Source organism: Leptidea sinapis, chromosome 15, assembly GCF_905404315.1.
Source record: "Leptidea sinapis chromosome 15, ilLepSina1.1, whole genome shotgun sequence".
NCBI lineage: Eukaryota > Metazoa > Arthropoda > Insecta > Lepidoptera > Pieridae > Leptidea > Leptidea sinapis.
The window spans coordinates 5,007,384-5,235,300 of NC_066279.1; the positions used below are offsets into that span (position 1 = coordinate 5,007,384).

The 227,917-nt window shown below is 34.7% G+C and overlaps 3 protein-coding genes and 1 non-coding gene across 8 annotated transcripts; 2 read left to right on the forward strand and 2 right to left on the reverse strand.

The window, feature by feature from the left end:
* Positions 1-15,489: 15,489 nt before the first annotated feature.
* On the reverse strand, positions 15,490-210,977 carry LOC126968267 (bifunctional heparan sulfate N-deacetylase/N-sulfotransferase). 2 transcript variants are annotated; one of them, XM_050813155.1, is made up of 15 exons: positions 210,760-210,977; positions 90,634-91,207; positions 82,652-82,843; positions 67,022-67,274; positions 66,272-66,434; positions 62,371-62,577; positions 56,726-56,903; positions 53,638-53,883; positions 47,995-48,157; positions 37,956-38,138; positions 35,016-35,236; positions 30,991-31,146; positions 26,424-26,540; positions 20,707-20,886; positions 15,490-16,272 (listed from the first exon to the last, which is right to left on the reverse strand). In XM_050813155.1, the coding sequence occupies exons 2-15, from the start codon at positions 90,828-90,830 to the stop codon at positions 16,053-16,055; spliced, it is 2,676 nt and encodes an 891-aa protein (XP_050669112.1). In that variant the 5' UTR covers positions 90,831-91,207; positions 210,760-210,977; the 3' UTR covers positions 15,490-16,052. The 2 variants fall into 2 exon arrangements, with proteins under 2 accessions (XP_050669112.1, XP_050669113.1); XM_050813156.1 differs by lacking the exon at positions 210,760-210,977 and adding an exon at positions 113,555-113,753.
* Positions 39,520-39,593, forward strand: Trnaf-gaa (transfer RNA phenylalanine (anticodon GAA)). Its single transcript has one exon. It is a non-coding gene; the product is annotated as a tRNA-Phe (tRNA).
* A 5,190-nt stretch (positions 210,978-216,167) lies between the features above and the next one.
* LOC126968272 (39S ribosomal protein L47, mitochondrial) lies at positions 216,168-217,164 on the forward strand. Its single transcript, XM_050813168.1, has one exon. The coding sequence runs from the start codon at positions 216,336-216,338 to the stop codon at positions 217,110-217,112; it is 777 nt and encodes a 258-aa protein (XP_050669125.1). The 5' UTR covers positions 216,168-216,335; the 3' UTR covers positions 217,113-217,164.
* On the reverse strand, positions 217,156-221,884 carry LOC126968268 (uncharacterized). Of its 4 annotated transcripts, none has more exons than XM_050813159.1 (7): positions 221,806-221,884; positions 220,965-221,410; positions 220,729-220,887; positions 219,914-220,365; positions 218,697-218,877; positions 218,464-218,584; positions 217,156-217,952 (listed from the first exon to the last, which is right to left on the reverse strand). In XM_050813159.1, exons 2-7 carry the CDS (start codon positions 221,226-221,228, stop codon positions 217,303-217,305), a joined length of 1,827 nt encoding a protein of 608 aa, XP_050669116.1. In that variant the 5' UTR covers positions 221,229-221,410; positions 221,806-221,884; the 3' UTR covers positions 217,156-217,302. The 4 variants fall into 4 exon arrangements, with proteins under 4 accessions (XP_050669116.1, XP_050669115.1, XP_050669114.1 ...); XM_050813158.1 differs by having other exon boundaries at positions 221,672-221,874; XM_050813157.1 differs by having other exon boundaries at positions 221,515-221,874.
* Positions 221,885-227,917: the final 6,033 nt, after the last annotated feature.

Sequence of the window (227,917 nt, forward strand, 5' to 3'; positions counted from 1 at the left end):
GATATGTGATCCCAGTGTCTTTCTTATTTCTAGAAGTATTATTATTAAAAAGTATTACTACGCGACCCGGCATTTTAGTTTTTTAAATTATTATTAGTAAAGTTGAAAAGAATATGTGGCACGTCAATGTCACACTTTGTTCGAGACTGGCTCGAGTATGCCCACTTGGGCGTAGCACATATTAGTTGCCGCACTTTGCGACTACGCTTGTGGTATTTAGTTGAAGCGCAGCGGAGACCAATGCTAAATCTAAGTGTGTAACGCTATATAATGCTGGTTTGTAACTTTTACGCAAAAATCAAATGTAAAAACAGTTACAATTACACGCGTTTTAAACTTTTAAAAGTGTTTTATTTAAATATGAATGTCTTTTTATAACATGAGTTTAAATACTTAAAATGTAAATAAAACCCTGAAATTCCGCCGTACTCTTAACTTAATGTACTTCTTTAAGATACTTATTTAAACATATAGACATGTAATGTAAGAAAGCGACGCAGTATCACCAATGATCCTAATATTATCTCTCAGAGACACAAATTGGGACATTCCGCCCCTTGAGTTGCTCAGAACGAGCTCCGTTATCACAAACAAGCTCTCGAAACATCTGATTCACGCTAAAATTGGACTATTTGAGTACTTTAATTGAAACGTGGCATTTTCTTGTGTCTGTCTATGCCATAACTTAGCTACATTTTGAGATTATTACTGTTATATTATTTTGATTAGACATGGCTAAGGCTATCCTTTTGGGTAATTAAATATAACTAGATAAATAATGTTGGTGTAATGTCAAAAAAATATAAATATAAGGTTTTGTTGCTTGACATTTAAGATTCAATTGGTTTGTTTTATGACAGGACTTTCAGCTGATGGTAATTGATACGCCCTGCCCATTACAATGCAGTACCGCTCAGGATTAATGAAAATCCAAAAATTCTGAGCGGCACTGCAATTGCGCTCGTCACCTTGAGACATAAGATGTTAAGTCTCATTTGCCCAGTACTTTCACTAGCTACGGTGCTCTTCAGACCGAAACACAGTAATGCTTACATTACTGCCGCACGGCAGAAAAAGGTGCCGTTGTGTTACCCATAATCTAGTCGGAATCCTGTGCAAAGAAGCCTCCCACAGCTTATTGACTTTTTATTATTATAATGTGCTGTTAAATTTACTTGACTCCAGCCGACTGTACCCGAACTTGCGTTAGGTACATAGTTAAGCGTGAAAATATTTTAAATTTTGTGTACTCAAAAAATACACAAGCGATTCATTAATTCTTATATGTATGAAAACCTACAATTTCAGGTAAATTAGAGAAAATGTAATGATATGGGTGGCCATATAATATATATAGCTTATATATTCCCTTATCCACCTCAAAAATAGTAGGGTACATATATAATTGAAATTATATCAGATACATAGTAAGAGATCCCCATTATAAATAATATTATCAAATATCAATATAGTATTTAATAACAATTTTATTGGTTGAAATTATTACGGAAATGAAATCGCAGACGGTATTAATTTTCTTTTCCCTATCTCAAGCGATGGGTGAAACACGGCTAATTTACTAACTTTAATTAAAGCATTTTCTCAGCTCAGGAAATCTCAAAACGTTGAAGTATATTGGAACTGGGAAGCTAAATTATATACTTTAAGTACCTAAGTTGGAAAAAGAGACAGACACATAAATTAATAAGATTCCTTGAGAGAAAATGAGATAGGAAGCATTATACAGTGTTTTAGTACCAGGCGATCATAAGAGCGCGTTTAGTAAGATCGTATTCGAGATCGGAGAGGTGTGAATTTATTTCTTTTATTTATTTAGTTTCACCAGTGGTAATTACAATAATACATTTATAATTATTATGCTAATTTACAAGAGTCTTATTACTAAATGCATTACCTTTTAAGGTGAATACCGCATGCTAAATTGTGTGAAATAGTTATATAAAATAAGTATAAGTTATAAAACAACCATTCTATGATGTAATGAAATTAACAAAATCTACTAAACAAGTTAAGATAAACTTATTAAACAAATCAAGAATACTTATTAATTATTTATTTACAATACAATTTTTTACACTTTTGCGAAACCTTGGCAACGAATCACTGAATGGGTCTAAGCATTTATAATCGTTTATAATTTTGCTTAATCGCGACACAGGTGAATTGATCCACAAAATAGTTCTGCGAGAAGGTTTTTCAAATAAGTTCACAGGTTTACGTAGACATCTAGGCACTCTAAAATTAAACATAGACACAAGAAAGGAGTTGTCATAAATGTTGTTAATACTTTTGTATAAGAAAAGTAAATCCAATATGTCCCTGCGTTGTTTCAGAGTTCAAGTAAGTCAGTACTTTAAAGGTGTTTCAGGTTCGACAAGGTAGCTTCCGTATCGTGGTGGTTTTATTATTAATATTATTAACCCACAGAAAACTCTTGGTCGCTCAGCGGGCAATAAGAGGGCTATGCTCGGAGTTTCCTTGCGAGATCGAGTCAGAAATGAGGATATCCGTAGGAGAACCAAAAATACCGACATAGCCCGAATGATTGCGAAACTGAATTGGCAGTGGGCAGGGCACATAGTTCGACGGACAGATGGCCGTTGGGGCAGTAAAGTCTTTGAATGGCGACCACGTACCGGAAGGCGCAGCGTTGGTAGGTAGCCCACCAGATGGACTGACGATCGCCGTAATACGTAGGATGAGGGCAGCGCAGGAGCGATCGTCGGAAATGTTTGGCGGAGGCCTTTGTCCAGCAGTGGACGTCTTCCGGCTGATGATGATGATGATGAAACCCACTTTTAAGAGCGAATAAATTCCAATATTGTTAATTACTCTTGTTGCAGTGACACTATAATTTAAAGACTCGAGTTAGACGCATTGTCAACATTTATATAAATGGAATTTATAAAACTTTACTCAGAGTTTAGTACAAATAAGTTTTCAGTTTACAGCGAACAAGAGAAACCACAACGGGCCGGGAACTCCGGAGGCCACAGACAACAGCCATTTTGATGAAACAAAACGACACCGCAACCTTTGTCCCGTCGCCGTCACCGAGTTTTGTGTTCGTTTTTATTGTTCCAAACAGAATTACTTAGAAATAATTAAATTTAAGACCCTTTACACGAGCAGGATTTTATGTTCAACTTTTTCTTAGTTTTATCGGTTAGATCAACCTAGAAAAAGTTATATTCATGAATGCGTATCAAATCAGGTAAAAAATAATGCATAGTATAAAATTATACCTGCGAATAAGCCAAGAATATGCAAAATGTTGAGTATATCTATCGCTAATAGCACTGTCAATAATTCTGAAGTTTTCCGAATGTCAGGCAGCCTGGTTAAAGTTATACGTCTGAATAAACCAATCATATACAAAATGTCTTTTTGTGAACATTTTTTGCATATTCTTGGATTATTCTCAGGTATAACTTTACACCAAAATTATTTGTAAGAACCGCGAATGTTTGTATTCATTTTTCAATATATTGTTTTTACAATATTGCGTATCATACAGACGGAGACAATACTTATGTAGGTACTGTTTCCGTATTGTAACGTAACCCTGTATACCTTCCTATGTGGCATATCACATCGATGTTGTCGATACTCTAATGCCTCGATATCTATTGAGCATATTTTTCCATTTGCTCGCTTTCCTGCCCGAGCGTGATTTATGAATATGATTCCAACCCAATGCAATATGAGCGAATAGTACATAGCTGAGTCATATCTCTTATAAAATATGTGCCATATCATCGCTTGTTATTTGTAATGATATATAATATCTATAGTCGGAAATGTAATTCGAGATCAATAATGTAAACAAAGAAATGTCATTGTCAAAATGACAGTTCAGAGATTATCAACATTTTTCTTATAATAAATGTGTGTCTTTATTTGATAATGGTTATCAAACATAATATAAATAATTTCCATCTTAATATTTGCTCTCTAATTCGGGGTCTGAAGAGCTTAATGTTGACGAATCAGAATTGGTGACTTTTATAATAAATTTTATTTTCCGCAGCCAACTTGTGTACAGAAAAAGTTTGATAATTTGATTTTTCTCTTTTTACGATTTCTAGTAACTGAGCTTTTATCATATTTTCTTCATAACTTATATTTTTGGATATTATCTATTCAATTATTTGCGCCTCATACCTAAAACCGTCCTCGCTGCCTATATGAGATATTATAAGACGCCTTCCTTTTCCGGTTCGAGCTTTAAAAGCTGTGGTAAGGCAATCTAAAATTGCTTATTTAGGAGTTTTAATTTGAGTATCAAACCACATTTTCGATGTTGCGTGGCCTGTGGCGCTTGCAGGTAGCATATTAAAAATTAAAAATAGACGATTCTCATCGTGTGCATTGAAAAATCAGGCAGATCAAGATCGGAGTTAACAGCTTGAACAATCTTAAATAATAATAAATATTTTAATCACCCATATCGAATAACTTATGAGTGCAATAGTAGCCAACATACATACATACAACCAAATGTCCAAACTTTCATAATAATATCATTACAGATTAAGTTTTACATAAAATTTATACTGTTAACATACTAACCTCTTTTTACTGTAGGTTGTACTTCTGTAAAAGAAAGCATTCACTTTTCGTCTTATTGCTGTAAAAGTAATTTCACCAAATTTGTCTGGAATATTCTTTTTAGGGCTGGTTTTACGAGGTGGTTTAAATTCTTCAGTGGTTTTATTTTCTGCTCGTCTCGCCCCGTATTTTCATAAAACAAGACCAATACTGATGCTTAGGCCAATTTTTGTAGACATGCTGTTATGATAAATAATGCTTATAAGGCATTCATCAACATAACCTTTTCAGACATAGAAATAGGAGTGCGTTGAGCGCGTTTTTCAGCGGTGACAGAGTGTCCTGTTTGGCCTTCGCTATGTTAGTTAAATAACGAAATAAAAATAAATTTATAAACAAAATAAAGATAAATTAAACACAAACAAAATCTTAACAACTACAACGTCAGAAACCGAATGAACAAAACAATATGGCGACCAGTCATACCTGACTGGTCGCCATATTGCTGATTGGCTGACCCAGCAAACGTCGTATTGCCCTATAACATATAAAAAAATAAATTATTAAAATTTTGATGCAACCAAATATATCGTACAACAATTATTGTATTCGATTGCCATCTTGCAACCCTATATCGGTTTGGTGGATGGAACAGAATAATATAAAAATCGTGATACAAAAATAGTTGTATATCGTAGAAGGGCGAAAATTTAAATTTGTATGTATTTTTCAATGCTGAATCATAATAAAATAAAAATAAAAAAAATTGCCAAAAATTAAAATAAAATTTGGGCTGAAAAATGGCTGATACTAGCCGATTCTCAGACCTACTGCATGAATTTGCATATAAAATTTGGTAAAAATCAGTTAAGCCGTTTCGGAGGAGTAAGGTAACTAACATTGTGACACGAGAATTTTATATATAAGATTTACGTTTTTTTTTTGTAGACGAGCCAAATATTTAGAGCTTCTATCTTATTGCCAGTGTCAAAGCAAAGTTTGCACAATAAATTTACATTTTAATTTTTGGCTGTATTTTATGCTATATTACAAAGAGAAAACGTTGTGCAATATTTAACTATATGTATTAAGACTACACTTATAATTTTAAAATGATATTTTAGTATATTTTAACACGCACAATGGAAAAGGTTATTATTAGTTGTTAGCAACATCATTGTTTACATTTTTGATCTCGAATTATAAATCCGAGTATAAACGAATCGTGAAGGTGGATAATAAAATATTATATTAAATTCAAATTCAAATATTTTTATTCAAAAACGGATATAAAATCACTTATTGAAAACTATACCCATTCCAAAAGATATGCGAGAAGAATGGGCGCACCAAACTCAGCGGGCTTCTGTTTTGTTATAAAAATATTATGGTTACAATGTAAAATCGTACAATAAAATGTATTATTTAATAGCCTATGGGCGGTAGCTCTATTCCCAATCAGTGGTATCATTAAGAAAATCATTTAAATTATGTAATACATTTTGTTTTGAACATTGACCTTATGTAAAAGCATTTACATCGCCCAATTTAACCGAGTAGTAAGCATAAGAAGTTGTTGTTTATTCCTTTTGTTAACATTATGACTGTCCCAGTTTCTAGCAAATTCGTTAATATGCTTATGAACATAAAGAATATTACCAAGAATATATTGAGACGCAACAGTCAAGATGTTTATTTCTTTAAATTTTGTTTTCAATGATTCTTTCTCGAGGTTATAAATAGCGCGAATAGCCCTCTTCTGTAGTAAAAAGATGGTATTGATATCGACAGTATTGCCCCATAGCAATATATATAAAATGAAACTTTTATTACATCGCCTCAAATTATTTCGTCCATCGCATGTCGGATTACAATCGGCGGCGGTACTCCGCGGATGGTAGTAGGGGTGAAGTTGTATCATTAATTTCAACTACTGCTTTTAAGTCAGTTTGGCCGCGCGGTCTAAGGAGCCAGATTTAAGCTATTGTTCCCGAGAGGGAGAGTAGGTTCGAACCCTACACCCCTAACCAAGGTTTTTTTTTATTTTATGAATGTGTAAGGCGTAACATATAGGTTGTTTTTTTTCCTATGCTGGTTTTAATATGTTATTTTGTGATAAAAAATTTCACTTGCATTGTGGTTTCATAATACCATAACTATTGCATTTTTATCTCGCTAATTTACGTGGATTTGGACTTACATCAGTCTATTATTAAAAGACACAAAATGGCATTGTTTTGTCAATAAGCTTGACATTTCTTTATTGTTGTTTATTAATTTGACACTTCATAAAAGGTTATAAACTTAATCCGATAATGGCGTAAGGGTACGCCATCAAGCCAAACAATAACAATAATGATCTGCGTAAATAAAGCCGCAGGTATTAGTTACCTAGCAACCTCTATAATCTAAAATAATAATTCTCTGAATTTTTAAGTGATTTCCAGGAAAATGAGCACTTGAATTATTAGGACGAAAAAGAGCAATGTCTGAGAACACACTTAAACTTACTTACGCAGGTTGTGGAAATAGTTTTTTTCTTGTGCTATTATATAGTTGGGTTTGTTATAAGCACCATAAACTTAACCGTACCTATACGGTTTAAATTAAACTTACGAGGAATTAAGTCAATTCGAGTTATTAAAAAAAATATGCTAAGCTGCAACTTGCAAAACTTTCGTTCCACTTGAATTTCAATCTGATGATGGTTATGTATCTGAAGAAAAACTCAATTTTCTTTTAAAAAATTATATCCAATCTGCAGTACTCGCATGTTTATATATATATAAAAAAACTATGTTTAAAAAAGCCGACTTCGAAAACTGAAAAGTATTAAATAACTAAAAATTTAATTTAATACACCTCTTATGCAAACCTTTACCTTTAATATCAATAAAATACTATTATTTATATGTGCTACCTATTGATAGGTTTTTGGTCTGTGCCAAGCCCTAAACAAAATAAAACTAAATATTATAAACAGCTTACTTAGTGTTATTATTAAGGTTGCTGGCCACGCGTGTCTGTACGATTGGGTTGTTTTGTTCTAGACGAAGCTATCCCGCTCAAAGTCATGCGTGGCGAGTGTAGGTACCTTTATTACTTTTGGCTTGGCACCGACTTCAAACCTATCAATATTAAATTAAATTTTTAGTTATTTGATACTTTTCAGTTTCTGAAGTCGGTTTTTTTAAAAGTAGTTTTTATTATTTTTTACGTTTTAGTGTCAGTTAATAATAATATACTATCAACCTGAATGAAAACTCCAAAAAAAAAGGCGTACACAGAAAACCATTATGTCATCCAGATAGACGAAAATTTTCATATAAATGTTCATAATATAAAAACTACTGGGCCAAACTATCTAAAAATTTTATGGGACCAAATGGCATCTATTTTGCATCAAACAAAAGAATTACGTAAATCGGATCATAAATCTCGGAGTAATCGGTGTACATATATAAAAAAAATACCTCCTTCTCCTTTTTGAAGTCGGTTAAAAATGCTCGCACAATAGATAATAATATGTACAGTATGTTCATTTACAACATATAAATTTATTTATATGCTGTACTTCTAAGACTTCTTTAGGACCTAGAACCTTTTTTTAACATACTCAAGTGAGTCGTGAAGTTTTAAGTAGTATTGTTGGATCACTTTTTGTAAAGATTGTAAGAATTAAAATCCTGACGCTGTGAATAATTTTAAGGGTGGCTATGAGCTCCTTGTCACTTTTGTTATTAAAGGTCACAAGGTCAGGATTACCTAGTTCAGGCACAGTGTTAACTAGCTTTTGAGTAGGACTTAGAATACTATTATTCTTATTTTGTAATTTAATAATGCTAGTTTCACTCATAATCGAAGGGTTCCCATCCTACAACGTATAATAATCTTTAAGGGCCGAAACACATAACCGCGTTGCGGCACCGTTATGACGTCATACTTGTTGACAATGATTCAGTTTGTTTCTATCACTCTTGCAAACAACACGCGTAACTTGGAAGCAGTTTTAGTCAAGCCCAGCATTTCCAAAGCAGTAACAGGTTTCCTTACTTAAATATTATTTTTCGTCTACGATTCGGATGATCCTAGTGCCTGCGCCGTTGCAGTAGCCGATCTGATACTGCAGTACATGGATATTTTTATACCAAGCTCTGTAGTACCGATCGGTGGCAGATCACAGCCCTGGTTCGATGCGTCAGTTAAAGCAGCATCTGATTGCAAAAAAAGGCGTATCGAACTTGGGTTGCGGCGCTGGGCTCAAAGGATCCGAACTGCAACCGTGCGCGGAGGCGGAGGAGGAAATATAACCGTGCCTCCAGATTTTTTAAGCGGCTAATCGCCCGTGCGAAATCGAAGCACGTCGTCAAAATCGGCGAACAGCTTTCCAGTTACCTGACCGGAGCACGCAAGTTCTGGTCGTTGTCGAAAGCTGCTCTTGGTAACTTCAACCATGCCGCCGTTGCACATGAGGAATGACACCTGGCCCATACGGCAAAAGAGAAAGCCGATCTCTTTTTGCCTCCAACTCGACTCTTGACGACAACGGAAAAACTCCGCCGACAATTCCGCGGTGTCAGAGCTCCATGCCTGAAGTATAGTTCAGACAGAAAACTATTCGGCGAGCTTTGTTTTCGTTGGACGTCAGGAAGTCGAGCGGGCCGGATGGCATTTCTCCAATCGTGCTTAGAACGTGTGCCCCTGACTTGACGCCGGTGCTAACGCGTTTATTCCGGCACTCTTATTCAAAAGGCGTAGTCCCTGACTCATCGAAGTCAGCCCTTATCCATCCGAGCCAAAAAAAAGGAGACAGTTCGGATCCGGCAAACTACAGGGCTATTGCTATTACCTCCTTGCTATCCAAAATCATGGAGAGCATAAATAACCGCCAGCTCTTAGTATACCTTGAGGGTCACCTGTTGATCAATGACCGGCAGTACGGCTTTCGCCATGGTCGGTCAGCAGGCGATCTTCTGGTATACCTAACACATAGATGAGCGGCGGCTATTGAATGGAAGGGGGAAGGCCTGGCAGCTAGCCTAGATATAGCGCAGACCTTTGATCGTGTATGGCACAAGGAGCTCATCTCAAAACTTCCATCATTTGGGCTTCCCGAGAGCTTATGCAAGTGGACCTCCAGCTTCCTCACTGGGCGCAGCATACAGATCGTTGTCGAAGGTTATTGCTCGAATCCCAAGCCCGTGAACGCTGGAGTGCCCCAAGTGCTATCTACCACGCTGTTTCTTCTGCATATCAATGATATGTTGGACACCTCCAACATACATTACTACGCAGACGACAGCACTGGTGATGACGGCATCACCAGTGATACGGATACACGGGCCATGCAAGTCTCTCTCTGGAAATTGTCGACCAGTGCCGAGAGAAACTTGTGTCCTCAATCGAGTCCTCTCTTGAGAAGGTCAAGGAATGAGGTAAATTGAACCTTGTCCAATTTAACCCCCAGAAGGCTCAACTTTGCGCGTTTACCACTAAAAAAACCCCATTTGTCGTATCACCGCTCTTTGACAGCACTTAAAGCCTCGCCTAGTATCGAAATACTGGGTCTCGAAATCTCGAGCGATTACCAATACCGTGGCCATCTGGAGGGCAAAGCCAAATTGGCTTCGAAGAAGCTGGGCGTCATTAATAGAGCACGGCAATATTTCAAGCCGGCCCATATTCTAGCGCTCTACAAAGCACAGGTCCGGCCACACATGGAGTATTGCTGTCATCTCTGGTCTGGCGCACCCCACTATCAGCTCGATCCATTTGATAGCGTGCAAAACAGAGCAGCTCGAAATGTCAGGGACCCAGTGCTCTGTGAACGGCTGGATCACTTGGCGTTGCGTAGAGACATTCTCGCTTCATTGTGTGTCTTCTACAGCATTTATCACGGGGAGTGTTCCGAAGAGCTGTTTAATCTGATTCCTGCCGCCGAATTCCACCTTCGCACGACACGCCACAAGTAAGGATATCATCCCCACCAACTGGATGTGTGGCGGTCCTCCACAGTGCGGTTTTCAAGGAGCTTTCTTCCTCGTACTACAAAGCTATGGAATGAGCTTCCTTGTGCGGTGTTTCCGGGACGATACGACATGAGTACCTTAAAAAAAAGCGCGTACACCTTCCTTAAAGGACGGCAACGCTCTTGAGATTCCTCTGGTGTTGCAATAAAATGTGGGCGGCGGTGATCACTTAACACCAGGTGACCCGTACGCTTTTTGTCCTCCTATTCCATAAAAAAAATATCCTCTAACTTTACCTAGGCAACACTGAAAATGTTTAGAAAATGAAAAACGGCTGAATGTAGAAAGTTGCCAATACTTTTATTGTTTTTCGAAGTAATCTTAGTTCCTCTCTACACTTGTCGCATTCGATGGAACCACTGAGAAAACCAGTGGGCCCATTCTTCCTTAGGGGTCTCTTCTATGTATTCTCATTTTCGTACGCTTTCACCGCATCTTCAAGGCTCGTAAAGCGAATACCTCGAATTTTATCTTTAGTTCTTGGGAATAAATAAAAGTAGCAGGGCGCAGGTCAGGACTGTATGACGGATAACTCATTATCTCGACACCTGCCATAGTTAAATATTCAACAGTCCGTTTTGCGGAGTGCGCTGAAGCATTGTCGTGGTGACGGAGGATTCTGCTTCGAGGGCGCTGTTGTCGAATTTTTTCCAAGACAACAGGCAAACAACGATTGGCATACCAGTCTGCAGTAACTGTCCTTCCATCTTCTAGCACAACTGTCGCGCAATGACCTTACCGACCAAAGAATGAGTTAATCATCTTTTTCCTTGACTCCTTCCTTTCTTTACCTTACTTGGCCGATCCTCGAAAGGAAATAGGAAATACCCACTGAGCTGATTGTCTTTTGGTTTCAGGTTCGTAGCAATATATCCAGCTTTCACCTGTGGCGATGTCAAATACAGCATTTGACTCACCGACGTTGAATTTATTTACCATTTGGCGACACCAGTCCATGCGATAAAGTATGGGGAATCCATCTGGTACAAAGCTTCCTGACGCCTAAATGTTCGTGTAATATTTTTTGAATTTGACTCATACCAATACCACGGCTTGCCCGTATCTGCTGATTGGTCACTCTCTTATCTTCCGCTATCATGTGCCGCATAGCACTGATGTTGTCTTCAGTAGTCGCTATTAAAGGACGTCCCTCACGCGGATCATCATTAAGATTGCTACGTCCACGCTTGAACTCGTTAAACCAATTGTAAATAGTGGCACGAGATGGGGCTTCATTAAGGAATGCTAATCGCAGCCTATCATAGCTTTGTTGTTGAGTAAGCCCACGAGTCTTTAGATTTGCCGCCAATTCACAAAAACAAATTCTGAATGCAATATACTACATTAGGTAACCAAAGAGTTCTTAATTGAAATTCAAAAAGTTTTCATTAGCAATGTTTCTAACTGGCCAGTTCTAAGCATTTTCAGTGTTACCCACGTATTAACTACATAAATTCGAGCTTGTTTTTAATACTTACCTTCGTAGTCTACGTCATTTTATTTAAATATCACTTATAATATGCATCTGATTTTTTTTTAATGAAAATAAAGGACAAGACGAGCAGGACGTTCAGCTAACGGTAATTGATACGCCTATTACAATGCAGTGCCGCTAAGGTTTCTTGAAAAACATCAAAAATTCTGAATGGCACTCGAACTGCGATCGTCACCTTGAGACATAAGATGTTAAGTCTCTTTTGCCCAGTAATTTCACTAGCTACGACGCCCTTCAGACCGAAACACAGTTATGCTTACACATTACTGCTTCACGACAGAAATAGGCGCCGTTGTGTTACCCATAATCTAGCCAACATCCTGTTCAAATTAGTCTCCCACTAGCCTGATATATAAGCTATTGAACTTTTATAGGGATATTTTTATAAGTAAAGACTATAATAACTCACCTAATTAAAAGGCATGTTTCAGTTTTGAATATCATTTTAATAAAATAGACGTTGTTATTATTTGATACACTGAATTCAAATTATTATCACGCCGAAACAATATAAAATGAATACATAGAAGGTACCAGATTGTTAATTTATTTATTAATATAATTTATATTTTGAAATTTAGAAACGAAAAATATACAATAAATTTCATATAGTACCTAGGTATAATATGGGCAAGTTTTGATTGGGCCTTATTAATATCAATAATAAGGTCGACATTACTGTGACATGTGATGCATTTATTAAAAGTTTTTTTTTATCCAAATGTTGTGATTTTTATGCGCCACTACACCAGGCATCCTCAGGAGATGTTGACTCGTCAAATTCTGACACTATGTGCTTTATATACTCAATAAAATAACAACATTTGGATAATCATGGATTTCCGCAAAATCAAGCCAAATTCAACATATAACATTATGTTGTAAAAATAATTATGCCCGAATTTAATATGTTATTTTATAAATGAAGCTATAGTTTGTTATAATAAGGCAAATTAGTATTCGCTGTCGGGTAAACGTAAAGAATATAAGTACACAAAGTAGCAACAACTTAATTACTTTATTACTTAACAGTAAGCTTCTTAGCTCTTTTGTTCTCCGTTTGAGCTTCGAATACTAATTTCGGTCGTCAAAATGACAGTACGTCATAATTTAATCAGATCAAAGTAATCCATTGATATTATTTTTAAGATTCATTTCAATAAAACTAATATATGAACAATAAAAATATGTTTATACTAAAATGTAAAGGTAATATACCCTATACATATTAAGAGTATTGGCGCAAAAATTAACAATTTCTATACACATTTTATATATTTTACGGACTTAGTAAAATTTGAAAGAAAAATTACTTACAATCAAATATATTGAAACATTCATATACAGACGGTATTTTAATATAATATATATATATTTTTTAATTTGAATTACATTAAAATGATAATTTCATCAGGCTTCTTGTTATAATATATAAATATTGACTTTGTATATTATATAAGGCGCGTTAACATAATATTTCAAAAAATAAATTTCAATTTACAATATGTTAACGTTCCTTAAATATTTACAGAAATTGTTGCTCTTCTTTAAAAGAAATCATCACATTCTATGTACAGACACAACGACATCGAAAATTATCTTACAATCATTGTAGACATAAACTCTATTCTATAAAGCTATTGACTGAATCAATGTCCTAAGAAACGGTATACGTAACAGTAGAATCTACTATCCTATTGTAAAGTATGGCAAATAAGCTAAATCAATCGACAAAATTTTAACACTAGCAAAATATACAGGAAGTTCACTTTACTGTTACAAATATCGTGAATATAATTTAAATCTACCCTCCGTTTCATAATATCAGTTCAACATTAAGTACTGAAAACGATTTCGGAATATAATAATATAAAACACATTTAATTTATTAAATAACAAAATTAAAAATGTTTTATTTTGAATAAACAAATAATATATTGGTTGTTCTATATTTCTTGTGGGCCGCGTATGCGTGTTTAATTTAAGCACTTCATTATTAAAAAATAATCTATACCGGTATAAACGCTTTTTTTTTCAATATTATGTATTTAAAAGTAAAATACTTGACTGATACTTACATATTATGTTCGTACTAACCAATTAATTTAATTTTCAAATACATTGTATACAGACAGCGCACGAGTTGAATGCAGTCAGGGCCTGGGGCAAGTAGCGGTAACATCTCCCCCTGCTTTCTGCATGCCACGGGCGCCTACAGCGTAGTGCTGTGCCGTAGTTAAGTGCCGCTTACCTACTTACGTGCATTTAATAATGATTGATCCGAGTTCCGTAACAAAAACTCGATATTTTATACATCGCCAAGTACGAGAAATGACAATAAATGTTCTAGACATGTGTGTTGAAGAAAGGTAGAACAAAAATTGGAGATTTTTCAAAACTTTGTTATGTTTCAAATTATTGACAACTATCACTTCTGGGATTAAATTTATTACATAAATAAAATTTGAAAACGAAATATTACGAGCGCCCGCACGGTACGCTTCAAATTTTATTTGTGTAATAAATTAAACTATTAGGTTAAAATGATAAGCTTGAAGAATTGTTTAAATTTATCGACACACTATGATTATGGTCACAGCACTATCGCATTCCGGAACTCTCCATTCAATTTGCGCGATATCTGTATTTGATCTAAAACCACTTCTTATTTCAAAATCGTTTATTGACTCTCACGTGAAGCGATCTGTTAATACTTTATTAGTATAGCATCAGGTACGTTTTGTTAATATATCGTACTAAAATAAATATATGAACATGTATTGTAAAATTGCAAACCAACTAAGGTACAAGTGTATAATAACAATGTGATTCAATAAAAAAGTACATTATCATTGATATATTATAAAAAAACAAGAGCGCTAAGTAAAAAATCATTTAAAAACACAGTCCTCTATATTTAACGCTAATACAAAAGTAATATACGAACTGCCTTATTCATAATAAAACGCTTTTAAAAAGGTATAAAGCTATATTAGTTAAAACGAGTTTTAAGTCTATCGAACGTTCGATAAAATTCCTTATTCATATTCGTTACGTAAATCTCCCATAACTAATACGTCTCTATAGTACGCAATGTTGCCATTTCGTACAAAAAAACATGATCTCAACTAATTTAATGATGAACTGTCGATGGAAACAGTCATCTTTTCAATATCAATGGTTTGTCAATTGTCAAAAGTCGATGTCAAAATAATTTCAAACTTCAAAAATCAAAGTTTTGAAGTCTGTCGGTTGTCAATCTATGACGGATATCCAACAACTTTGAGCGGGAAGCTATTTATCACATTATTTAACGAACAGCTGCTCGATGTCGGCCATGTTTTTTTTTGCGTTCGAGTGCTTAAAATAGGTTTATAGAAGTAGCTATACTATAAGTCACGTCAGCTTTATCGAAGAGACAATGAGGGTTTTAGCTCTAATATGCGATTATGAATACCATTTTTTAACAAGCGTATATTAGCGATGTTTTAAATCTCCTCTAAGTCAGTATGAATAAGACAGGAAGTATACAGCGGCAAGCAATTCATTAAAAAACAATAAGTAGTCTCCGATTTTTGAGACTGACTTCTCATTACTTACAAAAATATTCAAACAAAATTTAGAAGCCAACAACACTAATAGGTATCAAAAACGCCATTCAAATACTCAACTTTACGAATATGTACTTATTCAAATTTCTGATTTCAAACACAACAAACTTATGTACTCATAGAATAATCACATATAAAAGATGTGTTCCGTTTATTGTTCAGCATTAGACTATATATTCAGATTCAACAAAGCAGACTCCACAATGACACACAAGTTACGTATAATATTGTTAAACCGAGTTTAAAACTCAGGCCTCACACCTTATCTTACGGCAAGGCAATAACACACACTTGGACACGTCCATGATCCGTGTTTCGTTCAAACCCTCTAGGTTTCACGTGATGCTATCCATTTGACAGTTCGTCTTTGAGCCACTGCGGCACGGGACGGCCCAGTCTGACGAGTAGTTTAGACAACGCCGTGTTATGGGGCGTGTAATAGCGCTTCAGAAACTTGGCAGACCTCTCTTCCATGGGCGGATAAACACGCCCCTTTGATTTTCCTAAGCATTTTGTTTTCTCGTTGCTCACCGCTTGACAGTAGAAGCCCTTTTTAGCGTCGTATCTGAAATTAAGTCTTCATTATTTATTATCTTAGAAAAGCTTCCATGTTATACGTGCTACACACTAACTGTCTTATTGATAAACGTAATTAAGAGTTACTCCAAGTTTAAAATTACTTCTCCCTGTCTTGTAATTCTGTAGTTACAAAGGTAAGATAAAGACAAAAAATATTTAAATTTGGAGTAATTTTACTTCGCATTTATATTACAGCAAAAGTCTATGGAATAAAGTCGAAAAATTTGTTAACAAGGGCCAAAATTAAATAAATAGTTTCTCAAAGTGTTTTCCGTTAGTGTTAGTGCGATGTTTTTGATATAAATAAACCAATTTTGACAATATACCCATCCTCCGTAGTGATGTCAAAATAATATAAAGAAAGAAGTCAGAATGTAAAGAAATATTTTTTATACTCTTCGATAGCCTTACCAGTGGAAGGCTCCTTTGCACAGGATGTCGGCTAGATTATGAGTACCACAACGGCGCCTATTTCCGCCGTGAAGAAGTAATGTGTAAAAATTACTGTTTCGGTCTAAAGGATATAAGACTTAACATCTTATCTCTTAAGGTGACAAGCCGCTCAGAATTTTTGGGCCGTTTTCAAGAATCCGGAGCTGCATTGTAATGGACAGGGCGTACCAATTACCATCATTTGAACGTCCTGCTCGTCTCGTCCCGTATTTTCATAATAAAAAGCCTGCAGCCTCGGATTCCTGATAGTTTTTTATATAAATAAATAATCTTATCCGAAAAACAATTCCATATCATATTATATTCCATATATGTATTATAAAAATGAGCAGAGGCAGTGGAATAATTTTATAAATATTACAATAGGGCAGCATTCAGAAGGGATCGGGGCAAGATGAATGAAAATATATCTTGTACTAAGTGATTTCCATGTTTATAGAAATATTTTATATCAATAGAATGAGCGACGACTAACTTATCGGATAGCTTTTCGGTATTTGTTGATAGTAATGTATATATTTTGATATTTATATTTTGAATTCAAGCTCTTAATGTTGATGCATTCAATATGGGATCATTTATATTTACACAGTTTATTCTTCATTACTTTTTATGAAATATTTGATATTAAAACGCTTTTAACTTTGAACACTATTCATAATATATTCGATGCAGCACCTTAGAAATTAATTTGTTTTGTATTGCCATTGTAAAAAAAATACTCTACTTGATTGAAAAGAGTGGCTCTACTTTTTCCGAACATATGGTAGATTCAGTAATCTAATAGTGAAGATTCAAAAGCGTTTAGTTTAAGCACAATTGAATAAAGTTAATTTGACTTTGACTTTAATTTCATAAGTAGAATAGCATGCAGTAACAGCTGACAATATTAGAAAAACTAATGTCATAGAACTGAAACATATCCAGAAACACAACGCAACAACAATTATTATTATTATTAAGACAGAACTCCCGTTTGTTACTTCTTCACGCCTCACCGAACCGACGTCGACGAATTCAATTTAAATTCCTTATCTCAGAACTTGTAACCTACCGTTTAATCATTGGAATATTATCATATTTTTTTATTAGAGCGCACTTAGATCATTTATATGTCTAGATAGACAGTGACAACTACAGAAACGTAGAAAAAAAAAATTGTTTTTTTTTACATACTTTTACACAAATTATCTTGCCCCAACCTAGGCATAGCCTGTATTATGGGTACAACACAACGATATATTTAATACAATATATTTTCTTAAACATGCATAAATACATATAAACATCCATGACTCGGAAACAAAAATCCATATTCATCATATAAATGATTGCATCTACCGGGATTCGAACCCGGGACGTCTAGCTAAGTAGTCAGGGTCACTAAAGATTCGGCTATATGGGTAGGTTGATACCTCCTCTCCGCTATCGGCGATGATCGTCACTTGTATGATCGTCTGTCATCGGCAAGTTAATCGTTGATCATCGTGGAAGCATTCACACGATCGACCGCAAAGAGTATAATAATATATAGGCAAAAGAGAGCTCTCTCTACGCATTATGAGCTGTCTATTTGAAAACTGGCGCCATCTGGAGATTGGCCCCGAAAATAACTAAGTACATATAAGCTCGAAATTATAAAATTCATTTTTAATGTTCCGACGCAATTAAATAGCTAACTCTACTTTTTAATGTAGGTATTGCAATTTTTGAATTATGTTGAAATTGGGCGTAGAGTTAGTTATCTAATTTTGTCACAACATATAACATAAAGAATAGATTTAGTAGTGTAAATATGCAAAATGGAACACGAGAGCTACATACAAACGCTAGGCGTAGCCGCCATTTTATGACCAGTGTGCAGTAACACAAATAAAGAAAAGTTGGAAGGTTTCAAAGCGAGTGACAGCTGCCAAAGCTTTCATTTTCGGGCCAACTAACAGATGGCACTACAGTCTTCTGAAAACGTCACTTTAAGGCGTCTGTCCCACCCCTGATCGACCGTAATCATTTATCGACCGGCAGTCCTTCAAGATGGACACTATGGATTTCATGATTTAATAATATTGGTGAGCGATTATAAATCTCATAGTAACAATATATATCTGAGTAGGATATACCTACCTTATTTTAATCTTTGTGATATTTATGTTTGGGATTCCATATTTCTGGATAGTTCTGATAGGGTACTATGAATTTAAATGTTTCTTTATTTGATCACCTAGTAGTCACAGTACGCCGCGACAACGACGCGAAGTACGTACGGCTACAGTCCAGTATCCTCCAGTAAATGAAAGACCAGCGATCGTGTGGACACGCGGACGGAACTACACGCGAATTCCCTTTGATGCGTTCCCGAAAAACCGACAAGTCACCGATCGTCGCGATGACTTACGCGATTATAGACGATGATCGGCGACTAGAAGCGAATGAGCCCACCAAAAGATCGTGCTCGCGTGTAATCGCCTTTAATCGCCGATTGTGAAGAGGCGCCATAATAGTTAACCTTTATTTTGAGTAATGCACGCACACTATCACAAAGTGACATACAACTCGCGAGTGTAAGACGTAGCTTCTCATGCACACTAAAGCAATATTCCTGGCCCGTTTTCAGCAGTTGTCTAACATGATATAGTCGTCGTAGTATGCATTTAAAGACGGGTAGTAACATCCATATTGGTTTCAAGCGTTTATTGTGAGTGTGATATAAACAATATATATTATCTTATGTGTTCATAAGATAACTTCTAGCGGACGCCCGCGGTTTTTCAGAGTATATTTTATGTGTAATATGACCAGTGCATCATATTTTGTTTTAATTTAATAGGCTTCATTGCACAGAACCTTAATTCATTAAAAAAAATCTTAATAATAACAGTAATCTATTACGAATTCTATCTATTTCGTAGATAAGCCGGAGTAAAAGCTATTATTTTGATATTACGAAAAATAAAGAAAGAAACAAAAAGAAACTTCAATTTCATATGTACAGATTGGCATAGAATATAGCCTGTACACAATATTAACAAATATATTATATGGAAAGTTTGTATATTTGTTGCGCAATCACGCCAAAACGACTAAACGCATCTCGAAATTTAACACACACATTCCATTAGCTCGATATATTGGAGCTGGTTTTTTTATGTTTTGCAATTAATAAAATAGTGGGTAAGAGCTAGTACACAATAAAAAAGGTGTGTGTGTACTTATGTATGCACGCAAGAAGTTATACTTCTTTGGCATAACAATGCAAAAATCCTTTACGTTTTAAAATCCATTACGTTTGTAGGAAGAACAATGTTGTAAAAATCTTGCAACGATGGCTTTGACAATTAATTATTAAATAACGAATATGGCTGTACGGGCTTGAACCCTTTGCCTGTCCTAATAATAAATAAGTCAGAAAATTTTAGGAACCAACTTCACCCTGTCACTTTTGTGTTACAGTGATGCGCGCGCATCATAAAATCTCACTCTCATCATTTTTTCATAACGCATCTAAAGAAGTATAACTTCAATAAATACAATAAGTCTGATAATACGCGCTAGGTTAAGAGCATTAACGGTTTCTAACGTTTAATGCACCTAAATAAGTATAACTTCAAAAATAACAACAACAAGAAACGAGATTCAGATACTTCAAGAGCAAATTTATTGAATTAGGCGTTACTTTGCGGAAATCCATAATTATACAAATGATTTAAGTTTTCTTTAGTGTTAATTCCGCCAATATTTGTTTTTACAACAATTCGACACGTGTTTCGCCTCTTCACGAGGCATCTTCAGGACGTGTTCTCTCGCCAAAATCTGGCACGAGACCTGTCTCGATCTGTCTCGTGCCAGATTTTGGTGAGACAACACGTTGGCGGAATTAACACTAAAGAAAACTTAAATCATTTGTATAATTATCATTTGTATACTTTAAGAGACTTTATTTTATGCGTAAAAGGCTATTATTACTCACTTCAAAAGCTTATTGTAGTCGATGTGCGATATTTTGAGGAATTTCTGTAGCGAGTTCATGACGGCGGCGGGATCCGACCGCAGCAACGAACCATCAATGATGTGGAGCTGGTGAGAGTTGAACTCGGACAGCCAGCGCTCCAGGTAATGGCTGTACTTGCCCGGGTTGAGGCAACGGTTCCTGTTCAAAAACATACAATCCGTGAGAAATACAATTCATACTTTTTAACAGCAAAGAACGTACTACACGGCTTCATTATCCTTTGGACCTCGCTGGGGCGTAATGCCCTCTCCCGTTTCCCTTTCACGCCCCCGCGCTTTGTTCTGATGTTTTGTTAACAATATAATAATATCTTTGTGATATTATTACTAACTCTTCGGATTAACATACCATGTTAAGTAAGCAGGTCACGAGTAAAAATTATAATAATAATAATATAATGATAAATCAATTCAATCAATTATTTGTTGCAAAAAAATAGAATTTTGCTTAAAATTACCCTCGACCCACAAATTAGGACAGCCCGTGACATGGGGATCAGTCTCTTCCCAGTTGTTCAATGTAAAATGTCAAATAACAAACATCAACATATTTTAAGGTCTAACAATGGAAGTTATGCAACAAATTATGAACACAAAAACTATTTTATATATAATTTAGTGCGTGTGTTGGGTGTTTGTGTATATACGTGTATGTGTATGTGTTTGTGTGTGTGAATATGTATTAGCCTTTTATTTATTAAATGCTATACCTAATATAAGTAGTGGTTAACGAAAAAGATTTTCAGTAGCTTCGTAGTTTAGGTTTCTTAACATGTTCTTGAGTTTATGTCTAAGTTCATATATATTACAATGCATAATTTTAAGTTTCGTATTAACATTTATGGAAAGATATCGTCCCAAATAGGTATATTGGCGTTGTGTAAATGAACTTTTCGTTCGGGGAATGTGTATTACAGGTCGACGTCGGGGAGTACTGTCCAGTGGTGGAATTTGGTGCATCGACTTTTATCTAAATTATGATCGACACTCGCGAACGTTGCCCGAACTGACACCGGGGCAGAGTGTGATTATGGTCGATGAAGGCAGATGCAAGCATGCTAGAGTGCACAGTGCAGCGCCTCAAGCTCGTACTTCGTCGAAGACATCTCCGGGAGACGAAATAGACGTCATCTACTTCTCATGCCTCCACTGGAAGCTTGGACAATGCCTAATGAGGAGGATAATTGGAGTAGCGCAGATAGTGAGGGCCCAACTACGCCTCAGGATGTTCCTACTGTTTCAACTGCTTCAGCGGATACCCTTCCAGTCTATGAGTATGTGAATATACAAAACGCTGTTCTTCAAAATGATAATAATAACACTAAGATTCCTACATATTATTATATTGTTAACAAAACATCACAACACGCTCGGCCTGTTGCGTCAATACGGTTTGTAGTTTCATTACCTTTAGGTACATATCCGTGATATTTTCGTGCTATAACTGCTTAGTTTTTGAAGTATTCATTGTTACAGTTTGACTTTTATTGTTAATAGTTCTGTAGTTCTGTGTATAATAGTACTGTCCGAAAAATAAATTCTCTTTGTACTTAAACTAGATGCTTTTATTGATTTTTTATCATTATAATAATCAGCATCATAACATAAAACCTTAACATGAATAAATAATACAGAAAAAATAAATCATTAAAAGAAAAAATAAAATAATATTGGGATATTAGTGTTGCTTATTATGCACACCATAACATGACTATGTGACGTCATCGACGTAGGTCCACAGATAATCTAACCGGATACTACGTTTCTTGAAGAAAAAAAAAGACGCTTAGTATTAGTCTCCATAATTTTTTAAACAGACGGACAAACAAGCGTACAAGCGTTCTCCAAATGGTGAGCGATCGCCTCTTACGACACCAGTGTTTTTTTTAATATTTTCCCAAATAAATTACATTGTTTTTCTATGACAAAAAATGAACAAAAAAAACATTATGAACAGTTTTTACATAACTTTTTTTTTAAATTTAGAGCTAGCATTAAAACAAAGCTGAAGTCGACACTATGCAAGTATTTAACACTTATAAATATGCAATATTAATGTTTAAACAAAACTTAAAAATTTCGAATGTGGACTATGACATCAATTACACTTCATCAGGTACCCTATGGGTATCATGTAGACTATAAGTGGACGCTGAACAAAGAGCTCGTCAGGTGCCGAGTGGCTAATGAGCTTATATTCGTAAATTTCACCGACAGTGCACCACTAAACGGTAATTAATTCGTCTATTAATCTATGTATGTTTATCTTTTATCTTTATAATCATAATCTGAATCACGGAAACGGCTCCAACGATTGTCACAAAATTTAGTATACAGGGGATTTCGGAGGCGATAAATAGTTTTTAGAAAAACGTAGTTTTATCCGTGATTTAATGAGTTTAAATTTCGCCATTATATACAAGACTGTAATAGCTCAGATAGGACATTGGGTGATCCGGAAAGCAAAATACCCCGGTTCATTTTGTTCAACTTTTGTACATTCTTAAAAATCCGAGCAGGCTCGGTCGTCCGGATATTATATGTTTGTATCTTGGATCTATGGTATATGTTGATATATGTGTTCACATTATAACACACTTCACATTCTATAAACGGTCAAGCAAGAGAATGTAAGAAAACGATAACAGATGGCGCATCCTAGAATCGTATATGCGAGTAAGCCTGAATTAACGACAATACAAGAAATTTTTGTGATTATATTAATTTATTTTATATTCTATATATTCAAAAGTGGGAAGCTCCCTTGCACAGGATGTCAGCTAGTGTATGGGTTCCACAACGGCGCCTATTTCTGCCGTGAAGCAGTAATGTGTAAACATTACGGTATTTCGGTCTGAAGGGCGCCGTGGTGGCTGGTGAAATTACTGGGCAAATGAGACTTAACATGTCTCAAGGTGACGAGAGCAATTGTAGTGCCGCTCAGAATTTTTGCAGAACTGCATTGTAATGGGCAAGACGTATCAATTACCATCAGCTGAACGTCCTGCTCGTCTCGTCTAAGCATTAAGCTTTAAATTGGTGTTTGATTCAATAAAGTTGATGAAGAATATGGTTTTCCCACAAAATACATATCTTTGAGAAATAAAGATTATTAAAACAGACAATCCATTTGATATCCCTGCTAGATCTCGCGTTATAACAAGATATCCCCGAACTACTAACTCGTACTGAGGCCATTGTTTCTGAAATAGAATTACGGGCAGCCGTCATCCCGTTGGAAGCGAGCAAACTTTCAGGGATGGATTGTAATTTTTCCAATTGTTGTTTTGTCGGAGTTTGTAACGAGTTGTGAACTCGAATACGGAAATCAAGGCATGTTAGATTACCGTTGCGAAGTAGGAACTTTGACAAATTTTCTACGCGAGAGATAATAATAAAAAAAAAAACATTCACGACGAAGTTTTTAAATTGGTGGACAATTAAACTCTTTGATAGTAAAATTATTTGAGTTTTCGGATTACTAGTAAAAAGCTACCTCTCAACTGATTGGAAAAAGAAGGAAGGTCCCATACCCAAAGGGTAACCAACTTCTCGCTGGTGGTCACTATAACTAATACTCTGCTTCATCCTTCTGTCCGTATGTCTGTCAGAGGAATATGATAATATGTCTATACACCTCATATTCAAATTAAAATATTTTTATTCAAAATCACTTATTGAACGTCAAAATCTACCACCCATTCAAAAGAGACTGCCTCAGACCTGAGAAGAATGGGCGCAAGAAACTCAGCGGGCTTTTTTTTAAATATAAAGATATAGATTATAATGTGATATCGTACAATAAACATTTATAATTAAAGAGCCTGGGGGTGTTCGCTGTATTCCCAGTCTGTGGTATCATTAAGAAAATCGTTTATTCTATAGTAACCTTACCACACAAACGTTTTTTAACAATTCTTTTAAATTTCGTAACACATTTGTTTTGTACATTTTCTGGAATCATATTGTAGAAGCATATACATCGCCCAACAAAAGACTTACTCACTCGACCCAACCGAGTAGTAGGCATAACAAGTTTGTTTGTCTCTAGTGTTAACATTATGAATGACACAGTTTCTAGAAAATTCCTCAATGTGCTTATGAACATTAAAGAACATTATCAAAAATATATTGAGAAGCAACAGTCAAAATGTTTATTTAAATTATTTACTTAATGATTCTTTAGGACCTAGGTTATAAATCGCGCGAATAGACCCTTTCTGCAGCACAAAGATGGCATTAATATCGGCCGCACTGCCCCATAACAATATACCATTAGAAATAATACTATGAAAATAACTAAAGTACACTAGTCGCGCCTTGTCTATGTCAGTTAACCATCTAATTTTCTTAACCGCATATGCTGCAGAACTAAGCCTATTCGCCAATCCTTCAATATTGAGGGCCCCATTGCAATTTGGAATCAAGAGTAATGCCAAGAAATACAGCAGATTCCACTGGTTTTACCACTTCTCCGTTTAATAAAATATTCGCATTTACATTTTTGACATTTGGCGCGGTAAATCTTCTATATTTCTAAATATATATAAGAGATTTCCACGTATATAGTCACTCGTCATGATATCTCTGGAACCATTAGAGCTAAAGACTTGAAATTTGGTAGGAATATTCTTTTCACCGAGTAGAGGTCAGCTACGAACGGAATTTACGAAATTTCGCCCCTAATTATTTATATTTCCAATATTTGTTTTGTATGGACATATTTTCTATGAGAGAATTTATTGACGCACGGTTTGATAGTTCTGCTGTGAAACAATTTCATTATAAGATCTGGAAGCATATTTTACGAACTAATAATTCTTGATGTTATGAAATATTATTGACAAATTCTTTAAAAAATCAGTATTTTATTAATTATGTACAGAATAACGTCTGTCGAGTCAGCTAGTATATATATATAAGAGATTTCCACGTATATAGTCACTCGTCATGATATCTCTGGAACCATTAGAGCTAAAGACTTGAAATTTGGTAGGAATGTTCTTTTCAACGAGTAGAGGTCAGCTAAGAATGGATTTTACGAACCACCTTCACGAGTTTTTTTTTTATAATGAACAGAACAACGTCTGTCGGGCCAGCTAGTTAAATATATTTGGTTTTATGACTATTTAACAATAAGTTATTGGCGCTAAACCAGTACATCATGACAGATAGTATTCGTTTCACTTTGAATATAAGTGAAGTGTCACCCGCAAAGAATACCATCTTGTGTTTTTTTCTACAAGGTTAGGTAGATCATTTATATAAATTAGGAAGAGGAAGAGTCCAATAATATACCCTTGTGGCACCCCCATACCGAGAGTAGTAAATATACTAGGAAAATAAGATTAACCTTAACACTCTAAACACTAACATAAGTATTTATATACATATATGTGTGTGTGTATTTTTTTTGGTCACTTTCAAATTTAACTAACAATTGCATATTTAGTTTCAGAATTTTAAATAAAATTATAAAACTTTTATACATAAGCACTGATCATTATCGTTAAAACTGGATTGAAAACATCGTACCATTATTAATTACTTGGTAGCCTACCTCAACCTGACATTGGCACAACTGTGGTGATCTTTCCACAACAGCCACAAAATAAAGAATAGAATAGAACCACGTCATACAAATAACAAAAGCAGATGACAAGAAGCGGACGATACCTGATGTCCCTCAATTGTTTCGGCGCGGAGTCGTTGGCGGTGATGACGGTATGGAACGTGAAGTTGTTCGCGATGGGGTCACCGTGCGAGCGAATGTGCTGGTACCACGAGTATGCCCTGAAAAAACATACAACTATCAACACGTCCAAAATTCTCCTTTAAACAGTAATGTGTAATAATTATTCTGGGCTGGGCAAATCAGACTTAACATCTTATGTATAAAGCGTAATTAGATTTTGCTCATACTTTACTCACGTTAACCAAAGCTAAGTTTAAGCTTGGCATAACCTTTTTATCTCGGTTTTATAGTCATTTGACAACTGAAATTTTACTGAGCTTAAGGTAAGACAGTCGATTACAAAAGTCAAGTTAGCGTTTCATCACAATCAAACTTTTTCGGAAGTAAAGTCTGAGCAAAGTCTAAGGATGTAGATCTCAGCCTCAAGGTGACGAGCGCAATTGTAGCGCCGCTCAGTATTTTTGAGTTTTTCAAGAATGCTGAGCGGTACTGAATTGTAATGGGCAGGGCGTATCAATTACCATTAGCTGAACATTATCGTCATAAAAAATAAATATTCATTATATTTTTGGGTCGAAGGAATTAACGAAATTTAAGCGGCACCGTCTGCCTACAAAATGATGAGCCGTTGCGTCACAGACCTAAGCCATATCGTACTGCGATACGACTGCGATTACATTGCGTCCTGTCGCTTAACACAGAATATACCAATATGTTATGTTTTTAAAGTGATAATAATAACCCTCACTTCTAGGATTAATACACAAATAAAATTTGAAAATCAAAATTTTATGACCGATGCGGGATTCGAACCCACGACGTCCGGCGTTCCGTGCCGGTGCTCTATATTTGCATATTAGGAAATTTCCTAATATGTATGCAAATATTGGGGTTGAGCAGGTTATCAACTGTAAAGTAGATCCTGTAGATGAAGCCACAACCTGAGAGTTGAACAAAGCAAACAGAATTTTATAACGAGGCGGTACTCGAACGGTTAGCTCAGTTGGTTAGAGCACCCCGGGTTCGAATCCCGCATCGTTCATAAAATTTTGTTTTTCAAATTTTATTTGTGTACAGAATATACCATGTGCTTACGAGACCTTACCCTTCATTGCCAAGTTTTAACTAATCTGCACTAAATTACTTTGACCTTGTTTTCGATAAGTCCTTAATTAAATGTTCATAGACTTAAAAAAAATGCAGGAGGAACTTAAAGTAAAAAATACAGTTCTCACCTATACTGACAAGTAGTGCAGAAAGCTAAAATTAATATAAAGGCATAAAAGGCATTTATTTTCTCAAAAGTTTTTTCTTTTCCATTATCCAATTATTTTGACTTCACTTCATTTTTTTCATTTTTCATTTACAATTGCTTCTGACTTCACTTCAAACACTACCACCGTTTCGGAAACAAATGCGCTCTTAGAGAGTAGAAGCGGCGCAAGAAACTCTCCCAACGTTATCTTTTGAGCTCTTTGTACAATATTGTGCTGTCTTTGTTATTGCTATAAGATAATCTTAGTCTAATTCCAGGCTGTTCGATAATTTAGATATTCAGTTGTGGAGTGGTAGGATTTACGACAGAACCATTTTTTAATAAAACATTTAATTTTTTTTAGATTATGCCTGAACAGCGACTTTATTAAGTAGGTACTTATATACATTTACCCTTAAAGCTATTATGTATCCAAATAATATTGTAACTTAACTAGCTTTTACGATGTGTATTTAAGATGTTCTACGTTTCAATTTTTGTTTAATGGAAAAAGACCAAGTCACAGACCTGGTAAGTGATCACAGACGCCCACATTCTCTTGCAATACCAGAAGAATCACAGGAGCGTTGCCGGCCTATAAGGAAGATGTACGCGCTTTTTTTGAAGGTCGTATCGTCCCGGAAACACCGCTCACGGAATCCCATTCCACAGCTTTGTAGTACGTAGAAGGAAGTTTTCTTTTTCTTTCTTTTTTTGACTTACTCGTGTAAGCCTTTCAGTTTTTGACATTTGAGTATTTTTGTTGCGTCACTTTGCATATATTGTAATTGAAATGATTTGTAAAACAATTAAAATGTACATCTTGTTAAAAGAGTGGCAATGAGTTTCTTGCTACTTCTTCTCATTAGCTCAACCCTTTACGAAGTAGCAGTAAATTCAATAAGAAACAATATTTTTATTTTTTTTTACATTCGAAAAGGTCACGGAAATGACATTTGACAAGTGTCATTTCCGTGACCTTCATGAATAAAGTGTTTTGAAGCTTCTTGAAAAGTGCACAGTGGAGGACTAAAGTCTATTTGGTGGACAAAATATCAATGTTAAAACGACTTATTATGTTTATGCCACATGTATAAAACTTAGTTAAAGTAGACTTCATAAAAGACAATATTCACAAGGAGCTACTCTATTAGGTACATACCCCCTTATTCATAATGGTCCGCTAACTTTAAACAGCAGCTAAGGAGTATTTTTTCTCATTCTGACTTAGGTCAATAGAAGAAGACAGAGTGAGAATTAGCAATGCTTTAAGTTAGCAGACTATTATGAATAAGGGGGATAATATTTACAATACAATACGAAAAATAATATGCATAAGTTTTAATTACATTCAGCCGACATTGAAATGATATTAAAGCTAAACGCTAGAATTAAGAACTTATCAAAAGCAAGGTCATAGTAATTTAGTGCAGATTAGTTAGAATTCGGCAATGAAGAGTAAGGTCAAATTATTATTTTAAAGAATGAATAAGAACATATATTTTTAGAATTATTCTTTATTTTTCAGGTTTTAAATAAACTTATGTCTATTCAAGAACTTATAATTATTTTTTATGGAACAAGGCAAACATACCCTAAGGTCACCTACAGTATGGCTAGTGATCAAAGCCGCCAAATCAACAACAAATGGATAAGGTGGGTGGAAAACTTTAAAGATACCTTTATCACGTTATTATAGTTAAGAAGTTTGTGGAAGAATGTTTTTGTGAAACAAACCGTGGATGAATGCTAAACAATCAAATGATGACAGCATAGATATTTCGTAACTGGTATTTTTAAGCATGACTTCAAACATATATGGGGTAAATGATGCAAATAGGTTATCACTTTTGGCATTCTTAGACATGACTTCATACATAATATATGGGGTCATTGATGCAAATAGATATTTCGGTACTGGAATTCTTAAGCCTGACTTCAAACATATACGGGTAAATGATGCAAATAGGTATTTCACTACAGGTATTCTTAAACATGACTTCTCACATATATGGGGTCACTGATGCAAATAGGTATTTCGCTAATGGTATTTTTAAGCATTACTTCAAACATATATGTATTAATGATGCAAATAAGTTATCACTACTGGCATACTTAAACATGACTTCACACATAATATATGGGGACATTGATGCAAATAGGTATTTCGGTACTGGTATTCTTAAGCATGACTTCAAACATGTACTGGGTAAATGATGCAAAAAGGTAATCACTACTGGTATTCTTAAACATGCCTTCACACATATATGGGGTCATTGATGCAAATAGGTATATCGCTACTGATATTCTTAAGCATGACTTCAAGTACCCGTACATGACGGGTAAATGAAGCAAATGGACTTGAAACATAGAAGGGCAAATGATCCAAATTGGTACCTATTTCGTTACCACTGGTATTCTTGAGCAAAACTTAATATTTTGTAATGAAAATTTGTAAAAAAGGTGATGCAAACGTTACTGAGAATAGGATCTTCACAGCACCGATATCAAACACTTTGTTCGATTAAATTTTCTAAGAATTATAACCAATATTGAATACGAAACAGTAAAGTTTTGAAATATCAGTTAATATTTTCATACTTTTATTCTGATTCGATAGCAAAAGTAAAAGTTATGAAATGTACACTCTATCTCCGGGTAATATAAACATTTTTCTTGCTTTAGCAATTTCCGACCAGATGAAAGAAAATGTGGGTAGTTCTCGTTATTAACTACATCAAACGAGTTCGTTTTAATAAAACGTAATCTGTGAAGTAATTAGTTTTTGAACTCTCGAGTGTATTCGAAATATTTCAAGCAGACTATTTAAGCTTATATCAGTATTGGATCCGCATTTGAGTACCTTCTCTGTTGATATTATAGACACATTAATGGAAAATTATAAAAAATCATTTTGTTAAAAATCTGTGCTAAGTTTTAACAAATCTTGAATGAAGTTACAATAAATCTATTAACATTCAGAATACAACAATTCAGATTTTTTAGTTAAAATGACAAATTAGTTCAGATACAAACCACCAAGATTTTGATACCATTTTTCACAGATATGACAAATCAAAATCAAATCAAACTGAAAAGTGGTTGTTCGATAGTTTTAGGTTTTATTTATTTAAAATATAAAATATAAGCGCCAATCGGGTTATTAACAATAGCGTACATCTTTAATTTACCTGCATCAGAAGTTATAGATTCTCCAGATGCTTAATTATTAAGGACAACACATCATGCCTACATTTAAATGACCTGAAATGCTGATAAAAAAGCTCGATTACCTTTTAGATGGCGAGATGAGTATAGTTATAATTTTGGCGTTCGGGAGTAGCGCGTGAGCTCGACGTGGCACTTGTTCTCCATCAAAGTACGTAGCTGACTTCTCGAATGTTATCTGGGATGCGTTGCTTTGGTTCGGCGGGAAGAAATTCAAGTACCTAGTGAATGAAGTTCAGTATTAGTTAGTGGGAAAATTAAGTTTTGTTGACGCTAATACTATAATAATAATGATATAAGGATTATTTAGGATGAAGTTCGAAGCGTCTGTGGTGCAATAAGTTGAACCGTTGACACTTACGACGGAACCCCCGGTTCGATCCTCGCCCGCTACCTACCAATGTGTTGTCGGTTTTCGAACTCATATGTACGTTTAATCGACTCTTGTGATTCCTCTGGTATTATAAGAGAGTGGCCCTGGTATGCTCGTTCGACCTCCTCTACCATAAAAAAAATGCTCGTTAACGGTCTTTCTGCAGTTGTAGCACGTGAAGACGCACGTTAAACAGGATTCATATACAACTGTTGACAATTGGGTATTCAAACCACATTATAAACCCACATTCGTGTATTCATACCTCTTATTACACAACAGTTGCATAAATAACTATAAAGGCAACACATTAACATTACAATAGATTTAACCTGAAATCTTAATAAATTCTTTACAAAGTTCATTTTCATTTTGTCGTTTAAAAATTTATACTTAGCGCTGCTGCAACACAGACGCAAAAACGTAAAAGTGAGTTGAGTACTTTTTCTTAGAAACTCGCGTTGAACATAATTTTATTTGACGGGAAACTTCACCCGAGCATTTTAAAGCAAATATTTTAAGGCTTTCGTTATTGTGCGATAAATAGTAGCTTGCATGTTCAAATAAAAACACGGCTAAGTAAGCCATTTAACACTATTTTATGTTGCGCTTTCATGTCAAGACTGATCGATAGTTTAAACTGGCATAATCAAGGTTTCAAAGAACGTAACTAACCTGGTTCGTACTTCGTACTGAAAACTTTATTCAATATTCATTTTACTCAGAGCCGATTCGTCACTTGATTTAAATAAGTCTCCGGCTTTTTTTGGGTATGCAAAATATTGTTTACACAAAATATTATCTTAGATTTTATATGTGTCTGCCTGCTGTAGTATAAAATATTTAAATGCAGACTTAATGTGAAGTGATTTAGTTTTGATTTTTTTATGGAATAGGAGGACAAACGAGCGTACGGGTCACCTGGTGTTAAGTGATCACCGCCGCCCACATTCTCTTGCAACACCAGAGGAATCACAAGAGCGTTGCCGGCCTTTAAGGAAGGTGTACGCGCATTTTTTTGAAGGTCCCCATGTCGTATCGTCCCGGTAACAACTGCACAAGGAAGCTCATTCCACAGCGTTGTATTGCGAGGTAGAAAGCTCCTTCAAAACCGCACTGTGGAGGACCGCCACACATCCAGATGGCGGGGATGATATCCTAACTTGTGGCGTGTCGTGCGAAGTTGGAATTAGGCGGCAGGAATCAGGTTAAACAGCTCTTCGGATCACTCCCCGTGATAAATGCGGTAGAAGACACACAATGAAGCGACGTCTCTACGCAACGCCAAGTGATCCAGCCGTTTGCAGAGCACTGGGTCCCCGACAATTCGAGCTGCTCTGCGTTGCATACGGTCAAATGGATGGAGCTGAGACTGGGGTGCGCCAGACCAGAGATGACAGCAGTACTCCATGTGTGGCCGGACCTGCGCTTTGTTGAGCGCTAGAATGTTGCCGTGCTCTATTGATGACGCCCAGATTCTTCGAAGCCAATTTGGCTTTGCCCTCCAGATGGCCAGATGTTTAGCACTGATAATGATGATGACTTCATACAATTAGATGATGACACGTCGGATATAAGTTAAGAACATAAATGCTAGTTAATAATGAATATTATATCCTATTAAAACATTAATGTAGTACCTAATGGGATTTAAGTTCGATACAAGACGAATGAGAACTATTAAGATCCCATCTCTTAAGGCGAAGTCAATGGCTTTAGAGAGTGACGGTGTATTAAAGAACATGAATTTAATAACAATAACTATACAATACTGCAAAGTAAAATTTAAACATAATTATCTGTTTTAAACTAAATATTTTCTACAATTTTTCAAAATTTCATGTGTGTAAGGTTAATATTAATGATGAAATAGGTTTTGATTAGATACGAAATACTTTAATATTTCATCACCAATATTATTATATTAAATGCACAATATCATTATCAAGCTCAAAAATTCATAACATCCAACAAAAATAAAGTACACGGCACGGTATGTAGAATATTGTGTAAAGGAATCAATAAATGCTTCGGTGTAAACAAAATGTAGTCGTATTCACAGGTCGTATTGGTTTCAGATAGATAGATCAGAACATTTGATTTACAAAGCCGTCACTCTTCTATTCGTTCGTCTATTATATTGTGACTCGAGATATGTTTGCACCTAGAAATTCAATTAAGATAGAACAGAGAACACGTATAACCTAGATTGGAGCCAATATTAAATATTTTATTCTTTAAAAAGTTGGTACATAAAGTTATTAAGCTGAAAATTTTATTATTTCGCCTTAAATTTTTTCGTTCATCTATCGCATGTCGTTTTACATCCGGCCGCGGAGTAGGGGTGAAGTTTTAATTCATTTTTTAATTTCAATTACTTCTTCGACGCAAAATTTAAGCTCTGGTTCCCGAAAGGGAGCGTGGGTTCGAACCCCATACCTAACAAAGGTTTATTTATTATATTATACTTTTCTTTTATGAATAACTAAAGCATACGATATGATGTATTATAAATTTGATTTTTTCGATTCATATCGATAAATTCGATTACTATGTTGAAAAAAACACTTGCATCGTGTTTACATTAAACGACAATGGCTTATTGTTCATATTTTAAATATTATTGGACTAAACAAAAGATACCCAAATACGTAGTTGTTTAAAAATGAAACCGAAATTTTTAAAACCACAACATATATTTGGGCCGAGTTTATTGCAAACGGGTGCTATTCCAATACTGTGGATTCGGAAAAGCAGACGTAAAATAGAAACTTTATGTTCACAACGTCGCTACTGGCGCTCACTGTGGAAAACCTTTATTAAAATCTGAAAAACATTTCACGGAAATATTCCTAAAAATGGACTCGTTACAAGGAATTCAGAGATTTGAATAAAAATATGAACAAAATAAGAAAAAATGTAAAATTAATCGCCTATTAAATTGAGCATCGAATAACCCACATAAACTTTTTTTTTTATGGAATAGGAGGACAAACGAGCGTCACCTGGTGTAAAGTGATCACCGCCGCCCACATTCCCTTGCAACACCAGAGGAATCACAAGAGCGTTGCCGGCCTTTAAGGAAAGTGTACGCGCTTTTTTTGAAGGTACCCACGTCGTATCGTCCCGGAAACACCGCACAAGGAGGCTCATACCACAGCTTTGTAGTACATGGAAGAAAGCTCCTTCAAAACCGCACTGTGGAGGACCGCCACACATCCAGATGGTGGGGATGATATCCTAACTTGTGGCGTGTCGTGCGAAGGTGGAATTCGGCGGCAGGAATTGAATTGCAGGATTTGAAAATAAAACGAAAAAACTAATTTACGTCAAATAATTGTAAATGAATACTCGGGTATAATGTTTATACTTTAAAAATAAACTTGTAAGGTACAATTCACAAACACATATTTACAAACATTTTTAAAACAAACCTCTCTCTCAAACTGTGAAGTCTTTCAAAACATTGTAAGCTGGTACATGTCGTCAGGATGACACGTGTTTCTATAAGTATTATCAAACATATTTCTCACCACTTATGTTTACCTGGTACCAATGAAGTAACATTTCTTCGCTTGTTCGTCCGGTGCCAATAAAAACGAACGTTACATGGTCTACCGTGACGGTGTTGTCTCATTGAAAGCCCACAATTTTATATGCTGTGGATTAACAACTCTTACTTTTAGTACAAATATTTAAGTACTCCTTTAAACTTACCAATCCAGTCCCTTCAGATAGTTATTATTGTTGAAGAACTGCAGCTCTTCGTAAGTGGAGGGGCTGGGTTGGTTGTGAACAAGCATCGGATGCATGGACAAGAATGTATATAGTGCAGTGCTGCCAGTCTTCTGGGGGCCTATCACAAGCACCTTCGGCAATGTGTCGCACCATTTAGACTTCGACCAGATACGTCTGTGTCGTATATCGTCGCATGGATTCTGCGAACAATGTCATCGTTATAAAAAACAAACTAGATGTTATTTTAACGATTTGACTTAACTTAGTGTTAAAAAATTGAATTTTTGCCCAAAACAGAATAAACACTTGAAATACTTTACTACTTTTACTGTTTAAAAATATGCGGGTATTTTTTAATAAAATATTTTGTATACTTATAATTTAAATAGGCGGGGGGCGGAATAGATACTCTTTCTAGAGTCGGGGAGATAGTTCCTTGGCTATCGCACTGATCAATCTAATTCAATATAATATTGACATACATTGAGTTTTACCGTTATGGCCCAGGTCATTCAAGATACAAGATCGATTTATTATAACATAAATGCTTTTAATATTTATATGGTCACTAAAGATTTTGTAAGGTTAGATAATTACGTAATAACTTAAGACAGAAGGACGCTTAAGTGGGGATAAATTGACCGACTAGGTATTACATGGATCTCAAAACTTTTTGTGGTAGAAGAAAGGAGTTTTGAGACTTGATTTTTTTTATAAGTTATGTTTTCGATGGCATTTCATTTTACTCCCTAGTTACGAACTTTGTCTCCCTTTTGAAACTAAACTACACCCTCTAACTTCTGGGTTCATCATCATCGCTCCTGCGCTGCCCTCATCCAACGTATTCCGGCGATCTGGTCAAGATCCATGGTCCATCTTCAGGTACGTGGTCACCATTAGAGGACTTTACTGCCCCAATGGCCGTTTGTCCGTCGAACTATGTGCCCTGCCCACTGCCACTTCAGTTTCTCAATCATTTGGGCTACGTCGGTGACTTCGGGGTTGTATGAGACATATAATTTTAAAATAAATTATTATTATAAATCTAAACTGAGAGTTTTAAAATAATGACCACTATACCAAATAAAATATATAAAAAGTTCATTTATTTCCGGATCCTAGCAGCAAGCAGGAGCAAGTTAATTTAATTTATACCAATACCATAATATAATAATAACAATAGTCACAGGTAACCTGAGTAGCATCTCTTTTGACACACACAAACAAAATATCTGTATACAGATACTGCATATTATGGACGATATAATTATTTATTTTGTTTTATCTAGAATATGTTCTAGGTTCTGTTCATAGATATTTTATACGTTTAGACAGAGTCTCTTGCTGTTAGACAACCGATAACAACAGGCCAGGAATATTAGTTTAGTGTGCGTGACAAGCTACGTCTTACACTCGGGATTTGTATGATACTTTGTGATAATGCGCGCAAATTGCTCAAAATAGAGCTTACGTCTGAACTCAATTTTTTTCGACGTTTTCACAGCTGTCATAGTCTATCTAGACGTATAAATGATCTAGGGTTCGTTTTTACTTAAAATAGTCCTGTTTTTTTTTTAAATATGTTTGTACATATGAAATGATTTATGTGTGTGTCAAATAAAAGATATTGTAACGAGTTGGTACTGTCATTAGTACTGTCTGGTTATATCTATGGTTACAACCAATGACGTTCTATACACATGGACATATCATTCGCAGTCTGATAACGGAACGGCAAAAGTGTGCTTAAAGACAATGTAAGCACACTTTTCTCTTTAGAGGTTTGTCAACTGTCACCGACCGAATCGAATCTAAACTGAATAAATGTTTTACATTGCTGCTTATTGACCAAGAATATTTTTTTACAAATGGAGTGAATTGGCAATCTATACTAATATATAAAGCTGCAGTGTTTGTTTGTTTGTTTGAACGCGCTAATCTCTGGTACTACTGGTCCGATTTGAATGATTCTTTCAGTGTTGGGTAGTCCATTTATCGAGGAAGGCTATAGGCTATGTTTTTTTTTTCAAAATTAGGGATCCGTGATAAAATTGCTATTTTGTAACACAAGGAGTAAAATTGAAACCCTATTTTTGCGTGCGCTGCAAAAACTATTGACAATAGAACAAAATGATGTACAGGCTATAATATAGGCAATATTTTATTACTTATAAAACTATCGCGTGAATTATACTTTATATGGCAAAACAACTTTTGCCGGGTCAGCTAGTGTATAGATACAGCTGCATTCGAAGCTTGGTAAATTCCATATTTCGGCTTTGTTTTGTATAGAATGTCATTGGTTACATACATAGAAATATAAGTGTCCATATGTCACTCTGACATCCTGTATTTCTTGCTTAGTTGTAAGACTTCGTGGCTGTACAGTAAAATTTTGTACGATTGCCTTTTTAGTGATTCCATTCCTACAACATTTAAGATATTAAATATCCGGACGACCTAGCCTTGCTCGGATTTTTAAGAATGTACAGAACTTGAACAAAAATAAAATTATGGGACACCTGGATTCGAACCGGGGTCTTCTGTTTTCCGGATCACACAATGTCCCATCTGAGCTATTATAGTCTTGTATATAGTCGCGAAATTTACCTTTGTTTTCTAATTTTATTGTAGCTGTTTCTCATTAAAACTCGGAGAAAACTACATTTATTTAAATTGAAACCTAGCTCGATTTATCGCCCCCGAAATCCCCTGTATACTAAATTTTATGAAAATCGTTGGAGCCGTTTCCGAGATTCAGATTATATATACCTATAGACACCGCTCCCGCCCGCTTCGCTGGGCGAATTTTAAATGGAAGGAACGTTGGAATTCGAAAAATAAAAGACCATTTTCAATATATATATTATATAGAAGAAGAATTGCTCGTTTAAAGATATTAATATACTATATACTCACGCCCCACAATGGACTCAGTTCATCCGGCCTCAGTTGGAAGTACTTCTCAGCCAGGGCGAGAGGTGGCGCCGACGCCAGCCGCACGTTGGTCCAACACCGCAGGAACTTAACAACCGACTCGAATGTGTACAGTGCAAGCCTGTCGTTCCCGTAATTCGACATGTGAGTCATGAACACGTTAATCTGTGGAACAAACTTATAGTATTACATCTTTATAATAACGCTCGGTGGAAGAGAGCTCTCAGAGAGATCTAATTAAAGTGAAGGTCATCCCATATAAGTTATCACTTTCAAAAAATGTTGTAGATTTGAAAGAGCGACATCTCAAGTCAATTTCCTAATATGCAAATATTGGGGTTGAGCAGGTTATCAACTGTAAAGTAGATCCTGTAGCCAAAACCTGAGAGTTGAACAAGACATACCAAGATTTATGAACGTGACGTCACCCGAACAGTTGGCTCAGTGGAAGGGCGCTCGTACGGAACGCGAGAGGTCGCGGGTTTGAGTTTCGCAAAGGTCATAAATTTTAATCAACATTATTATCGTAGTCATAATATTATCTAATTTATAAATAAACGGTCACAAGTAATAAGCTTAAGTAATCTTTATAATATTCAGAGTTTAAATAATTATTATTGAGAGCCCGCCCAGCAGCGAGGACAAGTAGGGGGAGCGCATTCGACGGCAGAGATCTTAAAGTTTTATTTTTTCTAAAAGTTAAAAATTGTTTTAATAAAAATCAACCGACTTCAAAAACACTATACCTAAACAATAGATATAATATGCACTAAAAAGTATTAAAATAATTGCGTATTTAAATACAATCTAATTAATTAATCTAACTCTAGTGACGATTATTAATATTTTTGCGACCCGCTCTCGCCTTCTCACGACTCAAGCACATCTCACCTATAACTATGTATGTAGTAACAAACACACCGACTATTTTTGAAGTATATCCTTTCCAATAAAAAAAGAATCATCGAAATCGGTTGGCGCGATATTGAGTTATTCGTAAATTTATCATCATATCGTATGTATATAAAATTTAAGACTTTTATGGTTTTCTTATGGATGCCATTGTCAGATCTGGACCAAATTACAATGGGACTACACGGGAAGCATCAGCTTTCAAATAAAAAAAGACTTATCAAAATCGGTTCACCCAGACTCCATAAAATGATAAGAGTGTGAGTGAGTCCTTTTTTTTTAAAAGAACAACGGATAGTGGATACGTGTGGTTCCAGCAGAGTGGAGGACACACCACGATTTTCTTTTGATATCGTGGTAGGTAGCTAAAATAATTAAACAATATCTTAACTTATATTTTTAATATGCGAGTGATTGTAACTATTTTACACATCAGCTTTATTGATTTTTTCAGACATCACAACAACAACAAAACATATAAGATTTTATTAAGAATAAAATTAACATATAAGATTTTATTAAGAATAAAATCTTGTATGCTTTGTTCAACTCTTAGGTTGTGGCTTCATCTACAGAATCTAATTTACAGTACAAGAGTTGAACAAAGCATACAAGCATAAACGATACGTCACTCGAACGGTTGGCTCAGTTGGAAAGAGCATTCGCACGAAACGCGAGAGGTCGCGGGTTCGAGTCCCGCATCGTTCGTAAGATTTTGTTTTCAATTTTATTTGTGTAATTAATCGACGAAGTGAGGGTTTCACTTTAAAAACATTACAAATTATCTCTTAATAAATAATATAAGTATTATATAGGCAGACGAGCTTCAGGGTGAAAAACGGGGAGTGTTCCGAAGAGCTGTTCAACCTGATTCCTGCCGCCGAATTCCACCTTCGCACGACACGCCACAAGTTAGGATATCATCCCCACCATCTGGATGTGTGGCGGTCCTACATAGTGCGGTTTACAAGGAGCTTTCTTCCACGTACTAAAAAGCTGTGGAATGAACTTCCTTGTGCGGTGTTTCCGGGACGATACGACATCTTCTTAGTCGGACACTCTTGTCAGAGTGGTCGTGGTTGCGCTGACGAGGTACATGGTGGAGTGTTCGGTGGGTCAACATCCTTTCTGAGGGTAGATCTCCTGGCGATACGACATGGGCACCTTCAAAAAAGCGCGTACACCTTCCTTAAAGGCCGGCAACGCTCCTGCGATTCCTCTGGTGTTGCAAGAGATTGTGGGCGGCGGTGATCACTTAACAACAGATGACCTGTACGCTCGTTTGTCCTCCTATTCCATAAAAGAAGGGTATATTACATCTGTACTATATAATATGCCGTAGCGACTAGCACCTCTGGCTAATGTAACATGAAATGGATAATTGGTAAGTTAAACTTTAGTTAAACATTTATTAGTTGGTGAGTTGAGGGTAAACAAGAATATGAAGGGTACAAAAGGTGTACTTGGATTGTGTGCTACATCCAAACATTTTAGCTCTTGTAATTCCTCTGGTGTTGCAAGAGGGGGGGAGTGTGGGCGGCGGTGATCACTTAGCATCAGGTGACCCGTACGCTCGTTTGTCCTGCTATTCCATAAAAAAAAAAGTTTAACAAATTTTGAGTAACAGTGTTCATCAAATCAAATCAAAATAACTTTAATCATGTAGGTCACGGAAATGACACTTATGAATGTCAAAAAAATATTATTTCTCATTGAATCTACCGCTACTTCGTTGCCACTCTTTTAAATCAATATTTACATTTTCATCGTTTTACAAAATGACTTCAATTACAAAATAAATGTAATGCGATGCAATAAACACACTCAAACGTCAAATAGTCAATGCCTTACACGAGTAAGTCAAAAAAGTAAATGTTAATTAATACAAAACAAAAGTTATTGAGTACAGTAGCTGCATCATCACACACACCATAAATAAATAAAGGTATCATCTTATTTGATAGCTTATTACATTCAAAATAGATAATATGTTCATTAACTAGAAACATCAAACAGCTTATCAGACTATTTACTTCCCTATTTTAAATATCATTCTAAACATAAACCCATGTTTACGTTTTGATAAATAATGATATCATTACCACAGTTAACTGGTAAGAAAGAGGTCGACTACATAAAGAGAGCTTGGACATACATATTAGCGAAAAATGTGTTAAACTATGGCATGTAATGTAAAGGGGTATATATACCCAAAAGGCCGGCAACGCTTCTGTGATTCTTGTGTTGTTGATAGAAGAGTATTTGGCTAAAAAGACCATGCACGGCAACCGTCACTTTTGTCATGAAACGCATTAAACATATTAGTAACAAGTAAGTTGGTATATATATAAAAAAAATATTTTAAACCTATAAATAGGAAGGTAAGGTATAATATTTCACGTTCCAGTATACATATTTTTAAATAATTAGGACTGTTTATTTTGGTCGGCATTTTCTAAAATATCTGAACTGAATTGTCTACAGCAGAGAGTTAATGTAGACAGTTATATGAAAAATGTTATAAATGCAGGCAATTTGAAAAGACTTTTGGGTTGGTTTGAAGTTTTGGTGTATTTTAAAGGCAATAATACGCACCATTTGCATAGAATTGGTGTTCACCAAGAATCAATACTGCAAACTGTACGTAAATACTCATTCCGTTGTTTTAACATAGTTGTTAAATATAAATATATAAAAATATATAAATATATAAAATAAAATAAATGCCCTAATTTTATATTCAACTAGCTGACCCGACAGACAGTTGTTCTGTAGATAATTCAAAAAAATACCGTTTTATAGGAATTTGCCAATAATATTTCACAACATCAAGAATTAATGCTCCCTGTTGTTATTATGAAATTGTTTCACAATAGAACTGTCAAACCGTGCGTCACTAAATTCTCTGATAGGAAATATACATATCCATACAGAACAAATATTGAAAATAAAAATAATTATGGGTCCCAAATCGAAATAAAAATTATCCTATCTCTCAAGTTGGACTAAACTGCACTCTATGAAATAATCTCCATTGATATCCGTCCATTAGTTTAGGAGTCAATCGCGGACTAACAACGTGTCACGTAATTTATATATAATAAGATAGTTACATATAACATATATATAGTGTTATAAACGGTTAATTATTAATATAATTAGAATATTTATTTAAACTCATCATGGTTTTGAAAAGTATAATTCATCAAAATTCAACGAGGTTTTGCACATATCACAAGCAGGACGTCTCAAATATCGATAAACTAAATCTGGAATCATTGTATAAAGTCAATGCGGCAGTTTGTCACCAAAATTTATAAAATGCAGATCCCACTCTGGACCAAACGAATCATTGAATATAATTGAATGCGAAGGTCACAATAAGTCGTATAATTTACTTAAATCTGATAAACGGCATATCCCACGCTATATTTAACCTCAGTACACTTCCTTATTATCTTTACAGGAGCTCGTGCGAAATGAGATAACGTCACAATTTATGTTTTGCTGTTATCTTTACGATTCTATTCCGAATATTAATGTTTTTTTTTGATTTTCCTTATCATTTTCATTGGAATTATTTCTTGGTTAAAGTCGTTCAGTTATATTGTTGCTATGCATGATTTGGTGGCTCTGAGCAGCACTAATTTACTAAGTGATACTTTTTACATCTGCAAATGTTTTATTTGGTAAGCCTATTATTAGGATTACCCTCAATTAGGTAGAAGCCAATTTGTAAGTTTTATTCCACTTAAATAAATATAATATACTTGCTGACCCGACAGACGTTGTTCTGTACATAATAAATAAAATACTGTTTTTTATGAATTTAATAATAATATTTCAAAACATCAAGAATTATTTCGTAAAAAATGCTCCATGCTGTTATAATGAAAATGTTTAACAGCGGAACTGTCAAACCATCCGTCACTAACTTCTCACATAGAAAATACGTCCATACAAAACAAAAATTGAAAATAAAAATAGTCATGGGTCCCAAATCGAAATAAAAACTATCCTATCTCTCAAGTTGGACTAAACTGCACTGCATGAAGTAATCCCCATTAAAATCCGTTCATTAGTTTAGAAGTCCATCGAAGACAAACAACGTGTCACGTAATTTATATATATTAAGATATATAAATAACTCCATATATCATTTAATTAAAACACTTTTTAAAGGATTAAAACATTAGTTTTTTCGAAAAGTTAAAATTTTATTATTATTTTAGTGAACCCGTTCAGAACCTTTTCAGAGCACGTTTTCAGGGGGACTGAGGTTGACAGGAGTCGAGATAGTATTTGTCACAGTTGTCATTATGAAGTTTAGCGTCATTTATTGCTTCGGAGTTGGTATTTGCTTTAGACAGATGGTTTTAGGCAAAATTTACTGACAGTGTCCTCTTCTATTTTGGTATGTGTAGTTTTGGGTTTTAATTAACAGATTATGGAATCGCAGTTGTAAGATAATTTTAGCACGTATTCTCTATGGAAATTTGTATGTTTTTTAATTTCAATGGCTTCACGTACCAGTCTTGGAAGAAATCTATTTTCTTTTGCCAAAACTTTTGTTGGTCGTTAAAATATAATTTTTAAATAAACACATATTTATCAGTATAAGTTTTACACATATTTTATAGTAATATCAATTTGATTTTTAAAGATAGAGATACCCGTATTGTTAGAGAATAAAGATTGATTAACGATATTTATTACACAGAATGTAGATATAGTAACACCAGTTTTGGAAAGCTATATAGGCCCATTGTAAATTCAACTCAGCGGGCGTTATTAATGAGCTTTTGGAATACCTAGGCAACCTTTATGGAGCGGCCGAGGCGATGTTGGCACGGGAACCACTCGTAAACCTGCCGTCGCAGTGCCATTCAATATTTTAATAGACGTTACACAATGAAATATCTAATTTTTAATATCGCTTTATTTACTATTATGCACCTATTTGAAACAGGTCTTTATGAATATGGACTTAAATATTATTAACTGTCAAGTTTCTGATAATATTGACAGCTCACGCCTATGACGTTTATTTTTTAGTTACAACTGTCATACAGTTAATGTAGTACGTTATTGTTGGGTACCACCCACTTGTGTCAAGCAAAACGAACAACCACAAACTATAAAAAATTAGTTTTGAAATTAATCGAATATTTAAAAGTCATTTAAATATACAGTATGGAAACAGTTTATATGAAATAAATGTAGGTACATACTTGTTAGCATATTAGCTGACGACATACCAAAAATTAACGAAATCCGTGCAGTGGTTTTGTCAAAAAGTAGGCTTTTCATTTTGAACTAATTTAAACGTCCTGTAAGATTTGGGTGACTGGGTCAATGATTCAATGAACTTGAATATTTCAATATCATAAGGCGTTGCCGCTTTGCCTAGCTGCCTTTGAATTGCGCCGCCCGCGGCAGTCAAAGAGACACGTGCCGGCGGTGTCTCTTTGACTGCGGCGCTAATCAAAGGCAAGGTCGTCGTCCGGCGTAGGGAAGGACATCTTCTATCGATAATTAGCTTTCTGTAAAGGGAGTTGTAATCGATAAATAATAAGCTGTTTAAGTCTATTTTGAAATTGTTCTGTAATGTTTATTGTAAAAAATACTACACCTACCTAGGTATTTAAAACTAAGCAGCTTCAGAATTTTTATTTTAATAAATTATGAAGTAGTTTAGAGATAATGATCGTGAATAAGGATTAACTAAACAATAACAATTTATTACTTGTTTGTAATTTGAAAGCAACCTATCAAAAATTGTACCATTTTTTTATTTGTTTATTTTATGAATTTAAGGGAGACGAGCAGGACGCACAGGTGATGGTAATGGATACGCCCTGCCCATTATATTATATTGAGTCCAATATTGTGGTAACACTATAGGATTCTGTCTACGTATAATTTAAGTTTTAAAATATTTTTTTTAATTCTTAATGCATAGGTAAATAAATTTAATTAAGTTACTTATCCTTTTTGAACAAAAAAACAAACACTACTACTAGTCATCCTTCTGTCAGTCATCCTTTATGTAATCAGTACGAGTACTGACGCCATGAAGTTAGTGCCAAAGAGGATATAAATACTACGTAATAACAGACGGTACTGCCTAAGTAAAAATTGAAATTTAGTTTAGTATGAAACGTGCAGTCATTTGACATACATTCGAAATAGTAATAACAAAATTATGGCGACGAAGAATAATTTCGGCTGAGATTGAAAGCGAACAGCTGCTTAAAACGTAGTGGATTTCGGGTATCTCCATGTTATACAAGATTATAGCCATCATCTGTCAATCTAACAATGCATGCACGTTTCATACAATCGCTTTTTTCTTAGAGAGTTTCGCTAGGCTGGTAAGTGCCTTGTATTAGCTTTCAGTAATTTTTCTGTTATCTACTGCTTTTATTGAGATGCCAAATAAGAAATTAAAAAGAGCTTCGAATATTAACGCGATTAACACTTTGATGCCGCCGCAAATATGCAAACATGGAGGTACGAGCTGAAAATCAGGAGGTACCATCAAAAATCGGCTGACGCTCATTACCATAAAGTCAGGTCTACATTATAATATGATTTCTATATTATGATAGATGCTAACACTTATTTGTATTCAAAATATTATATCAGTACCTCGTACGTCAATCGATGTTTGTACATAAAAGATGTTTGATTTTTATAAAGTATTCAACAAAGATAGATAAAGAGTAGCTATTTATACCTGCACATATTGTTTTCTAGTATTTTTGCTAGTATTGGAACCGATTTCGATAAACACTAAACAGATCGTTTGGTTAGATCAGTTGTAACGAGTTTAGTTTCAGTTTAAGACATGCTCCAATTTGCGTGTTATCTTGACTGATTAGGTTTTGTAGCCATATAACAGCTTTTGTAGTTCAGATTTTAAATTCTTCAGATTATCTATGATTTTGGATATTCATCAACAGTGCTTAAATGGAATTAAAAAAAATATTGATTGTGAAATTTAGGAGGAATAGGACTGGCTAGATTATGCTGTTATGAAGAAATTATTAAAGTACAAACGATGTGTTAGTTTTAGTTGGACTCATTGTTAGATTTAGGATTTAGAGGAGCGAAACTCTTAACCATCTTCCAATATTCAATGCTCATATTAAGTATATTCAAAAGATACTTGCTGGGCTTCCTGAACCTTTTCTTTTCATGACTTGAAGTGATACAATTTTAAATGTCTCGTGAACAGATTTTAAAATTCCTAAAATTCTAAATTTAACAAAATATTTGTAAGTATTTAAATACTTTTGAAGCCTTCAAAGACGAAATTCAGTATATAAATTTAGAGAGGATGTACATGGTGATTATATAAACGAGGCCAAAACGCGGTTTTCAGATAAGCACAACTAATGTACGTCCGGCTTAAGTGTGCGCAACCACACCTTATTCACAGCTGCATGTTGCTGTGAATTAACTGCTATTTATTCCAAGTGTTTCTGTGTTATACGTTAAACACGCTAGACATCTGCAGACACCTAAAATGTATACGCTACTGCAAATATTAAATTTTTACTAGTGTGTGAGCACTATTTAATTTTCAGTTCGAAGAGCGCTGTAGCCAGTGAAATTAATGGACTGGTATCACTTCTAATATCCCAAAGTGACAGAGTTTCTTGAATTTATGTATGTTTGTTATGGCTAAAGAGCACAGACGAACGTACTGGTCACCTGGCGGTTAAGTGATCACCGCCGCCCACATTACCTACAACACCAGACGAATCACAGGAGCGTTGCCGGCCTTCGAGGAAAGTGTACGCCCTTTTTTTAGGTACCCATGACGTATCGTCCCGGAAACATCGCACAAGGAAGCTCATTCCACAGCTTTGTAGTATGAGGAAGAAAGCTCCTTGAAAACCGCACTGTGGAAGACCGCCACACATTCAGATGGTGGGGATGATATCCTAATTTGTGGCGTGTCGTGCGAAGATGGAATTCGGTGGCAGGTATTATTACCTAGCAGTAGTCTTAATATTAATAACGTATGTTAACTAATAATAACACACGGTTATTTAAAACAAAGTACTTAACTAAAAAGCAAATAAAAATTTATTTTCTACAAATTAAATTTGTAAACTAATAATTGTTTAGATTTGAAAGAGTCGCTCTCTCTAAAGTCAATTTCCTAATATGAAATTATTAAGGTAGAGCAGATTATCAACTGTAAAGTAGATCCTGTAGATGAAGCCGGAACCTGATAGTTGAACAAGACATCATATAGAAAATAAATGCCTTTTATGCCTCTTTATGCGTCACTCAAACGGTTGACTCAGTTGGTAAGAGCGCTCGCACGCCACCCAAGAGGCGCGGGATCGAGTCTCGCATCTTTCATAAATTTTGATCACAAATTAAATTTGTATAATTAATCCCAGGACTAAGTAATATCACATTAAAAATAACAAAAATTGTTTAAAAATAGCATTCTTACAACATTTTGAAGTTAGTACAAAATTAGACATAGAAGATATTATGATATGGTATTAAGTACATACATGTTATTAAACGCAAAATATACCAGTTGATCTATAATAGTAATTTAATTTTTGTTCTTCCTATAGCACCATATAAAATATGCAGAATATATTTTGTTTTCTTTTCAAATAATGTTTTAAAATTATGATCATTAGGTAATGAGTTGTGGGACTCGCCACTCCTCCAATAAGCTCAACCAAAGAGTTAGACTAAAAGTTTTTTTTATATAAGTTCTGATGGCTGGCTTCATTGCCAGAGCAGTCAGCTCAGCTATCGTTACGATATAATTCAAGAAGCCTTGAATTGATGTATTTTTCATCGGTTCCAATGACATACTTTATGTTGTGCGTGGAAAAAAACGTGACATATATACATACCAACACCTAATAAATATGGGGATTTGCCTCAATTAGACAGTAGAACAATTTATAGGGTACGGTATTTTTATCAAGAAAATTTGCACGCACATTTTCAATTATACTGGAAATGATACAATATTATACTCGTTTTTGCTGGAATACGTTACAAATTCCACGCAGACGCAATCGCAGGCGGAATTAATTAAGTATAATAAACCATAATTGCTTACGGGATTGTTGATGACCGTTTGGAATAATTCTCCGCCCTGGATCGACTTGTCCAGGCGCTGCCGACCGCCCGGGTACCTCTCCAGCAGTAGCGTATGAGTAAACAGCCCACAGGTCTGTCGGGGCAAAACCATCACACCACGATGTTTGAATCCACGACGCAATCTGTTCAAGATGAAAAAATATTTAGAGTTTGAAAATTGTTGGTACCCATGTAATTAAAAGCATATAAGACAGTGCTCTGTGAACGGCTGGATCACTTGGCGTTGCGTAGAGAAGTCGCTTCATTGTGTGTCTTCTACCGCATTTATCACGGGGAGTGTTCCGAAGAGCTGTTTAACCTGATTCCTGCCGCCGAATTCCACCTTCGCACGACACGCCACAAGTTAGGATATCATCCTCACCATCTGGATGTGTGGCGGTTTTCAAGGAGCTTTCTTCCACGTACCACAAAGCTGTGGAATAAACTTCCTTGTGCGTTGTTTCCGGGACGATACGACATGGGTACCTTCAAACCCGTACACCTTAAAGGCCGGCAACGCTCCTGTGATTCCTGTGGTGTGCAAGAGATTGTGGGTGGCGGTGATCACTTAACAACAGGTACGCTCGTTTGTCCTCCTGTTCCATAAAAAAAAGACATTGCATCGCTAATCTCAATATGAAGTGCGATGAGACCATGGTCGTATCGCAGTCGCCATAGCTCGTTTTGTAATGCGTTGAGACTCCGCTTAATAACAGAGGTCATTTGCGCTAAACGTTACATATTCCCACAAAAAATAAAAAATGAAACAAGCAGAAATAGCATTTATACCACAATATTTAGTAAGGTATTGTAATAATTATAACATTTGGCGTGAAATGACCTGCAACCGAACATTAAAACCGCAATTGGCATACTTTCAAAGCACACTGTAACCACAAATATTATGGGTATTGAATATTACAAAAGATATATATTCCGAACATTAAAACAAAATAGAGGGAATATAACCGAGTTATAAATATTGAAGATCCACATACTATAATGTGTAGTGAAGAAAGTATTTAGTTTGTTTATATAAATTTATATTATATTTATCTATTTATATGATTAGTATCGAACTGTACATTGAACAATATAACCAAAAGCTTTTTTGTGAAATTTTTAAGCATGTCGTTATGGATCTGGATAACGCTAGTAAGAACTAATACTTCTGAAATATTTCACTGTTTTTTTTATTGAAAAGACATTGATTTTAACCGCGTCAAAACATATTTAAACTTATATGAAAATACAACAAATGTCTATTAAAAATTTTATTTTTATTTTACGTCACATAAATAGTTTAAAAGATTAAAAAAAACAATACCCTCAAAATAATGATGGTCAGTGCACGTATAAAAATCCTTTCAAATATAAAAAAAAACACAGATGCGATTTAACATCAAATTTCACTTCCTTACAACCGTTAAAGGTGCTTTATCAGCACCCTTGAACCTTACCACTGACTACTACTATTATAGGGTAGGGTTACCCTATACAATTCTTCTTCTCATCGTTTACTCTTGTCAGAGTGGTCGTGGTTGCCAAGATGACGTAACATTAGTCGCCGTTGGTCTCCACAGTTATGGGTCGCACTGCCTCCCTCGCGATGTTCCTCCACTTTTGACGGTTTGCAGCATTGCGGGAGCACTCCACAATAGGTGTCTGGATCATTGTTTTGATAAGGTCCGTCCATCGTGTGGGTGAGCGTCCTCTCGCTCTATTCCCCTCCAACTTGCCCTGCACTATCAACCGCTCAATCGATCCTTCATTTCTGGAGATGTGACCAAAGAACTTCATAATTTGTAGTTGCACAGTCGACGATAGCCTTTCTTTTATCTTCAGTTCTTTTAAGATGGAATTGTTGGTTCGGAAAGCCGTCCAAGGGATCTTCAGGAGTCGTCTCCAACACCACATCTCTAAGGCATCAATTTTGCGCCGGTCTTGAAGTCTAGGGGACCAGGTTCCAGGACCCTATTATTACAATACCCTATTCAAAAAAATGTTCACATAACAGACGAATTGAGAACCTTTTTCATTATTGATGTGGATTAAGACAATAATTATTAATATAACAGTTATATCTTTCACGAGGACCGTAACAACAGCGCCGATAACCTCAATTCGAGAATGCCACAGTAATATGACAGCCGGAAATAGCTATCTTAATTGAGCAGATTCAATTGAAACCGACAATACCGTCGATAATATTGGCATGGATATCGAACAGCGAGGCATTACCGCAACGCGGCGGTTGTGGTCGAGAGGAGTTTGGCAGACACAACACCAGATACCGCTCAACATTCGGTCGGACACTGCGAGTTATCGATAAATTTCATGCATATCTCCCTCATTTAAAAACAGGTAGATTTAGTAATGGACCCGAATAGGAACCTACTTTCACCTATCCGTTTAATAAGATATACATCATATTATTTAATATATCAGTAAGTTTGTCTGTGCAAATGAAGTTGCTATTAGAAACAGAATAGCAGTTTCGGTTTTCATAATGTATATTGTAACAAAATTATATTTTAAAGTTAAAGTGTATTTTAGAAATTAGTCCTTTTGTCAGTGCGTTTGTGGCCGATATTTTCAGAATTGGCATAGCCATTTATTTATATATATTCGCCAAATATTTTAGTTTTCACTGATGTATATGGTAATAAAAGTATAGGTACACTTTTTACTATTTGTTTTATTTCAGTCCTATTAAAATATATTTTAGAAATTTGTCTCACTGTCTGATTTTGTTCCAGCTATTTTAAAGTGGCTTAGCTAATTCGGTTTTAAGTGATTGATGTATATGGTAATAAAAGCATGGGTTAACATTTGATATTTGTTTGATTTCAATCTAATAGAAACATTTACGTAATCATATTATAATTACAGTTATAAGGTTTGTTTTGTTTAAATAAAAACATATTTTAGAATATTGCTTGTTTGTTTGTGCGTTTTTTCTCGGTTTTTTCAGAAGCGGCTTAACTGTTTCGGTTTTCACTGATGTATTTGGTAATTACATTTTCAGTTAAGGTTTCATGTTTACTATATTTCAATCGATTAAAAAATCTTTTTAATACAATGCCGACTTCAAACAAATAAATTCTCTGCAACTTCAAAAACTACCTGATACCAATATATTTCTAGTGGAAAGTGATGTAATGGAGATGGTTCTATTTCATAGTACAGCGACTTTTGAATTTTTTTTATATATTTGATTGAAGGCGATTCAAATACGAATTATTTTTGAACAAATACTTTTGACAAGATCTTTCGACTAACTTTCAAAAATAAATTTTTTAGTTTTAATTTTCGAGATACTCAAACTTTTTATTAATTAAAAGAGACTTCACATCACATCTAGAAACTAGCACTCGAAATATTACAATTAATATATTATTATTACATATATTAATATATTCGAATACATTTATAAGTTCGGAATTAATATTATAATTCCCTATCCTTTTCTGAGCCCCTGGACGTATATACAAAACTTCATAGTTTTGTTCCATCAATCCATACATTTCCATAATATAGGAGTAATAATATTAAAGGTACACTGTTAATATCAAGAAAATATAATTATATACGCATTATTTTAATATGGCCGCATAGTGGATAGTAAAAATAAAAACAATTCTATAAATAAAAACAATAATAATTTGTTACAGTAAAAAACAATAACTGCAGTAACCGGAGAAATTACTAAACATACATAAGAAAAAGCGTCTATATACATAAAATTTACTACGAGGTGGTTGGTGGTACTAAGGCAACATAATCGGCGTAACATCAAACACTATAATTACCGCACTAGTGTTGAAACAAAGTAAAAAACACGCGTGCTTTAAACTGACGCAATTTTATATCCTTATAAGGTAAAATTTCAAATCTCTTCTATGAAAATAAGCGCTGTAGACAGTTAGTTAAATATTTCACGAGTATATGTACCGCTGTAATTTTCTAGATTTCCCCAAGCTGACGCTCACAGGAAACAGAAAGTAGATATATTTTCGGAATGCATCTTCGCAAACACATGATATTTAAATTATCCAACTTCAATGGCAAGCGCGGAAAGTATTCATATGCTTGAGAAACGTTTTAGCAACGTCAAAGCAGCGAGATGTTTAGCGATTCCGAAATGTTGGAAGTCAAAAAGCTTTTTCTTGTCCACCTCTAAAGTGGACAAACAAAGAGACGGCGTTATTACGGGCGAGTTACGGACTCTGGGATGCTGTTGTCAGCTGTTGCTACTTTTAACTTTACTTTGATAGCATCATAACTTTATTAAAATACAGCCTTATTTAATTTCTTCTTCAATATCAATATCATTTACACGTGAAATATTCTTAACTGTAAGTACGAAATAGTTTGATTCAAAGTCTTTGAATGTTCGCTACTAATCATAGCGAAAGTTTGAAGCTGTTTAATTTGTGTGTATTAATTAACATCTGTATAAGATTAAGTATTTCAATGTTTTGGTGTGGATAAGAAAAACAGGCTCGCTACTCTTTGATTTTTAGTCTAAGGGTAACATGATTGGGAGCGTATCGCAGTACGTTACGCCTTAGGTCATTTTTTCATGCGCTACGACTCGAGTAAAATTGAAGCGAACCATGAAAAGGCGGAGATTTAAAAAACAAAAAATGAATCGCTGAGAGATTAAGGCCAAGAGCCTTTACGAGTGTTTTATCGGAGGGGGATTAATTTAAAGGGAAAAACAAAGACTAACAAAAATCAATATTAACTAAATTACTGAATAAATAAATAGTTTTAAATGAAAATATAGTCACACTACTTTTTGCACACTTTGCACTTGGTGTTTGGTGCCATTTCGATTTTGTAAGTTTATTCGCTCGATTATTCTCGCAATATTCTACGATACATAATAAATATTTATGTGAAGTTGCACACACTTGCGAAAAAACTCCGCACCAAATCTGTGTTTTGCCACAGAAGCCAACACCCCGCCGCACGATTTAAATTCGCGCGAATTTTTATTGTTATCCATTTTTATTGTTGGGTAGGAACTAACAAATATTGCGAGGAACTTTATGGGCCGTGCGTGTAAGCTAAGATTGAGTACGGGAATACTAAACGTCACAGTGCTTCTAGTAGGTTCTAGCACTTTCTGTTCTTCGAATTCGTTTGGATTCTGATTCGTTATTATAGCGCTTTTATTATAGATAGTGACGAGACAAGTAGGCGTTCATCTATGGCCTTAAAAATAAACTTGCTTAAAAGTTATACCTGAGAATAAATCAAGAATATGCAAAATATTGATTATATATCGCTGACAACACTTTTTTTAAATGATAATAAAGGCCATGACGAGCAGGACGTTCAGCTGATGATAATTGATGAGCCCTGCCCATTACAATAGAGTTCGCTCAGGTTTCTTGAAAAATAAAAAAATTCTGAGCGGCACTACAATTGCGCTCATCACCTTGAGACATAAGATGTCTAGTCTCATTTGCCCAATAATTTCACTAGCTACGGCGCCCTTCAGAACGAAACACAGTAATGCTTACACATTTCTGCTTCACGACAGAAATAGGCGCCGCTGTGGCAGCCATCTAGATGACATCTTTGCAAAAGAGCACCCTATTGGTAAACTAACCTGGCAGGTCTAAGATGTGGATACTCTTCAGTGCTCGTGACCCGTACGTCCCACACTTTCTTCCAGGCCTCGTAGAGCGGCTCGTGGACCGGGTACACCCCCGAGTGGTGAGGCGACACGGAGTAGCATGAGTTGGTGGGAATGCCGTGCTCCATCGCGAAGTGTTTGTTCACCATCATCTCCGCCTCTAGCTGCGATACGTTGCTGTACAGGTGTGGTTGTTGATGGTTCCACATGTGACAAAACCTATCGTGGGATATATTGATTAGCATTAATAATCTATACTTCTTATGGGGTCTACCCACTATACCGTTTCACACCATGACCGTGCTATGCACGCAATAGGCACGGAACAGTGTTACTTTTCATGAAGAGTACTATGTCCTACTAGAACATACAAAGGCCGATGATTTGTGCATAAAATGACGGTTTAGGTCGGCGGCTAAAAAAGTGAACATATTCACATTGGGATAAAAAGTATATTTTTTCGCCGTGGTATGACACACTGTAATAGGCAGACTCCTTTAAATAGTTTTTTTTAACTGGTGTAAGAGTCTAGAAAGCTGAAATTTGGAAGATTGGTTTATTACATGACTTAAGTAACCGTTAAAAAGATATTTTGGAAACACCACCTCTAAAAAAAGAGGAAGTAAACATATTTAAAAAGTTCCAAAACTTTTGAAAATAGGAATATTGAACTTATTTGATATCAACATTAAATACGAAAGAAGTTTGTATATAAATACTTAGGACTATTATCAGGAGCATGTACTTTAAGCTCGGAGTCAAACACCAATATTGTGTAGTTTTGAGTAGCTCATTTGTTGTATAATAATAGTAAAATATAATATATGTTATATTATGTGGGTCAGAAGAATATGTAACCATGACAATTATATTATAAAAAAGTAGAAGCTGTAGTCGATGCAAGGACAACCGAGCAATGATCGATGTAACAAGTCCAAATTGCTCACCACGCGTTACACTCAGTTAACGTCACAAAACAAATGTTGTGCTTTATCAATACAGACCTCAAAGAGAATCTTACATTGTTACACTGCATAAGGATATCTCATATATTAAAGAGACATGTAGCATAAAAAAGATTTAAAATACATTTCACAGGACCACCTTACATTTCATCAATAGTGATATCTTTAACAACATAACGTTTCTAGTAAAATTGTACCAAATTTCAGCTTGATCAGATGACGGGGGAGTGAGATAAGATTAGATTACTACATAGGATTGTCAGTTGACAGGCAGCAGTGAAATATAATGCCAATGAAAAAAAGAGTTTGGTGTAACTTAATTTGACCGTAGTTTACTTCACTAAGTATCTGTAAATAGGTACTATGTATGTTGAATCAGCTGCCAGCCACGACACGACTTAGCAACAACACCAGGAAACCACTGTGGCGCAACCAGTCGCCGCTACCAACAAAATGTATACAGCTCTATAGGGAGTTACTCACCTGGTTTCTGTTTGGTTGCGCAACCAATTCGGTGGCGCGATCAGCTCGGAAGCGTCATGACTCTGGTGTCTATATGGTGTCTAGTTTGCTACATAGCTTACCAACAACTGGTGAAATATAGCCTACGCAAGGCTACGAGCCTACTTTCACTTCAAAAAACGTTTTTGTATTGCTCCTTTTATTATTGAAGATGTTCATTAGCAGAGGTGTTCATTTACCATCGAGCCCATTTGCCCGTTTGCCCCTTCTAATATTAGGTCCTTACATATGAAATTGGCGTATTTCGTACCGGCCACTTTAATCACGATGTTCTCCTCTTTGGTAAGGGATTCCAAATTCAAATTTGTACAGCTATTTACTCATGTATTTGTGCTTCGATGACCGTCATTCCAATGAATGAACGCAAACAGAAAAAAAACAGAACAAACCAATGTTTTTTTCTTCTGTTTTTTTCTGTTTGCGTCACTCATTTTACAAAATGGAAAACTTAAAGTATCGCATTATTTACGAGTATGAGTTCCGCCGTGGCACCAGTGCTGCGGAAACGACTCGAAGGGTGAATGATGTGTATGGCGGTCATGTTGCAAAAGAAAACACAGTTCGTTTTTGGTTCCAACGTTTTCGTTCTGGAAATTTCGACCTGCAGAACAAGCCCCGTGGACGGCCTGAGACCCAAGTTGATAATGAAGTATTGAAGTCTATTGTGGAAGCGGATCCATCGCAAACCATGTCCGAGTTAGCTGCAGGCTGTTAGTGATAAAACTGTTTTAATTCACTTGAAGCAAATTGGGACGATTAAAAAGCTTGAAAGGTGGGTACCTCACGAATTGACTAAAGCAAACCGGCAAACGCGCGTCGACTGCTGCGTTACATTAGTGAACCGGCACAATAATGAAGGTATTTTAAACCGAATCATTACCTGTGATGAAAAATGGATTCTTTACGATAATCGAAAGCGCTCAGCGCAATGGTTGGATCCTGGCCAGCCAGCCAAATCCTGCCCCAAGCGAAAATTAACCCCAAAAAAGTTACTTGTGAGCGTGTGGTGGACTAGTGCCGGTATTGTTCATTGCAGTTTTCTCAAATCTGGCCAGACTATTACGGCTGATGTCTACCGTCAGCAATTGCAAACCATGATGGAAAAGCTAGCGGCTAAACAAGCTAGGCTGGTCAATCGCTCCACGCCACTGCTACTTCACGACAACGCTAGACCACACACTGCACAACAGACAGCTACCAAATTAGAAGAGCTTCAATTGGAATGTCTAAGACATCCTCCGTACTCCCCGGACCTTGCTCTAACAGATTACCATTTTTTTCGAAATTTGGACAACTTCTTGCAAGGGAAAAAATTTAACTGTGATGGGGCAGTCCAAATCGCCTTCACAGATTTTATTGATTCCCGTCCGACTGGTTTTTTTAGTAAAGGGATCAATGAACTACCTATGAGATGGCAAAAGTGCATAGAAAACAATGGTTCATACTTTGATTAATTAAATATATTATATTTAAGAATATTCGACTTTGTGTTCCTCCCATACAAAACGCCAATTTCATATGTAAGGACCTAATATAATCTAATATTACCGGTATTAAAATAATGAAAGAATTACCAGCTAAAGTGTGCACTATTCTTCAACAAAGCGTCGTCTCCGCGATTCTCCAGCGACGTCCCGTGATGATAGTACTTTGCACTGAAGCCCAGATTAAATCTAAATCCAGGCACGAGTCGTGCCAGAGCGGCCTGAGACGCTAACAATGCAGACACATCCTCCTCGTGTAGCCGAGTACCTGAGAAACGTAGATAATGAAACTTCCCTAGGACAGTCTTGTGAATTTATTGAAATAACTGAGCGCCCGCCTACTAGTGAAAGCGACTGCGGAGAACAGTTTTAACAATGTTAATTAGTTGGGAACAAAGACATTTATTAAAGTGAACTGAAATAAAATGAATTTGACATTTCTAAAAATGAAATTATCGTAATGGATTTGGGGTGGAGAGTTTTTATGTGCGTCAACCACGCACTGTAACAGCCTACATTTAACAAAACTATATCACATAATATTATATAGGTGCTCTAAGGCGTTTTTTTTTTATACTGTGCTGCAAAATAAGTTGAAGATTAGCTTAATGAAAATGAGAGGGGTTACAAAAGAAGTATCGGCCGGAAGTTGCATGGATTATGTGCTCTTTCTACGTTTTACAATACAATGGCTTGACCTGTATCTGTTTATGCAGCGAATCTCAAAGTTTCAACGTAATATAACCGAATATTAATTTAAGACAGCGGATCTACTTGAATATTTGTTCACGTATCAACGATCGATAGCAATACAATAAAACCTTTAATTTTCCTATTTCAAAATCAATAGGAACATGTCACACATAAGAAGAATTAAAAAAAATACGTTAAAGTGCTCGTTCTATAGAATTAGAATTTTTACTAAATATAAAATTCCGGTGGACTTTATAGCGCTATAAAACGAACTCTAAGTTAAAGCGTGTTTGTAATGGTACAAATATCGCAGCCAAATCACTGATTAATAAGTGTGTGATTCATTTTTACCTAGCACATAGACTATCAATCATAAATGTATATGAATATCAAGCAGAAGGCCAAATTCGATTTAGCAATGACACTTTAAAAGCGTATAAAAAATTATCTCATTCTAAATAAGGGTAGTACATTCCTACTGAGGAATAAATAATAATGTTTTTATCATAGACGCTTTATTCTTGTACATTTTGAGCATAACATTAACATTTTTTACAATTAGATGCAGAGAGGTTGCATGAGTGCTAAAATGGAATAAAATACAAGAAACTTTTATTTATAACAATAAGGGACGAGACGAGCAGAATGTTCAGCTAATGGTAATTGATACGCCCTGCCCATTACAATGCAGTGCCACTCAGAATTCTTAAAAAACCCCAAAAATTCTGAGTGGCACTACATTTGCGCTCGTCACCTTAAAACATAATACATTAAGTCTCATTTGCCCAGTAATTTCACTAACTACGGCGCCCTTCAGACCGAAACACAATAATGCTTACATATTACTGCTTCACGGCAGAAATAGGCGCCGATGTGGTGCCAATAATCTAGTCGCCATACTGTGCAAACGAGCCACCCACTGAAAACTGTTTCAAGTTGATGAAGATTTCATCAAAAATAATTAACCGGAAATCAACTTACTTGTATATATTATGTACTTATAATATAATGTTAACCGTTAACATACAAGAGACAAAATATACAACAACCTGTTACAATATTAATATTGAAACATGAAATGTTTATAGATTAACACAGTGTACCGTGTTGAATGTGATTGAACGAACTCCAAGGGAGTGTTATTAAATATGAATACAATGTAGATTATAATGTGTTGGAATGTGTCGAGTACCAACACTAAAAATATTGTATTAAATTAGGGCTGCCACTCGTAAGTTTTTTTTTTAAATGATAACAAAAACGAGAGTTGACAGAGAAACACCCGACATTGTGTAACGGTTTAGCTCTAATAAAATTGTTAAATAGCAACTATATATTAAAAAAAATATCAAATACAAAAATTTTTATTCAAAATAGGATTTAAAATCACTTATTGAACGTCAAAAACTACCACCCATTCAAAAGAGACTGCCTCAGTCAGACCTGAGAAGAATGGGCGCAAGAAACTCAGCGGGCTTTTTTCCTGAGGGTGTTCGCTTTATTCCCAGTCCGTGGTGTCATTAAGAAAATCGTTAATGCTATAATCGTGTCAAATATTAAATATATAGATGACAATGTTTTGTTAAACGAAGAGGTGGTAAAAACGGTGGAATCCGCTATATTTATTGACATTACTTTTGATTCGCTGAATAACAATGGAACCCCCAAATTAAAGGATCGGCTTAATAGACTTAGTTCTGCAGCATACGTGGATAAAAGTTTAACGTTTTCTTCAAAGATGGTTAGAACCTAACAATAAGATAAAAATTTATAGTTCTGTTCTAAATCTATTTCTATTTTTCTCTTATAAAAAAAAATGACTTTAAAGAAATAAGTAATGTTTTCCAAAAAAATAAAAAAATAATATTACTTACAATTTAAACACCTACCAAAGGCAAAGAATTTTGTAAACAAAAAGTTTTACTACAAAAAATATAACAACGAATGGAAAGAGTAGGTGTACCGCATGCATAATTTGCAAAATTTAGCAAAACTGTAGAAAGATTAAAAAATCGCATAAAAAAAGCTTGCATTCAAAAAGATTTCATTATAAAAGAACATTAAGGGAAGTGCAAATAAAGTGTCAACGAAAAATGATTTTCATTATCTCCATTGCGCTTATTTTTCACCTCAACGCCCAATACTAATCCGTCCCGTCCCGTTATTTAATTCATTTTAACGAGCACCATTTAAAAAGCTCCCGTTAGAAGCAACAGAGAAAGAGCGCGCAAATATTTTTAACTCAATTTTACACTTAAGGGCTGAACGATACTTAAATCGTAGAGAGCTGCGAAACGAAAAGTGGCATTTTCGAGGGGCCTTAAAAATAATATTGTACGATAATATCTTCGAATAAGCGAAGATACTTTTGCAATGGGCGAGAATGGAATGGTCGCGACTGGCGATTCCGAAAATTGTTCGGCGAGAACGCGTTTAGCCGAAATGGTTTTGAATAAATAAAATATTGATGATTACACGATAACCCAAATAGGGTGGTTTCGCTATTATCGCTATATGATAATAACATCGCAGTAGTTATCATATCAGATAAGACACGCCAGACATAATACATTATTCATAATTTGCGTCAGCTTCGAGAGTTCAACCTGGAAAAGGACATCAATGACATGCGAATATTTGTTGGGCGGTTCGTTGCCTTCGCTAAATATGTCAAGGGCAACGGTGGCTGGTCTACGTTATTCTTATGAATAGACGCTGATTGAGTTAACTTAATGAGTTAATCGATCATTTATTAGTAGCATCCCTTTTAAGGAAATCATCATCATCATCATCATCATCAGCCGAAAGACATCCACTGCTGGACAATGGCCTCCACCAAAGATCTCCACGACGATCGGTCCTGCGCTGCCCTCATCCAATGTATTCCGGCGATCTTGACCAGAACTTCGGTCCATCTTGTGGCAGGACCACTAACATTGCGTCTTCCGGTAAGGTTTTTAATTATTTGTATCGTGTCAATCTTTTGTATGCATAATTTTATACTAAAATGACTACTTGACTTACCGCTAGTTGCAGAAGGCATCCTTAAAGTTAATGTTTCATTAAATATAACACCGACACTTTCTGTTACATTTTGACAGTGAAAGATAGCATGTAAATATAATGAAACATTAAGTTTAAGAATGCTTTCTGTAACCAGCGGTTTGTAAGCCACCCACAGATAAAAGGCACCTATTTTAACAAGCGTCTATCAACGACATTTAAATTTCCGACGAGTCATTATAAATAAGAATAAAAGTATAAAATATAGAACTGAACAGGGTATTTGTATCTGCGGTTACAACTAAACAAAAAAGCTTTTTAATTAACATCGCGTTACATACTCTATATATTTTTATTCAAGGCTTGTAAGTTGGGCATGAAAGCCTCTGTGCAACATATTGTTTCATACGAATACAAAGGGCTCATACCGCTGTATTAGTTTTTTTTTCAAATAAAGGACAGCTTAACGTAAATCAGCTAGAATTAATTCGCGATAATCGGATTTGTGTCGCCGCTCCAACGAGGAATACTTAAAATAGAATCGTTTTACATTTACTTGATATATTTTCCTTTGAATTTCATATTGTAAGCTACGCAAACTCATGAGAATTTATTTACAATTGTTAAGTAGAAGCTACATGAGAATTCACAACAATGTTATATGAGCTGAGAGTATACAAAAGATTTAAGTTTTCTTTAGTGTTAATTCCGCCAATATTTGTTTTTAAAACAATTCGACACGTGTTTCGCCTCTACACGAGGCATCCTCAGGACGTGTTGTCTCGCCAAAATCTGGCACGAGACTGCAAACAAATATTGGCGGAATTAACACTAAAGAAAACTTAAATCTTTTGTATAATTATGGATTTCCGCAAAGTAACGCCTAATTCAATAAATTTTCTGAGCTGAGAGTATTTCTAGAAAACGTGAGAGAGCAAAATGAGTGTGTGCTTAATATTTTGTTAATTCACTTAATTAGTAATATATGGGTTACAGTTCAATTGTCGATTACAGGCTATTCGATGTTACTTATGAGGAACTCGCGTTCATACCGGTAGGGCCACAAAACATAAAAGGCCCCAAATATAAGAAGTTTAAAACTTTGCGTGAATATTAAATACATAACTATATAATAGGAGGTACTGAATGTATTTTATTGCTGCAAGCTATAATTACTAAAAAATACACAGTAACTTTATTATTAGTAAGTACTGCTCTAAATGTGAGCTTAAAATCATAGTAATATAATTTAGAAGACACCATAACAACCAATAGAAGATCAAAAACTACGTTTCAACTATTCAAAACATAATACAACATTGTATTGGGCGTTCGTTATAAAGCATTCATCCTAAATTAATTACGTCACCTAATTTGCTACTATTGGCGAACATGGGCGTAGATCTATACGTACAAAGATCTATTCTTTTGCACACAAAGGAGGCACTCACGCCACGATACAAATAATAAAATAGTCAATAAAGAAAATCTGAATGACTGCCTTCTGCAACCTATAAAATATCTACATCTAGTATATGTACATCAACAAACAAATTTAAAAAAAAAACAAAAGAATTGTACTGCACATAGATTGATAAATTTTCAACCAAATAAACAAAAATTTTGGTGACTGGACATAAGTTTAGAAAAAAATATAAGACTTACCACAAACGAGAAGTGAAATTTACCAACTACAACAAAAACGATCGATATTGGGAGGCTCCTTTGCACAAGATGTCGGCTAGATTATGAGTACCACAACGGCGCCTATTTCTGCGCTAAGCATTATTTTTTTGCGGTCGAAAGGGCGCGGTAGCTAGTGACATTACTGGGCAAATGAGAATTAACATTTATGTCTCAAGCAGACGAGCATAATTGTAGTGCCACTTAGAAATTTCGGACTTTGCAAGAATCCTGAGCGGCACGGTATTGTAGTGGGCAGGGCGTATCAATTACCATCAGCTGAGCGTCCTGCTCGTCTCCTACCTTACTGTCATAAAAAAATACATAAGTTATCAATATTATAAGATTCCACGTACCTCGTTCACCGACAAATATATCATCGATATCGACGAGTATCCACCGCTCGAGGCTCAAGCTGAGCTGGCCGTGGCTAAGGTAGCTCAACGCGTCGAGGAACAGAAGCCGATGTAGCCAGAACTGTAGTCCCGAACCAAATAGGATCCTTTGGACGCCGTCCAAACGACCGTGGTCTTGTATAACAGTGGCCAGTGGTGCGTGTTCCTCTGCGAAAAGCTTTATGTTAAGATCATACTAATATTATAAATGTGAAAGTTTGTATGTCTGGATGTATGTTTGAACTTCTTTAACGCAAAATCTACTGAATAGATTTTGATGAAGCTTTACAATAATATAGCTTACACACCAGAATAACAAATAGGCTATCATTTATAAAACTATAGTGTGAATTATACAAAATATAAAAGAAGTGTGATTGTTGCTAATGAATACAACTAGCGCCATCTCTTATCAACTAGCAAGCAAAAGATCGATACAGTTTATATGGCAAAACAACGTTTGCCGGGTCAGCTAGTTTACTATAATTAATTAATAGGTTGTTTCATCATTAAATTCCTTTTTCAATTAAATTAATTTGTCTACCCGATGTTAAGCACAGTCATAACAGTGATGGTATGAATTTATCTTGTACCAAAATAATGAACCCATTAAGCTAACGGTTGGAGGCATAATCTCCAAAGATGCGTTTTCGATTCCCACATCTACCATCGATTTTGGTACAAAATAAATTAATCCCAAAATTGAGGGAGATAAGTTTAAAATAACAAATTTTTAATAGTGATGCGACCACACCGGAGCCGTAACGTATCACAAAATGACATATTACATCACACCAATCATTTTGAGACTTTTAAGTTACACCTTTTCCACCTTTAGGTGGAAGGCCTCATGTGTATAGGCAAATACAAATTTCGGAGAAGCTTTTCGACTAATACAACGGGCAAAGGTTAGGAATAAGATTATGATTTTCGAATAACAGACGCGGTTCATAAACTTATTGTATTGGCAAAATATTAAGACTTTCAGCGCAGACTTTCAAAACTACTTATTTTTTATGAATATGTCTAAATCCAACAAAAAAAATAGTAGGGATAGGATTTTGGACAAAAAAATACCAGAAAATTGATTGAATTAGGCGTAACTTTGTGGAAATCCATACTTATACAAATGATTTAAGTTTTCTTTAGTGTTAATTCCGCCAATATTTGTTTTTAAAATTTCTCACTATCAACTATGTTGATAAAACATTATATATACATACAGTGATTATAATTTAATTAAAATTGAATTAAATTAATGCAAAATTTGCGAAAGTTCATTGTGATATACACCAGAGATTTTTATTCTTATTACTAGCTGACCCAGCAAACGTTGTATTGCCGATATTAAAATCGCGATACAAAAGTATCTATTGATCGTAGATGGGTGAAAATTTGAAGTTGTATTTTTAATGCTGACTCAAAAATTTAAAAAAAAAGTCAAAATAATTAAAAAAAAAATCGTGTGGACCACCCTTAACATTTAGGGGGATGAAAAATAGATGTTGTCCGATTCTCAGACCTACCCAATATGCACTCAAAATTTCATGAGAATCGGTCAAGCCGTTTCGGAGGAGTTCAAAGTTTAACACCATGAAACGAGAATTTTATATATTAGATATTCATTACATTTTACACTTACAGTATTCATTCCGGTTTTTTTCTATACATTGCAAATCATAAAATGATGTAATTCATATTTTATGGAAGCAAATTAAATAAAATAAAGAATGCTATATGAAAATATCAATACTAAAAGCGCTTAAATTTTTATGAACTACGGGAGTGACGTTCACAACGGCGTATAAAATTGTTAGTATTGAGATCATCATAAAGAAATTGATTATTGTGAAACAAAAGTCAGACATAAAATGGTATTGTATGAACGATGAGCCAATATCGAGCCCCATCACAGTGAGTCATATATTTTCACATATTAAACGCTAATCCGGCTGCTCGATAAAATTATTATACAACAAGACAATTTATAGCTTCCGCTTGGGTCGTACGTCTGTATGTACACACAATTTTTTTTCACTGACCTAACTTTGACAGCTCGGATAGTCCGTTATACTGTATTTTCTCTACATCGCATCGTTCGGTTAAGAAAAATAGTGTCATGTTGTTTGTCCGCGATGACGACTCCTAAACAAATTTACTGAATCGATTTTAATCAAATTTGCACACTGTGTACAGTTTGTTCCAACTTATGGGATAGGATGGTTTTTATTTCGATTAGTATAAAATGTAGGTTCACGCTTCATATTTTTTAATTTCAAATTTTATTGCTATATGAAACTCCGGACCTCTCCATTGCCCTGTGAGCGACCATGGGCTTCCTCATTAGGCCCAAGTACAAGCCCATATCACTTATCCCTTTTTTTACTTTAATTATTAATACAACACCTGAAGGCAAAATAATTCGCGCTTTAGATGTTTCCGTTTGTTACCCCGCCGGAATTTGTTTATTAAATACTAACAGAACACCCCTACTTTGCCCATATTATTTGTTTTATTACAATATCTCTAAGCGAAAGAGATTTTATAAGTTTGGATTAATTTACTAAGATACTAGATCCGTCTGAGACATTTTTTTTTATATACATTCAACATTATAAAGGAAAATACGCCTGACTGACCTCAATATTGCCGACTTTTATTTTATCGCCCAAATTATATTGACCATTAAACCAAACAATGACATATTGACCAATCAGAAAAACTTTTTTGTTTATTTCTCTCTACTTCCCATTATTATGAACAGAACAACGTCTTTGGGGTCAGTTAGTATTAGTACATCTTAATATATATAAATTACGTGACACGTTGTCCGTCCGCGATGGACTCCTAAACTAATAAACGGACTTAAATTGGGATTACTTCATGGAGTGCAGTTTAGAACAACTTGAGAGATAGGATAGTTTTTATTTCGATTGGACCCATAATTATTTTGGATGGATATATTTTCTGTGAGAGAATTTACTGACGCACGGTTTGACAGTTCTGCTGTGAAACAATTTCATTATAACAACAAGAAGCATATGTTACGAAATAATTCTTGATGTTATAAAATATTATTGACAAATTCATAAAAGGCAGTATTTTATTTATTACTAGTTGACCCGACAGACGTTGTTCTGTATATAATAAATAAAATAATGTTTTTATATGAATTTGTCAATAATATATCATAACATCAAAACTGACTTCGTAAAATATGCACCCTGCTGTCGTAATGAAATTGTTTCACAGCAGAACTGTCAAACCGTGCGTCAATAAATTCTCTCATAGAAATTATGTATGGACACATCAAAGGAAAAACAAATTTGTTTTTATTTAATTTAGCAGCATTTTCCTATTTATTCGCCTTTTAAACCTTCCCTGGACTTCCACAAATAATTCAAGACCTAAATTGGCCAAATCGGTCCAGCCGTTCTCGAGTTTTAGCGAGACTAACGAACAGCAATTAATTTTTATATATATAGATGCACAGAATAACGTCTTTGGGGTCAGCTAGTATAATTATAAAATAGTATTAGTACATTATATATATATGACAAATAGCCTCCTCTAATAATTTTTTTAAACCACACAGAGGCAAAGATACAAAATGAAAGACTCTGCTATATAATTACATTAAATGTCCGGAGAGTTAGTTGCGGAATGTAGGTTTCAGCCCCAATATGCAAATCTGCCGTTATAATCGCCTGCCAATCACCATCAAGTGCACGTTATTATCGTACAATGGCTGATATCAAAAAAGATATAAGCTATTAAATCTTAGATAATTTATGCGTCTAGATAGTCTCTTGCTGTTAGACAACCGATAACTTTAACCAATAAATTTTAATTATAAGCTTACCATTATTTCCGTATTCATTTTGTTTCAGAGCCCATGCGATAGGTTCGAATGTGGAGCTGTTCGCTCTGAAGACAGTCCAGTGGTCTCCTGGCAAGGAGCCCCACGCCGTCTCTCCGGCACGTGACAATCGTAGAACAGGCGAGGCCGGATTAAGTGTTGCGTCCTATGCAAACACGAAGATGATTATTGGACAGAATACATACCTACTTCGAATCATGAAACCTTAGATTAATGATTGGTCTCCGCTGCGCTCTAACTAGATATCGCAAGCATAGTCGCAAAGTGCGGCTACTAATACTACGCCCAAGTGGGCGTACTCGAGCCAGTCTCGAACAATGTGTGACGTTGACGTGCCACATGTTCTGTTAAACTTTGCTAATAATTGAAATGAAAATGCCAGGTTGCGTAGTAAGCCTTTGTAAAAATAATACTACAAGAAATAAGAAAGACACAAAAAAAGACGAACAAAATTTATAATGCAGTGCCGCTGAGGATTCTTGAAAATCCCCAAAAATTCTGTGCAGCATTACAATAATTGCGTTCGTCACCTTGAGACATAAGATGTTAAGTCTCATTTGCCCAGTAATTTCACTAGCTACGGCGCCCTTCAGACCGAAACACAATAATTCTTACACATTACTGCTTCACGGCAGAAAAAGGCACCGTTGTGGTACCCATAATATTTCCCAGTTGGCATATTGACGGGAAATTTATACACCGTTGCATATTCTATTAGTGATAAAAACCTACCTTTAATCTTAAATTGGTATGCAGAAACAGCGGGAATCCTTTGAGTTGCGCACCAACCAACGTCTCTTCGCCTGGTGTCGCGAAGCCCACAACTCCCACCGAATATTCCCGACAGTACTTGTCCAGGAGCTCGCGATTCCACTTGTCCATGTTCGCGTACTTCGAGAGTGATTCGAACACAATCACACCGTAGCGCCCCTTGTCTAACGTGGTCAGTACTGGCAGACTCTTGCCGGCGACTTCCACTTTGTAACTGTGAAAGATAACACCCATCAATCAAAAAAACTTAGATCATTTACGGCCGTTCCCAGTATGCAGTCTATCTCCGGTTGTGGCCTACTTGAGATAAATATCGTAACTACCGTTGACTTTTTTGTCCCAGTAAACTTATCGACTGTCACTAACCTTATCCGTACACGCTGTCTGTCAATGGGAGGACGTATAACTTACCAGCGATAGAAGTTTGTATGGAAATTGCAATCCACGCGATAAGAATTACAGCTGCAGATTATTGATAGCTAATTACTGACAGTAGAAGGTAGTGATTTATCTCTATCTGTTGATAGTATATTGGAAACGGCCGTTATATGTCTAGATAGACTATGACAGCTGTGAAAACGTCGAAAAAAATTGACTTTAGTATTAAACCTCTACTTTGAACAATTCACGTACACTAACACAAAGTATCATACAAATCGCGAGTGTAAGACATAGCTCGTCACGCACACTAAACTAATTAACTCAAGAAACTCTATCTAGACGTATAAAATATCTAAGCAAAAATATCGTGTCTACTTATAGGGTTTGAATCAGACAAATGTATAGTTTTGGAGTAAATTGTAACATAATCGCTTAATTTATGCCCAGAATCTTAGGTAATTTATACGTCTAGATAAAGCCACTTGCTGTTCGGCAACGCATCACAACAGGCCAGGTTTATTACTTTTAGAGGCTAACAGTTTGCAGCTATTTTTTTGACGTGTTCACAGCTATCATAGTTTAGACGTATAAATTATCTCAGCACAGAATGTTGGGTGCCAGCTGGGTATTTCCCATAATCTCTGCCTACCCTCAACCAGGCACGCGTAATTATATTATGTTGTATATGTTTTCCATTTACATATATATATTATCGCCATAATGAGTGTATGCATAAAATCACTATGTGTATTTAATATGTATATGTTGTTGGCGTTAGTTTATATTTACGGTAGTCGATTATTCCTCAGTTTGAAACAGATTTCAATAACACGTATCAGAAAAATGTATCCGTAATCGGATATAAAACATTTTCAATTTATTTTTTTCGTACAGACACACGAATGCTAAACCATCGTAATCTGTTTGCGGACGTATATCTACAAGTATCTTTCAGTTTTATGCAATAACTTTAAAACTTAAAATGAAATGATAAACTATTAACAAAAATCAATAAAAAGTCATTACGTTCACGTGATTGATTGCAAAAGCAGAATCAGTAACAAAACGGGCATAGTTTTAGTGATTAAAGAGTTTTATTATAGAATTTAAGTCATTTTTAGGTCTTCTAACCTAGCCTGAAATTTTGGGACCACCAAACTTCGAATATTTTATTTTCAAATTATCTTATATTATAATATCACATCTGAGCTATTATAATCTTGTATATAGTGGCGAAATTTACCTTTGTATTCTAATGTTATTGTAGTAGTTTTCATTAAAACGCGGATAAAACTAAATTTTTTTTAAATTGAATCCTAGCTAGATCGATTTCTCACACCTGAAACTGCCTGTATACTAAATTTCATGAAAATCGTTGGAGCCGTTTCCGAGATTCAGATTATATATATTAATATACAAGAATTCGTTTAAAGACATAAGATAGTAGGTGTCGTAACAAACATGATATCATATATTCTATCTATTCATATATATATACAGTAGCACTATTTAAGTAGAATGAAACGAAATTGAAGACCTCCCAAACTTGAAAAAGTGTTCTGTTGCTATCCGCTCAAACCCCAAAAACCTACATTTCTCGAAATCCGACCCCTGTAGACGTCGAAAAAATTAGGGAGTATAAGTAAATTCATTACATATTTTTCCTCATAACCTCGAAAAAATTAATTTGACCTCTACCTCTAGAACAAAGCATTGTTACGTTTAATAACCTTTTCAATTCGATTTAGTATTTGAAACGAATTACCTAGAAATAGAAATCAATATGAAAAGAAGGAATAGAATAATCTAATTAAATTAGATGATAAAAAATTATGATTAATAGAAAATTCAATGACAATGGAATTCCTGACGTTAACACTGACGATATTCGCTTAATTCCTCTACGAGTCCAAATCTCAACTTGAATTTTCTTCCCCTTCAAGTTCGACTTACAGAGGTTCTACTATATATATTTGTAATTTTGTTATGGTAGCATTATAATACTCAAAATGATAATAATAATCATATTTCCCACAAAGAAATATAAAGAACGCCACTGTCGCCTTTCAACGGTCGTAAACAATACAATTCACTGACTCGAGAAAGAGATGCATCGAAAATGTCGACGCCAATTCCCGGCGCTCACTTCTGAGATCGAATACGTGCAGACTGAATAAACTAAAATAAATGGACGAGAAACTTTAAAAGCACACACATTAGTCGTTACTGTTGGATTAAATTTGACCCTAAGGTCTAAATGTAGATAGCGATATTTTCTTAACAGCATTACAAAATACAGATTCATATCTCAAATCAATTTATAAGTCAATAACTCAGCAATACATTTTCTATCATTTTAATCGTATACCAATGATTATCATCCTAACTACAAAGATTAGGTTGAAGTTCTAGTACCATTTTCGCGAATCACTTTCAATCGCGGGTAGTTTTAAATTTGACGTCTATTATGAAGGATGTTTAAAGCAATTAAAGCGTTGTTTCGATTTTATGAAATTGGTTTGAGCAACACATACACATAGGTACTGTACATATATTACAATATTATCGTTGGTTATCAGTTTTTATCATTGAATATATTGATTAGGTATAATTATGAAATTCTAGTGTACCTATACGTGATGCGAAAACTTTATAAGCCTTTGTATAGTGATAGTTTATATAAGAAGAGCATAAAGCTTGAATTAATAACATTGTAACATGCATTACAAAAAAATGAATAATGATGTCAAAAGAGTCTAGAATAGCATATCACATAATCAAACGTTATATACAGGGCACTTTTTTTTTGCTATTGACGAACATAAGCACCTCATTATTATTAAACGGTATTATTTAACTATCATAAACAATGCTATTATAGTATTTTATGCAACATTTGTATAATAGTGGTCAAAACACGAGCGGCGTGTGTTGCGATGTGAGACGCAGGCGAACCTAGTTATGCAACGTGTCGCATACAATATTTTTTATACCGTGGATTTTTCTATGTCATATTAAATAAAATACAAAAATTTTTTTAACAAAAAAACAACCGACTTCAAAAACACTATTCCAAAACAATAGATATAATATGCACTAAAAAGTATAAAAATAATTGCTTATTTTTATACAATCAAATTAATTAATCTAATTCTAGTTACGATTGTTGTAATTTTTGGAATCGGTGTCCTTCCGCCGCGACCCGTTCTCGCGTCTCGCCTCCTCACGACTCAAGCACATCTCACCTATAACTACATAGTTACAAACCTATCTTGGATGACACCGACTCCAAAAATTAAATGTTTTGTGTTTTCTTTAGTGTTAATTCCGCCAATATTTGTCTTATAATAATTCGACACGTGTTTCGTCTCTACACGAGGCATCCTCAGGAGATGTTGACTCGCCAGACTCAGGCAAGAGACACGTGTCAAATTCTCAAAACATTTGGATAATTATGGATTTCCGCAAAGTAACGCCTATTCCAATAAATTTTAATTTCGATATCTACCTTCAATAAGGATTCGACAAAATAATATTTAGACATGTCGTAATACTGTGGTACGGAGAACTAATGGCTAATAATACTCTAAAAACTTGAAAATGTATAAAATCCAATAATACAGATAGCAAGTCTAAGTTGCTAATCTACTACATCAAGATATAATATTGCTGTTATGAATAAGCCAACCAAGAGGTAAATGGAGTGAAAATATTGAAGCCAGCATTTGATTTTATTCAAGTGAATGCTGGTTACAAATTGGCAGTCTGAGTGCACTACATCGCAGTAATAAATTGGACGTTATCTAGTAAATATCAAGCACAGACGATTCTGCAGATACCTGTTAAATGTTCCTGTTGCATCTAGGTACTAACTCCGTCGTACTATTCAAAAGGCATTTTTGTGCATTTTCATCGGAAACTCGTTGACCATCATTTTGCAACTATATGTCTCGCTGGTTTTTTTACGAGCTGATGATCGGCCCTCGTCTATAGCTTGGAGTACAAGTAAAGGTCTGTTTTTGTAGGACATTAAACATAAATTCTTAACCAAATAGTACTTGACTCAACAAATTGCTTTTGTAGGCTGCTCAGAACTCGACAGGAGAAGAAGGTACTTTTTGTAAAACGAATGCCAACGTTACAATAGATAATTACGAAACCTTGAAACATATTTTCACTGACCACCGCAGTCTGCCCGCAACACGCAACACCACTAACATCTTAGCCAAATCAAGATCATTCTATTATTCTAAGGATTTCCTAGGGTTCCGTACACGAAAACTTACTAATGGAAACCCTATTACTAAGGTTGTAAGTCAAAAAGCGCAATAGGTAGAAAGCAACAAAACTCAAAATGGCTGCAAATGCTTCATTGCAAATAAAAAAAAGCTCCTTTTAAAACAATAAAACTAAGTAGTTTTACATGTGCATGTGCGAGAGCGGAATTATCTTGTCTTCAAAAAAAAAACATAATAATTTTATTGCAACTCGTAATATTACAAAAGTTAAAACATAAGATAGGTAGACAATATGTGACGCCCTGCAGGGGCACAGCAATGGCGGTTTTTTATAAATACTAAATGTAACAAATATTTATAGAACATGAATTTATTTCTAAAAAAAATAATAAAACCCTCAAAATTAATTATACCAAATAACCTTCTAACAATCAACATTAACATTGCCAGGCGCCCTATAGTTCCACAAAAACTATGGCCTGCCCAACAAAAACCCTTGCCAAGTCTAATGACACAAAATGCTTTTCCATAGTAAATTTAAGTCACGCTAACATGTTTGTAATTACCTTAATTAGTGTCCCTCAGTAACACGAGACAATGCTATGTTTAAATTAAAGTACGCAAACGGCCCAATTTAACCGTGTACGGAATTTGACGAGGGACGAGGCTAATTCGTGATAACGGAGCTCGTTCAGAGGAATTCAGTGGTCGCAATGTCCCTATTTGTGCCTTAGAAATATGATATTAAGCTGAGAGGAGATATAGCTCCTGGGTTTAGCTTATCTGTTTATTTTCTATAGTACGTTTAAAGTAAAACAGTAGGGCTTTAGTATTACGGACGTCAACAATGTCCTCAATATAACTAGTCCTTAGAAATCCTCTAGAACTGACCGTAAGAGATAATGTAAAATACTGAATATATCGAACTTTCAATAATTGCTGATTACAAATTGTAAATCCAGGAATTGAAACCTGTCATAGTATCAATGGATGAGAAATTTAAATGGGGTGCTTAAACATTATTAAAAATATTAAACGATGAATGGAGAATCGTACAAAAAATGTAACACCAAGTATACATTAAAATTCACAATGACTCGTAATTAATCCCGATTTCTTTCGACCGAAGCACCAGAAGAATAGGGAAACCGAGCTTGGTTGTTAATTTTTGTTGATTTTTATTTTAAAGTTTTCTTAAGTATTTACATTGTTTCTGAAGCTGTAGCGAACTCAGTCCTGAGGCTTTTTAATACATTATTCGTTCAGATCTCTCAGGCTGAGTCCGGTGACGGCGAGTCGCGTGAAGGACATTTTATAAGAAAAATTGACGAGACGAGCAAAACGTTTTCGTGATGGCAAGTGATACGCCCGGACCATTTATAATGCAGTGCCACTCAGCATTATTGAAATATCCAAAATAATTATAATGATAAGTCTTCTCATTAGTAATTTCACTAGCTACGGCGGCAAATAATTCTAGCGCACTATTGCTTGGCAGCAGAAATCTTGTGCAATGAAGCCTCCCATTAGATTGCACCGCACAGGATTCTCGACAAGACAACCTGTCCGTAGTGCAATATGTAGCGCTCTTTCGCTCGCATCGACGGGCATCTTTTGATCTAACTTAAGAATACAACGTCGAAAATCATAAAAAGAAGATAAAGCATATAGTATCGCAAAATATAAATTGGCAAATGATTTTATAGCAGCTCTGTACGCATAAAATGCATCTCTTAAATAAATTCATATATATTTTTTTTATTTTATTGAGAAAACCAACAGCATAGTACAGATAACATAAATTTTACAATAATAATGCCGGTAACGGTTTCCCTTATATTATATTACGGTTTCCGAAAAATTCAACATCGTGCCATACCTACTAAAAAATGAGATGTATTTTGAGATTATATAGGCCGTTTCGTTACATATAAAAAAACATTGTAACTAAATATCTACATAATACGTACTACATATATATCTATACTATATGTATGGGATATTATAAAATAAAAAAAGACGTGTGGCACTCTGGGACTACCGCGGTAAAGCTATTGCATAGCATTTTTTATCAACTTATGGAATTATAATTATTTATTTATTTTATTTATGCAGTATTTGTTTTTTTTGATAAAATTAATTTAAAAAAAAGCAAACGGGAAGTAAGTAAAATTTAACTTGCAAGATTTGTTTACAGACAGACAACAGGACAGGTGAAACTAGATAAAAATGCTTGTAAATAATAATAAAAATTAAAAAAACGTGATATATAAAAAATCAAGATGTACCCCAGGCTCGAAAGTTTGGACCTTAACAAACAAGCATACGTGATAACCGCTGTTCCACGGCAACTGTAATAACCGTGCCGAAATATCTATATAGATCTAGTAAGTAAGTGTTAGGTTATTTTCGTTACGGAATTTCTGGATTCGGTCTCCACGCTCAAGGCCCGCGATAGAAGCTATGCAATAGCTTAATAATCATATTAATATATGGTAGTTACTTAGATGTATCATTGAAAGTAGCTATTGAATTTAGATTTATTTATAAAATACCCTATACTTTTCTTTAACAAGAAGAGGCAGGTACAGTAAAATGAAGGACTAACAACAGAGCAGGTATTCTGACAGTTCTAATTAACAACAAAACAATAGAAAGAAGCATCGTAAATCTATCTGAATCTATTCAAAATTCTGAATAATAAGTATTGGGTAAACGATTTAAATTATTGCCTCACAACCAAACGCGACAGAAAACAAGCGACAGTAATTAATGCAAGTCATCAGTTTATTTAACGATCAAGCAATCGTAAATGAATCACAGAGAAGCGCTTTATAAAATCTCCACTCTCAGGTCGTTGACGAGCTGTAATACGATGGATATAAAAGCTGGCGCATTAAAGTTTATGTTTTCGACGGCATTACGGCGACGTGAATTTCACACTGAGTAATTAAGCCGTTTTGACAGCATCGCGCGCTAATGGGGAACGGGGCGGAGCGACGAGCACGGCAGACGGTGTTGCCTCTAATGGCACTACTAACTAACTAGCTGTCACCGCAACCAGCGACTTCGAGGAGACGAGGCTGCGGAAATTCCGAGAACCTGTCACCATATTATTTAACATCGCATTACAGATTCACAGTTCACACACGCGCCCCGCCGCCCTGCATATTCAAAACAATATAGAAATAATTAAAGTCGCGTTGAATATTCAGTACGTCGGCTCTGTAATAATTAATAACATTCGGGAGAAATGTTGACTGTTAATGTGTGCTACGATAAACTGCTTGGATTAATAACCTTACAGTTAACTACTATTAGAGTTTCAACTGTAAATTAACATTATACTAGTCAGTCCACGGATTAGAAAATATGTGAGAAATAAATGTAACGTAATTCTACATGTGAAATGGTCTGTTTGTAACCTTTTGTGTTTTTATATTTAAAAAAGTAATCTTTTGTCGGGTAGTAAATAATGTTTATATAGTTTTCCAAATATTTGATGTAAATTATTTTAACTAAGTAGGAGTCAATAGAAGTCGCAAGAGACCTTAAGCCCTTACGTCTGAAGGGATAATTAATGATTGCGGTCAACCCTTAGGTGTCAATTATTTATCTAAAGAGTATGAACGGTAGTATGAGCTCAAGAGCCCAAGTGCCTTCGTATTAATCAAATAAAGTGGGTCATTTTCACTTGTTTCACAAAAATTTCTAGACGGTCGGATTTAATGTGAATAAAATTATTATTATTCAATCACACCTGTCACAGGCCTCATTTTGCCACAATTCGGATCATTTTCCCTGGCTCCTTAAGCATTATATTTTCGATAAGTATGTCCGATAAAGAAAGAGAGAGACATTAAATAGCTTTTGCTTCTCAATAAAATAAACAAACGAATACAAAGAACGGAGGATGGGCAGCAGTATCTTTCCGATCTCCGACCCGCCTACGAAACGTGGCGATTAGTGGCAACCCCCCAAGCACAATGACTCACACTAAAAGGCCCCGGCCCTGGTTGCCAATCTAGCAGCCAGATCAGCGACGGCGCATTGGGTGCTAGGAATTCCCGGGTTCGGCAAGACCAACACCATTGACCCTGGCAACATATGTCAAGACACTGCGTACCGACGAGGAGTTGTAAGAACTGGAGGCAGCTTTGAGCAGACTACGATGGGATGTCGTGGGATTATCTGAAGTTCGAAGACAGGGTAAAGACAAGAAAGGTATCGGGCGGGCGACCAACTGTCTGAGGGTGGTTTCGGGTTCCTTATCCACAAGTTTCTCGTCAGCAACGTTACTGAGGTGGGGAGTATGTCGAATAACTTATCTAATACTCGAAATTAATACCGAAAGCTATTCGTTGAAGGCCATTCAAGTTTACGATCCTATTTAGACACACTCCGACGAGGAGGAGCCATCCACACTCCAAAGACCCACTTCCACGTTGTCATACGAGACTTCAAAGCTAAACTGGACAAACGTAGTGGCGATTAGTTGAGAGTAGGGCTATTTGGTTGAGAGTTGAGAGAGGCCAGATGGTGGCTGGCTTCATGGACAAGGACGATCTCTATATGATGTTGTCACGAATCATCTCGTGCACAGGTTCGACGACTACTCGACGAATCCGGCCTGTTCGGGGCTGGACCTCCCGAACAGGCCGGATTCCGAAAAGGCTAAGCATCATAGACAACATCCATACGCTTCAGCAGATTATACAGAAGACGGAGGGCTGGAGATTTTAGGGGAACCCTTTATCTAGCAGTGGACGTCTGTCGGCTGTTAAATAAAATAAAACAACATAATCTACACTTAAATACGATAAAGTCTATTTCTTTTAACGATTTCTAAAGAAATTGTCTTCGATTAATGTGCTGAGAAAGTAATGAAAAGCAAACTAATTTCTTTCCCGTCAAACATCTCAAAAACAAGCATCGCGAAATCGAACGCGCTCCTAGTAACTTTGAAGTAGTGAACGATTTTCCGAACAACTAAGAATTGAGTTTCAGACTGAAGATTGAAGGTTAAAACGAGCCGAGACGACACGAGCCAACATAAATACAACGTTATACGATATAGCTTCTCCGAAGAGACCCTGTAAGAAACCACTCAAACTAGTCGGCAAATACAGCCTCGTAATAGTTGTCAACAATACACATCGAGTAAATACAGGGACAAGATTTTAAAAGATACTCAACTAAATTGCTTTCGCTTTGGTCGTCGATAACAATATCACTTGAACGAATTGATTGTGAAGATTAAAAATATTCGCTCAAATAAAACTCATTGTTTCACAGACCTTTTAAATTCAAAGAGTGAAGTGATTGTTGAGCAAAGCTAAGGGGATTCAAATAAATTAAATCGAATTAACATATTAAAATTCTAAGCATGGATTGCAATAAATTCCTTAGGAGACGGATTGGATTCGAGTTTGTTAATGTTTATTTATTCAAACAACGTTATCGACTGTAATGCGGGCTATTGAGACTGCATACTAATGAAAATACTAGATGCACGGATTTATGCGAGAGGACATTTAACAGAGGATTGCGTTTAGAAAGGAAGAAATATGCCAATCTACCGTTGCATAATATTAGTATTCCTATTACGTACGGCATGGTTTGACTCACACAGCAATAACGACCTATCGAAGATAATATTCCTGTATAAGATGGATAAATGATCTTATAAAGAGCTTTCGATATTTAGAAGTCGTTTCATACAGCTATTTGTTATAGTATAATGTGGGCTGGGTATATATCATCGTTCATATTTCTCCTGATGTGAAATAGATCGCTCCTCCACTCCGTGCCCAATCGATTAGATGATATTACAGCTACATGTGCTCTTAATGTGATAGGAAGAAGCGGTAGAGAAATCTTATCAAATTGAAGTGTGAGAATAAATTATTTCAGAACAAGTGCTTTTTTTTTTTGTAGTCCAAACAATTTAGGCAAGCTGAGCACTTTATGTTTAACGTTTTTAATGAGACATTGCTTTCACGCTCGGCTACGTAACGCTCATTCGGGTAAAGTCTGTTCGAGTCGCTTAAGGAAATGATATCGCTCAGAACAAAATTTGTATATCTTCTTAATATTAACCTTGTCGAAGTCCTTTTATAATATTTAGGTATAATAGGGGGCACCCGGGCAAAAGCCTCACGTGATGGGAAGTGGTGGGGCAAGCGCCACCTGTGGACATCTGCAACACCAGAGGTCGAGAGTTGTGTTGCCATGAGAGTACATACTACACTATATTCTAACGTCAACGCAACTCTCACAGTTTTTGGTTTTATAAAAGATGGAGCCTAGTGGTTCCATCTCATAGCAAATAAAAACCACTTTCTGTAAAAATCAGATCACATATAAAATATTGCGAAAAAAGGTATATGCAAGAGGCTCTGGATCTGGTTGAATATAAATATTAAGAAAATTGTAACTATTTTATCGTATAAGCCATCGCTCAGATTTTGAATTCCGATGATTTTTAATGATTGCAAATGTGGCCAGGAACCGAACGAGCCGTTTGATCCACATCAAATATAGTGCTTATGGATGACCATCTACAGCAACTCTCTACCGTTGGCATAAAGTTCAAAATCCGTTGTCTAAATTTGGTGGATGAAGGAGAAGTCGTCTATCGACGGCTTTAACCAAAGGAAACGTGCTAGCAGAAAAACATTTAAATTAAGAAAAAGGTGAATTACATACGAATGCATTCATACATGATACATGAACATACTGTCACATTCATATGATATCATTGTTTTAACAGAAACCTGGCTTACTTCCGATATTAATGACGCAGAGTTCATTGATAACAGATACATAACATTCAGATGTGACCGCGATCGCTTAGCGACTAACAAGCTAGACAGAGGTGGGGTGGTTATCGCCGTAAGGCGCGAGCTCAAACCGGTTACCGTGGCCATACCTAACCAGGCAATTACGGCTAGAGCTATCGAACATGTAATTGTCGCCTTGCCGTCCAGATCTCGTGCAAAGCAACATATAATTAGCGCAGCCTACGTACCACCAAATACTACTGAAGACTTTTATGCTATGCACTTTGAAACACTGCGTAATATAGTAGTACAAAACAACATTGAATCATTCTACATACTAGGTGACTATAATTTACCTAATGTGCAATGGATATACAGTGATTCCAATAGTTATGGCATGCTAGGAATATGCACGAGCAAAACCGGTGACATTTTAACTGAATTTATGGCTTTATCTGACTCACGACAATTTAATGATATTAAAAATAATATTGGACGCATACTTGACTTATGCATATCCAATCAAGAGTGTTGTGTCCAACCGTGTGGCTACCTATTACCACCAGATAACTACCACACCTCATTCAACGTAAATATAAAATTAAATGTTCGTTATGAAATTATGAAACGTCTTACTATGCTTAAATTTAACTATAAGGCTGCTAATTATGACACTATAAATACAGCACTGAATAAAATTGATTGGTCTATCGAGCTATGCAACATTGATACGGATATGGCTGTGCGTAGGTTTTATAATTTGATTTATGATATAATTAGATCGCATATCCCTACAGTCCGTTATAAGTCTACACAGTTTCCTTACTGGTTTTCCCCAGGCTTAGTACATATTTATAAGAACAAAGAAAAAGCCTGGAAAAAATGGAAAACATACAATAACATTTGCGATTACGAAATATTTTCTCTATATCGAACCAGGTTCAAAGAGGAGTGCAACAAATGTTATCTTAATCATATTAAATTAATCGAGGAAAATATCACCAAAAATATAAAAAATTTTTGGACTTACATATCTAAGCGTAAAAATACGAGTGCTATACCTGCCAACATGTATTACAAGAATAGTACCTCTGACGTCCCAATTGATACATGTAATTTGTTTGCCACATTCTTCCACTCAGTCTACGAACCTTCAACCTTAGACACTAACAACTGGCTGCCGAACACTACCCTTGCTGATAATTCCACTCTCATAACGGAGATACAAATCTCGATGACATCAATCACTAAAACACTAAGCAACCTAGACGAGTCTAAGGGGCCAGGACCGGATGGTTTGCCTGTTATATTTTTAAAGTCTACAGCTAGATCTCTGACAAAACCGCTTCATATATTATTCAACAATTGTTTAAAAAATGGCTTGTTTCCAGATATCTGGAAGCAAGCATATATAACACCAGTTCATAAAAGTGGCGATAAGCAAAATATCGAAAATTACCGACCTATTTCGATACTCTCTTTAATATCAAAAGTTTTTGAAACCCTGGTTCACAGCATTATTTATCCTAGTCTACACAGTGTGATAATCCCTGAACAGCATGGTTTTGTGAAACGTAGATCCACAACTACTAACCTATTAATTTTTACGAACTATTTGTTTGAGCATTTGGACCATCGCGTGCAAATCGATGCTGTATATACTGATTTTCAAAAATGCTTTGACAAAGTAGACCACGAACTGCTTCTCAATAAAATAGCTTTTAATGGTATCAGAGGAAATCTACTCAGATGGTTCTCCTCTTACGTAACTCGTAGAAGCCAGGTAGTTGTAATTAATGGTTATAAATCAGATATCATAGTAAACACAACTTCTGGGGTCCCACAGGGATCCATTTTAGGTCCTTTATTGTTCGTTATATATATTAATGACATAAAAAATTGTTTCCAGAACTCACAGTTCTTAATGTACGCCGATGACCTAAAAATTTATAGAAGTATTAGCAATGAGTCTGATGTCGACCTACTTCAGCAGGACCTAAATAGATTTATCCTTTTCTGCCATCGCAATAAATTGAAAATTAATTTTGACAAATGCTATTCCATCTCTTTTTCAAAAAATAAAAACGTTATAACAAATAATTACAAGCTATCTGACTCTATAGTAAAGCGCGTTTCATTAATTAAGGATTTGGGAGTTCTATTAGACTCGAAACTGCATCTAGATCAACACATAAGTACCATCAGAGATAAAGCGCTCAGATTATTCGGCTTCGTCATGAGGTCATGCAGTGACTTTAAGCGTCCCTCAACATTTTTAATATTGTACACAACACTTATACGCTCCCAAGTAGAGTATGCCACACCAGTATGGAACCCCTTATTTAATAAATATGCTGACACTTTGGAGAGAATACAAAGTAAATTCCTTAGTAGAATTGATATCCAATATGGGCGTACGAAACGAACGTACAGTCAATTGCTTGAAATTTATAAACTTCTTAGCTTACGCAATCGGCGTACTCTTTTGGGTGCAATGACATTGTACAATATTTGTCACAATATATATGATTGCATAGAACTAAACAATAAACTTAATTACGCAGTTCCACGCATAGCATATAGGCGGGCGGTGCGCACGCAGCGGCTATTTCACACGCCGCGTTACCGCACGCACGCTGGCGGTCGCGCCCCACTACACAGATTAGTCGACACACATGACAGACTTTTTAATGACCTTGACATTTTCTTTTCAACAAAACCAAAATTTAAAAAGCAAGTTAATGATATTTTAAGTGAACTGGATTAATATATATATATATATATATAGTTTTTTTATACATATAAAATCGCATTAGGTAACTCTTTTGTTTAAATATAAAGTAAATTTTGTAAATAACTTAGTTTTAAGACATCTAATTTTATATTGCTTTCCTCTTTATGTTTGTAAATATTTCTTTAATTAATGTTAAACTTTGTTATTCATCATGTAAGATACCAGTAACTATAAAATTAACCTGTGGATAACGGTGTGGGTTCTCACTAAAATTAATTTAATATCTACTTTAATTTGAAATTGTAAAATGTATTGTGTGAACTGTTTGTTGTCCCTAAGAAATAAAATAAAATAAAATAAAATAAAATAAAATAAAGCATACCCTTCTGATTGTTTCGAGAAGTGTTCACAATATTCCTCACGAACCCGTTCGTGTGAAAAGAATAGATTTGGGTTGGGTGCTAGACAACTTTACCGAAGTTCAGAAGCAGGATAATCTCGGCGCACTTACGACATTGTGATAGGTAGATAGCAAGAGCATATTGATACCGAATATCTGGCTGCACAGGCTACTGGTTAACTATGCAACGTGCCCCTTACGATTTCCTGAACACCACATTGGTGGAAGTATTAGGGCACCCTCCCTAAAGTCCTAGAACTGATTTCTATTCCCTAAGATAAAATATCATCTGAAAAGGATATTAATCGCCGGAAGAAACGCAAACAGCGTTCGAGAAGTCCTTAGTGTCTGTGACGGACTGGAATAAGTGCTTGTGCTGGAATAATTAGTTCAGATGCATTTAATTTGTATACAGGCTGTCGTTGAGTTCTTTGTACATATTTCATCCATAAACAGCAGTTTTTTAGTATCTCAAAACTTTCTTAGCGCACGTTAAGAGCTCTAAGCATGAATGTCCTTAGGTTCAGAATTACTTTAGCCGTTAATATGTTTCCATAAAAAGACTTTGTGCTGCAAGAAGTACATTGTTGTTGTATTACCAGTGTTGACTGGTGCGGTTGAGATTACGCCTTTTGACTTGATGGACGGTGACAGAATGAGGATTCTGGTATTAACCTGAACAATGTAGAGAGACATACCTGAACGATGGCAAAGAATCAGCCGGTAGGCTTTGATCGTTAATGTTTCTAACTGCACTTAGTTACACCTACTAACAACTTGCATTCTACAGAAGGAGCTTAATGTTGGAAAGCGAGTTCACGCCTGATAAAGATGCCGGTGCTGACTTTGACGGAAAAACAATGTCGCGCTATTCTCCCAGAATCAAACCTTTTTTTGATGACAGAAACATATAGTTATGTTAAATAATAAAATTACTACACGTTTTTCCAATTAATTCAAATATGATTAATATGGTCGTAGGCAATTACTACTTGTGATGATGATGTTACTCTACTTATTAAACTGATATCAGTTTGAGATAGTTGTGAGACTCACCGTATTCGATTGGCGACCAGTAGCTCTGCGATCTCACGTCCCAGTTTTGAATAGAGAGATTCAACGATGACGAGGACCTTGGCGTCGATTCGTAGTCGCGCGTCGGAGCGGTGGTCGCGCGCTGTCTGCTGATGCGACGCAACCAGCGAGCACTGAGACAGCGGCCGAGGGACACGGTCGCGCCACACAAGGCTGTGTACAAACGTAATCAAGATAAAGATACATTAATTATATTGTGTATATAATAATAAATAAATTGTATGGCAAATCCAAAGTAGTAATACACTATTGTTACTACGTAGCATGTTTGCAATTAGTTTAGATCGCTGGTCTTAAACTCCACTGCCAATTGATCAGATGCCTGCCTGAAGTAGTAACAAATTAAAAAAATCGTAATTACTTTCAATATTTAATGTTCAATCCTTAATGCAAACGCCTTGATGGAACCAAAGACCTGTTTCGCTTGGCACAAGACAGGACGAATTTCGAAGCTGACGGCCAACTTCCAGCAATGCAGAGAGACTTGAAGAGAGAAGAGTCTTAAACGAAAGGGATTTTTAAGATTTTAATTTTAGCTATGCTAGCAGAAAAACCTAATCATATATAATAATTTTTATCACTGATAACATAAATGATGCGCTGTCAAATCTATTTCATGTTTATTCAGTTCAATGAGATTTATAACGACTTTCATAACTTAATTAAAATACGCAGCACGTCAAAACTCAAACCGTCGTCAGTAAAATACATAGACTTTCCAATATCAGAGAGTACGTCGAACGAAGTAAGTAATTAAAATTATACTTTACGCATATTGATAGCTAAAGTAATCCTTTGGTAAGCAATTCCGTTGAAAATCAATCAAATAATGGGGAAGTTGGCACCCCGTTCCAACTTAAGGCCGCATCAAAGTACGATTATGGTTTATCTTACTTAAGTCGGAACAAATAAAAGGTGAAATTTGCGGGAGTATTTATTTGCTGGCAAGAGCGGTTGAGTTGTGGTCGTAACCTCTTTGCTCTAATGAAAGCCCCGCCCACTCCGTTCCGAGAAACTTTGGCGACGTGCTGAAAAGAATTACTGAGTCAAGGCGGCTCTCATTAGCTACCCACTGATGTAGTCCACATGAACGGATCTTACTATACGTAGTGTTAAGTAACCATAATTTGTTCTGAAAGATTATCTGCTTCACATGTGTACTTCTATATATTCAATTTGATGCCCTATAAAGTGTTAGAAGCTAGATAATTAATTAATTGTCATTAGGCAATAATAGGCTTTTTTAGACATAATAAGCTGATTGTTCTACTACGACTAGTTATTTAAAATTTACAAGTTACAATAAAATAGTATTACAGTTATATCACATAACTGTCTCTCGATTTTTTTTTATGGAATAGGAGGACAAACGAGCGTACGGGTCAGCTGGTGTAAAGTGATCACCGCCGCCCACATTCTCTTGCAACACCAGAGGAATCACAAGAGCGTTGCCGGCCTTTAAGGAAGGTGTACACACTTTTTTTGAAGGCACCCATGTCGTATCATCCCGGAAACACCGCACAAGGAAGCTCATTCCACAGCTTTGTAGCACGTGGAAGAAAGCTCCATGAAAACCGCACTGTGGAGGACCGCCACACATCCAGATGGTGGGGATGATATCCTAACTTGTGCGTGCTATATTATATTGCTTGCGAATAAGTCTTTTATCTGGGTCAAATATAATTCTAAGCAAGACTTTCGCCCATTTGATACGTGGCTTAATAGTTATGAGTTGTAGAACTTATAAGGGGCTTCAGTAGTTACCATTTAAGAGGTTTTAATAAGTAAATTGCTGCTTAAACGAACTGCCCAGTGTGGATAATATTTCATTTTTGAGTGAAAAAAGACTGATTGTTCGAGATTCTGAATGTTTTTATTTGTTATTTATATTTCTTCAGTGTGTAACAACGAACTTAAGGTAAGCAAAATCGTACCAAATTACTAAGGAGTTAGCGGCATGGTTTAAAGGCGTAAAAGGCATTTATTTTCTCAAACTTGATTCCTTTAGAATTCTTTTTGATGTCATTTCTTCAGTTTCAGTTCAGTTTCAGTTTGGCGTTAACATACCCACATTATTGACCGTTACCTGTTGAACCGGTGCATATATGGAAGGATTTATCACCAAATGGAAGCGAAAGCAAATTATTTACGAGAACAAACTATCAAATTGATGTATGACACTTGAGGTCTTCCAGCCAGTGTAGTTAATAATAGTGAATTAAATTCTATGGTAGAACTTCATTCAATGCAAAATATCAAGGAATTGGCCGCCTGGTTTGAAGTAAGCATTACGCAATATATACCCTTAAGCTTTGCTGTTAAAAATTTAAATAAATATTTATCGAAGTAAAATTGCTTACATTTCCTAACATTGAAAATTCGAAAGGCATTAAACGAAGCAGCTTTCATTAATTAGCCGGAATATAAGTTTGGCTATAAATTCAAGCGAGCCGACAAAACTTGCCGTCCCTAAGTCTCTTCTTAGCGGTGTAAATTTAAGCCGATAAAATAAAATATTATCGTCCTAGTTGCACGACATCCACCCTAATTACACAAAATCTCGTAATTCATTGCTTCGAAATACTCCCGGATTTTATGATTTGGCCGTAAAAAGTCTAACAAAGGAAAACAAGGACAGTTTAAATTTAAATCGAAAATAACGGGGATATCGCTTGAAATTGTAGGATTGACAGAAAGAAGCTGATGAAAAATTCATTTTAATTTGGAATTTCTGTCTGTAGGCAGCAGAAATCTTAACCTGATGAAATATTGACGAAAGATCTTGTCAATACAAATAGACTGATGTATCGCGAAACACCAAAAATCTGTAACGATTTTTTACTTTGAATATATACACCCCTTACCAGAAATTATTCCTTTTCCTATGGGTGTCTACTATTTGGATATGAATTATTTTTGTATAATATAATAGACAGATTGATAGAATTATACAGGCTCTCTAGAATTAGGTTCAAACATCTCAGCATTCTAAATTATTAAATATTGATCTTTATTAGTATGTAAGTGTGAAGAATCCATAAAAAAGTCGAAAACATTACATGCCTATTTCCTTAGATAGTTTATACGTCTAGTTAAACTGGGACAGCTGTGAACACGTCGAAAAAAATAGTAGCGGACTGTTAGACTCTGACGCACTCTTAAACAAAGTGACAGTCGTGTCGCGAGTGTTAGACGTACCTATCATGCACACAAAATAAAGTAAGTAATAAACCTGGCCTGTTGTCACACTTGCCTAACAGCAAAAGACTATGAGACGTGTAAATTATCTAAGCCTATTTCTTATACCGACTAAAGCCTTATCTAGGTATTTTACAACAAAAATAATATTAAGTCGCGGGGTACAGCCACTACTCGATAACTATAATAAATAAGGTTTGATATTGACACAGGTGACGAAAGCAAGATATTTCGTTTGACGACCTCTTACAACTCAGGTATTAGTATTTATACTAACTCAGGTTCCCGGGTTCAAATCCACGTAGATGCAACTTTTGTATGAGGGATATGAATGATCAATCGCTCTCGCTCACACCGCCAAATGAAATAGTATCCCTAATGAACAGTTGGCTAGCTTCTGCAGTCGATGATTCGACGAGCTTTTAATGGAATTTAGACAGGTACCAAAAAATATTATATAACAAATTCATATACTTTCTTTTTCTTGAAAACTATTAAGGGCGTGTCGAATGTATGTATTTAGCTATGTCTGCACCAGTACGCTGTCCTGTTCGTCTACCGTCTTCATCTGAAGCATGCATGAGCAACCAAAGGAAACAGCTGTGTCTTACACCAGTGCGCTTTTCATTATCGCTTTCATGTTTATTTTGAGTTTGAACTTTCTGTTCGTTTTGGGTCAAGCGCTATGCGCAATGCATGAAGCTTTTCGTCTATACTCGTGCACCTGTCGTATGCCTATAAATTATCTAGATTTCTCGCCTTGATTGCTCAAGATTTTGGACGAATTAACCACTGGATCAGTAACGACTTATGTGTTCGTCTTTACGTTTCAAGACACTTACTGACTTTTGTTTAGTATAAAATATAGATGACGACCGATTCTCAGACCTACTAAATATATCGCACATAAAATTTTTCGTACTACAATAATTATTATTGTATTCAATTGCCATCTTGTAGCCCTATTGCGGATCTGAGGATGGAACAGATTAATTTAAAAATCGCGATACAAAAATAGGTGTTGTTTGCAGATGTGTAAAAATTTTAAGTTGTATGTTTTTTTTCATGATAAAATAAAAAGAATAAAATTTGTCGAAAAAATAAAAACAATATATTTAGGGGTACCTTTTTCATTTAGAGGGATGAAAAATAGATGTTGGCCGATTCTCAGACCTACCCGATATACACACCAATTTTCAAACAAATTGGTTTAGTAGCTTCGGAGGAGTTTGGTAACAAATACCGGGACACGAGAATTTTATATACAAGATATATCTATATAAGTTATTCACTTGAAAAAGTCTTCATTGTACATGTACATCTAGAAAGATATTGCCTATGTAAATTGGTTGGATCATATGTATCATTCATTCACTTGAAACACTGCTATATTTTTTTTGACAATTGTAACCCACCTGCACTAAACTCTATTATATACCATTGGACTGGCGGCTGTCAAATTGCTTTTGTGCCTGTTTGATATTCGCCATATTGGCGCTGTTGGCCATGTAGCGAGAGTCGGTACTAAAACTAGTGACAAAAACAATTGACAGATAGTGGGAAACTATTTACAAAAAAAATGTGTACTTTATTACGTTGCTTCTTGAAGTATAAATAATACGGAAAGCGAACGAAATTAATTAAAAATGCAGAAATACTTTCAGAGCATTGTAGGTTCCTTCGCAGCCATTTGTATTTTGCGTCAAAATTAGTTCTCTGGACGCTCGCAAGTGGCGCTTCAAATGGGCACAAAAAATTTGGTGTCAAACATATGGAACAGCCTGTCCAGTGGTATTTATAGAGGACAATGCCCACCGGTGATGGATCAGTGTGCGTTAGTAGCATGCGTTGTTGACGAATTAGTTTCGGAATTCACATTGCATGCGCTACAGTTTATTAGGCATGCGTTAAAAGAAGACGCAAGTTAAAAAGAAAAGCGCACTTGTTAACTCACGCTAGCGCACTATATTTATTGGCACCGTCGCTAAGTGATGCAAATTAATTATGGATCTAATTATGAAGATCACTGTTACAGAAAAACTTTTTAAATTATACATTTAAGTGATGTATCATAAAAGGATATAATTCATTTACTCATCTCTCACAATTCACAGCCTTACTTTGGAACAGCTTTCTTCTACTGTCTTTCCATAAAAAGCCTAAGCTTTCTCAAAAACCAAGTTAACGTGATTGATGTTCAGACTGCTAAAACAATAGGTAATTGAATCGATCAGGGGCAATATATGATAAAATAAGATAAATCGTTGAATAACAACAGTCTGGATGTTATTAGCGGATGATTTTGAACAATATGCGGCTAATCCCAAGTGAGTAATTGTTCGATCTGACAAATTGCGATAATTTAATAATATTAATAATTTGCCGTCGTGTTTGCCGCCGATAGTTACCAAGCAAATTGGGTTTTGTGCAAATTACGAATATTTCAGCCAGTGTTTAATTATTAATAGCGTTCTCTATCGCGTTTCACAAGTTAATTTATTAGTTAATTACTTTTATATTTTTGAGCATTACTTAATTGTATGTGTGATAGGTTACATGACTACTACTCTTTGTTATCTCTCTATATGATATTACTCTTTGTTCATACTTTAGATGGAATGTAATGTCTGGGTTATCTCTTGTGAAATTGTGATTATATTAAATAAACTACTTTGAAGAAATGTGCGACTTAGTATTGTATAATCTACACCTATTTCAATTTCAATTTAAATTAATTGCAATTCCATAAATATAGTCCATAAATATAACATTTGGAGTTAATACTATAATTATTATACAAGGCAGTATATTATGGATACCCAGTTTGGGTGTCGCAATTTGGTCTGAACAGCAGACCGTAGTAGGGAGACCCATATTTTTATTTATTTTAGTTTGGCTCGCTTAGAAAATCATTTACCTATAATAACCTACCTATAATAAGTCTTGGATAAAGGTTAGTCTCAACGAGGCCATTCAACAAATTAGAGCAAATCGAATACATGGTATTCAAGAGCTTAATTGCGTGCGTTGTGAGATATTTCCAAAAGCATCATAAAATTCGTTAAACATTTTCCATTTTCATAGTTTGCAGGCATTGATGAAAATGAAGAGCGATTCGAAAATAATTACCAATTATGGTAACGATGGATAGCAGCAAAAATTCAGCGCAATTTTATTTTCACCCATCAAGCTGCAACAATGTGTCGAATCAATTTCGTTAATGAGCTTACCATAATTGCATGCAATACTTAAATGGCACAAAATGACAAGTTAAACTTAAGACATTATGATGATATTATGGTTAGTGACCTGGGCTAGAGGTCCCGGATTCGAATCCAGGTAGGTACAAACATTTATATGATGTATATTGAGGTTTTGTTTCCGAGTCATGGATGTTTATATGTATGTTTAAGTATGTATATCGTTGTCTTCCACCAATGCACAAGGCTATGCATAGTTTGAAGCAAGATAATGTGTAAAAGTGTGTCAATATATTATTATTCTTATTTAACTTATAGTACTAACTTCTAAATTCCTCAAGAAATATAGGATCTCAAACTAAACAGAATTTTTTGAATTACTAGACGTAAATCTCATCATCATCAAGCCTTCCTTCTTCAGTTTATTATTATGAAACAAACAAGAGAGCAATTCGTTCTGCGCGACATGAAGATAATAATAGTTTCTTTGCCGCTTTTCACTGGATAGACTAGAGGTTATAGCCTTACTATTGACTGAAGTTATTTATATTAGTTTGTCAGATTATAATACAGGTAGAAGTGATATATATATCACTAATGAGAAATTAACTGACTGGATCGCATCAACACTCAGCGGGGTCGTCAACTCAATAATTTATTAACTTTGATAAGGTGAAATTTTTGAAGCTAATGAAATCGACTACTGATATTAAGTATCAAATATTTACTACCTACTTGGATACCCATGTTCCAACAACGCGTCTCCGATTGAGAGCCATAGTGCTCATGATTATGTAGTGGAACACTGTGGTCTGTGAGTACATTTTGTGCAGCCGTGAACTCTAATAGTTGACATATAAACACATCGGTCCGCCATTTTCGTGCTAGAATGGGCGCGATCGCAAACTCATCACATTAACCTGATGAAAGATTACTATTTATTTATTAAAGCAAACCACATCATATACAATACTATTTTCTTAATCTTATGTTACAATTAGTAGTTCTAAAGTATAGGACAATTGTGGTGAACATAAAAATTACAAAAAGTACCTACTCTCTAATTACTTCAGAAAAATAGGACGAATACTGTCGCTACAATAAAAACAAAATAAGAAATGAAAGAACAAAATATAAATTTTACGTATTAATTGAAATAATGGAGACAAAAAAGTAAAAACTACCGATTTAAAAAACGCAGATTGAGTACCAGCTAAGTGTTTAACAACACTTTCTTTAAGCCTGACCAGCCCACTACCGAATATATCAAGTTCTGAATTGGTATTGTTTAACGTATTGCACTCGCGAATAATTCGAGCCAGAGGTGACTAAACTCCCAGGTTGATTTTTACAGATAAGCTTGGAAGGTTCTCTTGATTTTTTTTTAATTGGTGCGAAACAAATCGGTACCCACACCGACTCAAACAAGTCAATAGAAAATGGAGATCTGAATAGTTTTATTTATTCAGAGAATGTTTATACGACTGCGGTGAATGACATGAAAGTAAAGATATTTGTGTGTATATGTTATAGAAGGAAACCAACCTTGTCAACGGCGCTGTGACGTAATACGTATAAAAGAATATGGTGAGGACGGAGAGCAGCATCACTCCAGCAACACACTTCCTGACGTTGACGTGGCTCGCGAGCCAGAAGCAGCACCGCGGCGCGAGCGCCTTGTGTCCGTGTACATAGTCACCGCACTCCAGCAGTGGTGTCCTCAACTCACGACCGTCGGCCATTATAAATTATCTACACACAACTATATTTACACAACACGATAACACTTAGGCCTCTAATTGTATGCACTATATCTATCTGGGTACTCTAATGGCCGCGTTTGTCCTTGGTGGATATTTCTGTCGCCACTTGCAATGTTTCCACATTTCATAGCAGCGCTGAGGTGTGGAAACGCGCGTGTTTGCTGGGAGGCTGTGTGCACTGTCGCCGCTGACGGCCATCTCTTGCCGACAGAAGACCCCAACGCCTATTTAAAATGGCCGCCGACGCATCTTGGCGGGTTGTGCTCATCACGGCGACGGCGTGCGCTCCCATATAGAGCTCACGGCATCCGTGGATTATGGTGTAGATGGGTTGCTGCTGATGTCATCGGTCTTATCTGAAACAAAGGTTGATATGAATACTTAATATCATACAAAGCACATATTTGTTACCATGTAGTTTGTTCTCTTAAGCTTTAATTATTGTGTAGGTACATTAAACTGATCTTCTTCTGGTATCAAAGCCAACGGATACAGTGTTTCACACAGCCTACTGAAACGGCACGATTGAATAAAGTCAATGTTTGATACAAGACAACGTTTCGCCCTCCACAGAATCTATTCTTAGCATTCGCCTCCAACACCACATTTCGAATGCATCAATCCTTTGCCTTTCTCAGCTCAAGATTGTCCACGTTTTTACTCCATACAGGAAGATAGGGAAAACCAGTGCAGGTATCAGTGTAGTCTTAGTTTTGATACCAATTTCTCTTTTCTTCCGGATGTTTTTTAGTGTCTTTTGCCATCGCGATTCTCCTTTTAATCTCGGGGACACAGATGCCGTCATTTTTGATTTGGGATTAGCAATTATTAATCATACTTGCTTACACCGTGTTACTTAGCCAGTAGTAGGTATTTCAATGATAACAATATCAATCTGCGTTATAATATCGATACGTCTCAAGGGATATTTTGTGAGTTGAAACGTGAAAACTTGCCCGAACCCGGCCCGCTATAAATGCGACCTTCCTGTCATTTAAATCAAGGCTTACATTGAAACACTTCTTTGCAAAGCTGAAATAAACTCATTCAACTGTTAAATTGGACCAGCGAACCTCAGAATTCGAGATTAAATTTGATTAAAAAGCAAAGTGATGAATGTGAAATCAGGTTTCCGAGTACAATTACATATTACATCCAATCTATATTTTTTTTTTAATCGCCTTGATTTAACACCAATAAATTTAAATTGATCAACATGAAATGAAATATATGTAAATAACATCGCATTAATATTTTAATAGAATACCAGCGCTCATTACATTGGTCAGCTTCTAGCAATAGAGTAATAAATTTTCAACAGCGTGAAATTCTCTATACTGAATATGCGATTGAATTAAATTTGAATTCATGTTTTTGTATCTCATTCGTGGCGAGTACAGTGAATAGGAGGTATTTCACTATATTCGGGAGCTAAAAGGGAAGTAGAGAGCTCGTTCCGAGTCGGTGGTTGGGAGAAGCGCGCTTGGAATCAATGATCGTGTGGTCTTTTGAATATTAAATAGCGAATGACCCGCTCAGTAACCGAAGCACAGCTCAACTGGTCTCTTTCTAAGGGTTAATTTCGATAAGTTAATGCTCAATTTATTGATGCACTAAAAATCTCTCCTAATAAATACATGATAGGTTCTCATCTATAATCTAATCATTATAATTATGTACCTCATAGAAATGCTATCTCAGCCTATTAGAAACATTTAATAGTCCTAGAATTATTACAGTTACTAACGTTATTAATTACACAAATAAAATTGAAAACAAAATTTTATGAACGATGCGGGACTCGAACCCACGACCTCTCGCGTTTCGTACGAGTTCGTTACAAAAATTTTGTTTTCAGTTGTATTTGTTTAATTAATCCGAGAAGTGAGGGTTATCACTTTAAAAACATAAAAAATTGTTAACGTTATTAATGTTCGTAATTAAATTATAGATTTTTTTTATGAAAATAAGGGACAAGACGAGCAGGACGTTCAGCTGATGGTAATTGATACGCCCTGCCCATTACAATGCAGTGCCGCTCAGGATTCTTGAAACCCCCAAAAATTCAGAGCGGCACTACAACTGCGCTCGTCACCTTGCGACAAGATGTTAAGTCTCATTTGCCCAGTAATTTCACTAGCTACGGCGCCCTTCAGACCGAAACACAGTAATCCTTACACGTTACTGCTTCACGGCAGAAATAGGCGCCGTTGTGGTACCCATAATCTAGCCGGCATCCTGTGCCAAGGAGCCTCCCACATAGATATAATATACAGCCTTAGAAGTAACGATCGAGATTCGACTACAAGACGATGAAATAATAAAAATAAAAATAGATTCGCGGCAAAACCTTACCAATAATTTATAATATATGTATTAAATTAAGAAAGAAAGAGCAATTTAACTAAGCGAAGGTGATCTACTAAAAAGTGAACCCGATGACACATATAATAATTCTAGAGGTTAATAAAGAAGTTCCATTATTAAAAGTAACCATGTAAAATTATTTCATATAAATATACCTCAGCGAATTTGTTAATCAAGTTAAAGTTTCGAACTAATATCAAAAGGTCTACGTATAATGTGAAACAGGTAAGCAACAAAGTTTGTACCACAACGAATAAATAAGTTATTATGTAGATCACGGCCCTTTATGATAATATCCTCCCGTCATTTCGTATCATAAGACAATGCTCCCGGAGAGGTCTTGTCTCAACTTATTATAACTTTGTCCGTTCTCCGCACCTCGTCCCCTATTCGAAATCCGAACACAGTCGTTAGCGCCAAACTTGCGTGATATCGGGATCCCATATAATATTATATATTACAACCACACGCTGAGGAATCTGGCATCCCGTGTTAATTAGAACCAAGACAACTTGGCCGATCAAGAGCAACTACAATAGCAAATCAAGCTTATACAGTGGTTTTGATGGGTCCATTGTGCGCAAACTAACAATTAATTTAACAGTATGTGATGACAATTTTTTCTTTTTTTTGCAGTCGATGACGCAGGGGCGTGCATAATATATAGGCAATTAAGCAGTGCCTACCACGTCATCCAAAACTAATATTGTGTTATATAATTTAGTTTAATTTTATAACTAAACATTAAACAACATAATAAGATTTTTCCTCACGCTAGATACTAAATATATACGGTAAGCAATATATAGGTAGCATATTCCAAAGCTTAACTAGGACTAGTTAAATATACAGTGCCTACCTTGATAGAAAACTAATGCACGCCCCTGATAATAGGATATTCCGTGTATCATACTATACGTTGAAGTTTTAATAGTAAAATACCATTAAATGCATTCATATTTTACATTTAAAATTTTGCGCATAATTTGACAAAAATGCTGTTTTGGCATGACATCAGGTGGATGTATAAAACTTGGGCTGAAAAAAGCTGAGATATAAGGAGCGTTCTTAGACTTTGCTCAGACTTTACTCACGTAAAACTTAGCTGAGTGTAAGCTTAGCATAGTCTTTGAATTCATTTTAACAGTCATTGGTCAACTGACAACAACACTTTCCTTAAAGCCTCGCCTAGTATCGGAATACTGGGTCTCGAAATCTCGAGCGATTGCCAATTTCGTGGCCATCTGGAGGGTAAAGCCAATTTGTCTTCGAAAAAGCTGGGCGTCATCAATAGAGCACGGCAATACTTCAAGCCGGCCCACATTCTAGCGCTCTCAAAGCGCAGGTCCAGTCACACATGGAGTATTGCTGTCATCTCTGGTCTAGCGCATAGCGCTCGATCCATTTGACCGCGTGCAACGCAGAGCAGCTCGAATTGTCGGGGACCCAGTGCTCTGTGAACGGCTGGATCAATTAGCGTTGCGTAGAGACGTCACTTCATTGTGTGTCTTCCACGGCATTTATGACGGGGAGTGAACCGAAGAGCTGTTTAGCCTGATTCCTGCCGCCGAATACCACCTTCGCACGACACGCCACAAGTTAGGATACCATTCCCACCATCTGAATGTGTGGCGGTCCTCCACAGTGCGGTTTTCAAGGATCTTTCTTCCTCGTACTACAAAGCTGTGGAATGAGCATCCTTGTGCGGTGTTTACGGGACGATACGATATGAGTACCATCAAAAAAAGCGCGTACGCCTTCCTTAAAGACCGGCAACGCTCTTGTGTTTCCGCTGGTGTTGCACGAGAATGTGGGCAGCGGTGATCACTTAACACCAGGCGACCCGTACGCTCGTTTGTCATCCTATTCCATAAAAAAAACTGAAATTATACTGAGCTTAAGTTCAAGACAGCCCAATACAAAAGTCAAGTTCACGTTCACTCAGCTAAGTTTTAGGTAAGTAAAGTCTGAGCAAAGTCTAAGTACGCTCTATAAACCACACCCTTAGATACTTACGTACGTCTAGATAGTCTAGATACGTCTAGATAGTCTTTTACGTAAGACAACTGATAAAAACAGGTCAAGTTTATTGCTTTAGTGTCCGTGTCACGTCTAGCATTCGCGATTTGTATGACATTTTGTGTTAGTGTGCGTGCATTGCTCAAAATAGAGGTTAACTGTCAACCTCAATTTTTTTCACAGACAATCTAGACGTATAAATAATAATAATATTGACACACTTTTCACACAAATTATCTTGCCCCAAGTTAAGCATATATAGCCTGTGTTATGGGTTAAAAGACAATGTTAATATATTTAATACAATATATTTACTTAAACATATATAAATTCATATAAACTTACATAAATACATTTAAACATCCATGACTCGGAAACAAACATCCATATTCATCATATTAATGCTTGCACCTACCGGAATTCGAACCCGGGACCTCTAGCTTAGTAGGTAGGATCTTTTTGTACTGATATAATAATACCAACACCCACAAAATCAACCTGAACCTCTATTATTAGCTCACATGACGTCTCTTTTTTAACATGACCGCAACACGTAATTTAAAGTCGGCGAACTCTTCACTTCATAAAAAAAACTTTATAATACTTTTTTATAAACGGAAACTAAAATTTTACGATTTTTTAAGATTCACGGCTGAAGCGAATCGATCCAGGCAACCCATAAAATAATTTAATATCTGCTGTATAAATATTTTGCGAAGTAGAGCATCATTGGGATATTAATACAATGTTTGTATTGTACGCACGTTCTCTCGATGTTTTTAAAATACCGCGCAAAATACTCAATACCCTTGGGTGAATATGCTGCTGCGAACCCTGGCTATAACAATTTTTATTTGATCCTTGAATAAATGACTCGCGCATTTAAACATTTTGGGACGATTTTTTTAGTATAAATTGTAATTAAATAATTGATTTAAAAGACAATATTATTTATTTACTTGAAGTGGGTTGCTAGTTCTCTAGTCCTTCTAAGTCCCAGTACCACCGCATACAGAGTTGAACTTTTGTGTTTGCTACTCATACATATAGCTCGTCGACAAGCCCTACTGCCTTTACAAACCGCAGTAATCTTTTTGACGCGAGTATTACACACAACACCTGGGTGCTCCCAGGGTGTAGTCGCCATGGATGAATATGCGTTTCATGCACCTCAAGGCAAAGTGGGTAAGTAAGTACGATCTTTATTTGTTGATAAGGGTAATAAATAATAGATGATTTAAATACATTTTAGCTCTCCAAGTCGTGCCCGTTATTGAGCATACAAATATTTGATACATAGAAATTATGATCAAATCGTAATAATTATCACAAAACAAAATTGATTACATCTTTAAATAAATTTAAATTAAATTAATCTCATCATGAAGTTAAAAATAAGAGTGACCATATCATTATTAAGAAAAAATATTATAAATGTCATAGTTCTCATAGTAGTGTTGTTTTAGTCAAGAACTGCACGCTCTTTTGTTTTTGACACTGTGGTGCTTGCTTAGACGACAGTGCCCGGTTAGCAACCTGGTGAGAATTTATTTATTTAAGATTACCTACAGAAAGTACAATATACATTCCCCTATAATTACGATATACTAAAATAAATGATAGTTGCGTTTCTACTTACAGATGCATGAAAAATAATTTTATGACGTTGTTTGTTGGCTATAAGGTAATAACGAATTCAATAAATCTAAAACATATTTTACATTTACTTCTACACAAAATAAAAAGAAAAATATAAAATAACAAATTTAAATTAAACTAGTAATTAAAAAAAGGAATTTTTTGACGCTGTTTGTCGGCTAAATAGTAATAACGTATTATATAAATCTAAAACATATTCTAAGACTACACAAATAAAAAGAAAAGTACACTTTATGAAGAAATTTAAATTTAATTATTATTTAAAAAATTACAAAGTCTACTGAAGAATGCATGGGTTTATAAAACAAAAAGAGGAAATTAATAGGATTACTACAGTTCAGATGTAGTTAGGACAACAATTATTACTACCAGTCGCTCAATTCAATAGCCTCATCCATTTAGCCAAGAGAGATTTATCGCCCCTTAACAATCACGTGTCAGCCAGTGGGACGTATAGACGTATCATTTTCCCCATAAATAGCAAGGAACATTCATCTTCCAAGATGGAGGCAAGTGCGTTAAGATCAAGAGCAACGAATTCTAAATCAAAATGAATTAAGTAGACCTTTTATACAAAATATATGTTCGCGTATAAATTCTGCGCTTAGCGGGAATGTTGCTTGATAATTTATTTGCTTGGTGTCTACGGCATGTTTTATTTACTCTACTTAATAGCACAATAATATAGGTGCTCATTGTTTAAGATTAACAATCTCTTATCATCAACAGCAGTTAAATGGTGGGAAAATAATTCGTTCTTAACATATATCTCAAAAACGATTCACTTTACAGTCAAAAACTAAAACCATTCTTTCCATTAAGTTGAAAATTGATATAAACGGCAATAAACTTCTTAGAAATTTTTTTGAGATAAAAGATTGAGAAGAAGTAGCAAGAAATTAATTACCATTTCTTTGCATCACGTATGCTTTAAACATTATGGGGTCGCACAATATAATAAATAAAAAAAACATAAAATTATTAAGAATTGTACCTTAAGGCCTGTATTCACTTTGATTAGTACGAGTGCAAGTGATTAATTATTGAGGATGATTATTGCAGTTGTATAGTGCAAGTAATGTCCAATTCTTGTTTAGTGACTCTGTTTAGTAAATTCAGTTGTTAGGTGTCGATCAGCAAGTATGGACAAACATAGAGAAGCGCGCTTGCAATTGCAAGAAGTACTTAAAGAAGTATTAAGCGCGGTGGTATCTGAAACCGAAGAACTTTTAGAATCTGAACATGCTAGACGAAAAATATGGGTTCGAAAATGGATTAATAGAATCATGGCGCAAGCTAACAAATCTTTAAGAAATTGGCTGCTGAAGATACGACGGAATATTACTTTGCTGTCGTGTTTAGTGGCAGGCACACTGCGAGTGAGGGGGAAGGCAGGTCGCGCGAGACGTGGCTACTCGCACTTCACTCGCAAAAAAATAGAACACTCTGCTAATCACGTTACTTCGCAGCCAACAAATCACCTGCACTAATCAGTCGCTGTCCATACTTTTTTTCTCCTAATCACTAATCAAAGTGAATCCAAGGCTTTAATCTCAGGGTTATTTCTCTTATTATTCATAAAATCAAAACCACAGTTCTTATATTTAAAATTATTAAACTATTAAATGTAGCTACCTTATTATGTTAAGTTAACATTAAGCCCAATAATTGAACTACAATAATATCAAACATCTGAATTCCAATTTAATCTGTGGAGCTAACAATAATACGTTTCCATTAAATACACGTTGCATTGAATGGTATTCCACAATTACGGAGCACTTATGTTATGTACATCACAGTCGCACCTAGTTGATGACGGATTTCATTTAAATTAAATCACAATACAAAATGTCTAATGATATTCAAACTAACGAAATTTCCTATTACTGATGCTCCTTCACATAAATAAAACATTATTGACATCATTTGTTATTTTTAAGTGAGCACTTCTGGGATTAAATATACAAATTTAATTTGTAAAGTTTATGACAATGTGGGATTCGAACACTCGCCTTTCGGTATACGATCGATAAATTTTGTGAGCATTTTCCGTATTAATTGCACATACATTGTGCCAGAAATGACACAACAAAAAGCGCTTTGCAGGCCCGCTGTACTTGCCTTAAGACCTAGGCCTTTATTAATAATAATCATCATATTAGCCGGAAGGCCTCTATTGCTGGACAAAGGCCTCCCCCATAGATCTCTACGACGGTCGGTTCTGCGCTGCCCTCATCTCACCGATTATAGCAATCTTGACTACATGATGTATGGTTCATCTTATGGGGGTCTACCAACACTACGTCTTCCGATACATGGCCGCCATTCAAGAACATTGCTACCCCAACGGCCATCTGTCCGTTGAGTTTAATGCCCTACCCATTGCCAATTCAGTTTCGCAATCATCTGGGCTATGTCGAATATCCTACGACTTTGGTTCTCCTACAGATCTCCTCATTATTCAATAGTGCGAAGGTCGTAATGTACATTGCAAGGTTCTTGTATAATATTTTTATGATCAAAATGACACGATAAGCGATCGGCTGCTAAATGATATAGTGCCGCTTAGGATTCTTAAAAAAATCTGATCAGCACCGCGTAACCTTTAGACAGAAAATCTAATATCCTAAAAGGACTACAAAGATTCTAAGGCGTGTAATGAGAAAACTTAAACTTTATTTATAAGAAAATCAACATTTTTCGTTCACCCTATGTTATACATGCTTGGCCAGGAGTGAATGTATATATAAATGTTCAGTTGCGTTTTAATGATAGGCAAGTTTTACAAGACGCGACGCAAGCGATTCAAAAAGCCCTCACGGGGTTCGTCTCGGGCCATTGTTAGCTGAATGGACACCTAGCCACAATGGGTCTCAGTGAATCAAACCTGTGCAGACTCTGCTGTGAAGCCACTGAAGACCTCAACCACTTCCTACTGGAATGCAAGGCCATTGCCAGAATCAGGCTGGGGTGTGTTAAAGTACCTTTACTCAAAGCAAAGGACGTGTCCTCCCTAACCCCTCTGAGAATCCTACACCTCTTAAAAGTTATCGTTCTTGAGGAAATAGCTATAGGTATACAGTAAGCTAGCAGCCTCGATTTCTATGTCTAATTTTTAGCAATAGGTAGTTGAGGGAGGCACATTAGCGCAAGCAACTTTAAAAAAAAAACTTTAAAAGTTTTTTTTATCATCCTCAAATCTTAATAAAAAAATATACATAAAATGTTGTCTTAGTCGAATATTTATTTCACTTACTACATTCCCCTTCAAGCGAAAATTGCACCACGCACTGTTGGACTAGATAGCCGTCAGCCTGCGCAAACGAGTTTCCAATGATCCTTTTTTTTTATTTATTTATTCACATTAAAAAGAGTACAATGAAAACTAAGGCTAAGATGCGCCACAGAAACCTGTGTAGGTTAATGCGTGGTGCAAATGCATCACTTCGCTCACAACTACTGTACTTAAGAAGTATTTATATCAATATTTTATTTTTATACATAAGAAGGTATACTGTTAAATAACAAAAGATGAAAAAAAATATATAAAAAAAAATAACTCATAAACATAAATATTACAGTAAACACCAGCCATTACATCCCCTTTTCCTCTTAGTGTATACTGCATATTTTTAAATGCGTATTTACACGAATTTTTATTTTTGAGAATGATTGTGTATCTTATCTATCTTCAGGTAAGTTATTTAATATGTTAGGTAGCATGTATTCCCATATCTGATACAGTAATTATCTATTATATGATTAAAAAAAAACACATAGCAATAAAGTAGCATCAATCAAGCAAAGTGAATTCACAAGACGTTAGCTAGAGACAGTGAAGTTGCATAATGCCTCCAAGTGTCCGCTCTACCCGGCCCCTTTATGAAACCCGGCTATGATATACGAGGCTACACTGTCACGTTATTGCTTCTCATGACGACGGAGCATATGCATTAAGATATGCTTGGTTACACTCGGCATCAATTTTACAATTTTGCGGTTCCTCGGAATTGAATATTGCGAGACGTATTTCCCGAATCGGTTTTGTTTTTGATGTTTCTCTTTTGCATTTGCATAAGCTGATGTATCCTCACAAATATCCATGCAGAATTTGTACAAATTGTTTTAAATCTATAAACAAAGAAGCAAGACTAAAATTTATTTAGGAAAAGACAGTTTCACTTGCAATGTCGACGTCCTAAGTAATTTCAGAAATACATTACTAAAGTTTAATTATAAGTTTGCTTTTCAATTCTGTCACTTCGATATTTGAACATTCAGCTTTTAAATTAATTATTTTAAATAAATATTCAGAACGTTCGTAATTAAACGGTATTTTAATATTAACTATTACTAAAAATAACTTTAATAGCAGTCTGTGTGGCAGTGACGTACAGGTTGTGTAATACTCAAAACGTAGGGGTATACGTTAACCTGGAAACTGTATTTTTTTTTAACCAAATCAAAGAGAAAACTAGGACAGGGTTCAATTCGAAGAGAAAATGTTATAACAGATATAATTGTTAATTCGTTTCTTAATATAAAAGTTATTAATTTTTAAGAAATAAAAAGTAACTTTTAGAGAATATTAAACAAAGTAGGGTTCTAAATTACAACACCTTCCTCGATTAGATACAGTTTCTGTATAAATTTCAAATACACGCACACCTAGAGTATCGCTGAGCAATGGTCGAGGAATACGTGATAGAGTATTTTATTTTTATTGTGTTTATTTAAATAGTATAGATAAAAAAACTGTATAATCTTTGTTTTCTTAATGTAATAAAGATTATTATTATTATTTATATTACTAGTGTTAAAATTGAGAGTAAATTATCTGTATTCTCAGCCGGGAAAACATAATATTTATCTTCGATTCGAGAGCGTCCGAGTTTGTGTCTTTGTGATCAACATTTGAACATTCGTGATAAAACAGAATTTTAATCGATTGCTTGACATCAAAAGTCATCGATAATATAACCAGGTACTTAGTCGGGCCTACTTAGCAGTTCCGGAGTAATTTTTCGCTAATGACGTGGAGCCGAGCAGGTCGCGGTACCGTGATAATCCTCCCGCCCATTAGGCCGAGCGGCGCTTGCAAATCGTCCGCATATTTTGGCCCAAGATTAATTGTTCTCGAATATCATCTATCACGGTGAGCTCTCTCGTGACGGTTCCAGCAGTGCGTGCGACGTTTTATTTGAACCACAATAGGTTCGGAGAGCCACGCAGCTGGGGGTAATTAAATTCTGTTTGTGGATGAGTTATAACACCTAAAGTGCAAACATTTTAAACTGAATGTTTTCCGCGAAATGCAATTGTCTGGATCCTCCTTGTTTATACCTTTTCCTATATAATAACAAATACTCGTTTTATATTAGCTTCGCCTGAATGTGCATGAGATGTAATATTTATTGTTATTTTCAAAACACTTCAAGACCTCTGATTTACTTGAAAATTATTACAAGTATCAAGAACCGACTTCAATACATAATTTTCATTACTTTGGCATTGTTTTCTAATCAGAATCAGGATGATAAAAAATCGAAATACAAATGACATAAGGAAAATTGCGATTTTATTAGTATGATGTAATAATATTTTTGATGCTGTATTTATTCCAAAAAAAAAAAAGAAGATAAATTATGATTTAAAAAATACTGAGAATTTGTGCGATACAATAAAAAATAACAACTAGTCGGTACCAACATCAATTAACAGTTCGTAGAGCCGATATAAATTTAAAAATAAGTTTGTCTCACGAAAGTTTTCATAATTTAATTCCTTTGCTACATTTTTAAATTGTTTTTAATTTATTTTAATAGTAATTGCACGGGTCCTGTAAAACTACTGGATAGATTTCAATAAGGTCTTCAAAGTTTTCTATATAAGACACTTGGCCTTTATCCAAAAAAATATTGCGATACCTTCATTTAATATAAAGTTTTAATAAACATCGATTTTTATAAACACTACGTGCTCAGTCGTGTGTATGTACGCGAACAAAGTCGCAGGTCTATAATATTTCTAAAGTTTTGTCTATCATTTTGTTCTGGCTAAGCTGCATCGATTTTGACGGACAGGTATATCCGCCAGTATACCCCCCATAAGACTAACTTAAGCCATTTTAATTTCATAAAATTTATTAGGAGTTCTCACAAAGAAAAGAAAGAACAAAATCTGATTATATTGCCCACGGGCGTGCATTCGTTTTCTAGCAAGGTAGGCACTGTATATCTAACAAGTTGTAGTTGAGCTTTGCCTAGAGATTGCTTACCGTAGGTATTTATATCTAGCGTTTGGTTATAAAATAATGGAACCAAATTTAACTAAATTAAATTAAACATATATCTATTTAGGTTTAAGTATTTAGGTTGATACTGAGGTAGGCACTGCCTAATTGCCTATATGATATGCACGCCCCTGATATTGCCAGATTGGCACGTACATCAAAAACTACGCGGTCAACTCGCGGAAGCCCACTCGTCAACAATAAATCTTTGAACATAATACGTATCTTGTACATAAGCAAGTTAAAAATGTTAATTCTTATTTAAACTCGTTTAATTAAACGACGTAATATATGGCGGCCATTATTAAGCGGGCCTTCAACGCACGTTTCGGCTATACATTTTAGCAATCCACTCATTTAGAATTTTACGAAAGAATCCTAATTTCGTCAGGAAAATAAATCTTCAGTTTAAAGTATCCCCCGGCAGTTTATTGCGCAGTAGACATGTACAAATTGAGTCAATCGCTTTTTTTTCTGGCAATGAACCGAAATCCTATACTTTGAAGGTTTAAACTTCGTTATTAATTAAGCTGACCTATCTCGTGTGAGAAGGATAATTTCGCGCTGGGTGCCACACAACCTTATCAATCTTCAGAAGCATGCCCACGTTTAGTTGGGCCATTATATCACTACATATTATAAAACAAATTCGTCCGCCGCGTCTCTCTGTCTGTCTGTTCGCGATAAACTCATAAACTACTGCACCGATTATCTTGCTGCTTTTAGCGTGGTTCTCGAGGAAGGTTTCAGTGTATAATTTGTTTATTTGTTGTTTAAAAGAGTGGCAATGAGTTTCCTGCTACTTCTTCCCATTAGCTCAACCCTTTACGAAGTAGCGGTAGTTACAATATGAAAAAAATTTTTTTTTGACATTCATGTGTCATTGCCGTGACCTACATGAATAAAGTGATTTTGATTTGATTTGATTTGTAAAGTCACTATCGATATTTGTTGGCGGTGGCCGAAGAAAATAAGCCGTCTTAAACCTTTTGAGATATAACAAAATAATGTATGGTGGAATTGTATATTATATAGGTCTACAGAATGGTCTGCGATGGCTAATGTCTATCTTTTAAGGTTAATATATCCATTTTAATACTTTAAAAAATTGGCAATTGGCAAACAAAAAAAAACAACCGACTTCAAAAACACTATTCGAAAACAATAGATATAATATGCCCAAAAAAGTTTAAAAATAATTGCGTTTTTTATACAATCTAATTAATTAATCTAATAATTCTAGTTACGATTATTGTAATTTTTGGAGTCGGTGTCATCCAAGATAGGTTTGTAACTACATACATAGTTATTGGTGAGATGTGCTTGAGTCGTGAGGAAGCGAGAGGCGAGAGCGGGTCGTGGCGGAAGGACACCGATTCCAAAAATAACAATAATCGTAACTAGAATTTGATTAATTAATTAGATTGTATAAAAATACGCAATTATTTTTATACTTTTTTGGGCATATTATAGCTATTGTTTTCGAATAGTGTTTTTGAAGTCGGTAGTTTTTTTTATTATTTTTTTTTATGTGACGTATATTGACGTATGGGACGAAACTTCGAAATGAATGGAACTGCAGTAAGAATTACCCGAAACTTCAATCGAAACTTCGGTTTTCGTTGAATAAGAGTAGACCTACAAATGTGTTATCTTTTCATATTCGTTTGTGTGGATTTTGTTGCAAATTTGCTTCAAATGGATTTAAGAATGCTTTAAATCGAGGCTGCTCTATGTGAAGAACATTTAGAACGTGGAAGGAACCGAAGCCGCTTATGCAATCAAATTAATATTAGTGAAATTCCCAACTTAGAGTTTGTAGGAAATTACAAAATAAAATAAATTCAGGCGAGTTCACTCTTAATTAGCTGCGTCTTCACCTCCAACCCTACAGGTCGAAAGGCATGAACTGCATTAGTAGAACTGTTAGAAAGGATAAAGGTAGAACTTTATCTTACTTATTCCTTTCTAGCAGAAGTTTCATTTTTGTTATGAATAAAAGAACAAAATTTATTTTTTATATTATTTTATTATAACAGGAAAACTTACATACAGCTAACAAAAAGTTACTCAGACATTTAAAATAAAAAGTATAGCTCATCGCATCATCATATTATGTGCACCAGCAAAAGATGTATCTATAAGAGGATGGTAATATGTAGAGGCAATATTTTAGTGAAAAAAATATATATTTAACTGATATTTACTTGAAAGTTTCTGATAGAATGAGTAGGTATTACGATTGCGAGGTGTGTGAAAAAGGCACTAAAGAAGATCATTTATTAGCACCATAATTGCGAAATCTTTTTAGAAAACTTAAAAGAATTCAAACAAAAAACCATAAGTACTAATTTAACATTATTAAATTGCGTCTGTAATATAGATATTTTTGGTTGTCATAAGTTACTACCCAACGTTGGCATGAAATTATGACTCTTCAAATTAGTCGTCTTAAAATAATATTCATTGCAAACGTTCACCATTCGTTCACGAATATTGTCTATTGTTCCGAACTTCGTCGATGTGTTCTAAAACAAAATAAAGTAGGGTCACTACCGATACTTCGTTGAAATTTCGTTCGTTGACGAAGTTTCGTTTCGGAGAAAGAGAGTAGACCCACAAAGACAAAGCTCCGATCGAGGTTTTAGGTGTTTCAAAACTAAAGAATGCATCACAAAAAGAAGCGTGAATTACATTTTGATCGTCAGTTTTTTTAGTTCGACTGTGTACTGGTTGCAATACGTCTACGACATCAACGTAGTTTCAATGCCGAATAATATATACTACAAAATGCATGAATGCAAGTTTTTACTGATTTGAGCAACAAGCGACGTTACAAGGCTCCACGGGCTGCTGCTTCACCACAACACGCCTGCACTCTCAGCCCTCCCAAACGAAGGACTTCCAGTTCTATTAGCACGCCGTTCAATCTCTTGGGTCACTTATGGCTGGGTCCTTCAAACCCAGATTTAGCCCCGTGTGACTTCTTTATATTCCCAAAAATAAAATAAAAGATACTGTTTCCTCGCTGAAAAGTGTTTAGAAAATTAGTTCAGACGTATGAAACTTTGTATAGATGCTGGTCGTGGAGAGTTCTAAAAAGCATGAACATATTTTTTGTAACTTTTTACTCCATTTGGTGGTAAGTAGTTAAAAATAAGCTGTTTTATAAGTTTTAATTAAATGTGTGGCCATTGAGTTAAAGGAATTAACTTCTTCAAGGCATAACAAACAATAAATGTATTACAATCGCATCCAAGCTATGCCATTAGCGCTGGAGATAGTAGGACAAGCAAAAGGAGGGTTGATTAAAGAGCTCTAGCTTATACTGTTCGTCGCAACAATGAATATTCAGCATTTCAGTGCATAAGTATAATGCCTCCGCGATCTTAGTGCCACCGGGTACGACAGTGCCGCTGTCATAACTATAATGTTGGCCATTTCTCACAGTAAATGTCACAGGCAGTTAAAACAAACACGACCTAGGAACTATTTATTTTTTAAGTAATTTCCGCTGCACGCCGATCGAGATCGAGGAAACAGTTGCTTTGAATTTTATATAAACACTCAAGATATTTTTTTCTTTCAATGTTTATTATATTTTAATAATACAGTTACGTAAATATCTAATATTTTATAGTGACATGATCCCCTTGCTGAAGAAATTTTGAGACTTCAGATAAAAAAAAAACGCGACAAGTAGATGTTAGAAATGCCTAAAGAATATTGTAGATATTGAAACAGAGCAAGGCAAATACTCCAAGATGTCACATTCTAGTGCTCTACAAAGGGCAAGTCAAACCCTGTATGGAGTATAAGTTTCATCTGGTTTGGTGCACCCCAGTATCAGCTCGAACGGTAGACGGGGGGGTCGACGGGGATCTAGAACTCTGAATATCATCCTCACCATGTGGATGTGTGACGTTCCAAAGCAGTTTTGAAGGATCTATCTTCCACGTACTACCAAATATGGAATAAGGTTCCTTGCGCGGTGTTTTCAGAACGATACGACATGGGTTTATGACATACTATATGACATACAAAACAGCGCATACACTCTAGCTGACCCGACAGACGTTGTTCTGTATATCTATACATATAAAAATGAATTGCTGTTCGTTATTTTACGAAATAATTCTTGATGTTATGATATATTATTGACAAATTAATAAAAAACATTATTTTATTTATTATATAAAGAACAACGTCTGTCGGGTCAACTAGTAATAAATAAAATAATGTTTTTATACGAATTTGTCAATAATATATCATAACATCAAAAATTACTTCGCTAAATATGCACCCTGCTGTCGCAATGAAATTGTTTCACAGCAGAACTGTCAAACCGTGCGTCAATAAATTCTCTCATAGAAATTATGTATGGACACATCAAAGGAAAAACAAATTTGTTGTTTTTATTTAATTCAGCAGCATTTTTCTATTAATTCACCTTTTAAACCTTCTCTGGACTTCCACAAACAATTCAAGACCTAAATTTGCCAAATCGGTCCAGCCGTTCTCGAGTTTTAGCGAGACTAACGAGCAGCAATTCATTTTTATATATATAGATTTATACATAGCCCATTTCTCTCTCATCCTCAACCACAACTGCGTATTAATTACTATTAAAACTTACAACGCTATAATACCATACCAAAAGACTATTTTAAAAACACAAAGAAACATCTCAGCAGAAACCATTAAACATCTTAGCCTATGCAATCGCTAAGTAACGCTTTCATCACTCGTCGGATGTGGAACAGCAGGGCAATGCACAATAGGGAATTCGAAATGGACTTTGCATTGTGGTGAAATGATTTCAATCCTGCAACCACTATCAAAGATGTTCTCTTTAGCAATAAATGTAGAACGAACCGCGGTTTACCCCGATAATATAAATTGCATACAATGAGGTCAACGGGGGAAATATAAAACATTTTTGTTAAAATATCAGGCGTTTATTTCAAACGTTATGCTTCTGTTAACGTTGTTTGTGAAATATTATGCACACATGAACCGACACAAATTCTAGATGCAGCGTACCGTTAAATGCTTAATTCGCCAAACATTTTATCAATTAAATAACCCAACCGATAACTGCCTAATGTATTGACAAATGAAGCAAAAGATTTTTTTAAGAGTGAGAAGGACAAACAACCGATTTATTATAGTGGGTGAAGTCAATGAAATTGAACCTTGAAAGTCAAGTTTTAAATTTAAGCAGTAAAAAACCATGCGACGGAAGTAAAAACTTCATCATGAGGTTAATAAAACTAAATACAAATTCAATGTTAAATTTAAATAAACTTTCACGAGTTGACGCATTGACCAGCCATCGTTTCCGTTGTCGGGAAGGAGATGATACGTTACACGACGCCACCGCAAGCAATGGCATTTTAGGGAGCATGACGAACCATGGTATGAATCATAATAAGTACAAAATAATAAAAAAAAATGATAACAAAGCAATCCCACGATATGACTCTATTATATAATGCAATTACATTTAAATAATTACAAATATAATTGTTCTACATCCATAAAGAATAACATTTACAAAATATACAATCATAGTTTATGAAATTACTCTGATTAATTTTGCTTTCACTGAACGCGACCCACCGGCTGTATCCGAATGAGGCTTTCATAACCGAAAGTGACAGATCAGTCTCTTTCAATACGCATAAAATAGAGTAACCGCTAGTTGCAGAAAGCATCCTTAAAGTTAATGTTTAATTAAAATCACTTTTTTATTTTAAAACTTCGACTGTCAAAATGAAACAGAAAGTGACGGTATTATATTTTTTAGTGAATCGTTAACTTTATGGACGCTTTCTGTAGCTAGCGGTAAATCACTTATAAATGTCTAAATAAGTGAACATTTGAAAAATTCACAGACCGAACATGAATTGTGTCGCTATATTATATTTTAAAAATACCGAGCACCCGTGACTTTAAATCAAATTTTGTATATAATTTCTTAGGTATTAATTTTTTGCACAAAGCCAAATAAATCATTTTTTATTAAACGGACAACACAAAGTATTTCAAAAAGCCGTTTGTATAATATATTGTAATTATTATGACGGGTACGCACGATATATATTTTATTAATTTGGTGCCGATATTTCGATCTAATTGCATGAATCGTGGTCGCGGCTGAGTAATGTAATGTATCGTGAGTACCCGTCATAATAATTACGTTTTAATATAATAAATTCTATTCCTACTAAGCTAGATGTCCCGGGTTTGAATCTCGTTAGGTGCAACCATTTATATGATAAAAGAATGTTTGTTTCCGAGTCATGGATAAGTATTTATGTATGTTTCAGTAAGTATATTGTATTAAATATATCGTCGTCTTGTACCCAAAGTACAGGCTATGCCTAGTTTGGGGCAAGATAATTTGTGTAAAAGTGTGTCAATATTTATTTAATTTCAAAGGTATTCATTTTTTTTTTAAATAAAACTGGACAGTAGAAATTCCTTTCAAAAAGCCGCCTCGTAGATAATTTAATGCTGTTATTTTGATATTAGGTTCAAATAGACACTTCAACTTTATTTATATATGTCTATGCATAATCTTGAAATCGTTTGAGTACCTATTGTTTACATAGTTATAAAAATCATTGGGTTGAAAATTAAGACGCCAATTGGTAATTGGACCATAAAGCATAAATTTTATGAGGTTTTTTATTCATTCATTTTCAGAGTAATATACCCGAGTTTACAATCGCTTAGTATTAAATCTAGTTTTCAAACAGCTATTTCTGTGGTATTTTCACGCTTGTATGACTCCTAAAAAGAAGTAGACATTGACAAAATTATTTAATTAAATTAAATCAAGCAATAATTATTCAATTATCGTTTAAGTTTATTGCAATACATTCACTGTGCTTTTATTTCATAAATAGAAAATGCCATTCGTTAAAATTAAGTTATAAAATTTTCATTCAAACAAGGAATGTATAAGTACTATATTATCTCAAAAACTAATTATTGTAAGGAAGCTAAAAAATCTCAGATATTGTTTAACAATCATAACACTTGCAACGTTCATGTTCAGGCATTAAAAAAAATATTAATGAACTATTGCATAACTAATTGAAAAATCACTATAAAAAGAATCCCAGTGTACTAATATTCCTTCTATTCTGAAAGTGTCTGAATTTTTTCAGTTCTTAATTTTCTTATTCAAATATGATTAACTATATTTTATTGTTGAAATGTCAAAAGCGGGTAGGTACGGTAAGCTTCAGCAAAGTAAAGTACCAGTTTTCAAGCGAATTTCGAGCTGCCTGGGAAATTTATAAATATTTTTATTTAGGTATTAGCAAGTTTACTATACATATTTATAAATATTTTTTTGGGATTTATTAAATAATTTTTGACATATACATATGTATTTGCAAAAGAACCAAACACTATTTTGCAGAAAATTAATTCAATTATTTGCGAGCGTAACTTGTCAATGTTATGGAAATTATTAATGTGTGAAATATCGATGGTGCAGCTATTGCGATAAATAAATAATTCAGTAGTGATGTAAATACAGAAAACAATACATGAAAATACATATAAAAAAAGACAAGTACGAGTCTAACGTTCACACTGAGGGTTCCGTAACGATTAAATAACAAAATCAAACATGCAATAAAACTATATAAATTAAAGGAAAGTAATTAAACAGGACAACGTACTATAAAGCTTTAAACACTTACGGCCTTACAAATAAACTTGGTATAAAGTTATAACTGATGATAAACAAAGAAAATGCAAAATGTTTACAATATCGTTAACAACACTGTCAATTCAATGATAATTCTGAAGTTTTCGGAATGACAAGCTGCCTTACAAATAAACGTGGGAAACGTTATACGTCCGAACAAACTATTCGTAAGCAAAATTTCTATTTGTAAACATTTTACATATTCTTGATTTATGCTTAGTTATAACTTTATGCCAATTTTATTTGTAAGGCCGTTAAACTTTTAACAAGATTAATTTTACACTATGATAAATTTTCTACAACAGAAATAAGAATGTTTCCATCTCAATTTCCTCTACTGGGAAACCATGTGAATGGTCTTAATTCTCAATTCTAAGCCATACAGACGTTTTAAAATATTAACTTTAATGGCTATATCTATTGATTGGTTTGATTTTAAAACTTAATATTTAACCAGCGTTAGGGAACGGAAACATATTTGATGTTAACACCAACGCGTTCCCGAGAAAAGTTGGGTTTTTCAATTTAACATTTAATCGTTGGTAAAGGTATAAACTAACTCTAACAGACCATCTCTCGGAAAAAGTAAAAGTGTGCCAAAACTCCATAGAAAGAAGCGCAATTGGAGTTCGGAGACGAGACAAAGTTACGTTAGAAAACATAAAGAGTCAGACAAAATTCAAAAACGCACACAAGCTCTGTCAAAAGCAAAAGTGGAAATGGACTGGACACATTCTGAGGGAAAAGAAAGAGAAATGGACAAAAACCGTTACAGAATGGTATCCAAGAGACGGGAAACGAAGGAAAGGTAGACAGATTAGAAGGTGGGAGGACGATTTTAAAAGAATAGCAGGACCGGACTGGATGAGAGTAGCCAGAGACCGAGTAAGGTGGAAGGAAGTCTTTAGAGGAGGCCTTTGTCGAGAGACAAATTACTAGTTAAGATAATTTAAGTTTTATTTATAAGAAAAAAAATTATGCACTAGTAATAATAAAGGCTATTTTATTTTATTTTATTTTATTTAAAGGTATAAACTAATCAAAGATTCTTAAATATATGCTTAAGAATCCCAGTTAAAAAAACTTTTCGCTGTTGAGTTGGTACTTGATTATATAGTAATAAAATTGCTCACGGGTAGTAAACGATAAACGAATGATTATAGAAGGACTGGCAAGGGAGCCCCCAAATTATAACTGTGTCGTAATAACCAATAACCAGGCGACCCGACGACCCGGCGCGACGGAAACAGAGGACTAAAACAAATACATAATTATAGATGTAAAATACTTATGTGTTTTGATTTGATACGACCTTAGGACTTACATTTCGAAGTTCGTGCACTCTGACCATTGAATCCTCTTATAATAATTTATATGTAAGATACATGTTTAGTCATTTTACAAATTAATTTTCTAAAATGTCCACATCCTGTCATCTAAAACCTTGCTTTTGTTTGTTTAAAGTTATAGTTTTCTTTAAAAAAATTACTTTTTTATCACATTTTCGCATACTACCACTTTTTATTTAAATTGTCTCTGAATTGGTGAACTCACTGTACTAAATAACTAAACGTCTTTTAATACTTTATATACATTTTATAATTTTCCAATTACTTATACAAAATTGCATCACTTTGCATTGATGGTATTTAAAACAATTTGTAAAATGATTAAGCTGAAATTATTGATTTATAAGAGTGGCTATGAGTTTTTTGACAATTCTTTTTTCATTAAAGCTATTATACTTCCGAAGTTTTGGTGAATGGTACCATTCATAACTTGGACATTGGATTTCTTTTTACATTCATGATTTAATTGCTTTAAAATTTGAGTTTGAGCTTAAAGTGATTCCTTGTAACATGAACAAACAGAATTAGATAAAAAAAAAATTGTTGTACCTAATTACCGTTTAGATGCAACAATCCTATGATGCACCTATTTTTTTTATATCTGGTACTATTCTGTACTCTTTATTTGTATAATTATATACGCTAGATATTGCAGTTGATATTTGTTTGTTAATATTTAAATCGTGCAAGGGGAAAAATTTGGTGAGTTTCCACACAGATTCTAATAAAGCACCACATGTCCTATACATACATATAAAAAGTAATAACAAATTAAAATCAACGCGAAACTAAGGACAAGATTTTATATAACGATTTCATAATTACAGATTATTTGTATTGTCATTTTTAATTAAAATGTCTGTCACATTTTAATTAAAATAGTAGTATTGCGTCGATTCGTTACTCCTACGTGAACCATTTATAAAACATAAACATAACCGGATAGTACAAGAAAAATTAAGATTTACAAGTATTAGTAGTGGAGAAAAAAATTCCTCATCCGAAGTACACACAACCCGTCAACCTGTCAGATAAACGGTTTCTCAATGCTGACCTGTATATCTTGCTTTTGATCCTTGTGAACTACTTAATCATTTGGCTAAAAATTTATCTAAATAATATTATTCAATATAAAAAAATATCAAGAATCTGATTCATATATTACTGTGTACAATATAAAATAATATTTCACGTGCAAAATCAAATTTAAAAGTAACAAGTGAGCACAAGGGTAGGTACTAAAATTTTGATTTCTGATCGTAAACTTAGTATAATAAATTCTTACCCAAGCGTATTTATTAATGTGCCGCTGAGGGATAAACTTTACACAGCCGCCTTGAATAAACTAATGTCCATCTAAAAACCATATAACTATGTGTAAAAATGTTCGAAAATGTCAAACATCAAAAGTGGAAGCAACACTTATTGTCACACATTACGAGTGCACGGCTTACGGCAATGTAGTCGCTACACAACCGACCACAGCTACGGGTAGGGTTACACTGATAATACTAAGCACGCTGCCCGTGTTCGTAGCTGTACGGCTACGTCGGCCTACGATCTCAGCGCGGGAAATTCGTAGAAGCGTAGGGAGGGCGCTACGAAGCCAAAGATCCCGAAGAAAAATTAGAAACATTCTAACCACGACAGTTCATCTATCCGCGAGCACCATCATCCCTCGTTTCGATACAGCCTACGATCCGGCCTGATTAATGCTAAGCACGTCTATAAATATTAACCCAACTTCTTTGTCTTACTCAGTATTGGTTTCTTTGTATTGATGGTTAGTTGCGTATACAGGCGTTTTATGAAGATTTACTGTAACAAAGATTAATAGATACTCTAGTATATATATTATATTATATAAAAAAATTGAGCAAATATTTTTTTATTAAATATCTTTAATATCAAATATACGGTACCTAGCTTATTCAAGATGGTAAAATCATCAACAAAAAAATCAAACTTGAATTAATTAATGTGATTATTTACATGAACGTAAATTTATACATATTTTTATGGAAATCGACTATTGCAGATACTGTCAAAATATTAATATCTTTTAATTACATATTACATAAGGTACTGTTTTAGTAAGATTGTTTTATTTTTAAATAAAATTTTGATTTGTATTACGTATAAACGTGGATAAACCGACATCACATTCTGAATCGAAATATTTTATGTGAAATAAATGACGATTTGGCAAGATTTTCCATTCCTTATTGCGAAAATAAAAGAATTCGTGGTGTACTTTTACTTTCCGACGCGGCATCGACCAATACGGCATGCGATGAGAAGCGATCATGCGATCGTACAGGCATGCCATCGCTGAAGACGAGGCAGTGAGTGTCAAAGACCCGCACGCAATCCATCACAAAACGTTTACATGCGTGTCGGACGATAACGAGCTATTTATTCAACCAACAATTGAATTTAATGAAAAGTGACCGGAATCACTACGATTCGTCGGCGGTGTAATTGCCGTGATGTATTTCATGTGATACTGATATTATGATTCGTGAAATACGAATGATAGATTTAATATTTGATGCTAATTGAACACTCTCACATTGATTTTATATGTATACATATAAAAAGTCGTTAACGTGCCTGTATGTACATAAAATATTCATTGAAAAGACATATATGAGAGATGCACTTATGTAAGTCAGAACAAAAAAAGTTTTTTGATTTTAGTGTTTCGTAAGACGCAGTGTTGGTAGGCGCCCACAAGATGGGCCGACGGTCTGGTCAAGATCGCCGGAATACGTTGGATGAGGGCAGCGCAGGACCGATCGTCGTGGAAATCTTCGGAGTAGGCCTTGGTCCAGCAGTGGACGTCTTCCGGCTGATGATGATGATGAAATCGGTTTAGCCACATCAAATTATGTTTGAGATCAAATGTTTTGGAATTTTACTCACGTGACGATGTTAAATAAAAAAAAGGTTTTTTATCTACAATTAGGTACTAAAGAAATGGTAATTTTATACTTTGACCAATAATACCAAAAAAGCTTCGAGCATATTTCCAGTTAAAGCATTAATATGATAATCTATTGGTATTTCGAAAAAGGAATAATATTTAAAGCATCGGAGACCGTAAGCTGATTGGCATTTGATGTTAAGTTACAACAACAACAGACCGCGTTTAGTCACCTACATAGAATAGAGTCACTTCCATTATGAAAGCTTTCAAGTTGACAGGACTGGGTTGGGGCGCTATTCAAATCACCTTGCCTGATGAGTCTTAACATAAATCAAACGCTGAATGAGCATTGCGGTACGATATAAAAAAACGGTGTGTTCTTAAGACTAAACAACAAACTTGGTTAAAAATACGAAACACACCAATTTTTTCACTACATTCTTAAAAAAACATAGCATTCACAAAAAAATATTATAATTGTGTATAAATAAGTCTGGTAAATTTTCCTCGGTCCGATCGCGCTCCCTGAGTCTCTAGCCGACTTTATCGGAGGAGCGTTACAAAGCCGAGCGTGACAGCTCAGTCTAAAGAAGTTTTCACTTCGAAAACTTATTAAAACACTACGATAGGACATTTACCAGTCTCCTTTGCACAGGATGCCGGCTAGATTAAGGGTACCACAACGGCGCCTTTTTCTGCCGTGAAGCAGTAATGTGTAAACATAATTGTGTTTTGGTCTGAAGGGAGCCGTAGCTAGTGAAATTAGTAAGGTGACGAGCGCAATTGAGGTGCCGCTCAGAATTTTTGGGTTTGTCAAGAATCATTCATTGTAATGGGCAGGGCGTATCAATAACCATCAGCTGAACGTCCTCGTCTCGTCCCTTAATGTCTTAAAAAAATAGAAATTATAAAATTGAGTGGAGAATATAGTATGTTTCGTAGTGTGTTTCGAGAATTGAACTGACTGCAAGAGGAAGTGAATGAAAAAAATAGAAAGCCCCGGAGATTACACATTCTCGTTTCACTATATAAATCACTGTAACATTTAGATTCTTCCTTGTTGGGCTGTCTACATAATTTAAGTTATTATGAGCTTCTTCCTCTATCTATATTGTTCAGTTCACAAAATACCACATCAGCAGAACGACTCCCGCGAGCAGCTCACTGACCCTAATTATTAAAATGTCACACAGCTCGCGCTTCAGAGAGCACTCAACGAGAGAATAATAATTCAACACGACACTATATACTTAATCATAGATGTACTAAAATATTTTGTTAATCATTATTGATGCCGAATATAAATACATATAATACTTGAAATTAATAGTAATAATGATACGTATCATTCCTGTCGCCGTATTCCACCTTCGCACGAAACGCCACAAGTTAGAACATCATCGCCAAGATCTGGATGTGTGGCGGTCCTCCACAGTGCGGTTTTCAAGGAGCTTTCTTCCACGTACTACAAAGCTGTGGAATGAAATTCCTTGTGCGGTGTTTCCGGGACGATACAACATTATATAGTAGATACGACCTACAAAAGAAAAACAACCGACTTCAAAAAAACTATTCCAAAACAATAGATATAATATGCACTAAAAAGTATAAAAATGATTGCGTATTGTTATACAATCTAATTCTAGTTTCGATTATTGTAATTTTTGGAATCGGTGTCCTTCCGCCGCGACCCGCTCTCGCCTCTCACCTCCTCACGACTCAAGCACATCTCACCTATAACTATGTATGTAGTTACAAGCCTATCTTGCATGACACCGACTCCAAAAATTATAATAATCGTAACTAGAATTAGATTGTATAAAAATACGCAACTATTTTTATACTTTTTAGTGCATATTATATGTATTGTTTTGGAATAGTGTTTTAGAAGTGGGTTGTTTTTTTTTGTTAATTTTTTTTTATTATTTGATTTTTAGTGAATTTGAAGTACACTAACTAACAACTTCTCTAAATATGTGCAGATATACTAAATTTTTTAATGCAGCAATGAACGTAAGTGCTTATTTGAAGAGTTCCGTTACTTTGCCATGGATTCCATAATCAGAACCTAACCAAACTATCTTTGAAGTATATTCTTTCCGATAAAAAAATAATCATCGAAATAGGTTGGCGCGATATTGAGTAATTCGTAAATTTCTCATCCAATTTGCTATACGTATGTATAGCAAATTCAAGACTTTTATGATTTTTCTCATGGATGCCACTGTCAGATCTGGACCAAATTACAATGGGACCACACGGGAAGCACCAGCATAAAGCTCCAAATAAAAAAGAATTATCAAAATCGGTTCACCCAGTCGAAAGTTTTGAGGTTACATAAAAAAAATACCGACGAATTGAGAAACTCCTCCTTTTTTGAAGTCGGTTAAAAAAGTACACCCTCCTTAAAGGCCGGAAATGCCCCTGTGATCCCTCTGGCGTTGCAAGAGAATGTGGGCGGCGGTGATCACTTAACACCTTACGCTCGCTTGTCCTCCTTTTCCACAAAAAAAATACTTGAAATCTTATGGTTCAAAGTAACGAGCGCAGTTGTAGTGCCGCTCAGAATTATTGGGTCTTTCAAGAATCCTGAGCGGCACTGCATTGTAATGGGCCGGGCGTATCAATTACCATCAGCTGAACGTCAGGCTCGTCTCGTCCCTTATTTTCATAAAAATCAATAAATAAAAATAGTATATAAGCATGCCTGCCTGTTCTTATGCATCTCTTTTGTGCGGTGATCAACGTAATATTGGTAATCTATACTTATAATATATATTAATTAATATTATAAAGCTGCAGTGTTTGTTTGTTTGTTAGAACGCGCTAATCTCTGGTACTACTGGTCCGATTTGAATGATTCTTTCAGTGTTGGGTAGTCCATTTATCGAGGAAGGCTATAGGCTATGTTTTTTTTTTCAAAATTAGGGATCCGTAATAAAATTGCTATTTTGTAACACAAGGTGTAAAATCGAAAACCTATTTTTGCGTGCGCTGCAAAAACTATTGACAATAGAACAAAATGATGTACAGGCTATAATTTAGGCAATATTTTATTACTTATAAATTTATCGCGTGAATTATACTTTATATGGCAAAACAACGTTTGCCGGGTCAGCTAGTATTACATATTTATTACGAACTGACTTGGCACGGACTTATGAGAAGACTTGTAAGAAGCACACCCATTGATGTCGTGTACGTAACAATTAATGTGAGTTAATAATAAGCAACATATCATTACTATGCATCATTAATTTGAACTGAGAAATCAACAAACACCGAGCAAAGGTTCATCCAGATTTTTTATATTTTATCTACCACACTTTCGTCACATCAGTTGTACTGCACTGCACAAATTAAAATTTAAATATTTTTATTCAAACGCCTCAGACCTTAGAAGAATGGGCGCAACAAACTCAGCGGATTTTTTTTTGTCAATAAAATATGTTTACAAAGTAATATTGTAGCGTGAGGGCGTTTACCATACAAAGTTTTTTAACAATTCTTTTGAATATACAAAAGACTTACTAACTCGACTTATCCGAGTAGTAGGCATTATAAGTTTGTGTATGTTCCTGGTGTTAACATTATGGTTATGACAGTTTCTAGCAAATTCATTTATGTGCCTATGAACATACATTACATCAAGAATATATTGAGAAGCAACAGTCAAGATATTAATTTCTTTGAATTTTGCTAGCAATATACCTAAGGACATAATACTATGGAAATAACTAAAGTAAACTAGTCGCGCCGTATCTATGTCAGTTAATTGTCTAATCTTTTTAACCGCGTATGCTGTAGATATGTTAACCCAAGATACGCAATTCCATACAAAAGTAACACTAATAATATCTTATAATTCCTCAATTTTTTATATAATTATAATTCAACAATATATTAAGGCGACACTAAATGCCAGCTACCTTGAGCGATATGAGTTCACAGCTGCCGGCCCGCCATCTATGTAACAAAGCCAATATTTTCAAAATTCTTGAGTGAAAAACAGTTTATATGCTTACAATCCTCTTTATTCACTACTAATCTGAATAAATTAACCTACACAAAAAAGTACAAGCTATAAGAATAACATTTCTGAGAGAAGTACCAAAACAATGCGTCACGCCATGCCTAAAAACTTGTTTAACTTCAAAGAAAAGTGGTAGTTCAAAAAGGCTCGGCACTGTTAACTATAACCAACAGCGAGCATTAGCAACCTACAAATAAGACTTAAGGATATGTGTAACAGGATTAAGTAGTGTTCATAGCTCGAAATGGTATACTTTCACAACAAAACTTGTCTAAAAAAACCATGTTTGCGTGTTTTCTGCTTACTCTTCGCCTTAATGCAAATCAAACCTCAACGTCCTAACGCAAATTCAATTGACAAAGCTATAGAGATACAATAAAAATTTACTCAGTAGTGTCCATTTCAATGAGATGTGTTAAAATATAACACAAAGTGATATTCGGTTTGACGATAAGGATTAATAAAAGAAAATATTATTCTACAAATTGTTGATTTTTTAAATTACAATAACAATAAAGTAAATTTATTACTCACCGCAACTAATAAGCTGCCACATTTTTCGTATTAGATCACAATCAGATTTTGCCAAATTTAAAGAAGCGCTAACGAGTCCGCATGTTGACTGTTTTTCCACACGTTTATTTATATTATATTTTTGTCAACGTTTTGAAAGCAATTTTTAATCTAATGAATATTTGATAGAAGGTATATAGATATAACAAAGCCATATTATCATTTATTTACAAGTGGGAGACTCCATTGCACAGTATGCCGGCTAGATTATGGGTACCACAACGGCGCCTATTTTTGCCGCGAAGCAATAATGTGTAAGCATTACTGTGTTTCGGTCTGAAGGGCGCCGTAGCAAGTGAAATTACTGGGCAAATGAGACTTAACATCTTATGACTCAAGGCGACGAGCGCAGTTGTAGTGCCGCTCAGAATTATTGAGGTTTTTCAAGCATCCTGATCGGCACTGCATTGTAATGGCCAGAGCGTATCAATTACCATCAGCCGAACGTCCTGTTAGTCTCGTCAAAAAGACTTTGTCTCATATTCTGCAAGAACAAAGCAGATTTAGTTTGAAAGGAGGCAGACGAAGTGCTAACTTCTCTGTGCAAACAGATAAGAGTAGGCAGTCGCCAGCGCCGCGGTCGTAAGCCGCGAGGCGTACAATAAGCCTGATGTAAGCGCCTCACTCGGTTCATGCTCGCATGTACGACCAACTAACTTCTCGGGGAAATCCCTCGAGCCTTATGTCGACTGCCTAATCTCGAGTATCTTAATTGGTCCCACTTCGTATATTGTAGTCTTACCGAGTACCGCTCTTTGCCACGTATACTTATTTGTACACAGCACTGGCATGTTGCAATAGATATAAAATCCTACTAATAATATTATAAATGTGAAAGTTTGTATGTCTGGATGTATGTTTGAACTTCTTTAACGCAAAAACTACTGAATGAATTTTGATGAAACTTTACAATAATATAGCTTACACACCAGAGTAACATATAGGCAATAATTTATAAAAATATTGTGTGAATTATCTAAAAATATAAATAAAAATTGGATATTATGGATATATATACGGTCCTACACATACACCATAATAACATTTTTTACAATTTTTGTCTGTCTTTCTGTCTGTCTGCCTGTTTGTTCCGGCTAATCTCTGAAATGGCTGGACCGATTTTGACGGGGCTTTTATTGGAAGGTAGCTGATGTGATAAGGTACTCCTTATCACATCAGCTACTACTATTTTTCTAAAATAAAGTAATGTTGCAATGTCTAAGAAACGGTCTAACTCTAAAAATAATTTATATGGCAAAACAACGTTTGCCGGGTCAGCTAGTAATAAAATAAAAAAGTGTATGTTTACTTATGTATATGCACGCAAGATATACACTTCTTTGGCCTAACAAAGCAAAAATCCTTAAAATTATTTATTCCTCGTTCTATTCTACGTTTGTAGAAAGAACAATATTGTAAACATCAACTGCAACGATGGCTTTCACAATTAATATCCGGACGACCGAGCCTTGCTCGGATTTTTAAGAATGTACAAAACTTGAACAAAAAAAAAACTAATAGGACATATGGATTCGAACCGGGGTCTTCTGCTTTCCGGATCACCCAATGTCCCATCTGAGCTATAATAGTCTTGTATATAGTGGCGAAATTTACCTTTGTATTCTAATGTTATTGTAGCTGTTTCTCATTCAAACATGGATAAAACCATTTTTTTTTAATTGAAACCTAGCTAGATTGATTTATCACCCCCGAAATCCCCTGCATACTTAATTTTATGAAAATCGTTGGAGCCGTTTCCGAGATTCAGATTATATTATATACGAGCTGTACGGGCTTGAACCCTTTGCCTATCCTAATATTGGACGAAGAAACCAAAAAAAAAATAACGAATGTCGCAAACGTCAGAAAATTTTAGGAACCAACTTAACCCTGTTACTTTTGTGTTACAGTGATGCGCGCGCATCATAAAATTTCACTCTCATAATTTTTTCATAACGCGCCTAAAGAAGTATAACTTCAATAAATACAATAAGTTTGATAATATACGCTGCGCTTGGTCAAGAGCATTAACGGTTTTTAACGTTTAATGGTTCTATCATTTTTAAATAAGGGAATGCTAAAAGTGAATGTAGGAAACCGAATGCTTTGAATACTTGACGGTAGGTATTGTTTATGCAAAGTTTAACACCGTATGAAATACTAGTGACCCACCCCGTTTCACTTCAGTTATCGAGGCAAAATATTCACAGTGAATGGCAAGTAATGACTTGAATAAGAATATTGTTGAAACTTAAAATAAAAAAAAAGATGTGGTGTCGTGGGACACCAGGTAGGAACGAAGTTCCTTCGGCTAATGTAGAATCGACACAATTTGTAAAAAAAAATCGTGTTCAATTTTATGTAGGTTTTCTTGATTTTTCTGTTAAATTTTGCAGATTAGTTTTTATTTAAGTACAGGAAAGTATTTAGGAAATTTAGTATTTTAGGAAATAATAAACTAATATTGCGTAAAATAAAAAAAAATCGTTATCCATATTATCAATTAAAATAACAAAACGTGTCTCTTTATTTTTGTTTGACAACATAAAATTACATAGAAATAGAAATAATTACAAAAAAAAATATTATTATTATTATTATAAGTAATTCTTATTAATCAGTCTCGTCATTAAATTCTATTGCTAAAACTATTATTATTATACACATAATAAAGTTCATTAGAAAGAGAAAGGTATTATACACTACTCGCTTGTGTATGCGACTGTCGCGCCTGCGCACGTCTCATTTAACGGTTTTATTCCACGGACTTTATCTTACGGTTTTACTATCACATTTTTTTCAGTTCGGTCCCGCAGCAAAATCCCTATCTCCTCCAAGCCTGCCGTAAGGAACTTCGTTCCAATTAAATTTTAACTTCACCACTTCTCAGCACGAGCTTTTAGGATTATAAAAATCGGTTAAAAAATCTTACATTACCTAACACACATACAAAAAAAAAATTAAATAACTCAAACGAAAGTTCGCCATGTTTGACAACCACTTTGTGTATGTCAAAACAATATTTATTTAAATTAATGAGAACCAATTGCGGAAATAACTTCACAAATTTTACATGGTAATGGACATATTAATAAATTAGCTTAATTACCCTTAATTAGGGTAATTTGAATCAGCCACATTTTAACTGACATAAGCCGATAACACGAACTCAACTCCCGAAAAGTTCCCGAGGGAAATATTAAAAAACGCGGGCAACGTAGCGGTTGTAAGCTCGCAGACCTATAAATCTCAAACTTTCCTACCGAATACTTCCCGCAAAATTGTAAAATATTTACAAACTTGTCACGTGTGTAAGACCAGGCCAGCTACATAATATACTATCGCAGGGGATTCTGAAATAATTTAACGGTCACATTTTTATGAACTAGTTAGTTAAAATTTATTTTAACAATCAATAACACAAATTAAATTTGAAAACAAAATTAATGAACGATGCGGGAGTCGAGCCCTTGTTTTCAAATGTAATTAATCGCAGAAGTGAGGTGTATAACAAATTGTTTAGATTTGAAAAGGGCGACATCTTTAGTCAATTTCCTAATATGCATATATTGTTGGGGTTGAGCAGGTCATCAACTGTAAATCCTGTAGATGAAGCAACAACCTGAGAGTTGAACAAGACATACAAAATTTATCAACGATACGTCTCTCGAACGGTTGGCTCAATGGAAAGAACGCAAGAAAGGAACGGGAGAGGTCGCGGGTTCGAGTCCCGCATCGTTCATAAATTTTGTTTTCCAATTTATTTTGTGTAATTAATCCCAGAAATGAGCGTTATCACTATAAAAAAACAACAAATTGTTTAGAATCAATGAATGATTATTTTGAACTGAATCATTCGTAGTAAAATACATTTGTATTAAAATTTACGTTACCTGCGTCACTTCATGGAATTTAAAACATTTTATACACAATACTATATAATATACTTAACAATACTATATACAATAGCGTATCACAGTAACACCCTAAGTAAATATAAATATAATCTTAATATATATAAATTACGTGACACGTTGTTTGTCCGCGATGGACTCCTAAACTAATAAACGGATTTTAATGGGGATTACTTCACCGAGTGCAGTTTAGTCCAACTTGAGAGGTAGGATAGTTTTTATTTCGATTTGAGACCCATAATTATTTTTAATTCCAATATTTGTTTTGTATGGAAATATTTTAGTGAGAGAATTTATTGACGCACGGTTTGACAGTTCTGCTGTGATACAATTTCATTATAACAACAGGAAGCATATTATACGAAATAATTCTTGATGTTATGAAATATTATTGACAAATTCATTAATAATCAGTATTTATTTATTACTAGCTGACCCGGCAAACGTTGTTTTGCCATATAGATTATTTTTAGATTAAGACCGTTTCTTGGACATAGCAACATTACTTTATTTTTTTAAATAAAAGAATTTTTCTAAAATAATCGTTACTCCTAATTACATCAGCTACCTGCCAATAAAAGTCCCGTCAAAATCAGCCCAGCCATTTCAGAGATTAGCCGGAACAAATAGAAGACAGATAGACAGACAAAAATTGTAAAAAAAAAAATATTTTTGTGTGGGTACCGTATATTCATATACATGTAGTAAGAAACGGTTATTTCAATATTACAAACAGACACTCCAGTTTTATTTATATGTATACATATACAGAACAACGTCTGTCGGGTCAGCTAGTCCTATTAATATTATAAATGTGAAATTTTGTATGTTTGGATGTATGTTTGAACTTCTTTAACGCAAACACTACTGAATGGATTTTGATGAAACTTTCTAATAATATAGCTTACACACCAGAATAACATATAGGCTATATTTTTAAAACTATTGTGTGAATTATCTATATATTTAAATAAAATTGGAGTGTCTGTTTGTAATATTGAAATAACCGTTTTTTAACTAAATGTATATTATGAATATATATATATACATACACCAAAATAACATTTTTTACAATTTTTGTCTGTCTGTCTGTCTGTTTGTTCCGGCTCATCCGGCGACTTTTATTGGCAGGTAGCTGATGTAATAAGGAGTAACTTAGGCTACGTTTATTTTAGAAAAATAAAGCAATGTCCAAGATACGGTCTAACTCTAAAAATAGTTTATATGGCAAAATACGTTTGCCGGGTCAGCTAGTATAATATAAGTATCATAACGTCTACAGACACGTTTCCCAATTTTGCGCCGCATAAGTGCAACGAAGTAAAACTTTTTTAATAAAAGTAGTAGCGAACAGTTCCACCTCAAAGAAAGAGAAACAACGAAATAGTTACTTATTAACTTTTATAATAATACACTTTAACTTTTTCAAAAGAAACTAAGACGTAATATGGGTTTCGCAATCACAAGAATAAAAGACGTAATAACGCTTCGAAAATTAATCTTTACGATGCATTTGACATTGCCGTGAAACAGACTTAGTAAATTTACATAATATTGCATGATAGCGAAAAGAAAGAAGTGTAGCGTCAAATAAAATATCATAGGAAATAGTAGTAATAACATGTCTGAAAACTATATATTTATTATTAAATTATAAAAAAAAATACGGGTTGTATGTTCTCCGAGAGTGTCGGTAGAAATGAAAACTTGAACTAATAACGTTGGGTATTTTTGAATATTTTGGAATGGTTAGGGAATAATTTCGCACGAATTGCATTTATATTAGAAAAAAGTACCTACCAGCATTTATGTCGTTAAATACAATATTCATTGTCAAAAATGACAATTTATATAACTAAAGATTTAACACTACAGAACTATTACAATTATTTTACATTAATTACTCGAAAAATCAACGCTAATCCATAATTTCAACGACTGTCTTACGAATTTTCGATCAGGTCACGTGTCCTGACGTGAATTTAACATTTCAGACCTATCCCAGGAAAATAGGATCTGGGTCTTAATGCAAGGAACGGCGCTGTTGTTAAAATTTTGAATTGAGTTAACCGTGTCATGTGGGGTATCAAAAAAATATAAAATAACATTTTCCCTTTTTTAATATGGGTAGGTGCCTATTAATATGTACAGAACCCTTACGAATCCAACTCGTACTTCTCCGGTTTTTTTTAATTATCCCGGTGATTCTGGTTAAAATACAAGGGGCAAAAGTAATAAAAATATTGTATTATCATTCGCGTACACTATTTGAAATAGATAAGCCCCCCTCATTCACAAATATTCGTAGACTGTCTCGTACAAGACAGGAGGCAAAGACTTTGATCAGGCGGAATCAGAAGAAAAAAAGGCAAATTTAGGAAGGATTAGTTAAGGTAGATTGGTAGCGTAACAAGATCCGATTGAGATGTTCAGTAGACATCTGAAGCTAAAATTATCATCGACAGTGACAGTCTAAAGGGCACCCGGCTTAACGTGTCTTGCGGTATTGAAATTTATTAAATATTTATATAATAAAAATTTATGGACCAATCACCTTTTAAATTCACTGATCAAAGAAAAATTATTACAATTCAAATGATAAAATTTTGATCATTCTTCACAAAATTTTCAAATGAACGTTCTAAAATTTTATAGGAAAATATCCACAAACAATTTAACACATTACCAATTGCGTTCGTGAGATATAGAAAAATCGCTGGGACAGAATTGGTTTATTAATTTAAATTATTAATATCACGGAGACGTTTGGCTTTATTCTTCTCTAATTTCTTTGTTGATATATAATATAAGGTAAATACCGATCAACTGAATATGTCCACAGGTTTATTTAGTACCTAGGAAAAGAAAACTGCTGGGAGAATGCATCTTCTGAAAAAAAAAGATAAGAAGATATACTTTATCCAGGGTCTCTCGACTCAGACTTACAACATTTTTATCTACTTTCGTATATATAATGGTATTTTTGAATAGATCCCTCTGCCTTCTTGTTGTAGGCAACTCATTTTTACAATTGACAACGGTACAACTACAACATGATGTTAAAGATGAATTCATCGACAACACAATTTTAAAATTTTGATCTAAATGTATAATAATAATTGTTTGACAATAAAAATGGATCATCTTAGGAATTTATGTTACCGTTCAAGTTTGTACGACTCAAAGCCGAAAAAAATAAAACCATACATATTTTTTTCGTAAATGTCTTAAGTTTGTAGCGCCCGCGGGTTTACAGCTGCTGAGTGGATTAAGGCAAGATGTCAGACCCCAGACGTTTCGAATTATGAAAAAGTCGTATACCTACTTGGGATGTCGTACTTCTGGCATTATATCGTTAAATACATTTTTTTTGGATCAACTCAGAGGGAAATTCATCAGTACGTGCTTTGACAACTTGTTGACGATTAACGGCCTTTCCCAATATTCAGTCTATCTCCGGTTGTGCCCTACTTGAGGTAAAAAATCGTAACCATCGTTGACTTTTCTGTCCCAATAAACTTATCTACGGTAACTCACCTAATCCGCACACGCTGTCTGTCAATGGGAGGACATATAGCTTACCAGCAATAGAAGTTTGTATGGAAATTGCAATTCACGCGTACGTGAATCTAGCAATTTATCTATATCTGTAGAAAGTATATTCGGAACGGCCGTTAGCGCACATATCTTATCTCGCTTCAATGTATAGACATAACAGCATAACACTCACGAAAATCTATTGAACAATATTGATAACAACTCTTGACTATCTATATATATAAAAATGAATTGCTGTTAGTTAGTTTCGCTAAAACTCGAGAACGGCTGAACCGATTTGGCTAATTTTGGTCTTGAATTATTTGTGGAAGTCCAGAGAAGGTTTAAAAGGTGAATAAATAGGAAAATACTGCTAAATTAAATAAAAACTACAAATTTGTTTTTCCTTTGGTCTGGTTTGACAGTTCTGCTGTGAAATAATTTCATTACGACAGCAGGGTGCATATTTTACGAAGTAATTTTTGATGTTATGATATATTATTGACAAATTCATATAAAACATTTTTTTTATATACAGAACAACGTCTGTCGGGTCAGCTAGTCATTTATATAAACAATAAGATTTAAGTACGACGTTGTCAGTGCACAGTGGATGGCCGTGTCTAAACTAAATCAAACTTTATTTCCTACGGGAGTTGCGATGTCGCTGCAGGAGACAAGGGAAACACCAACCCACTTCTAATTGTCTTACAAACTTCGACGATAACGATGAATTTGTCCTGTTTATGGGAAACATAGCAGAAATTTTCTGAAGGCAACTTTAAAAAAAATATGAAGATAAGACCAGATACATTATATTTATGGAACAGGAGGACAAAAGAGCTACTAGGGGTCACTTGATGGTATGTGATCACCACAGTCCATACTCTCTTGATACACGGGAATCACAACAGCGTCGCCGACCTAATAAAGCGTCGCATTAACGTACATATCAGTTCGAGCCAAAAACTCATTAGTAAGTGACGGGCGAAGATCGAACCGGGGACACTGTGTTGAGAGTCAAGTCTTTACCAGTGGGAGGCTCCTTTGCACAGAAAGCCGGCTAGATTATGGATACCACAACGGCGCCTATTTCTGCCGTGAAGCAGAAATGTGTAAACATTACTGTGTTTCGGTCTGAAGGGCGCCGTAGCTAGTGAAATTACTAGCGCAATTGTAGTGCCGCACAGAATTTTTGGGATTTTCAAGAATCCTGAACGGCACTGCATTATCAATTACCGTATCAATTACCATCAGCTGAACGTCCTGCTCGTCTCGTCCCTTATTTCCATAAAAAAAAATACATGTGAAGATAGCCAGTAGATAATAAATTAGTCAAAAACTCGAGACAAGCAATGATGACGGCAAAAGCGCATTAGTCACGTATGTTCGTGTTTTATTTGAAATATGGACGCGTTAATAAAACATCATTCATCCGTGGAAAACGAGGCGACGCAGGCGAGAGACGTGCGTGTTGCGATAGTGAAATCGAACGATGTTCTAATACAACGCATTTCACTTTGTACATAACGTAACACGGAATGGCGGGGACCTATCAAAAGAGAGCTGTTCGTGCTATATATCAGGTTGATTAAATACAGTCTCTCAAAAAGAAATATTTAAAGAAATAAATATTATGACTGTTCATTGTCAGTACATTTATGAAAATTTAATATACGTTCACAAAAATCGTCACCTTTTTAGCTCTTAATAGTGATTTTCATTATAGCACTAGAAATAAGGGATTGCTTGTAACTAATTCTAGTAGGCTTCATAAGATACATAATAGCTATAAGGGTAAATGTATACACTTTTATAATAAAGTCCCAGCCACAGTTCAGGATCTATAAATAAATTTAAATGTTTTATTAAAACTTGGCTCTGTCGTAAATCCTACTACTTCACAGCTAAATATCTACGTGATCGGACAGCCTGGGACTAGATTATGATTTTTTTCTAACAATAGCAATGACTGTAAAGTATTTTTATTAAAATGAGCACAAAAAAAAGAATGCTAGAAGAGTTTCTTGCGCCGATTTTTCTCTCTCAGAGCGCCATTTGTTAGTAAGAGTATATTAGAAATGACATAAAAAGAATTCTAAACGAATCAATTTTGAGAAAATAAATGCCATTTACGCCTTTTATCTGGAGTGCGACACATAGAATGAGAGATACTGTTTCTACTTTCAAATAACGTAGCACAAACGATGCGCTTTTATTTTTAAGTGTTTCAGAATATGCAAACCGGCCTCCGTATCTATTTATTTGATGGTGGATAGGATTTGTAATAGTTACAATAAATAGTTCGATTTGCAGTGGTAGTAGGGGAGCGGGGGGCACGTTGTTACAATTTTTAGATAGTTGTTAATATGACAAAAGCTATCAAATAAATTATACCTTTGATTACTTGTAATGTTAGTATGTCTATTTAGCTATTAAAATATGACTGAAAAATTAATATAATTTATATAATTTTTTCACAATGGAGAATTTAACGAAACAAGTAGATTGTAACATCTTACCCCGGAATTGGGGCTAGTTGTTACATCATCGGGGCACGATGTTACGGTAGATAAATAAAGAAAATCATCAGTGATACATATTTTTTATCAGTATTTCAAAACGATATAAACAATAGAGATCACTTTATACAGTCTTCTAACATTTATGAGTAATTATAATATCTATTATGGTAATTATTTAAGTTTTTTTTGAAAATCACTTTGGCAGGAACATTTTTAAATCTAATATAAAAATTCTACTTCTGTCATCCATCCCGAAGAATTGCCCGCTCTAATCGCATCTACTGGTCCAGTACGAAGGAAAAGATCCGTGTATCTCATTCTGGGAAACACGAACATCGGCGGAACTGAATTCCCAGCAGCATTTATGACACATGCAAGTGTAATAAATGTTCTTCTTACGGCAGATGTGATCGCACCGACCTGTTTTTGACCCCGGGCTAGTAAAGTTTTTTTTTGCGGTTACTTAGGCCGTTGTCCGAATGTCATGTGTGGTTGCCCTACGCCAAAATACGGAGAATATTTATTTAGAATCATATGATATCAGATAACTTAATGACATAAGGATGTATACTCATCCATCAAACTGATAAAGTGATGCGTTAGCTTAATGCAATCGATACTTAGGTAGGTAGCCTCAGAACTGCAATATCCATGTCTATAAAAATTACATATTATTATAAAGTATTTTCTTTGATTAACGCGAGTGTTAACTAAACACATTTTAAAGGATTAAAACGCGTGTAATTATAACTGTGTTTTGACATTAGATTTTGCGTAAAAATTACATTTATCATTATTTTAGTTAAACTGACGTTTAAAGACCTTTCCAGAGCATGTTTTCAGGGGAAATATATCTAATGTTAAAACACAGGCCTTTTGGTAGGGCATATTACCACCTTTTGATTCGTCCTTTAAAACATTCATGTTTCGTATGTTTCTGGCTGCAAATCTTAGAAATACGACAGTAGGTAACCGAAATTAAATTAATTTGAAATTTTGCAATTATAAGAAAAACTACGTTTAAAAAATCCGACTTCAGAAACGGAAAAGAATCAAATAACTACAAATTTAATTTAATACACCTCTTCTGCAAACCTATACCTTTAATATTAATAAAATACTATTATTTATATGTGCTACCTATTGATAGGTTTTAAGTCAGTGCCAAGCCCTAAACAAAATAAATTTACTATTATAAACAGCTTACTTCCTGTAATTATTTAGGTTGTCTGGCCACGCGTGTCTGTCCGCTTGGGTTGTTTTGTTCTAGACGAAGCTATCCCGCTCAAAGCCACGCGTGGCGAGTGTAGGTACCTTTATTACATTTGTCTTAGCACCAACTACAAAGCTATCAATATGTAGCACATACAAATAATAGTATTTTATTAATATTAAAGGTAAAGGTTTGCATAAGAGTTGTATTAAATTAAATTTTTAGTTATTTGATTCTTTTCAGTTTTTGAAGGCGGTTTTTTTAAACGTAGTTTTATTTTTATTTTTGACGTTTTAATGTCAGTTAATAATAATATCTAATCAACCTGAATGAAAACTCCAAATAAAAGTCGTACACAGAAAACAATTATGTCATCCAGGTAGACGAAAATTTACATATAACTGTTCATAAAATGACCACTACTGGGCCAAACTATGTAAAATTTTTATGGGACCAAGAATTACGTTAATCAGATCATAAATACATAAAAAAACCGATCGAATTGATAACCTCTTCCTTTTTGAAGTCGGTTAAAAAGGGATTTTTCATGGAGATGGTTTATATGGTGGTATCGTCTTTGTCGTCACACTATCCAGTGTCACGGGCGACGGCACATCAAGTTTTGCAACGTTCAACCGATCATCACAAAAAGTAATATACAGAGGTATCACAGACATGTAGATTTTTAAGGAGTTAATTAAAATGAGTTAATTTTGTCGACGCCTTAAGAAGAGCGAAAGTTTCACGTTCCACATCAGAAACACAAATATTATGGATTAATCTTGTAGCCAGTAGCGATTGTTTACTTTATATTTTTATACTCATGTATCCGAAGCACCCGCAACCAGCGAGCATGTATGAAAAGAGTAATGAATGTACAGGAAGCGCATGAGGTTTGTAAGAATAGAAGCAAGTGGCATTCTATTGTCTCTGCCTAACCCGATGGGAACAAGGCGTGAGTATGATTTTTTTCTGAGGGGAAAAATACTATTACGTATCGTGGAGTCAGGATGCCAGGGATCCCGTATGTCGGACTCGGTCTGGTGACCTATACCGACTAAAAAACCGCCTCTTTCTTCTGTTCCCTCGTTGTTTCCCGCGGGATTGCCGTCAAGCATTTCTTTACGGGGAGGGACTTAGCTGTTAGCAGCTACTTCCAGTCGATGCTTGACTTATTTGGGATCTTTCCCTCTCTTGGGTGCGTAGCTCCTTTAGCACTTCGGTTGCATAGCCGTTTGTAGCATCCCAAGTTTCCTGTGATTCCAGCAGTATGGTTATATTTTCTGGCTGAATCCTGGTTGTGCTTTCTATCGCCTCTTCCCATTTACTTCGGGCAGCTTCAAATCGTGGACAGACAAAGAATACGTGCTCCGCGTTTTCATTGGTCCCAGTGCACGTAGGGCATTCCGGAGAGTCGTCATGCTTAAACCGGTAGGGGTATTCGCGAAAGCAACCATGTCCTGAAAGTACCCTTTTGTTTTAGATAGTACCCAACTTCTCCGTGTTTGCGGTTTAACCATACTTCTCCTTTTGGTATGAGCCGATGAGTCCATCTACCTTTACTTGAGGCGTCCCAGTGTGCTTGCCAATGACCCAGGCTCCTTTTTCTTTCATTACACCTCAGTTCGGTTTGAGTCAGGTGGGAGCTATCTCTTCTGAGGTAGTAAAGAGACCTTCGTTCTTCGGCGAGTGTGTGTCTGTGTGTGTGTTTTATTTTACCTGACCGAGAATATAGTATTTTATCAGCGCTTGCTCACTTCAGTTGATTAACGTAATTTTTTGCATTAAGGATGTATTATAGGTATTAGGAGTCTTCTGGGTTAAAAGGTCGGTGATAATAGTACATGGTATCCCCAGAAAAGCTCGTAAAAGGATATTAATGTTGTTTAATGATTACGATGTGTTATGATGTTTATAATAAGGCGATGGACATTAGTTGCAAGTAGGAACCTATTGAGCAGACAGCAACACTTAAAATAAGTTGGCATGGTTTCAAGTGCCACAAACCTGAATGTGAAGTATTCAGATCATCAGTACCAGATGTTTCCTAGCTCTGCTGTGTAAACACTAACTATTAGAAATAACTTAAATAATTACTTGTAAAATATTACTTAGATCAAACTTTATAACATTGTTTTTAAAGAGATGCAAGCCGTTAGCTCATCTATTCATTGCATGGGAATGAACCGCATCACAATAAAGCGTTGCGTACCGCAATATGAAAGCATTCCCTCTTTCCAATTTAAAAAGGCTCCTTTGCACAGGATGCCGGCTAGATTATGGGTACCACAACGGCGCCTATTTCTGCCGTGAAGCAGTAACGTGTAAACATTACTGTGTTTCGGACTGAAGGGCACCGTAGGTAGTGAAATTACTGGGCAAATGAGACTTAAACTCTTATGTCTAAAGGTGACGAGCGCAAATGTAGTGCCGTTTAGAGTTTTTGGGTTTTTCAAGAATCTTCAGCGCCACTGCATTGTAATGAATAGGCCCTATCTTGTCCTTTATTGTCATACATTAATTAAAAAACGGCACCCACAACCTTAAAATGATCTATAATACAAGCTCAATGCTATTTTGCAGGCCAAAACAGGCAGAGTGTACTACCACGGATGAACCAAATACCAACAGGTAGTTACTACTACTAAACGTTTTTCAAAATATAAATAAATAATTCATTACTTCCAAATAGTTTAATAAAGTTATACAAGCCATATTTACTTAAAACTACTTACAAACTAAAATAAGTGTATTCCTACTAGGAATTTCACAGAATAATGTCAATTTTGTAGCCAACCTCGCATTTGCATAAATAGAACGACTTCCGCCAACGAGCGTGTCCCATGTATATAAAAAATAAATTCAATACAACTGAACGCAGAGCAAACAGGGATCTGATAAGATCTAAATTGCAAATGACCGAAGCAATGCAGCACAAAGTTGCACTAGAAATATATTATAAAATTGCATGATAACTTCGACTAACACAACAGCTAATAAATATGTATTGGCCGATGCTAGAACTCATGCATTCGCTTCCGACAACATGTCAAGATTAAAAACTAACCCGCGCATTGCATGGCAGCATTGGAATACATTCTAAAAACGTACAGCGTTTCCGCGAAGATATTCGGCAACATTATACGAATTAATGTTATGAAATAAACAAACAGTGGAAGTTGGCGGGTCTCCAAGTGGATTGAGGCGCCGGCGCTCCCGTGTCTCTTATTACTAACCTATTTGTTATTATGCAACATTATCTTGTAGTACGCTGTCTAAATATAAATCCGTTCATTGACATTTTGACGAGCGCGACATGCAGCGATCGGCTATGAATAAAAATGAGTATATGTGATCAATGCACTTACGTACTTGACTTCCTAGATTTATTTTTACTGTTCTCTTTTATGACAAAAACTTGATAGTTAGAGAAAAGTATTACAACTAGACTGGCCGTAGATATTAATGCAACTAAAAGACATCTATTTTTTATTGTTTTAATTCAAATATGGAACGCAATCATAATAGTTAGACATACATATTTAATTCGAGGTATTCATCATCATCATTTAAGCCGGAAGACGTCCACTGCTGGATAAAAGTTCCCCCAAAGATCTCCACGACTATCGGTCCTGCGCTGCCCTCATATAACGTATTCCGGCGATCTTGAACAAATCGTCGGTCAATCGGGGCCTACCAACACTATGTCTTCCGGTACGTGCTCGCCATGCCCTGCCAACTGCCACTTGAGGTATTAAATCACAATAATTGAATGGGGTGTTAAAGATAGCAGAATTTCAGTGATGCTAATGGGAGGGTATGGTGCCGTCGATCATTTTGAAGACACTTCAAAAGCTAGTTTCAATAGAACTGAACTATATATATCTTCAGTTAGAATACAAGAAACAGACCAATCAGAGACGGCCTCATAAAGTAAGTAACCAGTAAAATTTACAAAATATAATTGCCTTGCAATATCACTATAGTGTACCCGTGACATTACAATGTCACTAAAACCAGGCCACAAAATTGTAAGAAATGAAGTCGATTGACAATCTACCGTTTTTTTTATAATATCACTAGTGAAATTGTGATTGAAACATGGACTTTAAAGAAAGCCGACCGAAAACGAATCGATGCCTTCGAAATGTGGTGCTGGAGAAGGATGTTGGGCATACCTTGGACAGCACACCGAACTAATGTGTCGATCCTGAAACGGCTGGGCCTTGTGACTAGGCTCTCTACCATCTGCTTACGTAGGGGCCTAGAATACTTCGGCCACATCGCCAGAAGGGATGAAGACAACCTGGAGAGACTTATGGTAACAGGGAAGGTGCAGGGAAGAAAACCAAGAGGTAGGAGCCCCATGCGCTGGACCGATCAGATTCGCACTGCCCTTGAAACCACTGTCCACGACGCTTTACACTCTGCTTCCGACAGGGGCAGATGGCGGCAAATAATACGCAAAAAAGTACTATGTCGAGATGATCAGCACCCCTCAGCACTGAGGAAACCGACGCGAGGAGGAGAGTGAAATTGTGATATCAATCAAATTCAATTGGCTTGACAATATACCTACGACATATAAAAATAGTCTTCGGAGTCTTGGCAGCTGAAGTATCATACAAATGGTCTAGTTGTCCAGCTAACGTCAGAGTGTCGCATTTGCGTGACGCTGTGCTAACGCGCAAAAAGAAGTATAACTACGAAAAAATCTCTTTATGCTTAAATGTACGAATGGCATAAGTATTTTAATATGAATCGTCGAGCACTACATTAAAATAATTAAAAGTATGCTCACCTATATATGTGATAAGCAACGCAATACTCGTTGAGCAGATTTAAAATATTTGTAAAATACAAATTTCACTATCCGCAGTGTCAACTCCACTCGGTTTTGCCTTAATTAAGGAGAGAGTTGTTCACGCAGGTGACTCCTTAATTACGGGGTTGAAATTGAGCTGCCCAGTCAGCTGTCGCGTTTGGAAACGAATTATCACGTGATGCGAATATAATAGCTCGTTGCGAGGCCCAGACTCCTACAAAGGCCTTACCGAATGAGAATTACTCTCATTAAACTTGAAACACCGTGGAGAAGGTAGTCACTTCATGTCGAATGTAAGAACACAAAAGATTCTTGTGCAAAATAAATTGGAACGGCAGTACCAAGAATCATAAGTCTTTCAGCCAAGGCTCAAACTACGTAAAGATATGACTTGCGAACATACTCACAAGATAATCACAAGATACAAAAACGCGTCCTTTTCAATGTTTACAATTACTATAGAATCTTCAAATACTAAAAGAAAATATTCTCGCATTATGGATTTCTTCATCGTAACTAAGTGAAGTTCGAAATTGAATATTAGGTAAAGTTTATTCTTATGTTACAACTTATAGACGAGTCATCATCAATCATAAACTACATTTTTATATTTCATTTAATAACATCAAAGTGTGGTCCAAAAAATATAAACAAACTATGTATTTTTCGTCATAAGATTTTCAAGGAAAATATATTACGTAGCATATCAGTTTAATTTCCTGTATGGCTTAGATGAATGTTTTTTTCTGAAATAGAATACGTATCTTATCACGAGTGGTGGAGCGTGGTGCTCAAATATACTGTTATCTTTCACTTTACAGAGGCAAGACGCTTACGCGAAATCCCTTACCGCTCAACCCGTTTGCCTTTTACAATCTTATGAGTATTTTCATGCACCTACACGCTCACCGAAGCGGCTTAAACCTTTTGTTTGTTTGCGGCTTCTGTCTTCCAGCATACGATTTTTTTTGTATAATAATTTAACTTATATAAGGTCATTATAAATACATAGCACAGAAGTGGTACACAATTATATTATCAAATAAAAAAGTTTCACTATTTTTATGAAAATAAGGGATTACCCATTACAAAGCAGTGCCGCTCAGGATTCTTGAAAAACCCAAAAATTCTGAGCGGCACTACAATTGCGCTCTTCACATTGAGACATAAGATGTTAAGATTACTTTGATCTAAGCTCACGAATTTTGTTTTTGTTATGATTAGCTTTTATAAAGTCATAACACCACTTTTATAAAGTCGTAACACAAAACTGGTACAAATGATTTAAGTTTTCTTTAGTGTTAATTCCGCCAATATTTGTTTTTAAACAATTCGACACGTGTTTCGCCTCTACACGAGGCATCCTCAGGACGTGTTGTCTCGCCAAAATCTCGCACGATTAATATATATTTTTTTTATATTGTATAATTATGGATTTCCGCAAAGTAACGCCTACTTCAATCAATTTTACAAAACTGGTATAAAATTATATTACCAAAATAAAAGAGTTTGAGTACATTCATCTAAGCTCACGAATTTTAACTTATTAAACTCATAATATATATACATATTCGTAGCACAAAACCGGTATAAAATTATATTACCAGAATAATAGAGTTCGGATACTTTAATCTAGTGCCAAATTAAATAGCTTGCAACGCAGCGAAGCCGCATTATTTCGGCCCTCACAACCTTAGCGAATCTAATTTGCGGCCACGTCGCCTGGTAATAGGATTTGAGCCTGCTACAAAAGACTATTTAGACGTTAGTACCACCACCCGCTTTATATATTAACCGATGAAATAAAATAGTGCTTGTATTTTTGAGTTTGTTAAATAGAAATGCAAATGATACCAATATTGTTTTCAATAACCTGAGAATAAACGGAGAACTGAATAGTTTATTTATTCAGAGGATCGAAGATCGAATCACGTGAACAATAACGTCATGCATATCATTCGTAGTCTGATAGCGGAACGGCAAAAGTGTACTTAAAGATAATCTTAGCGCAGTTTTCTCCTTAGTCGTGTGTTAACTGTCACTGTCGAATCGGGTTCGAAATTTAACATACATAACCGGAACTAATTAACGGCCGTTTTCAATAACCTATCTATCCTTAGTTTAACTTACTAGAGCTAGACAAATCTATGCTTTTACGCTTACTTACTTTTTAATAACCTATAAACAGATAGCATTGGACTATAACTAATAATATAACTATAATGGACATTACTATGGATAGATATGGATAGATAGAACTTATCAGTAAACGGTGATAGCAATGTACCCGTAACTCAAGATAAGTTATTAAAAATGGACGTTAGTGACACTATAAAAATTGCGGCTACGTTACCGATGCTTTCAAACAATGCTGCAATAATTGAATATCAATACTAATTGATTGTAAATAAGAGCTAAGAACAACTACGAACGGAACAGAAGACGACTCAAGATAGGAAAATTTTATATTTCATTCTAAGACTACAAAAAAAAAATTTTATATCTTGCAGATGAACTTACAGCACTAAATTAATAAAATGACAAAAATAACCGTATAACTAGAGGCCAATTACAAGTTCTTACATATGTTTAAATATAATGAAAAAAATTTTTGGGGTATAAAAAATAGATGCACCCGATTCTCAGACCTACCAAATACTATCTTGCAACAGAACATGGAACAGAATAATATAAAAATGGCGACGCAAGATAGGGGTTGATCGTAGAGGCTTGAAAATTAAGGGTTGTATGTATTTTTAATGCTGTATCACAATTAAATTAATATACAAAAAATTTTCATAAAAATTCGGTTCAACCGTTTCGGAGGAGTTTGGTAACAAACACCGTGACACGAGGAAAACACCAAGAGAACACGTGTTATATATTAGATAGATTTTATCTAGTTGTACATGACATTTACATAATTACTACATACCTCTATTATTTACAAAAGAATCTGCAACGTGTCGTCTAGTATTATACTCGCAGTGGTTGGTTCGACCTTCGTGATAAGGGGTGCTTATTTTTACAAAAAAGAATTCGTAGTTGACACCCATATTTGAAAGAAGAAGAAGAAAGAAAAAAAGTTTATTCATAACGATATAGTACAATAAAACACAAAACAAAATTGAGAAATATTATTTTCTATACGTCACAAAGTGGTGCCAACTCAGCATATTTGTTGGTTTGAAAACCAGCGCTGGTCTTCCGTTGGGCCATTTGGTGACGTCGCCTTAAAGATAATTATATAGTAATTAATGCGTAGACTGAGTAACAAGATAATGTATTAGCTTGTCAATTTTTGAAGTTTCTACAGTTCTTTTGTATTTATGTATGTTAAGGTAGGTATAGTAAGGGTTGCCACTCTATAACTATGCTCTAAAATAGAGTATTATATTCTATAATCTATAACAATAATATAGTATGCTAAAATACTCTTTTTAACACAATGTTTACTAAGCTAGTGCCAGTAATGTAATATTATTCAAACCGATTATCATAACCAAACTAGTCGACTATTTACTGTTAATACTCGTATGTTAACTAAAAAATATATATTGAAAAAGATAAATATACTCTTTTTTGGAAGGCTGTACTCTCTTTTGTAATTTCTGTACACCTATTAAGCGCAAATTGTCATTTTTACATGCCGCAGAATGCATGTTTTTCGTGCGACGACAGAATCACTACTGCGCGGGGGGAACGACCTTATAAGCCAACTTTCTATCAAGATAGGTTTACAATCAAAGATTTGCAAGTATCTGCAAGCAAAGAACCAAGAAACTAGGTAACAGAAAAACGTAGAATGCCCCCTAACTGCTGAAAACAGGCCAGGTTTATTACTTAATTGTGCGTTACAAGCTACGTCTTACACTCGTGATATGTATGTCACTATCTATTGTAGGTATTGTGCGTGCATTGGTCAAAATAGAGGTTAACTCTCAATTTTTTTCAACATTTTCACAGCTGTCACAGTCTATCTAGACGTACAAATGATCTAATAGTAATTAAAACAACTATAATAGGATCGATTGTTCTAGAACATAAACAAATACATGGCTAATACAAATACATTTGAAGCTATCTAAAGGGAACAGTTTGAAACGGCCTGACACGTATATTGCAGCGACAACGAGCCACTCGAGTAGATGTAAGTGTAAATAGGATTGGCTTGTGCAGAATATGTGGGCACTTGTATTGAGGCTGGATTTGAATAGTAATGTCGTCGGCAGGCCTGTCACCTCCACGACCCACTACAGGAAATGGTTCGATTCACACAGGCCAGGTTAATTAACGATCGGTCATAACAGCCTGTCCTATCCAAATGTATATATATATCTATCTCAATTTATGCGTTTTCTTCATATATAGGTTTTTCACATTGATTAAGACTATTAAGCAACTTTATATTAAATTATGTTGACGAAATTATTAATTTAATTATTTTGTGCATTAGCAACAAAGCCATCAGATCAAGCCAAATCACAATAGAAAAATTATCAACGTGATAAAAGATCTCTCATTAAATTTATGGGACAATAGTTATTTGTTCAACAAGTGAGCAAAGTTATTTTTTACTGCGAGTGCTGACTTTAAATCACGAATTGGCGAAGTAGTCTAGAATTGAATCACGAGCGTATTGAGTGATTTAAAGGCACGAGACAAAAAAAAATTTGCTCTTGTGTGAAACATACAACTTTTTACCTCGACCAGCGAGAAAAGTGTTATAGGTTATAGCAAGAGAAACAATTAAGATAATATTTAACAATGTTTATTATAAATATCATTACTCATATTTATTTTAAATATTAGTAGTAATACAATACATAGCGACATACAAATCGCGAGTGTAAGACGTAGCTTGTAACGCACACTAAAGTAATAAACCTAGCCTGTTCTAGCCAAGAGGTTCTAGACGTATAAATAGAAAGTCTTTAAAAAGGCAATAGTAAAAATTATAAATCTAAATTTTGATAAGTAACATATAAATTTTTGTGACAATGAGATAATACGCTTGGCTAAAATGAGTTTCGGAACGCACCGGATCGCATTGTTTCTTTTTTTTTTAGTAATTCCCGGACCGGTCACGTAAGGTTCGAAATTTAAATCACTTTGCCTAACGCAAGTTTTCACGAAGCAAAAACGCCCTTTTCGTGCTGGAGAGGTGAAAAAAAATATTATTCTTTCAAAATGGTATTACAGTGGATATTCGATCAAATCTTTATCATTATCAATTATTCTCGCGAACTTTTTGAGATATATTATACAAAAATACATGAAAACAGTAATTATATTAGTTTAAAATACTGTTACCTTTAAATAAGCGTTCTGAATTATATGACCACCAACTGCATATATGAAAAAAGTTAAACATAATACCTGGATATGATGCTGCTATTTCTGACACTAAATCTATATACAGGGTGTCCCAAAGTTATGGGACATGAAGGGAAAGTACCTTAAATATCGTAGATTGGGTATTTTACTGAAAAAAGACTTTATGTTATTTTTAAAAGTTAGTACTTCTGCATTCAAAGATTTTCTAAAAATACTATGTTACTTATGAAGAGTTTTTAGTTTTTGGCCATTCTTTCGATTGGCATCATAAAAGTAGGGGTGTTTTTTTTACATTTAAGTCGGTTCGATTCCCAGCCGAGGCAAGTAATTTTTAGAAAATCTTTGAATGCAGAATTACTATCTTTTAAAAATAAGATAAAGTCACTACTTTCTAGTACTTTAGTACTACTAGTACTTTCAGTAAAATACCCTATCTACAATATTTAAGGTACTTTCCCTTCATGTTCCATAATTTTGGGACAACCTGTATACAATACCAGTTTATTTCTTTTCAATAATCCATTCAAAGAAACAGTGATAAGAACTTAGCTAAAGTTAAGATACTTGAAAACTCGAAACTATATTTAATCAGTATTCCTGAATAACGTTTCCAAAAACAAAAGTATTTCTCAGGTTCAAAAACTTGAGTAATTTGAGCTGCTCTAGAAATAAAACATCTGTAATCTACCCTCGTTTAAACAAAATGACAAAGCTCATTTTCTATGCAAATTCGACGGCGTTGTCTTGAATGATGCTATAAAGCCGAGATTTTTCTGCCACGAATAAATTTTTTCTTTTTATTTACCAAATCACTTTTATTAAGAAATATATTTTAATCAATCTTCAGAAATGGAATTATAATAAGCCTGAAGCATAAGTCCGCTTCTTGAGATTATTCTTCCAGTGGGAGGCTCCTTTGCACAGGATGCCGGCTAGATTATGGGTACCACAGCAGTGATGTGTAAGCATTACTGTGTTTCGGTCTGAAGGGCGCCGTAGCTAGTAAAATTACTAGGCAAATGAGACTTAACATCTTATGTCTCAAGGTGACGAGCGCAGTTGTAGTGCCGCTCAGAAGTTTTGGGGTTTTTCAAGAATCCTGAGCGGCACTGCATTGTAATGGGCAGGGCGTATCAATTACCATCAGCTGAACGTCCTGCTCGTCACGTCCTTATTTTCATAAAAAAAAAACTTTTTTAATATTGATTCATCCCAAAAAGTATGCATGATTCGTAATACTAATGTTTCTATAACTGAAATAAAATTCACAAAAAATTTCAAGCTGGGTTTAGCGTATAAGCTTTTCACAGGTGGCCATAAAGGTCTAAACGATAACCCAAAGTCCATAACAATATTTAACAAGAGGATTTGCATACGAAATAGAAGCCAACGTAATTGTTGATAACGTATTATACTCCGCTATCTTTGTAGATAAGAGGCCACGTCGCAAAACCGGGTCGGCCGTACGAGAACGCAGCCTGAATTACAAAATAGAAAATCTGTTACGCAGTTGAGTCTCCCACGTTAGAAAACAATAGCAAACTTATAGGATATTTCTATCGTATCTGACAGCATTAATTATCATTTTAGGGATACACACAATTAGTACTTATAGATCTGACTTAGGGCTATAATATTTCACCGGGACACCACTGTGGCGCAACCAGTCGCCGCGACCAACAAAATTTATACAGCTCTATAGAGAGTTACTCACTTCTTGTACTTTTGGTTGCGCAAACAATTTGGTGGCGCGACCAGCTCGGACGCGTCTCTCTGGTGTCTGTATGGTGGTCTAGTTTTTTTGTATGAAAATAAGGGACGAGACGAGCAGGACGTTCAGCTGATGGTAATTGATACGCCTTGCCCATCACAATGCAGTGCGGCTCAGGATTCTTGAAAAAACCTAAAAACTCTGAGTGGCACTACAATTTCGCTCGTCACCTTGAGACATAAGATGTTAAGTCTCATTAGGTTAGTAATTTCACTAGCTACGGCGCCCTTCAGACCGAAACACAGTAATGCTTCACGGCAGAAATAGGCGCCGTTGTGGTTCCCATAATCTAGCCGGCATCCTGTGCAAAGGAGTCTCCCAGTGGTAAAGTTAGGTAGCTTACGGACACGCAACCAGTCACGCCACCGTGGTGTCCCGGTGAAATATAGCCCTTAGTCTGTTTGTCAGCGGACTTTAATCCGCAACAATTTATGACAGTGATATTATAAAGATCTCTTTTTAAAGTGATATGGATATACTTCTAATGGTGCGTTAGAGAAGAATTGTGAGAGTGAATTTTTAAGTGCGCGCACACACCGTCACGCAAATTCGACACCCTGAAGTAAGCGCGACTGGTAGCGCCACCGTGGTGTCAACAACAACACCCTCAACACCCTGACGTTACCAAGCCTCTTTTTATGTAATGTAATAAATCGCACTTACACTTCACTCTTAATAATGTTAACCCTCTCTAAAACCAGAAGTATTATTATGAATATTTAGTGTACTGCAGGAAAGGTAAAATAAACTAGGAAATAGCTGTATACCACATACACGTGTAAAGCGGAACAAACATAACCATTTACCGTATAATTAGCACAAACAAGATTTGGTCAAGTGCGAGATGAACTTGCGATCTGACGATTCTGTACTCCTATATAATTAAATTATGCGTACAAAAGTTGTGCTATAAAAACTCCTCTTTTATTTTATTTATTTATCATATTACATATACCGATATAAAACTAGGTCAAATTAGCATCTAAAAAAAACCACAAAGGTTAACAACTAATGCTAATAACACTTAATAATACGTCACAACTCAACAACAACTTATGCTATAAATTAAATGAACACAGTGAAAATATTTTAAAAGACTTAAAAACGAATAAATATAACTTATAAATATGACTTAGCAGGTTCAAATTCTCTTAGCTGCTATAATTTATGTAATAGGTAATCCTTTATTCTATAATTAATGTTTTTAGTATTTAAATTTTGCCGCTCGCTGAAGGGCAGCTCATTTAACAAGCGAGGTATTAGGTAATCGGCAGTTCGTTCGCCGTACACGTTGCAGGCCCGGAGAATCGACAACCGGTTCTGAGCTATGGCTCTTGTTTGTATAGGGTGTTCTATCTTTTGCAATCTTATTTTTTCATTAAAAAAGTATTGGCTCAATAGCATTTGCTTAATTTTATGATAAATGGGCAAGATATTGCAATGTTTAAATATTTAATTTTCGTTTTGTTTTAATTTTCGAAACGTATTTGCAGATAATGTATTTTTTTAAATTTTTAATTGAAGATTGTATATTTGCTTCAGATATGAGGAATATGTACGGCCATAGCTTGTTAGGCCATATTGAATATAGGATTCCGCTAATGAATTATAAAGCAAATTTTTTACTTTAAAGGGAATTCTATTTTTTAATATTTTTATATTTCCTAGGAACTGGCGTAACTTATTGCTAATGTGTTCGATGTGGTAGCTCCAGTTGAATTTTGAATCAATTATTAGGCCAAGGTATTTATGTGTATCCACTATATCAATTGCAGTACACCTACATGTTCCTAGCCCATGCAGACAGTTATGATTGTGTGAAATTATAGATTTTGGTGTAGGGTGCTTGATGCAGGGTGATTTGATAATCATGAGCTTAGTTTTACTAATGTTTAGTACTAAACCAGCATCATGACACCATTTAGTTATCGTGTCCAAGTCAGACTGAAGATCTTCACATGCTCTATGGATATCTTTACTTGACACAATAAGGCAAGTGTCATCTGCAAATTGGTAACACGTGCTGTATTTTAGGCAGTTTCCCAAATCGTTCTCATACGATAAAAAGTGTAGGGGACCCAGGTCTGATCCTTGAGCCATTCCCTCAGTCACCATTTTGGGGTCACTTATTTATTTTGTACTTTAATAGTATTTTGTACTTTAATGGTATTTTGTACTTTAATAGTAAATGTACGATTTGTGAGATAATTTTTGCACCACTTTAGTAACGGACCCCTGATTCCACAATCATCTAGATTTTGGATTAGTTGTTCATGCTGCAATGTTTCAAATGCCCGCGAAAAGTCAATAAATAGAGCCAGTACAAATTTTTTGTTGTTTAAGTGAGCATTTACCTCGTCAGTGAAAGAACATAGGAGGTCTGTTGCACTTTTACCCGCTTAAAACCCATATTGATTGCTACTAATTACCTCTTTCTTTTGATAGAATTGATGAACCTGATCACTCACGATTCTTTCTATGATTTTGTCAATTGCAGAAAGTAAAGTAATTGGCCTGTAGTTCGTATAATTTTCGTGATGACCCTTTTTGTACACTGGTCTTACACAATATTATTTTGAGGTCATTAGGAAAATCGCCTGTTTTGACGCTACAGTTTATTAAATTTGCAATTGGTAGGGCCAGATATTGGTTAGCTAGTTTAAGTTCACTTACTTTAATACCATCTAGTCCAGGTGCCTTATTTGAGTGTAATTTCTTAATTACTTTACTAACATCGTCTTTGGAGACCTTTTGGAATAACATTGTAGTATTTAAGGGCTTGCGATACGTACTTGCACCATCAAGTTTTAGTTTGCAATTTGGAATTATATTTTTTACTGATTTTTCAAATCCATTCGCAAAGTTATCAGCTATCTGTTTAACGGAAAGGCCCTGGCCTTCGAACGCCTTTAGTATCACTTCGTCAATGGTTAAATTTGTCCGCCCTAGCATTTGATTAATAATTTTGTAGATTTTTTTTATATCTTTAAAATTTTTATTTATTTCTTTTGAATAATATGCGTCACGTTTGGATTCCATTAATTTATGGAGTTTGTTTCTGGTTTTATTATATTGTAGTCTGATTAAGAGATCATAACTACTCTTTATCCAAAGCTTATATAACTTGTTTTTTTTTTCGCAAAGCCGATTTACGTTTCCATCTATCCAAGGAGCTGTGTTTGATTGAGTTTTGTTTTTTTTTTGTATTTATTAATTTATAATTTCTTGCAACCTATCTGGCTGCTAGAAACGACTATTAACTATGCAATAACGAATACAATTTTTACCTTATTATAATATGATATGATAATACCTTTGAAACTGCTAAAACGTTTTAAATAGATATTGCGCGGGATGATATCTTTTTTAACCAATCACTGATTTCACCAGTGGCTCGTTTGCACAGGATGCCGGCTAGATTATGGGTACTACAACGGCGCCTATTTCTGCCGTGAAGCAGTAATGTGTTAACATTACTGTGTTTCGGTCTGAAAGGCGCCGTAGCTAGTGAAATTACTGGGCAAATGAGACTTAACATCTTACGTCTCAAAGTGACGAGCGCAATTGTAGTGCCGCTCAGAATAATTGGGTTTTTCAAGAATCCTGAGCGGCACTGCATTGTAATGGGTAGGGCGTATCAATAACCATTAGCTGATGGTCCCACTCGTCTCGTCCCGTATTTTCATAAAAAAACACTTGAATATGAACAAATTTTAATGTTTTACACTTAAATATCCACCTTCGCACGACACGCCACAAGTTAGGATTTCATCCCCACCATCTGGATGTGTGGCGGTCCTCCACAGTGCGGTTTTCAAGGAGCTTTCTTCCTCGTACCACGAAGCTGTGGAATGAGCTTCCGTGTGCGGTGTTTCCGGGACGATACGACATGGGTACCTTCAAGAAAAGCGCGTACACCTTCCTTAAAGGCCGGCAACGCTCTTGTGATTCCTCTGGTGTTGCAGGAGAGTGTGGGCGGCGGTGATCACTTAACACCAGGTGACCCGTACGCTCGTTTGTCCTCCTATTCCATAAAAAAAAAAAAAAATTGTTCCGCATACAATCCCGGTCGAACACCGTGTTAATTGATTTTAAAACACAAAGATTTTGAAGTACATTACCTATGAGCACCAGCCAGATGAAACAAACTTTTACTTCAAACATTGTGTTTGTATTTACCCACTGTGTTCGAGTCGTGTTGGGCTTGTGCAGGCCAGCATCAACCTGTTTGACATTTAGCATACATCAACAGATCCGGTTCCATTTTTAAAAACATAACCTATCGCGTACTTTGTGGGAGTACAAAAGTACATTGCCAAGGATGAGGTTCGGGGAATTGTGTATAGTTAATGCGAGATTTATTTATTTATTTGCAAGTAGGTACAATAACAGATAACAAGATAAAACTATCATCTAATAACAAGTACTGCATATTTTTATGATACTGAGATCCAATTAAAATTGTACACCTCAATCACAACAGAAATTACATTATAAAGAAATTTAAGTAAAACATAAAAATTATTTTACGTAAACTAGCAAGTTTTATAAAGAGTATTTTTGAACAAGTGTATATTTGTAAAGAATATATCAAAATCAACACATACTTCATTAAATTCTCTACAAATTCTCATAATCGGGTTGTTATGCGATACATAATTATTTGAGGAATTGTTCTAAAATTAGATGGAACGATTGTTCGCCATATCAAATCAAGACATTATATAGCGAGTGAAAAACGAAAGCACTAGCAATGTAATTTTCTCAAAATTGATTAATTTTTTGAGGTCAATTAAATCTGGACCACAATTACGTTGAACAAATCTGCGCTCTGAGAGAGAAAATTCAATGCAAGCACTGGTTTATGCTCTTTTAAAAAAATGGCATTTATACAATAACTATACTAGATCTTATTACTAGGCAGACTGAACGATTGAGATAATCTGCAGTCGAGTAGGTAACAACTTTTAACTATACCATTGCCTTTTTTTGATTAATTCTTTAAATTATATTTTTATAGTTAGTTATAAAAATAAATTATATATATATATATATTATAATAATAAATAGTAATTATTATAGTTATAACATCGGCTTGGACAACTATGTTATGATAATAATCTTGAAATATTGGGATGTTCTTCTTATAGACAGCATTATGAATGTAAAACGTTCATTTATGCCCATAAAATGATTTTATGACTGTCTTTATCATGAGGAAATAAACACTTACTGTTACCTCTCAATATATTCTTGACAACATGTGTTAGATATAAGTCTTTTGTTTGGCGATGTTTATCCTTTTACAACATGATCACAGAAAATATACAAAACAAATGTATTTGTAAATTCAAAAGTATGTTTAAACGACTATTATGTGATTACTATCACATAAATGGCTTTATTAATTATACCACAGAATTCGAATGGAGCGACCGCCTTCAGGCTATTCAAAATAATAATAAATTTTATTGCAACGAAATTCTATTTAAAAAAACAACTTCTCAGAGTTGAAAATGCATGAATTTTCAAATAGTTGCTTGTTTATGACGTTCAATAAGTGATTTACAATCCTTTATTGAAAAAAATATTTAAATTTAAATCGCGATACTCAGAGCCTTTTGCACACACTCTATTTAGAGTTGCCTTGGTGGATAAGACGTCACGTAGACACCCTGAAAAGTATTCACAGCAAAGATTGTGTTCAATTCGTGAAATTTCTGTTGAAAATCCGCAAGTTGCTGTGTCGGAGAGCAGGAATTTAATTCTAGTGTTTCTGTCGGAGTGACGGTCCGTGACATTCGAAAACATTCGTTTAAAGATTTTACAACCGAAAATCTTTTATCTTTTAGGGACAATGTGTAAATTTATATTTTTTTGTTTAATCAAATACCAAACTCTTCTATATTATTGGTAAAACCAAAGGTAGATACTTTATCATAATATAATGTAGAAATATGCCATAATTTTAGGAATTGCAGACGAAATATCACACGGATAAGATAACTTTCATTTACTACAAGGTACATTATAACCCACAGACATGAATCCAAATATATGCCGCGAGTGTTTGTACTTCGCGTGTCAAAAAGAGGAGCAATGCTCTTCCTTTGACGCTTTTCTTTTATTTTTTTTATGATTTATAATACATTGCCGATTTTAGTAATAAGCAATACCGACTATTGATGTACTGCAAACGTCAACTAATGATGAGGTGAGTGGCTAAACGTTAAGCTCGATGCACTGGCATTTTTAACGACGTCACAGTAGGTACAAAAAAAGGGCACGCTTGGTTTTCATACAGACGGAGGGATTTGCGTTATCTACTTGGATCTATGTCTGTGATATAACCGATGTGAGTATACAGAATTATTAACATTAACTAAAAACATGTGACTCAGAATAAATTGAAACAATTGCATACATCAAAAGTACCATAATTGAATCCACATTTAACTAATTCACAAAGGATCTGCGCTTAATAATGTACACTGTCTACGTTCTTAAAGTTATATAATGTTTTAGGTCTGTCTGTATATAATTGTAACTTGTATACTGAAGTCTTTATGGAATATTCAAATACACATATTTTGAAAGTCAAAAATAACCACCCATTAAAAAAGCTATGCCTCAGACCTGAGAAGAGCTGGTGCAATAAACTCAGCGAGCTTCTTCTTTTTATGTCATACAAATATGGTTACAATGTAATATCGTACAATGAAACTTACTATTTAATAGCCTGGGGGCGGCCGCTCCATTCCCAATCAATATAGAAATAAAAGTGTGTACTTATGTCAACATAAAATGGGTTTACACATTCATTTTCACCAAATTTTAGGTGAAGCGCTTGACAATTTAATAAGTCAGTTGATTTGCAAAATCCTGAACAATAGTAATAATAATATTTGAAGCACATTGAGACAAATTGCAGTACAAATGAAATTAAAATATGTATTAGATTTGAAAGAGCGACAACTCAATTTCAGGGTTGGGCAGGTTATCAACTGTAAAGTAGATCCTGAAGATAGAGCCAAAACCTGATACTTGAAAATATACCAAGATTTACGATCACTCAAACAGTTGGCTCAGTTGGTAAGAGCGCTCGGAAGGAAACGGAGAAGTCGCGGGTTCGAGTCCCACATCATTAATTAAATTTTGGTTGCAAATTTAATTTGTATAATTAATGCCAGATTGAGGGCTATCACTTTAAATAAAAAATTGTACAGTGCGATATATGTATTACAAGTTACAAACATAAATACATAACAATATTAGTGAGTGACTCGGAAACAACAGTGGGAGGCTCCTTTGCACAGAATGCCGGCTAGATTATGGGTACCAGAACGGTGTCTATTTCTACCGTGAAGCAGTAATGTGTAAGCATTAATGGGTTTTCGGTCTGAAGGGCGCCGTAGCTACTAGTAAAATTAATGGGCAAATCAGACTTAACATCTTATGTCTCAAGGTGACGAGCGCAATTGTAGTGTCGCTGAGAATTTTTGGGTTTTCAATCATCCTGAGCGGCACTGCATTGTAATGGGCAGGTCGTATCAATTACCATGTCCAACGTCCTGCTCATCTCATCCCTTACTGTCATAAAAAAAAACATACATATTCATCAAATCAAGCAATTCGAACGCGTAACTCCCACCTTAATAGTCCATGTCACTAACCACTGGATTGAGTCGTCAAGATATACCATTGAACAAAGTATACAACAGCATCGATCTGTCTCGACTCTCGGCACAAAGTTAAACAAAGTTCCGCGTGTCGTCAGTTGGCAGTGCGGATATAAGCACGTTCGATTTCACAGCGGATATGAGGCTCGGCGTCAGGTCTATTGGACCACATCACGACGGCCCGCCGACTGCGATTTCCGCAAGAACGCACCCTATCTGTATTATTTCACGCCCATATATTTTCCGAGCCCATGCACATATCAAATGTATGTATTTCTGTGACAATATATCAATGCACTGCTACTGCTGTGTTCCAGTTCCGTAATTTAATTACAGTCACACGAGACATTCCATCTTGAGGCTCACGTTGACGGCTCAGCCATTGTGATCGGCATTTTATGTATGAATTATAGTATACAAGTTGCTAACTTAGCAAACGTTGTTTTGCCATATAAATTAAGTTCCCGGCGCTCGCTCATTATATGAATCGACTTAATATGTAATTAAACGCACTGACCTGTATAAATATCACTGGACAGGCTGTTCCATATGTTCGTCAGCAATTTTTTTGTGCCTATTTGTAGCGCCACTCGCGAGCGTCGAGAGAACTACTTTTACGTATAATACAAATACCTGTATAGCCGAGTGGTTAGCGATCCTACCTACTAAGCTAGAGGTCCCGGGTTCGAATCCCGGTAGGCGCAAGCATTTATATGATGAATATGGATGTTTGTTTCACAGTCATGGATGGTTATATGTATTTATGTATGTTAATATATTGTATGCTTATATGTATTTATCTATGTTTAAGTAAGTATTAAGTATTAAATATATCGTTGTCTTGCAACCCATAAGACAGGCTATATATGCCTAATTTGGGGCAAGATAATTTGTGTAAGAAGTGTGTCAATATTATTATTATTACAAATGGCTGCGAAAACTGAAGTATTTTTGCATTTTGAATTAATTTCGTTCGTTTTCCGTGTTTTTTATACCTCAAGAATCAACGTTATAAAGTACACATTTTTTTTTTGTAAATAGTTTCCCACCATCTATCGATGTTTGCTAAGGTTGTCACTACATCACTAGTTTTAGTACCGCAGACTCTCGCTACATGGCCAACAGCGCCAAAATGGCGAATATCAAACAGGCACAAAAGCACTTTGACAGCCGCTAGTCCAGTGGTATATAGTAGAGGTCAGTGAATTAAATGTCATTGACTGAATGATTTGTATCGCGAACATAAAGGTTTTTTTTATGTCAAAAAATATGGATTCTGGATAAGTAGTCGCTAACTTATCACATACTTATACCTTTTCCAAAACACACTGTAATGTCCTATAACAATATACTTAAAATAGCAGAATTGGACATATTTTGGAACTCGGCATCGATTTTCAAGCGCAAAATTAAAAATCATTTAATTAAATAATATCATTCGTTTTATCGTATTTAATATTAGTTGCTGTATTTTAAATTTAGTTTTTTTTTTGTTTAGAGTTATAAGTTTTTTATATTTTTGTGTAGGTAACTAATTTATAAAGTAATTTAGATAGTAAGTAAACGAGGAAATTGTCATATGTTAATAATGTTTTTTAAGTACTTGTAATTTAGTTAAGTAATTAATTGCATGTCGAGTTAGCCCGTAAATGGGGTATACGATGTTAAATAATATAAGTAATTAATGTGTAAATATACCATAACGTAATACATTGTTTATATTCCTATTAAATTAAATAAATAAATAAAAATGAATAATAAAAACAAAACACTGCATCTTATGGTATAAGCATGAATCCGATCGGTTTAGTTGTTTTCGCAGTATAACTGAAGGAATAAACCGGCTCTTCATTTATTAGTATATATATATATATATATATTAGAGCTTAACTTTAACCTATCAATACTATATACAGTCGTGAATTTTTTTAATGAATTTGCCACCTGACGCCAATTTTACGATTTTTTTAATGTTTGTCTGTCTGTATATCCTTTTATATCTTAAGAAGGGGTTGAACTAGCTTGATAAAAATTGGTGTGAGTAAAATCATGTGAATGCTTAATGGATAGGGGTTATAGTTGATGAAATAAAAGTTCAAAATTTCGTGTATATTGCTTAGTCTACATTCACCTCAGAAGATGTAGCGGTGTTTTCATACCTAGAATAATTTATCTAATTCCTATAAATATCCCATTTAATTTTAAGTTTGCACGCTATGTTATGTATATTTTAAGTAGTAATCATAGAAAAACAACGGTTAAACACTATCTATTGCAAGCGTAGTTATGAGTAGGTAATCTTTAAAAAGAAATACAGCCAATACCTTTTCAAATGTACACGTATATAATAAAAAACAAAATTAAATTTATAATGTATTCAATACAAAATAATAAAAAAACAAAACATAACCAATTACATTGTTTTCATATTAGAACTTCAACATAGAACTGTTATTACCAACACTCTGCAGACAAAATGGCGGCGGTGGCTGAAATATAAGAAGCTTCGCACAAAACCTCATCGTTGCATTTTTTTCAATAGAATATCATTAGAAAATGTTCTCTCAGCTAGCAAGTAAATTCTGTATATACTGCAAGTAAGTAAACTCAATGCTGCTGTAAAGTGTTTGAATCCCTGTTCATTAAGTTTTATAAAGTCGTTAATTCCGACGACCGTACGGGATGGAAGTTGGATAGTTTAATATAAGTGCAGTCTTGGCGAATGTTCGTATCTAAGAAGCGGCGGCGGTCGTATCAAATTTCCCGTTAACGACGCTCCGTATAGTTGAAACAATTGTGCAGTTGAAAAGGGAGTTATGGGTGCAGTGAGGGAAATGGACATGAGAGTGCATTGAGATAAAGCGTATTGGGTGGCAGCCAGTTTCTGAAGTGCCTAGGCCAAACGTCAGCACGACTGCTCAGCTAACTGGTAATAATCTCAACGTCTTATTTCTCACTAGATATTATTAGTTGGTGTCGGATCTAAAGTAATAAAACAGTTGCGACTTGAAATCTTTTTCGAGTAATCATGCATTCATTTTTGAAATGTTAACTTCTTTAGCTGCGTTGGGAACTTTTTGGTAGGAGTAAATCTTATAGGTTCACGTCGCCAATATGCTCATGACTGAGGCACGCGATAAAGTAATAATTTAAAATATAAATATATATAGTTAGACACTTTTTGGATTAATGAAAAATTTGGGAGTTCGCATCACCGAAATGCTTATAGCAGTATATCTGTAGCTATACAGCTGACTTATTGTGAAACATTAGTGATGTGTGTATCTTAGTAGTGAAATTGAATGGATTTAGTGAAAAGTTCAATATGTATATATTGTGCATTATTGAAATAGTATTTTTGTTTAAATTATTGAAATTCATAATTTAATTGTTTTTAAACATTACGAAATTTCAAATTTTAATACTAAAAGCTCTAAGTTTGCAATTCGGCAGTCTCTACAACTGCCAATTTTTTTATCTGATTTTGTTGCCTATGGTTGGGATATTAGTCCCAACCCATTAAGTGTACCTCTCTGAGTCCTAACGTATATACAGAATATAATGTCTGCAGTTTACATCTATTGTCACGAGAAGAATTCTGCCTCTATCTCGAGGGACGTTATAATATTGAAAATAATTTGTTATTTTCAATAAAGCATTAGTTTGTCTGATTCTTCGCTTGCCTTGAGATGAACGAAGTAGGTACGGGTTTTGCTGTCATTTCCAAAATATAGTACGCTCGAAGCGCTCAAAGTGAAAATAAATTTGGTTATAACTCAAATAGTATAATATACTTAACTTAGACCTTTGTAGAGTGCATAATAATACAGTAAGTAATATTGCTAGAAACCATTATTTATGATTTATTACGCTGAGCGACGTAAGTACTTTAAATAATATCCAGTGCATTCGGTATAATCAACTTAGCGTACGTCGAATAATCCCCGGCATATATTTGAATTTCATTACATTTATTTCATAAAACTTCTTCAGAGCGGACACATTTTAATGATATGCTTTAAAGATACGTCAGGCGTAAGTAAACTACTTAGAATAGGGACTACACATTCATTTAATATGACTAAATGGGCTAAAGACTGCTTTGTAGACGTAATCCTCTTTGCAGTCATTCCAAACACGAAACACATTTCAAATATTTAATGGATACAATAATTTATAGATGTTAGTACGAATATTATAGGTTTCTTTACTTGCAATACAACTTGTGTTAATTATTTGGGCATTGTGAAGAAAATAAATTCTGGCTGTGTCCGTAGATACCAAATACGACCGGTTCATCTTAAAGTATAAATATTATTTCGATCGGTTCAGTAGTTTTCGCAGTATAACCGATAGAAACAACATCTCTCCATTTATTGGTATAGATATAACTTAGATAGGTAAGAAACGACAGAATTTAACTTCTGTGAATGATCTAAGACTAAGTTGTGTCAGCTTGTTGTTGAACAAGCGCTACCATCGTCATCAACTGCTATAAGTTATCCCAATTAATCATTTCATTTATTTAACTAACTCATAACTATGTTTGTAATGTTATTTTATATAAATATCACTGATTAGAAATAACTATAATAGCATATAATATTCAGATCGTTAGTTAACTTGATTCGTGTAAGTTAGTTGGCACTACAGCATTGCCAACTAACAGTTGGTACCATCATCACGGTCGACGGTCGTGCCCTATATAAGCCAGAGCGCTAAGTGCGCGTCTATCTCCCCAAGAGAAGGTCGCCTTCGATGAAGGCTTAGAGGGCACCTGCCCAAAGCCAACCTCAGGTGGTGATTAGTGGATAGGCACCTAGGTTTTACGTGAGTCCCACATAACCAACGCAGACTTAGGCTGCGTTGGTATGCATGAGCATTCACCACCTCCGTCCCATCGTTATACCGGAGGGTAGTTATTTCTCTTTGTTTGGGCGCAACCAAAAAAGATCGAGTATACATTAATTATACAGATATAACAGTTTTATTATGCGCGTTTAAATTATCAACCCCTTCTACAGTTGTAACCGTAAGTTGTCTGTAGTCGTAAATATGGAATGTCTCGCGATGTGTAACGAGTACACACACACAAATGACACTTACCAACAACAATAGAAGTAATTTTAATATAAAATACTGTACTGGAAAGAGCACCTCGTAATTAACAATCTTGTGTTTAGACTTGATTATGTCAATACGAGAAGACACTGAGACTGCTTTACTTTATCAAACTAGGTAAATATAAACTAAATTTGAACATGCGGGTCCCGGCACACTAACTAGCCTCTGTTTGTTTGGGAGAGAATTGATAAACGGACTCTTCACATGGACCGGGACCATAATCATAATACATTATGATATAATATAATATAAATGAATATTTGTTATTTTTGTCGTGAATTAAATTAATAAATATATCTTACATCTTTCAACGAGCAATACTTGTATAGTATATATAATCTGAATCTCGGAAACGGCACCAACGATTTTAATAAAATTTTGTATTTCGGGGGCGATAAATCGATCTAGCTAGGTTTCAATTTAAAAAAAAATGTAGTTTTATTCGTGTTTTAATGAGAAACAGCTACAATAACGTTAGAATACATAGGTAAATTTCGCCACTATTTTTGTATATATTGTTATAGTCCGATCCGAAAAGGAGAAGACCCCAGTTCGAATCCAGATGTCCTATTTGTTTTTTTTATTCAAGTTTTGTAAATTCTTAAAAATACGAACGAGGCTCGGTCGTCCGGATATTTAGTAGGTACTTAAACAAAAACTAATAGGGGTCTGTATAAATTACTTATTTTTTTATAATTAAAATTATCAAAAATAACTTTTTAATATGTCTTGTCATAAAATAATATAAAGAATTCGAATATTAATAATAACCAGACGACCATATAACTTATATGGAACAACCTCTAGAAATAATGTTTTAGGATTCCGTTTCCGATGTAGATGACAAAGAGTGTATTAATTATACTAGCATTTATCACGAGGAGTGTTCCGAAGAGCTGTTTAACCTGATTCCTGCCGCCGAATTCCACCTTCGCACAACACGCCACAAGTTAGGATATCATCCTCACCATCTGGATGTGTGGCGGTCCTCCGCAGTGCGGTTTTCAAGGGGCTTTCTTCCACGTACTACAAAGCTGTGGAATGAGCTTTCTTGTGCGGTGTTTCCGGGACGATACGACATGGGTACCTTCAAAAACAGCGAGTACACCTTCCTTAAAGGCCGGCAACGCTCTTGTGATTCCTCTGGTGTTGCAAGAGAATATGGGCGGCGGTGATCACTTAACACCAGGTGACCCGTACGCTCGTTTGCCCTCCTATTCCATAAAAAAAAAAGGCATTGGACTATAACTAATAATATAACTATATTGGACATAAGTGTGGATAGATAAGATCTTGTCGTTAAACGGTGAAAGCAATATATCCGTAACTAGAGATATGTTACTGAAAACGGCCGTAAGTATATACTCGAGAACATTATGAATAGGTACATGTACTTATCTATGTACTGTGAAGACGAAAAGTTTACCTCAATTACCTGAAACAAAAATTATTACATTAATGGATTTTTACAAAAAAAGAAAATTTTTTCCAATGGTGAGTTTATGATAAAAAAAATAACTGCTGCGATTTTTCGCATTACGACTATTCCGTATTGGTTCACCAGTAAAAGGCCGGAATACTCAATCTAAGCACCCAATAGTATTCATAGTCTTGCACATATTATACAATAATTAAACGAATGCAAAATGTTCATAATACCTATATCTAATGATGAAAAAAAAACATATTTACAGTATGTATGAAATGATCAATGCAATCAAAATCTGTATTATAAAAGGTTAGTAAAAATAATTAAAAAAGCGATACTGAGCAGAACACATTTTTAGTTTAGAACTGTGTTATGTTTATAGTTTTACTCTTAGATCATTATTATACGCCTAGACTCTAGATAAACTATGACAGCTGTGAAAACGTCGAAAAAAATTTAGTATCGAGTTAGGGACTACGTGCACTTATTCAGCTCCATTCGCGTTTCGCTGAACGATTTTGGTTACACTTATACAGCTCGGCTTCTATCAGCCGCGTACGGCGTCGTAAGAATCAGAATAATAACTTTAAGGGACTACGCGCACTTATTCAACTCTATTCAGCTTTTGTCGATACAAAACAACAATTTTGTATGGAGACGTGTACGCGTCGATTCAGCTTTCCGCGTCCATTTTGAGTCGCGAACCATCGCGACGAACAGCGCTGTACGCGGCGGAACAGCGCCGAACGCTCTCTATAGCATTCGCATAATAAAAACACATTTATCCTAATTTAATGCTGGTTTGCCGCGAAAGCAGAATGGACGCGGAAAGCTGAATCGACGCGTACACGTCTCCATACAAAATTGTTGTTTTCTATGGACAAAAGCTGAAAAGAGCTGAATAAGTGCGCGTAGTCCCTTAACCTCTACTTTGAGCAATCACGCATGCTAACACAAAATGTCACACAAATCGCGAATGTAAGACGTAGCTTGTCACACTAAAGTATTAAAACTGGGCTGTTTTCATTGGTTGTCTAACAGCAAGAGGGTCTTTATGATGACTATGAAAAGGGACATACAGTTCGCGACTGCGGCCACAAACACATTTCATAAGGATCCCCTGCAATTTTAAGCGTCTAGACCGATATCTAAATGAAGATCTCTGCCAAGTGCTGCTACATTGTGTAAAATGCGTCGCTGAATACTTAGTGTCATTATTAATGTTGTAATGCAAAAAAAATCATCAAGTCCAACGTGTTGGCGATGTAAAATTGAGATAAATAAGCTAAAAATTTCAAATAAATACTCCATTTCGTAGCATCATAAAAAAGTATGTGTGTACTTATGTATGCACGCAAGAAGTTATAGGTACGTCCTTGGCCTAACGAAGCAAAAATCCTAAATAATATTTATTCCTCGTGCTATTCATCGTTTGTAGAAAGAACAATATTATAAAAATCTTGCAACGATGGCTTTGACAATTAATTATTAAATAACGAATACGGCTGTACGGGCTTGAACCCTTTGCCTATCCTAATAATGGCCGAACCAAAAAAGACATAACGAATATCGCAAACGTCAGAAAATTTTAGGAACCAAGTTGACCCTGTTACTATTGTGTTACAGTGATGCACGCGCATCTTAAAATTTCACTCTCATCATTTTTTCATAAAGCGCCTAAAGAAGAATAACTTCAAAAACTCTAATTGGTAGCATTATAAAAAAGTATGCTTTAAATAATATACTCTTTGTGAAAAAATTGGCATACAACGTGCTAGGATTATTGTGTCAAGAATATTGTTTCGGTCGGTGGTTCCGTGTCACCTGTCTATCTGTCTCGCCAGCGAACACAAAGGTTTACATTTAGCAAAGGCATATTTGAATAAAACCGAGCTATTCTGGTCCCGTTGGTTTATCTCAGTGAAAGCGCATGTAAAACTTTTGACATAATTTTTAATCCTCCAAAAAATTTAATAAGGTCAAAATTATAGTGGCCTGTTTTTTACACCCAAGGTACTGGTGGATAAAGTATCTAGGTACAATGAATGTTTAAGCTACGAGCACAAGATGGTTAGTGTGAGTACGGCGATAGCTGAAGTACCATGCATCGAGAACTAACACTAGCTTCACTTTGCTTGTCATTATTGAATGAATGTTAAAAACCCTTACGAAAAGCATAGGACCCGACTGCATATGCGCATGAGCCTACGTTAGCTTCTAAACGTACCAGTGTAATTTACACGGCCAGATGTAAAATGCACACATCTGAATAATTTGTTATTTCTAAGTGATATCCTTCTGGAATTAAATATACAAATTAGCCAAAATTTGTATATTTTATATTATTTATATATAAAGGGATATCACTTTAAAATAACAAATTGTTTAGATTTTAAACAGCGACACTTTAAGGCAATTATTGGGGTAGAGCTGTTATAAACTGTAAAGTAGATCCTGTAGATGGAGCCACAACCTGAGAGTTGAACAAGACATGCCAAGATTTACGAGCACTCGAACAGTTGGCTCAGTTGGTAAGAGCGATCGCTCATAAATTTTGGTAGCAATTTAATTTGCATTAACAGGTCTACAAGCTTTGTGCTGTATTTGACGTCCAGTTCAGTAATAATAACGTATACTTAATAAAAAAATCTACAAAATTAATTATTTTTTACGATTTGAAATATTTTCCAACCATTCGATTGCCTTAGTGCAACTAAATAGCCATAATATATAAATGCTTTATTTTGCGCAGGAGAATAGGCTTCCTCATAAATGAGCGTTTTTATCGTCTTATACGCCAGATTATTTATAAATGAATACAGAGGTAAACACGACCTCGATGCGAATGCTACAGCTGGAACTAGTAGCAACCGTTCTAAAAGAGCGAGCGCTAGATGTCTCTCGAAACCTTAACTATAACATTATGTTTTTACTTAGTCAGTTCCTTATATATTTCAGTGATGTTCAACTGGAATAGCCCATAAATAATTATTATAAAATTACTAAGTTAACTCGAGAGGCGTTCTTCTGTTCATATAATAAAATTGTATTTATTTATTTCTCAAAAGCTCAAAATCTGAATCAATAAAAGCAAGATATGAAAAAGCAGCAGAATAATAAAAAAAAACAATTAAAGAGTAAGAGAGAGTAATTTCTGTATGATCCATATTATCTATTAATGTGGATAATTAACTAAAAGTCAAAACTATAAGGATTAGTAGTGCATTTATTATCTGCAGAGATGCCCCTCTCGTAAAATAAACGTTTATTTTCAACAGACCCAAAACTTCAATAAACTTACCGAATTTTTTAAATAACTTACAGAAAGACAGACGCTGTGAGTCTCACTTTGGTTTTTTATATGTACTGAAAGTCTAATAAATTATAAATACCCACAAAAGTTTCCTTTACAAGCTTTCATATATTCTCAATTACTGTTGTGTAAATAATACACTGTTAAAATTTTAACGTTATACATTTAAATGGCAAACATTGATATAACATGAATAATTTAAAATAACTTTAGAATTTTGTATGTTTATATAAATTTCATGATTATATATTTTACATCGACAGATCTTGACATCCATTGACAACCACAAACATTGAAATTGGCTCCTATTTCTACAAACTAGGTATAGGTACCTACTTAAGATAAATACAAAATTAATTAAATACTGCCTCAACTACTGCTTATGTACCATAACACACACATAACCATCACCCACATTAACACCAATTATCTGTTTTAAAACACACTTTGAACTTTTTATTGGGCGTATTTTGTCTGGTTTATATTTCTCAACACGGAAAATAAGTTTGTATCTAAATAAGTTTTCTTTATTTAATTAAATTTTATTTATAATATATTTATTTTTTGTATATCCTCATTACCATGTGCTTTGGGGGCCCGGTGACTTGTAGCACAGATATTCAAAGCACCGGTCTCTCACAATTAAAACAATGTTTAAATATAGATTGTAATGAATTATGTAATATATTTTGAATTTGAGTCTGTACAGAATAAAGAATATCTGCATCTCAATAGTATGGTGGCAATTTTATCTTCATCTACCCGCAGTGATGACTCCTTTCAATGCAAGATGAATATTAATCAACTCAACATAAACGACACTGCGGCATAATTAGCAAGCACACTAACCCCAATGTTTTAAATATGAAACACTTAAAAGCGCAATAATCTATGAAGGAGAGTTCTCATGTGTCGTTAGCGAGAGACAAGTCAGCATTTTTTAAAGCGCATCCCACCGTAGGCTATAATGAATTCAAGCCCAGAGGGGCGCTCCTTGAATAATCTCATACGCCCCACTTTGCACTTTCGCAGCGATAAAACGATTAACGATACGACCTTTGGAACGATTTTAATAAAAAAAAAAACTCTTATAGAACTCAATCAACGAAGATGGCCGTCTTTTGAACCGTGGATGCGACTTTATTAAATTGTTTTACTGAACTATCTACTCTAAGAGAATTGAATTTTATACTTAGCAACTTAGCTTTTCAATTTTAATAATCGAAGATCAACTATGGAGTACCTAACTGAATGACATTATTCCGAATGAACCTTGTATAAGTAGTAGAAGGTAATATTAAATAACGCGTTTAAGAGGCAAAGCAATCTTAACAAACCGGTAAGATTTTATTTAAGTAGAGCAATTGGGTTTTTTAATTAAATAAAATATATAAATTTGTTTATGTCGATGTGAAAAACTCTACATTTTTCAAAATTCATTTTAAACAATTTACAATTAATAAAATTTTGAAAAGAATCGCTACAAGATTCGCGGTCACCATGTTTGTAACGTTATAAAAATATTTTTCTATAGTATTGTGTAATAAAAGATATTTTAGTGGTTCAAAACAAATAAGGCATTCATAATCGGCATAAGTATTTTATTGCTAACAGGATTACTTGGCATATAAGTGTATCGTTTCAAAAGGACTATACATTTAAAACGCTTAACAAATTTGAATGAATAACTTACATTTTGCGAATTAATATTGTTTTCCCGGTACTTTTTTGACACTGTACACTCTGTACATTCTTTGGGGAGACTTTTTTTGATGAAGCAAGCACAATATCATTGACATTTTCGACATAACAATAAACACAGGCTAAATATATTGACAATAGTAAAAAGACTTCAATAAGTTTAATAAATTAAATTTAGCATTGTGACGTCACACACTCGCTGGGATTGTTCGGGTACGGTCAGCAAGTACTCGATACTAGATTGAAAATTATATTTTTAAACTAATATAACTTTGTAATAAACAATAAATAAATTAAACTAGAACAAACGGCGAGTGCAAGTCAAACGATAAGAATTGCCGGAAAAAACAGGGAAAAAATTCCTCAGAAAATGCTACTTGAGCATTTTCACATTATCGGATGTTGCGGGAAGCTGCAGGCATTGTAATTAACTTCTTATGTTCTGAAATACGATGCTAAATGAAACTATTGTTCGGGTTAAATATTTCTACTATTAATTATATCCTGACCGCGTTTCGTGGTGGCTGCGAATGGTGTGTGCGTTGCTTTTGTATTATTTTCATTGTTACCATTACAATATGAAAAACCATATTGTTTCTGCTAAGATATTTATAATTAACTAATTTACTTTTATTTTCATCAGAAGATGTTCATGCTCAGTAGAACCGAAACTCAATAGTGCTTCCCACCAGACAACGGCAAAGAATATAACTTTATTGAAAATATTAACTTGGTAAGTGACATTATCAAATACATATGAATAGTTAGCACTGCATCTCTCGACGTCTGGTATTGTTGTTGTTTCCCGTTTTATTTTTTAATAATGCTCCAGTGATAGCTACGAAATATTATATCACAGTATATGTTTTTTTTTTATTATTATTATTAATATGTTTATATTTTAAGAAATGTATAATGAATACGACGTGTTATTAAGAGTGTTATGAAATTTATATGGCTACTGTTCGAAAAGTATTTAAAGCTACCTCTTGAGGATAATTTATTTTTATTTATTTATTGTTTCACAAAAAGTACTTATTCTAATAAAAAAAAAAATGAACAAAGTACCTATGTACAAAAAAGTGTTTGCATCTGGAGCCGATCAAGGAGTTACCTGTATTTCGAGAAACAGACCCAAGTTCTACAAGTTTTTTTTTATTTATTTATAACACTAACCCCCTTATTCATAATAGTCTGCTAACTGAAAGCATTGCTTATTCTGACTCTGTCTTCTTCTATTGACCTAAGTCAGAGTAAGAAAAAACACTCCTAAGCGGCTATTCAAAGTTTGCGGACCATTATGAATAAGGGGGTATCACTATTATAATATTATATTTTGTTCTTACTAGCGTAACTTCACTAATGACCTTAGTACTAAATAATGCAATACCCAATTTTGTCGCATAAACATTTATAATATACCTGAAGGGTGATGCTGCAGAACCGGAGCGCGAAAGCTAAATGAAATAGTGCTAGAAATAATAATTAAAAGTTGTTTCAATATTCAGATATGTAGAGCGTAGCAATGAGACCGCGCATCGGGTGTTGTGTGAAAGGGCTTGGCTCAGCGACACATTTCATAATTAAAACACTGGAAAACATCCTCTTATAAAGATAATATAAATGTTTCCCTCTCTCACTTTATTTTATCACCATTGTTCAATCATTTCCTTTGTGATAAAACTAAACAAAAATAAGACGTGAAACCCCAACAACGAGATACTTTGAAGCGCCGAACACCGGGTCTTGATTAAAAGAGTACTTCTACACTTCGTCAGAAGTCGCTCGGAAAGAATTATTACACCAAAGCAATATTCCCTCTGCCACTTTATTTTGCCCCGCCTCGAAATTGTACTCTACATTTATTTATCAATACATCTGAACAGAATTCTTAATTTATTTATTCTTGTGCTGACCTTATTTTTTTTTTTTGCTGACTGTACATATGCTGTACAAGTCATGACATGAAACATACTTTGTGTAGGAAATACGAAACTAACATAATTCTATATTTATTAAGAGTAAATTATATTCAAAGGAAATCAATTATTACTAGATTGTGCAGAAATATAATTATTATGGTGGCTATCCTAGATGGTGATGATTAGCTACTCTCATAGGCGTCACAAAGTAAAGTGATCCGAACTATATTTCCCATAGAAAGAGGCAGACTGTCACAGCCTATTTTCATTACAGGAATATATCTAGACCTTAGATCATTTATAAGTCTAGATAGACTATGACAGCTGTGAAAACGTCGAAAAAAAATGTGTTTAGAACTAACCTCTATTTCGAGCAATGCACGCACACTACCATAAAGTGTCATAAAATCGCGAGTGACAGACGTAGCTTGTCACGTACACTAAACTTATATTCCTGACTTTTTTATCGGTTGTCTAACAGCAAAAGACTCTATCAAGACGTATAAATTACCTAAGATTTAGACTTTGAATTTATATTTGTAAACAGTGGTATTTTTGTGATAGGCTCAAACACACAGATTTAGAATACACTCATATATTATAAAATACCAGTTATGGCAGGTGCACCCTTGCCTACATGTAAAACATTTACATTATTTATATGCACACGGTACCTATCTACACTACACAAAACTAATACGTAAAATTTGAGCACCTTATTGTTTGCTCCGACTAAGCTACGAAATGGAAACGATTTTAATGCGATTTTTTCTGGCAGATGTAATACAGAGAAACTAATTTATTATTATTCGAGAATAATAATGAAGCTTCCGCGTAAAAATGTACTTTTGAACAAAATCCTATTAAATATTAAAATTGCCACGTAAATAAATCTACGCGGGCGAAGCTGTGGACGGCTGCTCGTATCAAAATAAAATTACTTTTGTTACCGACAAGATTTGAAGTAAGAATTTATATTTTTCTACAAAATAAGATTTTCACTCGTAATGTAATTGTGCTTTCGATTTGTCTTATCTAGTTTTTCTCCATCTGTTTATTGGTTTGGTTGGAATTTCAATATTCTTTTACGAAATGAAAACTTCGGACTAGCGGCGTTGAGCACTTTTCTTGGGATGGGTACAAGATGTTAAACTCGCGTCAGGACACGTGCTACTGATCGAAAATTCGTAAGACAGTCGTTGAAATTATGGATGAAAGTTGATTTATCTGTGAGATAAACTTTTTGATGTAAAAATAATTGTAATATTTCTGAAATGTTAAATTTTGTATGTAATATAAATTGTCAAAGTCATTTTTGGGTACGATAGCAAAATAAATGCTAGAACTTTTATACTGATAAATAAAGCAATTCGTACGAAATTATTCCCTAAACATTCCAAAATATTCAAAAAAGCACAACGTTATTGTTCAAATTTTCACTTCTGCCGGCACTCCCGCAGTTATTTACCCGTTATTTTTTTTACTAATATGGGAAAGATTTTGTCAAATGCACCAAAGGAAAAACACAAAAAATTTCAGAGCATATGTCTAAGGCGACCACCGCAAAAAATATCATTACAACAGCATGGATATCGTTTCGTCGTCATTTTCGAAATCCCAGATAGCTGCTGTGCAAGACTACATTTTAACAATATGGATATCTTTTCCAAGGCTCTAGGGAAAGAACGAATTTGGATATATTGAATTTTTTAACTTAGAAAATGATTTTATTGACAATTTTTTAATTTTATATAGATTATATTATTATTAACACACGAACCTGTCATCATCATTATTATATACATTGGGACCTGTTCCTTTGCACAGGATGTCAGCTAGATTATGGGTACCACAACGGCGCCTATTTCTACCGTGAAGCAGTTATGTGTAAACAATACTGTGTTTCGGTCGGAAGGGCGCCGCAGCTAATGAAATTACTGGGCAAATGAGACTTACCATCTTACGTCTCAGGGTGACGAGCGCAATTGTAGGGCCGCTCAGAATTATTGGATTTTTCAAGAATCCTGAGCGGCACTGCAGTGTAATGAGCAGGGCGCATCAATTACAAAAACAAAAAAGGTACAAATGATGTTCTAGGATACCGTACGTTTGAGTGAAAAATCCGGAGCTATTATTAGGATAACTCACGTGTTTGCATGTTTTTCCGACTGTCAACGTACATCTTAATCGAGGCCAATCATTCTTAAATCTAATTAGTGAGCCTGGTATTGATATTTTTCATTAGTTTTTGGTTGTGTTCTTGTGTAGCAGCTAGTAGATATATAAATATAGATTAGTCTTAGACATTCCTATTAGCTGGATGAATGGATACCTATCCTTATCAAATAATACATCGACTGGAAATTGTAACTCCCTTATTCATAATGGTCCGCTAACTTAAAACAGCCGCTAAGGAGTGTTTTTTCTCTGACTTAGGTCAATAGAAGAAGACAGAGTGAGAATCAGCAATGCTTTAAGTTAGCAGACTATTATGAATAAGGGGGTAAGTCTTTACCATCGACACTTTTAATAGACTCTGGTAATCCACTAGTCACACATTCATATTTAAGTCAGCAATCTACATCCAATTTGCACGCCTCGCCCCGTATTTTCTGTGTTTGTGTATGTAATCTTTCATGGTCCTTGTCGAGTGTGTACCCGAGTGTTATTCAATTAAATCAGTGCATAATAGGCGTATTGTGCTATTCGTGACTTGGCATGGAGTTGGGATGCTAATGTGCAATCAAACAACGTCGCCGACGGTCAGTTAATTATGCGTTCACACTATGAATACCGATCAGAAATATAATTGCGACATATCTCGTAAATTATGCGAGAACAGCTTAATATTATACCAACTATTTATCGATTAAAAAGCAATGCAACACCATGTAGTATTTTTTATGATAATAAGGGACGAGACGAGCAGGAGGTGATGGTAATTGATACGTCCTGCCCATTAGAATGCAGTGCCGCTCAGGATTCTCGAAAAGCCCAAAAATTCTGAGCGGCACTACAATTGCGTTCGTCACCTTGTGTTAAGTCTCATTTGCCCAGTCTGCTTCACGGCAGAAATAGGCGCCGTTGTGGTACCCATAATCTAGCCGACATCCTGTGCAAAGGAGCCTCCCACTAGTAAAAAATTTACAAGCTAAAACAAAGGAAATTCTCACAATGCTCCCCTTTGTACGTTTGTGGCTTTAAGCATTAAGAGTTCAAAGGTTTATTGGTTTCTCTAGTTTTACAATTACAAAGTATAAAACAAAGTCTCCCACCGCGTTTGCTTGCCTGTCTGTTCGCTATAAACGCAAAAGCTGCTGAATTGATTTTAATGCGGAAGGCCTAGGTGTATTATATAGGGTTGAAATATGACGATCGTTGTTGAAGATTTTGGAAAAAATCAAGAACTAATTAATGCTCTTTAAGTTATATAGGTCTACTGAATAATCCAAGATATTACATAAAGTCTATAATTTTAAGATGAATTCCTTAACCTACTCGTATTTCTAAAACTTAATCACATAATGTGCTCATAAAAGCTATTTAAACAAATTCAGTAAAAAGCCATGCCCAATTAAATACGTTAGTTATCATAAGCTATTCAGGCACATATATTGCCCCTTACACCATATATTTTAAATAAATAACTATATCATCACAAATAAAATTTGAAAAAAAAATTTATGAACGATGCGGGACTCGAACCCACGACCTCTGGCGTTCTGTGCCAGTGCTCTAACCAACTGAGCTAAGCGTTTGAGTGACGTATCGATAATAACGTATTAATAACCTGCTCAACCCCAATATTTGCATATTAGGAAATTGACTTGAGATGTCGCTCTTGTAAATCTAAGCAATTTGTTATGTTTTTAAAGTGATAACCGTCACTTCTAGGATTAATACACAAATGAAATTTGAAAAACTATAACTTAATCATGATAACAGTTATCGCAAAATAAAACAAACAAAAAAATTTGTTCGACTACCCGGTGCGGCACGGGATATGGGCGCTCGCTTGATGCAACTTCCCCCCTGCGCTGCATACCCCGCTGTTGTCATAGTTTCGATCTGCCATTTTCTTGCGCTCATTCTTATTATTAATATAATATGTCTTTGGTAATCTCGTATTATAATAATTAAATAAACAGACACCAAAGCGAAAAGTGACAATTGTACTTTTTGCAAATGGGTGAAGGATTTGCATGCATGTGCACTAAATAAATTAAACAATAAATTAAAAAGAGGTGATGAATCCACATACATACATCAGATGTATTTTTTTTTCTTTTAAACATTTTCAGTTATATCCTAATACAGAAATAAGAAAAAATATAGATATTTATTATTTGAGTATCGTTATATTGTTTACTGTTTGCGCGATAAAACATCGCGAACGTTTTCTTCCACGTATGTAGTTTGAATTGTTTTAAAGTTAATTTTATTTATTACTTAATACAGTTTATTAAGTAGACACAGGTGTTGGGGATATATTTTATTTCATCTTACTCGAATTTATATATTGTAGTCTAAATTTGAATAAAGATGACTGAATGGCGAAATTAAATGAACACACAGGTAAAGATAAAAATTAAAGTAAATAATTTAAATGTTGTAATTTACAAACAAATACATTATATATTGAAGAAAATTTTAATTACCCTTACGCGGTCGTACAAATACGTCACATCCAAGAACAGACTGAATCTGAGATTGCAGATACAATATTAATTTCGGGCGTAAGTAGGTGTCAGTGTTTATCCTATAGCGCACAGCTACTAGAAATACTTACAGGTCGTTCCGCAATTATATTTAATGGAAATTTATTTATTTAGGTAAATTATATTTTTATTTTTGATTTTTTATGTTAAGTAGTTCCACCCATGTACTCATTTAATGTCGCCATTGTATGCGCTGTCTTTTATGTAATAATTAAGTCTTAATTATAGTCTGTTATACTCATCCTCATATTAGTTCTTATTGTAGAAAAATCAAATTAGAAATCAAAATCAAACTGCTATAACGGGGAAGCAAAATACAATATTCTAGATTTAAAAGCCAGACGTGAACAACTTGAAGTAATGCTTCTATATGACATAATATGCCATAATAAATATGATTGCATTGATCTAACACGCAAGTTGTGTTACCGCACAGTTAGTGCGTCATCTCTCTAGGGCTACACGCGCACATCAACTTTTTGCCTTAAAAAATTGTCGTAAAAATGCTGGCATGCGCTCTCCAATTCATAGGATGGTCTCATCTTATAACCAAAACTTCCGTGATTGACATACTAGAAACAAGAGTTTACCTTAGTACCTTTAAGAAACTGATATTTAACAAGTTGCATAAAATAATTACGTAATCTTTAACTAATAAAAGGCATAAAAAGGCATTTATTTTCTCAAAATTGATTCCTTTAGAATTCTCTTTGATGTCATTTCTAATAACTACTAGATACTAATGCTTCGGAAACAAATGGCGCTCTGAGAGAGAAGAAGCGGCGCAAGAAACTCTCCCAGCATTCTTTTTTTACGCTCTTTTCAATAAAAATATACAATATTGTACAGTCATTTCTATCGCTATAAAATAATCACAATCTAGTCCCAGGCTGTCCGATCATTTAGATAGAATATTGTGTAATTATATAATGTGGATAAGTATTAATATGTATATGCGTATGATTCTATTATATGTATAAAAATATATCTATGTATTTTAAAACCTTTGTGATAAGGTGATTCTAGTGAATTTGTTTCTCCAATACAAATAAGTAATCTGTGGATAGCGTAGTTGAATATACATGTATTTATATTATAAGAATTGTAATTATTAAGTAAAATGCCATGTAGTTTGTTGTTCCAAATAAAATAAAAAAAAATAAGCTTAGAGTTTCGATTTAACTTTATGAAAATTTAACAAAACTTTTTGATCAAACAAGAAATGTATTTCCACCGGCGGCAAAAGTTTCCACCGCAAAAGATGAAATTCCCACTTATATTTATTAAATTAACCAACATAAACCTGAAAGTTGTTCAAAGGCCGAGGAAATGTCTCTACTGAACAGGCGCGATCTTGATTTCGCAACAAATATTTACATTAATTTACAGTTCCGTTTCTTCTCAGCCTCCGTTTAATTCTTAACTACATAATGGCATTATAAGCGTGATAGATAAGACCGGCTTTCTATTAACATTTCAACTGAATGTATAAAAGATTGTATAAAAATATTTTTTAATTTAATAAATTAGGTTTTGCTGCGAAGTATATCTCCGTCAAATGGACACCTGACAATTTTCTTTATGCACGTGACTAACATTTAAACCCCCCTCGTCAATACAGCTGAATTATTCTTTAATGTGATTGAAAAAATTTTTTAATACTTAGATCATTATACGTCTAGATAAACTGAGACAGGTGTGAAAACGTCGCAAAAATTGAGGTTGACATTTAACCTCTATTTTGAGCAATGCACAAACACAAAGTGACATACAAATCGTGAGTGTAAGACGTAGCTTGTCACGCACACTAGACTATTAAACCTGGCCTGTTTTCATAGGATGTCTAGCAGCAAAAGGCTCTGTCTAGACGTATAAATTATAAAAAATAAAATAAATACGAAAAAGAGTATTAAAGTTTTAATTCTCTTTTTCGTTATATCTTCTTTATCTCCACCAGTAGGAGCAACTGATGTTCGGAGCTGTTATGCGTTAGGGAAAACTACTGTTGTTATGTTTTTCAGTCGATATAAAATAACTCGCTCCACTCTATCTAGTGCTATCGCTACCTCCCAGAGTATTAGAATAAAAGGGTAAATTAAAATAGAGAGGAGAATGGGCCCTGTTGACGATTGACGAAGAACTTAGTCAAGGGGGCGCACTGTTCAAAAACCAATCAGCATGTTATCAAATTATATGCTAATATCTGGACGACCGAGCCTTGCTCGGAATTTTAAGACTCTACAAAACTTGAACAAAAAAAAAGTGGCGAAATTTACCTTTGTATTCTAATGTTATCGTAGCTCTTTCTCATTAAAACTACATTATTAAAAATTGGAACCGAATTCTCGCCGCCGAAACTACCAGTATACTAAATTTCATTAAAATCGTTGGAGCCGATTCAGATTATATATATATACAAGAATTGCTCGTTTAAAGATATAAGATAGCTATATATAAAGGACTAAGATAAGAGAGATAGTAAATCTCCGAGTGTAATAATTGTTCGTACCTGCATTCATTGATTGAATTTATAAACTGCTTTGCTATTACTGCTGTTCAAGAACTCTCGTAATAATACGGTTCTTTTTAAATTCATCATTTAAGTTTGCACGAAGCGTAACAAAAAGGTTACCATGAGCTTATTAAAACTAAACGTGCCGGGTATTATAGAGAACAAAGCCTACAAACAACAATGCGAGTGCCAACAAGTGTGACGTCACCTTGTGTTTCTATTATTTCATTAACTTTAGCAAAATACTGTATTTTTATATCTTACAAAGATATAAAAGTAATCTTGGAAGTATAATTTATTTATTATCAAAAAAAACACACAACAAAACTATTTACAGTACTAATTTAAATATTAAAATACAAAATTAAATTATTCAATTAATAATATTAATAAAATCATTATAATCATTTTACTGATTAGGTAAAGTGCTTTCGATATCAGTTTCAAGTTTTTTGATATCTGTAATAGTTACGGAATAATCACCTGGTCAAAATAATAATAATAAAAATATCTATCACTTGCAGATGAAATCAACCAAATGTGGCACCAAGAAACTGTCAGAATTAAACCCATCATAATTTCGTCAACAGGTGTAATACCAAAATCTTTGAAATCTGCTCTCAAACTTTTAGATCTTCACGAAAATACATATATTCCCTTAAAAAATCAATAATTATAGATACTTGCTCTATAATTATTGATTTTTTAAGGGACTTTTGACAGTACACTGCCAGTACATAAACGAAAACCTCCTATACGCTCATAAAAATACTAGCCAATCTAAAAAGAATAGCGATGTACACAGTGTCAATACTCGAAACAAACATAAACTCGCAATTCTATCTACTAGGCTCCGTAAAATTGCTAAATCTTTTAAAGTGGATTGTGTTATGTTTTGTAATAAACTCCCAAATGAATTTAAAATTTTACCTATTAAAAAATTTAAATGTGTCGTAAAAAATAAATTAACATCTAAGGCCTATTATAATGCGTGAAAGATTATTTGAATGATAAAAATAGTTGGAATGAATGTTCTAAATTTTGTTAATGAATATTGTTATACTCATATATTTGAATGCTATTGTAACTTTTGTACTTCATCCTGACTTGCACAAAATCTATACTAATATTATAAAGCTGCAGTGTTTGTTTGTTTGTTTGTTTGAACGCGCTAATCTCTGGTACTACTAGTCCGATTTGAATGATTCTTTCAGTGTTGGGTAGTCCATTTATCGAGGAAGGCTATGTTTTTTTTTCCAAAATTAGGGATCCGTAATAAAATTGCTATTTCGTAACACAAGGTGTAAAATCGAAAACCTATTTTTGTGTGCGCTGCAAAAACTATTGACAATAGAACAAAATGATGTACAGGCTATAATATAGGCAATATTTTATTACTTATAAAACTATCGCGTGAATTATACTTTATATGGCAAAACAACGTTTGCCGGGTTAGCTAGTAACTTATAAAGTTTTACAGTGAATAAAGATTTTTTTGACTTTGACTTATAGTCCGCCGTTTTATGATCCCAACTTCTTTGACAATCCAAGACGAAAATCATACCAATCATCATTAATTAACACACAGCTCATCAACTTAGGTTCATTACCGACCTAAAGTCGAAAATAAAAATCTGTTGTAATAAAAATAAATAACCTGGAATAATCATACTTAACGAATACACCTTGTCCAATCCATGAATGTTAAAAGCGAAAATATGTATATGAAATCAATCATGAAAGATTGGTTCTGCGTGTAGGCTAAAAGATATGTTTCAAAGCTCACATAAACATTAAATTATTATCAAAAGTGAATAAAACAAAACTTATTTTACACAAACATGCAAAAACAACCCAAAGTAATTCATTGTTGAAAGGATGAAATGTCGAAAACTTTGTAATTAATTTCCTCTAAATTCTTCGAGTGCGACAGGAAAAGGCGTTTTCGAGAAACTATTTTAATATTGAGCTTCTGTAATACAGACTAAGTGCACCTCTCCAAGACAACTGGATGAATTTTAATGTCGACTTTCTTGAGAACTTCGTTTCGATTCTCTTTTGCCTGTATTATTTGATTGTTAAGTTTTAACGTAGTCCTCTTTGTGATATACTTGGGAATGTGAACTACTTTGATTACTCCTTTGTCTCTTGCTAACTACATAGCGATAGCTAGTTCAAAAATTGAATCAGTGTTATAGGTAGAAAATATTAAGGGCTTATTACTACTACCAGTGGGAGGCTCCTTTGCACAGGATGCTGGCTAGATTATGGGTTTTTCTGCCGTGTAGCAGTAATGTGCAAGCATTGCTATGTTTCGGTCTGAAGGGCGCCGTAGCTAGTGCAATTACTGGGCAAATGAGACTTGACATCTTATGTCTCAAGGTGACTAGATCAATTTTTGGGTTTTGGAATAATCCTGAGCGGCATTACATTGTAATAGGCAGGGCGTCTCGTCCCTTATTTTCATAAAAAAAAACCTGATTGTTAAAAGTGTTTGCATAGTTTATATTGATAACCAAAGAGAATTTGCTCCGTTTCATAAAATGCCAAATTCGTTTGCATAAACAAAACGAACACTTGCAAAAAATTAAGAGACCGAATAATCCGGGATATTTTTGACAAAAACAATCTATTCGTGTGCAATAAATTTAGTGTAACAGAGGTCGGCGTGAGTTATTGCTGAACGAAATATAAGTCAATTCGATATTGGAGTTCGCTGCACAATTATAACACAGGATCACTATTTGTATGCGGAACAGAACAAAACGGGGATTAACATCGAACAAATTTGACAATCATTGTTTCAAGCTGTGTTTTAGAAACTAATCCTGAAGTAATCCTTAAATAAACGTAACCTAAGTTACTCCTTATTACATCAGCTACATGCCAATAGAAGTCCCGTCAAAATCAGTCCAGCCATTTCAGAGTTTAGCCAGAACAAACAATTAATATACAAAAATTGTAAAATAATATTATTTTGGAGTATGTACCCCACATATACATGTAGTAAAAAACGATTATTTCAATATTACAAACAGACATTCCCATTTTATTTATATGTTAGTATAGATAATCCTCTGATAGCAAAATGATGTGAACTGAAATTTCAAGATATACGAAAAATGGTACTTCACCGATGAGAACATTCAGAGTGACTATATATTCTAGTTTAATACTGCCAGGGCCTTAGCCACAGCAGATCAATGGTTTAACATTATTTGTCTATGGGAAATTTTCTATCACTTCCTGCTCTCAATATTATATATATATTCCAGCATCGTGCCAGGCTTGACTATTTGGCCACTTTTCACCTGAGGTAGTTTTATGGAGAGTCCATGGTACACTAGTCCATGGTAAAATGGAAAAATATTTTTCATCTTTCATGGCCTCTCTTTCTTACGGCCAATTTCTATATTCGATCGTAATTCTAAATTGGGGAAACGAGCTTGTTATTTTTTTTCTACTTTCCGATCTACAGACCTTACAGTTTCTTGAACTTTTTATATCCATCAATGTGATGACATTTTTATATTTTAAATAAAATTTTATATTATACTTCCATCGATTTGGCAAATCTGATTGATAAATTGAAATGAAAATTCATGATTGATTGATAATCTTAAACATATCTATCGCATTTAGAAACTGCCAGTTAGACAGAGAAAGTATTAGTAGTTCTGTTGATAGATATAAAAATATACGGATGACACTAAATTTCCCAAGCATCAAGTAAGTAATCAAGAACTCAATGTCTAATGCGACATCATCAATTTAACAGCAAACAGCAATATAAGAATTCATTTTTCTAAAATACTGTTGATAACATCAAATGACCTTAAAGTTGCGGATTATTGTATTACCTACGCGTTGTATAGAAATATTTATAGAAACACTGCTGTCAAAAGAAGCTACTACAGTTTTTAAAATTGGTAAAACATAGAGGCTTCCCAAAGATAGACGACTTTTCTTTTATCGTGTGTTTTTGCCGAGAAAACCATTATTCATGATATCGATAAGGTCCACAGAAAACAAAACAAGGAATGTAAAGTTAGCTGTTTCGCGAGGTTTCTTTTTTAGTTACCTTCTTTATTTACCAAGTTAAATTCGAAAAGAAAGTAGATCTTTTGTTTTTCTATTCTTTTTTCAATGATTTTTATTGATGATCTTCCCTATAGAAGCCATTATCATCATATTGAAAGTTAAAGATATATTTTGAAAACAGATAACAGAATACTGTAGATATACACGAAAACTTAAAAAAAAACCTGTCACAATTCGGTACCATTCACGTTAATTAAAGGAAGCGAAGGCAGGTGTTACGACAAAGCACGATTTAATATTAAAAGTTATTGATGGTACAAAAGCTTTCGGCAAACTTTTAATTTAATAGCAATTGTACTTTGATACGTTGTATACGGTAAAAATCGAAATAATTTTTATAGTAAGAACCATCAATAACATGTGCCTACTCTATATATAATAAAATGGCTCTGTCGTAAATCTTATTACTCCACTGCTGAATATCTAAATGATCGGACAGCCTGGGACTAGATTGTGATTATTTTATAGCGATAGAAATGACAGTACAATATTGTATATTTTTAATGAAAAGAGCGCAAAAAAGAATGCTGGGAGAGTTTCTTGCGCCGATTCTTCTCTCTCAGAGCGCCATTTGTTTCCGAAGCGGTAGTAGTATCTAGTAGTTATTAGAAATGACATCAAAAAGAATTCTAAAGGAATCAATTTTGAGAAAATAAATGCCTTTTTATGCCTTTTATGAGGTTCAAGCGAGTGAAGTTTCTTTTCCAAGCGTTTATTGGTGGTCGCAAATTCACATAGTGGGATCACAAACAAAAGCTTTTCTTTTACAATCTAATCTTTTTTTAAACATATTAATTTAAAAGAGGTTTACTTAAAACATATAACATTGAAGATAATTTAATATCCCATTGGAATTTCTACTTTTCTATACACATACCTTACTTATCATTTAACAAGTCAAACGCTTATTAGTGCTACTATAATATTATGACAGAATTACGAGTAGAGTATAGATATGCAAAATTACGGTTCACTTCATAACCGAACATTTATGTTAAATGAATATTCAACTGGGGTTATGCCCTCAATTATGCGAGTAGATTCTAGAACACTTCGCACATATAGGCTAAAGGCTTATTGTTCACCTGTTGGATTTTACTAGCAATAACGCTCATAATGAATTTCTACTGATGGCAATCTGACAATGTAATTTTTGATTAAAAGTACCAGTGGGAGGCTCCTTTGCACAGGAAGCCGGCTAGATTATGGGTACAACAACGGCGACTATTTCTGCATTGAAGCAGTAATATGTAAGCATTACTGTGTTTCGGTCTGAAGGGTGCCGTATCTAGTGAAACTACTGGGCAAATGAGATTTAACATCTTTTGTCTCAAGCTGACGAACGCAATTATTGTAGAGCCGCTCAAAATTTTTGTGTTTTTCAAGAATCCCGAGTGGCACTGCATTGTAGGTGAACGTCCAGCTCGTTTCGTTCCCTATTTTCATTAAAAAATACCGGTAAATTTCGCGAGATTCCTAACAAGACAGGCGTCCCACCCTACGCTTAAAATTGGCTCTGTCAATTGGCTCGTCCTTGAAAAAAAATTGGTAAAATCGATCTTAAATAAAAGCTACGAATTTAAATTAACAAAAACATAACAAGGCACGCACGGCTTCCAAGCCTTGCTTGATCATAGATTATTGAGACGTCTTTCGGAATACCTGACATCGCCAGCACAGAGAAATTCGCCAAACAAACAGAAAACGTCAAGTCAAATCGTGCCTGTGTTCGTAAGCGATTCACGGTTCTCGCTGGCCTTTATGGGAACATTCCTTACGTAACAAGAATAGCATACAGATAATTAAACAGATATCGATGGAGCTCTTGTGACCCCTTCTTTAAATGAAGTATAGTATGCTTATATGAAGTAGAGCCTGCATTTAAAGAGAATAGAAGTTTAGTATCTGCAAACCGAGCTTTAATTTGAAATGATGAAATTGAAATGTAAATATTTTCAATTTTTTTTTTGATCGAAGTCGAAGTGAGGGTTATCACTTTAAAAACATAACATATTGTTTAGATATACAAGAGCGACATCTCAAGTCAATTTCCTAATATGCAAATATTGGGGTTGAGCATGTTATCAACTGTAAAGTGGATCCTGTAGATGAAGCCACAACCTGAGAGTTGAACAAAGCAAACAGAATTTTATAATAATTAATACAGTTGGTTAGAGCACCGGCACGGAACGCCAGAGGTCGTGGGTTCGAATCACGCATCGTTCATAAAATTTTGTTTTTCAAATTTTATTTGTGTCTCCAAAACACGTTTTTAAATTATATGTGTTTTGTTAATTGAACGCTCATTTATCGATATGTTTTTAAGAATAGAGCTAAAAAAGACTGATTGGTACCCTATATAAGTACTTAATTGAAATGCGGACATATATAGAAGTAGATATACCTAACCCCTTTTTTAATTTTCTTCTTCAAATGCTAAATTGCAGGCTAGACGGCTATTCATTCGTAAATATGAATCAGTATTTTTTTGTTTACTTTAAGAGTCTATTTAAAAAAAATCATGATATAATAATCATAATATTAAGTATTAATTTCTTGTTATTCGATAATTCATCAAGTATAATAAAAAAAAAATACATAATAGCTATTACTATAGGGTAGTATATTATATATTTATATTTAACTCTTGTTTAATGCATTTGGAACGCAGGATGGCTATTTTCTTATTTAATTATGCTAACATTTCTGTTTTATTTTTAACAAAATTTTAAATAATAAGAAAAATAATATAAAACTACCTGATCCAGACGCTTATTTTTGAGGCAGTACATCATATTATATACAACATTGATTAAACGCATTATAAATTCGGCTTTTAGTTTTAAAAAACCAGCAAGCAACCTTTTATACCACCCCATTATTTTTAAGGGTACCGCTGGAATTATGAATCACATTTGAAGAATAAGCCCATTAAAATAATATTAATTGAACACATTGTAATCTCAATGTATTGAAATGAATATTCTCAGCAGCCGGAAAGATTATCGGAGTTTCCGTGATCAATGTAAACCTTAATCGGGCTGCTGTAATAACCGCTCCAATTCATTTCGCATTTTATTGGAAGTAACGGCCTCAATAAAATACATGACTAATAACGAGGGATTATATTTTATTGTATTGACTAAAGCAGTTGCCGGTAGTCCATGTAGGACTAGAACAGCTGAAAACTGGAGTCAGTGGAGGCAGTTTGAGGAAGCCTATGTCTATAATAGACAAACAGACAAAACCCATAATTATTCAACTAATTAAAAAAAATGTATACATATAATTTATGAAGGAAAATACTGTCAAATTGAAATAATAATAATGCATGTAAAATTAGATTAAGTATTTTGTCTGAATAAAGACTATTTTATTTATTTATTTATATTTATTGTAATACGTAAAAATAACAGTTGCTTCGATATAACTTGCGTAACTACTGCAGTCTGTACTTGGACCTAGTCCCTGAATAACGTTCCAAACCACAAACATCACATTTTAAGGTATTCGTGTTTAAAGTTCAATAAATATTAGTGTATTCCATACTACTTGGGCTACTAAGTCATGATGTCATTTAAAGAGTGACATTAGTAGTAGTAGGGCTGGCATTTTTTGTCAATCCGTTATATGAATCAACCTGACCAGTTTCGTTTTCTTAACTCAATTTGAACTTGATTGTGGTTTGGAATGTTTTTCTGGAATAACGTCCACTTATTCCATATGTATTCCGTGTTTTGTCACGTTACAAGAGATCCTGTGTTTTTTAAGGAAAAAGTTTTTTGGGTGCACTAAGCACTTTACGCTGTCACGCGCGGCAATGATCGTTCGGGTTAAGTTACTGTAACTTCGGTCAAACCGGACATTACGTCAAAATGCGAAATACAACCCGCATCACGTTGACTCTGGCATTCAACAACCGCGCATTTCGCAAGAAATTTCTTGCCTCGCACAGCCACTTTGTGGAATCAATTAACGGCTGCTGTTTTCTCGAACCGATAGGATTTAGGGATTAAGTTCAAGAAAAGAGCATTCTGACATCTTAAAAGTCGGGAACCTGATGTTGCGGATGTCCATCAACGGTTGTCTTACCACTCACCATCCCGTGAGCCTCTTGCCCTGTCTGCTGTTTGGTCGAGTCCACTATATATCGAAGCCATGGCCATCTCAGGTCTTTGGTGGGGTGGCAGATATTTGACATCGCTCTATTTTGTTATATCATGTCAAAAGAGAAAAAAATGATTCTGATATGAAAGTCTGAATTTCTAAATAAAATATTTTAAGAGGTTATAGACCTCGTAGAAGATTCGTCGACCAAATTGGGGACGTTTCGAGAAAAGGAAAGAAGCACCCGCAACCGGCGAGCATGTTTGAAAAGAGTAATGAAGTAGAGAAGTAGAGAAAGAGCGTGAGGTTTGTATGGATAGAAGCAAGTGGCATTCTACTGTCTCTGCCTACCCCGACTGGAACAAGGCGTGAGTGTATGTATGTTATAGACCTTTTAGCATATAAAGAATTAAAAAAGCAGAATGTGGATTAATAAACAATATGAGATCTCAATGTCTCATTAGATGGAATGTCATGCAGTAAAACCAGATCTTTCAGAAAAGAGTTGCCTGTGAAGTGAAAGTATTATATATAGCAGATATACGGAGACTCAGAGCTATGCAGATCAAACACCGGCTTAAAGCTGCTTGGGAACACGCAAACCTAATTAGTGACAATTTGCATTACAATATGGCTAAACGCCAATTATAACAGCTCAACTACGCAACACCGTCTTCGCCAGATGATACAAGCTCCTGTTGTGTAGCGGCCGACATTCCGCACTAGACGATGCGCGATTTCACGGCGAGTCCTGCACAATACATGAACAACCTCTTGCAAAACCCTGTAGCAGGTGTCTCTCAAGCGAAACAGATATCGTCTACGAAATACAATACACAGATGCGCCCATATCATTGATTGGTGGGAGGCTCCTTTGCACAGGATGGCGGCTAGATTGTGGGTTTCACAACGGCTCCTATTTCTGCCGTGAAGCACTAATGTGTTTCGGTCTGAAGGGCGTAGCTAGTGAAATTACTGGGCAAATGAGACTTAACAGCATATGTCTCAAGGTGGCGAACGCAGTTGTAGTGCCGCTCAGAATTTTTGGGGTACAGTTGTAATGGGCAGGGCGTATCCATTACCATCAGCTGAACGTCCTGCTCGTCTCGTCCCTTATTTTCATTTAAAAAAAAATCTTAAGAGAGTCAGTCACGTTTTGAACCAGCACAACAAAAGCTTACATAACTGGAAAAGCCAATAATACTATAAGGCTGTTAAAGCTTGATGGAACAGTATTTATCAGACGAAGAAACGGAGGAGGTTCTCAAGTCGACGCGTATATTTTTTATGTATCTCCACGCATAGCTTTTGACGTAGTAGTCCGGATCTGATAAATCTTTTTTCATTGGAAAGGGTATTAATATATACCATACCATACAAATTTGGGAAAAATATTGAACCGTTAGGGTAGGAAAACAAGGTATGTATAATAATTGTTCACTCATTGTTTGTAATGTATGAGCACGCATAATTTTTACACAGTAGTCTGATTCTGATTATTATTTTTTATTGGATAGGGTATATATATAACATACCTAAACTATTATTCATTCTCATTACTCGTGTATTGTTTATAATTGGACGCAATCCCACAAAAACGTTCCAGTCGAGATTGAGTTAAGAACACAAAACTGGTCACATAATTCATATTAACGGACTGACAAAAAATGGCAGCCCTACTGTCACTCTGGAAATGACATCATGACTTAGTAGTCCAACCCACATGTATGGAATACACTAATTAAATTTATTAAACTTTAAACACGAATTCCTTAAAATGTGATGTTATTGGCTTCGAACGTTTTTCAGGAACTTCGTCCAATTAATTGATTGATATTACATTCAATTTTCTAATCACATAAAGGATAATATTCAGTATATTATATTCATACCGTATGATGATTAGAATAAGCTAAATTGAAGTTAATAGGGACTTCATAGGCTCGCTTTTATCCCCTTATTCCATTATGTCGAATTATTTCAGGAAGCTCTCGACAATACGAAATCTAATTGGTTCATAAGAGATTTCAATTAGAACGTAATTGGTATTAAGTCGTGTTACTTAATTAAACCTAATTTGCGTAGAACTCGATATAAATTACGACAAGGCATTCATACAATAAAAATAGATTGCTGACAATCTTTATCTTGGCCATCAAATCCTCACTTATTGTAATGTGATTCATTTTGCAGCCAACCATTTTTGAAAGGTGTGATAGGAAATATTCCGAAAATACAATCAATAGGTGTATATAATACAATCAATACTGTAATTCAATTTAAAGTAAATGTACACTGTTTCAATTTCTAGCTGAGGTACCCGGCTATCCTATGGGATAATGTGCACCTATTAGAATTGACGGTAGTTGGAATAAAACGATAATTATATAAAATCACTGTTGGCCAATGTTTTGTATTATAATATTATCTAGCTATTAAGTGATGTAATGTGCTGTAGTTGTTTTTTTTTTAATACAAAATAAATAACAGTACAATATCATCCTCGATTAAAACATTGTGGAACTCGAAAGACACCGAAATATATATATATAACTAGCTGACCGAGCATACGCTGTATTGCCATATTAAAAAGAAATTTTAAAACATTCAATTTTAAAAAATTTTGGGGTAAGTATAAAAAAATAGTAGACGCCCGATTCTCAGACCTACCAAATATACATAAAATGTATCGTACTACAATAATTATTATATTCATTGACATTCTACACGTATGGACTAATCATTCGCAGTATGATAACGGAACGGAAAAAGTGTCCTTAAAGCCAATGTAAGCACACTTTTCTACTTTTGTGTCATTTGTGTGTCAATCAACAAGCCTAAGTATGCTATAAAAACTGCTTCAATAATACATTAACGACTCAAAAAAAAGATTGTATGACCTATCATCTGTAAGATTTTTGTTTTGCATGGAATGAAATAAAGCATGCCTGGTAGTATAGATCTTAGAATTTGGAGGTTTTGGTTAAACAATTTCTTTCTTTATACTTAGTACCCTTAGAAATAATGTTTGGGTTTTTTATTTAGGCGACCCACACAAACAATCGAATCGAATGTTCTAGTTTGTTCTAAAACAATTCTAAAGGCCGAAATTTGCATTCCTAATTTAAATACGAAAGCATCAAAAGGGGCTACCACACCATAAAACCCCATTGATCGTACTACGATTAAGGAGTTTTAGCGGCAAGCACATCGAACTTTTGAAAGTAGCTATAAATTAAATGCAATGTTAATACCACGGGTGTAAATACAATCAAATAATTATTATTTTATACCCCGCCAATATTTTGTTCTGAAATATTTTGCGGGCTCGGTGGATATAACTCATAAGGCAGACGGCCGGCCGGAAACGAAATCCACAGATCCACTTTTCCAATAAACTAGCCAACAGAGTGCATAACGTGCCGAGATTACTTATAGCCTTCTGAGCGACCGACCGACCAAACAACAATATTTGTTGGCACGGGACACTAGATTAATTTTTCCTCGGGCGTTTAGACTCCCGGCTATTCATAAGCCAAGCCATTATTCATTTTTTAACATCGAGAGATGATTGTAGGATTAAATGGAAATTTCTTTTGAAATAGATTTAGGTCAGACCTATTAGCTTCAGTTTGCAAGTAACTATCTTTACGTTTATTGAATCAACACTTTCTCACACAATATATCAAAAAATATACCGATACATAATGACAATCAACAACTAACGGCCTTTCCCTATATACTATCTATAGATAGAGATAAATTACTACCTTCTACTGTCAGTAATTAGCTGTCAATAATCTGAAGCTGTCCCAACATACCCGATAAGTCATTCTTATCGCCTTATATTGGGACGCGTGAATTGCAATTTGCATACAAACTTCTATCGCTGGTAAGCTATACGTCGTCCCATTGACAGACACCGTATACGGATAAGGTGAGTTACCGTCGATGAGTTTATTGGGGCAGAAAAGTCACCGATAATTACGATTTTTATCTCAAGTAAGAGAGTAATATTGGGAACGGCTGTAAGGCATACATGATATAACACCCGCTGGAGTAACTTAAGGGGAAGCTATATCCAGGACTGTTAATTATTGCCATAATATGACGTTCTCTTTTTTTATGAAAATAGGGGACGAGACGAGCATGACGTTCAGCTGATGGTAATAGATACGCCCTGTCAATTTCAATGCAGTGCCACTCAGGATTATTGAAAAACCCAAAAATTCTGAGCGGCACTACAACTACGCTCGTCACCTTGAGACATAAGATGTCAAGTCTAATTTGCCCAGAAATTTTACTAGCCACGGCGCCCTTCAGGCCGAAACACAGTAATGCTTACAAATTACTGCTTCACAGCAGAAATAGGCGCAGTTATGGTACCCATAATCTAGCCTGCATCCTGTGCAGAGGAGCCTCCCGCTGGTAATCCTGTAGACATGTAGACTCTGTGATACACCCTTTCAGCCATAAGTTCTGATACTTATTTGAAGTGATGTAATCTTAATAAAAATATCAGAAAGATTTCGCACTCACGGAATTATCTTTAGATTCCGGGCCGGAATCTAAAGATTTACGGACTGTTTCAGCGTATCATCTCGAACAGGCCATATCCATTAAAAAAGGGTATTAAAATCCATTCAAAAATGGCGAAATTAGCTAGAAGAAGCTATACTCTTATAAAATTACATGCGCTCTTAAAAGTAGAAAATATGTTGTTCAACATGATAATTCGTTCAAAGTACAATGAGAACTTTGTTTATAATATATAAGAAACCAGTAAATATAACAACCAGATTTAAGAATTAAAATAGCATCAAAAGGACTTATAATTATAAGGATCCCTTTATTCATATCTCGCGGTTAGGATACAAGGCCAAAGTATTGTGTTATCTTCCAGCCTTGATACGTGCGAAAATTTTCAAGTAAATCGGACAAATATTCCGTTAAATATATGGACACACAATGGAGAAGCTAATGTATGTCGCAGATTCATTTGGATTAAGATCGGCGTCACGGCGTTAGTATCCGCCATGTTGTTTTAAGTCGAATAGTATGCACGACCGGCGCGGGCGCTAGCTTGAAGACGAATGCGACTTCTAAATGGCGACCCCCCATTGCATACCTATGACTGTAATTAGCTTAAGATCTTTTTTATTATATATTTTTTTTTTATTTTTAAGTCTGTATGGTATGCAATAAATTGTCTATCTATCTCTCTATCTATTTATCTAAATGAGCGCTGCTCTACTGATGACGATAATAACAAACTTCAATCATGTCACAGAAGTTGACGTACACAATGACAACTTCAAACACACTTTGACAGATGGCGTTCGCCATCAGTTCAGCCACAATACAAAGAATAGAATACAATCACACAGGACATATTACTATAATATTTAAAATCTCTGACATATATATACTACACGGCCACATTATCTAGCAGCGAGGCTAGCCTTTCCCCTTTCACCCCTTTGCGCTCGTCCTGTTATGCCAGTACGGTTTGCAGTTTCATTACCGTTAGCTACATTCGTATTTTCGTGCTATTGCTGCTTTGTTTTTGAAGTTTTCATTGTTACGTTTTGACTTTTATTGTTAATACTTCTGTTGTTCTGTGTCGCTTATAGTTCTTACAATGTATAACAGAAAAATAAATACTTTTTATACTTAACCCAAATTCTTTCAAACATTAGATACATTTTTTTTTTTCATTATAATAATAATAATCAACATCACAACACAACACCTTTACATCAATCAAAATGTAATGCAGAAAACTAAAATCGTAGTTTATTTACTGATAATAATATCAGAGTGCTGCTTGTCGTCCGGTCCAGATATAATGTAACCGGATAATAACTTTTTCCTACAAGCTTCAAGATAATAAATTAGAGTAGATATCTAACCTTTACCCTCATGTATAACTCGAGAACTATGATAATATTATATTACAATATTAAGTAGTACCGTTGACAAATTATCATTTCTTCTTAGAATTACTTACGTTAACGATGATAAAATATAAAACAATAAACGTTTGGGACAATAATTGCAAGTTATTTATGTTTTAGAATTATCCAGGTCTAAATAATGTCCCTTTATGAGCCGTTTAAGCCTTTAAGGTCTTTAACATAACTCCTAAATTTTCTAAAACAACAATAAGTCTTTCCAGCTCTACTTATATCACTTAATTTACCTCTATTCTACGTCACAATATAGAAGATTAAATTATACACATATTCCGTACTTGCTGTGAACTAAGCCTGGTTTAGTAGTCCCGAGTGATTAATATAAGCGGATCACACAGTATCACTGTAAGTACAGTACATGATTCATATCTAAAATATTAATGCCTTACATGTCACGTCATACAACTCGCAACACAAGATATAATCCGAGACGGTTCCATTTCACTACAACAGGAGCAAACTCGTTGCTCAGAATCTGAATGGGATGTTCTCCGTTAGGTCAAAGATAGTGCTTCTACACTGCGAGCCATTTAAATGATTATGTACCTAATCTAGAGAATAATCTATCTTAGATTTCCATAGTATTGTTGAAGGGTTAAATCTGTATATTATGCGATCTATTACTATATCTATATGCTACAGATTCCATGGACTGCCTTTCGCACCAACGTGTCTATTCTGAGAGAGCTTAATGTTATAACTAGACTTTCCACAATATGCCTTCGTAGGGTCCTAGAATTCTTCGGATATGTTGCTCGTAAAGAGACTCACAATCTTGAACAGCTTATGGTGACAGGCAAGGTAGATGGCAAACGTCCCAGAGAACGCAGTCCCACGATATAGTCGGATCAAATACGATCTTCTCTGAACATCAACTTCCACAAGCTAAGGATCGCAGCAGATGGAGGGAAATCGTACGGGAGAAACAGATGCAGCGGGGGAGTCATGACCCTCAATAATGAGGAAAACGACGCGAGAAGGAGGATGCGATCTATTATCAGCCTTCTGGGTTGAGCCCTTTTTAAAAAAGGAATAAAATACTTATTAATACAACCGCCGGGTTTAGTAATGGGATGAAGACTCTCTGGCATGGATGGGATCTTATATAGAGTAGAGTGCTTCTTTAAGCGATAAAAGGTGATGAGTCTGCAATAATGGGTGCAAACTCAGATTAAGTATTGGTCTTCACTGCGCTTCAACTAGATACCGCAGGCGTAGTCGCAAAGTGCGGCAACTAATACTACACCCAAGTGGGCGTACTCGAACCAGTCTCGATCAATGCGTGACGTTGACGTGCCACATGTTCTTGTTAATAATTCAAACTGAAATGGCGGGTTGCGTTGTACAACTTTGTATAAATAATACTACAAGAAAGTATTTTGTATTTTATTAATTTCAATGTAAAATAAAACAAAGCGTATGTTACAAAATTTAAAAGATACCATTGATTGTCAAAATGCCACGCACACAAGCATCTAATAGTTGCCGTTATAAAAAAAAACTATTTTTCTTAGGTAGTGCGGTACCTAGTTGATGATCAGCGGAGACTATAGAGACAAACTAGATCCCTAATCTAAGGGTGCAAATTATATTTATACCAGTTCGTAGAGAGCACATTTGAATTGTCACTACAGTGAGATTACAGTTTGTTATGAATATATACATGGACTGTAAAGCATTGTTTTTTTAGTTGTACCTACTTGTAGTTTCCATTATAATAGTTTTATATTATTAAGGATGCACCGAGCTTCTACTGAAAGCAGGTTGAAATCGGGTAGGGAGAAAAGTGCCGACCCTGGTTAGGATGGTCTTAACGAATTTAGATTTTTTCTTCTTATTATTTAAAATATATACATATTTTGAATATTTAAAGTGTATAACATGTATAAAACATTTAGTTTGGTTATTATTTAAATTCTGATGAAAGTTTGTGATGCTTTTTAAGGCGTATTTGAAAGTTTCATTCGCTAAGGGATTATCACTAACTTATCATGTTTCCAAACTAAGCTATTGATAGGATAATATAACCAAACTTTAATAAAAACTTGACAGGGAATTAACGAACGCATTTACTTCACAGTAATGTTCCAGTGTTTGGCGAATCAACAGCTGCTGAAGATGCCCCGTGTATAGGCGAAACATGTATGAAATAACACTAAAAACCATTGCTATTTAAAATGTTGTTAATTCTTTAGTTGATCTATTTTTTTTAATATTCACTAAACTAACGCACAACTGAAGCAAAAGAGAAGACAACAAAGATTATCAGCACACTCTCGGATATATTGAAACAAAAACTTTATCACGTATCCGACATCTGACGTGTCGAAGTAAATTGTAATAAAGTTTGTGACTATACGTACGATACAAACATCTAAGACGATTTAGGTTTGTGTTTACTGAGAGAAGAAATTTCGCCTGATTCGCTTGGATAAGGGTTTAGCGCCGAGAATACATCTACTTGTGTTATACCTAGAGCTACATCTTTCTCTGTGAAAAAATTAAAGTAGTTTTGCTGTCTCATTGAGTCACAATCTACACTAATATTATTAACTAGCTGACCCGACAGACGTTGTTCTGTTCATAATAAAAAAAACTTGGAAAGGAATTTTGGAAAATCCGTTCTTAGCTGACCTCTATTCGGTGAAAAGAATATTGCTACCAAATTTCAAGTCTTTAGCTCTATTGGTTCCAAAGATATCGCGATGAGTGACTATATACGTGGAAATCTCTTATATAAATATATACTAGCTGACCCGACAGACGTTGTCCTGTTCATTATAAAAAAAACTCTTGCCCGTGGAAGTTTGTAAAATCGGTTCTTAGCTAACCTCTACTAGGCGAAAGACAAATTTCAAGCCTTATGGTTCCAGAGATATCGTGATGAGTGACTATATACGTGGAAATCTCTTATATATATATATAGATGTCAATATTGCATGTATGCCAAAACGGCTGAATAGATCTCAATGAAATGACACAAACATTATTAAGCTTTATTATGAATATATATGTCAAGCAAGAATTTGGCTTTCCATATTTATTTATCTTACGTGTATTTACTTAAAATATTTTCCTATTTTACTTAAAGATCCTTATTCGCGCTTTCTTCTATCGCGTTCCCAGTATTCGCGGATTTAAAAATACGACCCAATTCGTATACTCGCAGCTAAAGATTTTTTTAGTCGCGGATCTAGCCGGTACATCGGGTTATAGATATTAATAAAAATGATGCCAATAGGTATCCAACCCAATATCCTCTGTCATCAAATGGATCAACCATCAAGCGAAAAGAGCAAAATAGACATCTTTAGCCGCATTGAGCACTTTTCTTGGGATGGGTATAAGATGTTAAACTAAACACCTTCCACCTTCGCACGACACGCCACAAATTAGGATATCATCCCCACCATCTGGATGTGTGGCGGTCCCCCACAGTGTGGCTTTCTTCCTCGTACTACTAAGCTGTGGAATGAGCTTCCTTGTGCGGTGTTTCTGGGACGATACGACATGGGTATCTTCAAAAAAAGCGCGTACACCTTCCTTAAGGGCCGGAAACGCTCTTGTGATTCCTCTGGTGTTGCAAGAGAATGTGGGCGGCGTTGATCACTTAACACCAGGTGACCACTCGTTTGTCCTCCTATTCCATATAAAAAAAAATAAAAACAACCACGTGGTCTGATCGAAAATTTGTAAGACAGTGGTTGAAATAATAGATGACAGATTTATAGGGGTAACGTAACTACTAGTTGTTGGACATTTAAGTATTACAACTTGAAATGAAACACAAAAAATTTTTTAGGTAAGTAATTGGTTATTTCCTAAAAATTCTCCTATAAGTCTGAGTAATGAAACCCCAAAATTTAAGTAGCATACAAACATAGTCATTGGACACAAAATTTAGTTATGGGACAGCAATTAACTAGTGATTGGACAAAGTTAATATTTAACATTAAATTGATTTAAATTATACCTAGATATATAACAAATGCTATAAGTTATAATAAAACAATATCGGACATTATGTATACTTTTATCAAAATTTTTTTTTTAGAATCAAAAAACTACCTAACTCAGTTTCAAATTACATCTTTTAGTAATCATTCTTCTCTTTTCATTTATCCACAATGTAATTTTGTTACTCGTAACACTGTTCTTGGACAACTGTCAAATCACAAATTGCGTCCAATTTGGGTTTCAATTATAAGACATCTCAAAATTACTTATAAATACTTTGAATTAGTATTTACTGTTTTTAAATATAATATACTCGTAATAACTTTTTGCACTTAATTACCGAAAACAGTATAAATACGTTAAATATAGTATAACCAATATATTTCAGAATAAAAATTAATGGTATTATAAATTATTAACAAAAATTCTTTATAGAAATAAATCTACTTACGTTATTTATTAATTAAATGGAATTAGCTTCCTTGTGCGGTGTTTCCGGGACAATACGACATGGGTACCTTCAAAAAAAGCGCGTACACCTTCCTTAAAGGCCGGCAACGCTCTTGTGATTCCTCTGGTGTTGCAAGAGAATGTGGGCGGCGGTGATCACTTAACACCAGGTGACCCGTACGCTCGTTTGTCCTCCTATTCCATAAAAAAAAAAATCTATGATCAATACCGACATGCCGCACCGAACGAGGCGAAAGATTTTAACTTATTTTTACACTGCCTTCGATGAAATAACAAATGTACTATTGTGTAACCTGAATACTTAACAAATACAAAAGTATTTTCTTTAATTAATGCGAGTGTTACACATTTAAATAAAACACTTTTACATGATAAAAACGCGTAAAATGTTACATTTTTATTTCGTAGGGTTAACTAAAATAAAATACAAATGGAACTTTTACGCAAAAATGTAATGTAAAAACATTTACAATCACACTCGTTTAATCCTTTAAAAGTGTTTTATTTAAATACAAAAGTATTACCTCGCAAGCAATCAAATGAGCCAAAATCTTATTATTTTAGGGAAGGTAAGCACTGTCTATTATCTAGTAATGTCCATTGACTAGTATGTTACCCTACTTCTAACTCATTCATTGGACCAGTGGTTGAAACAGAATGATTGCGAAACCGAAACACCGCGAGGTCGAGGGATCGAATCTCAGCCGTTATATATTTTTACAGTTTATTAAAGATTAAAGTTGATTTTTCTTTTTTATTTTTTTTTTTTTGATATGAGATACACTTTTTAATGTAAAATAAAAAATAACGTAATTATAATATATAATTAAAAAATTGTAATAGTTCTGAAGAGTTACATTTTTGTGTAAAATAAATTGTTATTTTTCTGTACAAGTGCTAGTACTTTTATACTGATAACTAAAGCATTTTTTTTATATAGAGAGTAGGTACCTACCTATGGCAATATATTAATGAAAAAGGTCAAAACCTTTTTGGATCAGTTATTATTGTTGTTCAACGGTTGAACATATCTTGCAACCGATTGGGAATAAACACATGCAATTTTTTATATATATTTGATTTTGTTTTTTTTTTATTCATCTAATTTTCATTTATTTTCACTATAAATTAAAATGTACACACATCGCCCTTTTTTAAATATCACATTAAACTTTTTAGGGATTTTTATTGAAAAAAAAAATAATAAGACCCAATACAATTATTATTAAGAATGTAATAATTCAATTAAATTAGAATTAAGATAAATGTTAAAAAACATTTAAGGCGACACTAAATGCCAGCGACCTTGAGCGATATGAGTTCACAGCTGCCGGCCCGCCATCTATGTAACAAAGCCAATATTTTCAAAATTCTTGGGTGGAAAACAGTTTATATGCTTACAATCCTCGTTATTCACTACTAATCTGAATAAATGAACCTACACAAAAAAGTACAAGCAATAAGAATAACTTTTCTGAGAGAAGTACCAAAAGAATGCGTCACGCCATGCCAAAAATCTTCTTTAACTTCAAAGATATGTGGTAGTTCATAAAGGCTCGGCAGTGTTAACTATAACCAATAGTAAGCATTAGCAACCTACAAATAAGACTTAAGGATATGTGTAACAGGATTAAGTAGTGTTCATAGCTCGAAATGCTATATTTTCACCACAAAACTTGTCTAAAAGCACCATGTTTGCGTGTTTCCTGCTTACTCTTCGCCTTAAGCAGAATGAATAATTTCGAACAGTGGCATATTCGTTATTAATTTTCTTTTCATGATGACAGTTTGACATATTAATATAACAAGCCAAAGGACAAAAACAATAACAGTGTTATTATCAAAGGATTGAAGTACATTTTTGTTTTCAAGCCCTAGCAAGCAAGAAATAAACTCGTTAGCCGAAAGTAGAAAATATAATTACAAGATGAAAACCGAATGTCATAAAATATAAATAAGAATAAAATATGTTTTCTTGAGAAAAGTGTCGAAACGAGCATTACGTTCATGGTAAGTGATACGACCAGCCCAACATTGATTCTTGAAAAAAAAATTATAAGCAGCATCGCAATTGCGCTCGTCACTTTGAGGCATAAGATGTTAAGTTTTCAAACAATTGACATAAACAAAACAACATCAAAAATGGTCACACAATAGTGGACTATTGTATTGATATTTAGCCCATTATAAAAGTCCCTTTTGTCGTATCACCGCTCTTCGAATACACATCCGTTAAAACCTCGCCTAGTATCGGAATACGGGATCTTGAAATCTCGAGCTATTTCCAATTCCCAGGTCATATAGAGTTCGGAAATACTTCAAAACGGCCCACATGCTAGCGCACTACAAAGCGTAGGTCCGGCCTCATATGGATTATTGCTGTCATGTCTGGTTTGGCGCACCCCAGTATCAGTTCGAAACATTTGACCGCACGCAACGCAGAGCAACTCGAACAGTCGGAGATCCAGTTCTCTATGAACGGCTAGATCACTTGGCGTAGAGAGAGACGTCGCTTCATTGTGTGTCTTCTACCGCATTTATCAGGGGTAGTGTTCCGAAGAGACATTTCCTTCCATTAGTATTCCACGTGACGCCACAAATTATGATATACCCACAATCTGGAAAATATGTTGCATTCCTCCACAGTGCGATTTTTAAGGAACTTTCTTCCACGTACAACCAAGCTATGGAATGAGCTTCCTAGCCCGGTAACGCTCCTGTGATACCTCTGGTGATTATCAGATGACCGGTACGCTCGTTTGTCCTCCTCTCCCATACAAAAAACATTACTGCTTCACTGCAGAAAAAGGCGCCGCTGCGGCGATCCAATCGGCAATAATCTAGTATCCTGTGCAAAGAAGCCTCTCCCTGGTAAAAACAAACACGGTTATAATAAAGGTAGGTAGGTTCCGCATTGGCTGTGGACATACTTAGTCATTGATATCTAGTCCATTACGATGACACATGTTGGTCTAATTAATGGACACGGTATATTATTACCAGAGACTATGTGTCACCGTCCCATAGAGCGGGCTCTTTGATAGTTTATTGCCACAACTCTATTGTCTATTGCTATTAACTGTATCTGATAGGAATAATGTTGCACTGCACATGGTATTATGAACAATATTAGCATCATGATCAATAATTTATTCTTGATTACGATGTGTAACTCATTATTACTTTTGTAGTCAATTTAACAACACCCCCGTCTTCATATTGGTGTAATTAACTAAAATATAGGAGTTCCTATTTAATTTATAGTAAGTACTTATGTACTAACTATAACGTTCTTCCCGAATGGAACAAGTCCCAATTTCTTATTGTGTACTCCATGATGTTCGTGCATCATATTGTATCAAATCATTCATTTTTTTTATTATAATAAGGGTCGAGACGAGCAGGACGTTCAGCTGATGGTAATTGATACGCCATGCCCATTACAATGCAGTGCCGCTCAGGACTCTTGAAAAACTCGAAAATTCTGAGCGGCACCACAATTGCGCTCGTCACCTTGAGACATAAGATGTTAAGTCTCATTTGCCCAGTAATTTCACTAGCTACGGCGCCCTTCAGACCGAAACACAGTAATGCTTACACATTACTGCTTCACGGCAGAAATCATCATTCATCTTCATCTCAGTAGATAGGTAATGCCGGATAGCAACCACGGTAATGTTAACTTACAGTATTTTAAATAGGCTCTGCCCATGGGATTAATACTTAAAGCGGCTTATGGCCGCGTGGTACGTAAACACTGATAGGGCTGTCCGCCTACAGTATTTTAATAATAATGAAGCGTAACGAAGGACTCTAGACCCTAGGAAAAAATGGTTTGCCAGCAAACGTTTTAGAAAGTATTAAGAAAAAACCGGAAAAGGCAAAGTATTTATTAACCAGACAATTTTCAATGTAATTATGTATATTATTAGGAAGGCGTGTTAATATAATTAGTATAAGAATTAAGTATATAAAAATGTTAATTAAGAGCGATCTCGTCCCCGCGGATAAACCTTACATGGTTTCTTGTGGGTGACTATATATGTATTTTCTCTATAATACTTTTAATATTGAACAATAAAGGGAAAAAAAAGTAATGTCCTGAGCGAAGCGAGGTTCTCAAGCCACACAAGATAAGCTTTATTCTAGAGATATAGGGGATTAAAGAGCAATTATTTTCTGAAAATTGATTCCTTTAGAATTATTTTTGATGTAATTTCTAATAAACTAGATACTACTACAAAAATGAAACAAATGACGCTCTGCGAGAGAAGAAGCAGCGCAAGAAACTCTGCCAGCATTCTTTTTTGCGGTCTTTTTAATACATAAATATACAATATTGTACTGTCATTGCTATTGCTATAAAATAACCATAATCTGTCGGCTCACTTAGATATTCAGCTGTCGAGTAGTAGGATACTCTACACACTTTATGCGAAGCAATAAAAAGAAAAGGCTCTACTTATCATCTTACTTACTTCTATGTTAAAATTATTTTAGGCCTATTAAGGGCCTTGGATTTTTTGGTATTCTCCATTGATCAAAATGATCAAATGAATGATTAATAGGTCAAAAGGTAGGTATAATAATAATAATCTTTTAATTTCGTCGATAGTACCTAGATTAATAATAACACCTAAAGCGTCTGATTTATAAAATGAAGTCAGTGTCAAATCACAATCGCTAAACGTCTTTCTCGTATCAACGCAATATTTGATTATTTTAATTATTCAATAAAATTTATACTTATTTTAAAATACTATTCTGTGAAAGTGAAACATCTAATACATATAAAAATCTTGTGTCGCGGTGTTTGTTACCAAAAATCCTACGAAACGGCTGAACCGATTTGTATGAAATTTTGTGTGCATATCGGGTAGGTCTGACAATCGGCCAACTTAATTATAAGGGTGACTCACCCCAAAATTTATTTTTTTTATTTTTTTGAGAACATATTTTATTTTAATTTTATTATAATTCAGTATTAAACAATACATACAAATTCAATATTTTCATCTGTCTACGATTAACACCTATTTTTGTGTCGCGATTTTATATAATTCCACTCACAGATCCGCAATAGGGTTGGAAGATGGCAATCGAAGACAAAAATTACTATATATTGTACGATAGAATTTATGTATTGATATATTTGGTAGGTCTGAGAATCGGTCGTCATCTATTTTTTATATACCAAAAATTTTATTTATTGATTTTTTCTATTACTTCATATGACAATCGTTGTATTGCTGGGTCAGCTTAGTATACCATAAAATATATTCTAAAATCACATGCTTACAAAAACATACAACGTTCGTTGTCACTACGGCGCATTCGCATTGGTTGGTGTACCGAGTGTCTACCGAACTTGAGCCATAAATTACGTTCCGGCTGTTTGTATGAGGATAAAATACTTTACCGTGCTATAAGTGTCAAAAATATTTTTCTGTCCCTCGAGTAAATTATTTTCTGGTAACTTGACAACTAGCTTCATGATGATCGGCTAAGAAGTTAAAACGTGGAAGTAGAGAACGTCACTTTTGCATTTGTAATCTAATATATAAAATTCTCGTGTCGTGGTGTTAAACATTGATCTCCTCCGAAACGGCTTGACCGATTATCATGAAATTTTGAGTGCATATTTGGGTAGGTCTGAGAATCGGACAACATATATTTTTCACCCCCCTAAATGTTAAGGATGGTCCACACGAATTTTTTTTTTAATTTTTTTTAAATTTGTTTGATTATGAGTCAGCATTAAAAAATACATACAACTTCAAATTTTCACCCATCTACGATCAACAGTTACTTTTGTATCGCGATTTTATTATCGGCAATACAATGTTTACTGGGTCAGCTAGTAATATTTAAAAGGTTTTCATGCTTATTTGTATTGTATTGAGCCTATAACATACTAAGTTTAACTCATACTTTTTGGAGAAAAAATAACAGAGTACAACAGTATCAACTGTATGTACCTACAACGGTTTGCGTGGATGTAAAATGGTAGTGTTTAGGGGCACGAATTCTTACGATAAAAACTTCACTGCGATATTATTTTACGACCAAGCTATGGAATGAGCTTCCTATGCCGGCAACGCACCAGAGACATAAACAAATTAAATATTATTGGCTTCGTTGTGGTTTGTTTAACAATATTTTTTACAACAGATGCTACAATTTTGCTAATTACAGCCACGCTAGGCGTCCTTTCCTTGGATTATTCAACTGTAAAAACTCCTGTTATTCCTCGTGTGTTAAAAGTGAACAACGGTGATCACTTAACATCAGATGACCCCCGCCGTACATCCTAATATTCTTTAAAAAAATCTATTACCTAAGCTAACTTCCGAAAATCTTCAATAAATATAAAACAAATTTCAACTATAAATCCACATATCGATTTACAGAGCAATTAATTTCAAAAAATATTTTTTCAAAAATAACCCCATAATATACACTATTCTATCCATTATGAAAATTCATAAAAAAGTCAATAGGTCAGAATGATTAGTCCAGAAAAATAAAGATAAATGACATCGTCTGATTTTTTTTTAAAACAATATGGCTTACCAAACTTGTAAAGCATGTATTTTTTTTATGTATATTATGGCATTGTCTCCACAATGGGTACAGGGTCCTACGCCTAGGACTTCGCTTGAAAGGACTACAATCCAAACAATGCCGATAAATAGGGGTATAACGACAATTATTGTTTTCAACTGATCTGGGTAGATCGCAATACGTGTCGGAGTCTAAGGGGTGCGCCGTGCGACACCGCGGAGGGGTTTCGATAAGTGGAATCACAGTGTAAGGGCTCGCGTCACTACTTCATAAGAATGGTGTTGAAACAAAAAAGGTAATCTGTATGTCATATAAACAGTGAAATCCGCCTAAAACGGCTTAACCGTTTGTGATTGAGTGGGTCCTTATATTTTAGGACTATTGTTCAGATTATGTTTTGTAATAAATAAGGGTTTTTTATTATTATTTGACTAAATATACTATTATTTTAATTATTTTTCAAACCTTTTATGTACACGTATAAAATATGCATATAAGCGTTCGAATTTTAGCGTGCGTCCGTGCAGAATGGGATGTCGCCATGTAAACTTAATGGCTGATAGGCTTGCCCTGCATGGATTCAGTATAACAACTCTCTTTGTTAATGGTTATTCTCATATTAAACATTTACTGTGATAAAACATTTATTTGCCAATGCAATGGGCAACTACTAGTGTATCTATATTTTGCTTATCGGTTCTAACAATTTACATGAAATTTACAATAATACTAGCTGACCCAGCAACCGTTGTATTTCCGATATTAAAATCGCGATACAAAAGTAACTGTTGATCGTAGATGGGTAAAAATTTGAAGTTGTATGCTTTGTTATATTTTTTAATGCTGACTCATAATCAAACAAATTTAAAAAAAAATTAGGGGGATGAAAAATAGATGTTGTCCGATTCTCAGACCTACCCAATATGCACTCAAAATTTCATGAGAATCGGTCAAGCCGTTTCGAAGGAGTTTAACTACAAACACCGTGACATGAGAATTTTATATATTAGATACAGTTTAGAAGGCGAGGTGTCAGGTCTTGCAAAACGCGTTTTCCCGAGTTTTAATACCGACCAGAGCGCGCTCACCCAAGTCAAAAGTTTATGTGGGTTTTAACTGTTGCTCTCAAATGTTCAGAGTGAATATGGTATGAAATAATATTGTAAGAACAAAACGTTCTACGCTATTGTCAGTGTGTCACATTATTGAATAAGACAAGGGGTGGAATGGTTGCTCGGGAAGCTATAAGCACCTGAGCCCCGGCAGTCGCCGCCTAATGGCCTGTCGCGTGTCCATCCGCACCGGTGATTGATAGACACACCACACACTAAGCGACACGTTTACACAACACTACATAATATACCAACTCAATGCTCTATTATACATTAGATGTCTATCTACTGCCGACTATAAATCATCTTATATCCTCATCATATGCGGGCAGTAAAATTATCGATTTCCTCACCGGCTTGATATTCCTTCGAAAGTTAACCGAAAGTATAAATACACAAAAAATAACAAATTCTAGAAGTTTCTTGCTGTTAGACAACCGATAAAAACAGGCCAAGAATATTAGTTTAGTGTGCGTGACAAGCTACGTCTTACACTCGGGATTTGTATGATACTGTGTTAGTGTGCGTGAATTGCTCAAAATAAAGGTTAGTTCTAAAGTCTTTCTACTTTCTGTCATAGTCTGGCTGTCATAGTCTGTCGTAGTTTTTAAGGAAGAGGAGAAGAAACGAGCGTACGGGTAACAAGGTGTTAAGTGATCACCGCCGTCCACTTCCGTTAGCTCCACGCACTTCATTCAGCACCGTTTTGATGCAACCTTACTTTTATGCAGTATATGAGTCCGTCGGTGTAAATAAATCGATGTATGTTTGTGTATATTTGCTCTATTCTAACATGGCTCTAAGTCTAACATGGCTAGACCAATTCTAATGATATCATTAATCATCAAATTATTCCAGAGAGTAATCCGGAGAGCATTGGTAACAATCGTTGGTATACGGCATGATCAAGAGAATTTTAAAATACACTTAGTAAAATTAAAAATATTATGATCTTCTAGCTGACCCGACACACGTTGTTCTGTTCATAATAAAAAAAACTTGGAGTCTCGTAAAATCCCTTCTTAGCTGACCTCTACTCGGTGAAAAGAATAATCCTACCAAATTTCAAGTCTTTAGCTCTAATGGTTCCAGAGATATCGTGATGAGTGACTATATACGTGGAAATCTCTTTTATATATATAGAAGATAGATAATTAATCATTAAATAAGACAAAAATATTAGGCTGGAAAAATTCCTAATACAAAACCAAATAGTCCATTCTAAACACTACTATTATCGCATTAAAATAACTGGAGTGGAAGTGATCAATTTTCTCGACAATTTCCTCGTCATCTCGAATCTTTTGAGACGCACAAAACATTTTAGGCAATTCAGCGTTCCGGCCGCGTCCCGTCGCTGATAATACACCGTATTGCCTTGGGACAGTCATCGCAAACATGAACCATTAGCTTATTGTCCACATCCATTCAATTTCACCTTTACATTTTTCGAGATTTTGTCAACATCTAGGTACAATACGCGCGCACTCCAGCGTACCCCATTTCATATTCCTTTCAATAGGCTATTCACAATGTACACGTGGGGTTTTTTATGATTCCCTAGTAAGGTAACCCTTACGTAATGGACTATTTTAATAATATAAGAAGTATACACGCTACATTACGTTCGAGTATGAAATTACCGTTATGGCATACTGGCTAATTTCGTTTAAAATATAACTAGAAATAAGAACTATCGATTTTTTTATGGAAGAGGGGGGAAAGACCTTTTGGGTCACCTGATGTTAAGTGATCACCGCCACTCATGTTCTCTTATAACACCAAGAGAAATCTTTTTTTTTTCTATTTTAAGTTATCTAACTTAATAAATTTAGTACTTAGTAACTTTATCTCACTGTGTGTGTGTGCTTTCTATTATTAATTCTTTCGCACTGTATGCATATGGACGAGTGTTCATCTTTGATTGACATATATCAGAATTGTATCTAGCAACACTTCATAGAAATGTAAAATATATGAAATGTTGAAGATCCAAATAAATAAATAATCCTAGGTGCGATATCTCAGAGTGAAACTATTCACGTGACAGATTAGATTAAAAATTGTACAATACTGGGCTGTTTTTTCACACGGCTGTAAAAGAAAAGTTGGATACATTAAAAATTTGAGCCATTGTTGAATACGGTTCCCGATACCAGCACAGCACATAAAGCCGTATTATGAATGATGTGTTTGGAGAGGATGCGACTAACGAACACACCCTCCGTTTTTGGTTTTTTTGCTTCCATAGAGAGCCCTTCGACTTGAAGAATGTACCCCAAGCGAGACCCGCAACTAAGGTAAATAATGATGAACTGAATGCGATGGTTGAAGGCATCATTGTTGTTAGCATACCCACAATAGTCACCCATTTACATCAAATCGGTAAAATAGAAAAAGTAGAAAACTTGTAAATAGGGGGGCCCCATTATATATATATGATCCACAGAGAAGGACAGCACACGTTGAAATCTGCCGTAGCATGATGAACTGTAACGGAAATGACGGGGCGAAAAAGCGAAGCCAAATCCATAGAAAGCTGATCGTAACTGTTTAGTGGTCATTTCTTGGTGTAATTCACTATGGCTACCTCAGATCCGGCCAAGCTATTGCTGTTATTGAGCAGATGTCTACTTTAATGAACTTCAAACCATGATTGTGAAACTCGCTGTGACACAGCCTCGACTCCTCAATCGATCTTTACCAATATTGCTCCTTAGCGCACTCGCACGGCTCTAGAAATCGTTTAAACACTACAGGACCGATATTGTGAAACCCTCCAACATCATCCGTATTCGCGAGTCTGGACTCGCCTGTGGCCTGTGGCCTGTGGCCTGGGCCACATCCGATAAAGTTTTTTCCCGCGATTTGGACTACAATAGTAGTCCAGTAGTAGTTTTTTTTACCGTGTAATAACACGGTAAAAAAAACTTCTCAAGACGCAATACAAAATATAGAGCTTTGCAAAGACATAAAGATATGGCAGAAATGTATAAATAACGAAGGTAAATACAAAATGTTTTGACTAATTTCAAGAAAAGTTAATTTAAGTGTGGGTACCTTAATTGAACTTTTAATCGGCAATACCACCGACATTATTGGTAATTTTAATAGTGTATAGAAAAATGTGACCTTTTTTGTGTCAAACTGTTTTCATAAACTTGTACAAATACATCATTTCTTCACATGAAACGATACGAAAACACCAAATCGAATAAGGCTCAATCTCAATTGATAACATTATCAACCACTGATAACAATTTTCTATACAGTGTCCCGTACAATTTAGAATTTCATCCAGTAATTTGAAAATCCCATGCACATGTTTTGTTTGAAAAAAATAATACAATATACACAAACAATAATTTTAAACAAAAGCATTTATATTATTCAAACGCGTCGTATGTGTGCACGTTAAAAGATACAAAAACACATAGAATAACATTGTGTATAGCAAACAAAACACTCGTGAATCTCGATCTAATCAACGCAATACCCTTGTAGCTGTGAAATAAAAGCGGGCCACTCTGGGATATGGGCGATATTTTAATTTTACGAACAATATTACACGAGGCAGATACAAATGGCTCTATTGTAGGCCGCGTGCACCCGACAGCTGTTTTAGATAACGTGTGACCTCACCAGAATAAAGCGCTGTAAGATATTAAAACAACATAATGACGTCACACGTCGGCACGCACTTTACAACACTTTTATCGAACATCAGCTGGCATGCTGATCAATAATTAGTCTAGCCATAAATATTGACACAACTTTTTCGAATTAAGGTTTTTTTTACAAACAAAATGACACAGTGCACGCGCACAGCTTCAAAGAAGTGGTCGGAAAAGTGCACCGAGATCATCATGCGTCAGTCATTGTTTTGTGTTGGGTGTTTTATGAAGGAGCTTCTTTTTTGAAGTGAATTTAATATATTTATGAGGCGTCATGAAATAAATGCATATAAGTTTTATTGAGATTGCATTACGTGATAAAATAAACGCATTTTACAGAACTTATGCCAGACGAGATAGAGAACGAATACACTTACGGCCTTACAAATAAACTTGGTATAAAGTTATAACTGATGATAAACAAAGAAAATGCAAAATGTTTACACTATCGTTGACAACACTGTCAATACAATGATAATTCTGAAGTTTTCCTAATGACAAGCTGCCTGGCAAATAAACGCGGGAAACGTTATACGTCCGAACAAACCATTCGTAAGCATAATGTCTATTTGAAAACATTTTACATATTCTTGGTATATGATTAGTTATAACTTTATGCCCATTTTACTTGTAAGGCCGTTAGAGTCAAGACAATAACAAATTGAATGCCAAACTATAAAACTTAAAAAATATAGGTATCGATTCGATGAAATTTGGTACAGCGATAGACTAGAGCTTGTGATAGGACATAGGCTACATTTTATGCCGGAAAAATCCATGGTTCCCGCGGGGTCTGTAATAAATTGAAATTCACGTCGATGAGCTATTCCAATAGTAGGTTTAGTTTGCCATAACAATCTTCCTCGAAATAAGATTCATATAATATGTTGGGAACGGGAGCGAAAACGGGAACATTCATTTCCAAACTTGCTTATTATTTTGAACAATCCTTTATCAAGTTTCGCGGATAAAGTCGCGGGCATCAGCTAGTAGATTATAATTTTACGAATTGCCCGAATAAAGCATAGTAATAATTAGTTGGTTAGGTAAATATTAAGTTACCTAATACTACCAACATGTACGTAGGCTTAGTGAACTAACACGTAACAAGATCTCAATTGGCCGGAATGGCATATTAAGGTGCCTCACAAGACAGGCTTTCAAGGCATTATCCGCCTAATTTGGCACCGAGGCTTTAATCACAGCTTTACGAAACAGACAGTTGACCCTGTTTCCTTGTAAATATTGGCAGGGAAAAGCTAAGCCGCGGCCAAAACTACTAGTAATAGAGTAGGGTATTATGAGTTTATGTTATTATGCAAAAGTGGAAAAGGAAAGATTTGGTAATTACTCATTTAATTTATTATACTACTACTTTATATCGTTTACCAGTTGAGGATCTAGGAATATTAAAGGAATTCGCAAAGTGGGAGTCAATCAGTGGGTGTACTACAACGGCGCCTATTGCTGCCGTGAAGCAGTAATGTGTAAAAATTATTGTGATTCGGTGTGAAGGGCGCCGTAGCTCGTGAAATTAGTGGGCAAATGAGACTTAACATCTTATGTCTCACTGTAGTGCCGTTAGAAGTTTTGGGTTTTTCAAGAATCATCAGCTGAGCGACCTGCTCGTCTCGTCCCAAATTTTCATAAAAAAAGGAAGGGCCAAGTGAACTGAGAAATTACAAAATTAATTTCTGGCATAAGAAGTGTAAAATTCCGCGCGTATATATTATCATTTCATAATGCGTGCTCCAATACTCATGCAAAGTCTTTATAGCGCTTATGAAATTCCTCAACCCTCAAGAATAATATACACGTTCCATGAATGAGAATAAAGCTGAATCCTTGACTCAGACAATGATATGAAAAGACAGGTGGGGAACGTTGTATTACGCTTTACCTGGTGAGCCCAAAGTAGGTTAATATTAAACTATGTATATTAGACGTCGTTGCTTAAATAAATAAATTACTATCTGACCCGACAGACGTTGTTCTGTACATAATAAATAAATACTGTTTTTTATGATTTGGCAATAATACTTAAAATAAAATATACTCCTGTTGTTATAATGAAATTGTTTCACAGCAGAACTGTGAAACCGTGCGTCAATAAATTCTCTAACAGAAAATATGTCCATACAAAACAAATATTGGAAAAAAAAAGTATAGTCCCAAATCGAAATAAAAAGTATCCTATCTCTCAAGTTGGACTAAACTGGACTCCATGGAGTAATTCCCATTTAAATCAGTTCATTAGTTTAGGAGTCCATCACGGATAAACAACGTGTCACGTAATATTAAGATATCTAAATATTATGAGTTATCTTAAGTATTCATTCAGCTAAGATTTGATGTCATTGTTAATGTCATCATTGTCATTATTATATGCGTTCTCCGCCGAAGAATCGGCCCACGCTGGAGAGAGACTCGTTTCAGAGATCGGCAAGTCAAATGGGTCGTGTACAGGCGCGTAACGTATTGGTTTAAGTAGTTTTGCGTTGCCGATTAAACGGTCGTTATGTCAGGGGTTAAGCAGGGGACGATTCTTCGGTGACTGACGCGTATAATCTTTAACTCTAAGACGTGCGGTTGCGCTTTCGATACATTCTGCACGTACACTTACAAACTTAATCAGACTTAACACTTAAGATAACTATAGATTTACGCAAAATAACTAATTCAATCAATTTATCTTTACGAAGAAATGGAGAGCAGTTTTTTAAGCGACTGCAAAAAAGGAGGATGTTTTCAATACGTCGGTATCTCCTCCTCAAAACTTTCGACTGCTTCCTGTGTGGTCCCATTGTAATTTGGTCTAGATCTGACAATGGCAACTATGAGAAAACCATAAAAGTCTTAAATTTGCTATACATACGTATAGCAAAGTGATGGATAAATTTACGAATAACTCAATATCGCGCCAACCGATGTCAATGATTATTTTTTATTGGAAAGGATATACTTCAAAGATAGTTTCGTGAGAGTTTGGTTAGGTTCTGATTACGGAATCCATGACAAAGTAACGGAACTCTTCAATTCTTAGGAGCAAATTAACGATACTCTTCGGCCGAATCTTTTTAAGTCATCTACCATAACATAGTTATGGTCAAGTAATTGTCGTAGTCAAATATGATGATCAATGGGACTCCTTAACGACTTACAGTAAGGGTGCGATCTGTGGAAGAATTTCTAACTGTCTATAATCAAATTACTTACACTTACGTTCATTGCTGCATTGAAAAATTTAGTATATCTACACATATTAAGACAAATTGTTGGTTAGTGTACTTCAAATTCACTAAAAATAAAAGAATATTTAACAAAATAACAACCGACTTCAAAAACACTATTCCAAAACAATACATATAATGTGCACTAAAAAGTATAAAAATAATTGTAATAATTGTAATATTAAAAAAAAAACATAATAATAATTTCCAAAAATAACAATAATCGTAACTAGAATTAGATTAATTAAATTGTATAAAAGTACGCAATTATTTTTATACTTTTTAGTGCACATTATATCTATTGTTTTCTGAATAGTGTTTTTGAAGTCGGTTGTTGTTTTTTCTTCGGTTATACTGCGAAAAGTACTGAACCGACCCTGAATAATACTTATGTAAAGTACCATAAGATGCAGCATGTTTCGCAGAAGGATTTTACATAATTTATAGTGGTTTTTTTATCCGAAACCTATATTTTTGACATATAAATATATATAAATCTCGTGTCACAATGTTTGTCCTCAATGGACTAAACTAATGAACGGATTTTAATGGTGATTACTTCATGGAGTGCAGTTTGGTCCAACTTGAGAGATAGGGTAGTTTTTATTTCGATTTGGGACCCATAAATATTTTTATTTTCAATATTTGTTTTGTATGGACATATTTTCTATGAGAGAATTTAGTGACGCACGGTTTGACAGTTCCGCTGTGAAACAATTTCATTCTAACAACTGGGAGCATATTTACGAAATAATTTTTGATGTTTTGAAATATAAAACAGTTGTTTTTTTACTATCTACAGAACAACGTCTGTCGGGGCAGCTAGTATAAATATAAATCCGCACAACTAATAATTCAGTCAATGTCATTTCATAACACTCCACAATTCATACCATGAGCGGACGCGGGGAACTTAATTTATATGGCAAAACAACTTTTGCCTGGTCATCACTTGTTTATTATATGTGTTCGTTAAATAATCACCGTGATATATGTATCCACATGCAGTTATGTAATTAATATTTATGTTCTGTTCAACCTTAACATGTACGACCTGTCCTGCTACTACTGTTATTAGTGAGTACGATGTGTTTATATGTATTTCATTGTATTCAGCACTCCAAAATGATAGGAGAGGACTACAATTTATCAAAATACTCGTATAATTAGGTGGCTTCCTCGAGAATGAATAAACAATATTTGTTCTGTTACGAAGCACATAAAAATGAAATCGGTATCGGATAAACGGTATCGGAGACCCTTAACAAACACAAAAGAAATAGGTAGTAAGAAATAGGTATCTCATCTTTATTTTATACGGTCCAATGGCTTTTGATATCCGACCCTTTGTGAAACGTCTGTCAAGATTCTGAATATGCTTAGGTAAATGGTTTTCTTTTACTGATGAATACAATTTAGTGTTCAATTTGTATTTTGAGAATGTTACCCACATCACAATCAATCTGTGTTTAATACTGTGGTTCCCCTACCTACATTGACGTCGATATTGATGGACGCCCCAAATTGTGTCTCAATTATCGCGGTCCATATATTTTGTACTGTATTTTTTTATGAAAATAAGGGACGAGACGAGCAGGACGTTCAGCTGATGGTAATTGATACGCCCTACTCAGGATTCTTGAAAAACCCCAACAATTCTCAGCGGTACTGCGATTGCGCTCGTCACCTTGAGACATAAGATGTTAAGTCTCATTTGCCCAGTAATTTCACAAGCTACTGTATGCTAAATCTTTTACAAATATTTACTTAAGTGAGGGTTTTTACCTACAACCTTAGTGCTTGTGCTACAAAGGTGCATAATTCATTACAGACCTGTCTATTCGCGCAAATTATTTGCCATAGCTTTTAATAATTTTGACTAATTTCGATGGTTCTCATGTCGTTTTCATGTGTTATTGGCCCAGATTTTTGGATTTATATCTGAGTTCGGTCCGAATTAGTACTGTCGCGAAATCTACCTCGCGATCGAGAGATGCTGCAGGTAGAAGTGACGACAGTAACTTGGCAAAAGGCGTCCCGTAAAGTCCTCATAAAAAAGGTTTATTTGCGTATGCATTTGTTAATTCTTATCGCAGCTATTTAATGTAATATTTTCTATACTTGAACTATAAATATGTGGATAATAATTAAAAGCGACGCTGGTATTAAGTAACATGTCTTAGAAGACGTCTCAATATATAATCCGTGATCAAGTGTATTTTGTTTCAAGTACTAGCTTATTATTCTATTAATTACCTCCAGTTTTTTTAAGCCAATTTTTCAGTATTTCGATACTAGGAGAGGCTTGATTGAGGGAAGGTAGTCTTGTTGAAGAGTGGTGATTCTTTTTATGAGAAAAAGTGATGATACAATAATTAAGACAGTAGTCCAGGCAACTTAACTTTTCATATGTCATCATGTCCAAGACGTCCACTGCTGGACAAAGGCCTCCCACAAAGATTTCCACCACCATTGGTCCTGAACTGCCCTCATCCAACTATCGAATTCAAAAATTCCGGCTTTAATATTAGCTTTAACTTTTCATATAGGACTAAATATTTATACTATAATATTAGACCTAAACTATAGTAAAATATGACCACACTGTAAAAAAACCTCGAAATAGTAATGGATGAGTTACAGCTCAATGGTGGACGGGTTATTCTATGAAATATACTGATTATACTACTTTGAGGGACTATGTTGTGTCGGTCGGACGAAAGCGCTGTAGGTAAAGCCGATTTACATTCAGTTAACGACGTATTAGGACTTATTCAAGTTGCTTTTACGTACGTATACGAGTTAAAGTCAAATATAATGATGTACAAAAAAGAATAACCCTTTAATTATAGGTATTTGAAACTGTTCAGATAGTCTCGTATAGATCGTTTAATATCTACCATATTCCGAATATATATAGATCGTATATCTTCCATATTCCGAACTACATTATTACAACTTAATTAACTTTCAGTTACAATTTTTATGCTCTATTTTTTGGGCTACTTACAACAATTCCTTCATAATACAAACACCCACGTTTGACCCAACTTACTGTTACGTACTCGGGGGCTTTGCCCTCAATATTAGAACATGACAATATGCCATCAAAAATAATCCTATGAACAAATCTATCTTTGTTTTGTTGTTATCAACAAATGTATATTTAATAGTAAACTTTATTTCTTTCACGATTTGTTTGATAAGTACTAGCTCGTAATAGGACTGTAAGATGTATTAAAAAAGGAAAAGCTATCTACCAAATTGGTAATGCATTTCGATAACATTATTACTTAAAGCAACGCAAGTCAGTGTTTATTTCATTAAAGACATTATGGATTCTAAACGAAGCATAAAATAGTTTTATGACCTATAACAGCTGAATTCGCGTGATAACAGCACCTATTTAGAATACCATAAAAATAATTATGAAGCGCTATGATACGAGTACTGCCCATTACAATGCAGTGCCGCTCAGGATTCTTGAAAAACCCAAAAATTCTGAGCGGAACAATTGCGCTCGTCACCTTGAGACATAAGATGTTAAGTCTCATTTGCCCAGTAATTTCACTAGCTACGGCGCCCTTCAGACCGAAACACAGTAATGTTTACACATTACTGATTCATGGCAGAAATAGGCTAACTGTATACAATAATAGACAAATTATCTCTGCCACAATATTGAGGTGAAATTGTACTCTTGTTGGCTTTTGAATGGTGTGTGTATCATGCCATAATTACAGGAATATAGGATATTCCATTTTAAGTCACAGGCTCTCAAGCGGAGTAATTTAATTGGCTTCATACCTTTTTTTATGGTACACGACAATGGCCGTACGGGTCGGCAGAGGTAAAATTCACAGCAACCCACACCGTCTTCCAACACCCGAGGAATCACAGGACCATTGCTACCTGCCCTACAGTTTTTTTTGCGTAAAGGTTTGTTTGCGGTAGTTCTTGTTGGCACAGATATAGGTACTATTGATTTTATTTGTTTATGGAGTGCCGTGCAAAAGGGGCCTTCGGAGATAGAAATTAGGTGAAACAGCTTTTTGGAACACATCCCATGATAACTGTGATAGAAGAAAAACAATTAACACGCCCCCACAACCTCAAGTGATTTAGCTGTTTACAGAGCACTGGATCCCCTATAGTTTAAGCAGTTTTACATTGCACTCAGTCAAATCGTTTGTGCTATTTCTGGGGTGTAAAAGACCAGAGATAGAGATAGACAGAGAGTGTTAGAATATGGGCCAAAATACTGGCTTATTATTCTATTAATTACCTCCATTTTTTTTTAAGCCAATTTTTCAGTATTTCGATACTAGGAGAGGCTCGATTAAGGGAAGGTAGTCTTGTTGAAGAGTGGTGATTCTTTTTATGAGAAAAAGTGATACAATAATTAAGACAGTAGTACAGGCAACTTAACTTTTCATATGTCATCATGTCCAAGACGTCCACTGCTGGACAAAGGCCTTCCACAAAGATTTCCACCACCATCGGTCCTGAACTGCCCTCATTCAACTTTCGAATTTTAAAATTCCGGCCTTAATAGTACCCGAGACATCTTAGTTCTAAGGAGCACTAATGGCTGGGCCAAGAGGATGTCATACAGTCCATAAAAGAAAGCACACGGACATTGTCTAGTGCTTGTCAGGACTGCACTAAGTGCTTATATGAAACACTGATAATACAGTTGACTTTATTGCTACTATACTAACAAATAAAGGGTGTCTAGCAGGAATTTTGCTACATCTATATCAAAAAATTTTACTAGTCATAGAGTACAAGAGACTTTTTATGATGGTCAGTGGTGGCACTTTGTGTATCAAGTGGATTATTACACAATGTGTGATGAGAAGCACATAATTAATAGTGAGTGAAGGTTCCCAAAGGAGACAACAAAGCAGAAACAGCCTCCACCTGGACTGTGAACAGTAGCAGTGCCAGAACAAATAAGAAGTAGTGTATCTCGAGCTTGAGTTCATGATTAAATTATGTAATTCACATAAATAAGTAAGAAAATTGTGGCTTCCAGTGGAATAAGAAATTAACCATTCAAATTATTGTAGCACGAATGAATCCACTATCCATATACAATCCAAACAAAGTAACATCACAAAACCTTCAAAAAACCTTAAAGGACCATTTTTCAACAGCATGAATATTTGGAAAGATATTGATCTCAGATAAAGCACATTTATATCAATGGTGATGTAACAAATAGAACATGAGATTGAAAATCTGAGCAAATCATCCTTGAAAATCTTAAAGAATACTTTCAGAAGTGATTATACTTTCCAAAAAACATCAACACTGATAACCAGCCGGCTTTTTCATGAGGAAAGAGACTACTGAACTATGTTTTCACATGGGAGACAATTTTCTGTTGGTCTCGCTGGTGCTGCTACTTGACCTGCAGAAAATAACTGAACTCACCTTCAGAAAGATGGGGCCAGTCAACACACAGAGTTATTGATGGAGTAGGTGTGGTAGATTTATTGGCAAAGATCATCAGCAGAGCCGACAAGATAAGTCTCCTTATCTGTCACCATCTATTTCTTGGAGAAATAACTGAAATCTGAAGTTTATATTAACAGTTCCTGTGAAGATTCAGACCCTACGAAAGACTATATAACACAGAGTTGCAGGCACTCTGCACTCATTTGTACATAAACTCATAAGGTCAATAATTGGAAAGAGAATTTATTTAGAAAAGATAAAATCTCCGAACATCAAGCTAAATTGCTAAATATTTAATAATAATACATAAATCAAGAAATTATTTAATTTATACATAATTAACTGGTAAGAATTAAAAATTTTTGATCCTCTTTACAAAGAGTGCATAATTCAACTTATAAAAATTTAAAAAGCTTAACTTAAACTACAAGAGAAAATAATAAACTACAGTGAATTACATACTTGTATGCAAGCAAAAGGATCATAATTAATGGTATAAGAGAATGAAAACTAGATCAAGTCTGATGAAACTAAAAAAACATAGTCAAATTAAGACTTAAACTACTATAAATCTAAATTTGTATAATTTAAATTTCAACCTAATTAAAATACCATACAAGTGAATTAGTTTGTATTTAATATGTAAGTTCAGATGCCTTTGATTATATTTAATATTTAAGAACAGGAAGAACAGCATAAATTATATTAATATTATAGAAAAAACAACAACTAAGGTTAGGGGTATAATTCATTTTTCTGGTGTGTTTAACAACAATCTTACCTTTTAAGCTCAGGCTGAAGGTGATGTTTATATTCAATAAACTTCCAAAACAACACAATCGAGACAATTTAATGCATTTAAATACATTGAAAAACACATAAACACATAGTCCTTGCTATAAAAGTAGAACTAGAAAGTTTTGTAAGTTATAACGAAAATAAAAATATTTACACATTAAAACTGTCTGAAAATTTGGAACTCGCACAGCTCGGCATGCATATATTAACCATAGCCTCGATATGTTTTTTTTAAGATTTTATGGCCTGGTAACGATACCTTTAAGCCCATCCTCCATGAGTTAATAGGTACCACAGACTACAGAATAAGTTTTGATACTTAAATACAAACTATAACTTACTTACTTAATTACATACCAATGGTCATTAACAACGTATACATACAGATATAGTTTAATACTATAGTTGCATTTGTTTAGAGTATTGATAACAAGACCATACATGCGGGATTATACTATATTATATTATAAATATAAAGGACATATTTTATTGTAAAGAGTTGCCCTTGACCTTTAGATAGCAGGTAAAACATCATATTAGGACCACAAACGAAGACCCAATTTATATTAAGCCATATAGACAACCACCGGCACAAGCTGAGGAAATAAAACGTCAGGTCGAAAAGCTTCTCAAGGACAACGTAATTCAGGAATCATATTCGCTGTGGATTGCCCCCGTTCATTTGGTTCCCAAAAAGGCAAGGTAAGGTGAAATATAGAATGGTAATAGACTATCGCCGACTAAATGACATAACGATTGACGACAAGTACCCACTTCCCAACATATGCGATTTGTTTGACAAACTTGGGAAAAGCAATTATTTTACAACGTTATATTTAGCTTCCGGTTTCCAGCAAATTGAAATTTTTGACACTGAGAAAACAGCATTCTCTACCCAAAATGGTCATTACGAATTTCTTCGAATGCCTTTTGGTCTGAAAATAGCACCAGCGACCTTCCAACGCACGATGGATAACGTGTTGAGAGGGTTGCAAGGTATACACTGCCTAGCATACCTAGACGATATACTTATATATTCAAACAGATTAGTAGAGCATATTCAAAAGTTACGTACCGTGTTCCACAGACTTCGTCAAACGAATTTAAAAGTTCAATTGGACAAGTCTAAGTTTTTACGTAGGGCGGTGCAGTACTTAGGACATTAACCAAATACGGACTTCGACCTAACAACGACAAAATATACGCAGTTTTCAAGTACCCCATGCCACAAACACAGACAGAAATAAAACGATTCCTGGGTTTTGTTGGATACTATAGACAATTATATATATCAAGGCCTTTTCCAAAATTACACAACCATTGACTTCGTGTCTAAAAAAGGGTAAGAATATAATAATTATAGATCAAAAGTATACATGTAATTATATATATAAGTATAGTATGCACCAATCTTACAATACCCTGACATGACTAAACCATTCGTACTAACGACCGACACATACGAAGTTGCAATTGGCGCTATATTATCACAAGGCCGCATAGGTGGTGATAAGCCGATAGCCTATGCCAGCAGGACTTTGACAGATACTGAAGAAGATATAACACCATTGAACGCGAGTTGTTAGCATTCATATGGGCCACAAAACACTTTCGACCGTATTTATATGGACATAAATTTGACATTTACACTGACCACAGACCGTTAGTTTGGCTATACCAACTTAAAGAACCTAATAGTTAGTTAAAGCGTTGGCGCTTGCGCTTGCAAGAATATGACTTCTGTGTAATATATAAAAATAGGAAACAAAACGCAAACGCAGACGCGCTATCTCGCAATAGACTCAACGCACTAGGAGCCGATGAAGCCGACGGTACCTCAATAATTGTTAACGTAGACGAGAAAGAAAAACGATTCCAAAGCTATTTGGAAGACGTGACTAAACAAATTACTGACATATCAAAGGAAGAAATACTGATAACTCTAAGACCATTTCAATAGCTGACTCCGACAGAACAGCAATAGCCAGTCCTGCAACGATTTCAGACATAGATATGGTTGAACAACCATCAACTTATCCCATACCATCTGAATCTACTTCCACTCAAACAATTAATTCGGCTAAAGATCTTGAGTCTCACGGAATACCTATCCTAAACGAAGCTATAGATACAAAACCAAACCAGATACTTGTATTTAGCTGGTTTCGTAATGAAACCCAAGTGAAACATATATCTAGGGACACAAAAAAAGTGTTAGAGGTATTTCTACCCCTACACAACCTTGAACTTATTAAATCATTTTTAAAGAATTATATAAAGCCGAAAACGAAATATTTTATTTACTTTGAGAATCCTGAACATAGAAAAGATTTCAGTAATATAATTGTTTCATTATTTAAAAAGGGTATGGTTAACTTTTACGAATGTACTGAGCGCGTTTATATTGAGGATGAACAGGAACAAAGAGCTATTGTGATTAAATTACACGAGGGCAAAACTTGCCACCGCGGTATTACAGAAACTATCAACTTATTACTACGTACTTATTATTGGCAAAATATGAATGAAACCGTTTCCGCCATAATAAATTCTTGCGAACACTGTGAAATTTCTAAATATGATAGAAAACACAAATGCAAAATGCACTTTTGAAGAAATCATCATCGATCTGTTTAGCATAGAATCAAAATATTACTTGACTATAATTGACGCTTTCAGGAAACTGGGACAAGCTATAGAAATTCCATCAAGGTCAACACCAGAAGTAGTTAAAGCACTTATCAAATACTTTTCTTTTTACGGTATTCCCCAGAAAATTAGTTCGAATCCTGGAACCGAGTTCAATAACGAATTATTCAGAACTGACAGAATTATATAAAATTAAGCTACACATAGATACACCCAATAACCCGAACTCTTTGGGTTTGATAGAACGGTTTCATTCCACAATAATAGAAATTTGCCGATTGGTTAAATATGAGAGAAAATACACAGATGCAGCATCTATAATGACGTATTCCATTATGGCCTACAATAATACAATACACAGCGCCATAGACTTATCACCATTCGAAGTTGTATTTGGTCGCACTGAATTAAACTCCACATTCGACTATGACTTTGACAAAGCCTACAGACAACAATTAATTAAAGACCATAAGAATAGAACTCAAACATTTATTAGAAAAACTAAAAACCCAAAAAGAAAATATTAATAACAAGCGAGGTGGCGAATCTGGACCATCGTTAGTATCAGGACAAACTATTTTTGCTAAAGCCGTTAACAAAAGACAAGCTAAAGATAAACCTAGGTTCCAAAAAGCTGCCGTAACTGGTCAGATAGATCGCAATTTTGTTCCAATAAAACTAAGAGATAGAATCACAAAAGTTCCAATTAAAAATATAAAACGTCCTCCACAGGTGGTGTCTACTTCTGGCGATATGGATAACGACGAATCAGGCCCTTTCAAACCAGCATCTCCCAAACCAGGCCCTTCAAGCAGTAAAGATTAATAAAAACCCAGGTATTCTACCGGTGAAGTTAGGTCAAGCGTATATACAGCACGATAAATGGTCAATAGTTAAAATAAATAATAATCAACTTTACAGGCATTAGTACTGATCTTTCCTTCAATGTCCAAAAATATTGTGAATTTAGTAAAAAGATACACCCGAATAAATCATATGCAAATGAGTTCATGAGCCTTAAAACACAGGTAGAATATATTCAAAATGAGACTCTAGAAAAATTACGAGAATTAGTCCCTTCCAAAAGATACACACGTGGGTTAGTAATCCCTAAGGCTCTATAATCAAAGTTATTACCGCAAACCTTGATCACGAAGATGCACTTAGGTACGACGACATAATTAGTAATATTCAAACCAGAGAACAAGCAATCTCTAACAAATTTACTGTGATATCTGAAATGTTGGATCACTTTCTGAACTCTACCAAGACAATTGACGAAAACACTAAGAAAATGAATGCACGCATAAAACTAATTGAATATCTTGTAAAAGATCTTACAGGCAAGGACAATCATTCCATCTAAATGTCTCTTGTATCAGGATTACTGAATCAATTTATAGTAAACTTTAGAACCATCTATGTAAAACTTAGTGAAATAGAAACAGCCTTAGCATTCAGTAAAGTGTCTGTTTTACAAAAGTCTGTCAATAATTCTGCTGAATTATTAGAACTGTTGAAACATATTAGAAAATATGATAACTTGATGTATTCTGTAAATGAACAAAATTTAATGAATATAGAGGAATCATTGTCTGTAAAATCTTACTATAACGAAATAACGTTTATTATTGAAGCTCCACTTATTGATAATGTAACTTATAATTATTATAAATTGAACTCCCTCCCTATGTCCAACAATTTCAATAACCACACCTTTATTGTTATTCTTGAATTTCCATACATATTAGTAGAAGGTGTTCGATACCGCCTGATAGAACAATCGTGCCAGGAGATCACAGCTAAAGAATACCTCTGCTCTGAAAATAAACTCGTTCAATATGCGGAGGAAACCTGTATCGAGCAACTCATGAAGTACCACCATAACCTATCACGCTGTTCGTCACACCAGGTAGTCTGAAAACCTGAAAATCGAAAGAATCGCCCCAAATAGTTGGATAGTATACTCAAAATATTACAAACTATTTACTCGTTGCACACGATCGTCATCTGATTGTCACTAATTTTCATTATGTATAAGTATTCCTCTGCAATAAAAACGAAGCCTTGTAGGAAGCAGGATTGTCATTCGAAAGAAACTGAAAACAATCAGGCACATCAGGAGGAAAATAGAGTTAATCAGAGGCCCTTATTATAAATGGGCTAACTCCATTATTCTCAATAATAATATAGTATATTTGGTATGTAACATTTCGTTAAAAGAACTTTCCGAAGTTCTCGAAAAGCTGCATTTCCGATAACTCCGGTCCAAGGGGGGAGGAGTTATATATCCTATCCCATAGTGCAACAGCCTTAAGCTCTCACGCTGCGGTAGAGCCTAACGCAGCACTTCTCTTATCAGTCGGCCCTTGCAGGCTACTTGTTATTATAACAGTAGCTGGTAAGATAGTTGTTACATTCTGCATTTATATTTTAGTTATTAAGATCAGTCTCTCTTCTTCTCTTATTTCGATTCTAAAATATGAATTTTAATTTCTGTTTATTATTATAATTTGTTTACCCCAAAGTTGACATTGGGCCAAATAAATAAATGGGTTACTTAGGCGATAGAGATACAAGATCAATAGCTTTGTTCCGTTCTAACTCAGCCTAAGTTGTATATCGCTTGTCCTTTCTATTTGTAATGAAGTTCGCGACGTGTGTAGCGTTAAATATTCTATGATATTATTAATTCGACCGATGGACTAGCATCCGTAGTCTTGAAGTTAATTTAAAAAAAATATATGTATTGTGTTTACCTCACTGGCTTTCGTATTACAATAAAATTAACTGAATGAAATAAAACGATCACAGATTCACTGCTTGGTGTGTTCATGTGCGAATAAATAATAATTTAATTAATAGTTTTACTTTTGGCTTACTTTAACACTGCACAGCAGCAATACAAGTATGAATTACTTTTCTTTAATAAGATTTTTGGCTCATAAATCTGTGCCTCTAAGCATTCATCCAAAAAATATTTCAAAAGTTTGCGGATTTGCATTTCAAACCAATACAATACATACCTCTAATGTGAAACTTGACTTAATGGAGTTTTTTGATATTAAAAAAAACTGGAATGAGACAAATATTAAAGTTGGAAGAGGTTGGAAGTTGGATGAACTGAGAATAAAATCGAATACAGATTTACATAAACTATGGTATGTGCTTTTAAAAGAACGTAATATGCTGTATACCATGGAACACGAATGTAATGAGCAAGTAAAATTATTTCCTAACCCTGAAAGAATCGACAAGGTTCAAGAGTCAATGAATAATATTGAAACAGTTGTCAGAGAAAGAAATGTTGCATATTACCAATTAGAGACTGGTGAAACTGGAGAGCGGCCCATAGAAGATGTAGTTTCCATATTTGGAATACCAGAAAAATATAGTAAAAAAGAATATAGTATACCAGCTTTTATGAACAAACGATGGGTAAGACCATATTTAGAAAATGGATACATAAATAGTAGAGCTGTTAAGAAATTCCTTAGATTGTACAATGAAAAGAAACATAATGAAGAGAGAAAAGCTCGCAATAGAGACTATAATCATGTCCAGCAGCTGCTTAAGCGTTTTCCTGATATGGATATGGAAGCTCTGAAAGCTGAATATCCTAATGTAGACATAGAAAAAGCAAAGAGAACAAAAAAAGCAAGAGGACATTGTTTACCTAAGTACTGAACATTAAATTATGTCTAGATTAATGAAACATAATTAAAAATGATTGAAGAAATATTTTTATTTTATTTGAGTGGTTTTAAAAATAATAATGTAACAATTCTGCAATCAAATCAAAATATTATAATAATAAAATTTAACATGAAAATCCAATTAATATTTACAGATATAACTAAAACACAATTATGTAATTCTATAACCCTAAAAATTCTATGCTTTCAAAAACTTTTAAGATATGTGAATATTCATCATCTCTCTTCTTATTTTGTAACACATGCATTAGTTCTTGAAGGCTCTGAAATATTGATCTGTACTTTTTTATAAATGTTTCCGACACTGAATATGATTTTAAGTCCTCCCTATTATTACTACTGTCATCATATAACATCTTATTTAAGGTGTCTAAGGTTTCTTGAACTTTTGGAATACTATATGCTTCTAAATATGCATGAAAGGCTACATAAATACTTGTGATAACATGATTCTGATCAAATTTATCAACCTGTAAATCCACTATTCTGTCATATTTTGCATAACCATCTTGAGCTTCTGATACCAAATTATTATTTGACTTGAGTACATTTCGAGTTAATTTTGCAAGGTATTTTAAAAGTTTACTAGGCTTAATATGTTTTGCAACTAAAGATTCGGGAACTTGAATCGGATCTCCTATAGGAAAACTCTGCCACTGAGAATTTAACATGAAGTTTAAGAATATTTTAATAATATCTTCATCATGACATATAGATAATATATTTTGTATGTGTTTCTGGCCAATTAAACTTCTCATGAAGATGGGATTTATCCTTTCTAGTACTCTTATTATAGATTTTGGGGGCAATTCTGTAAACAAATAAAAAAATTATAATCATTAAATTTAAGATGAAAAACCTATTTAAATTAGATTTACAATAAGTAATTACTAAAAAAGCCTAGGTACACAACTAAATTTAATGTTAGAACATCACCTAAACACAAAATATATATGCATGTAATACATTATTGTGTTAAACAATAAATGCAGTTGAACTTCAAAGATATATTGTAAATAAAAATTCTACTTTCAGAGGTATAGATGAATTTTACCTAATTTTAAATCTAATCTAAAAAAATCTTTTGAGTTATTATATCTAAGGCTTGTTAGGAATTACTAATCAGTTATACATGCATACAATGATGGTAAAATTGATGCATGATTTTTTGAGCGGGAACAAATTGCCAAAGTTTTAATAAATATATTTGATTCTTTACAACCGCTTTTATAATAGGGAGAGGGCTTAAATCGTTATGAATCTGAAAGTATATTTTAAATATGAAACCTAACCAGTATCTCTGATTTTAAAGTAATAATTACCTGCAATGATCTTATAAAACTCATTAGCAAATGCTGAGCAATATTTTCCTGTATTTGGATAGTCACCTGATGAATTGTTTTCACACATATAAAATGTCTGTATAACAGCATTCAGCCATACCTAAAAATAATTAAACACTTTTAATGACATTTATTCACACGAACTAGAATAGCTCATTTAAAAAAAATGATTTAATTAAGAAAAAAGATTAAGCTATATATTGTAAGCATACCATTAAAGTGTTAATATGTCTTTCTGGATACTTTAGATGCACAAAATATACAAACAATTTTAAAATTTGTCGGCAGTTTGTTGTGACAGCTCCAGTATACAGAACATTGTTTGACCACAAAATATGTGCCATAAAAGGCTTATGTGATCTCATTATGTGGCTTCCTGCATTATTTGTATACCTATAACAATACAATTAAAAAAAATACTGGATTGAAAATAATGTTGTTTGTATAAAGTAGAGAAAGTGGATGTAAATGAATTAATAGCACAACTTTATAAGTTGATAATAATTATGATAATATTATACTGATGTATTGTAAAAGGACTAGGTTAAGAGAACTACCAATTGATGCAAGTAGAATCTGCTAGTAATGATATTGAAAATTTTAAAATCGAGAACTTTAATTAGAAAACTATTAACATATGGGGAGGAACATGATAAAAATGAAAGTGTTAGGATGTTGGTTAGTATAACTGGGTTCAAAAAGTAATAAACAACTTTAAATAATGGCTGGTGTGTTATTAGTTTACTGGTATGCAGTGTCATAATAAACAGGTTCCACTGTATGTCAAAACATTGGTAAAGAGAGGTTTGGAAATACACTATGCCTCAGGGAATCATCTTTCAAAATAGCCAAGATACTATATATTTGAACATCAAAATTTTTGTATAAAAATTGTGGTTGTGTATATGAGTGTGGTGATAATATGTGTTGCATGGCTACAACACTATGTATACAAAACATATAAATTATCAATCACATAATCTTTATTGTATGACATCTTTTATATATCAAAGAATAAATTTGGGCCTCTAACATCTGCCTATGAAAATACAGTCAAAACTGGTTAAGCCAATTTGAAGAATTTGATGAACAGTGATTATTTTAAATTTAGAGCAAAAAGTTCATAAACAAAAGTTTTGATATCTTTTATTAAGTAAACTTTTACTAAGTGCATAAATTGTAATGACTATACAATTGTTTTCTGGTTTTTGTGTGAAAATCACTTTATAGGTGTGGCTCTATTGACAATTTTCTGCAACTCAATGTACTCAGGGTCCTATTTAGTGATGATAAATTATAGTAAAATGTACAATATAAAATATCAAAGCTATGTGTTAATATAAAAATTTTGTTTGCATAAATATATAACAAGCAGCCAAGAATAATACAATTTTCAGCAGGATCCTATGATGATAACATTATAACATACCTAGAATGCCAGATGGCTAAATCAAATTGTAATAATTCTATTATACTATGTAAAACTGCCATTAATCTCTCTATCCTATCTGACCGTTCCAGTAGCTCAAAAATTTCAAACTTTTCTTTTTGCCAATGCAAGCCTTGTACACTTTGCTTCATTTCCTCTGGTGTGTTCTTTGTCTTTTCAACTAAAGCACCATCTGGACTCTCAATGCTTAATTCATATTCAAGTCTATTGAAACAATACTTCACTATTCCTTTTTCACACCCAAAACTAGTTCTATTTGTAAAAGTATTCTGCTTAAAATCCATTGGTGATGTTAGAAAACTAACATAGCATTTTCTAATACTTTTAATATGACATGGTGGGTGCATGTTAAAATTTAAAGATAAAACGTGACGGCATCGGTCAAGAAGACTAGATATTGTATAATTTGATGTGGTGTCTTCATGGGCATTCTGAAAGTTAGGAAGCCCACAATTGTTTGAATGATAATAATAATTAATTACATAAAATATTTTACAAATAGGATAATATATGAATGATATTGTGACAATCACATAACATTTTTATACACCATTTGGACTTCTCTGACCAACACAGGGTTAAGACAAGTGCTTCAGCAAGACCTTTATTCGTCACATTGCAGTTGGGTGCAAGCCCTTTTTGTGTTTTAGTGTGAACAGCACCTTAGGTAGTAAAATTATTGGGCTACTGAGATTTAAGATAATATATATGGTGCTGCTCATAAAGTAGGGTTTTGAAGAATCCTAAGAGACAATGTAGTATTACTTCTTATCATAGAAAAAAACATTACACACCATCATAATTTCAACCACATCCATTAATATATTGCGGGATAAATACTGATTTGGAGTGATACATAGAAAACACACTTCCAGGGCATCCCACCAAATATTGGACTTCATTTCTATTTTAAATGCTTCTTCTATTCGACCTGGTATTTGTTTCATATCTGTCTGAAATACATAAGTATGTAAGTAGTAGTAGTAAGTAATTTTAAATAATTGTATCTTTTACTTCTAATTCAACTTACTTTATTTTTTAATTCCTGGTGCACACATGTATCAATATTGAGGCATGTAGGCAAGCTAATAAGATGTAATCTTTTATTGTAATCAAAATATGCATTGTATGATACTTGTTCGCAAGCTTTAATAAAGTTTTTCCGCCTTCTGCTTTGAACATCCTCAGTTAATACTTCTCTTTTGCAACGTTTTCTTGGTCCTTCATCACAATCATTTTCACGTTTGTTATTAATTGGAATGACCACTTTAGTCTTCTTTTTTGGTGGGCTCATTTTTATTCGGATTGTACTGATAATTATTACAACGAATATTTTATTATAAAATAAGATCTCACAATATATAAGAGAACTTTAATATAATAAAACTCTTGCATAATTATGCTACATAAAGTTTCTGTCAGACACCTAATTTATTATTATTTATTCAGGATATTTCATACCAGGCAGACATCAACCTGAAATTTAATCCAAGGTACGTTTATAGGTGACTAAGGTACACGGATATGAATAATTATATTTTAATACACAAAGGTACAAATAGACTAGGTATATATATTACTGAGGTACTCAATAACTCAATCATCTAACATGCAGTGCACTTTGGAAGTTTCAATTAGTTTTTACTTTGCACGAGAAGTGAGAACTCTTGCGCGTACTTTAAAAAAGTTTGAAATAGGAAAAAGCGTAAACTGCAAGTATTTTTTAGATATTATGACCTGGTAACTAAATATATTTACTCTAACAAGTTAGAAAAGAACCCCACAGTGCTACCCGCAGTCAGAAGTTAATGGGAATCATCTCGTTAGAGTAAAAGTGTTCTATGTTAGGAATAGAGCCTGTTTTCATTAACCTCCACTCAGGTATTCATAACAATGATTATTCCGTTAAAATATTTCTCGGAGCAATTATTTTTTCATAAAAGTATCCGAAATTCCGGAACCACAGAGTAGAGAGAGACTTGCCAGAACTAATAAATCCTCGAAATAAGTTTAATTTCTGAGACATATTTATAGGGGGTATGATTATCTAAGACGTTCATAAACGTAAAGACAACGAAAAAAATGTTCAGTGTTCCCTAGATTTGATATATCAGCTTTTCTTATTCTCTATAGAAAATAAAAAAATGTGTTTAAAAATAGATACTGCGTAATTGAAATAAAACTTCTCTAGGCGCGACTTGGGGGTAACTGAGATGTTTTTTCTGACGCAAATAACGCTCAGTACAAGAGTCAATTGAAAGAATTTTTAAGCCGTTATAATTTAAAGGTTTTAAAAAATATTTCAAATTGCTCAGTAAAATTTTTTATGTTGTTGTTAGTGTTTTTATTGTTTATTTATTACTATTGCATTAAAATATAATATATAAGTTTTCAGAAATTTTCTAACATTCGTTAATTTGTTAATGGTTTTTGTTTTTCGTTTCCATTATTAGGATAGGCAAAGGGTTCGAGCCCATACAGCCATATTTGTTAATATTCAATAACAATGTCATATTGATATGTGGTCATAATGACGACGCCGGAAAGCAATCTTGTCGTGACTCGATAAATGCAACTTTACACTAGAGCCAAAAAACTATTTAAAAAATTCATAACTTGTAAACTACAGGACTTACAAATACCATTTTTCTATTGATTAAAATTTAAACTGAAATCTTTTATATGCAATCAATGGAACTATTCTTAGTTTATTGTAATTGGTTAGTTATCAGATACAGCAATCCGTTTTTGAAATACAAACAGCGAATCTGGTGTATCTCAAAATATAAATGTTCCATACATTTATACATACATACAACACCAATTTGTTAAAATGGGCGGGCAGCAAACTTGCTTTATCTGAATATGATTTTTAAATGATAAAGTAATGCTTACTTTGTTTTAAGTCAATATTTATTTTGAAGTGTTTTTGCGATTTGTTGTAACTAGTATAGACCATTAGGGTCGTACAAACAAAATGCTGTATGTATGAAAATGTATTTATTCAATTAAAACAAATTTCAACCCTTTATACATTACATTAAAATTATTATATTATAAAATATTAATGCAAAAAACTACGTAGGTAATTAAAAGACTAAAATTACAATACTGAACATGATCTATTTGTTCTTTCAAAGTTCTTTCTTATTTTATTACGAAACTTGCAAATCACTGTTGGATCAGGAACATTAAGATTTTCATGAAATTTGTGTAAATATGATAAAGATTTTAAATTCACGTAGGAAATAAAGATGATTAGCATATTTTCTGCAATTTTGCGACTGTATCCAAAATAAACAATTTTTTTTTTTTTTGCATAATTTATCAAATTTTTAGGCCATCGAATATGAAAATCCCTCGCATGAATTATTTTTCAATGTATAATATATTATTAGCCATTAAATTCCATATAAAATACTTATCAAAATATTCACAAAAATGTCTTTTTCTTTTTTTAATTTGGGAGTATGCCTTGAAGGTCCCTAAGTTTTCCTCCATATTCCTTCTCCTTCTTTTATATAATATCATCATCTTCAACATTTCAGCCGGAAGACGTCCACTGCTGGACAAAGCCTCCCCCAAAGATCGCCATGAAAATCATTCCTGCGCTGCCTTAATCTAACATATTCTGGCGATCTTGACAAGATCATCGGTCTATCTTGTGGGGGGCCTACTAACTACTGACTTTACTGCCCCATCGGCCATCTGTCCGTCGAGCTATGTGCCCTGCCACTGCCACTTTAGTTTCGCAAGCACCTGGCATATGTCAGTGACTTTGGTTCTCCTACGGATCTCCTCATTTCTGATTTGATCTAGTAGGGAAACTCCGAGCATAGCCCTCTCCATTGCCCACAAAACTACAATGAGCTTCCTCATCAAGTCCATAATTAGCGACCACGTCTGCGTTCCGTATGTTACCTGGCAACACGCATTGGTTAAAAACCTTTGTCTTCAGACACTGTGATATTTTCAACAAATAATAATAATAATAATAATAATAATAATAATAATAATAATAATAATAATAATAATAATAATAATAATAATAATAATAATAATAATAATAATAATAATAATAATAATAATAATAATAATAATAATAATAATAATAATAATAATAATAATAATAATAATAATAATAATAATAATAATGATAATGATAATGATAATGATAATGATAATGATAATGATAATGATAATGATAATGATAATGATAATGATAATGATAATGATAATGATAATGATAATGATAATGATAATGATAATGATAATGATAATGATAATGATAATGATAATGATAATGATAATGATAATGATAATGATAATGATAATGATAATGATAATGATAATGATAATGATAATGATAATGATAATGATAATGATAATGATAATGATAATGATAATGATAATGATAATGATAATGATAATGATAATGATAATGATAATGATAATGATAATGATAATGATAATGATAATGATAATGATAATGATAATGATAATGATAATGATAATGATAATGATAATAGTAATAGTAATAGTAATAGTAATAGTAATAGTAATAGTAATAGTAATAGTAATAGTAATAGTAATAGTAATAGTAATAGTAATAGTAATAGTAATAGTAATAGTAATAGTAATAGTAATAGTAATAGTAATAGTAATAGTAATAGTAATAGTAATAGTAATAGTAATAGTAATAGTAATAGTAATAGTAATAGTAATAGTAATAGTAATAGTAATAGTAATAGTAATAGTAATAGTAATAGTAATAGTAATAGTAATAAAATAATTTATTTCAGAGCAAGTCCATATTACAAAATAAAATTACAAATAAGATATAAATATAAGTGAAGTTTAAAACATAAGATATAAAATATAAAACAAAAGTGTACAATTAAAAATAATAAAAATACACACGGTCATTTTTGGTTCTCGCTGTGGTACACGGACAACCAATGCCTGAAGAAATGACTATCCGGGCAATCACCGATGGTTCGAAGGATACGATTCTGAGCGCTGCGCAGAAGACTCCAGAACGACTCGATGCTGAGACGCATTATCGCAAAAAAATCGGCAACTCCTGCCTCGGCGAACATGCCCGATGCGCTACAGTAGGGAGGTTTTTTAATTTTTTCTCTGCGCGAGCATGTTGCACCGTACCGACAAGGCTCGCCTTTCCCGCTCTATGTCCTGGTCGTCCTTCAAAACATCGGTAAGTATGTGCCCCAGGAATTTTAAAGGACCCTATAACTCGCACTGGCGTGCCATCTAAACAAACTTCAGGTACCCTCTCCGGGCCTCTTTTCCATTTAAATATCACCATTTCTGTCTTCTTGGCGTTGTATTTAAGACCATGTGATTCAGCATATTTAACACATACACCAAGAAGTTTTCGGAGACCCCTGATCGATGGACTGAGGAGGACCATATCGTCAGCGTTATTCAGGTTATTTACACACAAATCCCCGATATGACATCCGACTCCGGTCCTCCTCAGTTCAGAGATCAGGTCATTTATATACAAATTGAAAAGGTCGGGAGAGGTCAACCCCCCCTGCCGCATACCGCAAGCTAGCCTATAATCACTAGATTACATCCGTAAATTCACCTTTATCTGTAGTATGACTTGTTGCTTCGTTTTTTATAGCCAACCAATCATTTCGCTGAAGGCTTTCTTAAACTCTAAAAATAAGTGGAAAAGTGATCATTAAATCTGGTTACGTCGTCCTTGTGACGTATCTTTATACTTATATTTTGAAATTAAACAATGATAGTCTTAGACAGCTAATCATATCCTTTTTCATTAGTGTAAAGCCATACCTGAGGATCTTTTGTTTTTGTTTTTAGCTGTTCCTTTCATCTCATCATGAGTCTGTTTTCCATTTACAAATCTTTTTCCTTCGTTCATTGATATCATTTAATTTTTTCTTCTCAACGGTGCTTTGATTTTGAATTTAATGAGTGTGTTGAGTTTCGTTCAAATTCGCGCCAATTTGTGGCTTCGCGCGACCACAAAGCGAATTGGCTGTCTATGAATCGCCTTTTTTTGCATTTCCTTGTTCCATTCCCCTTTCCTTGGACAATTAGTACGGTAGTGCGTCGCTAGCCGCTAATTAAGCACCTGTGTTTTGTTGTATATCAAAACCATAATGGCTGCCCTTTTGCAACGCGATACATATAACCTATCTTAATTAATCCCGCTGATCCTTGTGTAAAAGCTTAAAACATAGTGTGATTCTAACTTAAAACATTATAAATTATTTGAGATACCGTGAAATTTAGCAGGTCTGCTGTGTAATGAGTTTTTGTGACCCTTTGAGAAGATCTGCGCGCTGGCGTGGACCACCCTGGATAATTGGGCTTCATCGTGTACGTGAGTCCCTCAACTTTCCTTATATAATCCCATTCTCCTAGCAGTGCACGGACAGCTATATTCCAGTGTGTATATTTTTTGTATGTTAACGTATGAAATAAAAAGGGTTTTAGAGATTAGAAGCAAACACCGTAGTGTGGATCTGAGCTGAATTCGCTCCTAATTAATATACAGTCGTAATAAACGTATAAACCTCCGACCAAACAGATCTTGATCGGAAAATAGGCACAGACTGACGAACGTAAAACTTACAGCAACCTTCTTTTTCGTCTGGGTTTAAAAAAATACCTAACTACTACTCCACTGATGTCACTATCCGAATCGGGTTCGAAACTCAAAATACGCAGCTGAAACTGAAATAGTGTTTACATTGCTGCCTATTGACCAATAATATTTTAAACAACTGCATTAAACGCAGAAATGTATAGACATAGCAGTCGAAGGTTATTATGGTGTCATTTGAGGCATGTGCCATATTTCATCTTTGATTTTGTATTAGGTACATTTTCTATATGTATAAAACGTCATTGATTAATTCCAAAAATATTACAATATAAAATAGCTCATTAAATATCCACCCCTCAGACAAAACCATTTCTGAGGATTGCCACTATCATTATTATTTTTTATGGCCTCTTAAATATACCAACCATCAAGGCAAAGTATCAACCATATTAATGGTCCTGCGAGCAGACATAATATGTCTGCTTGCCACTTTTTGACACCTCGCATTTCAGCGGCAAGAAAATCACTCCAATTTCCAAAATAGTGAGCAACGACAGGGCTATATAATATATATTTTAGGTATATTATTTGATTACCCCTATTATATTTATCCATGTATATATGCAATAGGTATGAAAGTAACAGTAGTATAATACCGATCGCTGGCAGATCACAGCCCTGGTTCGATGCGTCAGTTAAAGCAGCATCTGACTGCAAAAAACAGGCGTATCGAACTTGAGTTGCGGCGCTGGGCTCAAAGGACCCGAACTGCAAAGTTCTGGAGAGGAAATATAACGGCGCCTCCAGATTTTTTAAACGGCAAATCGCCTGTGCGAAGTCGAAACACGTCGTCAAAATCGGCAAGCAGCTTTCCAGTTACCCGACTGGAATACGCAAGTTCTGGTCGTTGTCGAAAGCTGCTCTTGGTAACTTCAACCAGCCGTCCATGCCGCCGCTGCACATGAGGAATGACATCCTGGCCCATACGGCAAAAGGGAAAGCCGATCTCCTGTGCGCTCTTTTCGCCTCCAACTCGACTCATGACGACAACGGAAAAACACCGCTGACCATCCCGCTGTCAGAGCTGCTGCCTGATGCCTGAAGTATAGTTCAGACAGAAAACTGTTAGGCGAGCTCTGTTTTCGTTGGACGTCAGGAAGTCGATCTGGCCGGATGGCTTTTCTCCATTCGTGCTTAGAACGTGTGCACCTAAGTTGTCGCCAGTGCTAACGTGTTTATTCTGGCACTCTTATACCAAAGACGTAGTCCCTGACTCATGGAAGTCAGCCCTTGTCCATCCGATACAAAAAAAAGGAGACAGTTCGGATCCGGCTAACTATAGGCATATTGCTATTACCTCCCTGCTCTCCAAAATCACGGAG

Bases quoted from the DNA above. Each gene is read 5' to 3' on its own strand.
- LOC126968267 (XM_050813155.1), bottom strand. From the start codon at position 90,830: ATGGCCGACGGTCGTGAGTTGAGGACACCACTGCTGGAGTGCGGTGAC. The intron at 35,237-37,955 runs GTGAGTATATAG...CATTGTTCGCAG, and splicing joins AACTGAGTCCATTGTGGGGC to AATCCATGCGACGATATACG. The intron at 26,541-30,990 runs GTAATCGAGCTT...ATGTTTTTTCAG, and splicing joins CTCATCTCGCCATCTAAAAG to GGCATACTCGTGGTACCAGC.
- LOC126968272 (XM_050813168.1), top strand. From the start codon at position 216,336: ATGAATTACTTTTCTTTAATAAGATTTTTGGCTCATAAATCTGTGCCT.
- LOC126968268 (XM_050813159.1), bottom strand. From the start codon at position 221,228: ATGAGCCCACCAAAAAAGAAGACTAAAGTGGTCATTCCAATTAATAAC. The intron at 220,366-220,728 runs GTGTGTAATGTT...CCTAACTTTCAG, and splicing joins ATGTGGTTGAAATTATGATG to AATGCCCATGAAGACACCAC. The intron at 218,585-218,696 runs GTATGCTTACAA...AATTATTTTTAG, and splicing joins GACATATTAACACTTTAATG to GTATGGCTGAATGCTGTTAT.